This window comes from Balaenoptera acutorostrata, chromosome 1 (assembly GCF_949987535.1).
Source record: "Balaenoptera acutorostrata chromosome 1, mBalAcu1.1, whole genome shotgun sequence".
In the NCBI taxonomy this organism is placed as follows: domain Eukaryota; kingdom Metazoa; phylum Chordata; class Mammalia; order Artiodactyla; family Balaenopteridae; genus Balaenoptera; species Balaenoptera acutorostrata.
The window spans coordinates 152,835,853-153,096,612 of record NC_080064.1 but is presented as its reverse complement, the minus strand read 5'-3'; the positions used below and the strand labels follow the sequence as shown (position 1 = coordinate 153,096,612).

The following is a 260,760-nucleotide window of genomic DNA, read 5'->3' as shown; positions in this document are numbered from 1 at the left end:
ATACATTTACAGATTCAAGAAGCTTAGCAAATCCCAGTCAGGATAAACACAAAGAAAATCATGTCTAGACATATCATAGCCTAACTGCTTGTGGTAGTTTCTGACATGGTTCCCAATGACCCCAACCTCCTTGTAATTATTCCTTTGTGTAATCCCTCCCCATGAGTATGAGCTGAATCTTGTGACTTGCTTTTGATGAATAGAATACAGCAAAGCTATGGGATGTCGCTTCCATGATTAGGTAACAAAAATTATAACTATTGGTAGCACTCTCTCTCTGTGTCTCTCTGTCTCTGTCTTTCACTCTCTCTCTCTCCCTCTTGCTTGCTTGCTTTCATGAGACAAGCTGCCATGTTGTGAGGTGCTCTATGGAGAGGACCATGTGGCAAAGAACTAAGGGAAGCCTCTGGACAATAGTTCATGAGAAACTGAGTCATCTGGCCAACAGCCCATAAGGAACTGAACGTTGGCAAAAATCACATGAGTGAACTATGTGCAGGTTCCTCACAGTCAAACCTGAGAAGACTGAAATGTGTGAGAGACTCAGAAAGTTGTGCCCAAATTCTGGATTCCTGACCCATAGAAACTGTGAGATAATAAGTGTGTACTGTTTTAGCTGGTAAGTTTTGAAATAATTTGCTACACAGCAATAGGTAACCAATGCACTGCTGAAACCAAAGATAAAGAGGAGATTCTGAAAACAGCCAGGAAAAAAAAAAAAACACAAAAAAAAACCAATACATTACACACAAGAGGAAAAGTATTCAATGATTTTGGACTTTTCCAGAAACTATGGGGACCAGAAAACAGTGAGCAATATTTTTCAAGTGCTTAAAGAATGAAACTATCAATTTACCTTGCTGTATCTAACAAAAATCTCCTATGAGAATTAAAGAAAATTAAAAATATTTCCAAGTAAAGTTAAACTAAGAGATTTCACTACCACCAGATGTGAACTAAAGAAGAAATGCTAAAGGGATTTCATCAGACTGAAGAGAAATGACACCAAAGGAAAGCTTAGATTTTCAGGAATGAATTAGGACTATCAGGAATGGTAAATACCTGATAAATATATACGTCTATTTTTCCTATAATTTATTTAAAATAACATGATTGTTTAAAGCAAAAATTATAGCATTATATTTTGGGGTTTATAACATGTATGGATGTAATACACATGACAACCCAAGCATAAAGGAACGGCAGATAGATGGTTAAATGGAACTATACAAATGGAAATTTATATATTTTTTTGTGTTTGTGACATGATACATTAAATCCAAACAGACTGTGAAAAGCTAATGCTATGTATTATAACTTCTGGAGTGAACAGCTAGAAATTAATGCAAAAAAATATAGTTAAAAAGCTAGTAGATAAATAAAGATAGAATTCAAAAAATTATTCAAATAATTCAAAGAGGGTTGAAAGTGAGGAAATAGCAAAACAAACAAACAAAACAGAGGAGACAAATAGAAAATAAATAATAAAACACCATACTTAAACCATATCAATCATTACATTAAATGTTAATGGACTAAACACTTCAAAAAGGGGGAAGGGGAGAGGATTTATCAGAGTAGATAAAAAATCAAGGCCCAACTCAGAAATGTATTTAAAACCATGCTTGTTAGCTGTTATCCAGTATTTCTAGATGTTTTTAGCAGAAAGGTTTTCAGGCCTACTATTTTTCAGGGACCAGAAAACTTATTGTCCTCTTTTATAAAAGATTACTAGGAAAAAGAAGTAGAATGACAACCAATACATACCAACTCACTCCCTAAATTCTATCCATGGTTGGTGATATCCTTAAACAATAGGCGAGGAAGTTTACAGAAAAATGATGTCCTAGGCATATGGACAAGTTAGTGACTCTCAAAAAGGAACATGTTGTACAATATGTCTCCTGTGGGCTTTAGACCTTTATCTTTTTTCCTTCTGCTTCCCATTTGACAAATATTTTTTGACCACCTTTCTGCCAGCCACTGTGCTATGAATTTGAAATATGGAAAGAAACAAAACAGACATAGTCTCTGCCCTTAAGAAGCAGCCCAGTTGGATAAATAAACATTTTAAAATTACTCAAATTATTATTTAATAACACATTATGACAAGTGCTAAGTATAAGCTACTGTGAAAGCCAGAACCACAGCTGACTTCAGCTGAGTTTCCAAGCCTCATCCATTTGGAGCACTCCATTATCTTCAAGAACCAAAAAAGAAAGCTCAGTGGGTTGTAACAAACCTCATTCCCCATGCTGTCATCAGTTTTCTGTGTTGGGCTGAATTTATTATGAGAAATTTCCATGTTTTAGAAATCAGTGATTATATACTACCTTGTTCCTGTCTGATAAGGAAAGCTTTATGTAACTGTATATGCTCCTCACCTGGAATCCAGGAGGTATGGAGCCCCATTGATATGAATATTGGCCATCTTCTATATACCTTTACTGTGCCATAAACCTATGGTACTTCTTATGGAAGAAAAAAGATGGCACATATGCATCAGTCAGGGTCCAGTTCAAAAGAGAGAAACTATACAAGTTATTCAACAGAGAGAATTTAACTTAAATAGTTGTTAGTCATTTGTAGGAAACTGAAAAGGCAAACATGGAAGCTAAGTTTTCACAAAGATAATCATTAAGGGAAGCAAGGACTGCTCGTAGGGCTGTCACTTTTAAGGTGAAGAATCACTGCTTGGTGACAATGATCGTAAACAGGAAGGAGGAAGTTTCTTTTTCCTCCAGACTTATAGCTTTCCTCTAGCATCCCCTATTATCAAAGCCTAAGGTGGAGTGGGTCAGCTGGTAAAGCAAAAACTGTAGTTTGCAGGGTCCAAGAACACAAAGCAGAGAACAGAATGGTGGGTTTGGAGAAGAAACTAGTTGATAACTGTCACAATGTGAAAGAGCAGATCAAAACTACAGAATTAAGGTCAGTGGGAATTTAGGAAGCTGAAAGTGGACTGATCAGCTCATGAAGAGAAAAGTTGAACAGGATGAAGTTTGCTGACTTTATCCAGTGAGTGGCCTTTGTTTCCCACCAGTTCTTTACCACTTGGGAACTAAAAGCAGAAGCTTCCAAGAATGAGTTAAAAAATTACCCTTAGGTCTGTCCTTATTCATTCATATTATAGTATTTTTTTTCAATTAGGACCATCTAAAATATGCCATAGTGCTTGTCTTTCCCCCACAATCTCCCCAGCTACATTGTCTGGGCTTTCTCTTCATACATATCACCCTATTTATCTGGTACTTAGACTTTCAGGAACCCCCACTCTGGAACACCTGTGAGCCTGACAAAAGGCTTAAAGTAAATGCAGAAAGTGCCTGAAGCTAGTTTGAAATAGATGTCATAAAAGTCATGCACTTTATCTCTATCCAGACACAGAATATTTAAATTAATATTACACTTAATACTTACTTATCTGGTTTCCATTGGCAACCATGCAGAAGTGGCTGAACAAAAAAGAAAAGAAAAAAAGTTACATCATTCTGGCAGCTTCAAGAAGTTACCATGGAGAAGAGAGATGCAACAAGAAAGAAAAAAAAACATTATCACCACCAAAAAGAGAATAACAGCATGCAATGTGGAAGCAGCCCTACAAACCTCACAGTTTCAAAAGCATCAGTGATGGAGAATACAGATCAACTATAACTCAAGACAGTGCAACAGCATGGCAGTATTCAAGAAAAAGAGTGGTTAAGTTCTACCTGTCTCAGACCCTTGAGGCATGTCATTTTTATCACAGACTAGAACAGCCATGTGTCTATTCACCATTTGTATGCTCAGTGCCTGAAACAAGACAGGCATTCAGTTGAGGAATCGTGGATAAGCATATGGATGCCAAATCACCAAGAGTTTAAAATTATGATGAATATAGTCTAGTGGCAAATGCAAAGATGTATCAGTTGCCTTTTGGAAAGTCACTACTATGATAAGCTACTACCTGAGGGCTATAGAAAGTAGGACCAGAGAAAGTTATTTCAAGAACAAAAATGCACTACTGGGCTTCCCTGGTGGCACAGTGGTTGAGAATCTGCCTGCTAATGCAGGGGACACGGGTTCGAGCCCTGGTCTGGGAAGATCCCACATGCCAAGGAGCAACTGGGCCCGTGAGCCACAACTACTGAGCCTGCGCATCTGGAGCTTGTGCTCCGCAACAAGAGAGGCCGCGATAGTGAGAGGCCCGCGCACCACGATGAAGAGTGGCCCCCGCTTGCCGCAACTAGAGAAAGCCCTTGCACAGAAACGAAGACCCAACACAGCCAAAAATAAATAAATAAATAAATAAATAAATAATAAAAATAAAGGAATTCCTTTAAAAAAAAAAATGCACTACTATAGGCCACTACCCTGATTCTAAATGGGAAAAAGGCAAGGATTTGATTCATCATGATTTACTTAAGAAAGAACTGTATTTCTCCCTCTCAGCTAACGTATTTGGCCCCTTTTGTTTTGTTGCTATTCAAAGACTCTTCTGTTGGGATAGATGTAATAGAAGAGATAGATAGATACATAATGAACAGTTATATGATTATATCACAAGGAGAGAACAACTTTGAAAGCCATCTGCTATTTGGTGTAACAGAAGATACTATAATTGGAAATGGTATGGTTCTTTTAACATTAAAAGGCTTCATAGGCTTTAGACTTCCAGTTTTTAAGTCTAAAGTTAAGCTTTTTAAGAGAAGCTCTTCTCAAACTAACACTCCCATCAAGAACAACTATAAACGTAGGTAAAACACAAAAATAAGTCAGTTATTTGAAGACATTGAAGAGCAACCAAGGTAGCCAGGCCCAAGAAGTCAAGATCATTGAGGAAAGGGAAACAAACTGGAATAAATGACGTCCTCCACCAGTTTTTCCTCTGAAGGCCTCTTCCATTTTATAGCTAGGAGATAGAGGCACAGCAAAGAGCAGTGGCCAAGAGCTTTTAACAGTCACATGGGGATGGAAAGACCAAAGTTGGAATTCAGACAAGTGGAGTAGCTAAGACTTGAACAGCCAGGATCCCATAGAGAAGGTAATCATAGAGAAATGATTATGACATTCTGCAAGGATTTTGCCTCAAGGAATATTCTGAATCCTAAGTCTCTAGATAATGGGGGAAGGAAGAGGAACAGTTGCAGTAAAAAGAAAAATAAAAAACACCTCACAGTGGTTAAGGTGTTTAAAGGGTAAATGGAGATTTGGGCAGTCTCTTGAAGCTCAACATACAAAAACAGGAGTTCAGAGCCTGAAATGGAGAAGGAATCCTAGACAATCTGCCAGTTTTCAAGCCAAGACCTCTGAATGGCTATTCACTAGGTTAAAGACAACAACAGTAATATATCATTCCTCACAAAGGTTTAAATCCAGACTCCAACTATCTCAAAGCCTAATGGGAATTAATGTAAACTGTGCTAGTTAAATGAGGGCAAAAAGAAAATGTAATCCTCTTTGGAGGAAGATAACATCATCCAGTGCCTCTAAATAGTTTCATACACAATGTATATCATTCAACCAAAAGTGTACTGGGCTGAATGACTGGAAAACAAAACAAAAACAGAAAGTAGAAATAGATACTCAGAAGACCCAAATTTCACAGTTACTAGAAATATAATTTAAAATAACTCAATTAATATGTCCAAGACTATAAAGGGACTGATGCAGAAAATAGATGGAAGTATGGAGAATTTCATTAGAGATCTGAGATATATAAAAGTAAATCAAGTAGCAATCTTAGAAATTAAGAATAAAATTTCAGAAATAAATACTCAATATATAGGATTAACAACAAATTAGACACAACTGTAGAGATCACTAGTGAACTGAAAAATAGGACAGAAGAAACTATACAGATTAAAAAAGAGATAAAAAGATTGGAAAACAAAGAAAATTATAAAACAGACTTGTAAGACATGATAGAAAATCAACATATGTAGTCCCAAAGTGAGAGGAGAAAGAGAAGGAGCAAAAATCATGTTTGAAGAGATACTGTCTGAGAATTTTCCAAAATTGGTGAAAGACAATAAGCCACAGATTTGAAAAGCTCTAAAATCCTCAAGAAAAGCAAATATAAAGAAAATCATAGCTAGACACATCATAGTAAAACTGTTAAAAGTTAAAGAAAAAAGAAAAAGTCTTAAAAGCAGGAGAAGAAGAGAGGGAGATGCATAATTTTAAAGGTGTAAAAACAAAACTGATGGCTGACTCTTCAAAAGAAAATATGGAAGCCAGAAAACAATGGAATAAAATCTGAAGGAGAATAACAGCCAAGCTAGAAAGTTATATCCAGTTAAAATATCCTTTTAAAAGTGAGGGTAAAATAAAGACATTTTCAGACACACAAAAACTTTTGGGAATTTAATGTCAGTTGACCTACACCAGAAGAAATACCAAAAAATTTCCAGGCAAAGGAAAATCATCCCTGGTTGAAGCTCAGTAACACAAGATATAAAAACAGATGAAGGACTTCCCTGGTGGCTCAGTGGTTATGAATCTGCCTGACAATGCAGGGGACATGGGTTCGATCCCTGGTCTGGGAAGATCCCACATGCCGTGGAGCAGCTAAGCCTGTGCACCACAACTACTGAGCCTGAGCGCCACAACTACTGAAGCCCGTGCACCACAACTACTGAAGCCCATGCGCCACAACTACTGAAACCTGCATACCCTAGAGCCTTTGCTCTGCAAAAAAGAGAAGCCACCACAATGAGAAGCCTACGCACCTCAACGAAGTGTAACCCCTGCTCATCACAGCTAGAGAAAGCCTGCACACAGCAATGAAGACCCAACACAGCCAAAAATACATAAATAAAACTTTAAAAAAGTAAAAACAAAAAAAAACAGATGAAAGCGTAGATATATGGTTAAAAGTAAATGAATATTGACTGTTTAGACAATGGTAATATCTTGTTGAGGTTAAAATATATGTAAAATACATGTAGAGTTAAAATACATGGTATTCATGACAAAAATAGATGTGAAGGAGAAACAGAGTTTACCACACTATTTTTCAAGAATAAGTGTAAAGTGAAAGCATTTTCAGTCATAAAAGGATTATGAAAATTCAGTAGTAATAAGTTCTTTGTGAAAAAACAACTAAAGGATCTTTGTAAAATGAAAATGAGCCCAGAAAGAAATAGTGGAAGCAAATATATTAATAAATATTTTTTATACATGAGAACTTCCCACAATCAACTTTAGCTTTGAATAATTTATTAGAGCAACTCACAGAACTCAGAGAAACATTTCACTTACCAGATTACCAGTTTTATTATAAAAGGATATAATTCAGTAACAGCCAGATGAAAGAGATGCATAAGGCAAAGTATGTGGAAAGGGGCACAGAGCTTCCATGCTCTCTTGGCACACCACTCTCCCCCCATCTCCAAGTGTTTACCAGCCCAGAAGCTCATTAACTCTTATTGTTGAAGAGTTTTATAGAGCTTAATCTACAGCTGCCCTTCTCTTCCTCTTCCCAGAGGTCAGTGGGTGGGTCTAAAAGTTCCAACCCTCTAATCACTTGGTGTTTCTGGTGACCAGCCCTATCTCAAGGCTCTCTAGGGACCCCACCCTAAGTCATCTCATTAGCATAAACTCAGGCACACTCAAAAGAGACAGCTAATGAATGACAAAAGACATTTCTATCACTCAGGAAATTTCAAATGTTTTTGCTGGGGACAAAGACCACATATATTTCTTATTATACTACTCTAGTCAATGCAGCTACCTCTTATCTATCAGATGAGGCTGTTGCTTTAACAGTGAAGACCTTGTCTGAATGTCCTTCATGCCTTTCTCATATACATATCTCATTGCTCCAGTTTCATAACTAGAGCTGAAACTCAGCTAGTACCACCAGTGAAGCTATACTGGTTGCTCATAACTGGAATCTATTTTGATTAGCTTAGCATCTCCTCTGATTGAATGGTGACCATACCTAAATAGCTAGAGTCAGACCATAGTCTATCAGTCTATAGCCAGGAAACAGAAACCTCTCTAGGCATTTCAGGCAGGAGGGTATTTAGTGAAAGGAATTAGGTGTTTACAAAACTTTTGAAAGCACCAAAGAGGGCAATAGACAGGGAAAGTCATCAGTTATCTTTGGAAATCAGAAAATGGCAGGAAACTACCACTAATGATCTCAATAGCCTATTGCACCAAAGCAGATGGTTCTCAGTAGAAAGCCCAGAAGTCACTGCAAAATCTCACATTTAATGTCTGCTGAAGACCACATGCCTGCTTGTTGAGGCTGAGTAATAATGATTTCCGTTGTCTTCCACCTTCCAAAATCTAGCATGAATAACTCTTATTGGAAGAATCAAAACCATAACTCTGCTGGCAAGGGATTCTAGGAAACATAGTTTTCAGATTCTGAAATATAAAGGAACCCTTAGAAGGGCAGGGATGATGCTGAGTTAGCATCAGACAATATCTGGCAATGCCAGAAATCCCCTGAGAGATGATTACAATTTTTCTTATTAAAATATAGTTAATTTACAATGTATTAATTTCTGCTGTACAGCAAAGTGATTCATATACATGGATACATATATATGTATTTTATACATGTATATATATATTTAAATATTCTTTTCCATTATGGTTTATCTCAAGATATTGAATATAGTTCCCTGTGCTATACAGTAGGACTTTGTTGTTTGATAATTACAAATTTAAAACAAGAAGAGAAGGATTACAGTTCTCAATAATTGCAAGATTTTGCTAATTTATGCTGGCAAAAGTCGGGAGAGTAAATGTGAAAATGAATTCTGAAGGTGGTAGAACAAGAGAGGAAGAATATAATCTTAGATGCTCACTGAATTTACTTGTCGACCTAAATAAAGAGGTAAACTGAGGTAAGCTCAAAGAGATGACTTTATTTGGGAATAGCAGAGAAACTGCAATTCAGGACACACAAACTAGAGCAAGCTACAGATGAGTCCGCTGAGGGTTTGGGGTAGGCTGTATTTATGGGAAGGGAATGTAAAGAGGGGAGAGTTCTGTTGGAGTCTGTTAAAATCGAAACAAAGAGAGACCAGCTTTGAAAATTCAAGCAGACAAAACCAGTCCAGTCATACAAACAAAGCTCACTTCAGCTCACTTGGCAAGACCAACTCAACCTGGGTCATTTCCCATTCATACCTCTGGAAACCATAAGCAAAAACCTTCCAAAGTTGATATGACATAACCCCTGATTAACTCCCTATCATTTAAGAAAATTCCAACATTTTCAGTTTTCAGTACATCAGGAAATCCATTTTTCATTCCTTAAGTTTTGTTTTGCTGAAGGCACATGAGTGAGACTTTCCATTTTATATCCTCTGGCTCCATTTTAGATTGAAATTCTTTCTATATCGATATTGGTATTGAAATAGACATGATAAAAACAAATTCTGGAGAGGGTGTGGAGAAAAGAGAACCCTCCTACACTCTTGGTGGGAATGTAAATTGGTGTAGCCACTATGGAAAGCAGTATGGAGATTCCTCAAAAAACTAAATAGAGTTGCCATATGATCCAGCAATCCCTCTCCTGGGCATATGTCCAGACAAAACTATAATTCAAAAAGATATATGCACCCCTATGTTCATAGCAGTGCTATTCACAATAGCCAAGACATGGAAGCAACATAAATGTCCATCAACAGATAAATGGATAAAGAAGATGTGGTACATATATACAGTAGAATACTAAGCCATAAAAAAAGAATGAAATAGTGCCATTTGCAGCAACATGGATGGACATATGTAGTAGGGAAGAACCTTTTGTATTTTATTACAAGTTAATCACTAAAGGGATGTTGCCTATAAGCTTAAATTATACATAATGGCCCATCTCTCATCTCTGTCTCCATCTTCACATTGCTTTCTCCGCTGTGTCTCTGTGTGTCCATATCTCCCTCTCCTCTCTTTTACAAAGATACTAATCATTGGATTTATATCTTTGTTTTTTCTTTCCTTTTTTTTTTTTTTTTTTGGCTGTGCCAAGAGGCTTGTGGGATCTTAGTTCCCCAACAAAGGATTGAACCTGGGCCCCCTGCAGTGAAAGCATGGAGTCCTAACCACTGGACTGCCAGGGAATTCCCTAATCACTGGATTTAGAATCCAGTCTAAATCCAGGAAGATTTCATCTCAAGATCATTAACTAATTACCCTATTCAAATAAGGTCACATTCTAAGATTTCAGGTGGACACGAATCTAGGGGAGGGAAGCTATTCAACCCACTACAGTAAAATTCTTCTCAATTATATGAACTACGCTTGGGGAGTTACACCTAAGGGAGTGGTAGAAAGGTGATATACGTTTCCCCTTTCTGGCCCAAAATGAGAATGTGAGGAAAGAAGATACTTTGTGTTTCTATTATCTAGTGCTGCATAACAAACCACTCCTCCAAACTGGAGACTTAAAACAGTAACAAATTATTGTTTCTCACAATCTATGAGCTGACTAGGCAGTTATGTTACTTCTTTGGTGTCTCCTGCAGTGTTGGGTGCTGGAAGGTCCAAAATAATACCACTCACATGACTGGCAAGTTGGTGTTGGCTGTTAGCTGAGCTGGGGCTGTTACCCAGGGCTTTGATTCTCCTCCATATGGCCTCTCCAAGAGGGTAGTTTGGGCTACTTACAGGATGGCATATGGCTTCCCCAAGAGTGCAAAAGCAGAAACTTTCAGGACTTTGTAAGCTTTAGGACTGAAACCAACAGCATCAGTTCCATGCCAGTCACCCGGTCAGTTCAGAGTCAAGGCAAGGAGATACACAAGGGTGTAAAGAGTAGCATGGTTCATTGGGGCCCACCAAAGTTTCAGTCTACTCACTTTCCTTCTCTCCTACAACTGTGATTAATGGGGGACCATTTCAAGTGGCAAGTAATTTGCAAAAATAAAATGTAGAGGTGGGTTAATGGGGCCAAAGCTGTCAAAGATCTTTGAGGCTTTGATGTCGGATAGAGCACCTAGGATGTTGGCAGATGTTGGGGTGAAAACGCTATGAGGCAGAAGCCAAAGTCTTCACTGAATGAGGAGAGTAACCTGAAGATATAAAGAGTTCAGCAATGAGGGAAATCAGATAGTAAGAATTCCAAAGAAAGAAGTATTGTCACATAAGGATAGAAAAGTAATGGTCTACAATATGGCACTAGCATAAGGTTGACTGCCCCAGGGCCCTTCCCTATGGAAATGTGAGAATAGGCAGCCTCCATTAATCTTTCAGAAATATTAGAAACAATAATAACATGTCTTTGCTGCATGAGAAGTAGAATACTTTTACCAGGTTTCAGAGAAAGCATTGATCAGAATCCCTCCAAGCACTTGAGAATGCTTCTTTAGGTAACTGTCACATCAGCATGGAAGTGTGACAACTTGAAGGGGTTCAAGATTGATTTAGGGAGCAAAACTTAGAAAAGATAGTCTAAATCTACCAATAAATGTATTTGGTTTCACTGAATAGCACTTTAGAAAGTGCTTGAATAACTCCAGGTGAATAATAGAGACCCTCTCCCCCCAAAAAATCCATAAGATAGTTGATTAGCATACAAAAAGGCAAAATTTGTAATTGGTTGTTTTCTTCTATATACTCAAGAAGTTTAATATAAAGAAGAAATTTATATTGTCAAAAAATTAAAGGTGATGTGGAGATCAAAACATGAACTTTTACTATTAAACTCATTCTAAACTTTACCTATTAAAGGGACTTCCCTGGTAGTCCACTGGCTAGGACTCCGTGCTCCCAATGCAGGGGGCCCGAGTTCCATCCCTGGTCAGGGAACTAGATCCCACATGCCGCAACTAAGAGTTTGCATGCTGCAACTAAAGATCCCGCATGCCACAGCTAAAGATCCTGCATGCCACAACGAAGATCCTGCATGCAGCAATGAAGATCGCATGCCACAACTAAGACCTGGGGCAGCCAAATAAATAAATTAATTAATAAATTAATTAATTAAAAAAAAACCCTTTACCTATTAAATGTACCCACCAAGAGCTGCATGCCTCTTGGCAGCCAATAAAAAAAGAAGAACACATGCCCTCTGGGGGGCTGGTAGAGCCTCAAAGATGGTGCTGAGCAGGGTCAGGTTATGCATGCTAAGAGAATCAGAAAAGGAAGAAGAGACCTGTGAATACCTACAAGAAGGCAGAGGTCCCATTCATGGGCTGATAAAAGGTCTTCCTCTACAGCTGGCTGTAAGAATAGCCACTACGGGAAATGTCCACGGAGGAAGGTATCTCCAGGGGGAAGCCAGGTTTTAGTTAGGGGAAGACTTGGAGATAAGTTCCTAGCTGTAGCTTAAGTAATGGTAGTTTGTTTGATTTGTGGACTAGGAGTTCCTAAAGATGCAGTGAAATGATTTGGGGAGAAGAAGGAGATAATGTTTAAGACTGTGTCAAGGACAAGAAAGTTAGGCACTGATTAATGAAAACAGGGATAAGCAGCGAGGTGAATTTAATTCTGACAGCCTCTTTTAGGATGACAGGCACCTGGTTTACCTGGCTTGGGAGTCGCATTTCCAGGCCACCATCTAGCACCCTGGGCTTTGAGCACACCTCACGCAGCTTGAGCTCCTATCACTCCAACAACAGTTCTCTTATCTGTTTACTCAGGTTTGTTCATCCCAATGACCACAGTCTCAGACCTTCAGAAAAAGATACTTTGGACGTATAACCTATAGTTCTTGTATTCTAGACTGCTTATCTCTAAAAATTAATCATGCATTCCTCATGGTGCTTAAAACGTCCATATAGAAGAATTTCCCTGCAGATTCAGGATAATCGGCAAAGATGTCACTGAAGGTGATAGACTATATATAACTTGTGTCTGGATGTGGTAGAGGTCCTTTGCAGAATTTCCTTTGCTTTTTGAAATGTGAATTTCTTCTATCGATAAAGGCAAATTCTATTTTCAATGCAAAAACATAATTATTTTCTAGGTGCAAATTTACCACCTCTGTGGTGCCCCCTAGGGTGGTATCCTGTTAACCACAGAAACATATCAAAACCTGGAAGCAGTCAGCAAAGCTTTAGGTTTTGGGAAGAACATTTTCAAAGACCGGCTCACTAATTAACACAAAACAAGGCAAAACAAGACAAAAGCCTTACTTAGCTCTCTGGGTTATAAAAATAAAATTTTTAAAATTTATTTATTTATTTATTTTTTGGCTGCGTTGGGTCTTCGCTGCTGCGCGCGGGCTTTCTCTTCGTTGCGGTGCGCAGCCTTCTCATTGCGGTAGCTTCTCTTGTTGCGGAGCAAGGGCTCTAGGCGCGCGGGCTTTAGTAGTTGTGCTTCGTGGGCTCTAGAGCGCAGGCTCAGTAGGTGTGGCGCACGGGCTTAGTTGCTCTGCAGCATGTGGGATTTTCCCGGACCAGGGCACGAACCCGTGTGCCCTGCATTGGCAGGCAGATTCTTAACCACTGCGCCACCAGGGAAGTCCCATAAAATGTTTTTATGAAAAACTCCGAAAAAGAGTTTTAATCAAAAGTCAGAAGCTTGTTAAATCTTCTTTTCTTTAGTCTTAGCGTGCAGTGCATTAAAATGCATAAGAACAAGCAACAGGTAAAGCTTTGTTCTTGAACAACTCCCTGTATGCCTGCAGATTTGATACTTTATTTTAAGTTCAAGGTTGGGAAGACTTTTCTTCTTGTTTCAAAGACCTTCCATAACAGCCTCTTACCAAACTTCTTGAGATAATATGATGACAAATGCAATAGAAACTGGGAAAGGGGCTGTAATTAGTATTTCAAAAGCAATTTCTCTTTTTGAGGAATCTAAAATTTTTAATAAAATATTATTTTAAGACACATTATCAGGGCCTTATAAGCACTTGATATCTCAAAGACCTTCCATAACAGCCTCTTACCAACACTTCTTGAGATAATATGATGACAAATGCAATAGAAACTAGGAAAGGGGATGTAATTAGTATTTCAAAAGCAATTTCTCTTTTTGAGGAATCTAAAATTTTTAATAAAATATTATTTTAAGACATGTTATCAGGGCCTTATAAGCACTTGATATCGGCTAAGAAAGTTACTCTCCCCACCTCCCCAAATTGGAAAAACTTCTGACCTCATTTAAAATGTATTATTATTTTATATGCCCAAAGTCTACCAAATGAATTTACTCATATAACAGTGACCGTAGGAATGTACTCTACTTCGGGGGACTTTGTATAAATGTGGAATATGGCCCAATGTCTGTTGCCATGTAATATCAAGAAATTGTTTTCAATAATTACAATTTTGTGGTTCAGAACACTCCCTCAGTAGTTTTGCCTAGGTTCGTATAAAAAAATTAATATGTATTGTTGCTGAAAGTTTAGAAATTGCTAAATCCAGTTGTCAGTTCCCCGTTCTCACATTGTTTAACCACCCAGCAGCATTTGATGCAGTCGGTTACCCTCGCCTCATCTTCTTACTTGGCTTCCATGACAGGATACTTCCCTGTTTTCCTCCTACCTCTCAGTTTCCTTGGCTGGCTCCTCCTCTTCCCTTGACTCTCTTCATTCCAGCATGCCCCAGGTGTCAGTGTCTGGTCCTCTTCGCCATCATGTTCATTCCTTTGATGCTCTCATCCAATCTCACGGTTTTAAATATCATGTATATGCCCATGACTCCCAAACAAGGCCAGTTCCATGGATGTGCAGCCTGTGCCTCCCTCAGGAGGACCCCACACTCAGTTAATGCTCTGTTGTCACGATCTTGAAAATTCTTAGTAATTGTTTAACAAGGGGCTCTCCCTTTCATTTTGCTTTGAGCCCTGCAAATTACATGCATGGCCTCCTCTCAGCTTTATATACCCAGACTAGCCATCTCTCCAGACTTGTACGCCTAACAGCCTGCTCCACATCTCAACTTGAATATCTAACATATCTCAAACTCAGTAAGAACAAAACTGAACTCTTGAATTTTCTTCCCCAAACCTGCTCCACCTCTAGCCTCCCCAATCTCAATTGATAATATCTTCATGTTTTCACTTGCTCAGATAAACACTTTGGAGTTATTTTTGATTCTGCTGCCTCTGTCATGTCCCCCAACCAATCCATCAGTCAATCATGTTGGCTCTGTCTTCAAAACATATTCAGCATCCAACGGTTTCTTACCACCTCCACTGCTGCCATCCTGGTCTGAGCCACCGTCAGCTTTTCCCTGGATCACTGCAGGAGCTTCCTGTAGGCCTTACAGTCTATGCTCAACATAGAAGCCACTGTGGCCCCTTTAGAACATAAGCCTGATAACATCACTCCTCTGATCAAAACCCTCCAATGCTTCCCCATTTCACTCAGAGTAAAAAGGACAAACTCCTTATCAAAAACACCCACATTTCTCTAGGATCTTGTTTCACCGCCACCACTGCGCCTCATCCTATTCTTTGAGCTGCTCTCCTATTATCTGCCTCTCACTCTCCACTCAAAAACCATCCTGGCTCCCTTGCTTTGCCTTGAAAATGCCAGGCTTGTGATCATCTTAGGGCTTTTCCACAGGCTGTTTCCTCTACCAGGAATGTTCTTTCCCTGGTTTTTTTTTTTTTTTTTGGCTGCGTTTGGTCTTTGTTGCTGCCCACGGGCTTTCTCTAGTTGCTGTGAGCGGGGGCTTCTCATTGTGGTGGCTTCTCTTGTTGCAGAGCACAGGCTCTAGGCGCACAGGCTTCAGTAGTTGTGGCATGAGGGCTCTGTAGTTGCGGCTCGCAGGCTCTAGAGTGCAGGCTCAGTAGTTGTGACACACGGGCTTAGTTGCTCTGCTGCACGTGGGATCCTCCCGGACCAGGGCTCGAGCCCGTGTCCCCTGCATTGGCAGGCAGACAACCACTGAGCCACCAGGGAAGCCCCTTTCCCTGGTATCTTTATGGCTGACTTCAAATTTTCTCAAATTCAATGAAATCTCTAGACCCACAGTGAACATCCTATTTAAAATTGCAAACTGCTCACTTCCTGAACTCTCAATGCCCCTTATGCCCTACTTAAATTTTTTTTTTCTGCAGCATATATCACCTTCTAATATAACATAACACATCCCCATATACTATACAATATTATACATTCTAATATGTATACATATAATATATATAATATATATACCCTATATATAGTATTTGTATATGTTTTTTAATTTGTTTATTGTTCATTGGCTCCCCTTTCTAAAATGTAAGCTCCACAAGAACAGGGATATATACTATTCAATAAGCACAGTACCTGGCACATAGTAAGCATTCAATAAATATTTGCTATTAAATGAACAGTATATAGTACAATACATATTTATTATAGAAAAACTTTAAGCAAGGGATTTAATCAATACGTATTTGAATTGTTCTGTCATTTATATAGAGCTCAAGTGATCAGCTTAAACTCCCTCTCCAATATTTAGCATGATGCAAAAGTAAAAACTCACCTTCAGCTGTTCTTTATTCAGTTATTATTCACATGAATGCTATTCCCTTCAACTGTTCATTATTCAGATAAATGGTATTATTCTCAAAGATGGTGTAGTGAGAGTGAGTGGATTAAGAATAAATCACTATTAAGTGAGATGCTCCAAGATTGCATGCAATAATGATGCCTATTTAGTAGCATCTGCTATAGCAAAGGAATTTTGAAGTAACTAACTAAGTATAACATAACCTCTTTAAGATCCAACTATAAAGAAGCTACTTAGAAGTCTGTAGATAGTGGACTTCTGAGAACTGGAAATAATTTTTGCTGGTGAGTAGTAAGGCAGTCATTCACAGGAAGGAATGTAGCTTTTCCCAAAGTTAAATCTTGCCATATTTTTCTTGGTGGTGAGATGAAAGGGTTAATAGTCTCTAATATTTAAAATAATTTTGGGGACTTCCCTGGTGGCGCAGTGGTTAAGAATGCATCTGGCCAATGCAGAGGACACAGCTTTGATCCCTGGTCTGGGAAGATCCCACATGCTGCAGAGCAATTAAGCCGATGCACCACAACTACTGAGCCTGCGCTCTAGAGTCCATGAGCCACAACTACTGAGCCCACGTGCCACAACTACTGAAGCCCATGTGCTCTAGGGCCCATGTGCTGCAACCACTGAGCCCGCATGCTGCAACTACTGAAACCTGTGTGCCTAGAGCTGTGCTCCACAACGAGAGAAGCCACTGCAATGGGAAGCCCGTGCACCGTAACAAAGGGTAGCCCCTGCTCACCACAACTAGAGAAAGCCTACTCGCAGCAACAAAGACCCAATGCAGCCAAAAAATAAATACATAAAAATTAATTAATTAATTAATTAAAAAAACACTTTATAAGAAAAAATGTTTAAAAAAATAAAATAATTTTGAAGCTAACTTTGTTGGTGCTTTCAAAGAAAAGTTACAGAGAAAGGTTTCACGTTTGAGCCTAACACTACAATGAAGAAAATGCAAATGAGCAAAGAATGCCCTACGTCTCTAAAAACTAGAATCCTAAGTCAGGCGTAGGGCAGCCTGAGGCAGGCCTAGGAATTGTGTCCAGCCTGGTATGAGGAAAAGTTTGATCTAAAGGATCAGTGTAGGGCTATATTTCTGCTTGTAATTTAATGGGGTTTCAAAAACCAGTATCAAGAGTTTGTGTGGTTGGAAATGAAAATCTATTAAGAAAAATTAACACATTTAGGATGATTCCCTCTGGGGAAGAGAAGAGGATGTTTCCTGTCTTTAACCATGGCTCTTAGAATCTTTTGTGCAGCATTTTACAATTTACATGTTGCTTCCATACACATTATCTTATTTTGATCATGACTAAGCTTTTTACCAAACAGGTTGGATAATAAGAAAATAATCAAAATGAGTTTTTCCTTTTTAAATGAGATTTAAACACATTTTAAAATTATATTTATAAGTATAGACTTCGAATATATTAAGTTTCAAAATTATCATTGTGGCATAAAGACTATAACTTTTTATTACATAGCACAGATGGTCCTCCTCAGTTTTAGACATGGTTGAAGCTAAGGGAAAATAAGGCAGAGCTAGCTGACTGGCTGTACCTTTGGGAAGCCCAGTCTGTCCCAGGGAATGTCCACAACTCAATTTTGTTGTAATTTCCAGAGCTGGTGCAGCTTTCAGGTCCTTCCCCATACTAAACAAACACTCAACAAGCCTGAAAAGAGTATTTCCCCATTGTAATTAAGAAAATTACTTCCTGTTTAATAAATATTCAAGGATTTTGTGACACAATAGAGGGAAACAGATAAATACATCATTTAAATGAAGTATTGTGGTTATTATCAACGGATCTGCACAATCTACTCAGGGGAGTAAAACCCATAGTTTCCCTGGGGTGGAATCAGAGATGATCTTATGAGAGAACTGCATCTTTAAAAAAATCATTGCAATACCAGAGAACATGAATAATAGCAGAACTGGGATACTTGATTCAAATAATAACTAACATACTAGTATTTCTGTTTTGAAGCTTTTTAATTCATAAATTAAAATGTAAGACTAGGTATTTAATGCAGTTTAAATTTTAAAATCATACATTAAGTAAAATGAAAAATTACAAAAATTTAAACATTAAATATAAATCATTACCAATATCAGTGGTTGGCAGGTAAAACAAATGAAGTGTTACAAACTAATATACACACTACATGAAATAAAGAAAATGTAATTAATCATGAAAAATAGAAGATGAAATATGATATCTTTTTTTTTTTTAAGAAAGATGTTTCTTTAAGTGCCAATTGGTTTTTATTAGATAGTGAACTTATTTTTGTGCACATTTTTCCAGTTGCTGAGAAAGCTCTTTCTAATTCTACACTAGTTGGAAGAGGACATATTGGTTATTACCTAACTCCAGATATTTTCTTTTTACTCCATCTCCAAATGATCTTTGTCTCTGTCTCTCTCTGTCTCTCTCTTGTTGACTTTAATGACATATTTTTAATAGCTATCTTTTCCATGGGTTGTGATCTTTTTGTTGACAGCAAGCTGTTTCTCTAATTCTTTCAAAAGAGATATTACAGTTCCCTTTTGGCTTCTTTAGTTTCATAGTGGGATTCCATGCAGAGAGTTTCTTGCATTAATTTCAATACTGGCATTTTCATATTCTATTTGTTCAGAAGTTCCTGGAACACAAATAAGTATTATTCTTCCAATAGGAGATTTTCGTTTCAATTGTCATTAATTCTTCCTCTTAAGAATTATGGAGACAGTGAAGAATTTTATCTAAACAAGTGAAACAGTTTGATTAGAAATTGTAATCCAGTTTAATATGTAATGATTCAAATTTCAGAAATTTTTAGAATAATGGTTTTATTCCAACAAAAAATACTGATCTTCTGGTACCTTAAAATATCATAGTATATGAAACACCAAAAAATTTTTTAAAAACCGATATTGCATTTACTTGCTTAAAAGTGAAATGTAATCCACATAATACAAGGCAGATGTGCGGTTCAGTCCCAGCATTAAAAGAATCACAAATCCAGCAACCTGAAGTAATTAAAATAGAAATTCAAATCTTTACTATACCCTCTGAAGAAAATCCCCAAGGAGAAATACTTACTTAAAACTTCAGCAAAATCCCCTTTCTTTATCACAATTGCCTGGAACACATCTGGAAAGTTATTCAAAAGTCTTTCTTCTTTGTTCATTACCAAAGTTCTCAGAACTTTCATTTGAACACATACAGGGTGAATTCTTGTCTTCCCATTATCCTTCACCTTCCAGAATTACCATTTGTTCTTTTCCTTGTAATCCTCCCCTCTTTCCCATGAAGGTCTCCTGTGTCCTCAGGTTAAAGATGGACTGGGAGGTAAGGGACTTGAGGTAGGTTCTATATTCTTTCAAGGAGCATGCCTACATTGAGAAAGAGGAAGATAGAACATTAGCCTGAGGAGGCCACAATGTTGAGGGAGGGATTATTTTTTGCATTGCTTTTGAACATAAGAAACATTAACGTGTTTATAAGACATGGGAAAGGGGCCAAATGGAAAGAGAGACATTAAAAACACAGAAAAGATGGACTAGAATAACCCAAAGATGGAGGTTCCGGGCCTTTGCACATGCTGTTCCTCTCTTGCCCGAGACTCCCTTCTATTTACTCCATCTGGCTCTCTACTGCTTGTTCTTCAGGACTCAATTCAGAAATCAGGTCTTACAGAAAGTCTTATAGGATCCCCCCTCCATGTTTCCATAGCTACTGAAGCTCATCCTAGTGTGGCCCTCACCCCTGTATTTTACGGTCTTGTGCACTTGCAGACTCCATCTCTAGAGACCAGGTCTACAAAGCAATCTTGAGAAAGAAAAACAGAGTTGGAGGAATTGGGCTCCCTGACTTCAGACTATACTACAAAGCTACAGTAATCAAGACAGTATGGTACTGGCACAAAAACAGAAATATAGATCAATGGTACAGGATAGAAAGCCCAGAGATAAACCCACACACATATGGTCACCTAATTTATAACAAAGGAGGCAAGAACATACAATGGAGAAAAGACAGCCTCTTCAATAAGTGGTGCTGGGAAAACTGGACAGCTACATGTAAAAGAATGAAATTAGAACACTCCCTAACACCATGCACAAAAATAAACTCCAAATGGATTAAAGACCTAAATGTAAGACCGGACAGGAAAAACACTCTTTGACATAAACCACAGCAAGATCTTTTTTGACCCACATCCTAGAGTAATGAAAATAAAAACAGAAATAAACAAATGGGACCTAATGAAACTTCAAAGCTTTTGCACAGCAAAGGAAACCATAAATAAGATGAAAAGACAACCCTCAAAATGGGAGAAAATATTTGCAAATGAAGCAACGTACAAAGGATTAATCTCCAAAGTATACAAACAGCTCATGCAGCTCAATATCAAAAAAACACACAACCCAATTAAAAAATGGGCAGAAGACCTAAATAGACATTTCACCAAAGAAGACATACAGATGGCCAAGAGGCACATGAAAAGATGCTCAACATCACTACTTATTAGAGAAATGCAAATCAAAACTAAAATGAGGTAACACCTCACACCGGTCAGAATGGCCATCATCAAAAATCTACAAACAATAAATGCTGGAGAGGGTGTGGAGAAAAGTGAACCCTTTTGCACTGTTGGTGGGAATGTAAATTGATACAGCCACTATGGAGAACAGTATGGAGGTTCCTTAAAAAACTAAAAATGGAACTACCATATGACCCAGCAATCCCACTCCTGAGCATATACCCTGAGAAAACCATAATTCAAAAGGACACATGTACCCCAATGTTCATTGCAGGACTATTTACAATAGCCAGGACATGGAAACAACCTAAATGTCCAACGATAGATGAATGGATAAAGAAGATGTGGTACATGTATTCAATGGAATATTACTCAGCCATGCAAAGGAACAAAACTGGGTCATTTGTGGAGATGTGGATGGACCTAGAGTCTGTCATACAGAGTGAAGTAAGTCAGAAAGAGAAAAACAAATATCGTATATTAACGTGTATATGTGGAATTTAGAAAAATGGTATAGATGAACCTATTTGTAGGGCAGGAATAGAGATGTAGACATAGGGAATGGACATGTGGACCTGGGGGGAAAGGGGTGGGTGGGACAAATTTGGAGACTAGGTTTGACATAAATACACTACCATGTGTAAAATAGATAGTTAGTGGGAACCTACCATATAGCACAGGGAAAAGCCTGCATGTAGCAACAGTGCTCTGTGCTCGGTGCTCTGTGACAACCTAGATGGGTGGGATGGGGGGGTGGGAGGGAGGTCCTCGGTGCTCTGTGATGACCTAGATGGGTGGGATGGGGGGATGGGAGGGAGGTCCAAGAGGGAGGGGATATAGGTATACATGTAGTTGATTCACTTCATTGTACAGCAGAAGCTAACACAACATTGTAAAGCAATTTTACTCCAATAATAGTAATTTAAAAATAAGACCAGGTCCAGTTGATCCTTGTAACCCCAACCTCAGGCAGAGGAAGTGGTGCACACTGTAGTAGGTTCTCAATTAACATTTGCTGAATAAATGAATGAATGCTTTAAAGAGAGGAAGAGGTGGGTTTCCCTGGTGGCACAGTGGTTAAGAATCCGCCTGCCAATGCAGGGGACACAGGTTCGAGCTCTGGTCCAGGTAGATCCCACATGCCGTGGAGCAGCTAAGCCCATGTGCCACAACTACTGAGGCTGCGTGCCACAACTACTGAAGCCCACACACCTAGAGCCTGTGCTCCGCAACAAGAGAAGCCACTGCAATGAGAAGCACCGCAAGGAAGAGTAGCCCCTACTCACCGCAACTAGAGAAAGCCTGCATGCATCAACGAAGACCCAACGCAGCCAAAATATTAAATAAGTAAATAAATAAAAAAATAAAGAGAGGAAGAGGTGGTCACACAACCATAAAAATAGGATGAGTCTTCTTCTTTTTGAAAGAAACTACTTAAAACCATCATTTTCGTGGTCTCTTTAACTAAGATAGGAATCCTGACAGCTCCCATATCATCTGAAGGCCCAAAGAGAAAGTATAAAAGGAACTAAATATTCTACAATTTAAAATAACTAATTGATTCCAAGACTGGTGGGCTGTGGAAGGCAGCCCACTTCAAATCTCATGTAGCCTATCTCAAGTCCCAAACATGCCCTTCTTCTTTAAGGCTTTAGATTTAACCGTTCCAGAGAATTAATGTTTGTTTTAAGCAATATATTATTTAATATAACATGTATTATCTCACAGTTCACATGGGTCAGGAATCAGAGCATGGGTTAGCTGGGTCCTCTGGGTCAGGGTCTCTCACAGGGCTGCTGTTAAGGTGTTGCCCGAGGCTGTAGTAATCGCAAGGATGAGCTGAGGAAGAATGTGCTTCCAAGCTCACTCACATGATTGTTGGCAGGATTTAGTTTGTCACGAGCTGTTGGGCTGAAGGTCTCAGTTCTTTGCTGACTATTGGCCGTTGGCTTCCCTCAGTTTCTTACCATGTGGTCTTCTCTACAGGGTATCTCACAACATGGCAGCTGGCTTCATCAGAGAGACAAGTGGGAAGACCCAAAGGGAAAGTGTGAACAGGATGGGAGTCAGTCTTTTATAACCTAATCTCAGTAGCGACAACCCATCATGTTTGCTCTATTCTATTTATTAGAGTCAAGTCACTGGGTTCCACTCACACCCAAGGGGAAGGGAATATACAATGGAGTGAGTATCTGGAGCACAGATCACCAGGAACCATTTTAGAAGCTGCCTGCGCAATGGTATTTTCACGTTTGTGTCATCAGGTACAGTAGTAGAACAACAGTTCTGCAATTTACACCGATAGGTACATCAAAGAGAGGACCCAACCCAGAAGTCCTACATCTGTCTTGGACCCACTATGAGAGCAGGTGTGTCAAATCTCCCCACTGCTACATGTCAAAAAAAAAATCTGTGGGACTTAGCATCCCTGACCAGCCTCTAAAACCACAGGGCACAACTTCAGATCGAATGACAGAAATTTATAGAATTGTACAAATGAGGCAAGAAGGATGAATCCAGGGAGTCGTGCCCCTCCTTGGTTTACCAAAAGGTTGGTAGGATTTTCAGGGGAAAGAATTAAAGAAAGAGGCTGAAAAGAAGAAAGGTAGAATCTTAGCGTACTTCCTCAGAAAGCAGAGCCTGAAACAAAGGCTGAAGTCTACATTCTTTTTTTTTTCTATTTCTTTATTTATTTTATTTATTTATTTATTTTCACTGCGTTGGGTCTTCGTTGCTACATGCAGGCTTTCTCTAGTTGCAGTAAGTGGGGGCTACTCTTCGTTGCGGTGCGCGGGCTTCTCACTGCAGTGGCTTCTCTTGCTGTGGAGCACGGGCTCAAGGCGTGCGGGCTTCAGTAGTTGCAGCACGTGGGCTCAGTAGTTGTGGCTTGCGGGCTCTAGAGTGCAGGCTCAGCAGTTGTGGCACACGGGCTTAGTTGCTCCGCGGCATGTGGGATCTTCCTGGAACAGGGCATAAACCCGTGTCTCCTGCATTGGCAGGCGGATTCTTAACCACTGCACCACCAGGGAAGCCCTGAAGTCTAGTTCTTTATTGAGGAATGTGAACTAGGGAGCAGGAGCAAGGGATGGGGGATAGAGGCAGGGAAGATGGAAAACTGATGCAACGATGCGTCATCAAGTTGGCCATCACTATGGGTGACTGGCTGTGGGATCCAGTGGGACTACCAAGGAGTCCCCTGAAATGCATCTCAGGACAATCAATTAGGGATAAAAGGGGGGTAATGTTCTTCAGTCAAATCTCATCCCCCATTGCTCAAAGGTCCCCCCAAGGGTGTGAGCCCCACTACTTCTGGGTTGCATAAACATGAGCACCATGGTGGGTTTCCACAGTGTTCTTCACCATGGAGCCAGCAGACAAACCCCAAGTGGAGGGTGAGGGGCAAGATTACAATTCAAGATTATGAGCCCCTTAAGGTCATGGACTATGCATTTTTCATCTTTGTGTTCCAAATAGCTCAAAATTATGATGGATAAATGTTCGTGGAATAATGAAGGAATGAATTTTAAAGCCTCTAGATTCACTGAATGTAGTTTGTGACTTACATGCTCCTTCAAACTAAGAAATTGTGAAAAAGTAGAAAAATATTTAAGAACCAGGAAAGCCATTTCTGGTTTATTAATAAATAGGAAGAAAAATATGAAGACTGAGTTAGTCTGAAAACCTAGCAATGTAACACCTTAAAACACAGCTTTTGCTTTATAATAGTTAAAAATTTAAAACATTTGGTTGGTTAAAATAATTGCATGTATATTTATATTTTATTCCATTTCACAGAAGTTGGAAATAGTTTTATATGTGTTTGTAGAGAAAAAAATATACAATTACATAAGACTTGTTTAAAATAGTATTATTCACAGTGAGGTGTTAAACCCCTAAGGATATTCAGTGGTGGGTTCACAAAACTTACAAAGTAAATATGCCATATCTTCCAGAAACAAGAGTGTTACAATGATTTTTCCTCTGGGAGGGTGGGGAAGGGGCAACCTGAGAGGTAGGTTGGGGATGAATACTGTTCTCCTAAGTATACATAGCATAAAGAGGCCGTGACGGTTAATTTCATGTGTCAACTTGACCGGTCCACAGGGTGCCCAGATACTTGGTCAAACATTATTTTGGGTGTTTCTGTGAAGGTGTTTTTGGATGAGATTAACACTTAAATCCTTAGCCTGAGTAGAGCAGATTGTTCTCCCCAATGTGGGTGGGTCTCATCCAATCAGTTGAAGACCTGAATAGAACAAAAACGCTGAACCTCTTCCAAGTGAGAGAATTCCTACTGTTTGATGGGCTTTGAACTGGGACATCAGCATTTTTCCTGCCTTCAGACTTGAGCTGAATCATTGGCTCTTTGGACTAGAACTACACCATCTGCCCGCCTGGGTCTCCAGCTTGCCAACTCACCCTGCAGATATTGGGACTTTCCAGCCTCCATAATCACAGAAGCCAATATACATATGATAGCTAGATGGATAAATAGATAGATAGATAGATAGATGATAGATGGATCCATCTTCTCTGAAGAACCCTGATCAAAACAGAAGCCAAGAACATTCATACTTGACCTGTTGAATTAGAAATGATTCCCTTCCCAAAGTCTTCACTAGTATTTACTAACTTCGGTAAACAAAATAATAACCATTCCATTTCCAAATTGGCCTCAAACAGAAATTGACATAACATAAAAATAAATTGTAGAATCCAGGTGGTAGGTAAATTAATTCTCCCTGTATAATTCTTTCTACATGTCTGTATGTTTGCTAATTCTCATAACAAAATATTGAGGAAAAGAAATTTATTGGCCAGCCAAGATGGCTGCCGCCGCGGTGAAGGCTGCACGAGGGTGGTCGGGCTTGCTGCTGGGCGTGCGGAGTGTTGTCCTGAGGCTTCCAGGGCTGACCTAGGTGAGGTGGAGCCGCTATGGTCCTGAATACCAGGACCCCCAGATTGACAAGGAATATTACCGAAAGCCCTCGGCTGAGCTGACTGAGGAGGAAAAGTATGAGCGGGAGCTCAGGAAGACTCGGGGTATCAAAGCTGCTTCAGCGACGAAAACAAGCTCTGTGTTTGAAGACCCAGTGATCAGCAAATTCACCAACATGATGATGAAAGGAGGAAGCAAAATACTGGCCAGATCCCTCATGACGCAGACTCCGGAAGCTGTGAAAAGGAAGCAGTTTGAGAAGTACCACGCTGCTTCTGCAGAAGAACAGGCAACCACTGAACGCAACCCTTACACCATCTTCCACCAAGCACTGAAAAACTGTGAGCCTGTGATTGGGCTGGTACCCATGCTCAAGGGTGGCCGTTTCTATCAGATCCCTGTGCCGCTAGCCGACCAGCGTCGCCGCTTCCTGGCCATGAAGTGGATGATTACTGCGTGTAGGGAGAAGCTCCGGCGGATGCTGATGCCGGAGGAGCTGTCTCGGGAACTGCTGGAGGCTTTTCACAAGCGGGGCCCTGTGATAAAGAGAAAGTACGACACGCACAAGAGGGCCGAGGCTAACCGCGCGCGGACCCACTACCGCTGGTGGTAAGGCGCGGGCGGAGGAGCTGGGAGGAGCCCAGCGCGCTCTGTTGCAAGAAATGGCGTGAGCCACCGCCATGTTGCAGAACACCTGTGGGTTAAGCGTATACTTTCCTTTCAAGGGCAGGCGGGCCTCATAAGAAGGATGGAACAGCATGTTTACTGATTGTTAGTCCTTTCTTTGGGGGCTAGAACTCGCTCTCCCTGCCCCATCTCCTTGCAAAGAGGGGACATATCAACTTGGATTTCCCCCAAGAAACTTAGGGCTCATCCAGCCCTTCTCTTCCTTCAGATTGGGGTGGATCTTTGGGTCATATGAAAGGAAGCAGTTTTAGTATCAGAAAAAGTTTATTAGAAAATTCTCATCCTGAGCTAGTGTAGCATGTGATGTGGTATTGCCATTCATTAAAACCAACTGGAGGAAACATGCTCGGTTCCAAAGTGGTCCTTGTACAAAATGTATAAAAAGCAGTTTCTGATGTGAAAAAAAAAACAAAAAAGAAATTTATTTAAAATGCATAGGTTGTGAGGAAAAAAAAAACCTTTAGGTTAAAAAGGAAAATGAATGCTTATAAATAGAATAAACTGGAACAAAATCCTTACTAGGATTTTAAATCAATTGAGTTTAATTCAAATCCCCCCAATTCCAAAATGGCAGTAACAAGATGCCATCTCAGCAGATGACCTTGACCCTTAATTCATAGACAAGAACGATACCTTCAGGTATGAAGTACCCCAAATGTCCAGCACCCTCTCCTACAGACTTACCTCCAAGTATCTCCTTTTTAGCTTTCTCTAGTCTCAGAGGATGAAGTGTACTGCCTCTTGGTCAAGACCAATCCAGCCACCTTGTCCTTGTCGCTCCTTCATTCTTCAAAGTCTTGCTCCATCAGTTAATCTCTCTCTGCTCTTGTTTCTTCAGCTCCTTTCTCATTACTGGTTTCTTCCCCTACAATATTTATGAAATGCTTAAGAATCGACTTTTCCAAAACATCCCTTCTTTGTCTCAGATACACAAGATAACTATTTCATGGAGATTCCTGTTTAGAAGGTTCTGGGTCTTCCTTGGGTAATGCTGGTCTGTGAACTGTCTGTTACTGATCAGAGATTGAGATAAGGAAGTTTCATCAAAGTGTAAAGCAACTACACCAATAAGCACACAGTTTCATTCAGCTTTTTTTTTTTTTTTTTAAGTAAGACTTTCTCAATGAAATAAACAGTGTGTTCGTTTATATTCTGGCACCTTACCTCACTATGGTTACGGTCTAGTAATGAACAGTTTGTGGACCGGCACCCGTCAGTGGACTAGCTTGTTTGTGGACTACACATCGAGTAATACTGACTGGAGTGACAATAATGCAAATCTCACTATATCCCCACACCAACATCCTACCCCAGTCAAGTGAGGCTGGAGAGAGAATTGTCAGAATTAACTCAGTTTCATGTTCAGATTACACTTCTAAGACATAGATCACGTATGTTTGAATCAACATCCCTCTGGAAAACTGTTTTTCAAACTACAGCTCTTGACCCAAACTACTTCCTAAGAATTGTTTTATGGAACTTTTGATTCAGTTATATTTATATATTTTTGATAGGTTATTGTTTAAAAATATTCATTCCCCTTATCTCCGTGAGTATACTTTTCTGTCCTTGACTTAGGGCTTGCCATTGACTTGCTTTAGCCAGTGGAATGTTAGATGTGACATGATCAAAGGTTTGAAGAATATTTGTGCAACTGGGCTTACTATTTTGCACCTCCGCCATTTCCATAAGAAAAATATGCTCAGGCTAGTCCACGAGTATCAATAATAGGATGAGAGATGCATGGGGCAGAACCACCCAAGCTAGACCCCACCAGCCAGGATCAGTTTATATCAGCTAACCACCCACCAACCCACAGACCCATGAGCAAGCCCTGCCAAGATCAGCCGTGACACCCAGCTGAGTCCAGCATAGATCAGCTGACCCTAACCAACACACAACTGAGTGAAAGAAACGCTTGCTCTTGTATATCCCTAAGATGTTCTGGCTGCTTTATTACAAAGAAATAGCTGATTGATCCACATTTATATGTCTGTATTGGGTTGACAATATAATGTGTATTGCAGTGGGTAACAAAAGGTTTGAAAGCCACTGGTCTAGAAAAATACCATGTTTCTCCTGCATTCCTTGCTATTTAATGAACTTAAAGGAAGTTCCTGTCTGGGAGTGGCTGCTTGCAGTAATAAAGAATGAAGGTAAACAGAAAATAGAGCTGAGAGATGAGAAATGAGGGGGGGGGGCAGAAAGAGACAGAGACTTAATAGCAACAGGCCTTTATTTTATATGCTGAGGTCCCTAAAATTGACTGTTTCCTGTTGCTTTTTCTTTGAGAAGCTTTTCTCAAGTTCTAATACAATAGTATTTATTAATAGTATTAAGTCCTGGTTTTCACACTGGCATATATTCATTGTTTATAATCCATCTCCTTGCAGTATTCTTAGCTTAAATCATATATAAAATTAAATGTTGGAAACAAAGGTAGGATTTTTCTTCACAATTTAATTCATCCTACCCATTATCATTACATCTCAAACTATAAAATGTTGGATGCTTCACAGAGGCTTAAATATCTTATAATTAAAACACTTTAGTTTCAAAATGCAATTCATGGCTCAGAAGTAATGAGAAGTAATAATTTCTAATAACTGTCTCAATTAATAACTCCCATTATTATGAATTTTATATTTACCATGTTTTCAGTACTCCATTTAAGAGGGCTGCCCACCAGGTGAGGTTACAGCAGTAAGACCTGTGGGGTGAGTCACCCACAGTAAGGGCTGAGGGACAGTGGAGGAGGTAAAGGCCTTTTTTGGGGGGGAGGGGGATTTATTTTATTTTTTATTTTTGAATTTTATTTATTTTTTAAACAGCAGGTTCTTATTAGTTATCTATTTTATACATATTAGTGTATATATGTCAATCCCAATCTCCCAGTTCATCCCAACCCCCCCCCCCAGCCCCCTACCCCGGTAAAGGCCTTTTGAAGACCAACAAAAAAAACCCCAGAATTTGGAACTGCCATAACCAGCGAGTGTTAGAGAAGCAGCAGTAATGACAGAGTGAAGGTTACCACACTAAGAATAGTGAAGTAAGAAGACAATCTGCCTCCATTCTTCTTCTTCCCTGGACCCACTTCAAAGGGCTGGGGGATGACGGGGGGAGGGTCCCATACCCACTGCAAACCCCACAAATTTGGCCTATGTTAAATAGAACCGCATTACTCTGATAACGGAAAGTAATGGAATTAGATCAAGATGTAGCTAAGAAACCCTGTATCCAGAGGGAAAGGGGGACTTTTTAACAGTTACTTTTTAAGAATCCTGTTTATATCCTAATAAATTGAGATTCTTTAGGGAACCTCTTTCTTTGTATTGTTATCTCTAGGAATATTTCTATCCAAATAAGGGACCATTGTGTATATTTGGGGTGCCATCTCCTTGGTCAGTTCTGGAGAAGCTTTGATTTTACTTCTAATCTCTATATTTAATAATAATAATAATAATAATAATAATTAACTTATGAATATTTACTATGTGCCAATGACTGTGTTTTTGTCAATGTCTAAGTGCCAAATTTATAGATTATTCTATACATTATATTTAGATTACTATCTCCAATCTCCCAGAATTTATTTTAGGAGCCCCTAATCTCATGAGCAGCATGTTTCTGAAACATTTTCAAGTTACTTTCACAAGTCAATTTAATGTTAGTTTGTATCCGTTTCAGAGATTGACGCATCTAATCTTATCCCCGGATCTTCAGATTACCTCACAATTTGGATTCTATAGTTCCCTATAGACTGATTTCAATGAATATTCGTTTTTTTTTTTTTTTTGGCTGCGTTGGGTCTTCATTGCTGCGCGTGGGCTTTCTCTAGTTGCGGCGAGCAGGGGCTACTCTTCGTTGCAGTAGCTTCTCTTGTTGCAGAGCATGGGCTGTAGGCACGTGGGCTTTCATCGTTGTGGCACGTGGGCTCAGTAGTTGTGGCTCGCGTGGTTAGTTGCTTTGCGGCATGTGGGATCTTCCCAGACCAGGGCTAGAACCCATGTCCCCTGCATTGGCAGGTGGATTCTTAACCACTGCACCACCAGGGAAGTCCCTAATGAATATTCTTGCAAACACCTTTTTTAAGCAAGAAAAATTGATTTGTGAATTTTCTTTTATGATTTGTGAAGCCAAGGGAAAGAAATGAATGAGTTGGTATATTCTGTATCAGGGGCAGAATTAAAATATAAACTTTAAACTTTTCACTGTCTAGTCTTTTTCTTTCTTTTTTAAAAAAAATTTAGCCAAACAAATCATTATAAAATCATATTTGTATGATTTAGAAGTTTAGCAAAATTGTTTAAATCACCTGCCTACTTTTAAAAGACTGTATACACATTTAAATATAATTCTCCCAGATAAAAGTCTATATTATTTTTAAAGACAGGGAGATTTCATAGTCTCCTTTCATAAACAATTCCAGAACTTAAAAAAAAAAATTCTTCCAGAAAATGCTCTTTATGTCTAACTGCATAATTCATTCCTTAAACAAACATCTACTATGCATAGGCATTGTACCCAATGCTGAGAATATAAATTAAGACACTGTTCCTGACTTTAAAGATAAATTTCATTTATCACAGGTAGATATGCCCACAGCCAAGTCATTTAGTATGTTGGGTAAGAAAGTCAGAATTCAAAAAGTTCTCAAAAGTTTCAGGTAAGCTAAAACAAGCCAGGTGAAATTAAATGGCAATACATTTAAACTCATTTACTGAGGGGGGGGAGGGGAAGGAAAATAAAAAATCTACTGGAGTCTAAGTGGGGAGAGACCAGGCAAAACACTAACAAATGTAAAAGCCTGGAGGATGCAGTTGATTCCAGATTTAGTAACCATGTGCAGTTGTTGCCAAGAAAGCTAATTTTAGGATGGCTTAATAAAAATATGGTGCAAAGAAAAGGGGTCAAAATATTTCCAATTGATTTTGTACCAATTAGATCTCACACTGTCGTGGGGGGTGGATTATTCTAAGTATTCAACACAAACTAGAGCACGTTAATAGGACAGTTGAAAAGGTGAAGGGTCTGAAAACAGTATCACTGTAGATTTGTCAAAGAGAATGATGATGTTTACCCTAAAAGAGAAGCTGAAGTGGGACATGATTGCTGTTTTCAAATATTTAAAGGACCCATGTGACAGAGCTTGCTAGCTGCCTTTCATCCTTAGCTACAGAGCCCTGATTCTTAGCAGAGCACTTTGACATTTCCCAGCCTCCTTTGAGGTTAGTGGGCCATGTGACTAAGTTCTGAACATTGATATATCAGCATAAATGGTATATGGTACTTCCAGAAAATCTCCTTAAAGAGAAGGGGTGTGCCCTCCTGCATTTCTTCCTCTATCCTGCTGTGAGGAGTGTGATTGTGATGACTGCCCTCTAGCAGCCACTTTGGATCATAAGGGCAAAAGTGACACTCCAGGAATGGAGGAGGGGTAGGAGAGAAGGAGCCTGGGTGCCTGACACCATCATGGCAGTTGTCATTTCAGCCAAGGACTTTCAACTTCTGGATATCTTTTACATGAAAAGAAATAAATTTCCATTTTGTTTAAGACACTGTTATTTGGGGTTTTTCTTATATGTAGTTGAACTTTGGGTGCCAAAAAAAAAAAAGATATTTTCTAAGACCTAGACATCTTTAAAAAAATGAAATGATCTGCTTTGTGATGCAGTTACCTATCTCTGTATCTGTTTAAATGGAGGCTGTAAGACGAGCTTCAGAAATGGTAAATATTCCAGGGGGTGAAGAGAAAGTGGGTTATAAGACCTCTAAAGTTCCTTGGAGCTCTTAAGGTATGATTTCCCCCCACCCTACCTGGGGATCAGTGGCTCTAAAAAACAAAACAAAAACAAAAACACACAGCTCCTTCTTCCTGTTGAAAACATGTTTGGACTGTCCCCACCAGACTTGGTCCAACATGAGTGGCTTAGTGGTGGGTAGTCTCCTGGCCATGCTGCCTGACTCTGTCTTGGAGTTAAACTTATTCTAAGACAGGCACTTCTAAAGTAAAAATAAAGGAGAACCAAAGAGCAAATCAATAAACTCTTCAGCAAAAGTGGTGTCATAAAGACACTCATTATGAACCTGGAAATGAATAAAACAGGACCTCTGTGGAGGTCCTTCCTGTGTGCCTATTGTAGTTGGCGAATCAAGGTGTAGCCCACAATCATCACCATGCTTAAATTTTTTTCCTTTTGTAAAATGAGGATAAAACCCCTATCGCCTTTCCATCTTTCCTCTTCCATTCTACTTCCCAGCTTCTAATAACTGTAACATTACTTTGTTTACTTTGTTACATTGTCTTAATATTGTTTTTTAACTATATTTACCTGTGTTTTGTCTGTTGATTCTTTAAACATTTATTTCCTCGAAACAGTAATACATACACATGGCAAAAGAGTCCAACTGTGAACAGAACACACAAGAGATAAAGTCTCCCTTTCATCTCAGAGTCTGACACTCATCCTCTAAGCATGTATAGGCTGCTATATATATTCATAAGTGTTTTCTAGAGGCACTATTATTTTATCTTTTACATTTAGGCCCACAATCTATTTAGAACTTTTGCATAAGTAAAATGTTCACATAAGCATCTGTTTGGGAACCCTATTCAGGTCCATTGGTCTACTTTCTAACATCTGGTAGTATAAATCCCCCAACTTTGTTCTTCCAGATTATCTTGGCTGTTCTTGATTTTCTGACTTTCCATATACATTTTAGGGTCAGCTTGTCAATTTACACAGACACACACAGACACACACACAAAATCTGCTGGGATTCTAGTAGGGATTAGACTGAACCTACAGATCATTTGGGAGAACTGACACTTTTACAATATTAAGTCTTCTGATCCATGAGCATAGACTATCTGTCCAGCTACTTGGGTCTTCTCTGATTTCTCTCAATAACACAATTTTCAGTACAGAGTTCTTGTACCTCTTTCATTAAAATTTATTCCTAGGTGCAGTGGGTGGGATGGTGCCCCAAAGACATTAGGTCTTAATCCCCAGAAACTGTAAAATGTTTTCTTATTTGGAAAAAGCATCTTTACAGATATGATTAAGGATCTTGAGACAGGAGATAATCCTGGACTATACAGATGGGCCGTAAATGCCAGTAGTGTCTTTACATAATAAAGAAAAAGGGAAATTCAAGACACACACAGAGGAGAAGGCAATGCGAAGATGGAGGCAGAGGTTGGAGTGATTGTGGCCTCAAGCCAAGGAAGGCCAGCAGACACAAGAAACTGGAAAAGGCAAGGAGCAGATTCTCCCCTAAAGCCTCTGGAGGGAGCGTGGCCCTGCTGACACCTTGATTTCAGACTTTCGGTTTCTAGAACTGTGAGAGGATGAATTCATTTTAAGCTACCAAGTTTGTGGTAATTTGCTACAGCTGCCACAGGAAACGAATACACTAGGTATTCAATAGTTTTGGTGCATTCGTATATGGTATCACTTTTTTAAAAATTCATTTTCTAATTGTTTAGTGCTGGTACATAAAATATAACTGACCTTTACATACTGACTGTATCAACTTGCTAAATTCATTATTAATACTAAATGGTTTATAAATTATTATAATTTTATAGAGACTATCACCCTTTCTCCAAATAACAGGTTTATGTATTTCTTTCTAATCCTTATATATTTTTACGTTGCCTTTTTACAGTCGCTGGGAGGTCTAGCACAATAGTGAATTATAAATTCTTATACATTTTGATTTTGTAACTATGAAAATGTACTGTCTGTTCCAAACTTATAATATAATGAAAATAATGTTAAAAAATTTTAATACAGTAAAAAAGCAGCCAAACAAAATAATCAACATCCTTCTAGTTAACAAATCCAAAGGACTTTTCTTAAACCCCTCTCATGACTCTGCATCCTTAGACATTATTAACCCAGACATTGTTTATTAACCCTTTTTAATGCTTGCTTCTTCCTTGTCCAGATTCTTTTCTTCCTCTAACCCCTTATAGACATCCCCCAAATTTTCTTAGAACTTTTCTCTTTCTATACTGTCCTTGTTCACTGTTGGGATACCATTTTGAGGCCTATTATTATTCTTCAGAACCCTTTTCTTCAGGGGCAAAACAGAAACTTGCTTCCCTTCCTTTTTTTAAAATGCCATACCCCAAGACCCCTTCTTCATCCGAGTAGAATGCAGTCTTCCCTGCTCTGCCTTCTTTGCTGTACTCAAGAAAATCGTGAAATCTTCTCACTTTAAGGGTTTTACTAATAAATAGAAGTTACAGAAGTCCCCAAACCTTCACAATGTTTTGGTCCTGATCTATATACAAAAATTCCTTTCTGTAGAAAAGTGGCTGGAAGGTGTTGCAAAGTTGGGGTGTCAGAAAGCTGGCTGGCCAAGCAGCCTCAGAGTGACATTTATCTTTGTGAATTCACTCAGTTCAGGGTCTGGCCTTTGTGTTACATGACCACAGATGCTGAATCATGATCATTAGAACTTGTGTATGAAAACCAAAATACCAATGTGTTAATTCACAATGAAAAATGTAACTGTCAAGGGAAACGACTATTCATTTCATTCGGCGAAGACATTCTCTCCTTGTAGAAAAATTATATGGGAATTAAAATAATATTCAGAACTGTATTTGGTAAGAAAAGGAATAAAAGGTTTAGTTTTATGATTAAAATATTTAATGGCATCATATCAGGTTTTGATAGAGACGAAATTACCTCCACTACCAAAACCAGATAGGTTTTGTACCTGCTCAGGAGACCTTCCCCTTTAGACTGAGACACTGTCAAATACTTACTTCCCAGGCTTTTCTTGGCTCAATTCCTGATTTAGACATTCTGCTTTAGGGATGTTGTTTCTTTCAGTGAACTATTTTCTGGCCAGAGAGGCTTATTTTTGGTTTGATCCATTCTGCATTGACCTACTATAGAAATCTTCCAGGACAATCTTTATTTTTAAGTGTTTGAAGAATATCTTACTGTGGACCTCAAATACCACTCTGCATACATCTGCATACTAGATGTTCACAACAAGTTCTCACTTCTACTTACTGGTGAGCAAAATTAAAAAAAGGAAAAACCCCCAAAAAATAAAAAAAGGAAGAAAATCCTAAGTAGCCCTCAATGCCAGGCAGCCTGGCGCAGAGCAGACGTCCTCAAATCTGGTGAACGAAAAATGCAGTTCCTACTCCTGCCTAATGAAATTCAGGAAAGCATTACAGAGCGCATCGCCTGCCAGGCTGGAAACTCTGCCAGACTGCAGCTCTGGCCTCACCTCCACTCCGGGCCTCCGCCCTCTCCAGAGTTCTGCTCCAAGGCTCGACCGCAGGTCAGCGCACTGAGAAAGCGCCAACTGGGCAAGGACCCTGTCCTAATTTTATTTCACAACTGACAGCACCCACTCCCCTAATGAAATAGCAAAGACAAAAAAAAAAAAAAAGTAAGAGAAGGAAAACGGAGGAAAAAGGTTACCAAAAAAACCCAACAAAAACAACCACCTTTTAGCAATATACAGCTGTATTGCTCGGCACTGGGAACTCATCTCGGAAGCCTCAGTCTCTCCAGGGAATCAGGCCCCAGTTCTGAGGATCAGAAACAAAACTGCAGCGTCTGGATGGTTGGGACCGAGCCTACTTCTCCGGCCACCTGGGCCTCGGGACCCGAAGACCGCCCTGTTACTCCGCCCGACTCCACCGCGGGCAAGCGCGCGACCCTAGCTCGACGCTGTTGGAGAAGCCCTGAAACTGGGCAGCCGGTCCTCCGCAGCATCTCAAGAGGGCCGCGCTCCCGCCGAGGTCTGCCCTTACATCTCGCCGCGCAACCCTCTAGAAAAAAGGGGGGGCCGCACCCAGAACTCGGGCGCCTAGGGTCGCACCGGGCCCTTTCTCAGGCCGGCCGCGTTCCTTCCGCCCAGAGAGGGCAAAGAGTCCGGATGCCTCGCGTGCGTCTCCGCCCGCGCTCAGGAGCGCCCCCTAGAAAGGAAGCCCGAGAGGCGGCCGCGCCTCTGCGGCGATTTTATTAGCGCTCGGTTGGGGCTGCCCGGTCCGTCGGCGAGCGGGACTTCCCCCTCCCCTCCCCCTCTTCCCCGGCGCCCCTCCTGCCCTCCCCCGCCCGGCGGCCGGAACCTCCCTGCGGGGCGGAGTGATACCGGCGGCGCCGTAGAGCTCGGCGCGGCCGAGAGGGGCGCCGGGGACTGCGCGGGGCGGCCGGCGGGCGGAGGAGGAGGGGAGAGAGGCGGGGCCGGGGCGGGTTGTTGTGAGGCGACTGCGCTACTGCCGGACCGGGGCGGTTATGGCGGCTCCATATTAACACCCTCCTCCTCCTTCGCCGCCACCGCCGTCTCCTCCTCCTCCTCCTCTCCCTCCCGCCCGCGCTCGTAAGCCATCTCCCCCTTCACCCTGACGCCTACCTCTTCTCCTCACCTTTCCCCCTCCCCTCTTCTACCATGCCCGGCATGATGGAGAAAGGGCCCGAGTTACTGGGGAAGAACCGATCGGCCAACGGCAGCGCCAAGAGCCCGGCGGGCGGCGGTGGCAGCGGCGCCTCGTCCACCAACGGCGGGCTGCACTTCTCGGAGCCTGAGAGCGGCTGCAGCAGCGACGACGAGCACGGTGGTAGCCTCGAACTCCTCCCAGCCAGCCCGCCTGCCCCCCTCCCTCCTCCCCTCCCCCAGCCCCCTCCCCTCGCCGCGCTCCCGCCCTCTCTCCCCTCGGAGCCCGGGCGCTGCGGTAGCCTCGAACTCCCGGTGCAGTGCAGCAGCACCCGCCGCGACCCCCGTCCCTCCGCCCTCGCCCAATCCTCCGCCCTCGCCCCCCCCCCAGCTCCCCGCCCCCATCCGCTGCCATCTCCCGGAGTGCCCGGAGTTAATATCTTCCCATCCACCCGCCGCTTCTTTCCTCCCTTCAGCAATTTTCATATTTTATTAAGTGTCTCTTCCTTTTTTCTTTTTTCTTTCTTTTTCTGCCCCCACGCCTTTCTCTTTTTTTCTGTTTTGACCTTGCTTTGCAGATGTTGGGATGAGAGTCGGAGCTGAATACCAAGCTCGGATCCCTGAATTTGATCCAGGTAGATCTGTTTGCTTAAGCAAAATCCTGTCTCCCCTTTTCTGGGATTGGTTTAGGGTGGAAGGGGTAGAGGGCGGGCGGGTGGGGTTGGGGTCCGGGTGTGCGGCTGGGAGGAGATGCGGGGCTGGGATGGGCAGGCATCTTTGGCGGGGAGGCTGTCACGCTTGGCAGGGCTGTGACACAGGGCGTGTGGGCAGATGTGTGCATTGCAAGGTTAACATGGTTCCTTTGGAGGCCACTTGCCCGCTGGTGGCATCACCTTTCTACCGCTTGAGCCCGGGGTGAACGGAGGAAGACGGCCCCTCGGCGGATTCAGGGGTCGGAGGCCGGGGGTGGAGCGGCTGCGGGGCCGAGAGCTGGAGGAGAGAGTGTGCGGGCTGTGTGTGGAAGAACCATACAAATGTCAGTTGCCACACCACCGGCCCCCGGGAGCGGAGGCCCGCGCTCTGCCAGGGCGGCGATCCCCGGGCTGCTGTCACCGGCCGAAGCCGAGGGCGAGCCCTGCCCGACCCGCGCACACACGGGATTTTCTTTTTTCTTTCTTTTTGGCTAGGTGGTGTAGCTTTGGTGGCGACAGCTTTGCGGAGTGTAGGAGCCGCGGAGCGAATGGGATTGGGGGAAGAGGGTGGGGAGAAGCCAGAGGCACACCTCGCTCCAGAGCCAGCCCTGGGAAGTCAGACCACAGGACAGTGACTGCAGCTGCCAAGGAGACATTTTCTCCCCTAGCAGCCAGGTTCCAGCGTCCTCTGCCAACCCAGCTTGCGGGCTCCCTGTCTACTTTTCTCCAAACAGGCTCTCTGGCGGTCACGGGATTTCAGCCTGGACGGGGATTGGGCGAGAGTTCCGCATATGGAGGCGCCCTTGTTGGAGCCTCTCGGAGTGGAGCGTGTTTCCTTCTCCCCCCAGCCCACCACAGACCCTCTTCAGTTCAGGCTTTGGGCAGACTTTGAAGGGGCTTCCCCACCCCACACCCCCGCTTCTTGTACTTAGTTTTTGCCCATTGCCCGCTTATAGTAATGTTGTGTCTCTGTCAGACTCTTGAATTCTATATTAGATATTAATAGGGGTTACTTGTATTTCTTGGGGGGAAATAGCATGTTTATTTGATTATAGGGTCTCGATGGGTATTCTCATTCCTCTCCTGCCCATTACTGCAATGCAAAGTGATATTTACCAACCATTTAAAGATTTGTAGGGTTTAGACAGCTTTTCTTGTCCCAAGGGAGAGGGTAAAATAATGTGTGTTAAAAGGATTGTCAGTGCAGGCTATTTTTCAACAGGTAAAAACAATGATACAAAAGTGCTCACTAGATCAGAGTTGCTTTCTAAATGACATGGCTTTGATACATTTTATTCAAAAGCTATCACTGTGTGTGCTGGAGGGCTTCAAATTTTAAATGTTGTGAAACTAATTTTCTTTATTAATGTAGCTAGTAAGTGAATGGCACTTTCACATTACAGTGCTCTGCCTCAGGTTTTAGCTTGACATTTGGAAAGTGCTTGCTCTGGCTTAAGACAGACTGAATTAATCACTCATCTCTTATTTTTGTGCCCTGAGCAAGTCACTGGCCCTCCCTAAACCTCAGTTTCTCTAGCTGTAAAATGGAAATAAAAATACTTCGGGGAATTCTTGCCAAGGTTGTGTGAGTGGGCAAATGGCAGTTACTCAGTGAAGATTAAATTTCATAATTGTGAAGAATGATTCTGCATACATTTATTCCTTTCTGATTTGGGGCTTTCATTGGTATACTGCTTTTTCTGGAATAAACTTATTTCCAAATTAGAACTCAGCAGCATAATAAGCATACCTATCTTTTTGCCCCATTAGATAGGTTTATATTTCATAGACAACTATACACAAGTTGATTAAGGATGTTGTATTTAAGACCCAGACTTCATGCTAGACCAAATTTATGCATGCCATGGCCTGATCACTGTAGCAACTTTTGGAAAAAATTTCAAGCAAGCAAATACTAGAACAAATTTCAAAGTTTGAAAAGTAATTCATTGAAAGTACAGAATACTTTTTATGTGGTTTCACATGGCCACTATTTGTATTATCCAATTTACATTATCATATTTTGCATATTTTGTCTAAGTAGAATATTTGAGGGAAAAATCACAAATATTACAATTTTTAAAGTTATATTCTCAATAATTTACTCAGACTATAGTTGATACTTTTTATTAGAATAAGGACAAATATGATATTCTTTAAATTCATCTACAGGTATGCCTCAGAGATAATTGCAGGTTTAATTCTAGACCATTGCAATAAAGCAAATGTCACAATAAAGCAAGTTACACGAATTATAGTTTTCCCAGTGCATATAAAAGTGTTCAATAGCATTAGGTCTAAAAATGCAATGTACATACCTTAATTAAAAAGTATTTTATTGCTAAAAAATTCTAACCATTTACTGCAATAGTGACATCCAAGATTGCAGATCACCATAACAATGTAATAATAATGAAAAAGTTTGAAATATTGCAAGAATTACCAAAATGTGACACAGACATGAAATGAGCAAATGCTATTGGAAAAATGGTGCTGATAGACTTGATCGACATATCTGTGAAGCACAATAAAATGAGGTATGCCTGTATTCATTTTCTCCTTAATAATCTGCAGAATATTGAACCCAAGGACACAACTAAAACCAGTTATCATTTAAACTTAGGTGGGCTTTTCTATAGTTGTTATAGGCAAATCTTGTCAAGCAAATGTAGATTATCAATTATTAGACACCTTTTACAAGGAAATTTTGAGCCTGTATGCCATTCAACATAGTACCACTGCTCTATCTTATTCTAAGTGTTGTGGTGGTGTGTGAAGTTTTTACCCCACATCAATCAATATCATTGGGTGAGAACTTAAACATATTTCTTTGGAAGAGATAAAGAGGAAGAGATGTTTATTAATTAATGATAGAAATTGAGAAGTGGTCAGCTCCTCTCCTTTTCCCTCCTTCGTACTCTTATCTTTAGCCTCATAAACCACTCAATCTATCTTCATGAAGATTACCCACCGGTAGCCATCCAAATCATTTGGAAGAAAAATTCCTGAGGTATCAAGATTATGATAATCAGAATGTAGGAAAACTAAAAGAGGATTTTTTTGTGGAGGATATTTTTATTGGAGGAGATGATAGAAATTAAGGACAGAAAGAATGAATTATTAATATGAGTATTTTAGAAAATATGAGAAGAACTGAGATTTAAATTGGAATTACTGAAGTTAGGAGATTAGGAACAGTTTATGTTAATTGATGGACCATTGCTAAGAATGCTCTTATAAAAATTTACTAAGTGGATTTTTGATTCTTTTTTAGGTGACTCTTTTCCTTTTGATTCTTTGCTAGGCCTCCCCAACTTTTATTTAGTGCCTACTGACTATGCTTACATCATGAGGAGCAGTTTTGTGTGGTGATTAAGAGTCTTACCTCTTATCTTATGCCTTTTAGCCACTATGGCGTAGTGACCTTGGATGAACTGGGTACCTGATATATCCAAGCCTTAGTTTTCTCATTTGTAAAAGGGAGATACTATTAACTGTATGACAAGATTAAGTAAAAATTAATGTATATAAAGCAGTGGCATTCAAAATATTTTGCCTGCATACTCGTAGAAGAAATTTGAAAAAACAGATTCCCATATTTTTAAGTTGACATCTGTTATTTGTCACTGAGTTTATTAGTTGAAAAATGTAATCTCCAGTGTACTGAAAATGTTAACACTTTGAAATAAAGTTGTTATATACTTACTTGAAATGCATCCAATTAAATGTAAATACGATAGTAATGTGGTAGTATCTATTTTATAAAATATATGAACAGGCTCCTAACATTGTTCCTTTTGTTTTTGAAATCATTTCTGTGCATTTTCCTCACAGAATTTTGTAATACATTTTTGTGCTTGAAAGTGCATTATTGATCACCTATCCAATTTATCTACCATCATAGTATGTATTCTTGTGAACAAAAGGTTCTAAGTGTTAAATCTCTTCTGGCTTGAGTTATTATAATTAATGTGTAATTAATTAAAACTGTAATAGTCATGGTGCCTTGAGTAAAAGAGAGCTTTGCTGATGTTCATTTGACATCATAGAGGTTTTTAAATTTTAGGCAGTGTACTCTTGTAAGATTCGGGATGGGTGAGAGACCTGCCCTTTTTTTTTTTTTTTTTTTTTAAAGTGAGGGAAAGGTGTTTGTGAAGAAGGAAGTCAGAAGTAGAGTAAGTGTACAGCTTAGACTGCAGGTGAGTTCTCAGGCAGATTGTCTTGGGGAAGAAAACACAGGGAAGTTTGAAGTTCTGAAAACTGATTCCCAGAAAACTTATTCATGCTTGTGTACCTCTTGGAATGTCTTTGTTTACCTCAGTTTGAAATTGGTGAATTAAGTATATTTAAAAAATATTTGGAGTGTCTTACTGATCTCAATATTTAAGTTCTTTATATAGAATATTTGTTCCACAATTTCCATCAAAATCCTTAGTTGGAATGTCTTAAAGGAAATCTTAAAAGAAATAGAAGATTTATATTTTTGTACTTACTTTGAAACTTGCTATTGGTATAGAAATCCTAATCAAAATTATACTTTTGTTGTTGGTTTTCCCCAAATTGGTCTCATAAATGTATTTTACCAACTGCAGTTAAGGAGATCTAAAAGTTTTCAGAAGGCTTGAACTTTTGTTTCATTTAATACTTTAAAAAACTGATTGCTCAATAATTTTATTTTCATAACTGTTGAGCTACTATAGTCTTTTAAAATTGTGGTTGCTTGCTGTCTAAGTTTTGGTTTGTTTATTTTTGATCCATTCAGAAGCTAGGCTACTTCTGAGGCCTTGGTTATTTTGTTGCTGAGTCAAATTGGATTCTCGGTATTATTTCTGAATATCAGACAGTTTTGAGGTATAATCTTAAACACTGTTTTAGATAAAAGCAAAATAAAAATTGGGTTTATGTCCTTTAAATATTTTGGTTTACTTCAACTTTTATGATGGAAAGGGTGAAGCTTTACTGAATGCAAGTCATCCTGAGAGGTAAATTGTTTTTAATAATGCAAGTTACTTTCTCCTATTTTATAGGAGAGGAATCAGATCTGAGTTGTCAGTAAAACAAAAAAGTCATTTCAGCTATTCAGTTTCATTTTCAAAGGGTTGGTAAGAGAGGTCATCAGCCGTTTGAGTTAGAGCCCCATGAGATTTTATACATTTATATTTTTATTTGATTGATAAGGTAAGAAGAAGCCTTTCCAGCGTACAGAAAGAAGGGAACTTAAAAGAACTGTCTTCAGTAAGCATATAGTAGTAATCATAAGTCTTAGATAGTGCTTACCACATGCCAGGTACTTTACATATATGAATTCACTTCATTTTTGAACAACTCTGTGAAGAAGGTGCTCTCATTATCCCTATTTTTTAAGATGGGTTAAACTGACGCACAGATTAAGTAAATTTGCTCAAGGTGACAAAGCTAGGAAGTGGCAGAGCTGGGATGCAAACCTGGAGTCTGGCTCTGTAAGTGGTTACACTCTTAACCATTATGCTAAGATATCTCTCATTTCCTATAAACGTCAGTCATCTTTTGGTCCTAGTGGGACACATATATGAATGAAAATGGTGGAGTCCAATTCAAGAGTCAGGGAAAGAACATTGTGAAATGCCTAATTAGGCATTCTCTATACTCCAGACATACACACCCATACACCCATATTAGAAGAGCTGTTAGTCCCCACAGTTTGGATGCCAGTTTGTGTCAGAAGATCGGGCCCTTAATTACAGTGCTAAGAAATTTTGAGGAAACTTAACTATTGTTCTTCATGGGCAAGAATACAGAAAAAACCAAAATAGTTTATATCTGTTTAAGAAGAGATATTTAATGAAAATATTTTAATTCAGACTTTCTGTAATACAAGAATCAGATGCAAGGAAATATGTCTAAGTATTAAGCATGTATGCTATTAAGACTTGAGACTTAATGGAAGCCTTTTCTTTGTTGCATTCCATGTTCTGTTAAGTAGTATTTAAATTATCTTATTGTCGCAATCCATAGTGAAAAAGAATCAGTCCCATATTAAAGGACTGACGTTTAGGATACTCACTAGAAATAGCAATAGATTTTATTAATTAAATAAAGGCTTCTGATCAACTTAGATGTCTGTTTTATTTCCACTGAGTGGTTTAGCTATTTTGCTTTTGTGTTTTTATTTTATGTGGTTAAAAATTAAATATATATCTTAATATTTTTTAAAGAAGTTTTTTAAAGACAGCTTAAAATTTATTTTTATTGAATATAAATTTTAGATAATGTACTTCTAAGTTGCATTTTCTTAAATTCTCAGCTCCTATTTTTATCCTCTCTTATTAAAGATAGTTATGACAAAATGCAATATGTTTTGCTTTTAGCTTTATTTTGTAATTATGCTTTTTCTAATACTTTTATAGTATTCTCTCAATTCTTTTTTCTCCGTACCTAATTTTTCCTTATAGTAAAACGTACATAACTTAACAATTTTAGCTTCATATTGCACTAACAGTGTGTCATTCTCTAACTAAAATTTGTTGATTGAATATACAGTAGTGATGTGTTATCATTCTCCAAAAATAAAGAACGGCTGAATGACATTAAATTATTGCTTGATAGATAAAGTCTCTAGTTGGGAGTATAATAGTAGTTACTTTTACCCCTGGAAATGAATGTTCTTTATTCTGAATATCTTATAACTTTATAAATGATTACAGTTTAACCTTAGAATTGTATTAATGTTTTCTGTAAGTAATTTTGGAATTCTAGTCATTAGTTGCTGATGACTATCAACAGCTCATCGTTTTAATTGACTTGAATGCACCTAAGAATTAGGAAGAAGCCAGAAAAGGACCATCGAGTATTTAAAGACAGAACCTACTGGCATGGACTTGGCTCTGGGATAGCTGTGTCAGGCCTTTCGTGCATTCTGTCTATTCTTAATTTACATGCAGTTTCAATAGAGCTTGATTTTTCTGACTTTTTAGATTATAACAGATTAGAAATAAATTAGAAACAGCAATAGTATGCTTCTAGATTAGAGGTAGACTCTCAGATTACATTAAGGAGAAATAGCATTATTAACTTTTCCATGGTTTGACTTTGTTATCCTCTTACACAGAGTACGAACTTTTATAAATATAAAAAGTAATAAATGAAATTAACTCTAAAAAGGAATAACTGGCAGACTCCTAGCAAGGAGAACAAGATTAAATAAAAAACATAAAAAGCAGATACAGGTATTTAAAAATTATAATAATCTTGGCCCATTTAGATATGGGCAAAACAATTAACTCATCACCTGAGGTATTCGCTCTAGTTTTAAAGCCAGAGTTTTTAATGACTCCTAAGGAACGTATAGAAGGTTAAATCAGATTTACTACCCGTTAAGAAGTAGGGATATAAAATGTACTTAATAAAGTCTTTCTTTTTAATTTAAAGAGGGTAAGCTTCAGCGTTTGTGAAATTTCGTTCGTATCTATAAATGGTATATTTACTATATTTAGTGTATATCTGTTTTCCTTCCTTTGTTTTCCTGTACTTTGTTTCTTTGTCCTCTTTTGCAGGTACTGTACTAAAATAGAAATAAAACTTACTTTGTTTATACTTATTTTGAATGTAAAGTTCATCATATTCAAAATAATTAATTTTTTCCCCAGGTGCTACAAAGTACACCGATAAAGACAATGGAGGAATGCTTGTATGGTCTCCATATCACAGTATCCCAGATGCTAAATGTAAGTTTTCTGAAATTGAATGTTTATGTCAATAGGGAATCTATCAACCAATTCAAAATGCAACTTATATTTGTTTTTGGGTCTCTTAGATTCTCATAAGAAATCAGTTTGTCTTTGTTTTGTTTTGTGTTTTTGATGGAGCTTGTTATGTTAGAATGTTTTTCCTTTTGAAAGATAGTGGGTTGATCATTCCAATTTGTGTCAGGCCCAGGAAGACTGAAAAAACCTAGGATCTGATGGCATTGCTGCTTAAATCCTCAAGCAGGGGAGGGAGTTACTATGTAGACATCTGCACAGGCTATTCCTCAGTATATGAAGCTGTAAAGAAATGCCTTCAAACTTCCAAGAGCCCACTATCATTACCATTTTAAAGAGGAAAGGGGAAAGAACTGACTTCAGCAGCCATCAATCAGGTCATCTTTGTGCTCTCCATTTCTGGACGGAGACCTTCTGGATCATTGACCATGCACTTCTTGAATCATGGTGTGGCTTTAGACTTCAATGTGATGTAGCGGACCTGATCCTTTGCGGCACATCAGATATAGGAAACGTGCAGGTAACAAAACTAAGATCCCCACCCCTCCATTCAGTTATCATTTGATTTATTAAAACAAACAAACAAAAACCACTGAACAGCTATTCTAGTGGCTGTAAAATAAGCTTGTCTTTTAAAAATATTTACTAAATCTTAAAGATGTCCCATGATGGTTTATTTAGTTTCATGAAAATTAATGATGTCCTATGTATCATGTGCATAGTAAGTCTAGTCATACTTATTGATGCAGTAAGAGAACTAAAAATTGAAAACGGGGTATTATTCTGCATACCTGATAATTCTTCCTATTTAAGAGCTTCAGAACACCAGCAAAAAGTCTAGCTGGTAAAGTAGGAATTATATGCCCTTGAGGTATTCTTAACAGAAAACACAAAATTGTACATTCTGTGTACTGAGAAACCTGAAAGAGACGATCAGGTTTTTTGGTTCAATCTTCATTATAGGCAGAGGTTTTCAGTCACAAACTGAGCATTAGGGTGTCATTGGTTTTTGCTGTTTTAGCACTGTTTTATACAATGGTGCATTTCTTAGCAAAATGGAAAACAAAATTCAGAAAGCCAACATGTCCTGGTAGTGGTGTGTCCATGTGGAATATCCAACTGAAGGTACAGGGCAGTGACTTTCATCCCTGGCTGTGCTTTGGAATCACTTAGGGGAACTTTAAAAAAAATTCTATTGATGTCTGGCCTCTACCTCAAACTGATTAAATCAGAAATCTTGTGGGTGGAGCCAGGACTTACTTTTTTAAAGCTCCCCTACTGATTCTAATGCATAGCCAGGGTTGAGAATCACAGGGTGATTGGTATTATTCAGCCTTCTATTTATAGGACTATAAGACATTTTTGTTAATCAGCATGTGTTTAGACCTGTCATATGTTTAAGTACTATGGGTTCTAAATAGAATATAATATTTAGATTTTCTTCATCAAAAGCTTCCAGTCTTAGGGAGATATAATAACATCCATAAAAATTAGTTGTTAATCTAACAGCATTATTGTTATAATAGCATATTTATATATTAAACTGTGCTGTACTATTAATAACAGCAAACTCTTAGAAAGTACTTAAAATGGGCCAGATGCTGTTTCAAGCACTTTACGTATATTAGCTCATTTAATCCTAGGAGGAATAGTACTAAATATAGTACTATTTTTATCACTATTTATAGTGAGGAAACTAGGGTACAAAAAGGTCAAGTTAATTGCCTAAAGTCCAAAAACAAGTGACAGGGCTGGGAACCAAGTCCAGGTAGACCAGCTGTTCTACGATCAGAATTCTCAACCACTGCTTCTCAAAAATGTGCTTAAAGAATTTATTTATTTATATATATATATATATATATATATATATATATATATATATATATATATTATATAGGATCAAGAAGGACTTAACGTAAAACTGAGTCCTGCTGAATGTGAAGTGGCAGATTTCTTAGCAATGAAACCTTGAAATAGCCAGTATATATATCATCATAGAAACTGTGCTTATTTAAACAACTCTACTGGCTTGATTACAATAATTGAGGATGAAGAAAAATGGAATAGTCAAACATCTTTTGTATAGCTAGCAGGAAGAGCTGAAGAAAATTTTAGGGATTCTGAAGCATATTTAAATTGTTATTATGTATAGCTGGCAAAACTATAGATAAACCATCCTTTATACAGTAATCAGAAACGGGAAGGTAAAAGCTTTGGGAAAACTCTAAACATGAGATGGGGTCTTAAATAATTAAGTCTCTTCAAATAAAGACTGCAATAGAAGTTACCTAATATTTTATACTGTAATTAGGCTTTATTGGCTAACCACAGATTGGTCTTTTTTTTAATACAAAAATAATTTTAGTAATGTCAGTGAATTTAATAAGTAGATGCTGTATGGTCACAGAGATAACTCATACTAAGTAAAATTTTAAACCAAGTGAACTTCTGATCCTGGTCATAGAAGTGAAAGTCTTTTTTATAGTATTTCATGGAAAAAGACTTTGGCTATTTTTTTACCCCTAGAGTGTAATTGTTTTTAAACTTTGCTTTGTTAAAAAAAAAAAAAAAAAGTCAACCTGGGCAAATGAAGTAAATGAGAATAATTAATTATATAACATTGTTTCATTACAGTGGATGAATATATTGCAATTGCAAAGGAGAAACATGGCTACAATGTGGAACAGGTATGTAGAGAAATATTTTAATATTAAGGTTTGCCTCAGTATTTATCAGATCCAAAGAACATATGATAGTTTCTGTCTTAAGAAAGTGCTTAAGTTCAGCCAACTTTATAGATACTACAGAAGTCCTAGCAAAGTCTGACCTTTCATCATCAAGGATTTTGCTTTTATAAACATTATTTATCTCAAGGCCTTGAACATTTTTCTCTTGATACCTCTGTTTCTTATCTGTTTTGAGTTCTCAAAGTATCTGAAAGCCTTCAGGATTACTCTAGAGATGCTCAAGAAAAAGGGAAAATTTTTTTAAGTAGAGGTAATTCTCTTTGACTTTTTAACCTAAAAGACCTAAAAGTTAAACTTTTTATTTAAAGCAATACTTAAGATTTTTAGGTTTTGAAGGAAATAATTCACAAAGGGCTTTTAAAAAAAGATTAGGTAACTTTAAAAGGAGATATATATGGCATATGGTTCATTATCCCTAGTAATAAGGGAATGGAGAACATGGAAAAGTGAAAGTGAAATAGAAATTCTTAAATTTCATTTCGACTAAGTACAAAATCAACCTTTATCAGAATTAATATAAAGTAAGTGAATTTTCTGTAACCTGGATTATTAAGAGCTAACTTTATAGTTAGTAACATGATTAAATAATAGAAAGTCATTTCAGTGAAACTGAGATATTTATCTAAATGTAGTTAACTATTCTGTGGATTTTGCAGACTTTGATTACGTATTTTGTTTTTAAGCCTTGGCTTTCTTTTTAATATTTGTTTGAGAAGGTTAATCCTTCAAAATGTGACTATACATATGTTCATTCTCATGTTCATTTTCAAGGAGTATTACCAAAGTACAGAAATTAAAAACTCACTATTTAAAAAGTTGCTGTATCTCTTCTTAAAAAATAAATCTTTATCCCCTAAATGATACTCTGTACCTTACAGTAAAGATAAAGGCCTACCGCTTACTTACAACAGAAGGGAAAGTTGTTGAATTGTTAGAAATTATCCATTTCAGGCTTTCCTATGATTTAGTAATAAAGTCATTGAAGTTATTAATATGCCTCATAATAATTCTTTGTGTATATTATGATAATAAAGAACATTAAAAAATATATGTGGTAAAATATTGTTAAAGTTGCAGTTGAGGTACTCTTACTTCTTCGAAGTATTTAGCCCATGATAACACTTCTAACAGGTTAAAACATAAATATTTCTCCACTGAGTCTTGACTGAGCACTTCTAGTTTTGTGTTATAATTGATAGTCTCATTTAAGTATTGACTTACAGGTTATTTTTCCTTTTAACATATTTTTCAATACACATTAACAAATGAATAAATGTGAGTGAAAGTCTTGATATGAGCCTACAAACCTGCTTTAGTAATTATAGCCACTCTCCTCAGCTCACTTTTTCTAGATTCTACAGCAAATATGGTATGTAAGAACATTTACTGTTCTGAGGCCCTGATTAAAAGAAATAAATAAATGAGGTCTGCTACCTGGGCACCCCTGATTAAAAGCCCCAAACTGTGAGTGTATCTTCAGTTGAAGTCATAGGCTTAAGATTTTAACCTAATTTGTGTTTAACTCTCTTAAGTGTGATGGAACATAAGTCCATTAAAACCAAAGGGGAATGATTTCTCTTCAAAGGCACTTGGCATGTTGTTCTGGCATAAACATAACATTGAGAAGTCCCTTGCTGATCTCCCTAATTTCACTCCCTTTCCGGATGAGTGGACAGTGGAAGATAAAGTCCTATTTGAACAAGCCTTTAGTTTTCATGGGAAGAGCTTTCACAGGATTCAGCAAATGGTATGGTAATTTTGCTCTTACTGTGATTCATACCTGAGTGATAACCTTATTCTATTGTTAAACACTTCCTAATTATTAAATACAAAAAAGTTTTCCAATCTAATTTCAATTTTTAAAAACATTTTGAAATAAGTATATTTACATACAGTCTTATTTTCTACTATTCTAATGCATGATCATTATGTGCCATTTCATTGTAATAAATTAACATTTATTATGACTTAAGTATACGTTTAATAGAGTTATTAAATACGTTTGTCATTTCAGAAAAAAATCACAATTTCAATTTTAGTTTTAAATGTTTCATTTTTCCAACATTAGGATTTTATTTTCAAATTTATATTCCTTTGGATGTGAAAACCAATTTTTAGAAATTCTGTATTATTTCAACATTGTTCAGGTGCTGTTGCTTTTTTTTTTTTAAAGAAAAGCTATTTCTAGTTGTTAAATTTCTAGTATTGTGTCAAAATAATATAAATCTGAGAAGTTGCTACATTAAACTCTTTTAACTTGAATGAATGGAAATTAGATAATGGTTGCAGATATATCTAAGTGTCTTCCATAATCAAAGAGAGCATTTTTAATTGGGAGTGTGTGTCATTGTTTGCCAGTATGACAAAGCAGTACATGATCATTAGTCATTTTAATACCCAAGACTTTATTTTGTAGCTTAAGTCTGTTTGCATCATTTATCATTTTAATTTTATCTCTCCTTTCCCTGCTCAGAATAAATAGGAATATTTATTTAGAAATGTGAGTGACATAGGTATGGTGGGGTGCTATGACTATAGCTGCATTTTTTAGCTCTATAATTCATAAAGGTACCTGGGAAAATATTTTTTGTCTATGCTTTTGTTTGCTAAGTATCAAAGAATAATAGAAATATTATTCATTCTGTTAATCAGAGTTTATGAATAAACTTGCTTGATATTAACATGATTTTTTTTTTCAAGCTTCCAGATAAGACAATTGCTAGCCTTGTGAAATATTACTATTCCTGGAAAAAAACTCGATCTAGGACAAGCTTGATGGATCGCCAGGCTCGTAAACTAGCCAATAGACATAATCAGGGTGACAGGTGGGTTGAATGCCTTTATGTAGTTACAGGTATTGCTTGTATTTCCTAAGGCAGAACAATTATCACAATACAGTGTAAATGCTTCTTATCCTTACATTCATGTTTCTGCTCTGATGAGAAGAACTGAATGATCAGAAATCTTAATAGTAAGAACTCTCTTCAACTCTTTAACTGTTAATCATAGCCAGCAAACCTTGCAACTGAGTTATATGTGCGTTGTATTTAACTAATCACAAATGCTTCCTTTCAGTACTGATGTATTCAATACATATATTTAGAATATATTAAGAAATATATTCTCTGGAAGATGGTCTTTCCACAGTTATCTGAGTAACTGAGGTCCGCATTATTGTAGCTGTATCTTTCTGGTAGTATAAAAGATCCTTTTTTCAGTTCTCCACTTGGAACACATTTATTAATTTGATATAATACTTATTATTTCAGTTCTCCAGTTGGAAAATAAGTATTATATCAAATTAATAAATGTGTTCTTTTTCCCAAATGATATTTCTTTCTAAATATCTTTCCTATTGGGTCTCTGTTTTTTAGCTAGAAATGTTTGCTTAAATGATTCTATATACCTAAAAGGGTAAATGTTTCTAAACACTACAGAAATCTAAACTATAAAAGCTCGTCTTCCCAAGGACAACTCCTGGGGAATATTTAGTAAAATTATTAGCCAGGTATATTGCAGTTTGATGAGAGCACTGGAATAGAATAAAAGGAAGTGAATTAAGTTTATTAATCTTTGGTTTTTTTCAGTGATGATGATGTGGAAGAAACACACCCAATGGATGGAAACGATAGTGATTATGATCCCAAAAAAGAAGCCAAGAAAGAGGTAATGATAATCATTAGGGTGCTTATAATTGTTCTACAAATCCACTCCAAAAAACGAATAGTACGTCATATTAAGAAAAACATTTTTATATAATGGGTTAAAAGGTAGTAAATTTCAATGTTAATTGGAGGTTTTTGGAAAAACGGTAGCATCTAGAACTCCAATTAGCCAGTGATTTAAGTAATTTTGGGGTTATCTCATCCACTCCGAAGTATAAAAGCCCTGCCACGCTGCCTATTCTTTTTTTTTTTTTTAAATAAATTTATTTAGTTATTTATTTATGGCTGCATTGGGTCTTTGTTGCTGTGCTCAGACTCTCTCTAGTTGCGTGCGGCGAGCAGGGGCTCCTCTTCATTGCTGTGTGCGGGCTTCTCATCACAGTGGCTTCTCTTGTTGCAGAGCACGGGCTTCAGTAGTTGTGGCTCGAGGGCTGTAGAGCACAGGCTCAGTAGTTGTGGTGCATGGGCTTAGTTGCTCCATGGCTTGTGGGATCTTCCCGGACCAGGGCTCGAACCCATGTCCCCTGCATTGGCAGACGGATTCTTAACCACTGTGCCACCGGGGAAGTCCCCATGCCTATTCTTTTTTTTTTTTTTTTTTTTTATTTCTGGCTGCCCCAAGTAGCTTATGGTATCTCACTTTCCCGACAAGGGATTGAACTCAGGCCACAGCAGTGAAAACCCGGAATCCTAACCACCAAGCCACCAGGGAACTCCCCACGATGCCTATTCTTTAATCCATAGAAAAGAAGTAGAACCACCCTCAGGTAATACAATATTAGGTGTAGAATATTCTTGGAAAACATTTAGTTTATTCCATGTTATAACAAATTATTAATTAGTACCAGGTATACTGATAGCAGTGAAAATCGAAAGCTGCATCAAAGGAAGAGATGGAAGAATCCCCAACTAGAAGAGCACTCATATTCCTCAATTTAATGATAATAATGATGACTTAAAATCATTAAAAAGAAAAGTTTTAAATTGATATGCATGCTCATTTATTAAGGCAAGGAATTACATAATTGTAAAAAAAATAGACCAAATGTTGATGGGTAAAGGCTTGTGATGTATTGGCAGCTGTGGAATAGTGAAAATAACATTGAAAATAGGAGAATCTGACTTCATCCAATTTAATGACTCCCATTCCTCCTCTTAAGGAACTCAATGCCATGGCCCATTCTGGCCCTTGTCATCTTTCATCAATGAAATTTAATAAATCCTACTCTTAACTTGATATTTTACTGATTTTCTTACTACTGCTAAATGTTCTCAAATTCCTTGATTCCTTCATTTCTTTTCCAAGTCTCCTTGTTTCCCTAAACCGTAGACCAAATGACCAATTACTTAAGTTGCTCTCTTCCCAGTATCTTTGACTCCCCATTTCTCTCACCCTTCTGCTATTCTTTCTCTAACCCTATAAACCCACAGTGCTGGATCAGTTGCTATTCTTGGTCTGGTGTAGCAGGAGAAAATTGAATGACCATGTACATTGTTGCTACTTACAAAAAATAGTTTCCAATCTCAGTGTAGCCCTTATTACCTCTCAGTTTTTAACCTGTAATTTTCAGTTTTTTCCATTGGTAAAATTAAAAGGTTTGTTCTGACAATCAAAGAGGTAATACGTATAAAAGCACTTATTACAGTACCCAGTACATAATAAATGTTGAATAAAATTTATTATGTAAGCAACTATTTGAACATTCATCCTTTTCTACACATCACCTACCACCTCTCCACTCCCCTCAAAAAACTTAGCAGATAACTTCACTTTCTCCTCCATGGAGAAAATATCAAGCAGGAACGCCCTTAAATTCCAGCCCTTCCCCTAACTCTGTGCTGCCATGCTACCCTTTTTAATCTGAGTATATTTACACTTAGGATGTTATATTAAAATTATTGTATTTTGCCCACTAAGCTGTGAACTCTTTGAAGTCAGGGCCTCAGTAACACTGGAACACCTGGTATCCCCTAGCACTTTACATAGTACTCATTGTGCACTTCCTTGCTGGTACTTGATAGGATCAGATTTTTAAAATGTCACAAATCCAGTAACATGAAATTACTGAATGAACAGTCTGAGCTGAATGGCTCTCTCTCACAGTAAGATAGGTCCCTCCCCTTGTTCTGTATAATTTCACTGCTTGTTTGACCTATCTTATCCCTTCATATTGCCTCTAGGACCTTCTGTTTGCCATACTTTAAACCTTTTCATTGCAGCCCAGAAGTAAGCTCCAGTCTTTCATTTAAAAGCATGACTATCTCTCAACCAGTCTAGAAAGAATTATCCTCCTTAGCATTACTTCACTCTTGAGTTTGCTTCAGTCAGACTTCTGTCCCTTTACTTCACTGAAACTGCTAATAGGTCAGCAGTGACCTCCTAACTGCCACATCCAGGGACTGGTTTCTCAGTGTACTCTCCTTGTGCTTCCTGTATTATTTCAAGTTATTGACCCCTCCCTTCTTCTGAAAATCTCTTTTTGAGTTTTGTAACACCATTCTATGATTCCTGTATACCTTTTTAACCATTGTGTCTCAGTTTTACTGACTTCTTTTTCTCAATTACTCTGTTCATTTTGTCATTACCATTTTTAATTCTCTCTCTCAAATAACTGTAAATTTTGTTCTTCTCTCTTTGGTCTTCTAGGTGACTGCCTTATTTTTAGGTTCTCATCTCTTCCCTGAATTACTGACATTTTCTATCTTATCTTAATTTACCTTATCTCCATGCCTCCAGACTCTGCACCACACCTTCCAAGTCCATTCTTCACCCTGCTGCCAAAGCAATCTTTTTAAAACCAAATTTACTGTTTGCAGCCCTTCCATGGCTTTGTCCATAGGATAAAACAGTCTTTCTAGTTAGGCATTCCCTGCCCCACCCCACTTATTTCGCATTACTAAGAGAGTTTCAGGTGAGTGTTTTAGTTCTCCCAGCTTTTGTTCTTTGTTGGTCCATTTTTTTTCTAGAATTCCCTTTCTTCTCAAATCTGCCAGGCAAATTCCTCATAACTCTGCAACATGTAGCTTGTCTATGAACTCTCCTGTGCCTTATGTTGAATTGACCACCTCCTTAGTTTTCTTTAAATCCATTGCAGTACTCATTGAGCTAAGTGGTACTTGTTTACATCTGGTTTCCCCTCACCTGCCTACCTATCCCTGGGTGGTAAGCTCTTAAAGAGCAAGAATTGTGTCTTAACTACAGGGCCTGGTAGATAGTAGGCTTTCAGTTCAATTAATTTTCACAGATGAGAATATATGTTATGAATTCTTAATTACTGTACAAATATGAGAGATTAGGGATTTGGGTTTAGTTATGTAGGAAATGTATGTATGTGGAATACTGTTTTTTCCAACTATGAGAGATGGTACTTACACATTTGGTCTTTTGTTTGCCTGTGATCTCATCCTGTTAGCAAATATAGTGAGGGGAGTAAAAGTTAAAAAGTGTTAAAAAACATACTGCAAGGTTGTGGTGCGAGACTGGCACTGTTTGTCAGCAGCTTCATTCATTTCTCTGTTCTTTCACAGATGATAGGGACACCACTCAGGGAATGATACTATATCATTGCCTTTAACACACATCTTTATAGCTGCTTCTGCATGTTGTTGACACATTATATGGAAAGGTTTTTATTTTTGACTTTTAAAAATTATGAACTATACATACCATAGACTGTACAATTTAAAGAATAATAATAAAACAAACACCAGTGTGTCCATGACTGAGCTCAAGAAACGGAAGTCTTTTGTGTATGTTTTCTTTATTGCACCCCTCCCTTCTTTCCAGTGGGAACCTCTATCCTGAAATTTATCAATTATTCACTCCCTTTTTTATAGTTTTATCACAAAGTTATGTATCTCTGAGCAACTCACATTTAGTTTTGTACATTTCAGACTTGACTTAAATGGAATCATATAGTATGTGTTCAGCTACCTGCATTTTTTTGTTGCTGTCCAACATGTTTTTGCAGTTCATTTTCATTGCTGTATTATAGTTTTCCGTTGTATGCATATGCCACAACTTATCCACTCTCTAATTAATGGACATCATTTCTAGCTTTTTATTATTATGAACAATACTGATAAGAACATATCCTGGATACATATATATAAGAGTTCCTTTGGGACAGTGGTTCTCAGCTAGGTTTAGTATTACCCACATAAAGGGCATTTAAAAATTATGGACGTGTTTTTGGTTGATGGGCACCACTGGCATATAATGGGAAAGGGATGCCAGCTCTCCTCAAATGCACAGCACAGATTGTTCCACCAAAATGCCAGCAGTGACTTAGTGAGTAATAATACCCTAGGATTGTTCGGAGTGGAATTACGCTATTTTAGGGTGTAACCATGTTTAACTTTCCTAGGTAATGGCAAATCATTTTCTACATTTGATGTACTTCTGTTGAGCTATGAGAGTACTCATTATCCATTTCCTTGCCAATACTTTATGTGGTAAGACTTTCAAGCTGTTAGAAATCTGATAACCTGAAATGGTATCACATTGTGTTCTCAATTCGTTCATGAGATTACTAATAAGGCTGATTATCTTTCCATCTGTTTGTTGTCCATTATTGTGTCTTTTTTTAATGCTTATTTGTGTTTGTTTTTTATCTATTGGTTTGGTTTTGTCTTTTCTTAAAGACAATGTATAAAATTTTTTTTTCTTAATGAATTCCTTATATATTCTGGATACTAATTCTTTGGTTAAATATGTTGCAGAGATCGTTTAGCAGTTCCTAGTTTATCTTTTTTTACTCTCTACATGCTTTGATGAACAGCTATTTCATCAAAAGCATGTAAATATTCAAACTTCAATATTCTTCTATATTTTTTTCTTTAAGTTTTAAAGTTTTGTTTTTTACACTTAAGTCCTTGATCTTTCAGTAATTAGGTTTTGTTTATGTTGTGAGATAGAGACCCGTTTTTATTTATTTGTTTTCTAATATGGAAGTGAGTTCATTTCTTTCAACTGGTCTGCCATGTCAGCTTCATCATAGATGAGGTTTCTCTATATGTATGGCTCTCTCGTCTGCTTCTCTTGTCAGTTACACAATGTCTGAATGACTATAACTTTATAATAAGTCTTGATAGCTGCTAGGATGAGTCCCATTACTTGGTAGTGCTTCTAAAAGTGAAAGTCCTTGGCTATTTTTGGACTTTTGCTCTCAAACTTCAAAGTAAGAAAGTGCTACTTGATGTTCCTTTGAATCTACATATAAACTGGAGAGAAATGAAATCTTTAATTGTTTATAGATTAGTTTGCATTTCCTATATAGAGGTTTATATTATCTGAAAATAATAGCAGTTTTATTTCTTTTCAGTCCTTATAATACCTTTTATTTCTTCCCTTACTGAACTGGTTAGAATCACCAGTATAATGTTGAATGAAGTTATGATAGCAAATATTTTTATCTTATTCCTGACTTTAGAGAGAATGATTTTTATGTTTCAACATCAAGTAGGATGTTATTAAAGGTTTTTGACTTGCTCACATGACTGGTAGTTGATATACTAGCTGTTAGCTAGCATTCCTCTCTAGCCTGGTGGTCCCTTAGTAATTTGGTTTCTGACCATGGCTGGTTTCCTCCAAAGTAATCATCCCCAAATCTACTGCATTCTGTTGGTTATAAGTGAGTTACTAAAGTTGGTCCAGAATCAAGGAGAATGGGAGAGAGTCCCACTTCTCAGTGGTTGGAATGTTGAGGAATTTGAGGATATGTTTTAAAACCTCCAAGTCTAGAATGTCAAATTTTCATAAATGTTTTTCCATGTGTGCTTGAGAGTAATACATACTCTAATTATTGGTTACAGGTTTTTTATGTGTCTTAATTGAAGCTTGTCAGTTATATGCTTGAAATCAATATTCTGTTACTGCTTGCCTACTTGCTATGGTTGTTTTTGTTGGTGTTTATGTGCTTATCTGATGGATTATTGAGAAATAATACTTTTTATATTTTGAAGCTGTTGTTATTAGGTGCATAGAAATTGTTTTATCTTGTTGAATTGAACCTTTCATCAATATGTAATGACCCTTTCATCTCTTTTGATGTCTTCTACTTTTCAAGATTATTTTGTCTGATATAACTCTATCACCTTTCTTTTGTTAAGTGTTTGCCTGGTATATCTTTATTGCTTACTTTCAACATTTCTATGTCCTCACATTTTAAGTATGTGTCTTACAGGAGCATATAGGTTGGATTTTATATTTTATCTACAGAGTTTAGCTCCTATATACCAGTCATGATCATTGATATTTGTATTTTTGTTCTTCCCTATTTTTTTTGTTTTTGTTTTTGTTTTTGTTTTGTTTTTTTTGTTCTTTCCTATTTTTACCTTCTATTTGACTTGCTTTTTCTGGTTTTCTTTCCCCTCCTTCATGGCCTTCTTTTTGGATTAAGAATCCATCTCTTGTTTGATTTTTTTTTTTTAACTGTCTACTAGTTTGGAATGGTTCTATATTTCTATTCTTACTGTGTATTCTGGAAATTTTATCCTGCATATTTAACTTAAAGCCTAATATTGGTGTTTTTAATGGGATTCTGATTAATATAAGACCCTTAGGCTGCTTTGACTTCAACCACTATCCTCTTGATTTATATGCTATTTTTGCCAAGTTTTAGTTACATCTTATTTTTTGAAGTATCTCATATTAAACACATAGTCGGGGTTAGTTTAGATTTACCCACATGCTTAAAATTAATTTTGCTCACCATTCTTTCTTGAATCTTAGAACTTTCTTTGAAAATAATTTTTCTTTTTTCTTAAGTGTGTCTTTTACAGGTTAATTTAGTGAGAGTCTATTGATTATAAACACAGTCAGTTTTGGAATGTCCAAAATGTCCTTCCTTGTTCTTGAACACTTAATTTTGCTGGGGTTAGACTCCTAGGTTGATGGATATTCTTTGAAGATATTATTCTACTGCTTTCTGATTTCTGTCATTGCTTTAGAGAAGTCTGCTGTCAGGCTAGTTACCACTCCTTTGGAGGTAATTTAGCTTTTCTCTTTGTCTGCTTTTGTGATCTCTTCTTTGTCTTTAGTGTTCTGTAGTTTCATTTTAATGTATCTGGGTATGGATTTCTTTTTTTAAACTTGCTTCGGATTCATTTGTACTTTCTGAATCCTGTCTTAAGTTCTGTAAAATTCTCATTTGTTGTCTCTTTGAATATAGATTCTCCCTCATTCTCTCTATTCTTTCTTTTGGGAATTCTTTTAGAAATGTAATGGACTTTTCACATGTCTCTTAACCATTCATATTTTCTATACTTTTGTCTTTCCATACTTCTGTACTATGTTTTGGGCATTTTTCTCATATGTGCATTTGAAGTCACTAATTTTCTTTTGAGCTCTGTCTGATGGGCTAAGTAACCCATCCATTGAGTTTGTAAGCTTATTTGTAATATTTTTTATTTCTAGGTGTTGTATTTGGTTCTTTTGCATATCTGCTTGGTCAGTTTTGATAGACTCATTTCTTATAAGAATATTCCATATTTTCAGTTCTTTTATTTCTTTATACACATATAACACATTTATTGTATTCTCTTTATTGTAATATTTGTCATCTTTGCAGATATAATTCTTTTTTTTTTAATTAATTAATTTATTTATTTATTTATGGCTGTGTTGGGTCTTCGTTTATGTGCGAGGGCTTTCTCTAGTTGCGGCAAGTGGGGGCCACTCTTCATTGCGGTGCGCGGGCCTCTCATTATTGCGGCCTCTCTTGTTGCGGAGCACAGGCTCCAGACGCACAGGCTCAGCAATTGTGGCTCATGGGCCTAGTCGCTCCGTGGCATGTGGGATCTTCCCAGACCAGGGCTCGAACCCGTGTCCCCTGCATTGGCAGGCAGATTCTCAACCACTGCGCCACCAGGGAAGCCCTGCAGATATAATTCTATTGTTTGCTTTCTGCTATGTTTCACTCATGAGGCTTGTTTGGCAGTTTGTGGTTGTGAGCTCATTTTCCTTGGAACATATTTGTTGAAAATTTTTGAGACCTGGTTTTACAGTGCATTCTTCTGAGGATAGTTTGCCTTTACTTCTGCTAACTGTCTGAAGGCCCTACCAACCTGAGACACTTCAAAGTAAATTTTCAATTTGGGGTTTTTCAGGCCAGACAGTTCTTATAAATGTAGTCCCCAAACTTGCCTGAATATAGGCCTGTGGTTAGGGATTCTTAGGGAAGACTTTTTGGTTTCTTTTCCTTTCCTTTCGGCCAGAGATGAAGTAGGCATGACTTTCTTTAATCATCCTCTCCCTCTGCAGGGCAGGGGCACTTTTCCTACTTTGCACAATGATAGAGTCCCCTTCCAGAGTTCTGGCTTTAACTTCTGTGCCCGGCACCTGTTGTCCATTGAAGCCTAGGCAAATGTCAGCTCCTGCATCCTTGCTTATCCCTCTGGATTCCTGCCCTCTCATCATTTCTGGTCTCTGAGGGATTTCCTCACCTCTCTGCCAGCTCAGAAATGAATTTAAAAGATTTAAAAAATATATTTGATCTAGGGACTTCCCTGGTGGCACAGTGGTTAAATATCCATCTGCCAACGCATGCGACACAGGTTCGAGCCCTGGTCCAGGAAGATCCCACATGCCACGGAGCAACTAAGCCCATGCACCACAACTGCTGAGCCTGTGCTCTAGAGCCCGTGAGCCATAAGTACTGAGCCCATGCACCACAACTACTGAAGCCCTCGTGCCTAGAGCCCGTGCTCCGTAACAAGAGAAGCCACCACAATGAGAAGCCCACGCACCGCAACAAAGAGTAGCCCCTGCTCACCGTAACTACAGAAAGCCCACACGCAGCAACGAAAACCCAATGCAGCCAAAAATAAATAGATTTATTAAAAAAAAAATACTTGATCTAGCAATTTTAGAAGTGCTATACTGGGAGGAGTCTCCCTGAACATCAAATCTGCCATGTGTTGCTTTGAGTTGAGTTTTAAGCAACAAAGTGGATTATACTTCACTATACAATTATTTTGTGACTTTTCTTGGAGTTTCTTTTCTAAAGAATTGGATTATTAAGTCTCTTCAGTGAAATAGCCTTCAGCCTAATGGACACAAGTTTCTAATGGATTCCTGTCTCAGAAGCACAGAATAACATTGTATTTTTACATCACAGTTTAAGAATATTGCAAGTAATAATGAAATCCTCCTTAAGAGTTCATGGTGATCATTGTTAGAACTTTTCTAACCTCTTCCAAAATGCAAATTTGAACTTTATTTTATTCGCAGATAAATAGACTTGTAGTTTAGAAATGTTGTTAGGATTAAAATAATCCTGTGCCCTTTTTAATTTTTACAAGGCATAGTTCTCTTTCAACAACTCTAAAGTGAGAATGAAATGTTATCTCTTTTTTACCAGTTGTCTAATTTGCCACTTGTCATGATTCCTAATTTGCCCCTTTTTTTACTTTCTTTAAAACTTTGCACTTAATAAGTTATAGCTTCCCCCTCCCCCCTTTATTGCTGAGGGAAAATATATCCCATCTTGAAATCTTGAAGCAAACAGAAATAGTTTAGAGTCCACCTTATTTTTTCATTTGTTCATAGTCCTCTGGGCATAGAAACCAAACATTTTATTGAGTGGATTAATCAAAGATACGTTATGTTATATGCGCATTTCCCCCAATTGATGAGTTGCTGTGTGTGTGTGCATTTGGACTCGTATGTAATATAATTGGTTAGAAGCATTTTGTAGGTGTACTTAGTGTAACAGATACTTCTACTAGTAATAGACTGTTTTCAGTTTATACATTTGTAAAAACCAAATGACCTATTATTCTGTCTTTATTCTTCCAGGGTAATACTGACCAACCTGTCCAAACAAGCAAGATTGGACTTGGGAGGAGAGAATATCAGAGTTTACAACACCGCCATCATTCTCAGCGTTCTAAGTGCCGTCCACCTAAGGGCATGTATTTAACCCAGGAAGATGTGGTAGCTGTTTCCTGTAGCCCCAATGCAGCCAACACCATCCTGAGGCAACTGGACATGGAGTTGATCTCTTTAAAACGTCAGGTATTTTATAAAAATCATATTTTTTGATGATTCTATCTATTTTGCTTATATACTTTTATCTCAGTAAACTCAAGTATTTTTGCAGATTTTCTCAGCCACCCATTTACATAAGTTTTGTTTTTTTATTTACCTTGTTTTCAAGTTATAAGACGCCTCTGTCTTTCTAGATTTGAATCCCAGCATTGCTACCTGTTAGCTTTATGATGTTGGGAAATAAAGTCTCTATAAGCTTCAATTTTTTATTTGTAAAATTGGGCATAATAATCATACTTCTTTCACAGGTTATTGGGAATTATTTGAGATAATACATGTAGATTGCTCAGCAGTGTTTGGCACGTTTTGAATGCTCAGTGAATAATGGCTGCCCTCTTCATTATCATCATTATCACCAGTAGTCGTAGCAGCAGTATTATTTAGAAGTATCATTATCATAATCAGGTAGTGGTTAAGTTAGGTTTTAGAGTCAGTGCTCCTAAGTTCTAACCCTAGCTACACTGTCTACTTCCTGCGCAACCATAGAGGAGCTTGTTTAACTTCTCTCAACTTCAGTTTACCATCTCAAAATGAGGATAATAATATTTTGCTTGGGAGGAATTAAACAAGATAGTATATGGTAAGTGCTTAAAACATTACTGCCTTGCACATAATATGTACTCAATTAATGGTTGTTATTAGGTCTCCGGTCTTTCTCAGTCATGTTTTCCTTTATTTATTTATTTGTTTGTTTCTCTTGTTGTTTTAGGTACTCTTCTAAGTCTGTACTTTCTTGCTCTAAATTAACCAGCCTTACACTATTTGCCAGTGACTTCTGAGTCTACTTCTCAAGCTGTGGCTTTTCTCCCAAGCTCTATAGCTACATTTCCAGCTACGAGCTAGACATCTCATCTCACCCCCAAAAGATTTCTTTCTGTGTTCCTTGTCTGTTGAAACATCTGAATCATCTTTGACTCATCCCTTGCCTTTATCACTCCCCCAACACACACAGACATAAGTGGTAAGTTATGTGAGTTTCATCTCTGAAATTTCCTTTAAATCAATCCCCTTATTTTTAATCTCATCCCTACTACCCTTGTTCAGGCCCTTATCACCTCTTATCTGACAATCCCTGTCTTGTTGATTCTCCTTGCTGTCCATCTCTCTTCAGCTCTATGTTATGCATTGTTATCAGTGTTATCCTTTTAAAATTCTGGTATAGGCCAGATGACTCATCTTAAAGCTCTTCATTAATTTCCACTTGCCTTTAGCAGGTTACAGCAGAGGTAGACAGGAATTTATAGGAAGGTCATGTTAAGAAATTTAAAATTCATCATGAGTTAGGAAACCACTGAAGGATTTAAAAGAAGTATAACATGGTCATATTTACGTTTTTCAGCTTTATCTCTTCTTTTTTTTTTTTCAGTAGTTGCTCTAGGGATTATAATATGCATCCTTAGCTTACAGTGTCATCCTTGCTTAGATATTACAATATGCATCCTTAGAGTTAATATTATACCACTTCACATATAATGTAAGAACCTTGCAACAGGGTAGTATGGACCAAGATAGTTTTTCTCTATACCAAACATTCAGATTTCTCTATCCCTTGACCCTGGTTACTCACCCAAACTGCTTTTATATTTCTCTTTTCTTCTCCAGCAAACTTCCTGAATAAATATCTACCACATTAGCTTACTCTGCTTTCTTACCACTTATTCTCAGAGGCTTCCCAATCTAATTTCTGCCCTACATCCCATCCCAGTTCTGCCACTGAAAAAGCTATCTTAAGATTGTTTATGAACAAGTTGCCAGGTCTAATGCCCTCTTCTTGGTTCTTACCTCTTTTGGCAACCACTTCTTCCTTCTTAGAATTCCTTTGTTTTGACTTATATGACCCTGGACTCTCAAGTATATATATAGTATATATTTGATTGAATGCTTTGCCTTTAGTCGAAACATACTTGTGTGCAAGAATCCCATCTTCCAACCCACAGCACTCCTTCTCTTTAGAGAACTTCTGAAACACTTTGCCTGTGATATTTTTAAAGTGCGCAGAATTTTCTTAAGTAATGAAGGAATAAAATGTACTCAGTCACCTGTAATCATACTTAATCTTCAACACTACTACTTCACTACTACCTCACTTAAGACTATTTTTATTGATTTTTTTTATTAATTTATTTTTTTAATTTATTTATTATTTTTGGCTGTGTTGGGTCTTCGTTGCTGCACGCAGACTTCCTCTAGTTGCCGCGAGCGGGGGCTACTCTTCGTTGCGGTGCGCGAGCTTCTCACTGCGGTGGCTTCTCTTGTTGCGGAGCACGGGCTCTAGGCGCGCGGGCTTCAGTAGATGCGGCATGTGGGCTCAGTAGTTGTGGCTCGCGGGCTCTAGAGCGCAGGCTCAGTGGTTGTGGCGCACGGGCTTAGTTGCACTGCAGCATGTGGGATCTTCCCAGACCAGGGCTCGAACCCATGTCCCCTGCATGGGCAGGCGGATTCTCAACCACTGCGCCACGAGGGAAGTCCTATTGATTTTTATAAAGGAACTTTTTTAAAGCTTTAAGTTCCTTTCTTGGATATTCGTTTGATGTGTAACATAGTAAAGATTTGTACTCTTGGACTCTTGGATTTGTACTCTTGGTGTACTCTGTGCACCACAGCCACCGCCACCCCTTCATTTCTACTGTTTAAATCGAAGTCCTCAACATTTCTCATTCGGATTGTTACATTAACTTCTATCTTCTTCACACCATTCTATTCTCCAGATTACTACTGGAATTATCGTTATAAAAGTGAAATATGGTTATGTTGCTCCCTTGCTTAAGGTTTCCTTCAATCTTTAGGCAAGATTCAAATTCTTTGGTCTGGCCCCAGCCTAACTGCTTGCTGCTGCTTTAGGGCTGTCGTGTCTTTCTAATGCTATTCTGCCTGGAAGACATTCCTTCCCCACAATCTTGTCTACCTGCTTCATTGTTATTAATCCATTAAAACCAAATACAGTATGCTAACACATATATATGGAATCTAAGGGAAAATAAAGGTCATGAAGAACCTAGTGGCAAGACGGGAAAAAAGACACAGACCTGGGCTTCCCTGGTGGCACAGTGGTTGAGAATCTGCCTGCCAATGCAGGGGACACGGGTTCGAGCCCTGGTCTGGGAAGATCCCACATGCCACGGAGCAACTAGGCCCGTGAGCCACAATTACTGAGCCTGCGCGTCTGGAGCCTGTGCTCCGCAACGAGAGAGGCCGCGATAGTGAGAGGCCCACGCACTGCGATGAAGAGTGGCCCTCGCTTGCCACAACTGGAGAAAGCCCTCGCACAGAAACGAAGACCCAACACAGCCATAAATAAATAAATAAATAAATAATTAAAAAAAAAAAAAAAAAAGACACAGACCTACCAGAGAATGGACTTGAGGATATGGGGAGGGGGAGGGGTAAGATGTGACAGGGTGAGAGAGTGGCATAGACATATATACACTACCAAATGTAAAATAGATAGCTAGTGGGAAGCAGCCGCATAGCAGGGGGAGATCAGCTCGGTGCTTTGTGACCACCTAGAGGGTTGGGATAGGGAGGGTGGGAGGGAGGGAGATGCAAGAGGGAAGAGATACGGGAACGTATGTGTATGTATAACTGATTCACTTTGTTATAAAGCAGAAACTAACACAGCATTGTAAAGCAATTATACTCCAATAAAGATGTTTAAAAAAAAAAAACAACTCAATTTAGGTGTCATCTCCTCTGGAAAACTTTCCCTAATCTTCCCCATGATCCACACCTGCTAACACATGCAAACACACTCTCTTCTTTCTCTCTCCAAGACTAGGTGAGGTGTTTTAGCACTTATCATACTTTTATATTTATTTATCTCCCCACTAATCTATGAAATCCCTAAAAACTGAGACTTCACATTTTATCTCTGTATATCTATCTAACGTGGCTGATCAATTAACCGCATTTGAACCAACCTAGATTTATACATTTTAGCTTTGTTTTTAAGATCTTAGGTGAAAAAAAATTTTGCACATCACTTTATAAATATCAGATTGTCCATACTGAAAAAACAAGAATAGAAAAAAACTAAACAAATGAACAAACAAAAAATCCTAACCCTTAATATTCTAGGTAGAGATTAACAAAATTGCTAGTGGAATAGTAGTTTAAAACTTGGCATGGTTCAAAATCAGGTTCTACCTCCTATTTCTATAGCCTTGGGAGTTTCTTAATTTCTCTGTACCTTACCTTCCTTATCATTAAATTGTTACAATAGAAATAGAGTCAGTTCTGCTATAATGCTTGTTTTGAAAACATGATTTTTTTCCAACACAGTTGATATACTAGGGAACAGTTTGAACATAATGTGACTTTTGCATTTGCTTACATGTGATTTTTGTTAGGGAAGAACTACATCTTGCTGAGTACATGCCCACACACTTCAGATGTATACCAGCTACCTCAATTCACTGTGTGTTATGTGCCATCCACATCCACATCTGGTGTTAAGACTTTTTATCTTTTTTCAAATAACCCTTCTTCTACCACTTCCCAATGACTCACAAATTGCAGTTATTTTGACACCCACTTACGTAAGCAACCGTTTAAGGTAAAGTATCATCTTTATTGTAACACTTGTGAATTTCTTTACTATTTAGAGTGTATAAAAACTATGCTATCATTTTTATTAGGTGTCTATCTTACATGTCACTGATGAAGTTTTTAAGTGTTGTGTCCCAAGCTCCTTTTCCGCATAAGCCCTGTGGTTTTTATTGTGCAGTTTTGCATAGTACAGTGGCTTTTGAGAATGCGTATGTCAGGTTATAACAGAACTGATTGTACTTACTTCACAGAGTAGTTATGAGAATTAAGTGATTTATTACATATGATGCACTGACAATGATGCTTAACATAATAAACACCTAATAAATATTATCCACTGTCATCATTATTATTCTTATTAGAATAATTGTTATTTGGTCAAAGCATTATGGTAGTGAGAAATATTGGTGGAATTTAATCCCTATATATACCAGTTGTCTTGGATTATAAGAGACATTGTTACAGATATTCAAACACTATGATTTATGAGTCTGTTAGATATGTATATAGTTGATGTGTATATTACTTGAATGAGTGTTGTATCACATCCTAAGTGTGATAAGTGTCCTATCCTCACGAACTTCAGTTTAACAGGGTGATGATATATATCCTTTTCACTTATTGAATACTCAAAAATTCACCTAAGTAGATGATCTGATTCATATTTTGGGTTATTTTGTTGAAGGTTCAGAATGCTAAGCAAGTAAACAGTGCACTTAAACAGAAAATGGAAGGTGGAATTGAAGAATTCAAACCTCCTGAGGTATGTTATTGAAGAGTACATGTGCTAAGTACAGTGAAACCTTGTTCTTTGAGTTATCCAGTGTTCAACTACTATTTTGGTTACGTGTTAATACTTTGAAGGTTTTATAATATGGATAATTTATTATGTCTCTATTTTGTCATTTAGATAATTACTCTCTTGAGACTTGGCTAATGATTTACATTAAATCATTTCGTTCCTGTCCTTAGCACTTCCTATCAAGCAAAGTAATTAGGGGAAATAGTGATACTAGTAGGCCCAGTGCATGTGAAACTAGAAGGTCATTAATGAACAAGCCAGGGCATTTTTAGGTCTAGAGCAGCGTTTGTTCAAAGCCCTTTCCTACCTGTGTAAATTGGTAACAGGAAGAAAAGATCACAAGAAAAGGAGCTCGTTTTAACAAAATTTTTCTTTAATTTCGTGTATTTGGATTTTGGCTCAGGTTTCCAATTAGGATTTTAGTAGGTGTACTTACATTCTTGTACTCATATCCCGGAAAATATGAAATCTAAAAACAAGATATAGATTGACCATTTTCTCAAGTCTTACTTGTACTTCAGCTAAAATTTAATATGTTTTTTATATTTGTGATGACTAAGGGTGTACTTAAATGCTCATAAAATCCAATCAAATATTTTTACAGAAGCTTCTATTATAAAGTCTTTTCTCTTTTCTCTGTCTTTTTTAAGACTCCTGTGTTATGCTTCATATCCTGGACTTGCTTTTCTATGTATGTAATAATCAAATAATCCTACTTGGTCTTAATGGGATGTTTTTTTCCCCCAAATCACAGGTTGACTGAAATATCTACAAAGGAAATATGTATGAGGGGATGGGGGGAGGCAGAAGAGTAGTACTTCATATGCCACCTTACTCATTAGAATCTTTCAGAAAGGAAGAATCATTATGAAGGAAGTTGTTTTTGTTTGTTTTGAATAGTCTCTTTCAAGAAGGTCAGGCAATGGAAAAGAATGAAATATACGTAGACTAATATCTCATTCCAAACCCCCAGGTAAACTGACAAATATTCTAGTGATATTTAAATAAAGATAGTGTAATACAAAGAATACTGCTTTATTTTATGTTATATTATTGCGACAAAAAATTAAATTTTGTATTGGAATTAATTTAATATTTAATTATGCATTATAAAATGCATAAAAGCAAAAAACTTAAAATGCCTATGAGTTTATAATTTAAAAATTAAATTAAAAAGTATAGCAGATGTTGAAAACATTATGGGAATATCTTGAAGAACTTTATGCCAATAAGTTTGAAAACTTAAACAAAACTTAGAAATTCCTAGGAAAATATGGCTTACCAAAAGTGTCTTAAAAAGAAAGAAAACTGAATAATTTATAACCATTAAATAATTGAAGGAACAATTAACATTTTTTCTCAGAAGAAAACAGCAGGCCAAGACAACTTTACAGAAAAAGTCTACCAAATTTTCAAGGAAATAAAATTCTAATCTCAAATTTTCCAGAAAATTGCAGAATAGTCTCATTCATTAACATTATATAAAGCAAGATGTGAAAGTACAATAGCATTTATAACTTTCCTATATGCTGCTTCTTTTGATGATCACATAAGTCCAAAGAAGTAGATGAAGTAAATGCTGTTATTTTACATGAGGAAGTTGGGCCTCAGAGAGATTAACTGACGTGATCAAGTTCACACATCTAGTAAATAGTGAAACTCTGGCTATATTTCAGATCCTTAGAGTCCAGTTTAATGCCATGCTGTCCTAGATTAATGCCATGCTGCCTCTTACTTTTGGAAGTTTTCATATAATAGTAAAAGTGTATATTAGATTCTCACATTTAAATGCAGTTATTGGGGGACTTCCCTGGCGGTCCAGTGGTTAAGACTTCACCTTCCAATGCAGGGAGCGCAAGTTCGATCCCTGGTCGGGGAGCTAAGATCCCACATGCCTCGTGGCCAAAAAACATAAAACAGAAGCAATATTGTAACAAATTCAATAAAGACTTTAAAAATGGTCCACATAAAAAAAAAAATCTTAAAAAATATTAAAAAAATAAATAAATGCAGTTACTGGTTTAGAAGTTATCATTTATTACATCTCTTGGTTTATTGTAAAAATAATGATCAAAATGAAACAATCAAAATCTTAACACACTACAATCCATACACTGAAGTTTGTATATTACTTTGAGGTTGATTTTGAACTCACATGACTTGAAAAATGTATATATGTTTTATCATCTAGAAAATGCCTAGGATATATTTATATTTATCATATTGTTCCTATTGCTTTACAGGGGAGAGCAACCTGAATAGATATATTTCAAAACGTAGATTAACAGTCATAGTAAAGACCTTGAAAAATCATGTAATCTATCCCCTTACCTTTAGGTTAGCTGGTACCTAACCTAAAAAATTTCTCCCTAATACCTAATAAAAGAATTTTATTAACCTTTTAAACCATAGGCTACTAAATTACATAACTCAACTGGAAATAAACAGTTACTAAGATGCTTTACTTATTCATTTGGTTGTATTTGTTATTTTCACTCATTTAGGGAAAATATTGGTGAAGAAAGTCCATTCACTTCCCTAAGTATTTATGATCACCTGTTTCATGTAAGGCACTGCATTAGGCACTGTGTGGGGGGGGGAAGAGGCGACACCTAAAAAGGAGGAAGGATAGACTTTTTCCATCTACTTTTTAAAAGAAGAATTTATAGTCTAGATATTATAAGACAAACTGATTAAAGTTATAGATTTATAAGTAAAGATCTTAGGAAAACAAGTGGCTATTATTCATTCCAGCTAGGGTAATCAGAGAGGACTTCCTAGAGGGGGAAGTTTCAGCTGAAGTTTGAAGGATGAGTAGGAGTTTTGCACGTACAAAAAGGGCAGGTGAAGGGAATAACGTGAACAATGGTTTGGTGTTGAGCAGTGCATTCAAAATATAAATACAGTGGGGAAAAATAAAAGCACTGGATATTCCCTGAGCACTTATTATGTGCTCATTATTGTGCTAATTACTATTGAGAATTCAGTGGAAGTATAAAACAATGTTTTCTCAAGAAGCATATTGTCTACTTGGGAAGGCAAACTTGGTTGCAGAGGATGAATGCACAGGGTGTATGAGAGATGTTAATAAGGTTGAGTTTAACAGGGACTTCTTTGTGATAGAGGTCAGTGGGCAAGACCACTGTGAAAACAAAAAGTCTTTGTGAAAGCTAGGAAGAGAAGTTTGCCTTTTAAATTAAGTCATATGGAAAGGCCCTATAGCTTCTTCCATTTAGGAAGGATGTAATGCAAAATTTTTATTTTGGGAAAGGTATCCTGGCAGTGTTTTACAAGATACATTAGAAACTTCAGAACTGCTAAAATACCAAGCATGTGAGTGATAAAGTAAATGGTAAATGGGTACTGGGTAGTGTCAGGTATTAGTTGTAGGAATGGACAGCAAGTGATAAATCTAGAGAACATTGCAAAGTAGAGGATACTGTATCTCCTGGAAAGTATGTGAGAGTGTTGTGGGGAGCGGTGTTATGTTTGGTTATGCTTTGATTTGTTGTGGGAGGAGGTAAGTGGGGAGCAAGGAGATTAATGAATCTAGGAAGGAAGAAACTGAAAAAGGAGTGCCTTTTGAAGCTAGAAATTTCCCAGTCTGTGGGTATTTTCATGGATAGGTGTGTGACATCCTTTCATTATGGATGTTGGATGGAATTTTCAACATTGAGTAGCGGTGACCTTTTCTAACTCTTCCAAGTCAGAGGTAGTATGAATCTACTACTGACAAAAATGGGAAAGATGTGAAGACAGTTTAGCAGGGGAAGGATGTAGTTAAGATGCTGAATTCACTAAGGATGTCATAGATTGTTCTAGAAGGCTCTTTGGGGCCTTCTACATTATTATCGTTACTATTATATACTGGATTGTTTTATATTAATATTTTATTATTTTTAAAACAACAATATTTCAGACTGGGGTTTGCTGCAAAAGAATATTCTCAGTGGTACCTCACAGCTCACCATAACTACCACACAGTTTTAGATTCCTAGATATAGTCTAGTTGTCCTTTCCTTAAGTTAAACAAATCTCTACCAAAGTTTCTTGGGTCTAAAATATAAAAATCAGTAACTTAAAGGAATCTTATGTATTTTTTAAATGTTGATTCTCTTTCTCCTATAGTGTTCCCTTTCTTCCACTGTTTCCATTTTGTAACATATAGACTTTTAAATTCCATACAGTTTCAACTCCCTCTCTGCATTTTTCCACTGACACGTCTTCTTAAAGATTAATATTTGTGCTAATGACCAATTCCACAGCTCTAACTCATTTCCCTTGCCTTTTTCTGAGCCCTTCACATAGTGATGACCTTCTTCCTCTAACTTTTGAGAGGTTATGTTCTCTTTTATAACTATTATTTTCCCTTCTCAGCCGTAATTTTTCTTTCTCTACATAAATAAAGACATTCTCCAAATTTGTATCCTCAGAATGCATTTCTCTTCTGTTTGGAAATATACAGTCTCATCACTTTGCTATCTTAAAGTCATATCATATGTACCTTTAAATGACATAAATTCAACCATAGCTATCAGCCAGATAAAAAAGAGAGAGTATGTTTAGTAATAGCAAATGCACTAGTACTGGCAATTCTGCCTAAACTCCATTTATTGAGTATATGCCCCAGAGTGAGCAGTTATGAGCTAGAAACTGTGAATCCACCATTCCTTCAGTCAGTTTAGCTTCCATATGCCTCCTGAACATTTCCTTGAACTGAACAATATTCTAGTATTTAAATAAGTATTTATATTTTTCATTCAGTACTATCCTAAATTTGAGCCACAGGCTTCATCTGGGATTTAACTGAGAAACTAGTGGCCCATTCCAATGCTGGAGGAATAATTGGCTATGTGGACTTTTTGAGAGGCTGTGCCTATCTCCGTGGCTACCTCTGTAAGAACATTTCAAGAGTAATTTTAGGAGGAAAAAAAAAAAAACTTAAAACGATTCACAGGCTGGTTTTAGTAAGATGACTCCATTGTTTTCCCTCATAAACATTTTCCAGACACTTAAAAAAAAAGTTTGAATAGATGACTCTATTTTAGCCTGCTGCCTAATACCTTTTTTCAGTGTATCCCAAGTTAAATTCCTCATCTTAGCCTTGCCTTCCCACATCTCCCAAATCCTAAATCCTTAACATCATCACGCTTCTCCCAGCTTTCTAGGCTTAAAGTCTTATTCTGCTCAAAATCCTACCCTTCTCCCCTTGCTCCTTAACCCCCCCCCCCCCAGCACAGTTGCTTATTAAATCTAGTATGAGCTCATCAACCTTGGTTTTTATGGCACCTTCCAAAAGTGGTCCTTACCGTATTTTGGTTTAGTTAAGTATCACCAACCTTCCAGGCTTATTTATCACTTCTTCCTGGCAAAAATCCTCTTGTTCCCTGTCATGGTATGCCTTCTCCTCATTTTTGCCTTTCAGAAACTTCTCCTATTCTTAAACCCATCTCAGACTCCAGTCCCTTCAACTTCCCTTTTTCCCTATTCTAATCATTTTGACTTTTCCCTCTCATCTTTGAATCCCCAGTATACTCTGTACTTTTTAATTTTAATAATAGTTATTCATCTTCATCCCATCTCCTGATATGCTTGTAAACTGAAAATAAGTCTTCATAGTGCTTGTTATTTCTCTTTCACCTTTTGTTCCCTTTTCACTAATGACACCTTTTCCTCCAGTTTATGCCTTTCAGGTTTAACAAACATCGATTGATCAATTTCTGCTGCTAAGGCACTGTGCTAGATGTTCTACATATATCCTAACTTTAATCCTAAGAACAACTTGCAATGTAGTATTACAAGAGCTCCTCAGTATCCAAATGTTCATTAATCTAAGGGATACATGGAGAAGCAAAAGTTGCCAAATAAGAAAATATTCACTAATGAATTGAGCACCTATAAAATGAGGCTCTGCTCACCAATTCTCCCTAATTAACTCTAGCTGTTATCCTTCCCATCCATCACAGCAACATCCTTCTCTGCTACTCTCTTGCTAATATAATGCAAATACAAAATGAAATTGTAAGCCTTGCAAAAGTTGTGAAACTTCATGAAGTCTATGAAAGTACACGAGAATGACTTTAATCGCTTGCAAAATTGTTGACAAACGGGTATCTAGCAGAATTAACAGTGGAAAAAAAGAGGATGGTGACTGAGACAAGCACTTTAAAAAAGAATAATTTGAGTAACAAAGAATTAAGAGGGGTTACAAAGAATTAAGAGAAATTTGTTGAAGTCTTCAAAACAAAAATGGCCTATATGCTACGCTCATGTTGTAAATTGCAAAGCTAGAGAATGTTATACCATTGTATAGTCAGAAGACGTATGCCAAAAAATAAAATTAAAGCATGTAAGTGGAATCAGTGACTATTTTTTAATGAACTAATTTTCCTAAGTTTTAGTTTCATATTTCAGATCAAGTTACAATCAACCCTTTATTTTTTAACCATTTACTCTGAAATATTTGGACCTGTTTTAAATAGGTTCCAGTACCAGTTATCCTTGGGTACCAAGGGCCTCTTCTGTCTACCTGTCACAGCCACGGTAGCAACAGATTGCCTGGGTATTAACTCAAATATTAGCTCCTACTTCATTCTTGTTACTCCTCTTGGGGGATTAACTGCTAGTTTTTCCTCTGTCATCTCCTTTTTCTTTTCACTTTTTAAGCCTTGGTTCACCCTTATTACTGCTTCTGTATGTCCTATTTCCCCTCTTTCTCTTTGCCTGTTTACTGTTATTCCTTTACCTTATCACCAGTATCCTAATCTGGAGGCTTATCCAGGCTTTGCCTGGCCTGCCTTGCTATCCCTTTATAATCTCATCATCTGGAATTCAGTGCTTTGTGTTTTAGGTTTTTTCCTCCTTTACTATAGGTGTTTTTTTTTACTTTTTTCTTTCTTCTCTCCTAATTTTTTTTTTGAATCTTTGTTTCATTCTTTCTTCCAAATGCTTGCTTATACCTCTTCACTCATGGTGAGAAAGTTGGTGTTACCCAGAACCGCTGTGTACTGTGGAAACACTTATTGCTAAGACTACAAGTGAGATAAGACCTAAACACCCCTTCTCAGAGGAAGCCTTTCTTACTGTTTTGTCCAGCATGTGCGTGTATTACATTGGCCACTTTATCTGGGCAGTTTCTACTGCAAACCTCTGTAGGCTGGCATACTTATTTCTGTCCCTCCATCTACTGCCAGAGGTTCTTGATTACTCAGCAGTGGGTATACACTAGTGAAATTTGGTTAGGTGTTTAACTGATATTGTAATGCTGCCATAGTAAAAATCTTAAACTTAGAAATTTTTTAAACAAAAATACTGGAAAGAATGTAGGAGGTCTTGGGGGGAAAATCTATTCTTATAGTGGGTCACACTCTGCTTTAGAAATTTAAAGAAGTATTTTAGGGCATAGGCCTGATCTACAGTTTTATGTTAATTTATGCAACACTGTTTTTGATGGAGTAAGGATAGGTATAGTCTAAATATGAAGAGAAGAAATTTTAGAGAGAGTCACAGATCCTTCTCTGAAGAAAACGAAGTCTCTTAAATGTTTAAAACTAGGCTAAAATTAACATCTGCAACGTATGATAGGAACATTGTAGTTGGAAAATGGGCGATTAATAGATTTTCTCAGTTTTGATATCTCTGCCTAGCATATAAGTGCGAATGTCGTTCATTCTCCCAAAATGGTACATTTCCCTTTCATTATCTTTTTGTGTTGGTAAAAGGTAATTCAGAGTATATTTTTTAATTCTTATAAAAATGAAATCCTCATAAATCAGAGTTTTAGTAATCTCTTGTCTGTGATTTGGTGAAAAGTTTAAAAAAAATAAGCACTTTGGAAAAATGTCTGTCTTCATATCCTCATTAGGAAACTTCTCTTTAATTTTGTAGTCAAATCAGAAAATTAATGCCCGTTGGACCACAGAGGAGCAGCTTCTAGCAGTGCAAGGTATATTAAAGATAAGCAGTTACTGTTGTTAATAATTATTTAACTTGTCGTGAAAGGTGACTACCATAGTTCTTCCCTTCCTTTAGAAATGGATCAAGAAAGGGGTCTTGTGTTCACCACAAAGTCCTGGTGACCATGAATTCTGTTTTGTACTTGTGGATGTGACATACTGAGCCTGTGTGCATTTTGGGTCCTGAACAGCATGTAATGCATTCTCAGCACTAAATAAATGATGGTGATGACAAGCTTGAACAAGTCTTGGTCTCTCCGTGCCTCTGCTTCAGTATTTCTGCAGTTGGGTTCATTCTTACTGTATCAGTCAATAACTCATTATTTAAAGCATAGACTAATTTATGTTTCTGGTTTCCCTGATTAAGAGATATGCCACTGAATGCTTCAAAACCTGACTTTAAATATATCTATTTATACAAAAGAGAGGCTTAAGATATATATATATATATATATATATATATATATATATATATATATATATACACACATACAATTTTAAATGCACTATTTATAAGAATGCTTTGTTGAATTGTATGGCAGAAAACTTTTTGTAATATGAATACCCATGGGCAAATTGGAAGCACTATAAACTTGGATTTTCTTGTATTTGAATTACTTAAAGAAGGGCATATTGTATGTTTTAATTCAGTGTTGTAGATTTTTTTCCCTTTCAAGATGAACTATCTGCAGGACTGATTGTGTGATTTAAGTTTGGTTTACAATTTGTTTCTTCCTGGCTGAGCCCTCTGTATTGAGTACTAATAGCTTTTTTGTCTAGGTTAACTACTGTAAGAGAGTTGGGCCCCAGTGAAACATATATCTTTAAAAATAGTTCCAAGTATTCAAACATAGAGAAAATATTTAACTCAAAAATGTTGTGCAAGTATCATTCGGATATCAGAAAAATGTAGTTAAAGATTGATTAATAGATGACTCTGCAGTTAGAATTAGAGTAAGAATTACTCACCCAGTGTGATTTGAAAATGTCACAGGAGGGTGCCAGCAGGATAACGTCAGCCTTCCCTTTGGTGTACAGTCATTTCATAAATAGAGATACTTGATTCGATGGAGGCAGGGTGCTGGATGTGCATTGAGCACATCTGTAATTGTAGAATTAAGTTTCTGAATGAGTCAGAACAAAGTTTAATTAGTTTATAATGTTCAATAATAGCTGTTTTAAAACTAAAAACTGACCATTTAAATTTTTGATTAAAAAATTAGTATTTTCAATGGCTGTCTCATATTTATTTAGAATTATGTCTTATGGCTCTAACATAGTTATTTGAGTAAGCATTGGTTTGACTGATGTAAAGCATGTTTCCCTTCATCAGAGTAGCCTATAGAATTTAACCCCGTCTTCCAGTATTTCATTGCTTAAAGGTTAGTATACTAATCCTGTACTCTTCATATAAGAAATTATCCCAGTGAAAGGGTTTTCTTAAGAGAATCGGCTAGGAAGTCTGGGTTAATCTTTCTCTATATGTACAGAATCAGGATTTGATATTGTTCTACAGTACTCCTTTAAGTGGTAGGGTCCACTGAATCTTATGGCTGGGTTGGATATTATGAAAAGCTGCGTTCAAGAGAAGGACAATGGAAAGATTTACATATGGAGTTGAGCTATATATGTGGACACTATTTCAGCTTATAAATATTACAAGAATGGAGTATTTATAGAAATAATCAAACATTTCCTCTCTCCTGAGGGATATTCAGTGTCATATTTTTATGCACGTTTGAAAAGTAATCCTTAAATAAATTACACTAATGGAGCAATTTGTATGGAAAGATTCATGTTCTTAGGATTTTGAAAGCACTCTCTTAGTATGTTAATGTCTTCGTTTTTATTTAAATATTTATTTTGACTCTGTGTGTGAAATTTTTATTTTCACTTTGAGTTTTTAGGTTTTTTTGGTTTTGTTTTGGGTTTTTTTTGTTTGTTTTTGTTATTTACAATAAAACAAAGCTAAGCTATTTGTGTCCAAAATAGTTATTTTAGGGAGAATTAAAAAGTGCCATCTTTGCTTCATGTGCCCATGTATTTATATAATACTCAAAACTGTGTCTTATAAACAGTATAATCGTATAGTAATGTCACCTGTACCTGAGTCTCAGTGTGGTTAAGGTACATAATTGAACTTTTTATTTTAACATGTGTAATCCAGAAGTACTTATCTTAGCAGGCAATTGTTTTTGGTTTTTTTCTTCTTCTTTTTAATCTTTATTTATGATAAGCCTTTATATGATATTATTTTTCTGGCCACTTCAGTTTCAAATCATTTATGTTTTGATATTAACATGTTTTAATTTATATAGAACTTTCTATTCAAGACATTTTACATATAGATTCTGATTTGGCATTCATTTGTTAAATGCTTTATTTTATCTTGCTTGTAGTTGACCATTACAGTGACCTAGAGAGAGAAATGTTGACTCTAGTGTCACTAGTGAGATTTATAGCTATTTTTTTTTTAACTCTACTATTAAATAAACTTTATGTTGTAATTCTGAAAACCAACTAAGTATATTAAGATCATTTCCTAGGGCTTAAATATATATTTCCCACTTCCATCTGCTCATATTGTTGTTAACTAAGTACTAGCCATTTAAATTGTAAATAAATATTATTTTAACAACAAATATTTAAATAAATAAATAAGCCATTTCCCCTTCTTTCTCCCTTATTTGGAAGGAGGGAAAATCATGCTCAGACCAGATAGGAATGTCTGCTTTTACTTGTGTAATCTATCACTTTATTATGTTGATTTTAGTTCTAACTATGTTATAACTTCAGTAGCATTCTTTGAGAGTCCCCAAGTGGGATATTATAAATGCTGCTTTAATTTAATTTAATCCTCTTAAAATACTTACCAAGAATGGTATTTCTACAATTTCTGTAATCTGTTATAGCTTTGAGTATCTAAAATTTCTATTATAACAAATTAGTTAACAGTAAGGCCAGTTATAGTCTTCACATATTTGTGTTAATGGTGAAATACCCCTGTTTGTAGCTTATGTCATATATATAAATATTTTTTTCTAATCTATGGTGCTTTTAGAAATTATCCTAAAATCAATCTTGATATTCATATGATAAACATACCTTATTAAGCAAGAATTAAGAAAAGAATTAGATTCTAGGTGTATTTTTTTTCATGTAAAATGGAACAATTATTATCTGTTTTCAAAAAGTAACAATACATTTAAATGATAGTGCAAAACGTCTGCTCTTTAAAGTGTATAGGAGCAGAAGCATGGTATACAATGTTTGCCATTTTTATTTTATGTCTCCTCTTAAATGTATTCATTTCATAGTCATTAGTGGTAAAAAACTAAAAAACAAAAACAAACAAAAAAATATGCTTCCCAGCTACAATATTTGTGCTATATTAGGGTAAACAACAAAAAATTTTTCTAATATTATCAAGGCAGCAACTTTAATTTTTAGTTGTTTTCTTTTTTATATTACTTGCCTTCTCGTATAAAACAGGAAATGACAGAACTATGTTCAAGTGAGTTACGCTTACAGTTGAATTTTACCTTCTCTCCCTATAGTTTATACATTCATTCCTTTTTAGGAGCAATGAAGTTGCAAGTCTAGAAATTATCTTCTTTCTAATTTTATCTCCTACTTTAAAAAAAGCTAGAATGGTCCCTAAAGTAGGGGGGAAAAAGAGATTTGGCTGTTGATTAAGGCATAAGGATTGTAACGATCCTTACATGATCCTCAGTACATGAATGATCAAAAGGAGGTGGAGATAGATTCATACTTTTCCATCTAAAAGTTATCTGTTTGCATTAGAGAGTTTCTTCTGTTATAACTGATATCACAAGAATGGAGACCCAAAAGTATAATTGTCAACCCTCTGATGCACTTGCTTCAGATAATTAATGATTCAAAATTCCCAGCATTTTGGGGATGGAATTTAACTTGTAGCAAGAAGATGGGAAGCTTCAGAAGAGAAAGGCTAGACATTGGAAAGACAATATATGATTTTGACTTTTAGCCGTCGCCCAGATGCACCAATCATTGTCCCACTGCTGTTGATATCTTTTTTACCTTCTTTACTAGGAATTCTTGACAAGATTTACAGGAGGTGAAAAGAAATGCATGTTCCTGAATGGTTTGAGTTTAAAATTAACCTCTTATTGATAGGAAAGAACCATATCCCTGGAGTTTCTAGATGTCACTGTGTTCTTACTTCAAAAATAGATTTTTGAAAATTAATATTTCCCAATTATACCAAGTACATGCTCACTTTAAGACATTTGTGCAAGAAGCAGGGAAAAAAATATCCCCCAAATTTTCATTACCTATGTCTAGAAGTAGCTTGTCACTGTAATGTTGGCTTTGTGGGGTTTTTTTATAGTCCAAAATAAGATTTTAAAAATAACTTTTTAAACATACCAGAAGCAGATTTATGATATCCTTTCTGTCAAAGTAAAAAAAAGTCTAAATACCACGTTCAGAGTTGGGAAACACCATATTACAAATGCTCCTGAACTTACTATTTTACTACCCAAAGCTCTAAAAATACGAATTGTTTTTTGGTTGGGTAATATAGAACACTGGTTGGAAAATAAAATAATGATAACACAATATCCTAATGAGTAATATTTTTATGTTAATTCCCAAACAAAACTTTAAAAGTATATATTATAAAGATTATACGGTTTCATCTGCTAGTGTAGAAGCCATGTTGTTTCACTGTAACTTTGAAATGAAATTTAGCAATTTTACTGAAAACAATTTTTTCCTCTCCCTGGGAAATATTTAATTTCCCTCTTCTGGGGTTCTCTCAAGTTTTTTCCCACTCACCTTTGAAAACTGACCTCTTGCCCTAAAGGTCACAAGTTTAATTTAAAACCGTGGTTCAGATGGACCTAAGCCTTTTATATCTTCAGGAGGAGTGAGAGAGATTTAATCTTTTTCTTGTTTTGTTTTAGAGAGATTTAAAAAGTGTTCTACATTTATTTGTTATTTCATAATGAGATAATGAGTGATTAGATGATTTAACTTGTTTACTTTTTGATACCTTTAGTGAATTGTCAATCAAAAGTGATAGAGATAGTATTTCACATAAGGAAATAGAGTTACTAATTAGGAATAGTTGTGCTATCTTCTTGTCTCACAGTATTACTTTATTGATTCAGCCTGTGATATGGGATATAATTCAGACCATAAAAATCTGTTTATTGAAGAAATTCATGAGAAGTTGATCCTTCATTAGAATACAAATTAGGGTTTTCAAGGTCATTAATATTAGCATTCCCATTTTATGTGTTTTTGTGTGCCTAGAACTTTTATCAAGGTGAACATATTTTAAAGCATAGCAAAATTCTCATACCTGCAGTATTTAATGATGAAAATGAAGGAGAAATTTCAAGTTCTGTAGTAAGAACTTCCTAAGTCATTCTAGCACCAACTCTTATGAGGGATATAATATGAGATATGATGGACCTCGTTTTTTATAAACTGTGGGAAAAGAATGGACCCTTTCCCCAGCTACGAGTTGTAACAAAGTAGCTCTGATATCATAGGTTGTTAAAGATGGTTGCTCAGCACCGCTACCTTGCTAGGCTGACCTACAGAAGCCTACCTGGGGATTCATCGGAAGGAGTCAGTCCCATTAAGTCTTCAGTTGGTGTTTCACTAGAGTTTGACTAGTTATCAGCCATAGTACAGAGCTTAAGAATTCCACCTTCTAGCCAAAATATGCAATGTCACTGGGAATGTGAAAGTGATAAAGAAGTCAGCCATATGTGACTTGTAGCTTGGGAAGAATAAGAGAATGAAGCCCTATGGAGAAGAAAAATCAATCGTATTTCCTGAGTACTTCCTCTGTACTCTGCGTTGTAGTAATGCTGGTGGTACTTTGTATTCCATAGTACTTTCCAACCTTTTTCACATCATGGCACACAGAGAAAACTATGAAAATTTTCATAGCACACTGAGGCAGGCAGATGAGGCTGTTGTCTGTCCAGAGGAGACTGCCGAGGAGCTCGAGCTCTTCCAGACCCGGCCCAGCCACCCTGCAGGTTAAAGACATTAATATCTGGACCCACTTATTCTCAGGACGTGATTGAGCTCCTTAGCCAGACTACAGAAGTCTACAGTGTGGTCTGAGCCTTAAGACTTTGCAAAGTAGTTGATACGAGACTAGCATACACAAGTTAATGATAAACTTACCTAGGTGACTCAGAACCTACGTGACCTGAAGAAAATCCAAAGTGTCTGGGTAACTAAAGTTCCTATAGGAAGTAGTTTTGGTTTGGGGGCATGCAATTCTGGAAATGCAACAATATTAGTGACAAGGCGAAGTCCATCGAGGAAGAGAAAGTAAAGTGGAAGACCAAAAAAAATAGAGTCAGAAGAAGAGGGGACAGTTATATAGTGGAGTTAGACTTGGGGACAGCTTAGTGTTAGGTTTTAGAGTATATTTTGCTAAACAAATGGGTGTTCGGAGGGTTGTAATTATTGTCAGACTTGGAGTCAGAGTTACTCTTAATGTGACTTCTTGCTAAGAATATAGCAGATCTAATCCTAGATTTATTTAAGGTTTTCATTTCTAAACTCACGTATTCAGTAGCATTGGTCATTTCTAGAATGTAAATTAAATATCCATTATGAAAATTAGTACACTGGTAGAACACTGTGTGTGATTTCCAATTAGTATTTGTTTTTCAGTGCAGTCATCTCAAGTTGAGTTGCTGTTTTCCAAAGTACAAGTAGTAGAGAAGTACTTGAGTATGCAGCAGTAATTCTTCATATGAAATGACCTTGGGTTCTTATTGCCAGATAAACCCTTGGTAGAACCTAGTCACCATTAGAATTTATACTCAGTTATGAAGTTCAAAGTGGAAATCAGCTCATGGATTTAAGAGAATATAAATTCATTTATATTGTAAATGAATATAAAATAAAATATTGTAAGCAATGTTTAAGTATCATTATTACTTTGTTGTCATGCATATGTCTTTCCCTTTGAGAACAGAGCAAATGAGCATAGTTTATAAACCCCCAAACTCTGTATTAACAATGGGATATGGTTATAGCTTAATAATGTCAGGCCTCCTACCCAAAATGCTCTAAGAGAAAGGAGCTCCCCATAGAGTCAAGCCTAGCAAGTTGAATGTAGCAAGAGATACTTATTCCCAAGTTTTCAATAAAAAATAAGCACAGAATTTAAAAACAGGAGTTATATCATGCTGGTGCTTTAGGTAATAGGTGTATCACCCAATAACTATCAGTAAGAATATGTCTAGCATTTCTGCTGGGGTATTAATATGTCCTTATATTATTCTCTTATGTGTGATTGTATACATGTTAAGTTTATCTAAATCCTTGTATTTCTGGCTGCTTAGGTTAAACTACAGACTTTAACATCATAGACATCAATATTTTTTTTCTCCTTTCTCATCTCTAATTAATGAGTTACTGTTTTCTGGTATTTTAAAAAGCAGTTATCAAATTGTAAACTAAAAATTTTGACAGCTTTTATATTTTGAGCTAAGTGCATCTCTTCCTAGAATGAGTCAGTGAATTTCTTTTAGAATTCCCTTAAGAGCAAATTATTGTCCATCTGATTATATAAACTCACTTTAAACTCTGTGGCATAATTGACTATCTCAAGTTCATAAATCAAATATTATCCTTCATTTAATAAAATTTCCATAATTTTATGGAAGTTAGGTTTTTTAATAACTGAATGTACACTCCTTCTTAAATTTAAGGTAGTGATGATAACCACAAGTATCTACAAGTAGTCACTATTATACCCTGATTCTTTAGGCTACAGAGCATATCTTGGAATCCTTCATATATACAGTCCTTAGAACTGTTAGATGAGTTAAAATCCAACAAACTCTGAAGAATAGCTTCCCCTTTTTTTGTCCATCAGATTGTGATGATTCTCCTGCTTTTTATGTTTAAATTCTTATCTCATTTCTATTCATTGGTACCTGGTAAGATAGGCAATTAATTATGTTGAAGTTGGTGTTAAGACCAAAATTACAATGCTTTTCTTAATGGGGGAACCCTAAGACTACTCACTCAGTCCATTGAGGGGATAAAAGAGATGGTTCATTCCCATCCAGTTTTGTTTACAAACGGTGTTGCTCAAATTTAGGTGACTGGCTACTAGGGAAATAAATGAATGTGGAATTGAGGATGGAACAAAGAATTCAATGCTTTACAATAAATGGACTGTATTTGAGAGTTCAAGAGAGGATTGGAGAAAATAACTGAGTATGTAAAAAATGGTAAGTCTCTGATTGTTCAGTTGAAGGCAAGTGGCTGGCTCGATGAAATGACATAATTGATAGTTTTCATCTGTGACCCTGATATCTTAGCCTCTATCTCAGAATTGAGAAATGAGCAGAGTTTATCAGAAAGGATTTTCATTGCTGGTATCTTGTGTGTGTGCATGATGTATAGTACACACAGCTCTCCTTACTGATCCTTCACAGGTGTATTATTTACTTTGCCTTCCAGGTGTCCGCAAATATGGTAAAGATTTTCAAGCTATTGCAGATGTAATTGGCAACAAGACTGTTGGCCAAGTGAAGAACTTCTTTGTAAACTACAGGCGTCGGTTTAACTTAGAGGAGGTATTGCAGGAGTGGGAAGCAGAACAAGGAACCCAGGCTTCTAATGGTGATGCTTCTACTTTAGGGGAGGAGACAAAAAGTGCTTCTAATGTGCCATCAGGGAAGAGCACTGATGAAGAAGAGGAGGTGTGTTTGTGTATGGAATTTGAGCTAATATGAGCTGAGGAATCACCATTTTGTGTGGTGTTCTGTAAGGTTAATTTGTCAGAGGACTAGCTAAATGAGCATGAAAGGTTGACAATACACTTACTCAGTGGTGCATCTCTCGTGACTTTTAAGTCATAATGACATGCTAAGTTCTGATCCTAGAAGAATGGAGAGTGTATTGTTCTTTCATAGTCTTATTTTTATTTCCAGTGTTAAGCTGTTTACTAATAAAGATGCCTGTTTGGTAGCTTCATTGCTTTTTCGGTTTTTGGTTTTTTGTTTTGTTTTGTTTAAAATAAAAGAAGCTTGTGCTTCCAAAAAACACTGGTGTTATGTTTTTGTTTTGTTTTGTTTTTCCTGTGACAGCCCAAACTATATTGTATTAAGTTCATTAGGAACTGTCATCTCATACGTGTATTTTTGTTTCTTCACCTCTAGGCACAGACCCCACAGGCTCCTCGGACTCTGGGTCCATCACCTCCTGCCCCATCATCCACTCCAACACCAACAGCCCCCATTGCCACTCTGAACCAGCCTCCACCACTTCTTCGTCCAACACTGCCTGCTGCCCCTGCTCTCCACCGGCAGCCTCCTCCACTCCAGCAGCAGGCTCGGTTCATCCAGCCCCGGCCAACTTTAAATCAGCCTCCACCACCTCTCATTCGCCCTGCTAATTCTATGCCACCCCGTCTAAACCCAAGACCAGTGTTGTCCACAGTTGGTGGTCAACAGCCACCATCACTTATCGGAATTCAGACAGATTCACAGTCCTCACTGCACTAAGATTAAATTGGACAGAGCTGCAGTAACTTTTCACCCCATCATTATACCAGTGCTCATCTGACTGATGCAAAAGAAGAAAGAATAATCCTTCCTAGATACTGAGGCTGCGAACTAGTTCTGTGGCAGTGGGCTAGCATAAGTAGATGCCTAAGAAATTTTTTAGTTCACGCAACTGAAATGTTATACAACAGAAAGTCTACAGTTAGCCTCCTTTCTAGAGTATACATTCAGCGACATGATCTCATTAAAGGAAAAGAGATTAAGTATTCTATATACCGAGGGTTTTTGTTTTGTTTTTACTGTATTTATTTTATTGAGAATCTTTATAATCCTGCCTCTTCATAGTCAAGGCTCTTACTACAGGAATATTGATTTAGGAATTGTGAAAACTCCTTAAGTTTCATAAGTTAAGGATGTTCGACTTTTTCTCTTTTTTCTTTAATTTAATTTTTAACATTTTCCTATGTTAGGAGTGCAAGAATAGATAGCCTGCATTTCAGATTTTGACATATGTTCATTTAATGCATATTTAAGAAATTATAGCTGCATATCCCTTTTTTCAAAAACTCTTGCTTTTTTTTCTAAAGGAATTTAAATATATTCCTTTAAAAGAAAGCAATTTAATCAATTGCAAAGCAATTATATGAACCCACAAAGAATGTACTGAACCTGCTAACTCTTTAACACACAGTTTAGGGTCCTAGCGCAAAGTCCTTGCTTAAAGGTCATTGACTCGCCATCTTGCAGTAGTAAGAGGATCGGAGTAATAATTTTACATATAAATGAGGATTTAATCTGTTCAAGTACAGTGTCTTTAAGTTCCTTGAAAATGGAGTTAATTTTGATTTTTTTTTTTTAATCTTTCTAAGTGCTATCTGCTTTTAACTAGTAGTTGCCTACATTGGGGACTTTAGAAGAGAATTATATTTTGTCAGTTATGTGGAGATTGTGGTTATGGAAGCATTTATTTACAGTACCCTTTTTGTGTTTAGGTTCTGAACTTTAAATTGCCGTCAGACTTATTAATATGGTCTGTATTTAATATAAAGGATGTTTTCTTGGTAAATCTCTATTGTGCTATTTGGATACATTTGTGTATTCCTTGCAGCTGACCTGTACTTCTGGGTTTGGTTTAGGGTTAAATCATCAACACTATTTCATAAAATATATTTAAGAATTTGTTCTGTGTTATCCAAAGATGTATCAGTATATTGTCACAATTATGCTGTTAACTTAAAATGCTGAGACCCCTTTTATAAAGAAACAAAAAATTTCAAGTCTTCTTAATTCAACACATAATCATTGAGCACCTACAAAGAATATTTTACAAGTGATAGTATTTCAACAATGTATTACTAATATTTTTGATAACAATGATTTCATATTGGAATCATGACCTGTGCAAAGGGACAGATCGCTTAGATTGCTATACTAGTGGAACTTAAGCTAAATGTTTGCACATTCACATTCTCACATTTAGAACTATTTCACGAAATGGTCAACATCAAAGGCCCTAGTTTATATTTCGAGATGTCATATATTCCCCAAATATTGGGTAGTCCCTATCTTTGGCTCTAAAGTGTTAAAGAGCTATTGACTTAAATCCATTGATTAGTTTTAATTTTGAAGTTTAGACCACTTCTTTCCATAAGGACCTTAAGTTCTGGCATAATCTAAAACTTTTTCCAGGATGTGTTCTTTCTCTCTCATTGGATCATCATGATTTAAAATTCCTAATATTCAAGAATTTATACTTATTTTTACTTTAATAGCCATGGGGACAGTTATATATCTTAAAGGAAAATATCTAAAGCAATTTTTTAAAGTATTTAGATTGTCTTGCATATGTGCATACTATACAGCTTCTATTGTCTTGTCTCTTGTCAGTAGACCTTCAGTATACAGTGTGTGGGATATGTGAGTCAAGTTGGTCAGCACCAGCATCTGTCCAGCTGTTAAGTATATTGTGATTCATTTAAAATCCGTCCTATCCCAACCATGGGCAAAGGTGCTGTATCTGAGGGATGTGCTGTAATTTGATTTACGTACACTAGAGCACACAGTAGAAAAATCTTAGCTTCATTAGTAATATGACATATGTATATAGTGAGATGTCTTTATTGTGTGCTTTGCATATTTTGTAAATATTTTGCACGTCATTATTTTTCTTTTTTGTTGAAGCAGTGTTTGGCCTGGAAGAGTGATATGCTTGCTGCTTAATCAAAGGATTAAAGAGTTAAAGATGTGTATGTCTTCTATTTTTATATAATTTCATGTTGTGTGAGAAATTTAGGACCTCTTCACTGTGAAATTCTAAATACTGATTTTTATAAAAAAAAAAAAAAAAGCAAAACCTGAAAATCTTTTAATGACCATTTCATTAATTTCAAGTTTATCAGTTTTAAAAAAAATCTACACCCAAGTATTTTTTTCATTACGTAACTAAAAATAAATCACGCTGTTGATACATCTGGTGATATTAATAAACATTTTTTTCTATATGATTTAATTCCAGTGTAATACGATGGAGGTAAAAGTAGGTTATGATCAAAACTTTTTCTTAATAATCTTATAATAAAGTGAGTAAAATATAATGTAAAATAAAGGTGAAAGAACGTCAAATTCTGTCTTAATATAGGCCTACATTCTTTTTAGGAATAGATGTAGAGAACAAAAAAACCTGACAGTCAGGTTTTTCAACTATACTAAGAATGTTGCAAATACTTTGGTTAAAGTACTAAGTTTAGTTATTAAATATGTTGTATTTTAATGTTTCTTCTTGCTATCAAAAGAATATTATCCATGGATATTAATAACTGCTGATCACTTAACACTGGGGTGTCAGTGTCTCCTCAAAAATAATAATCTGACTTAGAACTCAAAGAAGGATCTCTCTTTTTGTGGTTTCCTGAAATAAATTTTGAATACATTCTGATAATAGGAAACAAGAAAATGCGTATTAGTTTTTTAATTTGGACATTCATTATAGATACATCATTCATAAGATTACAGAGTGAGTGAATACAGAAAGAATCCAGGAATCAAGTTTGAGAAACCATGCTATATTATAAAATGTCTACAAGAAAGTACCTCACTTTTTGATGCATTTGTGGGGGTACCTTATCTGCCCTCTCTTAGGGAAAAAAAAAATAGGTCACATGTAACTCCTCCCAACTTAGGTCTTGATTAACTGCCTTAGTGAAGGAATGTTCTGCAACAATAAATTTTAATAACAATGGAGTTTGTGAGTGAAACATTAAGATGAATGTTCCTAAATGTGTGACTGTGTCTAAAAGGCCATGTGGCGTTATCTTCCCTTCTTCTGTTATCAGAAGAACACCTAAGGGAGAAACGGTGAAGACCAGAAATTAATGTTGGATTGAGATGTTTGCAAATTGTCTTTACCAGATTTAAAGTAGGCTAATGATAAGGAACGGATCTTTCTTTGCATTGTGGTGACTTAAACTTTACAATCGTAAAGCTGGAATTTGGGTGAGCAGTCTCAGAAAAAGATGCTGGGAAAGTGAAGTGGAGAGATCTAGGAGCAGTCTTCACACTGTAAATGGCATGAAGGGTAATCTTCCAGAATGCTTTATAGAATTATCTTTTTTTCTGGATTATTTTAAGAAAGGTTAAATTTTTATTCTATATAATTTAACTTTATTTAAATATATAAGGTACAATTACCGATAACTGAGAAGATCCTGAATAATACCACAACACAAGGTATCTATCTCTTGAGGTATCTATCTAGCTTACTGCCCAGAGCAGCTTTCATAATTGGCAGGATTTGGCTTCAAAAGGCCTGTATTCCCAAGACCATTTTTGTTCACATGCTGTGCCCTTTCCAAAAGAGAATTTGAAAACAATCAGAATTGTTGAGGGGCTTGTCACTTGACTTATATATAAAAAGTTCTCCATCTACCATGGTGACTCTTCCAACTCCACTGAAAAGTTACTTCACCTCCCTGTGCCTCAGTTTATTTATTTTTCTTCCCACCCCAAAGTTTGGTGAAATGACAAGAAATACAAAAACGAAAATAATGCTTAGCAGTGCTGGAAAGCCAGAGAAGGTGCCTCCAGCAGATAGAGACAGATTTATGACAAAAACCTCATAGAATTAAAGAAGCTCCAACTCCACGAAGGCAAAAGAGCAGGAAAACACTGACATTCTCAAAAGGGTCCCATTATAACCTCAAATTCGAGGCAGATACGGAGCAGCCTCCAAGGATTCCTGCTTCCTGGTGTTCATGCCATTGTGTGTGGGCTGGACTTAGGGACTTGCTTCTGACCAATAGAATACAGCAAAGGTGATGGAATGTCACGTCTGTGGTTAGGCTAAAAGACTGGGACTTCTGTCTTGTTAGTAGATTTCTCTGCTTGCATGCTTTGATGAAGCAAGCTGCCATGTTGGAGAGGCCCATGTGGCAAGGATCTTAGGCAAGCACTCTGCCAACAGCCAGCAGAAAACTTACGCACTCCGAATAACAACCTGCCAGGACCTGAATCCTGCCAACAACCACGTATGCTTGGAAGTGGATCCTTCCCCAGTTGGGCCTTGAGATGACTAGAGCTCAGCCAACACCTTGATTGCAGACTATGAGAGACCTTGAGACAGAGAACTCAGCTAAGCTGTGCCCAGATTTCTTAACACCACAGAAACTGTGAATTAAAGAGTTGTTTTGAGCTGCTAAGTTTTGAGGTAATTTGTTATGCAGCAATAGAAACAAATACAATGAACAAATATATACCCTCTTCACAATTAAAAGAAAGTTGGAGTGACCGTATTAACGTCAGACGAAGATTTCAAAGCAAGGAATATTGTCAAAGATAGAGATGTTCACTGCATAATGATAAAGGTGCCAATTCATCAAGAGGATCCCTGATAGAACTGCAAGAAGAAATAGGCAAATCTGCCATTAAAGTCAGTGACTTAAATACCCATCTCTTAATAGTTGATAGAACATGAAAACCCAAAATGAGTAAGAATATAGAAGATCTGAACAACACTATCAACCACTTTTACCTAATTGAAATTTATAGATCATTCCACCCAACAACAGCAGAGTAAACATTCATTTCATGTGCACATGAAATATTTCCAAGAATAGACCATATTCTGTGCCATAAACAAGTTTTAATAAATGGAAAAGTGTTCAAGTTACCCAGAATACGTTCTCTAAGAACAATGGAACTAGAAATCAGCAACAGAAATATGGAAAATTCTCAAATATTTGGAAATTAAACAACTCATTTCTAAATAAGTTATGGGTCAGAAAATAAGTTACAAGAGAAATTAGAAAATATCTTGAACTGAATATAAGTAAAAACAGTATATAAAAAACCAATGGCTGTAGCAAAGTTGTGCCTAGAAGGAAGTTGATAGTTTTAAACGTTTATATTATATAGGAAGATAAAATCAATCATCTAAACTTTCTTCTTTAAAAACTAGGGGCTTCCCTGGTGGCGCAGTGGTGGAGAGTCTGCCTGTCAATGCAGGGGACGCAGGTTCGAGCCCTGGTCTGGGAAGATCCCACATGCCGCGGAGCAACTGGGCCCGTGAGCCACAATTACTGAGCCTGCGCGTCTGGAGCCTGTGCTCCGCAACAAGAGAGGCTGCGATAGTGAGAGGCCCGCGCACCGCGATGAAGAGTGGCCCCCGCTTGCCACAACTAGAGAAAGCCCTCGCACAGAAACGAAGACCCAACACAGCACTAAATAAATAAATAAATAAATAAATAAATAAATAAATAACCCTTTAAAAAACAAACAAAAAAAAACAAAAAAAAACTAGAAAGAAAAGAGTAAATATAACTTAAAGTAAACACAAGAGAGGAAATAAAATCATAATTAAAATAAATGAAATAGATACCAGGAAAACAACAGAGAAAAATCCCCGAAACCAGTAGTCGCTTCTTGAAAAGATCAACAAAATAGAAAATTCGTTAGTTAGAAAATTTGTTAGATCAAGAAAAAAATTGTGCAAGTTATCAAAATCTAGACTGGAAGATGGATCATCACTACATAACCTACAGAAATTAAAAGTATTTGTAGGGCTTCCCTGGTGGTGCAGTGGTTGGGAGTCTGCCTTCTAATGCAGGGGACACGGGTTCGCGCCCTGGTCTGGGAAGATCCCACATGCCGTGGAGCAACTGGGCCCGTGAGCCGCAACTACTGAGCCTGCGCGTCTGGAGCCTGTGCTCCGCAACAAGAGAGGCCACAATAGTGAGAGGCCCGCGCACCGCGATGAAGAGTAGCCCCTGCTTGCCACAACTGCAGGAAGCCCTAGCACAGAAACGAAGACCCAACATAGCAATCAATCAATCAATAAATAAATCTTTAAAATAAACAAATAAAATAAGTAGTAGGTTTCTCTTTAAAAAAAAAAAAAGTATTTGTAAAGGAACCTTATGAACACTTTACGTCAACAAATTTGTAAATGTTTTTAAAATGGACAAATTCTTACCACAACTGTCTCAAAAAGAATAGAAAATCTGAATCAAGTAAAGAAATTGAATTTGTGATTAAAAGTCTTCACACATAGGGGCTTCCCTCGTGGTGCAGTGGTTAAGAATCCACCTGCCAATGCAGGGTACATGGGTTCGAGCCCTGGTCCAGGAAGATCCCACGTGCCGCGGAGCAACTAATCCCGTGAGCCACAACTACTGAAGCCTGCTTGCCTAAAGGCCGTGCTCCACGACCAGAGAAGCCACCGCAATGAGAAGCCCGCGCACCGCAACAAAGAGTAGCCCCTGCTCACCACAACTAGAGAAAGCCCGCATGCAGCAATGAAGACCCAGCACAGCCAAAAATAAATAAATTAAATAAATAATTTTTTTAAAAAATGTCTTCACACATAAAACAGTCTTGGCCCACATAGCTTTATTGGTGAATTCTAGCAAACACTTTAAGAAATAACGCCAAGCCTACACGAACTCAGAAAATAAATACAGGAGGAAGGAACACTTCCCTATTCATTCTATAAGAGCATTATTACTCTGATTTGAAGCCAGATAAAGACAAAAAAAAAGGGGAAAAAAAGAGAAACTTCAGACTAATGAACAGAGATGCAAAAATCCTTAACAGATATTAGCAAATAAAATTCAGCAGTAAAAGGATTGCAGAACATAACCCAGTGGTGTTTATCCCAGGAATGCAAGTTTGGTTTAACAAAAGAAATCAATTAATGTAATATACCAGAGTTTCACAACCTCAGCACTATTGACATTTTCGGCTAGATAATTCTTTGTTGTGCATTGTAAGATGTATAGCTGAATCCTCAGCCTTTATCCACCAGATGCCAGTAGCATCCTCTCCCCCACCTCCAGTTTATCAAAAATATCTCCAGCCATTACCAAATGTCCCTCAGGGAGCAAACCCCTCAGTTGAGAACCATTGTAATATATCATATTAATAAAATAAAGGGAAAAGGAAAATGATCATAACAATAGACACAGAAAAGACATTTGACAAAATCCAACACTTATTCCTGATAAAAACTCTCAGAAAACTAGAAATATAAGGGAACTTTCTCAACCTGATAAAAGAAGCCTATAAGTAATATTACACTTAACTGAGTGCTTTCCCCTAGGATTGGAACCAAGCTAAGGATACCTGTTCTCATCACTTCTAGTCAACATTTTGCTGGTGGTTCTAGCCAATTCAATAATGCAAGAAAAATAAAGGCTTACACATGGGAAAGGCAGAACAAAAATTGTCTTTATTTGTAGATGACATGATCTTGCATGTAAAAAATACTACTAAGCTTCCAAACACTTATAGAATAATGAGTTCAAGAAGGTCACAGGATACAACATCAATATAAAATCAGTTGTATTTTCATATACTAGCAATGAATGGTCTGAAAATAGAATCAAGAAAACAATTTTACTCACAGTAGTATCAAAAAGAATAAAATATTTAACAATATATTTTAACAAAAATGTGACAGAGCTGTTCACTGAAATACATAAAATACTGCTGAGACAAATTAAAGAAGACCTAAATAAATGAGGGGACATAACATATTCATGAATTGGAAGACAATATTGTTAAGATGGCAATTCCCCTCAAATTGCTTTATATATTAAACCCAATCCCTATCAAAATCTTAGCCTTGTTTTGTACAAATTGACAAGCTAATTCCACAAGTTATATGGTATTGCAAGGACCTAGGCCAGGAGCCAGGAAATTGTTTCTCTAAATGGCCAAGACAGTAAGTATTTTAGGCTTTGCAGTCTCCACAATCCCTGTGCAACTATTCATCGCTACCAATGTAGTTCAAAAACAGTCATAGAAAATACATAATGAACAGGCATGGCTATATGTCAATAAAACTTTATTTACAAAAACAAGTGCCAACGCAGAACTTAGACTAACCAAAACAATTTTGAAAAAGAAGAACAAAATTGAGTGACTTACACTAAGTGATTTCCATACTTGTTATAAAGTTGCAGTAATGAAGACAGTGTGATATCGGTGTAAGGATGGACACATAGATCAGTGGAACAGAATAGAGTCCAGAAATACACTCACAAATATATGGTCAATTGATTTTCCATGACAGTGCCAGGGTAATTCAATGGCAGAAAGGATAGAATATCTGTATGGGGAAAAAAAAAAAAAAAAAAAGGATAATCTTTAATTCACACCCCCCACATGGACATATATACACTACCAAATGTAAAATAGATAGCTAGTGGGAAGCAGCTGCATAGCACAGGGAGATCAGCTCAGTGTTTTGTGACCACCTAGAGGGCTGGGATAGAGAGGGTGGGAGGGAGACGCAAGAGGGAGGAGATATGGGGATATATGTATATGTATAGCTGATTCACTTTGTTATAAAGCAGAAACTAATACAACATTGTAAAGCAATTATACTCCAATAAAGATGTCAAAAAAAAAATTCACACAGCCCACAAAAATTAACTTGTAATGGATTATAGGCCAAGATGTATGACCTAAAACTATAAAGTTTCAGAAGAAAATATAGGAGAAACAATGTAACCAATAGCATGATCTATAATAGAAAAAATAAATTGGATTTCATCAAGATTTTAAAAGATCTTTTCAAAGGATGCAACTAAGAAAATAAAAAGGCAAGTCACTGACCAAGAGAAAATATTTATAAAACATAAAACTGATAAAAGATTTGTATCCAGAATGTATATGAACTCTTAGAACTAAATAATAATAACTCTTACAAGTCAATAAAAAGAGAACAAAAAAAAAAAATAGGCAGAAGATTTGAAGACATTTGTCAAAGAAGATATGCAAATGGCAAATGAGCACATGGAAAGATGTCACATCATTAATCATAAGGGAAATGCAAAGTAAAGCCACAACAAGGTGTGTATAACACCCACTAGAATGGCTAATATTAAAAAGACTGATGATATCAACCGTTGTCAAGGATGTGAAGAAACCAGAATCCTCTCATATAGCCGGTAGAAATGTAATATGCTACGGTGATAAGCCACTTTGAAAAGCTGTTTGGCAATCTCCAACAGATTAAATGTACATGTACAACACAACCCAGTAATTTTATTCCTGGAATAAATTTCATTTATTTTATAAATAAAAGGAATTTATTTTCCTGGAATAAATTTATTTATTTTATAAATAAAAGGAATTTATTTTATTCCTAGGTCTACCTAAAGAGAAAGAAAATGTATGTCCACACAAAAACTTGTATTCAAATAGTCACAGCAGCATTCTTTATTTTTCTTTTATTCATAGCAGCATTATTTATAATAGCCCAAAGCTGGAAATAATCCAAATATCTACCAGCTGGTGAATGGATAAACAAAATGTAGTGTATCTATACAATGGCATACAATGCAGCAATTAAAAGGAAGAAACTACTGATATATGCAACAAAATGGTTGGACCTCAGAAACATTATGCCAGTTGACACAAAGTGGTACATGTTTATTTACATAAATTTTCCAGAAAATGCAAAACCATAGAAACAGGAAGCAGATCTGCTCTTGCCTGAGTCCAGGGCTGGGAGTGGGGATTGACCGCAAAAGGACAAGGGGTGATGGATTTGTTCTAAAATTTCATTATGGCTATGGTTGAAAAAATGTATACATTTACTAAAATTCATTGATTGGGTGAATGGTATTGAAAGTATAACAGTAAAGTTGTTTAAAAAAGGAAAAAGTATGAAACAAAAGTATGTGCAATAGGGACCCCAGTGTTTCCATAATGAGAGGCCCCCATTTTGCCCACAGAAGATCACATGGGATTTCTCAGGACAGAGGGGCAAGGTCATGGAATACTGAGGTGTGGCTGGAATCAAAGACATTTGAACTTTGTCAATTTTTCCCATGTTAACCCTTTCCTGAGCTTCTGCCTTTCCTTCTTAATTCTTCTGTCTTGTTTTCTGTGAAACAGAAGATGTGGTTAACCAAGGTATAAGAGCATTGTTTAAAATCTCTTCATATAGATTAGCCACCATTCTCAAAAAGAATAAATACCAAAAGATAAAAAAGAAAGGTCTTCCTTGTTATCAACTTATTACAAAGTTTAACAAAGCCAAATCATGCCAATCAAACCCTTGATCTTACTTCATGGTTCCTAAGGTTAAATAACAACCTTAAAATCTATAGTTTGTCTTACAGTGACTAGGCAAAATTAATGTTAAAATGTCTTTCCAAGCACTGATGGGAATTTGCATGTGTGAATCTTATTAAAGGAACTGTCAAAATGGACAGAATCCACATTTAGCCAAGCATACAATGAAGACAGCAGGCCTAATTTTAAAATAATAAAAATCTCATTTCTCCTACAGATAATCAGACCATGAACAGAGAACGGGATGGGTGAGTGTGTGTACTGAGTGGGGGACCCCCTGGAACAAATACAGAAAATACAGGTACAGCATAAGTCTGTTTTCTTCAAATAGGCACTGAGCCTAGATGAGAATAGAGTGAATCAAGTAGAACAAAAGAAACGCGGGTCTTTTTTGAGCTACTAAGCTAAAAGTGCTTCTGCTGGATGCATGTACGTATTAGATGTGTGTTCATGCCAAAACCTGCACACAAATTTTTATAACAGTTTTCTTCATAATTGCCAAAACCTGGAAAAAACCAAGATGTCCTTCTGTAAGTGGATGAATAAACAAACTGTGAGACATCCAGACAACGGATGTACCTTTGGAAAAAGACTTTGGAAAAGGAGTTTTTTAAAAAAATAAATCTATTTATTTATTTTTGGCTGCATTGGGTCTTCTTTGCTGCGTGCGGGCTTTCTCTAGATGCGGCTAGCAGGGGTTACTCTTCGTCGTGGTGTGCGGGCTTCTCATTGCGGTGGCTTCTCTTGTTGTAGAGCACAGGCCCTAGGCACACAGGCTTCAGCAGTTGCGGCATGCAGGCTCAGTAGTTGTGGCTCGCGGGCTCTAGAGCACAGGCTCAGTAGTTTTGGCGCACGGGGCATGTGGCGCATGCTCCGGGGCATGTGGGATCTTCCCGGACAAGGGACCAGGGCTCGAACCCGTGTCCCCTGCATTGGCAGGTGGATTCTTAACCACTGCGCCACCAGGGAAGTCCGGAAAAGGAGTTTTTTTTAAAAAAATTACATCAGTCCTCGGAGAAGCCTCCTTTCCCCCAGCACTCCCTGCCTCTCTTCCTGTGGTGGTCAGCACACTGACAAGCAGAGCGGGGTAAAGGTTATTTGATGAAAGCAAAGGAGCCACGTACCACTGGATCAAGAAGTTAAATACAGAAAATCCACAGGCATTCATTCATTTATTGTCTCAAGGCAGGACCTACTTAATGAGCAAGTGCTCATTCTATGTGCTCAGGACCCTGAGGTTTCGCTTTTTGCCTGGGAGGGGTATGCTGCTGTTATCACACTTTCCATGTGTCGTTCCATTACAGGCAAGGACTTTCCATTTTAACTTGCAACTGAATTTAGAGGTGCAATGTAAGCCCCAAGGAGAGGATTTTTCCTCCTTATATGATCTCACTGATCTCTCCGTGATAGAAGATATGACCTTTTATCCTGCTCTAACTAACCCACAATATTGATCAGTCTTTGCACAAAAGGGCAGCCCAACGAAGATAATGCATCCATCTATTATTCCAGTAGGTGGCGTCCTCCCCACTCCGTCAACACCATCATTCCATTGACAGCCAAGGCTGCCATCTTTTATTCTTATCAATTTATCCAGCAAATTAAACAGCTGAAAGCCATGTCTGAAGTCTGGGGGTAATCTTAGGGTGTTTAGAAGAAACAGATTAAAAGTTTAGCCCTTTTCTTCTGTGCAAAAATTTGGTGTATAGTCCAATCCTGCCCTTATTTTTCTAGAGGAATTTAGCTTGAAAACTGGATTGTTTATAACATTGCAAGTATTTCGAGAACACTAAAACTGCTAAAATTCATCTCCTTCTCAAAGTTGTTTTGTTTGAAGTCACTCCAACCATTTCTTTGAGAGGCAAGGTGGCGTAGTGACTAAGAGCCTGCAAGAACCAGACTCCCCAGGTTCAAATCCCACCTCTCCAAAACTAAGAATTTTGCAATTTGGGGCAAAGTGTTCAAGAGATGAATTTTCCAGACTATAAAATAGGGCTGATGATCAAATGGGTAAATATGGGTAAAGCACTGAGCACAGTACCTGGTGTATAATAAAACTTAATGTTAGCTATCATCTGCAAGTATTTTAATGTTTGTTTACATTATTTAATGTATATTTATGTCCTGTCCTTCCCATCCATCTTCAAGGTCCTTGAGGAAAGAGATAATGTCTCCTTCAACAGACTGGGCTAGGTCCCAGGGTTTGTTTTCTCTATTCTCCCAGACACCCTGCAGAGGATTCTGTGACCAATAAGGGGAACTAGCAACATGTCCTTGAGTTCCAACTATCACCCATCTAAAATTCCTCTACCTTCCCACTTAGCCTCCTAGCCCTGGAGTTGTGCAGCCTCCCCTTCCCACTACTGAAAGATTCACTATCTATAGCAGCATCTGATTTCATCATATTTAAAGTTTGGATATCACTCTTGGGACAAACTGGCTGCTTTATTCAGTTGACGGGGAAAAGGGATGGGGAGAGACAATTGAAGCACAGTCAATGACAGTACCAGGGCCCCGAGCATACCCGCATATATGCATACAAGACATTGTGTTTCTAGCCAGTGAGAGGAAATATAACTCTACAAAACATGCTGTTTAGTGTTGGGCTGTATTTGCAGCATGCTGGGCAGTGTGGGGATGGGGGGTAGATAATGAGAAAGGAGGTGAGTGCAGGCAACCATGTGAGAAGGTGCCCACGGGCCCCATCTCCCCATGGGGTGGTTAATCTGCTTACCAACCAAAAGGTTTGAATCTGGATTTCTGGCTCTTGCTGAAAAATAAGAGACCAGATAAAGACAGGCTGGCACGGAGACTGGCTGCTGCTCCAGACCCCCACACGTGGTCTTTAGTGTGCCGGTGTCCCTCCCCGTCCCCAAGACAACTTTCACCTCTCTCCTGTGTGTTTCCTGCCTGGCTCCTGTGCCTATCTGAGTGGTGCCTGTTATTATTCTTCCCTTTTACGGATGAGTAATCGAAGCCCGGGCAGTTAAGTAACTTTCCCACGGTTGCCTAGCTGAAAGTGAAGGAGCTAGAATTGGAATTCTGGTCCCTTTCATTCTAAAGTCCATGATCCTTATGATCCATCAATCTTCACAGAGGAGATTTACGTAGAATACAAATATCATTTAGAACATATACGCATGGAGAGCAGTAGGGTAAGAAAGAGCCCTGTATTGGGGAGTAAGGAGACCGGGACGCAAGGTGAAGCTATGGCACTTGCTGGGTGTCATCACTTCATGTCACTTCTGTGGACCTCAGATGGCTCATCTGTAAAATGGGGATGACCAGGCCTACTTCACAAGGTTTTGAAGCTCGAAGGAGATGTCTGGGGAGTCCTTGGAACGGCAAGCTCTACAACTCTAAGGGATTGCTGGGCCAGCAGCAAGGAGGAGGGCTGGCAAATTTGTGCTGCTGTGAAGGAAGGTCGGGAGGGACCGACCTGAGCCAGGTCTCAGACCTTGGCTAATGGGTCAAAATATGAAAGGATTGGCTGAGCCTGGTTATCCCTGACTGAAGGGTAAGTTGTGTACAGTTCAAAAGTCCCTGAGGGAAACCAGAGATGATTTTTATTTGTAGGTACTCATGATTCTAGTGAGGGTAGGTTAGGTTTCTAACGGGCTGGGTAACTGCCTCTTACCGTCCTGCCCAACACTTTCCTGCGTGTCCTCCCGACCCGGGGGCCTGCGCCCCTCACCGCCCAAGCTCCCGTGGCCCCGCCCCTGCAGCGCCCCAGGCCCGCCCTCCTTCCTCGGGGGTGGGGCTCCGCGCGCCGGGCTCCGGGGCTGAGAGCCGAGCCCCCGCCTCGCCGCCGCAGCCCTGGAGTCCTCGCCCGCCTGCAGCCGGGAGCCGGCCGAACCCCCGCCCGCCGACCCACACGTGAGTCCCGCCCGGTCGCCGCCCGGGGCGGCTGCGCCGCGGGGATTGAGCCCCACGCTGTAGGACTGGAGTGAGGGGACCGAGGAGCGCTTTTCGGCTCGTCCCATTTACTTTGAAAACGAAAGCGCCGCGGCGGCAGGAGCCCCCCAGCCGGCTCCCCGCGCCCGGCTGCCCGTACCGCTCGAGCCCGGCGAGTCCCCGACGGCCGCCGGGAGGGCGCGGGCGGTGGGCGGAAGGAGGCGGCGGGGCCCGGACCCGGGGTCGCGGGAAGCCGGCGGAGCAGGTGGTCCTTGATGCGGGCGAGTGGGTGCGGCGTGGGGGGCACCTGGGTTCCGGGGCCCGGAGCGGGTTTTCTTAGCAGAGGAGGGGTGTGGCGAGGACGGAGACTGGGGGTCCCGAGCCGGGGAGCAGCTCCAGGGCATGAGTGTGAACTGGAGGGGCCAGGTTCAGGTCGGGGTGCGCAGGCGGGGGAGGACCTTAAGGCGTGCCCCGCATACCCGCACTGCAAACCCCTGGCTCCCCTTCCATGTCCTTAGGTCCCCCTCTTTCCACGTTTGCACGACTTTCCAGCCAGATTATTCTAGAGTGAAACTTTAATGTTGGCATGAATGGAAACCTCCAAGAACTGTTCGATTGAGCGTGCTCATTTAGAACCACCCTCACCCCCAGCCAAGGGGAGCTCAGAGGGGTCTTGCAGGAAACCAAGACTCAGAGAGGTTGAAATGAGTTACCCAGGGACACACAAAGAATTGGTGGAAACCAGATTGGCTCCCCCTCGTTACTGCTCTGCAGGGTTTTGGCAGTTCTGAGAATTTTCAGTGAATACTGGGGCCACGCTGTTGCCACTAACCCCACTGGGCGTCTCCTCCGACTCTCTCGGCTGGTTCTGCCCCCTCCTGCAGAGTTTCCATATTTGGCTCTTTCAGATTTACTTTCATCAGAACTCAGTTACCTCGCTGTGGCAGGCAGGGTTGCTCTGGGCTCGCGGTGGGGTTGGTGAAGTGAGGCGCGGCTCCCGCCCGGACTGCCCCCTGCGCACCCCACCTTCCACAGCGCCGGGCTCTGACCCGAGTCCCTTGAGGACAGGCCTCTAGTAACCAGTGGGATTAAGTAAATATTTATTGGACACAGGTGCTGGGTGAGAACTGTGGTCGGGTCAGTGGAATGCATTCCTCCTTTCAGAGATATTTACATTTTAAAAGGAAGACACAAAATACAAAGCAATTGGTTGAAGTGCTTCTGGAAGTAGAGCAGTTCTGGGGGGGTGTGAGATAATTTTAGGCAGGGAAAGGCTGGGCTAGAACCTCTCAAATCCAGAGTGCAGCTGCCTGCTCTGCTTTACACACAGACAGCTGAAGACAGGGGCGTTAGCACAGTTGATGGTTTGGGTGGAAAACCTTATCATCTAAACACTCCCACCTCCAACTCTAATTTGAACTGGAGAGACAGAAATTGCTGTAGAAAAGATGAATGTGAGGTGGAAGTAGAAAATGTCTAGCTTTATCCAGGTGCTTTTGTTTTGTTTTTGTTCTTGCTTTGAGCTCAGTGGAATGGGTTGGTGCTCAGATGCTGGAACCTCTCTCCCTGGGTCCTGGACATAGGCAGGAGAAAGCCTCCCATCTGAGCCAAACTCTGGAAGTCCTGCCAGAGGGGCGGTGATGGAGGTGGTGACTTTCTCAGGTCCTCGGGGCAGAGGTCTGTGGCTGGGGTAAGGAGAAAGACGGGCAGTGTTTCCATCAGTCCGCAAGCATCACCTGAGTACCCGCTGGCTGTGGGCGGCAGAGTAGCGGAAACAATATGGAAAGGAGACGGAGTCCCGTCCGCTGGAAGTCCTAACTGTGGGGACTGAGATATTTCAGTGGAGATGACTGCAGAGTGAGGGAGCTGGGTGCCTCTGAGTCAGTGCCATTAGGCTAGCCACGGGAAAGGCTCGTCAGCATTTAGACAAACAGACCTCCTGTGATTATCTCAGCTTTACTGGAGAGGACCCTGAGGAAAAACTAATAGTGCCTTGTTTATAAAGCTCTTTCCTTTTCAAAGCATTTTGTCATTGCTCTTGTCATTTTGTTCTCATTTTGTTCTCCACAATACCCCTGTGATTCAAGCCAAAGCAGGATTATCCTCCACATGGCCCAGTTGGTGTGGGTGAAGCACTGAGGGTGAAATAACCCTTTGGGCTCCACTGCTGGGCCAGGCCTGCGTCTCCAAGGACTCCGGTTCCTCTGCTCCAGGCCCTTCACCCTGGTTTCTCAGAGAGCTACATCTGCCCAGCTCCCCCTCAAGGAGGGTTAACAAGGGCTCCCATACTCTAATAATGCATGTATGGTCTGTTCCCGGCAACACAGAGCAAGTTCTCCTCCAGACTCTGCCCTGGCCACGGCATGAACAGACACCCACGGTTAGTGAACTCAGGGCGAGACCTGTGTCTGGTCTTGTTTGTATTCTGGCATCTGGCACAGAGGAGGCCTAAACAAATGTTGGCCTTGAATTCATTTGAGCCGTGTCTCCCCTGGGCTCTGAGCTGCCAGGGCCTGATGGCTGGGGAACGTGCGCTGGGTGAGGCTCTGGAGAGACAGGCTGAGCTGCCAGCAGGACTTGCTTAAATCCCCGAAGTCAGAATAGCACCGTCCAGTTGACAGATAGCCTGTCTCAGCTGATGCACTTCTCACTGCCTCCCAGAGAGCAGGGAGAGACGGGTGCTGTTCCTTCCACTTTACCTGGCTGCAAGCTGGACCTCAGAAGTGACTTGAAAGATCTCACAGCACGTAGGGACCGGCCAGGACTCCAGCCCAAGTCTTCAGACTCCAATTCGTGTGCTCTTCTCACAGTTTTTTAGCTAGAGGAAGCCAGGATTCTGGGCAGAAGGGCGAGGGAACCAGAAAGGCATGCATCAAAGGCTGCCTGACGCCTCTGTCACTGATCCGGGATCTTTAATAAGAGCTAACAGACCAGGGGAAGGGGATCAGTGGTCGACTCTGCCTCTGAACAGCTTTTCCTGTCCAGGTGGTGGCTTTTTTTGACGTTCCTCTGGGGCAGGAGCTATCACCCCAGCAGAGTGTAGTAGGTGGGTGGGTCTCTTGTGTGTGTGTGTGTGTGTGTGTGTGTGTGTGTGTGTGTGTGTGTGTGTGTGTGTCAGGGTTAGAGGGGAGCAAGCTGCAGGGCAGAAGTCATCCCCAGGGCTGCTGCGGCCACGGTCGAGCCCCAGTGAGTTTGTTGTTTTGCCCAGAGCAAAGCTTTTTGGAGGGTCACACAGTGGTTTTTTTCCCCTAGAGTCCCCGGCAGGCCCTGTCTTGTGAGGAAGTGGGCTGGAGGGCCAGGGGAAATAAAAGTGAAAATACTCAGTGGTCCTCATAGAAAAATTCACAGTCCATTTGCAGTGACAGTGATGAGCGCTTTCTGCATCTTGTTACCTGGAGGCAAGCGGTGGTACAGGCTTAGACGGCGCTGTAGCAAGAGCAGTGTGCACCCAAGTGTCCGTGCAGGTTCTGTGGTGCTGGGGTTAGTGATGGAGCCCATTGAGCGCCCCCCCCGGGCGTGGGGAGATAGGTGCTTGTGGGAGGGGGTACCCATCTCACTTCCAGCAGATCCTCATGCCTCATTTCTTGACACACACTCTATCAGCTTCCCTCCTTGCCAGTTCAGGACATCCCTGGAATTTCCCCTATAGCTTTTTATTCTCTCAAGGAAAAGGTGCTCTCCTGACCAACGGGAGGACACCTTCTCCACCTACACCCCTGATGCAGCTCTCTCCTCCCTCGGAGATGGAGATGGAGACGATTCCCTTCATAACTCCCTGGCCACTGACTCCTTCCCCTCCACCACATGCTCAGTCTCTTCAACAAGAAGACCCCACGTTTCCTCTCCCTTTCACTGACCAGCTCCTAGAAAGAGCAGCCAGCACTGGCTCTTGCACTCGGTGCTCTCTTCCTCGCTCGGCACCGTGCACCTGCCCTGCTGCTTACATTGCCCTTTGCAGGCTTCCAGGGCCTGGTAATCCTCGGTCGCCAGCCTGCTCTGCAGCTGTTGCTCAGCTCCTTGGAGGGGGCCACACCGTCCCCACTGACGTTTCCTTCCTTGACCTCGAGCTTCTCGTCCTCCTCCTGCCCTGTAAGTGCCAGAATGGGGCCAACACTGTGTCCTTGGGCTGGCTTGCCATTCCTACGCTCCTCTCCCTGGAACCCTCCTGCGCACCTGAGGTTAACCAGCGCTCTTAAGGAAAGGCTGATCAAGTCTCCACCTCTCACCCAGCTCTCTTCTTGGCCAGTTTGATTTGTGATACACAAAATCCTCACCGTGATGTTTCAGGGGCCCCTTAGATACTCGTCCCAAGCCGCCTCTTCCTCCACGTTCTCCCTAACCCTAACCCAGCAGAGATCATTGCTGTCCCTTAGCCACCTCTGTCCTGTCTCTCCCCAGCCGGTCCCGATCTACTGTCTATTCCCAGGGCTGCTACCTGAGTTCCCGTCCGCCCCCCACTTTTTCCTGTACTACCTGAACTGTCCATTCGCTCGCTTTCCTTCCCTTCTGTTTTCTCTTCCACACTGTTGCAGAGGGGACTCCTTAATGCATAGTCTAATCAAGACCTACTACTTCCACTAATGGTGTAGTGGGAATAGTATGGATTTCAGAATCTGGCAAGCTTGGGTTCAAATCTGGATTTATGGCTTGCTGGTTGTAGTTGTATGATTTGGGCAAGTCGCCCAACTTCCATGAGCTTCTGTATTCCCACCAGTAAACAGAGATAGTAATGTCACCCACTTGGGGTTGCTGGAAGGATTAAATAAGGCAAAATATACACAGAGCCTAGTGTCTGGCGGGTTCAATGAAGCTGGTTTTCTTCTTCCGGATGTTTGACAGCATAGGGAGTTGTGGGGTCTCTGGGGAGGTGGAAAATATGTGTCTAGCCTAAAGGCATTCAAATTTAAATTAAAAACAGACAAGCTCAAGAACTGCCGCATACCAGGGTAGACCATCATTTAAACTAGCCTATTGCTGTCGCTTTGCAATCTCTAGACCAGGCCAACCTCAGGGGCCAGAGTCGGTGCACTGGGATGGGGCAGGGCATGGTGGGGATAAGTTGGGCCAAGCCCTTGGCAGGCAGAGGGCAGAGAAGGGGGCTGGCAGCATCAGATAAAGGAGGCCCAGCCCCAGGGGGTGGGTTTCAGGGGCAGGTTTCCAGTCGTTTAGAAGGACTTGCGGGCAGAGCAGTGCAGCCTTGGAGGAATCATGGTGCTGGGCAGGCAGGTAACACAGGGACCCACAGAAGAAATAAAATGGATTTAGGAAGCAGAATACAGGCACTGGCTTGGTCACCAGGAGCAGAGCCATTACTTCAGTGGGATCCAGCTGTGAAGTCAGAGCAGAATGAGGAGTGAGGTTGACTTGGGGCAAAGCTGCCAGCCAGAGCCCTCTCTGTGCTCCCTTCCTAAGGGGGATGGCTTGGAACAGCCAGGCTATGTTCTGAGCCTCCGTTAGAGGAGTCCTTGATGCCGGAGGATGGAGGCAGGGGGTGGGGTTAAGCTGAGCAGGTCACAGAAGTCCCTCATCTGCCTTCAGGATGTTGGAATTCTGAGGAAGAGGCTGGGCAGATATCTGTGGTACAACCTAGGAAAATTTCCCATGCTTCCCTGGGTTCAAGGCAAACTAATGTACTATAAAGTGAAGGCTTGAGTGTTAAGTAGATGCAGAATAAATAAAAGAAGTAATTAAGCAACTGGGTGGGATCATTCCAGGAAGCCCTCCTGAGGAGTGAGGAAGGTGGGCAGCCGGGAGGGAGAGGAGGGAATGCTGAACCATGCGCAAAGACATTTCTAAGGGATAAAGGAAGGAATGAACAGTTGTTCTTCATGTATGGGAAGTAGATTATTCTAGAGCAGATTGATGTTGAGGTGGTTTATATGAAAAGAAACTAATAATTTGGGATGTTGCTTGAACCTCTCCATAGCACTTCCATAGACTTCCTCAAAAATGCCCGATGCCATGTATTTGCTTTGGACGGACAGACACTAAATTCTTTCAATCTTCCCGTGATGCTAACAATTCCATATATATGACTTCAGTGGTTCACTGACACTAGGTCTTTCTAACAAGTGTGACGTCTGTAACCCCTGTCTCTTCCACCTCATAACTGTAATGCTGAATTTTCTCAGTGTCTGCTCTTTTTAGGCCATGTTGAACAGCGGCAGGGCCTTCTACACCTGACTTATCTATTCCTAACTTTCTTCACATCGTTTCTCCTTCCTGGAATGCCTCCCGTTTTAATCTACTAATCCATGCCCCTCTCACTCTTTTCAAAGAAAACTCAAAATTTGTGTCTCGTTAGGAAGGCTGGTCTCCAAGACCATGCCCAGGTTCAGTGGTTTGCTAGGAGGACTCACGGGATTCAGCATATAGTCATAGGGCTAAGATTTATCACGGTGAAAGGATACAAAGCAAAATCAGCAAAGGGATAAGGCACGTGGGACAAAGTCCAGAGGAAACCAGGCACCAGCTTCCAAGTGTCCTCCCCCAGTGAATTCACATAGGACGTGCTTAATTCGTCCAGCACTGAACTGTGACGACACGTGTGAAATGTTGTCTATCGGGGAAGCTCATTAGAGACTCAGTGCCGAGTATTTTTATTGAGGACTGGTCATGTAGACACCCTCTGCCTAGCATACAACCAAAATCTCAGACTTCCAGAAGAAAACAAAACAAAACAAAACAGATGTTCAGCCTAAATCACATTGTTTGCACAGTTCAGGCACAATGAGCAACTCAGGGTGGTGAGAGCCCACCCCAAATCCACCTTCCCAGACATCAGCCAAGGCCCATCCTTGTAAGCAGACCTTTCTAGGGGTAGCAGATGCAGGCCTGCTATATTAACCCTTTTCTGCACAGCTTCCCTGCATAATCCCACCTCAGTGCCTAACTATAGTTATGCTATAGAGAGAACCACCCTAGATAAGGGGCCAGAAGACCTGGGTTCCAGCCCAACATGGCCACCTACTGCCGGGTGACACTTTGGATCCCTCAAGCTCTATTTTCCTCATTTGGAAAAGGAGAGTTGTAATTCTTGTTTGTAGAGTTCAAGGGTGACTGTGAGGATCGAGTGAGATGGCGTAGTGGGCATCCGTCCCCCTTGGTGGATCACCTACTGTGTCTAGGGCCATGAGTGAGCATGGGGAGTACGGAGGGAAGCGTGGTGAAGTGGCTTTGATAGGAGACAAGCCCGAGGTTGAATCCCAACCAAGCGATTGCCAGCTACGTCACCTTGAACACGTTCTTCCATCTCCCTCAGCTTCAGGACCCGATCTGTAAAATATGAACATGAGTAATGAAACTAGTACCCATCCCTCACTGGGTTGCTGTGCAGAGTAAGTGGAACAACCCATAGAAAGCATCTAGCCACAGTATCTAGCACACGGTAGGCACCCAAAGTGGCAGCTATTCATTTACTCAGATATTTGAGTGGCGGCTCTGTGCCAGCACCTTGAAAAAGACACAGTCCCAGCCCAGCTTTCTATTTGCTCATGCAGACTAATACTGGACAGATAATTACATTAAAAATGAATGTAATCATACGTGCTATGAAGGAGAAGTACAGAGTGATAATAGGGTGTGTACTGAGGAAGAAGGGGCTGAGCTGGCTGAGGAGGCCTGTGAAAGCTTAGCTGAATAGTGATGCTTAAGGTGGGCTTGGACGAGTTTAGTTTCGTGAGAAGTGGGGGGAGGGAGGAGAGGATGTTTCCAGCAGAGACAGCAGCTTGAGCAAAGGGAGACCAGCCTTAGGGCGAAGGCTGGAAGGAAGGAAGGTTCTCCTCTCCTGTGAGGAATGGCAAAAAGGCCAGAGAGGCTGGAGAATAAGGGGTGGGGAGGGAGATAACCTGGAGAAGTGGGTGGGGCCGTGGTAGCTCAGTTAAGGGTTTGGAACTGTGAGAGTAACGGGAGGCTGTGGAAAATCTGTGTGAGTGAGAACACCTTGGCTTTTTCAGAGGCTAATCAGGCTGCTGTGTAAGGGGTGCTTTGGGGGAGTGAGTGGGTGAGGGGAGACCAGCCACAGGAGGGGACGTGAGGGGAGACCAGCCACAGGAGGGGAGGTGAGGGGAGACCAGCCACAGGAGGGGAGGGGAGGGGAGACCAGCCACAGGAGGGGAGGGGAGGGGAGACCGGCCACAGGAGGGGACGTGAGGGGAGACCAGCCACAGGAGGGGACATGAGGGGAGACCCGCCACAGGAGGGGAGGGGAGGGGAGGCCAGCCACAGGAGGGGACGTGAGGGGAGACCAGCCACAGGAGGGGAGGTGAGGGGAGACCAGCCACAGGAGGGGACGTGAGGGGAGACCAGCCACAGGAGGGGAGGGGAGGGGAGGCCAGCTATAGGAGGGGAGACCAGCCACAGGAGGGGAGGTGAGGGGAGACCAGCCACAGAAGGGGAGGGGAGGGGAGGCCAGCCACAGGAGGGGAGGTGAGGGGAGGCCAGCTATAGGAGGGGAGACCAGCCACAGGAGGGGAGGGGAGGGGCGACCAGCCACAGGAGGGGAGGGGAGAGGAGACCAGCCACAGGAGGGGAGGGGCGGGGAGGCCAGCCACAGGAGGGGAGGGGAGGGGAGGCCAGCCACAGGAGGGGAGGTCAGCCACAGGAGGGGAGGCCAGCTATAGGAGGGGAGACCAGCCACAGGAGGGGAGGTGAGGGGAGACCAGCCACAGGAGGGGAGGTGAGGGGAGACCAGCCACAGGAGGGGAGGGGAGGGGAGACCAGCCACAGGAGGGGAGGTAAGGGGAGACCAGCCACAGGAGGGGACGTGAGGGGAGACCAGCCACAGGAGGGGACGTGAGGGGAGACCAGCCACAGGAGGGGAGGTGAGGGGAGACCAGCCACAGGAGGGGAGGTGAGGGGAGACCAGCCACAGGAGGGGAGGGGAGGGGAGGCCAGCCACAGGAGGGGAGGCCAGCTATAGGAGGGGAGACCAGCCACAGGAGGGGAGGGGAGGGGAGACCAGCCACAGGAGGGGAGGGGAGGGGAGACCAGCCACAGGAGGGGAGGGGAGGGGAGGCCAGCTATAGGAGGGGAGACGAGTAATAGGAGGCTCGTGCAGAGGCCCAGGAGAGAGGGGATGTGGCCTGAATCGGGGATTGGTTGTGAGGGAGGAGAGAGGACACTACCAACGATACCAGTTGTCTGGTGACAACAGCAAGATAAAAAGTGGCCCTTCACCGACAGGGAGCACTGGAGAGAGGGAAAGTTGGTTCCGTTTTGGGTGTGGTGGCTTTGGAGTGCCTGTGAGACATTGAAGAGGAAACACCAGGAAGGCAGTAACATGTGTGGGTCTAGACGCAGTGGAGAGAGACCTTGGGGGGTCGTTAGTTCGTACATGGTCTTTGATGCCAGGACAGTGTGGTTTCAGGGAAGCTAAAGGGGAAAAAATATTTTAAAGTGTGTGTTTGGGTTCGGGATGGGGGTCGGGGTCTCTAACATCAGATGTTGCTGGGAAGGCACTTAAGGTGAAGATGGAGAATTGACCATTGGCTTAAGTGACCCAGGAGCCCCTGGGTCCTGGGTGAGAGCAGTTTGGGGGGCTTGGTGGGGTGTGAGCCAGGCCGGAGTGGGCTGAGCGTTGGATTGAAGAGAGGCCGGTGGAGATAGTCACTCCGCTGTGTGAGGGGGAGGATGAGTCAGGAGGTTTGGCTGTGAGAGGAAGCAGAGCTCGAACTTCAGAGAAATACGAGAGCGAGAATTTGGGGGATTGCTTGCATCTCAGGAGAGATTCGTGATTGTGTGAGTGCTGATGGAAGGAGCCAGCTGAAAGGGGGAGGCTGACGGATAAGCAGCCTCTTCCCGTCAGAAAACCCCTGAGGAGGCAGGAGGCTGGGACAGGTGGAGAGCTTGGCCTGGTGCAGAGTCCACCTCTGCGGGGGCCCCGAGGCGGGGCGGAAGAAGGGCAGAGCAGGGGCCCCCTGCACAGGGGGCCGGATATGCAGTCCTGGTGGCAGGAAGTGGAGGTATCTCTGGTCTGAAAACTTCTATTTTCTGTGCAATAGGAAGTGAGGTTTCCCGGGGAGACGGGGAGTGTGGTCAAGGTCTGTGCAGAAGAGAAAGGTGTGAAACAGATGTTGAAAACAAGAGAGTTAGCTGAAAGGGAAACTGGCCCAGAACTCTGTTACCTGATGAAGTCTCTGGAAAAGGAATCCAGCAAATGTGATTTTAGATCTCTAGCACCTTGTGAGGCACCTCGCTGAGGGCCCCGTACCTGTTTTTTGAATAAAAAGTCCTTCTCAAGAATAAGGGGCTCAAGATCTTTATTTTCTTTCTAATCAGACAAATACTTTGTGCTGCTCTGTCCCTTTGGTCTTTCCCCACGCCTCGCCATGTTGATATTGTCTAGGATTTTAGTTCTATGATAATTGTAGATTTAGTTCTATGATATTCTTTTTTATTGTCCTTAGTCCTTTAGACAATTGTTTAATGATTTTCATTTTCCATCTCTCTTATCACATCTTCTTAGATTGAATTATTTGAACACTTCTTCCATGATTGTTTTCTAAGTAGAAGTTTTTGTGGCAAAAGAAGAAAAAAGTCCTTCTCAGCATTTTCCCTCTTTCGCAGGCACCTGGCTGCCCACTGGGACACCCCACCCAGGGGCTAGTTCACATGGGTGGCAGTAAGGAGCACTGTTCAGGCTCCACTCTTCCAGCCCCGGATAGCTAGACCCTCCCCCTCCTTACACTGACTACCCCCCTCCCCCCCAAGTCAGCCATCATTAGCCAGCTTTGCCTTCTCTAGCTGTGACCGGTAGAATTTCAGGACTCCGAATCGGTTGAGATGAAGTGTTAGGCCCTGGGAAGCACACTCCGTGGGAGAGAGCCTGTCCTGCTTTCTGCAGAAACTGTAAGGCTGCTGTTCAGTCTTCCCACGAGTACTTACTGCGTGCCTATCATATGCCCTGTTCTAAGTACTGCTCCCTCAGGAAACAGAAGAAACGTTCTTGCCCTCATGGAGCTTATATTCTGGCAGGAAGATAGTAAAGAAGCAAGCATATACCAAGCTACATGGTGATAAGCGCTTTGGAGAAAAATGCAGCAGGTGATGACGGGGCTGCCGGGGATGTTGCTATTCCACGTGGGTCGGTGAAGCCCTCACTTGTGAGGTGACACCTGAGCAGGTACCGGAAGTCAGGAAGAAGCTATTCAGGTGTCAGGCAGAAGAGCATTCCAGGCAGGGGGGCAGCACGCAGAAAGCTCTTCTACTAGTCAAGAAGAAGCGAGGCTGGTGTCACTGGAGGGTGTGAACAGAGGAAAGCGCTGGGAAATGGGGACAGAGGATGGAGGCCAGATCACAGGACTCTGAGGACACTGGCTTTTACCCTGAGTGAGATGGGGCCCTTGGAGCAGAGGAGTGACATACCTGACTTCTGTTTTTAAAAGGATCACTCTGACTGCTGGGTTGTGACTAGACTGTAAAGGGACAGGGGCAGAGGAGGAGACCAGCTAGGAGACGAGGGCTTTATCCAGTGGGGAGATGACGGTGGCTTAGACTGGGATGGTTATGCTGACACTAGAGAGAAGTAGGTAGATATGCGTGGAGGAAGAGCCAATAGGATTTGGTGTTGTGGGATGGAGAGTGAGAGGGGCCAAGGATGACTCCAGAATTCTTGGTCCAAGCACCAGGGTGATTGGCGGTACCGGTTTACTGAGGTGGGGGAAGGTGGTAGGAGGAGCAGGCTGGGTGGGGCTGGATGTCGTACGTTTGAGATGCTCAGTGAACAAACATGGAGCCATGGACTAGGCAGTCGGGATGACTCGAGTTCAGGATGGGGGTCCAGGCTGCAGATAGGAACCAGGGCATTGTCAGCCTTAGATGGCATCCAAGGCAGGAGCCGAGATGGGCTCACCAAGAGCACAAGTGTAGATGGAAGAGAGAAGAGGTCCAGCACCAGCCTAGGTGCCCGAGAGGTGGGGCAGTGAGGAGCGGCCAGCAAGGGGAAAGTGACCCGAAAGCTGGCATGGTGGTCTAGCTCGGCACGTCTCACACTGTAACGGGCTGCAGAATCGAACCTGAGAACTTATTAAAAAAGCAGACTTCTAGCTACCACTGAGAGATCCTGATTCTGAAACGTTAATTAGGCTGCGCTAAACTATTGTAACAAATAGTACCCCAAAGCAGAGGTCTGTTTCTCTGGGGTAAGGTGTCCAAGCCAGCATTTTTATCATGTTCCAGGGCACATTCTTAGCAGAGCGTCCAGGGACCCAAGCACTCCGGAAACTGTTGCTGTGCTTCGTGCCTAGACATGCTCCCCACTGTACTGAAAACATCTTGGGAACAGGAACTTGGGGTCCTGTCCCACTGCACCCCTTTGCACAATAGAATGAGGTTCAGACCTCTACATGCAGCAGGCACTGGATAAATGCTGGCCAGGAGTGAAGAATGGACAAGCATGAGTATTAAGCACTTATTTTTGTGCCACTGTGTGCTGGTAATTTATGTAGATTAATACGTTTAATATTAACTGAGCCTTAGAGGCAGGTGCTATTATTGTCCTATTTTCCAGATGAAGAAAGGTGACACAGGTAAGTGAATGACAGAAAAGACTGAACCCCAGTGGTGTGCTTCCAGAGCTGGTCTCTAACCAGCAGGCTGTACTGCCTCTCATCAAGACCTCCCTTTTGGTACCAGCTGGGTTGCGGTGCCTTTTCTTCTGGCCATGACTCAGAGTAAAGAGTACTGGATTTGTAGTCAGAAAGCCTAGATTCAAGTTCCTGCTCCATCGCATGTTAGCTGTATAATTTGGGACATAGGTACTTCACAACTTGGGGCCTCAAGTACTTCATCAGAAATATGACCATGATATTCCTATGGGGTTAGTGTGAGGACTGGGCGTGATGCTGTATGTGAAAGTACAAATCGCAAAGCACTGGTACGTATATTATTAACTTGAAAAAACCAAACTGTAGAACCCCTACAATTACCCAAAAGAGCTGCCAGAGGTGTGTAGATTGTAGGCAACCCAACAGGCCTTGCTTAACCAGACAGGTTCTCTGTACAATCCTTTATTTATTGATTTGGTTTTTCGTGAGATTTGGTTTGATAAGTTTCACTGTTCTTAAAAAAACTGTGAAACTTCTGGCTAGCTGATCCCTTAAGTCCTTCCACAGCTGACTGGCTCAGTTGTTGGGGGAAGCCACTCCTCAGCTTCTGTCTGCTTCTCTTGGGTCCCCTTCCTGGGCTCCCCACCTGCTTTCCCTCTTCTGTCGTCCTCATCAAGCCCATCAGTCCCAGTAGCCCAACGTCAGCCATTGAACTGAGGGGACTCTAGGCTGCCCGCCCATGTGTGGGCTGGCCCTCTGGGGTGTGCCTGGGGTAACGGACCTCGGGAAGCTTCTCCCCCCAGGGCTGGGGTGAGAGGGTCCCCTTCGGTCCCGTGTGCTTCCTCCCCAGGCCTGGGCCAGAGCTGACCTCACCACTGGTCAGGAGGGGATTGCCCATCTGCCTTTCCCAGGACATCGACTCATGCCCCAGCCACAGAGTCTCCCAGAGCTCCGGGGGCTGTTGGCAGTTGACAGTACGTCACACATCTGTGGTCAGCTTTGGAGATACGAACCTAACGCCATGGGAGGTGTGTGTGAGACGTGTGGGAAGATGAGGCGCAGCTCAAATGATGTTGGCCTTTGGTAGCTAAAAGTCACCAAAAGGTCAAGCCAAGGTTTCGGGATCCTCCTTAGCACGTCTGTTCTGTAGCCTGCCTAGGGTGGTCTCCGGCCTCTTCCCTTTCCTTAGAGCACCCTTAGACCATGGAGGGTGGGGCCTGACTTAGTCCTTGCTTAAAAATGCTTCTGAGTGCCAAGCTAAATCTGAACTGTTGTCCGTTGGCTGTGTATCCCAGCTCCCATGTCACTCTGCTTGCAGGGTCGCTGCAATGTCCATCACTTTCTGAGAGCCTGTCTGTGGGAGGAAAAGGCCCATCAGGAAGGGAGACGGGAGGGAGAACGGAGTCTGAGATGGTAGCCCCGTGCCTCGATGAAGCGGTGAGGGAGGCTTTCAAATGAGGGGGGTGGGAGCTGTGGCAAGAGAGCTGACCCAGCCTCAGGGGAGCCCTGTGGGGGGAGCCGCCTGGAGGTGTGGTCTGGGCCTCGGGAGAACCAAAAGGTACTTGTCCTCCCTGGGAGTTTTGAGAAGGAAGTGTCAAATGCCACGTAAAGGGCCAGAGGGCAACAGTTTAGGAGAGACTGATTGTCAAATCTGATTATGTGGTTACAGTTTAGATCATCAAATGAATATAACTGTGCTTTTCCAAACTACCTTCATGGGGCCTCACCTCCTACCCCAACACCCGGATGATCTGGGCCTCCAGCTTGTTCAAGGGCAGAGTACAGGTGAACTTGGGAGATGTTTCATTCAGAAACTGGGGATGATGATAATAATAATGTGTACATCGTAGGGTTGCTGTCAGGATGAAAATGAGACAGTGCATATAAACTCGCTGGCTCTGAGCCTGGACATCGCCTCAGTAAGTGTAATCGCGACCCATATCCAGTTCCAGCCCTTAGGTTCCATTCACATCTTTTCATATCGCCCCCTTGCCGTCCGTCTGCCTCATTCTGATTTGTCCTAGGTTGTCTTCATGGCCCTCCTTCCAACGGCTCTTTTCCACTGAGGCCTTACATTCATCCCAAATTTCCCTTCTTCTGTACCAAATGTTGATGGAGTGCTCTGTGCCCGGCCTCGGCTGGCTCTGAAGGTCTGAAGACTAACGAGGACAGCCCCACGCTCGGGCAGCTTGCTGAGCCGAACCCGGACAGCAGTGGGGACTGTCATGGGCGTGGAGCTGAGGCGGAGGGTCACAGCTTTGACTTGAGTCACAGCTTCTTATAGAGGAAGCTCTTGCATGGGAAGATCAGCAGTCTTTCTTATTTCCCTCCTGCTCTAACTTCTGAGAGCAAATCTCGGAGGTCTTCTGCGGCATCACCTGGAGCCAGGCGGACTCTGGATGGTTCTAAGCAGGAGAGAGCGTTCCCTTCAAGGCTTCCCTGAGCGAGACTGACGTTACAGCAGCAGCGGCCACAGAGTCAGGAGGGCCTCAGGAATGCCCTTCAGCCCCTGACCCTCCCTTCTCTCCACCAGCAGTGCTTTGCTGCACTCCCGGGAAAATGAGGAACCAGAGGTCTCCTGACAACTTGGCGAGAAATCACACTTCTCTTCAAAGGAATTAAAACCATACCCACATCATTGTCCATCCCGCAGTGTCCAAGAAAACCCTCTTCTGCAAAAGCGTAAGGAAAAGAAAAGACACCCTCCTTCTGCCTCTGAGACACCAAAGCCAGCCATCGTGTGGATGGGACAGTTGGGTTTGGGGGGCTGTTGTCACATCTGGCTGTGGTGGGATCACCTGCTTCCTGCATGGTCTCCCCGTCACGTTAGACCTGATGGAAAGTGGCCTCGTTACACCTGCATTTCTCCAAGGCCCTTCCTCTTTGTCTAACCTGCATGGTTAAAGGTTGATGAAAATAAAAGCAGCCTGTCCTGGAGGTCACACAGTGGTTGTGTTGTTGTGTTAGGCTGTGGGAACAGCAGAGAGGAAGAGAAGGTTGAGCGGGAGCAGAGGCCAGCAGTCGTCTTGAGGGGTTTCACCTTCAGGAGCTTTCTGGGCCATTGCAGACAGAGGCTTTGGCAACAACTTCGGGTGCATCTCCGTTCTCTGTGCCAGTGGAGGCAACGTGCTAGATAAAGGGCTTTTCTTTTTCTTCTTCCTCTTTTACTGCCTCCTCCTCCTCCTCCTCCTCTTCTTCTTCTTCTTTTTTTTTGTTGTTGTTGTTTTGTTTTTCATTTTTCTGGTAGCAACCATTCTTCCTGGAAGAGCAGCATCTCAGAATTCAAGGAACAGATGTGACTTTGAGAAAGGGAACTGCCTGTCCTTCAACAGGTGGGCATCTGGCCATACAAGCCAAGGCTGTTCTCTATTAGATCACTGCCCAGGGCACAGGTTCGGGCATCCCCCTGAGTCACCGCATCTTGGGATTTCACGTTTTAACTTTTCCTCATCACTAACCACCATCTCCCCTCCTTTAACTTAAGCCCAGGACCTGTCACTGGGTCTCGGGTGGGTTTGGGGAATAACATATTTGCACCTGTCCCCTGTTGCCAAATGTGAGCCTCGGGGAGTCGGCTTCTTAAGGTCCTGGCGAGGCCTGAACAGAACTGAGAAATGGGCTGTTTGCCTTCTGGCAGCCCACCCTATAACTGGCAGCTTCATGGGCTGGTGTGTTGTTACCCATCTGTTGCCCTTGGCTCAAGGACCACCCTGGGGCACCTGGCCAGCCTTTGTGCCCCCATCTTATCACCCAGGCCCTGGAAGTCTCACCTCCCAAAGGAAGCAATCTCTCTTGACTGTCAGTACCCTTTCTTACAAAGGGGCCTCGGGAAGGGCTGCAGGCCCCTCCCACAGTCCTCAGACTCCCCCATCCAGGCACCAAGGTACATTTAACAACACCCCCTGGACCCTAAGAACTGCTGTCAAATCCAGTCATTAGCAGTAGGGATCTCAGACCTAGTAGTGGGTGGAAGGTCACACAGGCTGAATGGGAGTTACTTTGGGGTAAGCAGCACTGATTAAATCCCAAATAGGGAGAAACACGAGACTGTGCTGTAGCAGTGCGTGTGATGGGGAAGGACCAGACAGCAGACCCCAGTACTAGCTTCCAGGAGTTCATGTGCTGCTGTCTCTCTGGGATGCCTTATCTCTCTAGACCTTACGTTCCTGACATAGATCTAAACCTGTTATGTCAAATGTCATCACTAAAATGACAACCAAATTACTTGCAAAGTAAAAAAAAAAAAAAAAAAAAAAATTAGCGCCTTGGGCAGTGTTAAAACAATTATTGATACCACAAAGAAAACGTGGCCATTCCTCAGAATCCTATAATTTATTCTGGAAGAGATGTTAGATGTCAGCTGGTCCGAGTCACCCCCATTCCTCTAAGACTGTCCCTGAGGCACCCCAGCCTGGATATGTCTCCTCCCGGCATCCTGCACTTTCTTCCCTCCTTCGTCCTGTCCCATTGGTGCCAGCATTTACTCAGCCCTCCAACCTGGAACCTGGGAGTCATTCTCCATGTCCTCTCACTCGGCCTTTCCATCAAACCCATTTCTCAATCTATGCGTTTTCTCTCAAGAATGCCTCACGAACATAGCTTCTCTTTGCCCCTGCCTTAGATCGGGCCGTCGTCATTCCTCCTTTGGTCTGTTTTAGTTGCTTCTTCCCCTCAACTCCCCGCCTGGGCCTGTCCTTTACGTCTGTCATCCCTAAAGAGATGAAAACCATGGAGTGAAAACTGGACTTCCTGACCAGCATACACTCAGGGCTCTTCACAATGTGCTCTTCCCCTCTTTCCACACACACATCTCACAGAGACCTTTCTAGGTGTTCCCAGCTGGGAATTTAGTTGCACAGGGGATGGCAAAACAGGGAAGCCAAACAGAACACTCGGAGTGAGGCAACTCCAAGATGACTCATAGCAGGAAGCTGCCCACCCTCTCTGGAGCGGAAGGGACGAAGAGAGGAGATGGTGTTTCCAGAGCTTGGGAGCCAGGGACCTGCCTGGTGGAGCTAGTCCACAGACAGAAGGGCTGTTGGTGGGGATTAAAGCCGTGGAGGAGCCCGGTCACTGTTGAGATGCTGCCTAACACTGAGGGATGAAGGAGAAATGGTCTACTGCTCCCTTCCTCCTACCCTGCAGCCTCCTGCCAGTGTCTCTCATTGGCTGAATGGAGCCAGAAGCCAGGGGACCCTGGAAACACAGTTTTGGGGGGGCCAACCCCCTTGACAATGCAGACCAGGGCAGAGGCAGGGCAGAGGATGGATCTGAGAGCAAACAGGCGGATGACTGGCGTGTTCCCCTAATTCCACTTTAGCTACAGTTGATCATTAACTGTTCCTGAACTTTCTGATACCCTCTGGGAAATTGTTTTATCTCCTTCATTTAGAAAATGCTTCCTCCTTCTTCAAGACCAGTGGAGGTGTTTTCTTCTCTCTGGAATCAGCACAGACACCTCAGAAAGCATTAGCTACCCCTCATCTGGGCTCCAGCAGCTTGTTTAAATCTCTCTTGGGGGGACTAGCCAGGAGGGTATTGCCATATATCATTCCTGGGTCTGATTTCCTCTGCTCCGCTTGGAGACCCTCAAGGGCAGATGTGTTGTCACAGGTCTCCGCATTCTCAGGACCCAACCCAGGACAAGTACATGCTGAGTGTGTGCAGGGATGTACAAACAAGGGATCTGTGGGAGTGTCTTCCCACGGGGTCACAGCTGGTGGGCAGAGCAGGAGTTGAGCCCAGGTCTCTGGCCCTGTACCCTTTTCACTCTGGGATTTGATCTTGAACTTTCAAGAATCAGAACTTGAAAACCCTGAAGACAGTTCCTGGGCTTATGTACTATGAGGTAAAATATAATACATAAAAGCATTCCTGAGTTTTCCAAACCTTCATTAATCTATACAAGATGCTGGGAGACTGTGGAAGTAGTGTGGACAGACAGACAAGGACCTTCCTTCTTTTTGTGTTTAACCCGAGACTGAATTCTGCTAGATGTGTGTCCTTTTTATTGTAATGAAAAGCCAAACTCATGCTGCTTCAGAATGTTAGATTATGTGTTATGTGTTCCCCAAAAATGAGTCAGAAGAAATATCTAAGTAAAGAGGAACAGTGGGGTCGGGTTGAGGGCCTAGATATACCAGATATTAAAGTACATGACAAAGCTTCTCAAAAAAAGGAAGAAAGGAGGAAAGGAAGGAAGGAGAGAAGGGAGGAAGGGAGGGAGGGAGGGAGGGAATATTTTAAATCGTGACATCCTAGCCTTTCTTTGGAATTTCTAGAAAATTCTCAGGGAAAAGATGCATCAACTTATGAAGCTTAAAAATGGCATTTAAAAGAAACTCAATAAGAGTTCTTAGGTAGCAGATGGGATATGATTTTCTCTTTTTTGTTTGGGGAAATGGTTTTTTTTAAAATTTTTAAATTCTTTTTTAATATCTTTATTGAAGTATAATTGCTTTACAATGGTGTGTTAGTTTCTGCTTTATAACAAAGTGAATCAGCTATACGTATACATATATCCCCATATCTCCTCCTTCTTGTGTCTCCCTCCCACCCTCCCTATCCCACCCCTCTAGATGGTCACAAAGCACCGAGCTGATCTTCCTGTGCTTTGTGGCTGCTTCCCACTAGCTATCTGTTTACATTTGGTAGTGTATACATGTCCATGCCACTCTCTCACTTTCTCCCAGCTTACCCTTCCCCCTCCCTGTGTCGTCAAGCCCATTGTCTACGTCTGCATCTTTTTTCCTGTCCTGCCCCTAGGTTCTCCAGAACAGTTTTTTTTGTTTGTTTGTTTATTTTTACATTCCATATATATGTGTTAGCATACGGTATTTGTTTTTCTTTTTCTGACTTACTTCACTCTGTATGACAGATTCTAGGTCCATCCACCTCACTACAGATAACTCAATTTCGTTTCTTTTTATGGCTGAGTAAGATTCCGTTGTGTATATGTGCCACATCTTCTTTATCCATTCATCTGTCGATGGACACTTAGGTTGCTTCCATGACCTGGCTATTGTAAATAGTGCTGCAATGAACATTGGGGTGCATGTGTCTTTTTGAATTATGGTTTTCTCAGGGTATATGCCCAGTAGTGGGATTTCTGGGGCATATGGTTGTTCTGTTTTTAGATTTTTAAGGAACCTCCATACTATTCTCCATAGTGGCTGTATCAATTTACGTTCCCACCAACAGTGCAAGAGGGTTCCCTTTTCTCCACACCCTCTCCAGCATTTATTGTTTGTAGATTTTTTGATGATGGCCATTCTGACTGGTGTGAGGTGATACCTCATTGTAGTTTCAATTTGCATTTCTCTAATGATTAGTGATGTTGAGCATCCTTTCGTGTGTGTTGGCAATTTGTATATCTTCTTTGGAGAGATGTCTATTTAGATCTTCTGCCCATTTCTGGATTGGGTTGTTTGTTGTTTTGATATTGAGCTGAATGAGCTGCTTGTAAATTTTGGAGATTAATCCTATGTCAGTTGCTTCCTTTGCCAATATTTTCTCCCATTCTGAGGGTTGTCTTTTGGTCTTGTTTATGGTTTCCTTTGCTGTGCAAAAGCTTTTAAGTTTCATTAGCTCCCATTTGTTTATTTTTGTTTTTATTTCCATTTCTCTAGGAGGTGGGTCAAAAGGGATCTTGCTGTGATTTATGTCATAGATGTTCTGCCTATGTTTTCTTCTAAGAGTTTTATGGTGTCTGACCTTACATTTAGGTCTTTAATCCATTTTGAGTTTATTTTTGTGTATGGTGTTAGGGAGTGTTCTAACTTCATTCTTTTACATGTAGCTGTCCAGGTTCCCCAGCACCACTTATTGAAGAGGCTGTCTTTTCTCCATTGTATATTCTTGCCTCCTTTATCAAAAGTAAGGTTACCATATGTGTATGGGTTTATCTCTGGGCTTTCTATCCTGTTCCATTGATCTATATTTCTGTTTTTGTGCCAGTACCATACTGTCTTGATTACTGTACCTTTGTAGTATAGTCTGAAGACAGGGAGCCTGATTCCTCCAGCTCCATTTTCCTTTCTCAAGATTGCTTTGGCTATTCGGGGTCTTTTGTGTTTCCATACAAATTGTGAAATTTTTTGTTCTAGTTCTGTGGAAAATGCCATTGGTAGTTTGAGAGGGATTGCACTGAATCTGTAGATTGCTTTGGGTAGTATAGTCATTTTCACAATGTTGATTCTTCCAATCCAAGAACATGGTATATCTCTCCCTCTGTTTGTATCATCTTTAATTTCTTTCATCAGTGTCTTATAGTTTTCTGCATGCAGGCGTTTTGTCTCCCTAGGTAGGTTTATTCCTAGGTATTTTATTCTTTTTGTTGCAGTGGTAAATGGGAGTGTTTCTTTAATTTCTCTTTCAGATTTTTCATCATGAGTGTATAGGAATGCAACAGATTTCTGTGCATTAATTTCGTATCCTGCTACTTTACCAAATTCATTGATTAGCTCTAGTAGTTTTCTGGTAGCATCTTTAGGATTCTCTATGTAGTGTATCATGTCATCTGCAAACAGTGACAGCTTTATTTCTTCTTTTCCAGTTTGGATTCCTTTTATTTCTTTTTCTTCTCTGATTGCTGTGGCTAAAACTTCCAATACTATGTTGAATAATAGTGGTGAGAGTGGGCAACCTTGTCTTGTTCCTGATCTTAGAGCAAATGGTTTCAGTTTTCCACCATTGAGAATGATGTTGGCTGTGGGTTTGTCATATATGGCCTTCATTATGTTGACGTAAGTTCCCTCTATGCCTACTTTCTGCAGACTTTTTATCATAAGTGGGTGTTGAATTTTGTCGAAAGCTTTTTCAGCATCTATTGAGATTATCATATGGTTTTTATCCTTCAGTTTGTTAATATGGTGTATCACATTGATTGATTTGCGTATATTGAAGAATCCTTGGATTCCTGGGATAAACCCCACTTGATCATGGTGTATAATCCTTTTGATGTGCTGTTGGATTCTGTTTGCTAGTATTTTGTTGAGGATTTTTGCATCTATGTTCATCAGTGATACTGGCCTGTAGTTTTCTTTTTTTGTGACATCTTTGTCTGGTTTTGGTATCTGGGTGATGGTGGCCTCGTAGAATGAGTTGGGGAGTGTTCCTCCCTCTGCTATATTTTGGAAGAGTTTGAGAAGGATAGGTGTTAGCTCTTCTCTAAATGTTTGATAGAATCGCCTGTGAAGCCATCTGGTCCTGGACTTTTGTTTGTTGGAAGATTTTTAATCACAGTTTCAATTTCAGTGCTTGTGATTGGTCTGTTTATATTTTCTATTTCTTCCTGGGTCAGCCTCGGAAGGTTGTGCATTTCTAAGAATTTGTCCCTTTCTTCCAGGTTACCCATTTTATTGGCATACAGTTGCTTGTAGTAATCTCTCATGATCCTTTGTATTTCTGCAGTGTCAGTTGTTACTTCTCCTTTTTCATTTCTACTTCTGTTGGTTTGAGTCTTCTCCCTTGTTTTCTTGATGAATCTGGCTAATGGTTTATCAATTTTGTTTATCTTCTCAAAGAACCAGCTTTTAGTTTTATTGATCCTTGCTATTGTTTCCTCCATTTCTTTTTTCATTTATTTCTGATCTGATCTTTATGATTTCTTTCCTTCTGCTAACTTTGGGGGTTTTTTGTTCTTCTTTCTTTAATTGCTTTAGGTGTAAGGATTAGGTTGTTTACTTGAGATTTTTCTTGTTTCTTGAGGTAGGCTTGTATTGCTATAAACTTCCCTCTTAGAACTGCTTTTGCTGCCTTCCATAGGTTTTGCGCCGTTGTGTTTTCATTGTCATTTGTTTCTAGGTATTTTTTGATTTCCTCTTTGATTTCTTCAGCTATCTCTCGGTTATTTAGTAGCGTATTGTTTAGCCTCCATGTATTTGTATTTTTTACAGTTTTTTTTTTCCTGTAATTGATACCTAGTCTCATAGCATTGTGGTCGGAAATGATACTTGATACGATTTCAATTTTTAAAAATTTACCAAGGTTTGATTTGTGACCCAAGATATGGTCTACTCTGGAGAATGTTCCATGAGCACTTGAGAAGAAAGTGTATTCTGTTGTTTTTGAATGGAATGGCCTATAAATATCAATTAAGTCCACCTTGTTTAATGTGTCATTTAAAGCTTGTGTTTCCTTACTTATTTTCATATTGGATGATCTGTCCATTGGTGAAAGTGGGGTGTTAAAGTCCCCTACTATGATTGTGTTACTGTCGATTTCCCTTTTATGGCTGTTAGCATTTGCCTTATGTATGGAGGTGCTCCTATGTTGGGTGCATAAATATTTACAATTGTTATATCTTCTACTTGGATTGATCCCTTGATCATTAGGTATTGTCCTTCTTTGTCTCTAGTAATACTCTTTATTTTAAAATGTATTTTTTCTGATATGAGAAATGCTACTCCAGCTTTCTTTTGATTTTCTTTTTGCGTGGAATATCCTTCTCTATCCCCTCACTTTCAGTGTGTATGTGTCCCTAGGTCTGAAGTGGGTCTCTTGTAGACAGCATATATATGGGTCTTGTTTTTGTATCCATTCAGCCAGTCTGTGTCTTTTGGTTGGAGTGTTTAATCCATTTACATTTAAGGTGATTATAGATATGTATGTTCCTACTACCATTTTCTTAATTGTTTTGGCTTTTTTTTGTAGGTCTTTTGCTTCTCTTGTGTTTCCTGCCTAGAGAAGTTCCTTCAGCATTTGTTGTACAGCTGGTTTGGTGGTGCTGAATTCTCTTAACTTTTGCTTGTCTGTAAAGATTTTAATTTCTCCATCAAATCTGAATGAGGTCCTTGCTAGGTAGCGTAATCTTGGTTGTAAGTTTTTCCCTTTCATCACTTGAAATATTTCCTGCCACTCCCTTCTGGCTTGCACAGTTTCTGCTGAACAATCAGCTGTTAACCTTATGGGAATTCCCTTGTATGTTATTTGTTGCTTTTCCCTTGCTACCTTTAATATTTTTTCTTTGTATTTAATTTTTGATAGTTTGGTTAATATGTCTCGGCATGTTTCTCTTTGGGTTTATCCTTTATGGTACTCTCTGTGCTTCCTGGACTTGATTGACTATTTCCTTTCCCATCTTAGGGAAGTTTTCGACTATAATCTCTTCAAATATTTCCTCAGACCCTTTCTTTTTCTCTTCTTCTTCTGGGACCCCTATAATTCAAATGTTGGTGCATTTAATGTTGTTCCAGATGTCTCTGAGACTGTCCTCAATTCTTTTCATTTCTTTTTTCTTTATTCTGCTCCCTGGCAGTTATTTCCACCACTTTATCCTCCAGCTCACTTATCCGTTTTTCTGTTTCAGTTATTCTGCTATTGATTCCTTCTAGAGTATTTTTAATTTTGGATCATCTTTACTATCATTACCCTGAATTTTTTTTCAGGTAGGTTGCCTATTTTGTCTTCATTTATTTGGTCTTGTAGGTTTCTACCTTGCTCCTTCGTCTGTAACATATTTTTTGTCATTTCTCTTTTTTTGATGGGTGGTGCTGTATTCCTGTCTTACTGGGTTTTTGGCCTGAGACCTCCAGCACTGGAGTTTGCAGGCAGTTGGATAGAGTCAGGTCTTGGTACTGAGATGAGGACCTCTAGGAGGCCTCACTCTGATTAATATTCCCTGGGGTCTGAGGTTCTCTGTTAGTCCAGTGGTTTGGATTTGGAGCTCCCACCACAGGAGCTCAGGCCCGACCTCCGGCCTGGGAACCAAGACCCCACAAGCTTCATGGTGTGGTTAAAAAAAAAAAAAGAAAGAAAGAAAGAAAGAAAAAAAAAAGGAGTAGTACAATATCAAAGAATAAAGAACAAAGTAAAATAAGAAAGATAAAAAATATATTAGGAAAAATAAACCTATAATTGAAACAGCTGGTTGCTGGGGGTTCCTCCTGTGCCCTTAGGTGTCTGTGGTCCCTCACCAGTGCCTAGTAGGTGCCCTAGTTGTCCTCACATTTTTTAAGAGATTTTATTCTGTAGAGTGGTTTTTGGTTCATAGCAAAATTGAGTGGAAGGTAGAGAAAGACAGACAGAGACACAGATGAGCACATTAAATTCTTGTGCTAGGAAAGAGGATAGAATGTAGTGGAGGGGAACCCAAACTGAGTTCTGTACATCCTACTGCCTTGTTCTGGGGGCTCAACAGGCCTGCTGCTTTAGGGTATATCTCTGAGGGTCCAAATTCAGATGCTCTGTGACATAGACACGAGTGTGATCTTGAGAGAGAATCCTACAGGGGCACAGGACGTGAATTGTCCTCCTCCCTTGGGACTAGAGGACACAGGACAGATTAGGGCATTTTGGAATAGGTTCTCCCCCTTCTCTGAGAGAAAGGTGAGTCTTGGTTATTAGGTTGTGTGTGTACATCAAGTGCTGTGCCTCTTCATCATCATAATTAAAACTTTTTTGTTAAATCTCAAGAGTAAACAACGTTAAAGGGGGGATAATCACATCTTGTTCTGCTCACCTACCACCCTTGAAATTCTGCAGGAAACATGCAGGGAGGAAAACGTGGGGCTTTGGTCTCAAACCCCGGGATAAAGAAAAAAATCCCCTGGTCTGCTGGGCTTCTCCAGAGAGAAAGCTTTATTTGCTGAAAGAGGCCAGTTGCTTCCTCTGCTCCATTCATCCAGGCCACAGCCCAGACTCAGCAGCCGACCTGGGCAGAGTTTAGGGTTGAATGGGGCAGCCCATCTCTTGCCTACGTGGTCAGGACACACAGCTGCTCCCAGGCCCAGCTGAACTTGTCAGCTCCAGGAGAATCATGAGGGATCCCAAGAACAAGCCAAAGCAAGCAAGCCTGAAGGCCAAGCCTTCCTGTACCACAGCCACTGGAGGGACCACCCATCCTTTCACTGTTTGCAGACACTGAAACCACCACTCCTGGCACTGTGCCAAAAGTAGCAGCATGCCTGCAGGGGAGACAGACTGTTGTTAACCTGGGGACCACTGGTGGGGGTCCCAAGGGTCCTTAAGGGTACACATGTAAGGTGTGTGTGTTCTATTTTATAGGGACAAGGTCTAGAGTTTTCATCAAATTTTCAAAGCCAGGGGAAGTCCTTGCTCAGAAAAGGTTAAGAATCACTATGTTATGACTCATTTATTTTGTAACTGGAAGTTTGCACCTCTGAATTTCCCTCACCTATTAGAAAAAAAAAAAAAGAATTACTATGTTAGAGGCCAGTACTACTTAGAGCTGCCCTGCTGAGGGTCTCACAAAAAGTCCATTGAATAACATTAACTCAACAAATAGCTGAATTGTTCTCCACACCTGGCTTAGTGCCAAGGGCTGGAAACGCAACAGTGAGAAGACCAGATGCTATCTGTGCGTCACTGAGGAGCATAGATATAAATAAAATAATCACACAAATGCGTGTCCAATCTCAAATCAAGCGTTGCTCTGAAGGAATGGATCCTAGTTCTATGACAGATAAAGCAGTGGATGAATGGTTTTTTGGTTTTGTATATTTTTAAAATTTTTGGATGGGTAATATATCTATATTCAAAAATTCAAAAGGATTATAAGCAAAAAATCCACCCCCCCACACACTTACCTTTATCCCCTAGCCACTCCCTGGAAGCCTTGCATGTTTTACAGACTGATGAGTAGACCTCCTGCTGTTAGACCAGGGGGAGAAGAAAAAGCTTACCTGAGAATATGAAGCTTGCATTGAAATTTGAAGCATGAATATGAGTTAACTAAATGAAGAGGCCTGGAAGGGGATAGGGGAAGCACAGAGGCAACAGCTCGTGCAAAGGCCCTGTGGCAGAAGACAGCATGATGTATTAGAAGAACTAAAAGAAGGCCTGTGTGGTTGGAGTACAGGAAGCAAGGGGAGGAGAGGTCCAGGATGCTACTGGGTGGGGAGGATGCATTCTTGTAGCCTGCTTAGCACCATGAGCTTTAACCTAAGAGCACTGGGAAGCCACTGAATGATGAGGAGAGATAATCTTCCATCATACTTGTATTTTGAAAATATCACCCTGGCTATAGTATGGAGAATGGATTGGAGGGAAAGCAGTTAATGGGCTTTTACTTAGCTCAGGTGAGAAATGGTGTGGCTTGGTGGTGGTGATGTATTTATATATTTTGCAAGGAATGTATTGGTATACAAAGTTCTTGCTTCTAAAAAATGTTAACAAAACTTTTGTTTCAATTTTCTCAACTGAGTGGAAGGAAAATCCATAACCAGAGTTTACTCAGAATGTAGTTAACACCTGGCTATATTTTGCCCAAGCATGTAGCCACACTGAAGGATAATTTAGCATCCTGTTGATGGACAATGGGCTGAAATCTCACTGAATCCTGCTAGAAGTTATCTGGTCCAGCCTCCCGCTGAGCGCCCCAAAGCCACCTCCCCTCTGCAGGAGCCCTCTAGTGGCAGGAGGTTGTTACTATGGTTACAAAGTCATAACAGAAGGACCCTGTGGGTGATGTTCACTAATCAGGGAACAGATGATTCAAACACCTGATGGCTGTAGTTGCTGTGGTGTTTGCACACTGAATTTTCCTTCTCTTCTCCTGATCCCCCAGAATGGCTTGTTCTGAGGAGCAAGGAGGTGTCCCCTGTGGCTTCTTCCGCCAGAATTCTGGCAACTCCATGTCTTTGGACTTTGAGCCGGACGCAGAGTACCAGTTTGTGGAGCAGCTGGAAGAGCGCTACAGATGTGCCTTCTGCCGCTCAGTGCTTCACAACCCCCACCAGACGGGCTGTGGGCACCGCTTCTGCCAGCACTGCATCCTGTCCCTGAGGTGAGCGCTCAGGGCCTGCGCTCCCGCCAGAAGCAGACAGGGCTGTTCCTGGGATCTACGTGTCATCTGTGGCCGCTCAACTGTAATCGTGGTCTCGGGAATTGCTGTGTTTGGCCACAGAACCACGAATATGAGGACGGGCTCTCCCAGCGCCCTTCTCTGAGAGCCTGAGGAGTAATCTTCATTTTTTTCCTTCTTATTGATAGTCACCTTTCCTGAAAATTCAGACCACACCTGTTTTGCACACGAAGGCAAACCTCGGTGCACAGTCCATGTGAGGAAGGACCTGTATCTCATGGGGGTCTTTCCTGTAGGCGCCCTGACCTTTCCTTACCTTGAGGCAGAGGTGGTGTCGCATCTGGAAGGTTCCTTGCCGCCATGGATACTCTGCCAACTCCCCGGCAGCTGGGTTGTGCCATTTTGAGGTGGAGACCAGGAGAGACATGGAAGCAGGCTTTGGGGGTTTATACAGGGACGCCACAGAAGTTGTACCCTCCCAAGCTTGGAAAGGGGGTTATTACAGCACCTTCTCATTCATTCCTGGGTTCGTTCATTCAGCACCTGTGTGTTCCAGACACCTCGCTAAACCAAGCTCTAGTGCACAGAAGTGAAGAGCTGGAGGTCCAGTGTGACACAGGACCCTCTAGAATCTTCTGTTCTAGTGAAGGTGCAAGTTGGGGTACAGTGTGATAGCATAGGACTGCCAAGGGAACGTTGGCAGAGGACATTTGACTCTGTCTGCGGGACTCCTTCTTTGACTCACGTCCTGGAGGATGAATGGGAGTTTCTCAGGCAGACTGAGGAGGTGCTGAAGTTGGGGTACTGGGGGGCCCCTTCTGGGAGGAGGGAACAGCATGAATAAAGACAGGGCCTGGCCTGCTCAGGGGGAACTTCAAGGGGTCAGGCGTGGCTGAAGCGCTGGGGCTGCTCTTGGATGGTCTGTTGAGGTCAACCCTTAATTCTGGCTTCATTTTGATTTTTCTTTCCAGAGAATTAAACGCAGTCCCACTCTGCCCTGTAGATAAGGAGGTGATCAAATCTCAGGAGGTAAGATAATCATGCTTTGGGTTAGCAGTTCTCTGGGTGATGGAACAGCCAGTGTCCTGGGTTGAACTGGACAGAGAAGTTGGAGCAGGAGAGCGGGAGGGGGAGCTTCCTTGGAGTCCATATTCCTCTACTGTGGGGTAAGGTGGGACCCCCCTCCCACCCCTCTTTGAGAGAGGCTAGTTTGAGTCCTTACTGACCCCCCCAGGATTCTTCTCCCACTTCTTCTTTACCCTCTTCCTGTACTAGCTCCAGTTACCGTGAGTCACTTGCAGAAATGAAACACCCTGCTTCCTGGAATCACTTTCTCAACTGTTTAGTCTCTAAAACTTTCTTTTATTTTTATTATGTCTAACAATAGCTTTATTGAGATACAATGCATTTGCCATAAAATTTGCCTTTAAAGTGTACATGTTTCTGGGGTGTGTGCCTAGGAGTGGAATGACTGGGTCTCATGGTAGCTCTATGTTTAACATTCTGAGGCACTGCCAGGCTAGTTTCCAAAGCAGCTGCACCATTTTACATTCTTACCAGCAAGGTATGAGAGTTCTAACTTCTTCACATCCTTACCAAAATACGTTGTGGTCCATCTTTTTGATTATAGTCTTCCTAGTTGGTATGAAGAGGTATGTCGTGGTTTTGATTCTCTAATGATTAATGACGCTGAGCATTTTTTCATGTGCTTGGCCATTTGGATATCTTCTTTGTAGAGATTCCTATTCAAATCCTTTGCCGATTTTTTAAGTGAATTGTTTGTCTTTTTAGTCAAATGTTCATGCTCCTTCTCTCTGCTCTTATGATACGTTTTCCAAATGCTTAGCTGTACTTGTGTCTGCCTCACCCACTAGGCCAGGGGTTGGCATACTACAACATGGGATTTGTTGGGATAAATCCAGCCTACCACCTGTTTCTGTATGGCCTGTGAGCTAAGAATGGTTTTTATATTTTTAAATCACTGAAAAAACTCAAAAGAAGTGTACACAGGAACTCTGTACTATTTTTACAACTTCTTGTGAGTCTTTATTTCAAAACAAAAATTTATTTTATGAATCAAAAGAAGGATAATGTTTTGTGACATGTGGAAATTATATGAAATTCACATTTCAGTGTCCATAAATAACGTTTTATTGGAACACAGGCATGCCTGTTCATTTAAGTATCATGTACAGTAGGGTTGAATAGTTGCAACAGAGAACATTGCAACGTGGTTGGCAAAGCTGAAAATATTTACTCTCTGACCCTTTATGGAGAAAGTTTGCCAACCCCTGGCTTGTGCTGAAAAATAAGTCAGCACAGCTTCAGTGACACCACCTGATGACTAATGCAAACGTTCACCCTGGGACAGGAAGCTGAAAGCATCACCCTCATCCACAGCCCCACCTCTTGACCTTTGAGCATGGGGGGTCAAGTTCACCACGAGATTCTCCTAGCTTCAGCCTATTCTCCTAGCTTCAGCCTACTGCACTAAGCATTAAATTACCTGGCTTGTGTGTTTGGTGGCCTGTCAGATGTATCTGAGACAGCCTTTTCTTTTATGGTGGTGAATCTGGTATTTCCATTCCAACCACTGACTGGAAGTTTCCACCCAACGTTTGAGATGTACTTGAAGACCAAATTAATAATAGCTTCCTTCACGTTGCTCTAAAGCTTTGGAGTGTGTGAGACCTACTATGTTTATCTTTTAGGTGTTTAAAGACAATTGCTGCAAAAGAGAAGTCCTCAATTTATATGTATTTTGCAAAAATGCTCCTGGATGTAATGCCAAGATTATTCTGGGAAGATACCAGGTTGGTATTACTGGTGAACAATATTTGCCTTTGCTATTTTTCCAGTGACATGTACTGAACATTTTTATGTGACAGTTACTGGGCTAAGCATGGTATGGAGATTCATTGGGTTGCCCTCAGAGAATTCTTGTCTAGCAGTACACTTGGCTACAGTGCAGCACACCGAGGGCTAAGGTGTGAAATTAATCTCACGTGAAGAGATTCATTTTGTATGGAACACATGGAGGACATACCATGTGTGCTAGACCTTAACTTGTGGGTTAGGGCTATTGATCCAAAAGAGAAGATGTGAGACATGCTGGGCAAAAGAAATGGTCAAGCAAGGACATGTCATTTTTGGAAAACTGTGAAGGATTTGGGATTCCTAGGATGGGAGCCAGGGCATGACTGCAGAAAGACACAGTTGTAAGGGTCCCTGCCTGGAAGCATTTGCAGGTGCTGGGGTGGGTGTTTCCTAGCTGCTGTGGGCCCTGCTGTCTTAGAGGTTGTGATCTAAGGCAGATGACACAGACCAGAACAGAGCTAGAATGTAGTGTAAAGGTGAAGCATTGGTATGAGATGCAAACAAACGAGGTGTAGGGGAGGTGAAGGGTCGTCGAGTTCCTTTCAGATGAAGCTGTCCTACCTTGCTCTTGCATCCAGCGGTGGAAGGTTGTTAAATAGGAAGCAGGAAACGTGGCTCTGCCACAGCAAGCCCATGTCAGGTTCAATCACACTATGAATGAATACGAGGCAGGCATCTCTAGCTTCCAGGGAATTACTAGGAGGATGCTACAAGTTTCCCTTCCCAGCCACACGTTTTGGAATGTATTTCAGGTGATTCAATCTTTTCCCCATCATGCCTCTAAACCCCTAGGCACTGAGCTCATAAATGTGTAAATGATTTCCTTGTTAACCCAAGAATTTCTTTGGAAGTTCACAGAAGGTTTTTGTGTTTTCCTAAGACAGTCCCTCGCCACTTGTTTTGGTAGTCAGGTCCTAGAGCAAGCAGGGCCTCTTTACCAACTTTGTTGTCACTAAGCCTGTACAGGAAATGAGGCTCATTGATCAGCTCTAGTGACCAGATCCTCAGCTTCTGCAGAAGAGTAGCTGGTTTATTTTCACCTGTTTCTTTTGTATTTCCTCTCATTCCCTGTTCTCCTTCACCTTGCGAGTAAGGTGTAGGATCTCACAGGTAGCAGAGTCTTGATGAATGTTGACGGTTTTGGTGAGAGCTCAGGGGTAGCATCCATGGATTTTGGAGAAGAGGTAGATGTCAGTTGTCACTGTCTCTCATTACTAGAGGCAAAGGAGAATAGCTATATTATTTATTTACCTCCTATAGAAAAACTGTGTGCTCTCTTAAGGGCTCAGCAAACTGTTTCTGTCAGGAGCCAGATAGTAAATACTTTAAGCTTTGCCGGCCGTACAGTGTCTGTCGCAGCTACCTGACTCTCCCATCTCAGAGGGAAAGCAGTCATAGCCAATATGTGAGACATAGGTTTGGCTGTTCTCCGTAAAACTTTATTTACAGAAACAGGTAGCAGGCCAGATTTGGCCCAAGGGCCGTAGCTTGCCAACCCTGGTTTAAAGGATCTTGTGGTGGGGAACAAACTCCTTAGGATTTTGATACCTTGTCAGCACCACAGTAACTTGCAGTGTTATCCACAGGTTTTAAGACATGCCTGCTTTTAAAAATCTGTAACATGAAGGACACTGTTGAGTCATCATTCTCTAATATTCTGGTCAAGAACATTTCCTGACTTGAACAAGGCTGACCCATCCCAGCTTCTCCTGGGCCTGTGACCCTGTATTCCTCTATCCTTTTCTTTATGGCTTCTGGAACAGTTTCCTCTCCCTCCCTTTCTTTCCTTTAGTCCTTCCCCTTCCTTCACTTACTTAGGAGGTAGCCTTCTCTTCTTCCTTCTTTGCCCTCTGTTCCGGCTTTTACCATCTGCTGTGCAGAGATTAGTACTTGGTGCTGGAGGTGGGGATGGAGGGTGCACAAAAGAAATGTCCTTGAGGAGCTGGTAAATTAATTGGCAAGCCTAAGGAAAATATTCAAGAGCGAACCTGAGAATATGAGCAGGTTAATAGGTAATCAAAGATAAACCCGGCATGCTTTCTTCGTCACGCATCTTCCCCTGTCCTCCAAACAAGGCTGGCTGTCACAGCCTCCGTGCAAGCAGCCTTCTCCATGCCCTGTCCCCAGCAGAGGCAGCGGGTGGCCTCCGCAGAGAGCCTGTGACAGAGGCTGTGCCCCCTGCCCCCCACCCTCGCAGTCCTTTCTCCTGCTGCCCGAGGGTCCTCCCTCCCTCCCTCACTAGGCCTTGCAGCAGGCTCTCCCTGCCACTGCCCTGCTCAGTGGGTCCCCGCTGGCTTGTTGTTATCTGTTGCAGGACCACCTTCAGCACTGCTTATTCCAAGCTGTGCAGTGCTCTAATGAGAATTGTCGGGAGCCAGTCCTTCGCAAAGATCTGAAAGAGCATTTGAGCGCAGACTGTCCATTTCGAGAGGAAAAATGCCTTTATTGCAAAAAGGATGTGGTAGTCATCAATCTACAGGTAAAAAAAAAAAAAAGAATCATCTTTATGGGACTAAATTCTGCCTGAGTGGTCACAGTGAATCAGATGGGATACCAGAAGCACTTTTCTGGATTTATTTTTATGCAGAAAGAGGTCTAAAGAATAACTTTATCTGAGGGTTCTATAAAAAGCTAAAAACCTTCTTGGTAAGACTCTATTCATGTATCATTGGCAAAAATGTTGTTTGAGCACCTGCTGAGTGTGAGTGGTCCAGGAGTGACGCTAGGCACTGGGTCCCAAGGAGGTGACCACACTGTCTGTCCTCAGGATGCTCTGACCTAATTGGAGAGGCAGGATGCCGGCATAAGACGAGAGCATGGGGTACCCTTTACATGTGCCAAAGGAGCCAAGCCGGTGACTCCCATAGTCTGTCCTCTGTCAGTCCCATGTCCTCTGACCTTCTTTAAAAGAATTGGAAAATTGAACTGAATTGAATTCATTTATACCAAGAAAGCAGCCATCTAGAACCCTTTTTGGAACTAAGCCATACCTTCCTACAGAGGGTAAGCCACATAGCATAGATACCCAAAGGGACATATGTATACACACTCTGAGACCATACAGGGAGCCTTTGGAAGCAAGGCTGGCTTTATTTCAGCACACTTTTTCTGTTTCAGAATCATGAGGAGAACTTGTGTCCTGAGTACCCAGTATCTTGTCCCAACAAGTGTTTGCAGATTATTCCAAGAACTGAGGTAACTGTAAATAATTCTCTTAGTAGATTTTATGTAAGATAAAGTTTCAGTAATCATTGTGGTGTGTGTTTGATAAAATCCCATAAGCAGGGGCCCAAGGCTTAAATTACCCTCATGATAACCGTGGTTCTGTCTTCCCTCCCCTTCTCCCTGAGAATTCTTCTCTGTTTTCATCTTAGCTCTCCTTCCCCCAGGCTTCAGCATGGTGTTTCCTCCCTTCTTCCCAAGCCACCCTTGGCTCCCTGCTTGCTGCAGTTACACCAGGTAGCCGGAGAGTTGGGGATGCATTTCTCTAGCATGAGGCTGTCTGTTTTGTAGGTGGATGAACACCTTGCTGTGTGTCCTGAAGCTGAACAAGACTGTCCTTTCAAGCACTATGGCTGTACTGTAAAGGTATGGAATAATTGTTTCTGTCTACCTTCTACTGTATAATTCATTTGTTGAGTTCATTTTATTCGATTCCATTCAAGATGCAGAAGGGCATTCACTTCTGAGAAACTTTAAGACTGGCAGTTGTAACTAGTGGTTACCAGTAGGGTGAGGCAAGATGGTGGTAGGGAATTAACAGGTACAAACTACTATGTATAAAATAAATAAGCTACAAGTATATATAATACAACACAGGGAATATAGCCAATATTTTATAATAACTATAAATGGAATAGAAAAAATAAAGACTTGTATACAATACATAATACATAATACTAATACTTGTATTGTATTAGTCAGGGTTCTCCAGAGAAACAGAACAAATAATTTATATATACATAAAATTTATAATACCTAATACCAACTTTTTTGAGGTTTGGTTTTATCTATGAAAATAAAATGTGACCCTCACATTGACCTTGCAATCCTACTGCTAGAAATTTATTTCACAGATATCCTTTCATAAGTATGCAATGATTACACACATATACAAACACACATGCACACAAAGATATTTACAATACTCCCCCCTTGTCCATGGGGGTAGATTCCAAGATCCTCCATGGATGCCTGAAACCATGGTTAGTACCAAACCCTGTATATACTATGTTTTTCTTTCCTATACATACATACCTATGATAAAGTTCAATGTACAAATTAGGCACAGTAAGAGCATATCTGAATTGCCAGCATCATTTGGGGCCGTTATTGAGTAAGTAAGGGTTACTTGATGACAGCACTGCGATACTGCAACAGTTTATCTGATAACCAAGACGGCTAAGTGACTAATGGGTGGGTAGTATGTACGGCCTGGATACCTGGACTATGGGATGACTCACCTCTGGGGCAGGACGGAGCAGGAAGGCACAAGATTTCACTACGCTACTCAGAACAGTTCACAATTTAAAGTATTAATTGTTTATTTCCGAAATTTTCTATTTAATATTTTTGGACCATGGTTGACTATGGGTAACTGAAACCAGAGAAATTGAAATGGTGGCTAAATGGGGACTACTGTATTTAGCCAAAAAAAAAAAAATCCAAAAACCCACAAAAAATGAAAAACAACCTATAAGTCCATCTCTGAAGTACTGAGTATATAATTATATATATATATATTTTTTTTTCATATTTTGGAATACTATGCATCTGATAAAAAGAATGAGGTACATATTTTAAAAATTACATACAGTATGATCTCACTGTGTATATATCTTCACTGACTCTGGTAGTGAGACTAGGGAATTGGGTGTGGAGACAGAGAGAAGGGGGCTTTTATTTTTATTCTACATCTTGCTATATTGTTTGAGATAAGCATATATTTCTCTTATTTTAAAAAACTCTTATGAGAAAGCTTTTTTAAAAAATCAGCTAAGAGTCCATAAATGTGTCACATAGCAAACCAGTGATTATCTTGGCTGCAGAAAGGATAGGGTTTACTTTCCTTGTGCACAAAATACAGAATTGCTTTCCAGCTCTAAAAGGAATCTCCTTTTTAAAAAAATTTTATTTAAAATATTTATTTATTTATTTATTTATTGACTGCTTTGGGTCTTCGTTTCTGCACGCGGGCTTTCTCTAGTTGCGGCGAGCGGGGGCTACTCTTCGTTGCGGTGCGCGGGCTTCTCATTGCGGTGGCTTCTCTTGTTGCGGAGCACGGGCTCTAGGCATGCGGGCTTCAGTAGTTGTGGCTCACGGGCCTAGTTGCTCCACGGCATGTGGGATCTTCCTGGACCGGAGATCGAACCTGTGTCCCCTGCATTGGCAGGTGGATTCTTAACCACTGTGCCACCAGGGAAGTCCCTAAAAGGAATCTTCTTTACAGTTAGGCCCAAACTTCCATTTGGATTGTATTACCTTAGTACTGGAGCTGGGGATGGCTGGGGGAGTTGTTCTCTGGAGGAGGGGCCAACCCTAAACTGAAGGGAAATTGATGATGAATGTTTGCTTAGAGTCTATGGGCCACCCATACCATTTGCTTTTACTAGTAATGCAGGCAGTCTGCAATGGAATTTTTTTTTTAAATTTTATTTATTTGTTTATGGCTGTGTTGGGTGCAATGGAATTTTAATGATAAGGGAAGAAGTTTGCATTTCTTCTTGCAAACATATAATTTGACTTTGAAGGCAACAAATTTGCATGGGCTGAAATTACAATTAGGTTGCGTACCTTCTGCCCGATAGCAGGACAGTGATAGAAGGTGGTAGAGAAGTGTGCTTGGTAGGAGGGAGAACTAACGGAGGCTTAAAACTGATCTGGGAGATAACCCACCAAGGAGGTAAGCTTTATATGGGAATAGTTGAGAGGTGGTAATAACTACACTTAACCCTCAGTCATATACTCCCAGGGCAAGGAAGGAAATCAGTGCTGAGAATTTTGATAGTGGCCTGACTCTCTGTAAGTGTCTCATGGGTACTGTAGAATCCTAAAGCTGGAAAAGGGACCTGGGACGGGTCATTCTCCCTGCAACCCACTTTGAGACAAGTAAGCAAAGTTGTTAAAGTTCTGCTTTAGCAGAATATCCCACCACCACCCTCATTTTGGGAGCCTTTCAACAACCTGACTCATTTTTCTCTTCATATTAAAGGATAAACGAGGAAACCTGCAGGAGCATGAACATTCAGCCTTACGGGACCACATGCTTCTGGTTTTAGAAAAGAACTTCCAATTAGAAGAACAGGTAAATATTCAAGGGTTCAAGTATAAAGGGAGGCAACAGAATCGCTGGGATTTGTACTTATTGGTATTTTTATATTCCCCTCTGTTTCAGTATAAGTCAACTGGAGGTAGATGTTTTTCTACTAAGTGGCCAGACAGACTCACAGGCTTGTAGCACATTAAACTGGAAAGTGCCTTTGAGATCTTTGGGTTCAGCCCCCTCAACCAACAGATGAAGTAACTAAGCTCAAAGAAATTTTGATGTGTTTGTGATATTAAGGGGCAGAATTCAATCTCAAACCCATGTCCCTGATTCTCAGTCCAGTGCTCCCCGTGTTACACCACACTGCCTCTCTGCAGCCTATCCACACACCTTGTGGTTATTACCTGGCACCTAGTAGGAACCTAGTAGATATTTGGCATTTTTAAATGAAATCAGTATTACCTTGAAACAACATTTGACTATCTATTCTAGGCACCGTGGGTTTTATATATTTTGTAATAAGTCTTAACTTATTAACTTTGCAACCTACTCATACGTGTATATTTATTTCACTGCAATCAATGCATACGTACATATTTATTTCACTGGGTTGTGATTATCAAGTGAAATTATGTGTGCAAATGCCAGCCGTAGTCCCTGGAATATTCATAGTGGACCTCAATAAATGCTGATTCTATTGAGTAATTATTCTAAAAGTTCATTATTTTGTTAGGGCATCTCAGAGGATCAGACTTTTCAAGCCCAGGTAGGGAAGAAAACCATCCAGCTGCAGAGAGGGAGCTGAATTTTACGGCTGCAGATTATTTTATGGTGTCTGATTCCATATTAAAGCAGGTGTGTGAGTTTCAGGGTCAGATCGTGGAGAAAATTAGAAAGACTGATTAAACTGTAACTTTGGTGGAAGGCATGCTGCCTAGGAGCCATTCCCAAGTTCTTTCTGTCAGAGTTGCCTCATTCGTCTATCCACTGATCCAACAAACACGTGCCATATGTCAGGTACAATGCTAGTTGCTAGGGACACTGAGTCAAGGAAGACACAGCACGTACCCTTGAAGAGCTCACAAAAATGTAAACAGATAAGATGCTGTGCCTTGTGGGACGTGCAATGGGGGTGCCCTGTGTTGGGGTACAGAGGCTGCACCAGTTTGCTCTGTGGGAGTTGCAGAAGGCTTTTCAAGGTAACACATCCGAGCTGCATCATCTTGAAGAGAAGGTCCGTCAGTTAAAATGTTGTGGAAAGAGGATATTCCAGAAGGGGAAAATTTATGCCAAGGCAGAGAGGCATGAGAGAGGCTGATGGTCCAAGGAAATGGGGTTTGGGGGTAGAGAGACATCCAGGTGTGAGACAGGGAAAGGCTGAAGACTGGTGTGTTGGGTCCAGACTGCACTGGCCTTCCATGTAAGCTAAGAAGTTTCAAATACATTCAGTGATTTTTTTAATTTATTCGTATTCTGCTCTATTTCAGAAAGGATTTAAGGGCCAAAGTTTGAACTAATGTTTGCCGGTAATAAGGATCTAGAAGATGTTTTTAAATAGGAAGATACTTGGCCAGCTAATTGTTTGGCTTTAAAAATAAGACAGCTGGTGGTAGCATGGAAGATGGATAGAAGGAGAGAAGAGAATGAGGACAGAGGGACCAGGCAGAAAGATGCTGCAGTAAACTAGACAGTGTGGCAATAGAGCCTGGCAATTGATGAGTGAGGGTCCTGGGGCCAGAAAGGCCTGGGTTCGAGACCTGGCTCTGCACATGGGAGTTCGGGCAAGCTACTTAACCTCTGTCTTCCACAATTTTCTCATTTGTAAAATGGGGTCGTCGTGAGGGTCAAATTATATAATGTGTACTCTTACCACAGTGCCTGGCTCACAATAAGCAGTTCAGTATTAGGGGGAGCAATACTGGAGGTGGTAGTGGGTGGTGGTGATGCCGAAGGTGAAGGCTTGACCCAGGCTGTGTCAGTGGGGATGGAGGGAGGGCATTGAGAGACTTCGGCAGGTTGGAGTCACATGCTGTAGTTAAGGCAGGGAACTTGGTAATGTTATTAACTGACATGGGCACTACACACAGGAGCAGGTTAGACATGAGGGGGGCGGGGCAAGAGGAGACACTGAGTTTGCTTTTGGTCAAGGATGTCTGGTGCACACGTGGGAGTCAGCTCTTGGGGTATAAGTAGAAGATTTGGGGGCCAGAGATCAGATGGTTATTGCAGCCACTTGTGCATTCATTTATAAAGCATGTGTCAAATGCCCTCTGTGTGCCAGGCGCTGTGCTGGGCTTTGGGGATCGGGAAATAAGTGATATGTAGCCTCAGCAATTTAGTGGAGAAAAACATGACCAAATTAACCAAAAAAAAAAGCAATGAGTCATGAAGGTTAAGTTATACTTCTAGAGTATGGTCAGAACGTCATGGAACTTAAGAGGTGGCCTAGGTAGGTGGTACTAGTGTGGAAGTATTTCTGGGAGGATATGCCCTTGAGTGAGGCTTAAAAAGTGATCGCTTCTAGGTGAAGGAGGAAGTGACTGAGAGCAGGGCCTGAAATAGAAGGTGTATAGTGTGCGAATGGGCATGAGGCTGAAAAGGTGGCCAGGGGCAGATTGTGTAGGGCCCTGTATAGCCTGTAAAAGAAGGCCACTAGAGATGGTTAAATAGGAGGGGTGACCAGCCCATATTTGTCACATTATTCTTCTGGTCACAATATGGAGTATGATTTGGAGGAAAACAAGGCTAAAGACAGGGGGAGCATTCATTCGTTCATTCATCTATTTAACAAATATTTATCAAGCACCTACTGGTGCCAGGCACCAGCCCAGTTGTTGAGGTTCCAGTGGACTGTGGGACTCATGCCAGTCCAGCTCCCATAGAGCTTCTTTTCAGGTATGTGTTTGTTAGGGACAGTGTATGATCTGTTAGGAAGCTATCGTAGCAGCCCAGGTGAGAAATAACGCAGGCTGAAACAAGACGAGATGCAATGAGAAATGGATGTAAGAGTTGTTTTGTGTGTCAGGAGTTAAAGTTGGCAGGTATTGCTGATTAAGTGGGTGTAGGGATAAGAGAAGAGTTGTCGAGGATCACGCGAAGGTTTTTGGTTATTTCCCTCAAATTGATTATAAATTCTGAGAGGTGGTGTGTTTTGCCTACCACTTGCTAGCGGTATGCTGGGCAGGTTACTTAAACGCTCTGCCTCTATTTCCTTATCTGTAAAGTGAGACTGATAGTCATACCCAACTCATAGGGTTCTTTGAGAATTAAAACAGCTAATGAATATAAGGGTTTGACAGACTCAGCAAACTGCAGCTATTACTATTGATACTGTGCATACAGCATCTAATGTGGTATGGCGGTCAGGACTCTGCGGTTGTTTAATAAGTGCATACTGAATGAAAGAGGAGAACCAGTTCAGCAAATTTAGTCAAGTGGTGTCACTAGCATTAGATGAGCCATCAAAGTGGGTTACATATAGAAAAGGCTGATGAGAAATCTATGGATCTTTCTTTTCTTTTTTTTTTTTTGGAAGCACCTGCGAACATTTCTTAGAATTATATAGTAATCTACCTGTAAATATTTTCTATAAATATATGTGTGTATATTTTTCCTAGAAATACTTAACCTGCAATATTTTCCTAGAACTATATTTAAATTTTAACTTGTGTGCATGTAGTTCAATGACCTCATTCATATTCCTGTTATTAGATTTCTGACTTATATAAGAGCCTAGAACAAAAAGAAAGTAAAATCCAGCAGCTAGCAGAAACCGTAAAGAAATTCGAAAAGGAGTTCAAGCAGTTTGCACAGTTGTTTGGCAAAAATGGAACTTTCCTCTCAAATATACAGGTGAGAGATGGCCTTTCTATTCATAATCAAGATTTAGTCTTCAACTAGCTGTGAGAGTTTTTCTTTTAATTTTTAAATGGAAATAATTTCAAATGTGCAAGAGTAAGATAGTGCAAAGAACACCTGTATAGTCTGCACCCAGATTCACTTATTGTCAGTATTTTGTCCCATTTGCTTCATTCATCCCCCCTCCTCCCCCCTCCTCCTTCTTGTCCCAAACTCCCCCACCCTGTCCCTGTCACCCCCTGCCCCCCGTGGGTATTCTTTTTGAACGCTTTGAGAGTAAGTTGTCTATCTTATGGCCCTTTACCCCTACATACTTCAGTATGTGTTTCCTAAGAATAAAGGTCCTCTTTTACATAACCCAGTACATTTAGCAATGTTAGTACATGTTTACACTGGTACAGTGCTTTTATATAATTTATGGCAATTAGTGTTGTAATCAGTGTTGGGCTGATATTAGTCACTTGATTTCAGATTCCTTGAGAGCATCTGTAGTCCTGCATTTTGTAGTCAACAAAGTGAAACTATTAATTCCCTTGGGAAGAAAATGCTTTAAACATCACTAAAATACAGCAAAAATTACTTTGTAAATCATGAATGTTAAATAACCATAAACAAATTCCTAAAGAATAATGACATTATTGTGATTATAAAATTTACAGTGGAAAATATTTCAAGATGTGATTTGGGCAATCTTGTTGAAATCTGGATTATCCCAGAAAATGTAGGCCATATAATTTCCATATTTGTCAGCATACCATATGGATGTGTGTGTGTAGAAAAAAGGAAATCCATCATATGTTATTATTTCAATTCTGACCTTTTTCTAACACAAAAACCAGTCAAGAGTGAAGGCACTGAGGGTAAGAGTGGAGGAGAAATATAGTTATAGTTTTATTTAGTCCCTTCCATCTAAAGAGAGCAACCAAATGTTCAGGCTTTAGCTCAGGCACTTCTGTACCACCTGTAGTGCTCAGGCCAGAACAGGTGGGCCTTCTTCCAGCGCATTCTCTGCCTTCTAGCAGCATAGGAGTGAATCAGAAGAATAGCATCTAAGAGAAGGAAGTGATAAGGCAAGGAGAGAACAGAAATATAAAGATAGGGTAGAGAACCAAGAGGAGAGACACCAAGGGAGGAGTAAAACTCAGATGAAGAATAGTTCAAAGATTTGAAACAGGAGCAGAGACGCTGTGGAGGGGGAGGAAGGTATTAGGTGACTCACCTCTCTGAGATCCTCATTGAATTTTCTCTTCTGGACTGTGCATTTTTCATTTCATTAATTGATTAATTAAAGGCGAAATGTTTGAGTTGAAAAATATAACCTTAACGAATTATTCAAATTTTTTTGACATGATGATCCACTTTGTACTGAAAGGTTCTTGCCAGTCACATTGACAAGTCCGCTTGGCTAGAAGTTCAGGTGCGTCAGTTATTACAAATGGCTAACCAGCAACAAAGTAAATTTGATCTGAGGCCTTTGGTGGAAGCGATTGATACAGTGAAACAGAAAATCACCCTGCTAGAAACCCATGATCAAAGATTAGGTATGTCTAATGTTTTATACTTATCTGTTGGTGATTCATTATTTCTACATGCGTTCATGAAACAAGCAGACCTGGCCGATGGAGAGTCACAGCTGTCCAGGGTCAACAATGGCTGAATCTGGTATTTGTGAAACAGAACAGCATGAGATTCTGGCCACTCAGGCAAAAATGATGAAGGGCCATGAGCGGGAGCTGGAACAAGCAAGGGGTGGAAATGGGCCAGGAAATTCCAAGAACAGGGAGTGATGGTTTTTTAAGGAGAGTAGACAAAAATGATAAGGGGAAAGATGTGGTGGGAACATCGTTTTAAGTATAGAAAAGGAGACAGGTTTGGCTGTTTAAAAGCATTCCAGTTAGAAAGCAGCGGGGCTTACCATGCAGACGCCCGCTAGCTCAGAACAGAGTGCATCTTCTCAACACTTTGGTGAGCCTCAGATCAAGGGGATGCATTTGGGTTTTCTTGGTGCCAATCTCGCCAAGACACGAGAATCAAGGAGTTGATATTATTAATAGGAATTGTCCATTGGTGGACATTGAATTCAGTTCATCTTTGGGATGTCAGAATTTTCTTGGTTCTCTTCGGATAACAAAATTCCTCTTTGGGCAAGTTTTAAAGACAACTTTAAGGCCTTCAGAGTCTTTCTTTCTTTGCAGTTGTTTTGGAAGGGGAGACTAACAAACATGATGCCCACATTAATATTCATAAAGCACAGCTGAATAAAAACGAAGAGCGATTTAAGTTGCTAGAAAGTGCCTGCTATAACGGAAAGCTCATCTGGAAGGTGACAGACTACAAGCTGAAGAAGAAGGAGGCGCTGGACGGACACACAGTATCCATCTTCAGCCAGCCCTTCTACACCAGCCGCTGTGGCTACAGGCTCTGCGCTAGAGCGTACCTGAATGGGGACGGGTCCGGGAAGGGGACGCACCTGTCGTTGTACTTTGTGGTGATGCGAGGGGAGTTTGACTCACTGCTGCAGTGGCCATTTAGGCAGAGGGTGACCCTGATGCTTTTGGACCAAAGTGGCAAAAAGAACCACATTATGGAGACCTTCAAGGCTGACCCCAATAGCAGCAGCTTTAAAAGACCCGATGGGGAGATGAACATTGCCTCTGGCTGTCCACGCTTCGTGGCTCATTCCACTTTGGAGAATGCCAAGAACACCTACATTAAAGATGACACCCTGTTCTTGAAAGTGGCTGTGGATTTAACTGACCTGGAGGATCTCTAATCACTGCTTTTGGGGTGATAAAAGGACTCCTTGAATCCAGAACCTTTGGTTAATGTAGTGACTGAATGTAGGCTCGACACACACTTGTGTTTGGCTCTTTGCCCTTAATGTTTGAAGTCATTTTGAGATTTCTCAAGTGCTGTCTTCTTTTTACATTTTATTCTGTCCCAGTTTGAAACTGACAATACTTAGAATATCTTCTCATTATTTATATTTTTATATCTCTTGAAAGATGTTAATTTTCTTAAAGGTAAGGTCTGGGGCATACCTCTTTTACTGGTGCTTAGTGTGGGGTCTCAGGGTGGGCCCTCTATAATATTAAATGTCATTGAGGACACAGAGGTAGAATTTCCAGTTGAAAATGCTTTGGTATTTTATATTTGACCTTCTGATTCTAGACCTGACCGTAAGCCTGCAAAAACTATCTTTCAGGGTAGGCTATTCCAGTTAGGTAGATGGGTAATGTACTTCAATCTGCCCAGTTTGGACCAGACTTTTTCTGGTTATATACTGTATTTGTGGAAATTACTACACCTTTAATATTTTCATGAAGTTTACTAGTAGTCAGCAAGCACAGTTTTGCAAGGATGCATAAGAAGTGGTGAATAGAGTAAGCATTTTCATTCTCCCTGTTGAAGTAAAGCAGAAAGCACGGCATAGTTTATATATAAGGAGATACAGCCATCCAGCTAAAGTTCAGATTTTATTAGGTTCAAGCACGTGAAAAAACCGTTTTCAAACAAAATGATCAAATATTATCAGTTTTGTAAGATTCAACTTAATAAATAATATATATGTACATGTATACAAATAGTTTAAAGGTATTTTGGTAAGAATAGTAAATTAATATGAGGATGGGCAGAATTTAGTATATGATGGAGAAAATGTCAAAAATGGATAAGAGGAATTTAAAACCTAGGGAGAACACCATTACAATTTCTTATGGGTGTTAGTACTCCCATATGAAATTGATGGCTAAAAGCAGTATCTCCTTTTTGAGAGGAATTTTGAATTCATAAATTGATATGAAAATGGGTACTTATGTAAACTTGTGATGTTTCCTGTCGAAGTCCTGAGTACTTTGTGAAGAACAGAAATGATCGTGTTCTTCTACATCTATCTGTATGGGTCTGAGAGTGTAAATACGAGTCTACCTGAGTCCTTCTGACTCTTGATAAGCCTGAGCTTAACAAGAAACTACCCAGTTTTCCTGAGCCCTAACTCTTGTTATGCCACTGAGCATGGCCGACACTCAGCTGGCTCCCTTGAGCGTGCAAGGGCAAGCTGCTCACTCAGGTGATGACCACACACCTTAAAACTCTTGATCAGTTGACCTCACAGAAGCACATGATTTATACCAGTGGCTTTTGGAATAACTGGAACTTTCTTCATCTCTCCTGTGAAATTTCCAAGATACCAAAGACTCATACTGCACAAATCTTCCCAAAGGGTTAAATTCAAAGACCTAAGTTCACAATAGAAATCTGCTAAAGAACTACCCTGAATCTGCTGGTGAACTGGGGTACAGCTGATGGTCAGCACATTCCCTCAGACAAACTCAGAAAGTGTTTCTCTAGACCTCACAGCTAGACGCAGGTGGCGCTGTGTGCTTGTTTTCAATGTTTCTCATCAAGTCCAAAGTCATCGTTGTGTTCCTGAGGAACAGATCACACTGTTGTAACTAGTTTTAAGTCTTTGATGTGAAACACATTTTAAGAAGTGAATTTATCAAAATACAGATTTTGTGTTTTAACCAACTTCTCTACATAAAAAATGTAAGTCATGGCATGGTTTGCTTATGAGTTCAGAGTCCCTTCATCATTGAAACAGTGAACACAGAACAAGGTATTCTAAAATAAAAAGCACTTCTTTCTCACAAAATAAGAGTTGTGAATTTTGTTTTAAGGAAGTCGAGCCATGGAAACTTACTGTTCCTTTTTTATGACCTGAACAGTTATTTTTATTCTGTATCTGTAAGATTTAAATTTTTATTTCCATTTTGGTCTGATTTCAGTTCCTGATGAAAAGAAAACAATACACTAGGCATAAAAGGGGAGTCAACAACCTTGAGAAAGGTATGTGCAGGATTCAGATAGGGTGGGGAGGTGGGGTACATACTAATGCACCTTAACAGATCTGAATTCTAACCTCTGGTCTCCAGATGTGATGACTTCAGAGAAACAAGAAATAGTCACAGGGTCAATTCCCAGTGCCAGTCTCGAGTGCACACAAATGGGACACAGAGCCACGAACCCTTTGTGAGAGCCCTTGGACAATCAGTCCACACTGCAACTACCTCTTTTCTCTTGAAAGTGGTTGCAGACATCGGTCTTAATCTTACATAAGAATTCTGGGCTGGAGATAAAGCTTTGATGGATGCACAGTAGAGGACCCAGGTGGTGAAATCCCCTGGGAACACCACACTTTAGGGAGGAGGAAGAGGAATCTGCAAAGCATTTGGAGAAGAGGTCAGAGGTTAGAGAAGTACCAAGGGAGGTGGGAAGGGAACTGAATGTCAGCAGGGCCAAATGCCACCCTGAGAATAGCAGTCGCTCCCAGGGCACCACCCCCAGCACTCTTGAACTCATTATCTCCCCCACGCTGCTCCCTCCTCGGTCTGTATCTTTGACCCTGGCCTTTGCCTTAAGCTGCAGACTCCTATGTCCAAGTACCTGCTGAACATCTAAGCATGGAAGTCCCACAGGCACTTTCAAGTACACTTCACCAAAACTGAACTGGAGATCTTCCCAGTCTCCCCACCACTGCCAACCTGTGACTCCTCCCATTTATACTACCTCAGTTAGTGACATCAGCATCCAAGCCAGAGTCTGGACACTATGAATCCCCCCTCACTTTCCCCATCCAGTCACCCACCCGGTATGCCAACTGGACCTCCAAATAATTTCTTACAACTATTACTACTCTTATCCCTGCTGCCTACTACTGCCCTATTTGCTGGCCTACAGTTTTTGCTTCACAACTATTCTCCCTATTTTCTTCTTTTGCCTCTTTCAGATCCAACCTCACACTGATACCCAGTAACGTCTAAAATGAAAATCTGAGGCTGACTCTCCACCTCACCCCACCCACCGTGGCTCCATCGCCCCCAGGACAAAGCCCAGCCTCCTTGGCGTGGTGGGCGAGGCCCTGCATGCCTGCTTCTGCCTCTCCAGCCTCACCTCCTGACAATCCTACTTGGCTTTTAGCAATAGCATTCTAAGCCATTCTGGCATTAGTGCTTGTGGTACATTTTTACCTAGAATGCTCTTCTCTACCCTCACCTCCTCCTTTGCCTGGTGAATTGTTGCCCTTTAAGATTCTGCTTTGGCCTCACCTCCTCCAGGATGCCTTCTCAAACTAGCCCCTGCACTCAACCCCTACCCTCCACTAGGCCAAGAGCCCCTGCTCGGGGCTGTATACTTGCTTGTCTATAACTCAGTTCCTGCACTGTCCTTTTTTCCAGAAAACAAATGTTAGTTGACTATATTTTTGTCAGATTTTACGTTAGGTACAAATAGAACAGATATTGTCCTTGTCCTCATAAAACAGAATCTGGCGGTCACTACAGCAGTGAACCAAAATGCTCACGTGCACATGTTCCCAGCTGCCTCTGATAGACTTTGCCTCCTAACTTCTTTCTCCTGAGAAACATGTATGTCTCAGACCATTCTGAATGTTTGTGATGCAAAGTAGAAGAATAGGCAAAAAACATTTGAAGGGAGAGCCCTAAGGGCAAAATTTATGAAGACAAGCTAAACCAATCCACATAAGGATTGGGGAGAATTAAAGAAGAGAGAAAAGAACAGTTCCTATGGGAACTGTTGGCAATTGTGACCTGGAGCCTGTTTGATGCTTTTATTCTTCCAAGAGACCCATGTTAAAGACTAAAATACATGTTTATATTATTTTTGGCTGTTTGAGTTACACTTGCTTGAATACAACTCCACATGGACATTAGACTCTGGCTCCAGGATTACAAATAAGTATATAACGATATAAGTTGTGATAAATGCCTTGAAGAAAATGACAGACTACACTGAAAGAGTAACGGTGCCGGGTGGGGAGAACATGTACATACTTTGGGTTGGTGGGAAGTCTTTATGCTGAGGTCACATGATATTCGGTGCTCATGTGACATGTTTCCTGGATGCCTGGCACTTTTGAACACCCTTATAAAATGTGAGCCATTTCCTGTGAGGAAACTTGCCTCCTTGACCTCCTTTGCAGCACAGGAATGTGGCCCAGGCCCCACCAATCAGGCACAGTCATGCAAAACTTCAACTTGAAAGATGAAGTTGGAAAGATTCAACTTTTTGTTGGAAGAAGATTTGCAAGATGAAGAAGGAAATGTGCCAGACTCTGACTTCCCAGTGGTGAGTAGACCAGAGGCAGAGCTCCTGGAACCCAGTCCTTATTTCTGTAGGTTGTGTTTATAGAAGCTGTGGCTTTGGTGTCAAGTGGCCGCAGCGGTGGATTTTCACTAGTGCCTCTAGTGTGTTTGGGTATCGTACCTGGCTGTGCTGTACCTGCATCTGGCCTCTGGTCTTCCTGGAGCTTCTGTGGGCGACACTATATTAATAAAGCCCCTGTAGCAGCTCGAGTGCATTGTGTTGTTTGTAACTAAGCGTGACTAAATCAAGCTGAGACCTGAAAGATGAGTGAGCCGTGGGAGGAGCAGGTGGGATGAGAATTCGGGGCAGAGGGCACTGAGGAATAAAAGAATTGGCTGAAGGAACTGAGGATAGGCCAGTGTGGTGGGAGTCCATTAGAAGAGGGGACGGTGGCACTTGATAAGGTTAGAAGAGGAGGCAGGACCCAGAATCTAGTGCTGAAGTCATGCTGAGGAGTTTGTGATTTATGTGAAGTGCAATGAAAGTTGACCTGATGTGGGCAGGGGATTGCATGACCTGACTGACGTGTTCTAAAAAACTGCTCTATGTAGCACATAGATAAGAAGGGGACAAGAGAGGATATGGGGAGAGTATTAAGTTTACACCATCCTGCAGTTGTTCACAGGTCTGTGTCCTTACTAGATCACAAACTCCTCGAAGCCAAAAACCATGTCTAATTCAAAAGATGCTCAGTGTATTAAACTGAATTGTATATGAACACTAATGCACTGAATCTTTGTAACAAATCTGCTAGGCAGGTGTGATGATCATTTCACAGATGGAAAAAAACTGGTGATTGGAGAGAGCTATGTGTTATGAGGTAGGCACTGTCCTAAGAATTCTACACACCCAATATATATTAACACGCGAGGGCTTCCCTGGTGGCGCAGTGGTTAAGAATCCGCCTGCCAATGCAGGGGACACAGGTTCGAGCCCTGGTCCAGGAAGATCCCACATGCCGCAGAGCAACTAAGCACACGTGCCACAACTACTGAGCCCACGTGCCACAACTACTGAAGCCTGCGCGCCTAGAGCCCATGCTCCGCAACAAGAGAAGCCACCATAATAAGACCATGCATCGCAACGAAGAGTAGCCCACACTCGCCACAACTAGAGAAAGCCCACATGCAGCAACGAAGACCCAATGCAGCCAAAAATAAAAATTAATTAATTTACAAACAAACAAACATGCGAATCCTTGCAGCAATCTTATGGGGTATATGCTATTTTATCCATGTTTACAGAGAGGCAACGGACACAGAGAGGTTATGTAATAAGCTCTAGGTTACGCAGCTAATAAGTGGTAAAGCCAGGATCTGAATCCAGGCAGGCTGGCTTCAGAGGCTCCACTCTTACTATGCAAGACTGCCTCATATGGGTACTGATTAACTCTACATGCTTCTATAAAAATATAATTTAAATGAGTTACTATGTAATAAGAGTAACCACTGGAATAAAGACCGAATGTATAACTTCCAAACCACTAGAGAAAAAAAATTGGAAAAAGAAACTTTATCAAACCAAAGACAGAAAAGAGAAGACAACAACAGGAAGCATGATACATAGAAAAAACAAGTTAGAATTAAACCCAAACCCAAATTTAAACATAAATAAGAATGAGTGAAATTTTACTATTAAAAGAGGAAATATCTCAAATATGGGGGACACATGTATATGCTTTTAAATATTCATCTAAAACAAAGCAGAGCTAACAACTCCTTTACTAGATATATATTCAGAGACACTCTTGCACAAGTGTACCAGAAAACACATACAAGAGAGTTTACCGCCAGCACTGTCTACAATAGCGAAAAACTTGGCGGGGGGAACCCCAAACAAACAAGGCACAGCATGGATGTGGAGCAACGGAAACTCTCCCACATTGCTGGTGGAAGGGTAAATTGGTACCAGCTCCACAGAACAATTTGGCAATATCAAATAAAGCTGAATTGTGCAAACCCTTCCACCTTGCAATTCCATTTCCAGACAAATAACCGAAAATTCTTGCCATGTGCCCAATAAGATGTGTACAAGAATTAACTCGTACCATAATGGCAAAAATCAGGAATCATTAAATTACTAGCAAAAGGAGAATGAATAAATTGCTTTATAGTCATACAATGGAATACTATTCAACACTTAAGATGAAAAAACTAGAACTACATGAATCAATATGGATAACTTTCACAAATATAATTTTGGTGACAAAATAAAGTTACACAATGGTATCATTTACGTTAGGTTTAAAAAACACATGAGACAATACTATATGTTACTTACATAGCTATATATAGCTTTCATGGGAATGACAGATACCACATCCAGGGAAGGAGTTACCTTTGGAGAAGAAGAAAGGTAGAATGAGATTGCAGAAGGGTTCACAGGGGGCTCTAACTGAGTAGGTAATACTAAAATCTGAAGCAAATATGGGAAAAATGCTAAAACGCAGTAGTTAGGTGGCTGGTATATAAGTGTTCATTATATTACTCCCTGTAACTGTATACATTTGTAATATTTCATATTAAACATTTTAAAGAAAATAAGCTTTCAACTCAAGATTCTACAGAAAGAACAGAATAAACCAAAGAAATAAGAAGAACTTAATAAAGGCATACATTAATGAAAGAGAAAAAACTTCTATGATAGAGGTTATCAATAAAATCAAAAATTGGTTCAATAAATCTGATGAAGAAAAAAAAGACTCCAATAAAATATGTAGGAATGAATTAAGAACAATATGAGATCAAAAAAATGTTAATAATACCATGGACAATTTTATACTAAATTTGAAAATGTAGATGTAACGGATACTTTTCCAGGAAAAAAAAATTTATCCCTTAAAAGGCACCACTTCCAGATGGCTTTAAAGATGAGTTCTTCAAAACGTAAGTAACAAATCATTCACATGCTATGTCTATTCCAGGTCATATAAAAAGTTAACCTGACTGATTCATTTTGAGACCTAGCAGAAACTGATACCAAAACTAGACAACTAAGGAAAACCATAAGCTAATCTCACGAATATAGAAACAAAAATCCTAAATTAAATACACAGCAAATTGCATCCAGCAATGTAATGGAAGAACACATACTAGGATTGTAAGGATGGCTCAACATTAGAAAATCTATTACTGTAGTTCTATTATTGTAGAGTAATGGAGAAGAGCTATATGATCATCTCTAAAACTAATACTGAAAGTATTTGGTAATTCTCAATACCCATTTCTGATTTTAAGAAACAAACAACTTGACAATCTAGGAAAAGAATCAAGTGCCTTAATTTTTTTTTAATTTATTTATTTTATTTATTTTTGGCTGTGTTGGGTCTTCGTTTCTGTGCGAGGGCTTTCTCTAGTTGCGGCAAGTGGGGGCCACTCTTCATCGCGGTGCGCGGGCCTCTCATTATCGCGGCCTCTCGTTGCGGAGCACAGGCTCCAGACGCGCAGGCTCAGTAGTTGTGGCTCACGGGCCCAGCCGCTCCGCGGCATGTGGGATCTTCCCAGACCAGGGCTCAAACCCGTGTGCCCTGCATTGGCAGGCAGATTCTCAACCACTGCGCCACCAGGGAAGCCCAGGGAAGCCCCCAAGTGCCTTAATTTTTTAAAGAGGTATCTACCACAAACCTTTAGAAAACATTATGAGCAAAACGTAGCATGCAATCCAAATAATTTCTGGAAAAAATTAAGTACCCTTGAGGCTACTATACAGCGCTGTACTGGATTCCAGGAAAAAGCCCAAATTGTTATTTACACATAAATGCTCACCTACAAAATCCAAGAGAATTATTAAGAATACAGAGGTTCAGCGAGGTGACCACATAGATCAATATACCAAAAAACCAAATTATCCTGGGGTATAATAATAGTCCACTAGGAAGAGCAAACAAACTAGAACAGCAGCCAAACCGCTAGGGAAAAACCTAAAAGGAAATGTTGCAAAACACCAAGAAAACTGCAAGCCTTCACCTGAATAACAAGGGAACATTTGAATTCACGGAGAAATAACCACCTTGCTCAATAGTAAGTCTCCATATTGCACAAGTATCAAATCTGGGCAAATTAGTCTACCGAAAACTTTGCCATTTGGCGACATCTATTACAGAATTTGAAATGGAATCTCAAACAAATTGCGGGAAAACGGTGCCATTTGGTGACAATCTGTTACAGAATCTGGCCCTGGTTTGAGGTTCGTGATGTGTGTAGAAGCGCTCTGCGAAGAGTCAAACCGTGACTGGAAACCACCCGGCTACCCGCAAACCCCGCGGAAAGCCGCGCGGCCGGAAGAACCACGTCGGCTCCGCCCACCTCCTGTGTCGCGGCCAGAGCGTTTCCGGTCGGCTGACGCGTCCGCGCCCCGAGGCCCCGCAGGTCCCACCTGGAGCAACAGGGCGGGGATGGGCGTCAGGCTCCGCGGCACTGGCCGACCTGGTTCCTCAGCACCTGCGGGCCGGGGCTGCTGAGCCCGCCCAAAAAGGTCGTTTCCCTCGCAGTTTCCAGTAAGTGACGGTCCCAGTCGGAGCTGCGGCTAGAAAAAGGCCGCGCCGGCATTTTCTTCCCCTCCTCCCCTAACCCCCCTATGAAGTCCCTCCCTGGCGTCCGGGTGACTCCAGTTCTGTGCGCTACCACTCCCAGCGCCCGAGGTTTCCCCAGAAGATGTGTCCTTTCTCATGAACGCTTCGTTGATCTTAAACGGGCGCCGACCTCTCACCTGTACAGTGGAGGGTGTGTCCTTGGTCTGACATTCGTCTCAGCCCTTCCTCGTCCTGCCATAGTGACGGCCCCGCAGTTACACACCATGGTAATGCTCCCACCATCACTTCTTCCCCACCTGCCTCGGGGATATACACTTACTTTCTGCTTCAGAATCTTTCATCTTCTAACGAAAATCGGTTACCAAGAACCAGCCCTCTCAGCGCCGCCCCCCTCTTCCCCTCTAAAAACCCTTTTCTCATTAGATAATTGCAGCAGTTAAGGAAAGAAAGCGTTAAGAGTAGGACCCTGACGTAAATGACACGCATTCTTTTATTTAATCATGGCGACAATCCTTAAGTAGATACAAATGAGGGAACTGAGGCACAGAAAAGTTAATTTGCTGGAGGTGACGTAGTTTGCGTGGGATGGAGTTGAAATTTGAATCCATTTTGTAGCTCGCTCCAAAGCTGGTGCAGTCACCCCTTCATCCTTCCCCAATCCTTTGCATCCCCCTTTTCGTTGCTTCTCCTGAGGAATTTTTTTTTCTGAATGCTGTCTAAAACAGTGGTCCCCAACCTTTTTGGCACCAGGGACCGGTTTCGTGGAAGACAATGTTTCCAAGGACGGGGGTGGGGTGGGGTGGGGGATGGTATCCGGATGATTCAAGCGCATTACATTTACTGTGCACTTTATTTCTATTATTATTACATTGTAATATATAATGAAATAATTATACAACTCACCATAATGCAGAATCAGTGGGAGCCCTGAGCTTGTTTCCCTGCAACTAGAGGTCCCATCTGGGGGTGATGGGACGGCCTCAGCTCCACCTCAGCTCGTCAGGCATTAGATTCTCATAAAGAGCGTGCAACCTAGATTCCTCGCGTGTGCAGTTCACAGTAGGGTTCGCGCTCCTATGAGAATCTAATGCCCTGCTGATCTGACAGGAGGCGGAGCTCAGGCGGTACTGCGAGCAATGGGGAGCGGCTGTAAATACAGATTAAGCTTCTTTGCCCTCCGTTGCTCACTTCCTGCTGTGCGGCCTGGTTCCTAACAGGCCATGGACCAGTACTGGTTTGGGGACCCCTGGTCTAGAAGATCCCTATTTATGGAAATTTGACCTCTGAGAACTTTTTCAGAGCTTCTTCCCACTCAGGCCCTTGAGTGTTCCATTTTATCAGGCATCTAAGCTCTGAGCTTAGTAATATTTTGCATCCCCAGTGTGTGCTTATGCCTCCTTACTTAAAAATGTACTCTTAACCCAGTATGTACTCATTAATCAGCCTTTCTCCCCTGCCTCAGTATGACTGTCATTATCATGACCACTGTCCTCAGCAAACATTTGAGCAGCTAGTTTTTGTAAGATAATAAAGATAATTGCAGTTTCAAAGAACTCTGAGGTTTAGTTCCTGACCTCAAGAAGACATATGACATTTATTCATAAAAAGTGCAAGAAAATAGCAGATAAACACTAACTCACTTGCACGGAAAACAAATTCTACAGAAGTAACTTTAGACAAAAGAGTTTAAGTGCTAGACTCGTTTCCTCATCTGTAAAATGTTATGGTTAGGGGAGATTATTAAAAGTGTGTGAATCTAAATTCAGAGAAATGATTGTTCACTTTGTACTGAAGTGGGAACTGTTGGAGAGGCTATATAGTGTGTTCTTGATACATTATAGTAGAGACGGGGATTAGTTTGAAGATTTCTCTTAGCACTCTGAACATCTGATAATGGCTGTTGACCTTGCTCTGGAAACAAATTTCAAATTTATACATCGTTTTATACGCAATTTTTAGGAGATTCATGACCCACCTCTTCCCTCCAAAGCCTGCGTGTTAATAAACCCTGATTTAGGGAGATAAAATGAACTGCAGTTCAAAAGGCAAGGCTAAGCCAGCTGTGGAGGGCGTTTATCTTATAGGCAGTGTGGAACCATTGGAGGTTTAAGAAGATAAGTCTGGCAGCAGTATGAAGGATGAATTAAAGTGGAGAAAGGCAGTAAGACTAGTTAGGTGGCAGGTAGGATAATGTAGGTAATTCAGAGGTATTTAAGGACAGTGCCAAGCAGTAAGGGAATGGGGGAAATTGCAAGAAATATAGGCAAAGACAAACCAAGAGGAGTTGGTATCTGACTGGATATGGAATTGGGTAAAGACAGGAAAGAGTAAATGATAACAAGGTTTGAAGTCTGTACAGCTGCAGATACATCCTTTCTCTACTTCGTCTTCAGTTCTTTATTATACTAGGTCATTCCTATAACATACATGCTCTAAGAGGAGATATCACTACTGATGATGGACACCAAAAGCATAATAAGGGAATTCTATGCACAACACTGTACTCATAAATTCAACAACTCAGAAGAAATGGACCACTATCAAAACTACCAAAACTCACTCAAGAAGAAATAGGCTGAATAGCTTTATAACTATTAAAGAAACTGAATTGGTATTTAAAAACCTTAAAAAAAAAAAAAAAAGGAAGCTCCAGATCCATATAGTTTCACTGGCGAGTTTTACCAAACATTTAAGAACAAAATAATAGCCATTTTACACAAGCATTTCCAGAAGATAGAAGAGGAAGGAAAACTTCCCCACTCATTTTATGAAGCCAGCATTACCTGATAACAAAACCAGATAAAAACAGCACAAAAAGAAAACCAAATCAATATCCCTCATGAGCAAAGATGCAAAAATCTTCAAAAAAAAGAAAATAACAAATTGAATTCAGCTGCATGTAAAAAGAAAAATACTTTTGACTGAGCATCATTTATCCCAGGAGTTCAAGGCTTGCTCAACATTTAAAATCAATTAGTGTAATCCACCATATTAACAGACTAAACAAGAAAAACTACTTGATCCTATTAATAGATGCAAGACAAAACAAAACAAAAAACCAACTGACAAAATTCAGCACCATGAACCTGACAGTTTCACCTGTATTCCTTAAGAAAAAAAAAACACACATTTTTTTCAGTTCAACCAAGATGAGAAAAAATCATACTTTGAGCCCCAGGGTCTCATCCAGATAGAGGTCATTGGTTCTTTAATAGCTGTAGAAATGTCCTCCATCTGTGACCAGAGGACCAGCTGGCGTGACTTGCTTCATAAGAGGACTCAGTGAGTGGAGCTTCTGACTAGCCGAGCTTTGCCTGGCCTGATTTGGACTTCGTGAGCAAGCAGTCTTGCTTGCTCCCCATCAGAGAAACTACATTGCTGAAATGGCAGAGAGATAGTGATGAGTGAGGATGGACAGTATCATTTGATGTGGTCTTGGTAGTCTCTCCAAGAGATGGCACTCACTATCTATGCTTTTCTATCTTAAAAAATTTTGCACTTTTACAGACAGCAAACAAATGGAATGTGTACATTAAATTTCAGAAAGGATGTAGCTGTCTTCATATCAATGTTTAATACAAAACAAAACAAAACAACTCAGTGAACTAGGAGTAACAGGGAATCTGATAAAAGGCATCTACAAAACCTAGAGCTAACATCATACTAAATGGTAAAAGACTGAATGTCTCCTACCCCCAAGATTAGGCACCACACAAGGATTATGTTTTCACTACTCCTATTTCATATTTCACTAGAAGTCCTAGCAATTGCAGTAAGGAAGAAAAAGAAATAAAAGTCATTTTGATTGGAAAGGAAGGAATAAAATTGTCCCTATTTTCAGGTGACATAATTGTCTAGTAAATCTCAAGAAATCTATAAAACTTTTAGTGCTAATAAGTGAATTTAGGAGGTTGCAGGATAAAAGGTTAACATACAAAAATAAATCATATTTCTACACTAGCAGCGAACAACTGTAAACTGACCTGCTCCCCTCCCCCACAAGTGTAATACTTAGGTACTGTCTAAATCTAACAAAACATGTGCAGGATTTATGTGCTGAAAACTATAAAATACTGTTGAAAGAAATCAAAGAACATTCATACTGTGTTCATGGATTAAAAGAATCAGTATAATTAAGATGTCAATTCTCCTTAAATTGATATATGCAATTAATGCAATTGCAATTAAAAAAACCAGCAGAATTTTCGTAGATATAGTTGATTCTAAAGTTATAAGGAGGGGACTTCCCCGGTGGTGCAGTGGTTAAGAATCCGCCTGCCAATGCAGGGAACACCGGCTCAATCCCTGGTCCGGGAAAATCCCACATGCTGCAGAGCAGCTAAGCCTGTGTGCCACAGCTACTGAGCCATGTGCCACAATTACTGAAGCCCGAGCACCTGAAGCCCATGCTCCGCAACAAGAGAAGCCACTGCAATGAGAAGCCCGTGCACCACAACGCAGAGTAGACCCTGTTCTCTGCAACTAGAGAAAAGCCCACGCACAGCAACGAAGACCCAACGCAGCCAAAAAAATAAATAAAATTTTTAAAAAATTAAAAAAAGTAATGAAGTTATAAGGAAAGGTAAAAGAACCAGAATAGCAAAAACAATTTTACAAATGAATAGCAAAGTTGAAGAATTCAAACAATCTGATTTTAAGACTACTATAAAGCTACAGTAATGAAGACAGTATGATATTGGTGAAAGTATAGACGCATAGACCAATGGAACAGAATAGAATCCAGAAATAGACCCACACAAATATGACCAACTGATATTTTTCTCAAATAATAAACATTTATTTCTGACGGTCTAGGGGCTAGAAGTCTGAGAGCAGGGTGCCATCATGGATGGATTACGGTAAGACCCTCTTCCTGTTTGCACATGACTGACAACTGACTTCTCACTGTGTTCCTTACTGGTGGAGGGGGCTAGGGAGATCTATGGGGTCTCTCTCTTTTTTTCTTCCAGTTGTACTGAGATATAATTGATACACAGCACTGTGTAAATTTAAGGTATACAGAATAATGATTCGGCTTACATACATCATGAAATGACTATCACAATAAGTTTAGTGAACATCCATCATTTCACACTGACACAGAATTTTAAAATATAGAAAAAAGTTTTTTTTCTGTGATGAGAGTTTAGGATTTACTCTGGTAACAACTTTCATGTATAACATACAGTGGTGTTAATTATATTTATCATGCTGTATATTACACCCTAGTACTTACTTATCTTATAATTGGAAGTTTGTACCTTCTGACCACCTTTATCAAATTCCCCCTCCCCCCACTCCCACCTCTGGTAACCAGAAATCAGATCTCTTTTTCTAAGAGTTTATTTGGTTTTGAAGAATAATTGACCTATAACACTACATTAGTTCCTATTACACAACATAGTGATTTGGTATTTCTGTACATTTTAAAATGATCACCACAATAAGTCTAGTTATAATATGTCACCATACAGAAATATTACATAGTTATTGATTATATTCCCCACAATTTACATAGCAATCTATCTCTGTCTACCCTATCTACCTATCTATCTATCTATCATCTATGATTGTTTTAGATGGCTGACCTCCTAAGTTCAAATGAATTTTAACAACCCTGCATTTTTACTCCCCCCACCCATGTGTACTGTTTTTGACATCATATTTTACATCTTTTTGTTTTGTGTATCCCTTAACTACTTACTGCAAATGATTTTACTACTTTGTCTTTTAACCTTCCTATTAGCTTTATACATGGCTGATTTACTACCTTTACTAATGAGATTTTTCCTTTTGTAATTGTCATGTTTCTAGGCCTTTTCTTTTTCACTTAAGAGAAGTCCCTTTAACATTTCTTGTAAACCTGGTTTGGTGGTGCTGAACTCTTTTAGTTTTTGCATGTCTGTAAAGCTTTTGATCTCTCCATCAAATGTGAATGAAAGCCTACTGGTCAGAGTATTCTTGGTTGTAGGCTTTTCCTTTCCATCACTTTAAGTGTACTGTGCCACTCCCTTCTGGCCTGCAGAGTTTCTGCTGAAAAGTCAACTGGTATCCTTATGGGAATTTCCTTGTGTATAACTTGTTACTTTTCCCATGCTGCTTTTATTCTCTCTTTGTATTTAGTTTTTGTCATTTTAATTACAACGTGTCTTAGTGTGGTCCTCTTTGGGTTGATCCTCTTTGAGACTCTCTGTGCTTCCTGGACCTGGATGTCTGTTTCTTTTCTCAGATTAGGGGAGTTTTCAGCTATTATGTCTTCAGATATGTTCTCTGCCCCTTTCTCTCATCTTCTGGGATACTTATTATGCAAATGTTAGTACTCTTGATGTTGTCCCAGAGGTTCCTTAAACTGTCCTCACTTCTTTTTTTTTTCTGTTTTCTATTCAGCTGCAGTGATTTCCACTGCTCTGTCTTCTGCTGGCTGATCCGTTCCTCTGTATCATCTAATCTACTGTTGATTCCCTCTTAGTGTATTTTTCATTTCAATTATTGTATTCTTTATCTCTGTTTGGTTATTCTTTATATTTTCTAACTCTTTGTTAAAAGCATCTAGCTTCTCATTCTGCTCATCCAATCTTCTCCCGAGTTCTTTGAACATCTTTATAATCATTACCTTGAACTCTCTATTGGGTAGATTGCCTATCTTCACTTAGTTCTTCCGGGGTTTTATCTTGTTCCTTCATTTTTAACATATTCCTGTGTCACCTCATTTTGCCTGATTTACTGTTTTTATTTCTGTGTATCTGGTGGGTTGATTAAGTTTCCTGACTTTGGAGAATTAGCCTTTTGTAGGAGACTTCCCATGCATCCCAGCAGCACACTTCCCTCTGGTTACCAGAGCTATATGCTCTAGGGGTACCCCCTATTTGGGCTGCATGGGTCCTTCAGCTATGGTGGGCTGACTACTGTGGGTGGTATGGTAGATGTGGCTGGCCCCTGGTTCTGTTGGTTGCCAGGCCCTGCCTTGTGTGGAGGCTGCTGGCCATTGGCTGGTGGGGCCGGTTTCTGGTTTGGGTGTTTGCAGGGCTGGAAGTGCTGGATCTGGTGTTGGCCTGCTGGTGGGAGGGACCAGTTCCTGACAGGTCTGGCTGTAGGGTCTGGGGTGTCCCAAAGCTGGTATTAGTCTGTTGGTGGGCAGGGCTGGGGCCCAGGGGACCCCAGGGCTAATGCCAGCTCACTGGTTGGTAGAGCCAGGTTCCCAGGTCTCTGGCTACAGGGCCCTGTGGGTCCCAGAGCAGGTGTCAGCCTGCTGATAGAAGGGGTTGGATCCCAGAGCAGCTGGCTAAGGGGCCCAAGTTGTCCCAGAGCTGGTATTGGTCTGCTGATGGCTAGATCCAGGGCCTAGAGGGTCCTGGAACTGGTGCTGGCTTGCTAGTGGGTGGGCTGCATCCTGGTACCACAGGCTGCAGGGCTGTGATGGTTCAGGGCTGTTGTCTGCCCACTGGTGGGTAGGGCTGGGACCCAGAGGATCTTGGGGCTGGTGCCCACACACTCATGGATGAGGCTGGGTCTCATCCCAGCCCACACATGGATGGAGCTGTGTTCTGGGGTCTCTGGCTGCAGGGCCCTGGGGATTCCAGAGTTGGTATTTCAGCCTACTGATGGGCAGGGCCAGGACCAGGGTCCTGTGGCTAGTTCCTAGTCACTGTGTTTGTGTCTTCACCCAGCTAGTTGCTTGGCCTGAGGCATCCCCATACTGGTGCAGAAAGGTTGGTGGGCAGGACTAGGTCCTGGCACCAGTAGGCTAGAGGGAGGATTCCAAAATGATGCTTGCCAGCACCAGTGTCCACATGGTAGGATGAACTCTCAAAAAGGGCTGCTGCCAGTGTCCGTGTCCCCAGGATGAGCTCCAGTTGTCTCCTGCCTCTCTGGGAGGCTCTCCAAGATCAGAAGGTGGGTCTGACCCAGGCTCCTTTCAAATTACTGCTTCTGCCCCGGGTATCAGAGTGAGTGAGATTTTGTGTGCGCCCGTTAAGAGTGGAATCTCTATTTCCCACAGTCCTCCAGCTCTCTTGAAAGGAAGCCCTGCTGGCCTTCAAAGCCAAACTTTCTGGGAGCTCATCTTCCTGGTGCAGGATGCCTGGTCTGGGGAGCCTGATGTGGGGCTTAGACCACTTACTCCTTGGGGAGAACCTCTGTATTGTAATTATCCTCCCATTTGTGAGTCACCCACCTGCAGGTATGAGTCTTGACTATACTGTGTCTCTGACCCTCCTGCCCATCTCATTGTGGTTCCTTCTTTTTATCTTTAGTTGTAGAAGACCTTTTCTGCTAGTCTTCTGGTTTTTCTCATTAGTAAATCTGTAAATAGTTGTAATTTTGGTGTGCCCATGACCAATTGATTTTTGACAGAGGTGCAAATGCAATTCAGCGGAGAAAGGACAGCCCTTTCAATACATGGTGCTGGAAAAATTGGATATCCATACGTGAAAAGTGAACCTTGATCTACATCTCACACCATATATAAAATTAACCCCAAATGGATCATAGACCTAAAAATAAGAGTAAAACTCTTGAGAAAACACTAGGAGAAAATCTTTGTGACCCTGGATTAGGCAAAGAGTTCTTAGATACAACACCAAAAGCACTGTCTATAAAGGAAAAATATTGATAAATTGGACTTTATAAAAATTAAAATCTGGAACATATTTGCAAAGCAGAAATAGAGACACAGACGTAGAGAACAAACATATGGATACCAAGGGGGGAAGGGGGAGTGGGATGAATTGGGAGATTGGGATTGACATATATACACTACTATGTATAAAATAGATAACTAATGAGAACCTACTGTATAGCACAGGGAAATCTACTCAGTGTTCTGTGGTGACCTAAATGGGAAGGAAATAGAAAAAAGAGGGGATATATGTATACATATAGCTGATTCACTTTGCTGTACAGCAGAAGCTAACACAACATTGTAAAGCAACTGTACTCCAATAAAGATTAATAAAAAAATTAAAATCTATGGCTATATGAAGGGCACTACAAAGAGAATGAAAGACAAGGCATACTGGGAAAAAATATTTGCACACCACATACTTAACAAAGGATTTGTATCCAGAATATATAAAGAATTTTCAAAACCTGACAAGAAAGCAAGACAACTCAATAAAAAATGTGGAAAAGTTGAACAGACACTTCACTAAAGAAGATATACAGATGACAAAAAAGCACATGAAAAAATGTTCAATATTATTAATCATTAGGGGAATGCAAATTAAAATGACAAGAAACATTACAGACCTATTAGAATTGATTTAAAAAAAAAACCCAAGTTCTAGCAAAGATGTGGAGAAATGGGAACCTTCATACATTACTGTACAGCCACTCTGGAGAACAGTTGTGTAGTTTCTTATAAAGTTAAGCATACATTTACCATATAACCCAGCAATTCCACTTCTAAATGTTTATCCTAGAGAAATGGACACTTGTGTGAACACAAAAATCTGTACCCAAATATTTATAGTATCATTATTTGTAATTCTCCAAAATGTTACAAATCAAAGCTGGCTCAACATTTGAAAATCAGTGTAATCCACCATATTAACAAATTTAACAAGAGAAACTACATGAACTAAATGCCCTTCAGTGGGTAAATGGAACCTCACTGTGGTCCAGTCATACGGTGGAATAGTATTCAGAAATAAATAGGAACAAATGATTTGTATATGCAATAACTTGGATGAATCACAGAAGTGTTATCTTAAGCAAAGGAAGCCAATCTCAATTGGTTACATACTATACGATTATATTAATATGAAAGGCAAAACTAAAGGGACAGAGAACACATCGTGATTGCCAGGGGTTAAGGGTAAGGAGAGGGTCTGACTGCAAAGGTATTTTGGGATATTGTAATTGTTCTGTATAATGGTTGTTAAATAATCTATGCATCTACTAAAACTCATAGTACTATGTACACACACACATACACAAATTTTTTCTGTATGTAAATTTAAAAGAAAATTTTAAGTTAAAAAAAAAACATAGTTTAGAATCACCTTTTAAAATCCTACCCTTGACCTCAATAATTCCTCAAAACACTATACCATTTTTCTGCTTTCAGAAAATATAGTTGTTTATTGTCTCTATTTCCTTGCTTACCATTCACTCTTTAATATATATATATATATATATATATATATATATATATTTAATTCTGAAACATTCAGCAGCATAATGCACATGATTAAAAGATCAAGGAGTGGAAGGATTTATAATTAAAAACTAAAAAACAAAAAACAGTCTCCATTCCACTTGCTTTCTTCGCATTCTAGATCCAGCTCCCCAGAAACAAATGCTTTAAATCTTTTCTATGTTTAATTTCTTTGGTGATTACAATTATACCTCTAAATAATATGCTTGTATTTTCCTTTCTCAATTAATCAAATTTAGATGTTATCCTCTGACTTTCTACTATGATAGATGAGGACCTGTATCACCCTTCACTTCTGCTGGCCACCTTCTCCCTGGATTTGATAGTTTTAAGGTGGTTTTTATTTACTGTGTTTTTTACCCTTATAATCTTAAGCAGTATATTTAATCACATATTTCTTGTTCCAACAAGTTTTATCAGTATCTCTTGACTTTGTAGGATATTAGCACTTCTACCTTTCCCTCTACCTTTTCTCTCCCTTCCCTTTTCATGTCTGTCAGCTGTAACTTTACATTTCTAGCATTGCAATTAGATAAATTACTTTATATTCTGTACCTATGATTAAAACGTCCATATTGTCTTATAGAAGTTGAATTTATAAGTTGAAACCAATTTAAAAAACATTTATATTACTGTAACTTTATAAATATTGTTCACTAAAAGTCCTAGTAATGTGCTTGGATTATATTCCTCTTAAGGTCCAGGATCATGTTTCTAGAAAATGTTGCTAGCATTAACTAATTCTTGACAACATTTTTATTAGAACCCATTAACGTTTTGTTCCAAATTGGACCAATTGCTTTTTAGTCCTTTGAATTCAGTTTTTTCATTTTACTTTTTCCTTCGAACTTCTGGGGTTTTCCATACCTTTGTATTCCTCACCTTCTGCTTTCTTTGTTTTCACTCTTATTTTGCTGGAGCACATACTCAGGTAACTTCTCAGAAAGTATACATGTGAGATAAACTTTCCAAATATTTGCATGATTTGATTTTACCTGCCTATTTCTTGATAACTGAATATAGAATTCTAGGTTTAAAATAATTTTTCCCCAGAACTGCAAAGATCTTTTTCCATTATGTCCTAGCATTCAATGTTGGTGAAAAGATTATTGCTATACTGAATCTTTCCTTGTGACCATTTTCCCTTTGGAAGCATTTGGGAATGTCTCTTGAAAATTTTACATGATGTATCTAAGTATAGAGTTTTTTTGTTTGGTGGTTTTTTAAAAAAATATTTATTTATTTATTTATTTTGGCTGCACCGTGTCTTAGTTGCAGCCACATGGGATCTTCATTGCAGCATGAGGGATCTTTAGTTGCAGCATGCAGACTTCTCAGTTGCAGCATGCATGCAGGATCTAGTTCCCTGACTAGGGATGGAACCCGGGCCCCCTGCATTAGGAATGTGGAGTCTACCCACTGAACCACCAGGGAAGTCCCTGAGTTTTTTCCTTTGATCTTCTTTAGCAGTTAGGGGGTCTTTCAATTTGAAGAGTTCTTTTCCTGTTTAGCTCTGAGAAATTTTTAAATTTTTTATTTCCTCTCCTCCATTTTCTCTTCTTTCTTTCTGAAATTCTTATTGTTTATATATTTGGCCTCTTGGATTTTATTCTCTGTGATTCTTACTTTTTTTCTAAACTGATTTTATCTTTAATACCCTCTTTTAAGTTTTTTTATTTCTGAATAATATTTTTAACTAAGAAGAATGTTCTTATTTTCTGAAAGTGCTTCTTTCTCAGCATCCTGTTTTTGTCTTATGAGTATCTCCTAAACTTCTCTGAAAGAACAGATCATAATTTTTAAAGTTCTCTTTTTTATCTTGATTGTTTCTATGTTTATCTTAGGTTTTATTATGCTGTAGATTTTCTTCAAATATCTGGTGCTCTTTGGTTGTGCATTCACACTGAAGAATGAGGGAATAAGAAGAATGACAAAACTTTTTATACATGGGTGAAGATTGTTAACTTCAGGCTTTACTTTTTTAAAATAAATAGATAAATTTATTTATCTATTTACTTATTTGCTTTAGTCTGCGTTCGGTCTTCGTTGCTGTGTGCGGGCTTTCTCTGGTTGCAGCGAGCAGGGGCTATCCTTCGTTGCAGTGAGCAGACTTCTCATTGCGGTGGCTTCTCTTTGTGGTGGCTTCTCTAGGTGCGGGCTTCAGTAGTTGTGGCACACAGGTTCAGTAGTTGTGGCTCATGGGCTCTAGAGCACAGGCTCAGTAGTTGTGTGCATGGGCTTAGTTGTTCGGCAGCATGTGGGATCTTCCCGGACCAGGGATTGAACCTGTGTCCCCTGCATTGGCAGGCAGATTCTTAACCAGTGCGCCACCAGGGAAGCCCCAGGCTTTACTTTTAAGACTTTGCCACTTACTAGCTATGTAATCTTGGGCAAGTATTTAAACACTCTGTCTAATGTGAAAAAAAATGGCATGATATGTTCTTTATTGTTTTGTTATAAGTATTAAAATGTAATGCATGTAAAGTGCTTAGAACAATGCCTAGGGTATATCAAACACTTATGTAATGTTTAATATTATTAAGGAAGGTGGGCTGGCAGGAAGCTAGCTCTTTTGCTTGGAACACAAACAAAAACGAGACTCAGGAAAGCATTACTCTGAAGCATCAAAACTTGTACTTGCTGCCCTGGAGCTCCCCATGTTTCATTCATTTTCTTTAAACAGTCCTTTGAACTTCTGCTTGAGAATAATCACTGGGTTGTATCATGGTACAAACAGATCTTCAATAATCCTCCTGTTTTCAACACTGCTTCTTATTCCCATCCTCCATAGTCTCCCTCACAGTGCCTGTTCCAGGTTCTGCTAGGCAGACCACTCCTACTGTAATGTCTTTCTCAAGTATCCCAGACTACACTACTCTTAGTTTCTCATGTTGACATGCTTGCATCTGCTTTCTTGTTTTCAGATGTTTATTGAATCACGTTTCCTTCTTGGATACTCTTTTATTTTTCCTATTATGAATTTATTAATTTTTATTGTTTAAATATCCCTTTAATATGACTTCAGGACACTGTCTCTAAATATAGTCACATTGGGGGTTAGAGCCTCAATAAATGAATTTTGGAGGGTACAGTTCAGTTTATAGCCTTTATCAATGACAAAAACCAGTTTGACACAATGTGATCCAATAGTACTACCACATTAATACTAAATTCTTGTTCTTTCAGACTATAAAGCAAAGTTCAACTAAAACAGGGTGTTTATTCTGGTAGAATCTGCATGAGATTTTTACCAAGGTTATGGAAATACATATTTGATTTTTGTTGTGATGACAGATACTCAAATTAGTTGAGTATTAGTTACAAAAATAGTAGACTCAATAAAAGTTTACTATTTAATACAAATATAAAACCATTTTGTGGATAACTAATACCTTACCTTCTCTCCAGTCAGAATATGAAACATAATTTCTATTTCTTTTGTCCAAAAAATATCACTTTGCTTTTTAAATTCTCCAGTAATTTGTCAACATTTTTGTTTTACAGACATGGCAGGCAGGTTTTATACATGGATAAGAAGTCCACAGAACGCAGAAGTTCTGAAGATGCCAGGACCGGCAGAAGTGGAGGTAGGAATTTTACTTGCTTTAAGACCTTTTGTGTAATTTTAAGTGCATTTTAGGGGGCTTCCCTGGTGGCACAGTGGTTAAGAATCTGCCTGCCAATGCAGGGGGACACGGGTTCGAGCCCTGGTCTGGGAAGATCCCACATGCCGCGGAGCAACCAAGCCCGTGAGCCACAACTACTGAGTCTGTGCGTCTGGAGCCTGTGCTCCGCAACGGGAGAGGCCGCGACGGTGAGAGGCTCGCACACCGCGATGAAGAGTGGACCCCGCTCGCCGCAACTGGAGAAAGCCCTCGCACAGAAATGAAGACCCAACACAGCCAAAAATAAATTAATTAATTTTTTAAAAAAGTGCATTTTATAAATTATTTTGTTTCTCACTCATTTGTTGCTAATATTTGAGAGAATGATTGTGTTACATTTTATATCATTCGAAGGTAAACACAAACAAAAGGAAAGAAAGCAAAAGCAAAACCACCACCGATCCCGACATAGATCATCAACATCTCATTCTTCAGATGACTATGTGTTTCCTTCTCTTACATCATCTTCAGGAAGCCAGACGGATTCATGTGTCAAAGGTATGTTTATCACCCTGTTAACAGGGTTTTCATTTATAAGTTAGATGATCTAGAAAAAAATTCATTAAAACTCCTTCATAACTTCTGTTTATTCAACAGAATAATACCCACTGTGTGCCAGGCATAATGGTAAGCATGGCATGGTCCCTTCAGCCAAGGAACTTTTAAGGTACTGGACAATAAAGACAAACTAATAGTCCATTACAGTGCAGATGAGTGCTATGACTTGGTATGCACATGTTAAGGGGACAAGGAAAGGCTTTGGAGAGGAAATGATATCTGAATTGAGAATTGGAAGATGAATAGGCATTTTCTAGACAAGGGAAGTGGAATTCAGGAAGATTTATTACACGTTAAAGGAATTGCATGTGCTAACCATTGTTGACATATGTGTTTCTGATTCTTTCTCAAGTAATATTATCACACATCTATTTCTTGATTTATCAGTGGACTAATCAGAGTTCTTCGTTGTAAGCAAAGAAAACTGGCTCTGGCTGATTTAAATGGAAAAGGAATTTATTGAAAGGATATTGAATAACTCACTCATAATTGCCAAGAAGCCTAGAGAACTAATCTCTGAATGTGAATAGGAACAAAGTGAAACTTGGCAGCTAGAACTGTAGGCAAAGTCAAACCACTGGTAAGGGCACACTGCCACTCCTGAACCTGGATGCGTCAACTTGCATCGTCCTGGTCACTACATGCTGCCGCTGAAGAATGGATTCTTCACCATCTCTGCTTCTTGGTGTCACTAGCTCCTAGGCAGTATTGACTTTGCCTAGATCACATGTCCATGTGCTAGCTGCCTTGGAAACTGGGAAAGCAAGTATTGACCTTTTCAGCATTGATGGCAGGAGGCATGTAGAGAAGTATTCACCAGACATAGGAGGGAGAATCAGATGCTGGGCAGTCAAAATACAGCAAATGTTCTCCACATTCAACTCTAGACAATATCTATCATCTAGCTCACAAATTACTCCTTTGTCTCACCTACCTTTATCTTTTCAGTGTTTGTTATTTGTATTATAATTAATTTTTCTATTAGTTAATTTGGTATCAATAAATTTTATACCTGTAATTCTACTTTTTGTTTCATCAACTTCAGTCCATTATTTTACTCTCTTTTATATAGGTAACGCTACCCTTTCCTCCATCTTTTCTCCCCATTGTCTTTTTTTTTTTTTAACATTTCCAGTAGTTAACATCTATAAACAAAACAAACTTTCATTTTCTCTGCATAGATTTACTTTAAAGTTTCCAAACCAGTAATCAGCATTTAAATTATTATCACCAAATAAATATTGTTACTGCAGTGCCAAGTCATGTGCTAGGATTACATTTCCCTTTCATGAGTCTAATATCATGATTACTGGAATTCTCAAAGGAGAATGTTTCTAGATGTAGGTACATCATCAAGTACATTTATATTCCACCAGTTGCCTCAAACCGTGCCATGTCTTAGTATCGCTTCATATTGGAACCATGACTTTCTTGTACAGTCTTTATTTTTCTTAGACTTTCTAGTCCTACCATTTTTTTTTTAATTGACAGAAGGATAATGTCACTTCACCATAATAAAAAGATTTTGCATCCTTTCAAACATACTGTTCCATGGAGTTCATTTTTTTCGCCTGGAGATGTTCTTGCCTGCCTGTTGCAAATTGGACTACTTTGTACCCCAAAGGCCTGAAAGATAGCTGTCATCCTAGGATTTCCTCTCACTGGTCTTCTGGGTTGGATTTATTGTTTATTAGATCCATGTCTTCCTATCTCTTGGTTTTCTGCCTTAACTGTTAGAGTACACTGTCAAATAACTTTTCCAAAATATATGTCTAAAAGGTAAACTGAGTCTTTGCACATCTCAGAATGTCATTATTCTCCCCCACACTAGTTTGAAAACAATTACCCCTAATTCTGGTTTCCAGAGGCAGTAACTTCATTCTCTCTTAACAGTATGTTTTGATATCTATCTCCAAATCTTAAAATAACCTTTAAAGAACCGGTTTTAGGTTCTATGGAAGATAAGAATTTAGCTGCTTCTTTTTACTTCCCCCACCAAATTCACTTCCTTTCTCCCATCCTTCTAAATAGGATTTCATTATCATAACTGATAATTTCACTATTCAAGAATTTCATTATTATGACTTTTTAAATGCTGTTCACAACTGAGCCATACAATGGTTTCCTTTCTAGCACAACATTTTGTTTTCTTTTCACTTAATAATTATCTTTTAAAAACTTTGTTTCATTTTCTGTGTTTGTGACATATAATAGTAGTCTAAATTGCCTTTCAAAATGCTCAAACACATTAGGTACACTGTTAATTTCAGTTTGGGGATTCTGTCCTGGATCCTTTTAACATGCTCCATCTGAAATTACTGCTCTCTAGGCCTGTTAAACACCTGGGAAGTTAAAGTCTTTCATCTTCATTCTGAGATTTCCTTTACCTCTCTCTTCAGTTTGATCACCTGTTTTCTGGATTCTGTGGGGTTTTTTCTTCCTTTGTTTTCTCCTTTATTTTATTGGAACATCTCTCCTAGTAACTTCTAGGAAAAAGAAGGACATTTAAGTCCTATTCTGTTTGTAGTTGTGGGTTTATGCCTGTAAATGAATTTCCTTTATTGACTTCTGCTTCCACTGAGATGAGAGGTTAGTAGCAAACCAGTGCTTCCACCATAAACAACTAGATAAAATGAAGAAAAGTATCTGTTTAAAGGAATGAAGAGCTGCTAAGGCAATGAGAACTAGAGGGATTAAGAATCTAGAGAGGAAAGAACTACGGAGAGGTAAAATGATACAAAGATTAGAGTTTGGGACTCACCAGGGGCTGGAGAATACAATAGGCCCTCTGTTGAAAACACAGGAGGGCAGGGATGAATCAGAGGTAAATTGAGCCTTACTAGGACTGTAATATCATCTCAGTACAGCCCCTGACTGGGTTTAGATGATCATCCATCATTCTGTTTGCCTAGTGGAAGAAGGGTGAATCATCCTGGGAGGAAGATAACATCATCTAGAGCCTCTAGAATTTTGTAACACAAAATACCTTTCAGTAAAAAATGACTAGATATTCTAACATGACTAAAGAACAAGATTAGGCTACAGGTAACCCAGATATTTGACTTATCTGACAATGAATTTTACATAATTATGATTAATATGTTCAAGAAAGTAGAGATTTATAAACTATAAAAATAATCAAATGAAAATTTTGGAATAACAAGTGCATTATTTAAAATTAACAATTTAGATAGATTTTCCAGCAGATTAAACAAAAGATGGAATTAGCAAACTGGAAGTCAAATCAAGAGAAAGAAAAAAGTATAGAAGATACAGAAGAGAGCATCAAAAACATGTGAGACATGGTGAAAAGGTCTAACGTAGAATTGGAATCTAAGAAAGAGAGAAGAATGAGGAAAAAGAAATATTTGAAGAGAATAATGGCCAAATGTTTTCCAAAACATGAAAAACCTCAACTACAGATTCAAGAAACTTTGAATCCCCAAAGCTGGATAATACAAAAAGAAAATCACATAGAGAACTTTCATTTCCAATCAGGAATATGGTTGTCTCTTACAGCATGGAGTGGTTGATATGGCAGCAGGCTAATAATCTCCTTTCCCGTTTTCTCATTGAAATAATTCATTTTTTATCTTTCCCAATAAAGTATTGATATTTAGTAGATGCATTCACGTAGTTCTTGTTGATAAGCATAACACCTTATGCTTTCTAGATTAAATAGAAGTTGGATTCTAGTGGACTCACAGGAATATTTTCCCTCATATGGGCTCCTAAGTGCCACATATTTATAATACTGGGATACAATTAAAATTAAATAATTAATTTAATTTTTTAATAATTAATTTTAAATTAAATAATTAATAATTCATTTGTATTTTGTAAGATTTTTCCAACCAGCATAATAAAGTTAATTAAACTATCAGTCTTGAGTTTGGATCAAGATAGTAGGAGGATGTGGAGCTCAACTCCCCCCACGAACACATCAAAAATACATCTAAATGTGAAACAACTTTCACTGCAAACTAACTGGAAACTGGCGGACGGACTCCTGTAAACCAAGGTTGTAAGAGATACACATGTAACCTGGTAGAAAGGGAAGAAATATGATTGGGTCAAAACTTATGCCCCTGCAAGGGAACTCAGAGGCAAAAGGAGATTACACAGGAAGACCCCTGCCCTGGGGAGTGAGTAGTTCAAGTCACAGATTTGGTGCCCCAGTCCTGGGATCCTGTGTTGGGGAGACAAGCCCTCTTGGCTGGTTGGAGGACTGCTGGGACTAACAGAAGCATGGTGGGAAGCTTGGATTCTGCTCATGAAGGGTGCATGTGCGCTGGCTTGCCTGCAGGGTAGGGTGCAGAGAGGTCTGCTCTAGAGTCTATAGAGTTTCCCACAACCACCTTGCCACGTGCTTGCCAACTCAAGCAAGCACTTTGGCTCTGCTGAGTCCATGTCACAGTGCAACACTGGATCTGGGGCAGCCATGACCAGGGAAAAGACTCGACCATGGGTCACAGAGGTGACCCAGTCCCAGAGCTGAGCCTGGGTGAGGTAGCGGAGGCCATTATTGGCACTGACTCAAGCAACATCTCAGAAGCAGTCCAGATCTCTGACGCTGGTGGCTCTACCACAGCCCTATACGTGCTGAAAGTCTACATGGATCCCACCTGCCCCGCAGAGTAGTTCCACAACAGGGCGGTGGTGGTGGAGGCTGGTGGCAGTGATTGGCTGTAAGGGACAAGGAGATTTGCACCTGAGGCTACGTCTGAGCAGAGCCACAGGTGCATGCACATGCAGCGCATTGGACCTCTGTCTGTGGCCAACCCAAGCCAAGAGCCCACACAAATCCCACTTGCTTCAGCACTAACCCCCCTGGGGCAAGCGTCTTGGTCCAAGGAGAGGGAAAAAACACACACTTAAAGGGAACAAAGCCAGCTTGGGCCCGGCCCTCAGGGCTTCTGTACCAGCAACTTGGAATCCGACTCCACCCACAATAGGGCAGTGACAGCCGCTAAGCAGAGGTGAAGTCCCACCTCATACCTGGTACCAGCTTTAGCCCCTCAATCTCTAGCCTCACCCCCTACCAAGGTGATAGCTTGGTACATCCAGCACACCCAGGAAAGACATAACTTGCATCCACATCAAATCCAGGTTTCCCACCAAAGGCATTGGGCACAGGCAGTCTGTATAGGAATGCTCTCACATAAGAACACTCTCTCAAGACCACAATAGGTAACTGTTTTGCCTGAATTCATAGAGGTAGAGAAAGTTAATCAAAATGAAAAGGCAGAGGGATTACTCTCAATTTAATGAGTAAGAGAAAACCCCTGGAAAAAAATAAATAATGAAATAGAAATAAACAATTTACCAGGTAAAGGATTCAAAGCATTGGTGATAAATGTTAACTGACCTAGGGAAAAGAATTGATGTATACAGGGAACACTTTAACAAGGAACTAGAAAATATAAAAAAGACCCAATCAGAAATGAAGAATTCAATAGCTGAAGTAAAAAATACACTAGAAGGAATGAATTGCATGCTAAGTGGTACAGAGGAACACATAAGTGATCTGGAATATAGAATAATGGAAATCATCCAATCAAAATAGCAAAAAGAATAATTTTAAAAAAATGAAAACGAGATCTCTGATATAACATTAAGCATATCAGCATTCGCATTTTAGGGGTCCCAGAAGGAAAAGAAAGAGAGAAGGGGATCAAAAATGTATTTGAGGAAATTATGGCTGGAAACTTCTCAAACCTGAGGAAGGAAACAGATATCCAGGTACAGGAATCTCAAAGGGTCCCAAGCAGACCAACACCAAGACATGGCATAATTAAAATGGCAAAAGTTAAAGATAGAGAATTCTTAAGGCACCAAGAAAATAACCCAAAGAGTCATATTCAAGGAAACCTCCATAAGGCTGTCAGCTGATTTCTCTGCAGAAACTTTGCCAGCCAGAAGGGAGTGGCATGATATATTCAAAGTGCTGAAAGTGAAAAATCTGCAATCTGGGATACTTTACCCAGCAAGATTATCATTTAGAATAGAAGGAGAGATAAAGAACTTCTCAGACAAGCAAAAACTAAGAGTTCATCAATACTAAACCTATCCTAAAAGAAATGTAAAAGAGTCTTCTCTAAGTGGAAAAGAAGAATCTATAGGAAAGGTAAAATCCCACTAGGAAAGGTAAATATACAGTAATGACTGAGGATAAACCACTTAAATACACCAGTATGAAGATTGAAAGACAAAGAATTGTAAAAGCAACTGTAACTACAATAAACAATTAAATGTTGGGGAGGAGTGTAAAAATGTAGGTCTTTTAGAATGTGTTTGAACTTAAATGACTACCAGTTTAAAACAAGACATATATAGTTATAGGTCAAAACAGAGGGAAGTTTATCGAGATACAGGCCTTCCTCAAGAAACAAAAAAAACTCAAATAAACAACCTAACCTACCACCTAAAGGAATTAAAAAATAAAAGAAAAGGCCAAAGTCAGCAGAAGGAAGGAAATAATAAAGATCAGAGAGGAAAAAATAAAATAGAGATTAAAAAATAGAAAAGAGCAGTGAAACCAAGAGCTGTTGTTTTGAAAAAATAAACAAAATTGATAAACTTTTAGCTAGCCTCAGGAAGAAGAAGTGAGAGGACCCAAATAAACAAAATAAGAAATGAAAGAGGAGAAATAAAAACCAATACCACAGAGATACAAAAATCATGAGCGAATACTTTGAACAGTTATATGCCAACAAATTAGACAACCTAGAAAAAATGGACAAATTTCCAGAAACGTACAACCTGCCAAGACTGAATCAAGAAGAAACAGACAATTTGAACACACTGATCACTAGTAGTGAGATTGAATTTGTAATAAGAAAAACTCCCGAGCAAACAAAAGTCCAGGACTGGACAGCTTCACAGGGGAATTCTACCAAACATATAATGAAGAGCTAATACCTATCCTCCTCAAAGTATTACAAAAAAATCGAAGAAGATGGAACACTCCCAAATGCATTCTATGAGGTCACCATCACCCCCCAAAACCAGACAAAGACACTACAAAAAAAAAGAAAAGAAAAGAAAAGAAAATTAAAGGCCAATATTTCTGATGAACATCGATGCAAAAATCCTCAACGAAATATTAGCAAATCAACCCTCTAAGATCAGGAACAAGACAAGGATGCCCACCGTTGCCACTTATATTCAACATAGTTTTGGAAGTCCTAGCCATAGCAATCAGAGAAGAAAAAGAAAAGGAATCCAAATTGGAAAGGAAGAAGTAAAAGTATCACTGTTTGCAGATCTCATGATACTATGCATAGATAATCCTAAAGATACCACCAGAAAACTGCTAGAGCTCATCAATAAATTCGATAAAGTTGCAGGATACAAAATTAATATACAGAAATCTGTTGCATTTCTATACATTAACAATGAACTATCAGAAATAGAAATTAAGGAAACAATCCCATTTACCATAGCATCAAAAAAGAACGAAATACCTAGGAATAAACCTACCTAAGGAAGCAAAAAATATATACTCCAAAAACTATAAGATGCTGATGAAAGAAATTGAAGGCAACACAAACAGATGGAAAGATATACCATGTTCTTGGACTGGAAGAATCAATATTGTTAAAATGACCATACTACCCAAGGCAATCTACAGATTCAATGTAATCCCTATCAAAATACCAGTGGCATTTTTCACAGAGCTACAACAAATAATTTTAAAATTTATATGGAAACACAAAAGACCCCAAATAGCCAAAACAATCTTGAGAAAGAGGAACAGCGCTGGAGGAATCGGGCTCCGTGGCTTCAGACTATACTACAAAGCTACAGTAACCAAAACAGTATGGTATGGTCACTAAAACAGACACATAGATCAATGGAACAGGATATAAAGCCCAGAAATCAACCCACACACTTATGGTCAGTTAATCTATGACAAAGGAGGCAAGAATATACAATGGAGAAAAGACAGTCTCTTCAATAAGTGGTGCTGGGAAAACAGGACAGCTACATGTAAAAGAATGAAATTAGGACATTCTCTAACACTGTATACAAAAATAAACTCAGGAATTCCCTGGCAGTCCAGTGGTTAGGACTGTGTGCCTTCACTGACAAGGACACTGGTTTGATCCCTTGTCAGGGGACTAAGATCCTGCAAGCTGCACAGTGGGGCCAAAAATGAAACAATAACAAAAATAAACTCAAAATGGATTAAAGACCTCAATGTAAGATCGGATACTATAAATCTCCTAGAGGAAAACATAGGCAGAATACTCTGACATAAATTACAGCAATATTTTTTTGGATCTGTCTCCTAGACTGATGGAAAAAAAGCAAAAACAAACAAGTGGGACCTAGTTAAACTTAAAAGGTTTTGCACAGCAAAGGAAACCATTGACAAAATGAAAAGACAATCTATGGAATGGAAGAAAATATTTGCAAGTGATGCAACCAACAAGGGCTTAATTTTCAAAATATACAAACAGCTTATACAGCTCAACATCAAAAAAACAAACAACCCAATCGAAAAATGGTCAGAAGACCTAAACAGACATTTCCCCAAAGAAGATATATAGATGGCCAACAGCCGCATGAAAAGATGCTCAACATCACTAATTATTAGAGAAGTGCAAATCAAAACTACAATGAGGTGTCACCTCATACTGGTCAGAATGGCCATCATAAAAAGTCTACAAATAATAAATGCTGGAGAGAGTGTGGAGAGAAGAGAACCCTCCTACACCGTTGGTGGGAATGTAAATTGGTACAGCCACTATAGAAAACACTATGGAGTTTCCTTAAAAAATTAAAAAGAGTTACCATATGATCCAGCAGTCCCGCTGCTGGGCATATATCTGGAAAAGATGAAAACATGAATTCAAAAAGATACATGAACCCCAGTGTTCATAACAGCACTATTTACAATAGCCAAGACATGGAAGCAACCTAAATGTCCATGGACAGATGAATGGATAAAGAAGATGTGGTATGTATATACAATGGAATATTGCTCAGCCATAGAAAAGAATGAAATAATGCAATTTGCAGCTACATGGATGGACCTAGAGATTATCGTACTAAGTGAAGTAAGTCAGACAGAGAAAGACAAATATCATATGATATCACTTATATGTGGAATCAAAAAAATGATACAAATGAACTTATTTACAAAATAGACATATAGTCATGGACATAGAAAACAAACTTATGGTTACCAAAGGAGAAAGTGGGGGGTGCGGGGGGAGGATAACTTAGGAATTTGGGATTAACAGGTAAACACTACTGTATATAAAATAGATAACAACAAGGACCTACTGTATAGCACAGGGAACTATATTCAATATCTTGTAATAACCCATAATGGAAAAGATCTGAAAAAATATATGTGCATATAACTGAATCACTTTGCTATACACTTGAAACATTTTCAACAAATATACTTCAATAAAAAAATTAGCAAATTGAATCCCACAGTATATAAAAAGGATTGTACACTATGATTAAGTTGGATTTATTTCAGGGATGTAAGGATGGTTCAACATCAACAAAAGGAAGGATAAAAATCACATGGTTATCTTAATAGATGCAGAAAGAGCATTTGACAAAATTTCACATCCATTCATGATAAAAAAGTCTTACCAAAGTGAGTACAGAGGAACATATCTCAACATAATAATGGACATTTATGACAGTTCCAGAGCTAACATCATACTCAACAGTGAAAAGTTGAAAGCCTTCCCACTAAATTCAGGAGTAAGACAGGGATGCCCACTCTCACACTTCTATTCAACATAGTATTGAAAGTTCTAGCCACAGCAGTCAGACAAGAAAAAGAAGCAAAAGTCATCAAAATTGAAAGAGAAGTAGAACTGTCATTATTTGCAGACAGCATGATAGTTTATATAGAAAAACCTAAAATCTCCACCCCCAAATTATGAAAACTAATAAATGAATTCAGCAAAGTTGCAGGACAGAAGATTAATATACAGAAATCTGTTGCTTTTCTATATAATAACAATGAACTATCAGAAAGAGAAAGTTTTTAAAAATCCCATTTAAAATCGCATCAAAAAGAATAAAATACCTAGGAATAAACTTAATGAAGGAAGTGAAAGACTCTGAAAACTATAAAATATTGATGAAGGAAATTGAAGGTTATACAAAGAAGTGGAAAGTTATCCCATGCTCTTGGATTAGAAGAATTAATATTGTGAAAATGGCCATACTACCCACAGCAATCTACAGATTTAATGCAATCTCTTTCAAAACACCCATTACATTTTTCACAGAACTAGAACAAATAATCCTAAAATTTGTATGGAACCACAAAAAACCCCAAATTGCCAAAGCAACCTTGAGAAAAAAGAACACAGTTGGAGGTACCACCTACCCAGACCTCAGACTATAGTATAAAGCTACAGTAATCAAAATAACATGGTTCTGACACAAAAACAGATATATAGATCAATGGAACACAATAGAGACCCTAGAAATAAACCCACACACCTATGGTCAATTAATCTCTGACAAAGGAGGCAAGAATATACAATGGAGAAAAGACAGTCTCTTCAGTCGGTGCTGGGAAACTGGATAGCTATATTTAAAACAATGAGATTAGAATATTTCCTCATACCATAAACAAAAATAAACTCAAAATGTATTGAAGCCCTAAATTTGAGATCTGAAACCATAAAATTCCTAGAAGAGAACATAGGCAGAACACTGACATAAATCGTAGCAATATTTTTTTGGATCTTTCTTCTAAAGCAAAGGGAATAAAAGCAAAAATTAACATATGGGACCTAATTAAACTTAAAGGCATTTGCACAGCAAAGGAAACCATTGACAAAACGTAAAAACAAAACAACATACAAAATGGGATAAAATGTTTGCAAGGGATATGACTGACAAGGGGTTAATATCCATAATATACAAACAGCTCATACAACTCAATATCCAAAAACAAACAAACAAACGAACAAACCCAATCAAAAATGAGCAGAAGACCTGAATAGACATTTCTCCTAAGAGGACATACAGATGGCTAACAGGCACATGAAAAGATGCTCAACATTGCTAATTATTAGAGAAATGCAAATTGAACAACAATGAGATATCAGCTCACACCTGTCAGAAAAGCTATCATCAAAAAGTCTATAAATAACAAATGCCAACATTCCATTGGTGCAGCCACTATGGAAAACACTATGGAGGTTCTTCAGAAAACTAAAAATACAACTACCATATTATCTAGCAATTCCACTCCTGGGTTTATATCTGGAAAAAACAAAAACACTAATTCAAAAAGATACAGGCACCCCAATGTTCATAGCAGCACTATTTACAATAGCCGAGATATGTAAGCAACCCAAGTGGCCATCAACAGACGAATGGACAAAGAATATGTGATATATACACACACACACACACACACACACACACACACACACACAATGGAATATTACTCAGCAATAAAAATGAAATTTTGCCATTTGCAGCGATGTGGATGGACCTAGAAAATATTATGCTTAGTGAAATAGGCAGAGAAAAAAATACTGTATATCATCACTTCTAAGTGGAATCAAAAAAATAATACAAACGAATGTATATAGCAAAATAGAAACAGACTCACGGATATAGAAAACAGACTAGTGGTTACCAATGGGGAAGGGGAGGTAGGAGGGGACACATTAGGGGTATGGGGTTAAGAGATACAGACTACTATGTATTAATTAGATAAGAAACAAGGCTGTATTGTATAGCACAGGGAATTATAGCCATTATTTTGTAATAAGTTTAATGGATTATAATCCGTAAAAATACTGAATCACTATGCTGTACACCTGAAACTAATATAATGTTGTAAATCAACTATACTTCAATAAAATTATATCAGTCTTAATTCTAATTCCTCAAATTCTTTAATCAATAAAAATGACTTGTAATGATATATCTAAAATTTCCAATTCTTTTAAAAACTTGTAGCTGCTACCAAGGGAAGAATTAAGACAAAGAGAAGAGAGAAAAGGAGTAAATGGCGAAAAGAAAGAAAAGTAGGTAATTGTGAATAATTTAATATAAGAGTAAAATTTGGCTATTAGAATAATCTGTTCTTTCTTCCTAATTAAGGAAAACAAAATCTATACAGGGAACTTTGAAGAGATGTAAGGGAAGGAGTGGTTAACATGGTAGTTAACATGGAGCTAACCTAATAGTGTTCTTTTTCTTTTCAAATACTGTAATCACTCCTTATCTGAAGTTTCACTTTCTGAGGTTTCAGTTACCTGCAGTACACTGTGGTCCAAAAATACTAAATGGAAAATTCCATAAATAAACAACATACATTTTAAATTGTGTGTCCATTCTGAGTAGCATAATGAAATCTCACACTGTCCTGCTCTGTCCACCCCTCGATGTGAATCATCTCTTTGTCCAGCTAATCCACGCTGTATTTGCTACCCATACATTAGTCACTTAGTAGCCATCTCAGTTATCAGATCATCGACTGTTGCAGTATTACAGTGCTTGTGTTCAAGTAACCTTATTTTACTTAATAATGGCCCCAAAGCCAAAGAGTAGTGATGCTGGCAATTCAGATATTCTCTTACTGTGCCTGATTTATAAATTATATTTTATCATAGGTATATATATATATAGGAAAAGACACAGTATATATAGGGTATGGTACTATCCCCGCTTTCGGGCATCCACTGGGGGACTTTGAACTATCCCCTGCAGATAAGGGGGGAATACTCTACTTAGAAAACTATACAGATAGTTAAAATACATTTGCAATTCTTTTGATTTTTTGATGTTAACATAGTTACTAAAATAGCATATGTGCTTTGAAAAATGCAAATAATACAGAGATAGATAAAAGGTGAATGGCCACACTCTTTTTATTCCACTTTCCTGGGGTTATCCTTCTTAAACATTTGTTACATATCCTTAGGTTCTTTCTCTAGCAATTGCAGAGAATGAAATAAATGAAATCGATATGTATATATGAATGTATAAGACTACAGTCTTATGTTACAGAAATAGATCACCAACTTGCTCTTCTAAATTTAATGTATTTAGTATAATAACATGCATACAAAAGAATATGTATAATATGCATAAAAGTTAGACATATAATAATAAAAATAACACTATGAACCTATTATTTAACTTAAGAACTAGAACATTACTAATGTTATATCTACCAGTATTATTCAATCTTCTTCCATTTACCTGACTACCTATCAGAAGTAATACTATCTAAACTTTGTCACCTCTTCCCGTACATTTTGATAGTAGTTTTTTAAAAAATATATTTATTTATTTATTTGTTTACTTGGTTGCACCAGGTCTTAGTTGTAGCAGGCAGGCTCCTTAGTTGTAGCATGTGAACCCCTAGCCGCGGCATACATGTGGGATCTAGTTCCCTGACGAGGGATCTAACCTGGGCCCCCTGCATTGGAAGTCCCAACCACTGCGCCACCAGGGAAGTCCCTTGATATAGTTTTACTACAAACGTATGTATCTATAAACATTATTATGTTTAGTTTGCCTAGTTTTGAGCTTTATAAAAATAGTATCATATCATATATAGTTTTCTGTGTCTAGATTTTTCACAAAATATTTTGTTTCTATGATTCTTCTTTTCATATAGCTGTATTTCATAAATTTATGAAATTATGAAACTGCTGTATAATATTTCATTGTTTGAATAAAGCACAATTTATTTGTCCATTGTCCCATGAATGGACATTTCAGGTGTCTCTGATTTTTTTTTTTATTACAAACAATTCTACTATGAATATGTTATACATTTTTCCTGGTGCTCATGTGTAAATTTCTTTAGATTACATATCTAAGAATGAAATTGCTAAATTGTAAGGTACGCACAATGTGATACGCACAGTGTTGTTTGTGTTAAACACAATGTGTGTTCAGACTGCTGAGATTCTAGGGTTGTTGTAATTATACTTTAATATAACTTATCCTTGTCTAACACATTTAATTTGGTTGTTCAAATCATTTATTGTCTTACTGATATTTTATCTGCTTTTTCTACCAATTACAAAAGTGTTTTAAAATCTTTCATTATGATTGTGGATTTGTCTATTTCTTGTACTTCTTTGCAATGTTTGCTTCTTATATTTTGAAGCTGTGTTATTAGGTATATTTAAATTTTGAATTATTAACTCTTCTGGTGAATTTTACCTTTTATTATTATGGATTTACTTTCTTTATCTCAAGTAATATTTGTTACCTTAAAGTCAATTTTATCTGATAATAATATAGCTACACCAGCTTTTGGGGGGGATTAGGGGTTCATGTTTGTTTGGTATGTTTTTTTCCATTCTTTTATTTTCAGCTTTTCTGTATTTTTAATTTTAGATGTCTCTTGTAAACAGCATATAGTTGGGTTTTATTTTCTCATCCAGTCTGACACTCTTCATTTTTTAAAAATCTGGCCGTTAAGAATTAATATAATTACTGATATATTTCTGTTACACCTACCATTATACTATATACTTTCTATTTCTCCCACTTACTCTGTATTTTTTTTCCTTTTTGCCTTCTTTTTAATATATTTTCTATTTCATTTTTTCCTTTAATTTGGGTTTCTTTTAATATTGGTTATCCTATAAATGATAACATACATCCTTGATTTATCAAAGACTCATGTTAGTTGGCACTTTTAACTTCCACTTAGATGAGGGAAGGATCTTAGAACACTTTCACTCCTTTACCCTCCTCCTGACTTTTACACCGTTGTATCATATATTTTAATTCTACATAACTTTCAAATTCCAGAAAATAGTATCCCCCTAAGTCAGAAGCTAATTCATTAGAGTAAATACTTTTATTTTAAAAATGAAAGAAATGAACTTTCAAGTCAAGAAATTAGAAAAAGAACAACTAAAACACAACTGAAAGGAATATAGGAGAAAAAAATAGTAAAGATAAAACCTTTAGCAACTTTTAAGAGACAGGAAAAATAGACTGTAAGTTAATCCAAGAGCTGAATTTTTGAAAAATGCCAATAAAATGGTCAAACCTTGACAAACCTATTAAAAATAAAGAAAATACAAACAAAAGTAAAACGGGGATAGATAGATCAATAGATACATAGCTCTAAACACTTAAAGAGAATAATATGAACAACACTATGCTAAGGTATGAGTATTGATCTGTCCACAACACAGTTACACAGGAAATGTAAGTTTATTTTTCTATAATTCATCTCATTTTCTTCTTGAAGCCCTAGCTTATTGCAGAGGATGGAAACCTGATCTCAGCCAGTTTGGAATTTCTTCCTTTGAGTTAAGGAAGGGGACAGGTAGAGGGGTGAGGAGGTGAGAGGTGGTCTTTGTGTTTCCAAGACATGGGTGAGGGGAAGATACTCACCTGGTCCTCAATGTTATCTGTTCACACAGGTATCTTCTGAGATGTCCGTCATTCAGTCTGGTCCTCAGTCATTGATCCACGCCATTTGCGACTGAGATGCCTTCATTCCTGTCTGCCTAGTCCTTTCAGGTATGGTGGCTCTCTCCCTGTTACATCCACGTCACGTGTAGGAGCATGGGCATAATTCTGCTCCTCACTGCCACGCAGGGGTACTAAATGCAAGCCTATATAAAGCCTGGTCAGCATAATCTCCCCTCCCAGTCATTTCTTCTCTGATATCATGTGACTACCGCAAGGCTCAGAGTACAGCTTCTCTTTTCCCCTGCCTTAGGTTACTCATATTTGTGTGGATTTTTACTACTTCCCTGGTACTCTGTGAATCAGGATACAGGGCCTATCTTTTGGGGATTTATCAATGTCTATATTCTTATTACTTCCCCACAATATCCTCTTCTTCCTTAGTCTGGGGAAATTTCTTTCTAGTCTCGTTGTAGCTCAGGGTGAGGTTCTAGGGAGGTGAGATTGAGTCTAGTTCTTTCCAGTTATATTTCTCCCAAATATTTTATCTATATATGGAACCTTCTCTATTTCCGTAATGGCTTACATTTTTAGAAATCAAGTTCAAGAAGACTTCTTTTTTTCTGTTTACTAGCCTGGTTTATCCCTTCCCTAAAACAACAAGCTCGCAACTGCCTAGCTGCTTAAAAGGAGTATGGGAGGAGGGATAAGGAAAAAAATGAACTAATAGGTGAAAAAAACTTAATATTTCAAAAATATCCTGTCACATAAAAACTTGTTGAGATGACAAATTTGTGGAATAATCTTTGCTAATATCAAACACTTACGATGTACCATTGTTTTAAGAACTTTACGTCTGTCAATCTAATCATCACAATAATAATTAAATAGGTATCATTACTATTCTGATTTTACAGATAAAGAAACTGAGATACAGAGATGTCAAGTAACTAAGTTTTGTTCAGTAGTGTCAGAACTTGTACTCAAACCCAAGAAGTCTGTCTCTGTAGTCCACTTTCTAAACTACTATGTCTTTGGTTCTCAAGTGACTCCCCAAGGAACATATGGAAATGCATAGGGAGTATGATTTCGTTTTTATAAAGACTGAGGAAAGTTACTGGCATTTAGTGAATAAAGACCCAAAATGTTAAATGTCCTGTAGTGTGAGGATGGTCCTGAACAATAAAGAATTGACCCATCCAAAATGTAGATAGAACTTCTATTGAGAAACACTACACTGTACTGTACTACCTCCAAATTGCCAAGATTGACTCAAGAAATTAAAAAAAAATTCATATAGATGACTATTCATGATAGAAGTTATAAATGTTATTAAAAAGTTGATAGGCAGATTTTCTACTTAGTTTTTCTTTAAGATTTTCAGGGAATAAGTGAGTTTCATAATATATATAATAATCTCTTCTAGAATATGAAAGGATATAGAATGCCTCTTTTTTTAAAATTTGTTATTTCTTTTAACATCTTTGTTGGAGCATAATTGCTTTACAATGTTATGTTAGTTTCTGCTGTATAACAAAGTGAATCAGCTATACGTATACATATATCCCCATATCCCCTCCCTCTTGCGTCTCCCTCCCACCCTCCTTATCCCACCCCTCTAGGTGGTCACAAAGCAGCAAGCTGATCTCCCTGTGCTATGCGGCTGCTTCCCACTATCTCTTTACATTTGGTAGTGTATATATGTCAATGTCACTTTCTCACTTCATCCCAGGTTACCCTTCCCCCTCCCCGTGTCCTCAAGTCTATTCTCTACGTTTGCGTCTTTATTCCTGTCCTGCCCCTAAGTTCTTCAGAACCATTTTCTTTTTAGATTCCATATATATGTGTTAGCATACAGTATTTGTTTTTCTCTTTCTGATTTACTTCACTCTGTATGACAGACTCTAGGTCCATCCACCTCACTACAAATAACTCAGTTTCATTTCTTTTTATGGCTGAGTAATATTCCATTGTATATATGTGCCACATCTTCTTTATCCATTCACCTGTCGATGGACATTTAGGTTGCTTCCATGTCCTGGCTATTGTAAATAGTGCTACAGTAGAATGCCTTTTAATTGATTTTATGAAGCTTATAAAACACAAATTAGATTTTTAGAAATATTGCTAGAGACAAAGGGGGACATTTCATTATGATAAAAGCATCAATATATATCTGGAAGATACAACAATTATAAATGTATTCACACTGAAGTGGGTTGAATAGTATCCTCCCCAAAATTCAGGTCCACCCAGAACCTCAGAATATGACCTTACTTGGAAACAGAGTCTTTGCAGATGTAATTATTTAAGATCATACTGGAACGGGGGAGGGGGAGGGACCTAAATCCAATGACTGGTGATGTTATAAGAAGAGGAGAAAGAATACATAAATGAATAAGGAAGAAGACCATGTGACTGCCAAGGCAGTGATAGGAGTTATGCTGTGCCCAAGCTAAGGAACATGTGGGGGCACGAGAGGCTTGAAGAGGCAAGGTAGGGTTCATCCCTAGAGCCTGCAGAGGGAATATTGGCTCTGCCAAGTCTGATTTTGGACTTCTAGCTTCCAGAACTGTGAGAGAATAAATTTCTGTTGTTTTAAGCCACTTAGTTTTTGATAATTTGTTATGACAGCCCAGGAAACTAATACACCTAATAACAGAGCCCCAAGATACATGAAACAACAACTTACAGAATTGAAAGGAGAAATAGACCGTTCAAATTGTTGTGAAATATCAGTATCCTACTTTTAATAATTGATGGAAAAAATAGACAGAAAATCAGTAAGGATATGGAAGACTTGAACAACACTATCAACCAGCTTGACATAAAAATATATCTATATAACACTTCACTCACAGCAGCAGAATACAAGCTCATAAATTATTCTCCATAAATGTAAAAGGATTGAAACCACTCAAAGTATGTTTCTCTGATCACAGTAGAATTAAAGTAGAAAAATCAACAATAGAAAGAAATTTAGGGGATCTCCAAATATTTGGAAATTTTAAAACACACTATAAAATAACCCATGGGTCAAAAATGAAATCACAAGGGAAATTAGAAATTATTTTAAGCTTAAAAGAATATAAAAATTTATGGACTGCAGCTAAAGCAATGCCAAGAGGGAAAGTTATAGCTTTAAATGCCTGTATTAGAAAAGCAACAGGTGTCAAGTCAACAATCTAAGCTTTTACCTAAGGAAACTAAAACACAAAGAGCAAATAACCCAAAGCAAGCAGAAAGAAGAAAATGATAAAGATCAAAGCCAAACATTAATGAAATAAAAACCAAAAGAAAGTATAGAAAATCAGTGAAACCAAAGGTCATTTCTTTGAAACAACAAACTGATTTTTGAGCAACAAAATTCATAAACCTTTAGCTATTCTGATCAAGAAAGAAAGGAAAGAGAAAACACAAAATAAGGAATGAAAGATAGGGCATGATTACTGACCATATAGAAACTAAAAGTATTATGAGAATATTATGAATGACTTTGTGCCAACAAATTAGATAGTTTAAATGGAGAAATTTTTATCAAGATGCAAATAACAAAACTAAGTCAAGAGAAAATAGAAAATCTGACTAGAACAAAATAGCAAGTAAAGAAAATGAATTGGTAATTAAAAATCTTCTCACAAGGAAAAGTGCAGGCCCAGATGGCTTCCCTGGTGAATTCTACCTAACATTTAATGAAGAAAGGTTACCAGTCCTACAAAAATGTTTTCAGAAAATAAAAGAGAAACAGTTCCCAATGCACTTATGAGACCACTATTACCCAGATATCAAAATCAGTCAAACACATCACAAGAAAATTGCAGAGCAATTATTCCTCATGAATGTATATACAAAATTTGTTAATGAAATACTAGGAAACTGAATCTAGCAGTGTTTAAAAAGGATTATACACTGTGTTCCAGGAATGCAGGTTTAGTACCCTCAAATCAATCAATGCAATATACCATATTAATCAAATAAACAACAAAAACCAGATTATCATGCCAGTAGACACAGAAAAATAATTTGATGAAATCCAACACCCATTAATGATAAATACTTTCAACACACTAGGGATAGAAGGGAACTTCCTCAAACTGATAAAAGGTATCTACATGCTTAATCATACTTTTTGATGAAAGACAATGTTTCCCCCGCAAAGATGCTTTCTCCCCTAAGGTTGGGAAAAAAGCAAAGATGTCTCACATTTCAATATGTGCTTGTGGTTCTAGCTAGTGCAGTGAAGCAAGAAAATTAAGTCATGCATATTGGAAAGAAAGACCTAAAACTTTATTTGTGTACATGTTCCTGAATATAGACAATCCTAAGTAATCTAAAGAAATAAATAAACTACTAGAATAAACAAGTTTAGCAAGATCAATATAAAAAAATCAATTGTATTTCTATATGTTAGCAATGAATTGTACAACAATAAAGTTTAAAAAACAATTCCATTCCCATTAGCATCAGAAAGAATAAAATATATAGGAATAAACTTAACAAAAGAAGTGCAAGACATGCATTTCTGAAAGAAATGAAAGAAGATCTAAATAAATTGAAATATTCTATGTTCATAGATTAGAAGACTCAATATTGTTAAAATGGCCATTCTTCCCAATTTGATCTATAGATTCAATGCAATCCCTACTAAGGTTCCAGCAAGATTTTTTGTATAAATTGACAAGCTGATCCTAAAATTTGTATGGAATTTCAAAGGACCTAGAATAGTTAAGATGACCTTGAAAAGAACAAAGATTGAGGACTATTCGATTTTAAAACTTATGAAGCAACAGTAATCAAGATAGTGTGGTACTGGCATAAGGATAGACATATAGATCAATGAAACAGAATTGAGTCCAAGAATAAACCCTTACATTTATGGTCAGTTGATTTTTGACAAGCATGCCAAGGTAATTCAATGGGAGAAATGACAGTGTTTTCAACAGATGGTTCTGGGACAATATCCATGTGCCAACAAAACAAAACAAAACTTAAATCCTTACCTCATGCCATATGCAAAATTTAACTGAAAATGGATCATAAGTTTAAATATAAGACCTAAAACTGTAAAACTTCTAGAAGATGACAAGGAAAATACTTTTGTGACTTTGAATTGGATAAATATTTGTTGGATATGACAAGAAAAACATGATACATAAAAGAAAAATTAATAAATTTGACTTCATAAAAATTAAAAACAACTGCTCTTTAAAAGACACCATTAAGGAAATGAAAAGACAAGCCACAGACTGGGAGAAAATATTTGTAAATCATATATCTGATAGAGGACTTATATCTGAATATATAAAGAACTCTTACAATTTTTTTTTTACAAATTTTATAATAAGAAAACAATCCAGTTTTTTAAATGAATGAAATATTTGAATAGACCTTTAACCGAAGAAAACATACAGTGGCTAATATGTACATAAAAGATGCTCCACAACATTAGCTTTTAGGGAAATGCAAATGAAAACAACAATGAGATGTCACTACACAGCCACTAGAATGACTATCATGTAAAAGATTGATGATACCAAGGGTTGGCTGGTAAGGAAAGGGAAAAACTAGAACCCTCATATTTTGCTGGTGGGAATGTGAAATTGTTCAGCCACTTTAGAATACAGTTTGGCATTTTCTTAAAAAATTAAACATAAACTTACCATTGGGCCCAGCAATTCTATTCCTATATATCCATCCAAGAAAAACATAAATATATGTATACACAAAGACTTATATGTGACTGTTCACAGCAGTGTTACTTATAATAGGCAGAGATTGGAAACAATCCAATTTCCCATCGGGGACAATGAGGGAAAAATACTGTCCTTCCACATGCAAAAGACATTTTACCCCTCTCAGCTTTCATTGTTTTCTTTTTTTTTAACCCCTCTACGTTTTAGTTTCTTCATCTGAAAAGTAATATTAGAAACTTCTGCCTGAGATCTAAAATATCTGAGTAGAATTTCTAATATTCCTGGGTCCAAATACCTGGTTTTAGTGAAAGTAGAAACAAAACTCAAGTTCATAATATTTCCTTGTTAGCATAGGTACAAGTATGATGGTGACATTGATTAAAATACAAAATTAAACTACTGTATTTTCCAACTAGTGGGGCACAATATTCTTGTAAAAACGAAGCAAGCTTTGGGCAGTTCTGTTGTCCTGGGCTTTCTTACTTTTCTTTTTTAGCAATTGCTGACTAGGAAAGTAGAAACCAACATAGAGAGGGGAGAAAGAATATCTAGAGTGTGAGTGTAAAGTGTGATTGGGATTGTAGAGATACAGAGATAGAGAACAACGTATATGTCCAGCCCCTCTGTATTCCAGGGTGTTCACATACATGCCGTGAACTGAGAAACTGGCATATTCCATAAATTGAGGGGTTTATATTTTTATTCTCATTTTCTAAATTGAGCATGCTATATATATGCTATAGAGGTGGTCATTTAAAAAAGCCATCCCATGGGTTAGATTTTTAAATGCCTTGTATGGAATTAGCAGAGCACTATTTATGTCATTGATAACATTTGTTGATACCATCATCTCCATTTTTCAGCTGAAGAAACAAATTCAAAATGGTTGTGAGTTCAGGACTGAGTGATGCACCCAGAGCTGGCAGCGCTCGAAATAAAAACCCAGAGCACCTTTACTACTATCTGATTCCCTGCTGACACTCTTTTAAATGAAATTCACAATTTCTAATAGGGAAAGCAGAGGCTGTAGGAGGAAGAAGGTGGACCAGGTGGAGTCTTTACATTCTCTCTCTCTCTCTCTCTCTCTCTCTCTGGTTCTGGTGATCTGGGCATTCTGTTCTGTTCCAGGATCATAATGACTCCTACAACAGTCCAGCCCCTTTGGGATTTGAGGGGACTACAGCTTTTAGGCCCCGATTTCTTGGTCAGTGCTTGACTGAACATCAGAATCACCTGGGGAATATTTTAAAAATCATCCCCAACAGGCCACACCTGAAACCAGTGAATTAAGCTAGGCTGTCCTGCAGCGTGACCCAGGCATCAATATATTTTAGAGCTCTCAGGTGATTTCAATGTGCAGCCAAAGTTGAGAACCACTTCCTCTAGGTCAGTACTTCTCAAACTTAAAATATTACTCATCTAGGGATCTTAAATGCAGGTCTCGAGATGGGGCTTAAGATTCTGCGTATCTAGCAAGCTCTCAGATGATGTCTCTGATGGTGGTCTGACTACTACACTTTAGGTAGCAAGAATCGAGACTACAATAGTGATTCACAAGCCATCAAACCACTAGGGAAACTTGGAATAAACAGAGACATCAGTGCCTCACTCCAACCCATTAAAAACAACTTCCTCTGTTGGGTATAATTTTTGTTGTTTATGGACCTCTTGAGATGAAAAAATCACCACCAACAAATTCCAAGTAATCCAGGCAGCCTGAGGATGGATGATACATGTGGCCCTACTGCCTCCTAAGATGTTTCAAGCCTGTTTACCCTGTGTGGTCATGACATCTAAGAAAGAGCACTTACTTCCTTAGCTGAGGGTGATCCATAACCTGACCCACATAGGATGTAGACATCTCCTTCTGGACTTGGGAGACCTGAACTATGTAATTTTGGCCAGTACTCTTGAACTCTCCATGCTTTAGTTACCTTCTCTTTCTACCTCCCCCCTCCCCACAGCCCCTGTGTCTCATGGAGGTACTATGAGAGTAAGTGACACAGGACAAGGAGTTGGGGTGGGGGTGGAGGGCAGAAAGAGGAGAATCACATGACAAACGATGTGATGAGAGTTCGTTGCCCGGACTGTCCGGCTCTGGTTTGGCAGTTCCTTGCCAGCACAACTTCTGCACTGGATCCACTTTCCCGCCATCTGACCGTGCTTCTGGGAGAGGCCCCACCTCACTGTGACTCGGAGTTTTGTGGGGGCCAGGCGTCCAAGAGGATTGAGGTTTGCTTGATACATGGCATGTGCGAGACTCCTGAGGATGACTCCAGAACCATGGGCCTCTGGCATCCAGGTCATTGAGGGACTGGAAGACTGCAGACTACATTCCCAAATCCATTGCCAGCTGGTCTAAGTATGGGATTTATTAAGATATATACCCAAGAGTGGAATTGCTGGATCAAACATCCTCTCCACCAGGAAGCCTACACAAGCCCCAGAACCAACCTTACCCACTGGGGGCAGACACCAAAAACAATGGGAACTATGAACCTGTACCCTGTGAAAAGGACACCCCAAACACAGTAAGTTAAGCAAAATGAGAAGACAGAGAAATAAGCAGATGAAGGAGCAAGGTAAAAACCCACCAGACCAAAAAACTGAAGAGGAAATAGGCAGCCTACCTGAAAAAGAATTCAGAGTAATGATAGTAAAGATGATCCAAAATCTTAGAAATAGAAAGGAGAAAGTACAAGAAATGTTTAACAAGGACCTAGAAGAACTAAAGAGCAAACAAACAATGATGAACAACACAGTAAATGAAATTATAAATTCTCTAGAAGGAATCAATAGCAGAATAAATGAGGCAGAAGAACAGATAAGTGACCTGGAAGATAAAATAGTGGAAATAACTACCATACAGCAGAATAAAGAAAAAAGAATGAAAAGAATTGAGGACAGTCTCAGAGACCTCTGGGACAACATTGAACATATCAACATTCGAATTATAGGGGTCCCAGAAGAAGAAGAGAAAAAGAAAGGGTCTGAGAAAATATTTGAAGAGATTATAGTTGGAAACTTCCCTAACATGGGAAAGGAATAGTCAATCAAGTTCAGGAAGCGCAGAGAGTTACATACAGGATAAATCTAAGGAGAAACATGCCAAGACACACATTAATCAAACTATCAAAAATTAAATACAAAGAAAAAATATTAAAAGCACCATGGGGAAAGCCACAAATAACATACAAGGGAATCCCCATAAGGTTAACAGCTGATCTTCCAGCAGAAACTCTACAAGCCAGAAGGGAGTGGCAGGACATATTTAAAGTGATGAAAGGGAAACACCTACAACCAAGATTATGCTACCTAGCAAGGACCTCATTCAGATTTGATGGAGAAATTAAAATCTTTACAGACAAGCAAAAGTTAAGAGAATTCAGCACCACCAAACCAGCTTTACAACAAATGCTAAAGGAACTTCTCTAGGCAGGAAACACAAGAGAAGGAAAAGACCTACAAAAACAAAGCCAAAACAATTAAGAAAATGGTAGTAGGAACATACATATCTATAATCACCTTAAATGTAAATGGATTAAACACTCCAACCAAAAGACACAGACTGGCTGAATGGATACAAAACCAAGACCCATATATATGCTGTCTACAAGAGACCCACTTCAGACCTAGGGACACATACAGACTGAAAGTGAGGGGATGGAAAAAGATATTCCATGCAAATGGAAATCAAAAGAAAGCTGGAGTAGCAATTCTCATATCAGACAAAATGGACTTTAAAATAAAGACTATTACAAGAGACAGAGAAGGACAGTACATAATGATCAAGGGATCAATCCAAGAAGAAGATATAACAATTATAAATATTTATGCATCCAACATAGGAGCACCTCAATACATAAGGCAAATGTTAATGGCCATAAAAGGGAAATCAACAGTAACACAATCACAGTAGGGGACTTTAACACCCCACTTTCACCAATGGACAGATCACCCAAAATGAAAATAAGTAAGGAAACATAAGCTTTAAATGACACATTAAGCAAGATGGACTTAATTGATATTTATAGGACATTCCATCCAAAAACAACAGAATACACTTTCTTCTCAAGTGCTCATGGAACATTCTCCAGGATAGATCATATCTTGGGACACAAATCAAGCCTTGGTAAATTTAAGAAAATTGAAATCATATCAAGTATCTTTTCCGACCACAGCACCATGAGGCTACATATCAATTACAGGAAAAAAACTGTAAAAAATACAAACACATGGAGGCTAAACAATAGGTTACTAAATAACCAAGACATCGCTGAAGAAATCAAAGAGGAAATCAAAAAATACCTAGAATCAAATGACAGTGATTTGACCCAAAACCTGTGGGGTGCAGCAAAAGCAGTTCTAGGAGGGAAGTTTATAGCAATACAATCCTACCTCAAGAAACAAGAAAAATCTCAAGTAAACAACCTAACCTTACACAGAAAGCAATTAGAAAAAGAAGAACAAAATAAAATACAAACCAAAGTTAGCAGAAGGAAAGAAATCATAAAGATCAGATCAGAAATAAATGAAAAAAACAAAGAAAAAAAAAGAAAGAAATGAAAAAGAAATGAAGGAAACAATAGCAAAGATCAATAAAACTAAAAGCTGGTTCTTTGAGAAGATAAACAAAATTGGTAGACCATTAGCCAGACTCATCAAGAAAAAAAGGGAGAAGACTCAAATCAACAGAAGTAGAAATGAAAAAGGAGAAGTAACAACTGACACTGCAGAAATACAAAGGATCGTGAGAGAGTACTACAAGCAACTATATGCCAATAAAATGGACAACCTGGAAGAAATGGACAAATTCTTAGAAAAGCACAACCTTCTGAGACTGAACTGGGAAGAAATAGAAAATATAAACAGACCAATCACAAGCACTGAAATTGAAACTGTGATTAAAAATCTTCCAACAAACAAAAACCCAGAACCAGATGGCTTCACGGGTGAATTCTATCAAACATTTAGAGAAGAGTGAACACTTGTCCTTCTCAAACTCTTCCAAAATATAGCAGAGGGAGGAACAGTCCCAAAATCATTCTACGAGGCCACCATCATGCTGATACCAAAACCAAACAAAGATGTCACAAAAAAAGAAAACTACAGGCAAATATCACTGATGAACAGAGATGCAAAAATCCTCAACAACATACTAGCAAACAGAACACAACAGCACATTAAAAGGATCATACACCATGATCACGTGGGGTTTATCCCAGGAATGCAAGGATTCTTCAATATATGCAAATCAGTCAATCAATGTGATACACCATATTAACAAATTGAAGGAGAAAAACCATATGATAATCTCAATAGATGCAGGAAAAGCTTTCGACAAAATTCAACACCCATTTATGATAAAAATTCTCCAGAAAGTAGGCATAGAGGGAACTTACCTCAACATAATAAAGGCCATATATGATAAACCCACAGCCAACATCATTCTCAATGGTGAAAAATTGAAACCATTTCCACTAAGATCAGGAACAAGACAAGGTTGCCCACTCTCACCACTATTATTCAGCATAGTTTTGGAAGTTCTAGCCACAGCAATCAGAGAAGAAAAAGAAATAAAAGGAATACAAATTGGAAAAGAAGAAGTAAAACTGTCACTGTTTGCAAATGACATGATACTATACTTGAGAATCTATACTTGAGAATCTGCAAGATGCTACCAGAAAACTACTATAGCTAATCAATGAATTTGGTAGAGTAGCAGGATACAATATTAATGCACAGAAATCTCTTGCATTCCTATACACTAATGATGAAAAATCTGAAAGGGAAATTAAGGAAACACTCTCATTTACCATTGCAACAAAAAGAATAAAATACCTAGTAATAAACGTACCTAAGGAGACAAAAGACCTATATGCAGAAAACTATAAGACACTGATGAAAGAAATTAAAGATGATACAAGCAGATAGAGAGATATACCATGTTCTTGGATTGGAAGAATCAACATTGTGAAAATGATTATACTACCCAAAGCAATCTACAGATTCAATGCAATACCTATCAAACTACCAACGGCATTTTTCCCAGAACTAGAACAAAAAATTGCACAATTTGTATGGGAACACAAAAGACCCCAAATAGCCAAAGCAATCTTGAGAAAGAAAAACTGAGCTGGAGGAATCAGGCTCCTGGACTTCAGACTATACTACAAAGCTACAGTAATCAAGACAATATGATACTAGCACAAAAACAGAAATATAAATCAATGGAACAAGGTAGAAAGCCCAGAGAAAAACCCACGCACATAGGGTCACCTTATCTTTGATAAAGGAGGCAAGAATATACAATGGAGAAAAGACAGCCTCTTCAATAAGTGGTGGTGGGAAAACTGGAGAGCTACATGTAAAAGAATGAAATTAGAACACTGCCTAACACCATACACAAAAATAAGCTCAAAATGGATTAAACACCTAAATATAAGGCCAGACACAATAAAACTCTTAGAGGAAAACATAGGAAGAACACTCTTTGACATAAATCACAGCAAGATCCTTTTTGACCCACCTCCTAGCGAAATGGAAATAAAAACAAAAATAGACAAATGGGACCTAATGAAACTTAAAAGCTTTAGCACTGCAAAGGAAACCATAAACAAAACAAAAAGACAACCCTCAGAATGGGAGAAAATATTTGCAAATGAAGCAACAGACAAAGGATTAATCTCCAAAATATACAAGCAACTTATGCAGCTTAATATCAAAAAGCAAACAACCCATTCCAAAAATGAGCAGACCTAAATAGACATTTCTCCGAAGAAGATATACAGATTGCCAACAAACACATGAAAGGATGCTCAACATCCCTAATCATTAGAGAAATGCAAATCAAAACTACAATGAGGTATCACCTCACACCAGTCAGAATGGCCATCATCAAAAAATCTACAAACAATAAATGGTGGAGAGGGTGTGGAGAAAAGGGAACCCTTTTGCACTGTTGGTGGGAATGTAAATTGATACAGCCACTATGGAGAACAGTATGGAGGTTCCTTAAAAAACTAAAAATAGAACTACCATATGACTCAGCAATCCCACTACTGGGCATATACCCTGAGAAAACCATAATTCAAAAAGAGTCATGTACCACAGTGTTCATTGCAGCACTATTTACAATAGCGAGGACATGGAAGCAACCTAAATGTCCATCGACAGGTGAATAGATAAAGAAGATGTGGCACATATATACAATGGACTATTACTCAGCCATAAAAAGAAACGAAATTGAGTTATTTGTAGTGAGGTGGATGGACCTAGAGTCTGTCATACAGAGTGAAGTTAAGTAAGAAAGAGAAAAACAAACACCTTATGCTAACACATATATATGGAATCTAAAAAGAAATGATTCTGAGGAACCTAGGGGCAGAACAGGAATAAAGACGCAGACGTAGGGAATGGACTTGAGGACACGGGGAGGGTGAAGGGTAAGCTGGGACGAAGCGAGAGAGTGGCATGGACATATATACACTACCAAATGTAAAATAGATAGCTAGTGGGACGCAGCCGCATAGCACAGGGAGATCAGCTTGGTGCTTTGTTACCACCTAGAGGGGTGGGATAGGGAGGGTGGGAGGGAGACACAAGAGGGAGGAGATAGGGGATATATGTATATGTATAGATGATTCACTTTGTTATACAGCAGAAACTAACACACCATTGTAAAGCAATCATACTCCAACAAAGATGTAAAAAAAAAAAAAAACTCTGTGATGAGCTCTGTGCTAGTACAAAGAATGGGAGCTCCAAAGTGCCATGAAGTCCAGACACTGCTAGGGGGGGCAACGGATGAACAGTTGCCCAGGACAAAGCAGAGGAGTCTCTTTGTCTTTGAGCTCTGATGCCTCCCCTTATACTCAGTGCCCCTCATGCTCAGGCGCTTCTCCCCATGATTCCCCAAGGACCAAAGTGACCTCTCTCATCGTACTTCCAGAATCCCTCCACTTGATTTACTTTATGGAGGTGGCTGCCTCCCAGCCTGTCCCAGCCATTTGCATTTGACAGACGTATATTAGTGGTACAAGACTGAGCTATGAAATGGAGCAGGTGTTTTATGTGGCTGCAGTCAGATTTCAGTTGGGGCTGTAGTCGTCTGAAAGCATGATTGGGCTGGACCACCAAGATGGCTCCCTCACATGGCTGGCTGTTGAGGCTGGCTGTCATCTGGGAGCTCATCTGGGGCTGTCAACCAACATGTGGCCTGTCCATGAGACTTGAGCTTTTCACAGCATGGTGGCTTATTTCTGAGGGAGAGAGAGTGTTCCAAGGGCAAGCATTCCAGGCAGAAGCTACAAGGCTTGTGATGACTACCTTCGGAAGTTCCAGGATGTCACTTTTGCTTTATTCTATTGATCAAGTCACTATAGTCAGCCTACTTCAAGGGGAGGGGAATTAGACTCTATTTCTTGATGGTGTGTGACAAGACCACTTTGTAAAACAGCATGCTGGATGGGTGATATGGTTGTGACCATCTTTGGAAAATGGATAAAACTCTATAGAACCCTACCTAAAAATGTCAGCTCCCTGCCTTGATGCTTCCCATGTCCCTTTCCTGCTTTATTTTAAAAATCTCTAAGAATACATAGCAAATAGTAGGCACTCAATATGACAACTAATTCCAAAATACGTTGAGTGACTCATCAATCAAATAATAATATCTCAGGTGCTGTAATCGGCACAGGGGCTATGCACCTAGTACAGTGCTTTGCCCTTTTAGAGCCTCAATACATGTGTGATGGATTACCAAACTTAAAAATGCATAGAAAATAAAAACATCTCAGTGCCTAATAAAAACCAGTCACTGTCAAGAGCTTAGACTATAGCAGCATTCAATTTTCCTACAGTCCAACATTTCATACATTACACAGCCCTAAACCACTGTTTGTTTGAAGACTTTGGTCTTTCATACTTTAGCTGAGAGCCAGTGACTTCGATCTGTCATACAGCAGCAGAGCCACTGGGAAAAATGGCCTGCGCCCAGCCAAAGCCACAAAGCAGAGTGTTTGCGGACCAAGGTCTATGGCATCAAAGAAAGCTAGGTGGTCAGGTTGGGGTGCCCCCCCTCAGCTCAATCCTCTTAGCCCTGAGGGACTTGGGACGGGTATTGGGAGGTAAAGCACCTCTTTGTGCCTCCCATTTCCTCACCTTTTTCTCAATGGACTTTGGCTATGGCCTTTGGAAGCTAGGTCTTCCCATTGGATTCTGCTTTTGTATGTTTAAGTAGAAAAACTTTTCCCATGCTGTGTTCAAAAACATATTATCTTTATTCTTAACTTAGTTTATGGTTTAATTTTTAGTATTGAGAGCAGTAATCAGTTTGGACTTATTTTGATATATACTGGAAGAGAATTTTAAAAATCTTTCCCAAATGTTTACCCAAACGTCCTGACACCATTTAATAATCTATCCTTTCCCATTGATTCATGATGCCATTTTTATCTTATACTTTTTAGTGGTTTTGAAGCAAGAGAACAACAAATCTATGTTTTAGAAAGAGTACTGATTGCAAGAGATAGGGGCAGCATACTTGCTGCTAGAGCCACATCAGATGTTAATTTGAGAAACACAAGGTGTTGGTCGGTTTGGAGCCTTTCCTCTGGGCACTGGTGCTGGGGTGGAGGGGCAGGGGAGGTTCAAGCAGAAAAGCTGAGCTCACAGTGTGGTCTGTGGACTTCCAGGGTCCAAGGCGCTTTCAGCGGCTCTGAGAGGTCAAACACATTTTCACAAAAATACTAAGAGGTTATTTTACTTTTTCACTGTGTTAACATTTGCACTGACAGTACAAAAGCAGCAGTGGGTTTTTACTTACCAGCAGTTTTCTGCTGATAACTTAGCATGAATCAAGGCAGTGGCACCAAACTGTGCTAATAACAGTCATTGTGTTCTTCACTGTCATGCACTCACAGTAAAAGAAAGAAAAAGAAAGAAAGAAAGGAAGAAAGAAAGCCAGTTTCAAGAAGAATGCTCTTGATGAGGCAGTAAAAAGCATTAATTTTATTAAATCTCCATCCTTGAGTATTCATCTTTTTAATATTCTGTGTGACAAAATGGGAACTGCACATAAAGCACTTCTGTGTGCTGAAGGACAGTGTTTTCTCAGGGAAAAGCACCGTGTGTTTGTTTGAGTTTCAAGCTGAAATAGCTGCTTTTTCACAGAACACCACATTTACTTCAGGGAAGGACTGACAAACATGGTTACCCAGCCTTGAGTATTTGGCAGATATTTTCTCTTAAATGAATGAAGCGAGCTTGTCACTTCAAGGAAATAATCTGACTGTATTTGTTGCCACTGACAAAATGTGAGTGCTCAAGAAAAAATCAGAATTTTAGAAAACCTGTATCTACTACTCATTTTCCTCCTTTTTCTTACATCATGAGTTTGACAGTTTCCCCAAACTTAATGACTTTTCAGATGAGATTAATAGTGATATTAATGAATATGGATTTTTAAACGTATAATTAAGTGAGTTAACTTTTTGAAGATCTGCGTAATTCAGTAGACCAGTATTTTTCAGATAATTGGTGCATAATGTTACAAAGTCATGCATGGGTAAAAGAGCCATTTAAAGTGCAAGATAGGCTATTGGATTTTAGCATAACAGCGTATGAAAATTGATATGATTTCAGGTTCCATATTGCAGCTAACATTTTTGTTATCTGAATTGTGGGCAATTTATTTGTTTTTAACTGTAAAACATGCATAACATAAAATATGCATAACAGAAAATTTATTAACCATTATTAAATGTATAGTTGAGTGGCATTAAGTACATTTACATTGTTATGCAATTATCACCACCCTCCATCTCCAGAACCTTTTCATCATCTCATACTGAAACTCCATTCCCATGAAACAATAACTCCCCATTCCCCTCTCCCACCAGGATCTGAAAAAGCTATTAAAATATGTCCCCCTTTTCTGGGACTTCCCTGGTGGTGCAGTGGTTAAGAATCCACCTGCCGATGCAGGGGACATGGGTTCGATCCCTGGTCCGGGAAGATCCCACATGCCGTGGAGCAACTAAGCCCGTGCGCCACAACTACGGAGCCTACGCTCTAGAGCCCGCGAGCCACAACTACTGAGCCCGTGCGCCACAACTACTGAAGCCCGCGTGCCTAGAGCCCATGCTCCGCAATGAGAAGCCATCACAATGAGAAGCCCACGCACTGCAACGAAGAGTACCCCCCCACTTGCTGCAACTAGAGAAAGCCCGCGTGCAGCAACGAGGACCTGACACAGCCAAAAAAAAGAAAAAAAATGTTTCCCTTTTCTAACTATATATCTGTGTGAGGCTGGATTTTCTTCATATACTTCAATTTAGACAACTTATCACAACAGATTGAATGCAGAAGCTGATATAAGGAGTGATCTGCATTAGTTTCCCATTACTGTGTAACAGATATCCACAACCACAGCAACTTAAAACAACACGCACTTATCAGTTTCCAGGAGTCAGGAGTCTGGGTTCAGGTGAGCGTCTCAGGGTCTTTGCTCAGGGTCTCACAAGGCTAAAATCAAGACATTACCCAGAGGTGCAATCTTACCTGAGGCTCAGGGATCCTCAACCAAGTGCGTTGGTTATTGGCCGAATGCAGTTGGCAAAATTTGTAGCACCAAAGTCCCTGGCTCACTGTTGGCAACCAGAGGCTACCCACAAGTCCTTGGCACGTGACAACATTGGTCCTTGCCTCTCACAACACTGCAGCTCACTTCTCCAAAGCCAGCAGGAAAATCGTACTCCAGGGATTTCCCTGGAGGTCCAGTGGTTAAGACTCCGTACTCCCAACGCAGGGGGCCCGGGTTCTAACCCTGGTCAGGGAACTAGATCCCGCATTCTGCAACTGCAGATCCCACATGCCACAACTAGGACCTGGCACAGCCAAATAAATAAATAAATATTTTTAAAAAACCCTTCAGTCTGCTATGATGGAGTCTTGTATAATATAGTGTAATCACGGGAGTGACTATATCCTCACCTTTGCCAGATTCTTTTGGCAAGAAGCAAATAACAATAAATGGAGTATGACCTTTAAACATTGTGAATCACTAGGTTGTACCCCGGAAACTTATGTCATATTGTACATCGACTATACCTCAATAAAAAAAAGAAGCAAGTAACAGTTTCTCCCTCATTCACTTGACTCACTGGGGTCACCTTAGGGTGTGTCCATCATTCCAGACATTAAAGATACGTGCAAAAATATAAAACAATGCCACTCTTCTTCCTATTTAAAAAATGTGTAATTAAAAGTATGTTATTCATGCTAATATGTAATGAGTTTCTAGTTGTTATTTTAAATCAATTAGTAAAGCATTATACTTTTCAATTTAGTGCCTAATAAAGGAAATATTGATAGATATAATCCACATAAACAACAGCTCTTTGGGATCTTTAATAGATTTTAAGAGTATAAAGTGTCCTGGGAGAGCTGTTAATATAATTAATCCTAATGGCAAACAGATTATGAACACCAAATAGCTGGAGTTTTCCAAATGCTTTTGCTGACCCACAGAAATACATGTTACGTTGTGACCCAGTATACGTATACATATGCATATACACATATACACAGATGCATAACCAAGGCAAAAGTTTCATGAAGTAATACTTATTCTTATGTGTAGTGCACATTTCTGCTCGGTTGTTTGTCTTCTGAAAGTTCCTGGTCACAGTCCAACACATTGCTTTCATACACCACTCAATGGGTCAGGACCTGAAGTCTGAAAATTCTGACTGATCATTAGAACCACCTGAAAAGCATTTAAAAATACAGATTTCCAGGGCTAATAACTATTTATATGAACAGGCAAGGTCAAGGAAAGAGTGAATTTATGTTTCTCCTCCCTTGAAACACTGCTGTGAGAACAAGCCTGGGTTGTTATTTTTCTGATGATTAACTGATTTTGACCACCGAAGGACTGAGTCATGAGAGGTACACATTCTGTGTTATTCAGCATCAGACAATGAATTCTAAGCAGAAGTGTCTCCAGGCAAAGAGAAGAGGTTATTGAAGTGTCCAGGGCTGTGCTTCTGGCAGCTCTGAGTTTGCTACATTGTTCCTGGTGGGTAGGATCCTGCTGGGAAAGAATCAGTTTTCCAGGAATCCAGAGAAGTAGGTTAAAGTCACTGCCACAAAGGCGGGAGGACTCTGCAGCCGATGAGAAAGGGGTTCACGTTCTGGTATGACCTTGGAAAAGTCATGAACGATCTAAACCTCTGCCTCCTAATCCATAAAGTGGGAAGAAAAGTGCCTGTCTGGCTGTGTCATTTGTGAGGGTCAGTGAGGTGCTGGTGCCTGGCACACGCTGTGAGTGTCCCAAGACGGCAGGTGGTTTCCTTGCTGCCCTTGGCGGTGGTTTGCCATTTGAAGTTGGCCGAGTCACTGAGGTCCCGGGCACACTGGAAACAGTGCTGCTGGCTCGTCTACCTCCCAGGGTTGGTGTGAAGGTCAGATGAGAGAATGGACAGAAGGAGGAAAATGTGATGTGCTGTTAAGAGGAGGCGCCCGGAACAGAGCTGGGGAAGAGAACCTATGCCGTGGCGACAGGCCCTGGGCACCCAGAGGTTAGGTGAGCAGGTGCAGAGCAAGAGCACACACGCGCCACATGTCCCAGCAAGGAGCCTCTGAACACGTGGGGTGGGACGCAGGGAGTATCCCCCTTCTGGTTGCAGGCGCTTCGTGTGCCTTAATCTCAACTCATCCCACCACAACAACGTCATGGAAATATTACTACTCAAATGCGAAAACTGAGACTCAACCAGGGTGAATAACCGGCCACAGTCACGCAGCTTGTAGATGACACGGTAGATGCCCCACTTGTGCAGCTGGGAGAGGATGGGATGCTGCAGCAGCCGCTGCCCAAACTTGCCGATGGGGGTGCCCTGGCCGCTTGGGGCTGGGAGGACCGGTGCTCTGCTCACCCGTGGGGACCCAGCAGCCAGCTGGATGGGCCCTCTAGCTGAGCCTCCCATGACCACCAGGGGGCATTCATGGGACCTTCTGCAGATGAGGAGCTTGGTTCCCAGGACTGGCTTGTGTCTGAAGACTGCCCGGTGGATCAGAGTGTGACACCAGTGACAGCAGCTCCACCCTCCCATTCACCTTTGCCAGCTGCCTCACGGTCATGACACTAGTCACAAGAAGGGAAGAAAGGGTCAGTAGCTCCCCTCCCCAGCCACTCCCTCCCACCTACCAGATTCCAACTCTCTCTCTCTCTCTCTCTCTCTCTCTCTCTGTCATACAGCCTCATGAATAGTTTCTACAACAGACACCAGATAACTGTCATCCTATACAATTGTATTCTTTCAGGTTTATAAGAAACAGTGCTGATTCCATCATCTTCTCCATCTTTCCAGCTGCTATAAAATGGTATTTGCAGCACTCTTTACAAGATACATCTCATCTCATCTCCAAGCATCTCCTGATGCTGCTAAGCAAAGATGATAAACATCTATGGATAAGCAACCTTGCAACCATCTGTCTCTAACATAAGATAACATAGGTCATGGTAATTTCTCCAAAGTGCATCCGTCCTCTATTGAGATGAAACCATTCAGGCATGTGGTAAATTCAGATAGATTCAAGATGTGACAACAGAGAATTTCCTGAGTCCCCCAGAAAGAGTAACCTAAAACAGTGGTTCTCAGCGTTGGCTGCACAATGGAATCACCTGGAGAGCTTTAGAAAAACTGATGCCTGGGTCCCATCCCGAGTTTCTGATTTACTTGCTCTCGAGCGCAGCTGGGTGCCAGAGTATTTAAAAGCTTCCTGGATGATCTGATGTGCAGCCAAGCTTGAGAACCACAGATCTAAAAGATTAGGGAAATGGGGCTCAAGAACAATGATTAAAGGACCGGATCTGGTTATTCCAGAGGAAGGAAGGTGACAACTGCTCTTCGGTGTCTCCCATCGACTTTCTGGTATCTGTGCTAATTGAAGGGAAGACTGTCATGAACACCTGTCAGATCTTACATTTGAAAGTTCTTTTATAGTTTGCAAAGGATTTGATCTTATTTTAACCTCTCCACAACCCTGGGAGGTAGGCAGGGTAACCATGCCTAGGTGAGAAACAGGAGCCTCAGAGAGCTGAGTGATTTGCAAAGACATAAGTGGGAGAACCATTTTGGGAGAACCATTACCCAGAATTTCTGGCAGCCCAAAAGTCCAAACAATTTTATTTGCACTCTTAAACTCCTTTGTCCTCCCTGAGGCAGAACAAAATCTGTTCATGGGTAAAAGATAGGAAACCTTTTAAGAGAAGATGAAGTGACAGAGAAAAAAACCAACCAAAATGAAAAGTTCCTCAGGAAGCATATAACAGGGAACTGTCTTCATATGAGGGACAAAGAGCAGTGGTTATTGCTTTATTTTTTCCTGTGTATATAGGGCAGAAGATTAATATGGCAACAGAAGGTTAGATAAGCGAAGGAACTTTCTAGCTTTCTCATCCATGAGCCCTTCAGCTGGAACCTTATATGTGGCCCTTGAAACAAGAAGAAAGTGGGAGGGGGGACTCTGAATTACCTCAATATGGGATTGAAGGTAATATTAAGTTCTTTGAAAGAACTAAAATGATATTACAAGAGTCAGTAACAAGGAAAACCGTTTTAGTAGTAAGCTATTCAAATTTGCAAAGAATAGGTCTCTGAGAGCTTTGAGATTTTAGGTTGCTCTCATTCACAGCTGGAGTAAACTTTGGAAGCTGTTTTTTTGCAAGAACATCTTATGTGTTTTCCCATCCACTTTCTTTTAGCAACAGCATCCCCCCTTTTCACTTCATGTGATTCTAGTAGAGCTGCATTCTGGTGCTCCAGGCCCTCAGGTGGGCTCATGAATCACCAGCAATGGTAACTGGTCCAAGGGTGGCATGCATCCCAAGCAGGTGCTATCACGGCGTGTGTTGCGCACAGATCAGTAACCCGAGCATCTGCAAAGAAAACCCCCAAATCTCAGTGGTTTAACAAATCAATGTGTGTTTGTAATTCACATAAGTCCAACGTGGCCTTCCATGTGGTCATTCGGGGACCCAGGCTCCTTTCATCCTGTGGCTCTCCTCTCTTTGGGAGCCTCAGAGCCCTCTCTACTCAGCTAGAAAATGGGAAAAGAGGACAGAGAATCACGTTGGGGAGGTTTTTATGGACGAAACGAGAAGTGGAGCCTTCCACATCTGCTCACACTCCATTGGCCAGACTCACTCACACGGCAGGGGAGGCTGGAACGCCACCTAGTTGTGACCCCAAGAGAAGGAAGAAGCAGGCTTGGCGACCAGCTAGCCAGGCTCCGCCACAGGGCCTTTCTCTGGGATTGGTATATGGAGGTTGAGGTGCTAAACTGGGGTCATGTCAGCCTGGAGCACCAGCAGCCATCTTTCCTGGATGCAGAGGGGAAGTGTGACCTCCTAGAAGAAAAGTAAACCACCACACAGAGGGAGGCAGAGCCAGGAGAGGGAGAGCAAGAGAAGAGGAAGAAAGAGGAGGAGAAAGGGGTCAGGGAGGAGGAGGAGGAGGAGGAGGTGCTGGAGGAGGAGGGGAGGGGAGGGGAGGAGAGAGAATACCTTCTGCTGCATGAACTCCCCTGGTCACTAACAACCCTGGAGTACTCAATTATGGATGCCATCAGGACCAGCTACACAATTTGCAGCTACATAAGTGCAAAATTAACCTAGGAGCCCCTATTAAAAAATTATGAATTTCAAGACAGTGACAGCAATGCATTAAACCAAATAAGGGGCCTTTCTGGGTGCAGGGACCCATATGACTGCACAGGTCACACACCCACAGAGCTGGCCCTGGGGGTTACAGATGCCCTTTGGTGCTTCTGCCAGTTTGATCTGGGTTTCTCTCACCATCAACTAAAACAACTGATTGCCCTAGCCTCTGTTCCCAAGAGGCTGTAAGCTCTCCAGTTTTGGAAATGATAAGAACTCTGCAGTGTGTTCATGAGTCCTAGGGTGGAGCTCTGTATACAGTGGATGTCACTAGATCCTCATTGCCTGGAGGCAGTCAGTAGGCAGGGCCAGGCTGAGCTCTGGAGCTTTCTTTGGGTTCTAGGATTCTGTGAATCTACCTAGAGATGTATATGTCTTTTGGCAAGAGATATGTTTCCCAAGTTTGTGTATACTTCAGTTCTTTGTAAATTAGATCCTATTTTTAGTACTTACTCTTTAAGGAACTCCATGGGGAATCGTTTTGTCAGGCCAAGAACCATTCCTTTCAGAAGCACAGATTCTCCTAAATCAAGTTTGCCTAAAGTGGGGCACACGCATGCTGTCACCTAACCCCCTGCTCTCAGTTCCACAATCGATGCCTGCTCCAAAGAACCATCTCCGAAGGCTCCAGCCCTGCCCCAATATCTCTGCATACCACCCAGCCCTCACCTCCAGACAAAATCAAGGTTTCACCAAAGAGGTTGAATCACACATGTACCCCTCTCTCCAGCCCCTAATGGAGGTGACTGGATTACATGGCACTCTGTGGCTTCCCTTAGGGAAATGTTCCTGGTCATTTCTGTGTTATCTTCTGACTCCCAGAAAGAATTAATGTAAGCATTTATCTGGTCAGCCTGACTAGAGCTGATCTAGGCCCGAGCACAGGGAAAGTACAGTATTTCTAGAGTCCTTCCCTGAACCTCGCTCTCCACAGAGAATCTGTTTCTAGGAAGGTCAAAATATTTAGTAGAAGTGTCTCTCTCAAGACCCACATTGAGCAAGGAAGGGCACTGGCAAAATAAGGGATTACAGTCATCCCTCAGTTTCCCCAGGGGTTGGTTCCAGGACCCCCAGGGACACCCAAATCTGTGGATGCTGAAGTCTCTTATACAAAATGGCACAGTATTTGCATAAAACGTAACACACTCTAAATCATCTCTGGATTACTTATAATACCTAATACATTGTAAATGCTATCTAACTGCTATGTAAATAGTTGTAAACGAAAGGTAAATGCTGCAAAAATAGTTACCAGTGCGTGGCAAATTCAAGTTTCGCTTTTTGAAAATTTCTGGATTTTTTTCCCCCAGATCCATGGTTGGTTGAACCTGGGGATGTGAAACCCATGGATCCAGAGGGCCGTCTTTATAGCACTCTGGATTCATTTCAAGACCACACACACCTAGATCATTTTGATCAAAAGTGCCCTTGGGAAATCTCACCTCCTCCAGGAAGCCTTCCAGAGTAATTCAGAGAAGAGTCAAAAGCTGTTTCGTCTTGTCTGTCTGGAACACCTACAGGTAACCACACCCCTGCCCCATCTCCTTTATGGTGACTACACATAGAGGCGCTCAGTAAATATTTGATGAATGAATGAATGAATGAATTCTTAAGAAGTGTATTGACCACTTACTATGTGCCTGGCATATCTCGGGAGATACAAACTCAAGTCAGACATGGACCCCGGCCTCCCAGAAAGAACAATCTAATGAATGATGCTGATACATCATAAACCCCTCAATTCTCACTCACAGCTTCACTCAGCCCCTGTCCTGTGTGACCTCCAAGTTGGTGTTCACATGCACCCACGCATTAAGGCACATTTTAAAGTACGTACTCTGTGCCCAGAAGGTGGTGGAGACCAGAGATGAAAGACCTGGTTCCTGCACTTAAGGATTTCACAAACTACTGGAGGCAGTGGCCTGGCAGGGAGGGGGGGGAATCAACAGAAAACCGCATACATTTCCACCACTGTGTCGTAAGTACAGTGATGAGGATTTGGGGGCTGTTCTGAGTGCACAGAGGATCTGTAACGCTGAGAGGCAGTGAGGCATGTGGAAGGGAGCCTGGCTTCCACTCCACGTGGGCCACTTGCTTGTAACCTGAGAGAAAACATAACGCACCTCACCACAGGGTCACGAACAAATGAGATAAGGTGGGTAAACTGTGAAGGACCATTCAAATGTTAATTATTAAAGGAATTTTCTTGCTGACAAAGCCATTTCTGTCCATAGCAATATTGTTAGACTGGCTCATTTGAATAAAAGATGTATTTCTCCCATCCCTGAAGCTGCACTTTGGAGCAGCTTAATTTCCTACTGGCTTGATTTCTTTTCTACTAAGGAGAGGCTAACCTCAATCCACTCTGCCCTGTGTTCCGGAGCCTGGATACTTAGTGAGAGCCTCGCAGAGGCCCAGAGCCCCAAGCAAGGGCCAGAAGTAGTTCTAAGCAGTTAGCTTCAGGACTTGGCTACACGGAAAGGAATGACTTGTTCTGGAATGGAATTCTCCCCACACACCAAATGCTAGCTGGGAGGGGAGACCGGGCTAGAGAACTTCCAAGCTTGACTGCAGGGCTTTGGGAATGTTTCATTTGTTCCAACAAGGGATTTGTAACTGGAACGCAACACAATCAAATGTGCTAGAAAACACTCCAACTTCTCTTAGCTTTTGAATGCCTTTCTCTGTAATACAAAAACTCTTGGACATTTTTAGAAACTTAAAAAAATCATTTTGCTATTTTTGCCTTGATTATGATAAAGTCATGGTTTTTAGTCAATGTTTTTATTTTTAGATTAGCATCTTATGAAATATAATAATGCTAATTTAATACAATAGGTAATAATATTCATAAGGAAACAGATGCCAATTTCTCTAACAAATGAAGCAAGGTGTTAAACTGATTTAAAATAACTGTCTAAAAATGATTTGTTGTTGAATAAATTTTCAAATTACCTATTGTGTTTTGTTGGGGAACCACATGAATATTAAGACAGACTGAAATTTCACTACGTGTTGGATGATGGCATCAAAAACAGATAAAATTTTTTCACTACCTACTATAGAATTCTTGAGATTTCCCTCGAGTTATTTTGATAAATTTTAGTGTTTTGTTTCTAAATGGCAAGAAAAGAGGAGAAGGTTTTCAGTTGCTGTTTGCATGCGTGTCTCAAAAAATAAGACACATAGGGCTTCCCTGGTGGCGCAGTGGTTAAGAATCCGCCTGCCAATGCAGGGGACACGGGTTCGAGCCCTGGTCTGCGAAGATCCCACATGCCGCGGAGCAAATAAACCTGTGCACCACAACTACTGAGCCTGCGCTCTAGAGCCCGCGAGCCACAACTACTGAGCCTCTGTGCCACAACTACTGAAGCCCGCACACCTAGAGCCCGTGCTCCACAACAAGAGAAGCCACCGCAATGAGAAGCCCGCACACCACAACGAAGAGTAGCCCCCGCTCGCCGCAACTAGAGAAAGCCTGCACACAGCAACGAAGACCCAACACAGCCAAAAATAAGTAAAATAAATAAATTAAAAAAAAAAAAGACGCATAGATGTGAAGAGTATTTTCACCAAATGAAAAGTCAAATTAGATATACTGTCTATATTGATTTTTGATGTTACTTTTCAGGGTATTAGAGAATTTTGCTTGCTCTGGAAGAACTTTAATCAAATGAAAAAAACAAGGATCTGAGTAAAGAGCATCCTTAGGCTAATTTGCAGAATTGTTATCATTTATGTGCAGCCATTAACTTATTGCATACTAACACTCATGTTTCATAAGCACTCTTTTAAAACAACATTTTATTGTGGAATTAAATAAACACTATACAACCAAGAATAAAACAGACTACAACTTTCTTGTCAATATGTGGGGCTTGATTAGATCCTCATTCAAAGAAATAGACTGCAAAGGTCATTGGTTGGGAATAGGGAAATTTGAATATGGTTTGGGTATTAGATGATACTACAGAATTACTGTTAATTTTGGGAGGAGTGATAGTATTGTATTGTAGTTACACAGGAAAATTTTCTTATTCCTTTGCAGTGTATCCTGAAGTATTCAGGGGTAAAGTATTATGATGTCTAGGATTTATTTTAAAATACTTCACCAAAAAATAGAAAAGCAAATACGGCAACATGTTAATAACTTTTAAACCTTGGTGATGGGCATATGGAAACTCCTTACACTTTCCCCTTTACTTTTCTGTGTCTGAAAATGTTCATAAGGCGAAACAAGTGAATAAAAAATAAACCACAAAGCAAAAGAAAATGTAATCATTGAGTGGTCCCACACCCACTGGCTCCCTCTAGTGGCCAGTGGTGTTGAGCTGAGTGCAGACAGACTACCCAGTCTGGAGCGCTCAACACATCCCCTCCGACTGCCACCAGCCACTCTCACACTCACAAGGAGGCTCTCAAACTGTTTTGTTCTTTCATTTGTTGTTATTGGGCTTGTAAGACTAGAAATTGAGGCCTCATTACTCCCTTTAATGACCTGAATCCAGAGGAGTAACCTCATGGGTTTGAGTGCCACCAGCTGGGATTCCCTGCAGTAGGATGACTGGGGTCTGAAGCTGGTGGGGGTCTGTCTGAGTTGACTGAGGTGGGCAGGAAAGGCTTTCATGGGAGGCCACAATTTGTTTATACCAGTTGTTCTTGTTGTTACAATTAAAGTACACACCTCCTGTCAGACAACCCACACATGTCACCAAAAACGTGAACACAGCTTGCACCTACATTAAAAGTTTGGCAATTGAATGAACTTATTTGTGTCTTAGAATATAGAAGATGTTTAAGGTGTGTATGTTTATTTAAGTGATTCTCAACTTTCACCGATCGTGTTAATGAGCCAATCAACTCCTTCATCATGATGGCGTTGGATGAGAGGTTTTCTACCATCCTATATTCTCTGTCCAGATTTGAGTGAAAATATCCAACACAAGATCATTAAAAAAGTTTTTTTTTCCCACTAAGCTTTGTCAGGGAATATATAGGTTTTCCCCCTGTTGATTTGTCTCCTCCTGGCATTTTATTTAGACTAATATTAAGACTCACTTGCATTTTCTGAGCATGCACTGAGAGTTGGGGGCAGACATGTCTGCACCCATCCCCCCACACCCAGCTTCAGCCCAGAGTGTGTGGGGAGGCCGCCTGGTCTTCCAGATTTGCCATTGTTGATCCACACATTGGATAATCCACATGCCCATCATCAAGATCTAACCGGTTAGGGGTTCCCTGGTGGCTCAGTGGTTAAGAATCCATCTGCCAATGCAGGGGACATGGGTTCGAGCCCTGGTCCGGGAAGATCCCACATGCCATCGAGCAACTAAGCCTGTGCACCACAACTACTGAGCCTGCACTCTAGAGCCCACGAGCCACAACTACTGAGCCCACGTGCCACAACTACTGAAACCCACATGCCTAGAGCCCGTGATCTGCAACAGGAGAAGCCACCACAAAGAGAAGCCACCGCAGTGAGAAGCCTGCTCACCGCAACGAAGGGTAGCCCCCACGCACCGCAACTAGAGAAAGCCTGCGCACAGCAACAAAGGCCCAACACAGCCAAAAAAAAGAAAAAAAAAAAAATCTAACCAGTTAGAAATGGAAGGACAGTGAAACCTATAAGGAGGTTCCAGACATTTCACTTCTGCGCCTTGAGGTCATTAGAGCTTTGAGCATCACTTTCTCTGAAGAAAGTCAAAGAGCAGGCACAACCAGATAGAGAAGGGAGTCAAAGACCTGGCTCTCTGGAACAGTGAGTCAGAAGGCCTTGAAGCTTAGCTTCTGGAGGCAGCTGCTGGGGACTGGCCGCCTCCCATGGGATGACACTGTGGAGTGGCGTAATGGCAACCCACCTCTGTCCCCAGCTACTGCAGACCTCCACACCAGTGCCAAGGAGAGAGATGGGTCAGACCACAGGCAGGTGGAGATTAGCCACTGGACCTGTCCCATCAGAGCCCAGGACTCAAGGATTCAGGAGCAGAGACTTACATGGATGGGAACAGTCTCGCCACCCATGGGGATCTGGCTGCAGTGAATGGTGGCAGAAGCCTGACCCTCTCTGAGCCTCAGTTTCCTCATTCACTAGTTGAGGAGTGGACCTGTGATCCCTTTCACCTCTGCCCATCCACCAGGCTGTGACCCACCTGCGACGGTGAGACAGACCAGTCACCAGCAGAGAATGGACACCAGCCAACAGATCCCTCATCATTACCCAGGGAGAGGGGGTGAATGGGACATCCCTAAGTTGGGGTAAGAACTCATGACTTGGCAAAAGGCAGGACAACTCTTCTCATTCCAGACAGAAGCCGAAGATGGGGAGCGGGTGGTGGTCTGTCTGCCCAGACCCTGCATCTCTGCGGGGCGGGGAAGGGTCCGCTCCAGCCGACTGGTGCAGGGGAGCAGGAGATTGTTGCTGCGGCTCCAAGCCCTGACTCTAGGCCTCGTGGTCCGTGGGCGAGGGCGGGCGGGGAGGGGTTGCTCCATCTTGAGGGAGTGTCCCGGGATGGGGCGGTCTCTTTGGCCCCGCGTCAGGGGCAGGGCAATGGGGAGGTTGCAGGACCCGGGATGACCCCGGCTTATCATGCCCCCCACCCCCCCAGCCCACAGGTGGCTCTGCTCCCGGGCAGGAGAGGCGGGGTCAGTCCTCTTTTTGGGCCCGGAACTCGGGCATGCTCCAGGTCCGGGGCGGCGGCGGCGCGTCCCGCTCCACGTCCTGGGAGATGGTGCGGATGTCGCTGGCGAAGGGGGTGATGCGCGCGCGGCTCCTGAAGGTGGCCAGGCTGCCGCGGGGCCGCAGGCTCCACTGCCGGGTCAGCTTGTGCGCCTCCTCCTCCTGCTTCATCCTCTCCAGGACTTCCTGCAGCACCGAGCGGAAGAGCCGGGACACCTCCTGCACCTCGGGCTCCTGCTCTGCCATCAGCTGCCGGAACCTGGGTGCGGAGGCGGGGAGAAGAAGAGGGGGCGCGGTGGAGCTATCGCCCGGGCGTGGCACGTGGCCGGTGTCTAACCCCACGGGCGTCCCTGGACACCCCCGTGGACAATTCCTGTTTCCTCCACTTCCCCACTTCTTGTGAAGTGAATCAGAAACCACCCCACCTCCCTCGTGCTCCAGCCCATCCTGAATTCCAGCTCTTCCACTTCTGGCCTCCATGAGACTCCTTGAGACTCGGCTTCCTCGTCTGTAAACTGGGGTCATCACAGCTACCTTTTTGTGAGGTTTAATGCGCTAACATCTGTGAAGATCCTGGCACTCACCTCGGGTTATCGATGCAGTAGTAGCGACGGACGCCCACTGCTCTCTGGGACTTTTCTGGCTAACACTCTCCCACCCGTCTGCCCTCACTGGCCAGCATGATCTCTCTGAAATGTATGTCCGATTATGTCACTGCCCTGTGATATTCCTTCTATAGCTTCCCGCCACCTCCTGGGTGAGCGTGAGCTGTTTGGCCATGCACACCAGGCTCCCTGCTGCTTCCCTTGTCTGTGTTGCAGCCAGGAGTGTGGCCCCAGGTTCTCCTGGATGCCAAGCTGTTTCCTTTGCCAAAAATGTCTCTGGCTTGGAGCTCCAGAATGAAGGATAGCTAGCAAGTCCGTGTGATACCTAATTTCCTCCACCATATTAAGAGTCAGGACTTCTCAAACCCTTCAGCAGTGATACAGGAAATGTGATGGGACAGTCATCATATGAGCATCCCCCGCACCCCTCATGTATGAAGTTTAGTTGGTTTGCCAGCTTAGATTCTCTCATCAGCACCACTCCCATGTCCATCCCCACCCCTGTCTCCAGGGTGCTTCTGGAACTAGATATATTTGGGGGGCTTCCATGATGCAGAATAAGAAAAATGGGGTAGGGTAAGATTCCCAGCCTGGAGGAAGAAGCAGGGGGTGGTATAAGACTGCAAAACCCAAAGGAGTATGAATAGGACTGAAGAAGGAGGAGTTTTTAAGGGGAATTTTGAAGAAAAAGGTGTACAATAGATACATCTGTTGGTTAAAGAGATGGGTGAGGGAAGATCTGGGGATACTATGGGGGACTTTAAGATGTTTTACTGTGGATCTGTATTCCTTTACTAGTGTTCGAGAAATGCAGGTAAAGAACTTTAGTTTTGAAATTACTTTTGGCTCTTGGACTCTGCTTCCTTGATTTCAACACGCATCCAACTGAGACTGGACCGTGTAGGTCACAGCTTTACTAAGGTTACACTGATATTCAGGAACATGATTGTACTCAAGCTCTAAATGTCCAGTGCCCTAGGGCTCTGAAACCTTCACACGCAAGCACACACACACACACACACATCCCTTAGACAAGCTAGTGTGAAATAGGATAATTGAGAAACCAGTTTTGGAGCGCTTATACGGGGCAACCTCTCTCAGAAGGTAATATGGAAGATGAACTGGTGAAAGAGAGGGAGGCAGCCACGTTACAACCCAGGATGATAACAGTCCAGGGAGGGAGAACAGAAAGCTAGAAGGCCTGGGGTTCTCTCCTATCAAAACTCACATGTTGTTTTTGTTTGGGAAACCTATATTGGTTTGGTTATTTTTTGAACTGCTGGAAGCAGGAGGGGCGGCGGGCTGGGCGCAGGCTGGGATGTGGGTGGTTTGGCAGGAGATGGGACGCCCTCTGGCGGGGCTTCGGACCTGGGGCCTGAGATTAGCTGTGAACACTTAGGGGCCCGACGCATGCAGGTCAGGGATCTGGGGGTTCTGCAGCTAGTGGTGACCCCAAACAGAACACAGACTGTACATTTACCAGTAGGTTTGTTTTTTAGACCACGGTTTCTACTGCAAATAAACCTGAGTTCTTTTCTGCAAAAAAAACCAATAACAAAAACCTCACATGCCCGCGGGAGCTGCCTCCCACCTCCCTCTGAGCCCTGAGCCCTGGCCTGGCCTTCCATGGCCTCTTTCAGATTCTTCCCCTTGCCTTACTCCTTTCAACAGATACCTGGCCCATCCAGACCCCAGGCTCCAGTCCTGGTAGCCTCAGGCCGCTGTCACCGCTGCCACCCTCCCTGGAGCCTGCAGCCCAACCGCTGGTCCCTGTCCCAGTGCCAGGCGTTACCTGAGGATGGCGGGCCCACAGTAGGATGGGTGGATCTTGGCGCAGACGTCCTCTAGTTGCAGCCTCTCCCCGGGGCTGAGGTCGTAGGTGGGCCGGGGCGCGCTGGCCAGCCAGCTGTAGTCTACTCCGGTGCAGATCTTCCGGACGGCGTTGCTACGCTCCCACTGCTGCCTCTCAGCCTCTCGCATCTGCCCCTCCAGCTCCACCATGAGCGTCTCCAGCACCATCTCAGCCGGACTCCGAGACGACAGCCGTGGCGGGGCCTCGTTCCACCGGAACCATGGGATGAGGGACATGGCCCCCCCAGGCCCTGCCAAGACAGGGCAGGAGTGTGTCTTCCTTGGGCCCGTCTGTCACTTAGGGTGGGGAGAACAAGGGGGAGGGAGGAGAGCTGAGACCCGAGTGAGAAGACCGCTCCCGCCTCACAGCTGGGTGGCCTCAAGTAAGTCATTTAACCTCTCTGAGCAGTCATTTCTAATTCTGTAAGACAAGGTACTCTTGCTGTGAGAAGCAGTTGTGAATAAACTTGGGAAGTTCCAAGCACCACATAAAAGTAAGATAATTTCATGGTTATAAAAATCCATAAAGCATCCAGATGATTGAGACTCCTGAATCCTTGCTAACTCCAAACAAAGACGGAAACAAACTGTTAAAAACAAGACAACAGGGCTTCCCTGGTGGCGCAGTGGTTGGGAGTCTGCCTGCTAATGCAGGAGACACGGGTTCGAGCCCTGGTCTGGGAAGGTCCCACGTGCCGCGGAGCAGCTGGGCCCGTGAGCCACAGCTGCTGAGCCTGCGCGACTGGAGCCTGTGCCCCGCAACGGGAGGGGCCGCGATAGTGAAAGGCCCGCGCACCGCGATGAAGAGCGGTCCCCGCACCGCGATGAGGAGTGGCCCCCACTTGCCGCAGCTGGAGAAAGCCCTCGCACGAACCGAAGACCCAGCACAGCCAAAAATAAATAAATAAATAAATAAATAAATAAAATTTAAAAAAAACCAAGACAACAGGCCCAAAATGGAGTCACTTATCCTAAGCCCCACATCACTAAACCAAGACTCAATTACAGTTGCGGCTCTTCCAGAAATGGAATCTTAAACCAGTCAATCAGGAATCACCTGATCAGCACTAGTTAAGTAATCTGCCTGATAGACCTCTGCCATCCCCTAAAGGCAAGCAACAGCCAACCTGCTTTTTTTGCCTAGCATAATGTCCTTGTTCTCACTCCCTTCTGCCTATAAAACTGTCTCATTTTGTACAGCTCCTCAGAGCTCCTTGATATAGGCTAGATGGAATGCTGCCCAATTCAAATAGATTTTTTGCTCAAATAAACTCTTTTTTTTTTTTTTTTTTTGGATTTTCTTTTTTTTTTTTTTATTTATTTATTTTTTGGCTGTGTTGGGTCTTCGGTTCGTGCGAGGGCTTTCTCCAGTTGCGGCAAGCGGGGGCCACTCTTCATCGCGGTGCGGGGACCGCTCTTCATCGCGGTGCGCGGGCCTTTCTCCATCGCGGCCCCTCCCATTGCGGGGCACAGGCTCCAGACGCGCAGGCTCAGCAATTGTGGCTCACGGGCCCAGCTGCTCCGTGGCATGTGGGATCTTCCCAGACCAGGGCTCGAACCCGTGTCCCCTGCATTAGCAGGCAGATTCTCAACCACTGCGCCACCAGGGAAGCCCTCAAATAAACTCTTAAAAAATGTTTAATATGCCTCAGTTTACCTTTTAACAATAGTGTATGGCTGGGCATAATCTTATCTCTATGATTTAAGGGGAAATACATACGCGCGCGCGCACACACACACACACACTCAGAACATATGCCTACATCCTGTATCAACGTAACAGGAAAACACCCTAAGTTTCTAAATGCCCCCAACCTGTTGCTGAAGGAAGCTTAGGATATTATCCTGTAAATGATACAACTTAGCCACCATTCATTCATTCATTTATTCATCATACATCAATCAGAAGCATGAATTAAGCACAGTGTACATATCTGTAGAGGAACACAAACTTGAAATGATGTCTGGGCCCTGCTCTACAGCAGACACTAGACTTGATGTGTAGAAACCATAACATCAGTGGAAAGAAATAAATGTGACTGGCGAAGCATAGAGTCAGTATTGCTGGGGTGGGGGAGGGGAAGGAGTGACTCTGGATGATGAAAGGGGTTCTAGAAGGCTTTGTGGATGAGAGAAGGCTGATGGGTAAGTACAGGCTTCAGACACACGCACTGATGGAGATGTCCCAGGTGGAGGATCCAGCCACGGTACAAGGTGAGACGTGTGCAAGAAGCACCAGGTGTGAATGCAGGGATCCTAACTCATCATAGTATTCCCACAGGGTCTTGCTCAGTACAGGTTTGGTGAATGACTGATTGACTAGATGAATGAATGAGTGAATGAATGAATGGATGGATGGATGAACAGGTGAGCGATTGAATGGACTGCCATCTCAGGCATGCCCTGCTGCCTGCCGGAAGTGGGTTTGTGCCTCTGACAACAGTGAAGGCAAGCTCCATTCCTGGGCTAAAACCTGAAGTGGGTCTTTGAGGTGGTCCACCTCCCCCTCCTATACCCTTCCCCCCTTCAAGGAGCTCCCCCTTCCATGAACCGATGGTCCTCTTCCTGCCTAGACCCTCCCGTTGCAGAGAAAAGAGATTCAATGAACTCAGTCTCAACAACATGGCCATGAGGCATGTGTCACCTCCTGGGGACATATGTATTTTTAGGCAGCTCTCCCACCACCCTGTACCCATGATGCTTAGCCCAGAGAAATGAATTGTTAATGCTGGAGAATCAGACACAAATGGGAAAATTATTATGAGGTAGCAGTTGCCTTCTGGAGTGGCACAAATCAAGCTTCCGACTTACACGTGGAGACTTGAAAACAACCAGTTTCCTTAGCAACCATGGTACTTAGAAAATCTAATAAGGTTCATCCTCCACTTAGTCTGAGCATATCACCAATGGAGGCCTCAGATTATACCCCGACTCCTTTCTGCGAGGTTGGGAGGGAAGGACAGACCATCAGACCCTGCTATCGGGTTCAGAGGCAATTAGGACCTTTTCTTCTCAGCCTTCACTGCTTCATGTGTCCAGAATAATGTATTTGGGCAATAGTGTGGGGAAGGGGTTGGGAGATGGAGGTGGGCTCTGTCTCGTCCTGAGAGCCGTGAGCCCCAGGAACCTCTGCCTAAGGCCAAGGGATCCGATCAATCAGGCAGAGAGATGTTGTAACTGAATATGTTGTTTCTCCCGGACCGTTTGTGTTTTTAAAAAACACAGGTCAGGTGGATGCTTGACACCAAAAGAGTGAATGGTGTCATTTCAGGTGTTCATTCAGCTCCACTGATGGCATCTCAAAATATGGCTCGTGGTCTCAGCAGGGGCTCCTGACTATGCTGGGCCATTTCATAGCTCCATGCCTTGCTCAGTGCCCCTCCTTAGCCTAGACATTTAGTTTTAGGGTCACTCCCCTCTGAAGCCTTTTCTGATACTCCCACCTCACAGGTAGATGTGACTACTCCCTACCTTGCACCCTGACTGAGCTCAGCACAGACATTTTTCATAGCACCAGGAATACTTTATGGAGTGTGGCTATCTCCCTCCCCCGACACTGTGTGTCCTATGTAGGCAGGGACTGTGCTTCATTCACCCTTCCATCCCTGGTGCTGGGTACATAGGGCAGTAGGTTCTTAATAGATGCCAAATGAATGAGCGAATGAATGCATGATCAAGAGCAAGCCCCATGGCTCTGACCTACCCCAAATAAGAGAGCATTTGTCAGGGGTCAAGGGAAAGACAATCTCTCCTCTGGCCCTCATGGCTCCACATTCTCCCCGACACCTGGATATTCCACCAAGATCTTGTGAATACCTGATGGGGGCCTTGGGCAGCCCTGTGACTTAGCTATGGGGTCAACAGGGGAAGGGCTGTGTGTGCACCTGTAATGGAGTTGAGTTTCTATTCTATCCTTAGGGTGGCCTTTAGAGGGGTAATAATTTTAAACTGTTCTGAAAATCTTACCTGAAAATGAGAGTCGTGGGGCCATTGGGCACTTGGGATCCCTCTGCCAGAATGGTTCCCACCTCTCCACACCCTGTGATGCCTCCAAGAGGGGCCTGACCCTCATTCCCAGGAAGACTTCTCTGGTTGACTTTCCTCCCGCCCTGCATCCCAATATGCCCCCGCTACCACCTGCACCTGAACACTGGGCACCCAACCCTTGAACTTCACCAGCCTGGAAGATGGTTGAGCGAGGAAGAGACTGACAAGGCATGAGGCAGAAGGATGCGACGCTCTTGAATGAGCTCTTAATATGTCCTGCCAGATACACCCTCTGAGCACCCTCAGCTACCTGCCACACCCCACCAACTGGTTAGCGCATGTGCCAGCCCATCTGCGGCTTTAACTCCTCTGACCGCTCCTTCCAGTGGAGATGCTGTCTCCCTGGTTTCCATTAGATCACACTCCTTGGTCTACCGGCCGCCTTGATTCACTTCCTGGAGCCACCGTCTCGGAACTCATGTGGGTGCCCTACCCCGGCCTTCCTTGAGTTGTGGCTGTTTGCTGGGGCTCTGTCAGAGGTGGTCTCCTCCTTTTAATGACCCTCATCCTTTCACATGTTTCCGATTACTACCTGAATGTTGAGAGTTCCCAAATCAAAATCCATAACCCAGTTGTCCTCCGAGCTCCAGGTCAGGGTCTCCACATGCCTTCTGGTCACCTCCCCTTGTAGGTTCCACTTGCATTTCAACTCAAGCTCCCCATCTCCCTCCCCATTGGCTGCTGCTTCTCCCAGGTTGCCAGCTTGGTGGGGGGCATAGCTTAGCTGCCCAAACTGATGCACCATCCCTGTCATGTCCCTTTGCCTCATCTGTCAAATCCTGTATCCAATTCCTATTGATTCTCCCAAATCTGTTCACTCTTTCTCCCTTCATTAGTTCAAGCCTTGACCATCTGCCAGGTATATTACAGCTGCCTCCTAACTGGAAACCCAGGGCTGATCCTCCCAATCCAATCTCCACTCTATTTTCTTTTCACTATGGTAAAATTTACCATCAGAAGCATTTTTAAGTGCGCAGTACAGTAGTGTTAACAATGTATTTGTTGTTGTGCAGTAGAACTCTGGAACTTTGTCACCTTGCAAAACTGAAATCCTATACCCATTAAACAGCAATTTCCACTCTATTTTCTGCAGTGTGATCTTTCTAAATCATAACACTGATCATGTCACTATTTTGTTTTCATTTGATACCATAACACAGTGCATGGGATCTGTGAGCTGTATAAGGGCCTGTCTGCCCCCTACCCCCCAAAAGTGTCATTGGCTTCAAAATATAAATAGAAATCTACAAACTTGAAATTAATAAATTAATAGTAATTCCAAATCCGAGTTATAAAACTTCTTTCAACTTTTTTATTAAAAAATAACTGTAGGACTTCCCTAGTGGCGCAGTGGTTGAGAATCTGCCTGCTAATGCAGGGGACACGGGTTCGAGCCCTGGTCTGGGAAGATCCCACATGCCGCGGAACAGCTGGGCCCGTGAGCCACAACTACTGAGCCTGCGCGTCTGGAGCCTGTGCTCCACAACAAGAGAGGCTGCGACAGTGAGAGGCCCGCGCACCGCGATGAAGAGTGGCCCCCGCTTGCCACAACTAGAGAAAGCCCTCGCACAGAAACGAAGACCCAACACAGCCAAAAATAAATAAATAAATAAAAAATTTTTAAAAAAACTGTAATGTGGGTTCATTTGATGATGTCTGATGCGATGTGGAGCGAGGCCTTCAATAGTAAAGGCGTCTAGGGCCTGTGAACATCTTCACGTCATCCTATATTTAAGCCCTGGGATGCTTAAAGGCTTTCAATGATTCCCGATTATCCTAAGGATTAGACTCAGACCCCTTAAGTGGCTTCAAGCCCCTTTATCATGTGGCTGCTGTTTACGTCTTAAGCTTCACCTCTCACCAAACTTCCTCTCCCCCGGTCCTCCCCCAACACGCTCTCCCACCCCACTCTCCACTCCCCTAATGCACCCGGCTCTCTCTTGCTTTGAGGCCTTTGCACATCCCTAGAACACTTTCGGTCTCCTCAATTACTGAATAAATCCTAGCTCAGCTCTTAGCTCCTACTCTGCTTCCTTTAGGAGACTTCCCAATCCTCCCTGACCAGGCTCCCAGGTTGCTCTGTGCTCACCCCGTCATGGCACAGTCACGGTGAACCATGATTGCCTGTGTGTCCATCTCCCTCTCCAGCCGGTGCAAGGAACCAGGTCTTGAGCAGCATCCTACCCAGGCCCCAGCGCCAGGCACAGGGTCTGGCCTATAGCAAGTGCTCAATGGACAGCCATAAATAAATGGAGTGATACTTATTTTCAAACTTGTTTGGATGAATACCAGAGTGATGGATAATGTTGCCATGTGGTGCTTTAGTCCTTGCTCTGTGTGTGTGCGTGTGTGTGTGTGTGTGCGTGTGTGTGCAGCTGGGCCAGAAATCTACCTAGGCAATCCCTTCCCATTCCAAAATTTCTCACCCTTTCTAAGCCCATTTTGAGGGATTCATCTTTGGGTCAAGTGCTGCCCTCCTTAAGGACCTTTATTTCTTCTTAGTCTGGAATTGCATTTAAGCTGAAAGGAGGCAGCAAGAGAATGGTTTGGTGTTGGAGGGTCTTCCTGCAACTGGGAGAAATATAGAAGGAAGAGGAAGTGGGAGGCCTGAAGACAACTTTTGTCTCTAGGAAACCTGGCGTCCTAACATCCACTCCAGGCATGGCGGGGGGCACTGGGCTTGAGTAGCAGGCCCATGGCTCACATGTTCAAGGGACCTGGAGCAGTGCTGTAGATGGAGGCTCACGTACCATATATTTAAATATTCGTAAGTTACAAATTAAGCTAACAAACTATTCAGTAAAATACCTTCTGCTTCCTTCCTTGTTAAATACACCTTTGTAACAACTGGGAGGGTCTGATTCAAGCTGAGAATTCTTGGGTGCCAAAGGGTTCTTCGCTGGTACATGGAGGTGTGGGTTGAGCCAGCTGCTGGCCCTCAGCCTGTCCCCTCTCTCTAGTCACACCATGAGGGGCCTTGCAAATATGCAGAGGGTGCCCCAGCTTCACGTCCAGGGCCCACCCACACCCCTACCAACGGTGTCTCTTTGGCCCCCTCAGACCTAGCGTCGCTCCCACGGTGATGTCATCCACCCTCAGGAGACTGGGCCCAAGGAAGTGGCCTGCTCTGGCTCTGGAAGTGGGCGGGCGACTGTCTGGGCAAGGAGTCCTGGATCTCAGTACCTAAGACCTGACCTGGAGGGGAAGTGACCTCAGGGTGGGCACATCTCTGTAATGCCCCAGACTCCTCATCCCTGCAGGTGGGGGAAGCCAGAGCAGAGCCCGGGGTGGGGGGCGGCCTCTTCCCAGGTGGAAGGCTGTGCTCCTCACCCGAGCCGGCCTCTGAGATGGGTGCCCAGCCCACGACAGATGGCAGAGCCTGGGGTGGTGATCCCACCTGAATCCTGGGCTCTGTAGGCTCTGAGCTTCTCTGGCCCAGGAAGGTGGGCTCTCACAGGGGCCGGACGGGGGTGTGGTATTTGAAATGTCTCCTTCCCCTAATCCCTGCCTCCCAGCCCGGGCTGGAGGCTTTGACAGAGGCAAGGTTTCTGCCCGAGCTATTTCTGTCTCTGGTGCCAGCTGTTCTCACGGAGGCTCTTCAGCAGGTCTGATTAAGTTCTTAAGGGCCAAGGAGGGAGGGAGAGATGAAGGGAGGGAGAGAAGGAGGGAGGGAGAGACGGAGGGAGGGAGAGAAGGAGGGAGGGACACAGGGACAGAGAGGCAGGTGGGCCAGATGATGCCAGAGGTGGTTGGCTTATCCCAGGGCCTCCTCAGGACCTAAGTGAGGCCGTGTGAGTCTGTGTTGGGAAGCACCTGATGGCGGGGTGTGGTCTGATTAAGACTCAAGACGCCCAGAAGGCTCATCAAAACTGCTGTTGGGTGGTCTCCTCTGGGTGCTTTGCCCTGTCGGATTCTGCCTTTCCCTTGCGTTGGATTAACCCTTGTGGCAGAGCCAAACTCCTCAGTTTAGCTAAGGCCCCTCGCTCCTGCTCACCTCCTGGCCATGGTGACTCCAGGACCTTCCCATTCAGGCAACAGCACCTACAATCTGCCTCCAATATATGAACATTGATTGAATCCTTATTTTTTAAAAATTAGGACACTTAGGGAAATATGAATATGAGCTGTATGTTAGGGAATGAGTGTTGATTTTCTTGGGTATAAAAATGGTATTATGGTGATAGGGGAATCTTGACAAATAGCCCAATCTTGGGAGGCGATGCTGACGTCTTCCTGGCTCAAGTGTCACGATGTCTTCAAAGTCTTACATCTGAATCATTCAGAAAATGTTGCGTGTATATGCATACACATGCATCCAGATGGGGCAAAAATGGCAAAATATTAACAATCATTTTGTCCGGGGGTATTTATGGCTGTTTATTGCACTATTCTTCCAACTTTATTTCATGTTTGAGCAATTCGTAATTTAAAAGTCGGACTCAGAACTCATTTTCTGCAGGAAGCCTTCGCAATTCATTCTATCTGGTAGGCTTGACTTGCCCCTCAGCCCCTCTGCGCATGGTTTATGTTGTACCCGTGGGTAGTGCTGTGGCATTTCTCCACAGGTGGGTTTGGTGTTAAGGTAGCAAACAGTGGCGTGGGCTGGGTGGGTCTGGGGTGGGGAGGCTGAAGCCCAGGCCTGAGTTCTGACCCATTCACGACTCAGCAGACGCAGTGAGGAGTGTGTGCAGTGTACCTGTCACTCTGCAGGTCTGGGGCTCGCTCTAGGAGCACGCACCCAAGACAGGGATGGACACAATGAGACAAGCGATCTCAGGGCTGCAGTGGTGCAGGCCCACTGTCTGGAAGGGCGCTGACACCCAGTACAGCAAACAGCAGGCCACTGCTCTTTGGTTCCTCGTCAGTTCAGAGGAGGAAGGCCCGTGTCGGTTGCGGGGGGAGACAGTGGAGAGCCAAGGTTTTAGCAGAGAAAACCTATGTTCAACTCCTATGCCCTTCCCTTCCTGCCCAATGCTGCCTGTCCAAGTCACCTTCATTACTCCAAGCCTCAGTTTCCCTGTCTGTAAGATGGGGTAATAAGGTACCTACTTCAGGTTACTGGGAAGATTAAATAAGGTAAAGTCCCTGTACGTGCTTTATAAACTAACAAGAAGTGGGTTCATCTAGGTCTGTGACTGTCTGTCCCTTGGGGCAGGGATTTGTACCCTGGGACCCATAGGGAGAATTCAGAGGTTTATAAACTCGGATAGGAAAAAAAATCTTTATTTCCACTACCTTTAACTGAAATGCAGTATTTCTGTCAGTTATGAATGCAGGCCCCCGACCACGGCAGTATCAGTGCACCTGTGGCTTTATCTCCCGCAGAGGTCACGGATCTTTTCATAACACTCTGAAGTTGTTATTCTTGAAATATCGTTTGTGCTCGTCACTACTACGAAATCATGGTATGTATTAGCCCTGCCACAGATTTTATTATTTTACATGTGAATACAGAGGCACGTATATTACTATACCTGAAATTGCTTTTTAAAAATATTTTGATAGGGATCTGGTTTCAGGAAAAACAAATTGATAGCTGCATTTCAGTATAGTGATTTCTTCTGTAATCACATGAACTTAAGTGTATGCATTTAGAAACATTTTGCCGAGAATGTGTCCACAGGCTTTACATACTTCTAAAGGGTCAAGGACCCCTTGGCTTGGTGTAAGCCTGACCCCAGCCCTGCTCCTGGCCTTGCTGGGCCCTGCTGTTGGGCGAGCTGGTGAAGGGAAAACTCAGCCGGGGAGCCTCGGGTCCAGGCGACCTTAGGAAAGCCCTCACATGTTCTATTGCTGCCCTGTGGCGGCACTCATCAAGTCCTTTCTCCTCCATTCTTTGCTTTTCTTTCTCCTTCCTTTCCCCTTCATTACCCTCCCACCCGCACATGCTCTGAGCCTTCCCTGCAGCCTATTTTTGAACATCTCTGAGGATGATGTCTTTTCCTGGCTCCCTGGGCGACACTGTCACCAGCTGTGGCTTGTTAGATGCGCTAAAGAGAAACCAGCCCCGTCCCTCAAGGGCAGGAGGAGTCTGGTTCAGGCAGTTAGCATTGGAGGGGACCAGGGGCATCTCAGCAGTGAGAACAATGCGGGGGGGGGGGGGGGAGGTGTGCCTGCGGAGTAGGTAGCAAGGCTCTGACCCCCGCCGGAGGCATGAGAGGTTCATCTGCCTCTGGTGGGTACCGAGGCCACCAGTCTCCCGCCATCGAGGGAAGGACGGTGCAGTCCCTGCGAGGTGGCTGTTTTCTCTATACAAAGCAGCCCCACCCAGGATCCACCTCTGAAGCTGGGCCCTAACAGCTGAGCTGGGCGTCTGCAGGCCAGGGCAGGGGCTGCCCTGTGTGCCCGCCGGAACCCAGGAGCCCAGAGCAGCGCCTCCGTGGGGCTATCCCAGAGGGCAGGCAGTATGGCTCTGCGGAAGCCGGGCCCTGGGTGGGGAGGGGCCGGGGGCGGGGCCGGGGCGGGGCCGGGGGCGGGACAGAGGCCTCGAAGCAGGTGCGGAGAGTCGGTGCTCGCCACCCCACCACCACCCCCCGCCGCCTACCGACCTTCCTCCCAGCCCTGTTTTTGCCAAGACCAACTTTACAGATTACAAACTGACCTATTCCTCTTTGGCCTCATAGAAAAATAACCTGTCATCCACGAAGCCAGGCGGGACTCAGCCTGACTTGTGGGCCTCCGCCCACCTGAAAACATCTGCTCATCTTTTAAGGCCCCCCTCAAGGGTCAGCTCCCCCTGCAGCCTGCCCCTCACTGCTCCGCTGAGGTAGAACGGCTCTCATCACAGTGTCTGTAACACACACGTTCCTCCCTTTTGGGCTTATGTTTCTCTTTCCCCGACTCGGCTATGAGCTCTGTGAGGACAAGCGCTGTATTGGTTGAATCTGCTGGCATGCAGCAGACACTTGCTGAGTGGTTCCTGAATGAATGAATGAATGAATGAATGAGGCAGGCAATCCTCCTCATTCTGAGGCAGGAGTGCGACCAGCAGGGGGACAAGCGCTCAGGTCCAACTGACTTGTTGGTACTTGTCTGAGGGGAAACACCCTGGTCTGTTTCTGAGAGGAACTGCCCTGCTCCCTTTCTGAGGGGAGACGCGCTGGTAATTTTCTTAGAGAAGTTGCTCTGGCCCCTGACAGAAGGGAGATGCCCTGGTCCCTGTCTTAGGAGAGAAGCCCTTTGCTTTCTCTGCAAGGAGTCGCCCTGGTCACTGTCACAGGGAGAGACACCCTGGACACTGTCTGAGGGGAGATGCCCTGGTCTTTTTCCCAGAGAAATTGCCCTGCTCTCCGTCTGAGAGGGCACGCCATGGTCCTTATCTGAAGGGAGAGCCCTGGTTTCTGTCTGAGGGGGAGATGCCATGTTCTCTGTCTGAGGAGAGATGCCCTGGTCCCTTTCTGAGGGGAAATGCCCTGGTCTCTATCTTAGGGGAGACACACAGGACTCTGTCTGAAAGGAGGCTCCCAGGACTCTACCAGAGGGGGGAGCCCTGGTCTTTATATGATAGAAATTGCCCTGGTGTCTGTCTGAGGAGAGACACGCTGGTCCTTTTCTTAGAGAAGTCGCTCTGGCCCCTGACTGAAGGGAGATGCCCTGGTCCCTGTCTTTGGAGAGAAGCCCTTTGCTTTCTCTGCCAAGAGTCGCCCTGGTCACTGTCACAGGGGGAGACACCCTGGACACTGAGGAGAGGTGCCCAGGTCTCTGTCTGAGAGAAGCTGCCCTGGTCTTTATGTGACAGCAGCCGCCCTGGTGTCTGTCTGAGGAGAGACACCCTAGTCCCCTTCTGAGGGGAGATGCCCTGGTCTCTGTCTCAGGGGAGATGCCATGGTCCTTGTCTGAAGGGAGACAACTTGGTCTTCTGAGAGAAGTCACAGTGGTCCTTTTCTGAAAGGAGACACCCTTGTCTCTGTCTCAGGGGAGAGGCCCTGGTCTCTGTCAGAGGGGGGAGCCCTGGCCTTCAGATGGTAGAAATCCCCCTCCAGCTGACCAGCAGGAGGGGGCTGATCCCACGGTAGCCGCTCAGACGCTCCTTCCCAAGCCTGATCCTCTCCCTGAAGCCCCTCCCTGCTCCATCTAGACCTGCTTTCCCGAGCGTGTTATGGGGACGCACAGACGGCTCTGTGGCCAGAGGGACTGAGGCCCACACGTCACCCACGTGTCGTGGTCACTGTCGTGGCCCGAGAGCCTGCTCTGAGCCTCGCACTTCATGGTGCTCGAGTCGCAGTGCTCAGATCAATGAGAGAGTCTCCGATTTGCGCTGGCCCTTGCTTTCCCCTGCTTGGGCCCTCCCCGGAAAAGCCGAAGGGAAAAGGCGCAGGCTGGGTCCTCCCAGACGGGCTTGCTGCCTCCAGAGCCGACAGAAGCTGGGGCTCTCCGTGAGTTTATAAAGCAGGGACCAGGCCACGGCCCCGAGGACGCTGTAGACTCCGCCGCCTCTTGGGGGACAAATGGGGACAGGTGGGGCCTCCCTGTGGCCATCTGGGCCCTGTACTGGGCCGGCGCAGTGAGCCGTCCCCATCTGCCCCAGCCCCGAGGCCGCCGGGCCCAGCGCAGCCTCACCCGGCCTCTGCTCTAACCTCTAAAGGCGCGACTGCTCTTGGGATGCCGGTGGGGTAGCCGCTGTCCCCTGGGGAGGCGACCCTCTTACCTGGTTTTCTGAGGTCAGGCTCTGTGCAGGTGAAAGGTCCCGCAGGGGTCCTGCTTTCTGCTTCCCGGTCTGGGAGGAAAGAGTGTCTGGATCTCTTCAGGGAAACGCAGAAATTTCGGCAGCCACAGGAGGACAGGGTAGAGGGAAGACTGAATCTAAACGCCTCCTTCCTTTTTCTCTTGTGTTGCTGGTTGCTGCCTCATGCGTTTTCCTCTTTCTATCTCTCAGAAGTTGTGCTGAGAGAAAAAAACACTGGCCAGAGAAGGGATGCACCCTGGACTGGTGTTTGTGGTGTGTCGTGTGTGTGTGTGTGTGTGTGTGTGTGTGTGTGTGTGTGTGTGTGTGTGTGTGTGTGTCCCCAGAGGCTGGAAACACACAGTTCCTCTGATGAACCCTGGAGGCGGCCCAGGTCCTGATTGGCGGTTGCCATGGAGACCCACCTAAGCCTCTTTCACCTGAGCTGTATTATCTGAAGAGGGAGCCTCTCTGACCTGACAGTCACCTGAGAAGACCCAGGGGGGGAGAGCGGGCCTGTGTCCAGATGGCATTCTCCGCCCCGTCCTCCCCCAGCGGGCAGCTACGGTGGCACAAACTGGGGGAGCCAGACCTCGCTCACTGCACCCTCTGTAGAGCCCTAGGTGGACCTGCTCAGGGCAGATGTTTCTAGCTACTTGGTGAATGGGTCCTGGCCGGAACCCACTCTTTCCACCCACTCCCTCCACCGGGAGAGGGGTGATTCAGGAGCCCAGGGCAGGGGCCTTCACCTTTAATCACCGCATCCTCACCTGTCCTCCTCTTTGCTAATCGAAATTCTCTCCTTCCCTCAAGTCAAGCTCAAGTGCAGAAAGTTCTTCTGATGTTCTGGAGGAGGGGCGAGGCTGAGGAAATAATCCAGGGAGAGGAGGAAAGACGGACTGTGAGTGCTGAGTCTGAGGTATTCGCGCTAACACGAGGGGCTGGCAGGAGCCCTCCTGTGGCTGTTCTCCCGAATCCCACGTTCACCTCTGGGCCTCCTGCCTGTCTGTGCCCTGGACACTCTCACTTGCAGGCTATTCTGGCTACAGGCCCACGTGGGCCAGACTACCCCCAACAGACATTAGAAACCGACGCATGCTGCCCTGTGGGGGGCCTCAGGGGTGCTCGAGTGGGCACTAAGCTGCATGGCAATAGACTCAAATGATGCTGTACCAGGTACCAGGTGGTAGAGTGACTTCTGGATACATCTTGTCCTGATTGTATTGAAAATAAAGCAGAAGGCATCGCCAAGAAGAAGTTAAACCATGCCTGAGCTGCCTCGTGCTGCTCACCCGCCTGCCTGCAGCTCTGACTGTGTTCCTGGGTGAAACGCCACTTTGCGCTTCCTCTGTGGCTGGTTCCACTAGGCTTATCTGCTGTCCCTCCTCATCCAGCTGCTCAAGCAGGGGTCTTGAGTCAGGAGCTGGGCCATATACCTCTCTTGACCAGTTCACAGCCCAACCGTCCCAAAGATTGGGAAGGTCTCTTGGGGACGGGAGACTCCCATGTTCTGAGGAGCTGAAGTCGACCTCCTCGCACTCACAATTCCCTGGTTGCCTCCACCCCAGGACCAGCTAAGGCCAGAGCAGCCTGGGGCAGGTAGCCAGGAGTCCCCACCTCTGAGCATCCCACCGCTATCCTGACACCCTGACGCAAGGGCAGAAATTCCAAGGCATTTCCATGCTGGGGAGAAGGGAAGAGTGGGATGAGAAGGCTCTGCTCTCCCTTTGGGAAAGTTGCTAAAAAGTGACGAGAAGAGGTCAATAACTAAGTCACAAGTTCGTTCATGCAGCACGTATGTCTAGAGCACCTGTTGTGTGCAGGCATACCAGTTGCTGGCTGAGGGTGCGTGATCCCATTCCCCTCCCCCTCGCTCCATGCTTCCCAGCCAAGCCCCCGTGAGGCTGGGTCAGATGAGTAGAAGGTGGAATTCTTGCAGGAGAGTGGGGAGCAGAGACAGTATTAGGGTTCAGAGCTAAATGCCTTTATCTTCCTGCTGTATAATCTTGGGTCCACCACAGACCATTCTATTTGAATGAAAAAATTCATCCCTTGGATTAGTCTTAAAACCTCACCCTCGGATGGGAGGGAGACGCAAGAGAGAGAGGGGATATTGGGATATATGTATATGTATAGCTGATTCACTTTGTTATAAAGCAGAAACTAACACACCATTGTAAAGCAATTATACTCCAATAAAGATGTTAATAAAAAACACCTCACCCTCAAACACACACACACACACACACACACACACACACACACACACACACACACAATTAATGTAAAAGAGGTCATGCCGGTTCTGAGCCATCAAAGGAAGATCCCTCTGCAGCAGTGTGCTATGGACTCCTGACCTGGGACTCTGGGGAACATGCACGTAGGTGACCAGGTCCTTAGCATCCTCCCTCTCGACACAGCTGGCCCCTTCCCGGTACTTTTCAGTGACGCCTTCAACCAGGAGAGAGGGGTCATCGCCTCCCTCCTCCCTCCCCCACCTGCTGCCTTGACACCACAAAGAGGGCTCAGTGTTTGTGTTGACTGCTCATTTCTTTTCATCTGTTAGCCTGTGGAGGCTTTGTGATTATCCACGCTGAGTGTGAGTTTGTACTGGGGAGAGAAGGTGGTTGTAGTTTTTTTCTCTCATTCGGCATCAATGGAGGTTGTCAAAGCATAGGTAAATATTCAGCAACCATTCCATTCAAACGGAGAAACACCAGTGAGACCCGTGACATTGCCTCACAGATGGTGTTTGATGAATAAATTGGAGATGTGGAACTACTAAGCCATTTGGGTGCAGGGCTGGATTAAAAACTGTGAGGAAATTGGAGGAGAGCCCTGATCCCAGATGTCAGGCTGCTCTTGTCGGGTGCTCTTCCTGTTCCCTCCTCCTTGGCTTCCTTCCAGGCTGTGGGAACCAGTCCAAACCATTCCTAAGCACTCGGTCATGCATTGGGTTTTCAGAGCCCTGCAGAAGATTTGTGTAGCCTGACTGAGAGTGAATGAAACTGACACAGTAGTCATAGGTACAGAGCAGACTTGCATTTACCCATGCTCTTCTCTCCGGGCAGCCCTCCTTCCACTCCTGTGGCCACATTTCCTTCTCCAGCCAGAGGAAGCATTGCAGCTGACTACAGGAAAATGAGAACCTCACCGTCTCCGAGCTGGCTTGCTTAAGCCCCTGCTCCTTCTCTCTCTCCTTCTTTTCCCTTTCCCTTCTCTTCCACTTAGCCTCATTCTGTTATATATATATAATTCATTTATTCACTAGGTGTTTATTGACCATCTATTCTGTGCTAGACGGCACCTTCATGCCCCATTTCTGTAGAATTCACTCACCACTGACTTCTTTTAGGTTCTGCCCTATGGTTTGACTGATCTGAGAGCCTGGGCAAAACCGGCCAGCTGTCCATCAAAGAGTCCTGACATGTCTTCCGGACATGTCCCTTCTGGTTTTTCCATCTTCATCCCAAGGAAATAATTACTCCACCCCATCTTGTCTGATGCCTTTGTGCACGATGCACGCTTTGCCCCAAATGCCCTCTACCTGGGTGGGGGGGCGGGGGGATGGGTCTTACTTATCCCTGGAAATCTACTCTAGTGGTAAACCTCAGTGAACTTTGTCTGCCCAGCTGTTCCCTCCTCTCCACTCTCTGAAGCTTCATTCTTCTCTCTGTATATACAATCAATCCTCATTACTCACAGTTGCAAAGCTGTCTACTCACTGAAATGTATCTGTAATCCCCAGATCAATGCTCGTGGCGGTTTTGCGGTCATTCTGGACACGTACAAAGCATTAAAAAATTCGACGTTCCCAGCCGAAGTGGAACGAGGCAGTCCTCTGTCTTCCTGTTTCGGCTCTCAGGCTGTAAACAAATGTCCTTCTCCCGGTCTATTTAGTGTCCCACTTCTCCCACTTTGTGCTTTTTGCTGGTGATTTCACTGTCTAAAATGGTCCCCAAGTGCAGTGCTGAAGTTCTGTCTGCGGTTCCCAGGCACAAGGAGGCTGTGATGTACCTTCTGGAGAAAACATGTGGGTGGTTTAGATGAACTTCATTCAGGCGTGAGTTTTACTGCTGCTGGCTGTGAGTTCAATGTTAATGAAACTACAATACATATGAATAGGGTGTCTTTGAACAGAAACACACATAAAACAAGGGTGTGTATTGACTGGTTGACAAAAATGTCCTGACCAGGGGCTAACCTGGAACCTAGCTGTGTATTTCCCCCAGGAGCAGTGGTTCAGTTCTGGCAGCGACATTCAGAACATGACAACTGCAAATAGTGAGAATCAGTGGAGCGTCACGCTGCTGGCTGAGCCTCCCTGCAGAATAAGGACTCTTCAAGGGCTAGGAGCCCAAGCCCCAGCACGTGGTGAAAGGTCAGTGCACTTAGAGAAGACGACAGCCAGAGCACCCTGAGCCTGCTGTCGGTGCTCAGCGGATGTCCTGGACCTGCTCCTGCCCTCCTGAGCCTGCAGGAGCCTGAGGTGAGCTGTCACAGGCTCGAGGACCCACAGACCACAGACATAAGCCAGACAGGAGTGGACTGTGGGGGGCTGAGGCCACCCATGGGCGAGAGTGTGCACAGGCCAGCCGAGGAGGGTGACGTGAGGGCTGTGGGAAGGTGGTCCAGGAGCCTGGACACTCTACAGTGTAGGATGCCACTCCGGGTCCAGGGGGTAAGAAAGCAGGGGAGCCCCTTGTGCTCAACCTGGAAATGCTTCTGGGAGGAGGCCAGGTACCGGCAAGTCAACGGGAAGAGGGGGCCATGATGTGGCCCGACATTAGAAGAACAAAACCTGAAGTGACACAAGCTGCTGCGGGCCCTCTGGGTGGGTACTGACATGGGGCCACAGAGGGGATGCCCTGGGCCTGGGAAAGAAAAGAGGTGGTATTAGTGAGAGACGCAGCAGCAGGTGTGGTGTGCCGGATGAAACAAATTGTCACACGTGGACCTGAATGTCCCACGTGAATCTTAATAGATTCTGAAATCAGTTTCCAAAGAAGAATGCTGGTGAGTCCAGGGCAATGGAGAAGCTTGGTAGTTAGTACGCTGCCTGGCCCCTGGGGGAGTGCTCGGACTGGGCACGGAGAGTGAGGGGGAGGGTGGAATTGTCTGGGAATTCTGACTTGGTGGTGGTGAGACACGACACCCGGGGGCAGGAGCAGACTGGAGGGGAAGCTGGGCTTGGCTTTGGCAGTGTGGACGGGGAGGGGCAGACGTCTTTGTGACTCCCAGGAGGACAGGCCCAGTGACCAGCCCCACACTCAGAGGATGGGTTTGGCTAAAAACAAAGATCTGAGGGTCATCAGGGTCAAGGTAGATGTTCAACCTTGGACACAGGTGAGCAACTGAGATCACACAGGGCCAGAAGAGAAGAGAGCCTGGGACTGACCCACAGGGCCAGCAGAGAAGCAGGCGGAGAAAGAGCGAGGGAAGCTCGTACCGTGTGCTTGTTTCAGCTGCATTCCCGCCAAAGTCCGTACTAAGGAACAAAGGAGAGCTAAATAAGCATTGTTTGGTAATGTGTCTCCCTAGTATCCAGACACGATCCTGGGGCCCAGGCAACATTCTAGACTGGATTAAACAGGCAGTATGTGAACATTTAGAAAAGGAAGTGCAGATCATGCAGAGTTAGCAGATGCCTACGGACAGCAGGTCAGGGGAGAGACCCCAGAGAGACTGAAGAAGGGACGTCGGGGTCAGCGGTGGTGCCTCTGCTGTCCCCATCCCCATCGCATCCCCGTGGTCCTCATCTGCATCGAGGGCAGCTCTGGCAGGCAGTTCTATTTGAACTCAGAGGCTTCTTTAATTGACAACGTCCCAGCCCAGGCTCACAATCCCCTGAGGCCCAGAAAGCACACTGGGCCCACCTGCAAGTGTTGTCCCCAAGTGTGAGGCAGTATCACTGGGGACAATCTTCAACCAGTGGGGGCTGAGAGCTGGCAGATAAATGCTCCAGACTCCCACCCATCAGGAGAACGATTCTTGAAGGCATGCCATCCCAATTCCCAGGGGGTTCCCCGGGGGCTCTTACCCTGTTGCCCTCAGCAGTGGCCCTGACAACACAGCCTTAGGCTGGTTTTCCCTCCTTCCTGTCTCACTCTCCTTGTGCCCTCACTCCTGTTTCGCAGATCACCTCCCAAGTCCTGGGAGCTGCACCCAAGTCCTCATCTCAGGCTCTGCTTCTGGGATGGCCAGAGAGGAAAAGCCAAGAATGTAGGGGTGGTCTGTGATGTTAAATACTACCAAGATTTCTAGTAGAATGATGTCCAGGAAGAACCGTTAGCAGCAGGGAGGTGGCGCAGGTCACTGGGGGACACTGCCATTGGAGCACGGGGGTGGGACAAGTACCCCAGGGCCTGCCACCCAGCGTGCAGAGTCTGCTCTTGCTCTGCATGAGCTTTAACACAGGGCTCAGTGCCTCCCTCCATCTCCAGGAAGAAGCATCCCCTAAACCAGTGTTTACTGAAGACTCTATAGACAAGATGAATAAAGGGGTTTTCACTGCGCCCTGCACTGCAAAGTCTGTCAGTTTCCTTTGGACAGCTGACTCTGCTCAGCCCCTCTCACCAGTCACCACCAGGTCCCCCCTTTCTGTTGGCTCCTGTCTCCCGGTCCTGGACACCCCTCCTCCACACAGCCCGGCTGCCGCTCTCTGGGCTCATACATTCAGTGATGCTGGGAGGTGAGCCCAGCGTGAGGCCTGAGGTGCTGAGCGCCCCTGTCCCCCCGGGGTTCCCACAGCAGTAATGTGTCTCCTCCCACAGCGGCCTTTTATAGAGAAGACATGCCAGGCTGATCTAACACAATTTTGCCCACCTTTCAGAGTGGATGCCTTGCTGTTGCTCTCGAAGGGCTGAGAACAATTCTTTCTGGAAGCCTTTCCCCCAGGATGTTCTCTGATAGACTCATAAGTGGCTAGAATTCCCTCTAGGAACTCCAAGTGCTCTGTTTTTCCTTCACCACATCCTCTCTTCCCTGCACATCCCAGCCCTCATCCATTTCCCCAACAAAGGATTACTAAGCACGCGTGTTGTGTCAGCCCCAGGGCTGGGTGCCAAGGCGGGAGGTGCAGACGGCAGGTTCGTCTGTGGTCTGTGTCCTCGGGGGCTCCCGGCCAGAGGAGGGGAACCAGGACGCAGAGACGCACGCCCCACCCAGAGCAGCCCCTGGCTTCCCGCCTCCCACTCCTCTCCCATATCATCCACACCTCTTTCTTGACCCTGGGCTGCTCTACTGAGAATCCCAGAGCAGCAGGGGGCTTGACTGCCCTTTACTCCTGCACCTGCTGAGATAATGGGTTCAGAAAGGGCAAGCAACTGGCTCATACAACACAGCAAGTGAATAACAAAGCAAATCCAGGAAAAACCATACTCTTTTCTTCCAAACCACTGCCCTGCCCACTGCTGCATCCACAAACCAGACAGAAGCCCCTGGACACGTATCTTCTAAGCCTTAGCTATGACCACCGAATACATCTCATTTTTTGTGTGTAACAAGCGTGTTTATCTGGAGGGGCTAAGGAGGTGGTGTGTGTGTGTGTGTGTGTGTGTTGAGCAGAATTCCATGTTACTTACTCTTCTCATAATCCTGGAAGGCTGCTTGGAAGAGGAGGTATTTCAGCCATCTTCAGAGACAGAAGGGTGGGGGATCGGACCTGAAATCTGGGGCTGATGAAGGAGTCAGGATATGTGGTATCACTGCAAGCCGAGGCTGAGCACCTGTCCTGTGTTGGGCCCTGTGCTGGCTGCTCGGACTTGCCAGAAGGCAGCAGCAGGCTCTTCAGGGTTTCTTCACCAGTGCCCTTGGTTCTTTTCCCAGAAGATAAACCAAAGGCACTTTAACCTCCTGCTGCTAAACAACCAATCAGGAAAGAAGAAAGACCAGAGCCATCCAAGCAACCCCAGGAGAAGCAAAGCTGGCTGCAACCCAGTGTCAAAGCACCAGCATGTGCCTCGCCGGGCCAAGAGGCCCCTTCCATTTCTCGGTGGAAGCCAAGTGCCTTGTTAGAGCTGCCAGAAGCCTAGAATCTCTGGAAACTTCACGGAGAGGAAACTGGAAACAAGAATTGAAAAAGTTAAGGTTTAGAAACGTGCACTGACCCATACCGGAAGCAATCTAGCTGTCCAGTAATTGTGGGGGGTGAGGGTGGGAGGGTACTTACAAATTATGGTACCTCAGTGTCCCAGACCTTAACCAGCCATGAGACAATAATGATGACAAAACTTGCTTCTAGCTTCCCACCCTGTGAGAAACGGTAGGCTCCACCATGGTGGTTGGGCCTGGGGATGAAGCAGGGAGGTAAAGAGCATGGAAGAAAACACCTGGGTTGAGGTAGAATTACCTTATTAGCCTGGTGAAGACTATGATTGTACATCTGCTGGGATTCTTTCCAAAATGTTCAAATTGCAGTCTCATTAGCCTTTTTTTTTAAAAATAAATTTATTTATTTATTTATTTTTTGTTGTTGGGTCTTCGTTGCTGTGTGCAGGCTTTCTCTAGTTGTGGCGAGCGGGGGTTACTCTTAGTTGTGGTGTGCGGGCTTCTCACTGCGGTGGCTTCTCTTGTTGTGGAGCACGGGCTCTAGGCACGCGGGCTTCAGTAGTTGTGGCACACAGGCTCAGTAGTTGTGGCTCGTGGGCTCTAGAGCGCAGGCTCAGTAGTTGTGGCACACGGGCTTAGTTGCTCCGCGGCATGTGGGATCTTCCCAGACCAGGGCTGGAACCCGTGTCCCCTGAATTGGCAGGCGGATTCTTAACCACTGTGCCACCAGGGAAGTCCCCCATTGCCTTTTAAAAACCAGAGTATAATATAGAAAAAGGACTCTTGAAGGAAAAGAGAAGCTTATCCACTTATTTCCTATCTGGCAGCTTCTCCGTTTCCATTAAGTTCACATATTTTCTTGACATACATGAAGCTCAGAGAAAACTGTAGAGCTTCTTTTGAGCCTGCACATTTCTTCAAAAGGTGGTTGAGGACTTCTCTGGTGGCGCAGTGGTTAAGAATCCGCCTGCCAATGCAGGGGACACGGGTTCGAGCTCTGGTCTGGGAAGATCCCACATGCTGTGGAGCAGCTAAGCCCGTGCGCCACAACTACTGAGCCTGCGCTCTAGAGCCCGTGAGCCACAACTAATGAGCCTGTGAGTCACAACTACTGAAGCCCACAAGCCTAGAGCCCATGCTCCCCAACAAGAGAAGCCACCGCAATGAGAAGTCCACGCACTGCAACGAAGAGTAGCCCCCGCTCGCTGCAACTAGAGAAAGCCCGCGCGCAGCAACGAAGACCCAACGCAGCCAAAAATAAATAAATTAAAAAAAAAAAAAGGTGGTTGAATTCAGACTCCCTGCCTTTCTTTGTTTTCTCAGCAGGCTAAAAAAGGATAAGCACATAATAGTTCAATCCGTACGAAAAAAAGCCTCTTCTTGGATCTAAAGTTGGGAAACATCTCTTGGGGAACATGTACTGCTAACTATTTGGCCTACGCTATGCAAGGGTGAAAACAAGTTGTACAAGACCATGATTCTGGGAATTGACTAATCTGTTTTGTGACTTCACCAAAGAAGGACTAAGCATAGAAATCCAACCTCATAATTCAGTGGTAGAGTCATTATGCCCATGAGGGAAAATAAGTTGCAGTCAACTTGCATTTGCATTGCCCCTGGAAATTTACAAAACATTTTCGCATCCTCTGTCTCATTAACAAGTACCACTCCTCCCTCACAGGAGCCTGATGAAGAGGGCAGGTAGAGTCCTGTGTGCTGGGGCTGTCAGGAACTCTCAGGGCTCACCCTCTGATTTCTGGAAGTCTCAGTAGCCATTTGCCCCCTGGTGTCTGTGATGAGTTACCCAGATCCATCCTGATCCTCCTGGGAGTGCAGCATAGAGGCAGAGGGCCTCACGGGTGAGAAGTGGGGAGCCCTTCTCTCTAGTTTCAAATCTAGGCTGAGCACTTGTTTGCTGTGTGACCCTAGCTTTGTGTCCCAAGTTCTCTGAGCCCAGCTATAACTTGGAGCTAATAATAACCTTCCTTGTAGGGTTGCTGTGAGGATTAAAGGAGATATATATGGAAAGCATCTTGTGCAGTGCCCTGCTCAGAATAGCCCTTCAATAAACACCAGCTAGTCCCAGATTGGCCACCCCCGGGCTCAGTTTCTCTGTATCACTGCACTGGCATATTCAGGGGCAGAGTCCTTGGCCCCAGTCTCCTTAATTCCCTCTAACGAAAGACATCCCAACAGTGCAGACCTTAGCTCTGGGGGAGACAGCAGGGAGGTGAACCAGCTTCCTGTTCCCATGCGCCTCCCCAGACTCTGCTGGAGCCCTCAATGAGGTGCTGGAGGGGGACTCAGCTCTGTCCCCAGGGGCAGCTTCTGGCTATGGTGAAAGACTCAGTCAGCATCCCACTGCTTCCCACTGACCTGCTAGGCCAACCCCTGAGACCCCAGACGGTGTATCCGGAGAGAGGCTTTGCTCCCTGGGCTGCTTTCAGGGCCAGACCTAGGGGCTCTGTGAGACTCGGGGAAAGGAGGCTCGGACGCCCCTCAGAGTCCTCCCTGAATCTCGGGGAGACCATCACTCTGGCCCTTGTTTGTCTGTGCAAACCCAGCTATGACAGGGTGAGGCTGGCAGCCATGTGAATGCCCTTAGGCCCGCTCCCTCCGCTTTGTCCCCTCCTATATTCTTATGGCTGCTGCTTCACACACATCGGGTGTTTGCCTGGCTCCCGGAGGTGTCTGACTTTACAATTCCTGCGCAGAGCCCCACGGCCGCTTACCTAGGTGCTCAGTCTCTCTAATATAGTAACAGGAGGAAGAGCCTGGCCCTTTTTGAGACCCATCCCACTCTCACAGTAGCCCCCTAACGAACACTAAGCAACGGTGTTCTTAGTAACCCCATTTTGCCAATGAAAAAACTGAGGCTCAGGGAGTAATTGTTGAAAGTTTCAGAGCTGAAATTGGCAAACTCTAAAGGCCAGGCCCTTTGTGTTACACCAGGGATCTGAGCTGTCACCCGTGGTTCTGCTGATGGCTGCAGTGAGTCAGAGGCCCCCTCGGGCTGATGGAACAGGGAAGGAGCCTGGTTCTTAAGGAGCCTGGACCTGCGGCCAGGGCCTTATTCCCATGGCTTTCGCGAAGTGGAGCCAACCCTAGGCACGCACTGCCACCCCATGCACCCTGACCCAGAGCCCTGTTGTCCACAGAACTGCCCAGCGAGCTGCCCCCCGGCACCCTATTAGGGCTTCACCTCCTACCTCTATGCCTCTTCTTCAATCCTTATTCACTGGGGCAAACTCAGCCGTCCCCAGCTCCCTTGTCTGAGGGACGGGAGCAGAGCAGGGTCAACTGCAGTGCTCAGAATTCTCTGTCGGCCCCTGAGGCTCCTACCTGTTTACGCAGAAGTCGGGCGCCACACCTGAGAGGCTGCTCAGAGAGCTCAGCCGGGCTCCTCCTGCCCGCTCAGTCCCCGGGGCACCTGAGCCGGTGAACATGGCAACGGGGGTCACCTGCCCTCATTACCTGGCACCATCCTGCACTCAAACGTCCCTGCCTCACAGCCAAGTAGACACGGAGACACTCAAGCCTGGGCTCCAGCCTGGAGACCAGGCTATTCTACTACCATGCAGAGTCATTCTGTCCCCAAGAGTTCACTGAAGCCTCACTTCCCAAATGTTCGAGCATGGCTTCCTCCACTTTGGGGTCCTGAAATTTGGTGCTATCAAATGATGCTTCTTTTTTTTTTTTTTTAATTAATTTATTTATTTATTTATTTATGTTTGGCTGTGTTGGGTCTTCATTTCTGTGCAAGGGCCCTCTCTAGTTGTGGCAAGTGGGGACCACTCTTCATCGCGGTGCGCGGGCCTCTCACTGTCGCGGCCTCTCTTGTTGCGGAGCACAGGCTCCAGATGCGCAGGCTCAGTAGTTGTGGCTCACGGGCCTCCTTGCTCCGCAGCATGTGGGATCCTCCCAGACCAGGGCTCGAACCCGTGTCCCCTGCATTGGCAGGCAGATTGTCAACCACTGCGCCACCAGGGAAGCCCTTCTTTTTTTTTTTCATTGGAGTATAGTTGCTTTAAAATGTTGTGTTAATTTCTGCTGTACAGCACAGTGAATCAGCCATGCATAGACATATATCCACTCTCTTCTAGACTCCATTCCCATATAGGTCATTACAGAGCACCGAATAGAGTTCCCTGTGCTATACAGTAGGTTCTTGTTCGTTATCTTTTCTATATAGTAGTGTGTATATGTCAATCACAATCTCCCAGTTTAGCCCCCCCATTCCCCTTTGGTAACCATAAGTTTGTTTTCTACATCCGTGAATCAATTTCTGTTTTGTAAATAGGTTCATTTGTACCATTTTTTAGATTCCACATATAAAATGATGCTTGTTTATAATCCACCTTCTTCCAGAGACTGACTTATACATAGTAGGCACTATAATACATTGGTTAATGGAGAAAAATATATATATATATATTTAATTATATGCAATACAAGATCAAATTAAATTTTTAAAAATAGATACTAAGACCCAGGCTGTGGTCTTGAAATTCCATTTATCCCTGAAACTAATGATAGTTTCTTAGAGAAGAGGCTGATTCCAGGTCCAGGCAGGAAACGTACAGATGAACCTGGAACTTTGTATACTATTGGCTTGGCCAAAAAGTTCGTTCGGGTTTTTCTGAAACATTCTATAGAATGAGCTTTTTGGCCAACCCCATACATAGCAAGGAAACAATCAAAGATGGCTAGGGCCTACAGACTGGATGGTAGTTGGACCAAAGCTGGTTTTATGAAGTACCCAGCCATGTTGGGGAGATACACATAGCAAGGACCTGTGGATAGCCTCTCAAAAATGTGGGCCACCCCTCGGAGTTGATGGGGGCCTCCAGCCAGCAAGAAGCCAGGGCCCTCAGTTCTAGAACCTCAGAGAAATCTGTCAGCACCTTGACTGAGCCTGGAAGCAGAGTCTTCCCCAGTCAAGTTTCCAGATGAGAACACATCCTAGCTGACACCTGAATGGCAGCCTGGAGATTCTAAGCAGAGGACCCAGCTAAGCTGTGTCCAGACTCCTGGCCTACAGAAACTATGAGATAATGTTATAAATATGTATTGGGTTTTTTTAAAATTTATTTATGTATGGCTGCATTGGGTCTTCGTTGCTGCGTGTGGGCTTTCTCTAGTTGCAGCCAGCGGGGGCTACTCTTTGTTGCGGTGCGCAGGCGTCTCATCGCGGTGGCTTCTCTTGTTGTGGAGCACGGGCTCTAGGCACGTGGGCTCAGTAGTTGTGGCTCGTGGGCTCTAGAGCGCTGGCTAAGTAGTTGTGGCGCACGGGCTTAGCTGCTCCGCGGCATGTGGGATCTTCCCGGACCAGGGCTCAAACCCACGTCCCCTGCATTGGCAGGCAGATTCTTAACCACTGCGCCACCAGGGAAGTCCTAACTGTGTATTGTTTTAAGTTGTTAAGTTTGTGGTACTATTTTTACATAGCAAAGGAATACTAGTTGGAGACTTTCATTTCCATCACAGGCCATGGGTAAGGAAGGCAGCACACCCTTTCCCCCATCAACCCTTGTCCCAGTATATGTATTCCCAGCTGAGCAGACACTGAGGACCATGGCGGTTTGGACCCAGCAACTGTGGGAGGAGATGAGAGGAGGCTCCTGTGTCCTCAAGCCCCCTGCCCCCGGGAGGCTGCACCACCTGCCATAGCCTCTCTAGACAAAAAGACAGCAGAGTTATTCCTCACTGCACAGGAAGAAGCCAGGGGCTGCCTGGAGATTAGCAGTAGGGCCAGACCAGGGCAGACAGTACATCTGTGACATAGGTCAGCTCGTCCCCTCCTCCAGTGCAAAACTGACCAGGCCACTCATCTGTAACTTTTCTGGACAAACTGGGGCTATGGAGTTGGAATCACGAAATGTAGAGAATCCCGAAATCAGCAGGAGGAGGTGGGGAATGAGGAGGCTGAGGGAGGAGTTTATTTTATTTCTGTAGACAGGAAGAGACCACTTAGATGCCCTTGGATGCTTTCTTGCTCCTGGCTCCCCCCAGCCTCCTCCTGCCCCCCCCCAAGCCTCCTCCTGCCCCTGGGATTTGCTAACTGTGATCCCACTCAGGGCCTCCACCCTTGCTGTTCCTGTAGCCTGGATCACAGGCTGGTCCTGCCTCTCTGCTCAAAAAAAAAAAAAGTCACTTCCTCCCTGACACTCTCTAACGCAGGTACCCACCCGCTGCACCCCTCCAAGATATCTCTATTACCATGTTTTTATTTTCTTCACAATACTACCATCTGAAGTTGCTATTTATCCTTTTCTTCATTATTTGTCCCACTAGAATGCAAACTCAAGCCTTGTCTGTCTCAGTCATGGTTGTTTCCCTGAGCACCCAGCACAGTGCAAGCCTCCAAGAACTTTTTGTGGAATGAATGAGTTCTTAGTCAATGCAGTCACCATTCTAGGTGGTTCTGTGTCACAGTGATGCTTGTAGGGCCACTTCTCAGCCCTGCCTGCGGCTTTGGGGTCATTTCACAGGCTCTGAGCCTAACTGTTGGGCTTTGAAGCCCTGGTCTGCCTCTTTCTGTGTGGCCTTGGAAAAGTAACTTAACCTCTCTAAACCTTCATTTCTTCATCTGTAAAATACAATCATAATAAAACTACCTACCTTGTAGGTTACTATGAGAATTAAAGGAGATTAGCACAAAGAGCCTGGCACAGAACAAACAATAAATCTGAGCTTTTCCAACCTCAAATCAACAGCACACCAACTTGTAACAACAGATGACACTTTCTTGTCCTGCTGGCTACCCTCTCTCTTGGCTTTATCTTTTGCTTTATGTTCACCCTACTTTTATTTCTCCTTTGTCCTGCTGTTCTGCCCTATCTATTTAGAAACATTTTTATTGTGATTTAGAATATATAAGACAAGGGCATAAAGCCGAACTATGCCATTTAACAAATAATTAACAATCTCTTATGATCTTTTTGTGTTCAGCTTTATCTGTAGGGATGAGCTTTTTCATTCTTGATATTGGCTGTCAGCTTGATGTTGGATTTTTTTTTTTCTTGATCAGTATCAACAGAGGTTTGTCATTTTTACTGGTCTTTTCAAGGACCAATTTCTAGATTTGTTTATCCTCTCATGTATATATTTTCCCTACATCCTTTTTAATCAAAGCATGATTTACACATAATAAAGTGCACATACTTTAAGGATACCGTTCTCTGATTTTTAATCATTGTATTTACACTGTATAACCACATCTGAGTCAATATATAGAAACATTTATTATCCCAGAAAGTTCCCTCTTGCCTCTAGTTAATTCTCCACCCTCCCCAGAGGCAACAACTGTTTTGATTTCTATCTCCATAGGTTCGTTTTGCCTGTTCTAAAAATTCATATAAATGAAATTTCTTTTGCTCAATAAATTGGTTTTTAAAAATAATTTCAAATTTAAAGAAAAGTTGCAAGAATGGTAAAAGAACTCCATATCCTTCCTTCTCACCCTGATTCCCCAACTGCTAACATTTCATCTGCTCACTCCCTTAATCTTTCTAGTTTTATATATAGTCCATTATCATATGTCTCTTTCCTGTGTCATTTGAGAACAAACTTCAGACAAGAATGCCCCATTAAAGTGAGAGAGTGGCATGGACATATATACACTACCAAATGTAAAATAGATAGCTAGTGGGAAGCAGTCACATAGCACAGGGAGATCAGCTCTGTGCTCTGTGACCACCTAGAGGGGTGGGATAGGGAGGATGGGAGGGAGACGCAAGACGGAGGAGATATGGGGATATATGTATATGTATAGCTGATTCACTTTGTTGTGAAGCAGAAACTAATACTCCATTGTAAAGTAATTATACTCCAGTGAAGATGTTTAAAAAAAAATGCCCCGTTACCCTTAAGTACTCCAGTGTGGGCATCCCCCAAAACAAGAGCCCTCCCCTCCAGGCTCCAGGTATGAATACTAGGAGGTGGGGACAAAGTTGGGGGAGGGGGCCACCTGGCATCTGTCTGTCACACCAACCAGAGCTTGGAGTTCATGAATAAATATAATTGCCCTCCCCGTCCATGATGTGCTTTTTTTTTATTACTTGGGATTTATTTTTGGTTGGAGAATGACCTCTTTCCCCTGTGTATACAGTCTTGATTATTGACAATAGTCAGTGAGGTGTCCTGCTCTTCTCCAGCCAAGGCTGTCCGATACCACAGCTGGACAACTGAACACACCCTCTCCAGGGACTTTGGACAGAGTGATGCAAGGGATGGAAAACTGCATCGTTGGTACAGGGGTGAGCATACTGACTTTGTCTCTTTGGGGGAGTCAGGGCATGTCAGTAACTCACACACCTCTATAGGGGGTTGCAAGGAAATGCATAGGGGGCTCTCTATGTAAACAGGCTTCAGGTCAGAGCTGAATTAGAACCAAAGAAAGAGCCCAAACTGGGCGGGGTTGGGGGGGGCGGGGAGGGGGGAATGGCAGGCAGAGAGGCAAGACCTTAGGGGCAGCAGGGCCAGCAGGATGACCTATATCAACAGTTCTCAAACTTGAGCATGCCTCAGAATCCCCCAGAGGGCTTGTTAAAAACACAGAGGACTGGGTCCACCCCCAGGGTATCTGTCATTGGGACCGGGCGGTGGTCCAGCCCAGTGCCCTCTAATTGTGAGCAGCAGCGACATCTTGTGGTGAGGAGGGGAACGAACCTTGCGTTCCCTGAGAACCTCAGCCCCGGCGGTGCCCTTGGGTCCAGGACGGTGAGGGCCAAGGGCAGCGCGGCCCAGGTAGAAGCCAGTAGGCCCAGTCCTTGCCCCAGAGTGTGCAGGCATCTGAATGCCTCATTTTACTCTAGAGACGGGGAAACCTACTCTTGTTTCCTGGAACTTTCAGCTTCATTTCAGAATACTTCCATCTTGATTTTTGTAAATAACTTTTTTCCCTTGTCTTTTCACCCCCAAAAGGCCAAGGCCTGTGAACCAACACCTTGAAGTCCCAGCCACACATGGGGTGGTTCCCAAGTCAGGAGACTGACTTTTGGAACGAAGTCCCTCACTAAACAATTGCTTTCAGCCCAAAAGAGCACTGGATGACATGAGCTATTATTATCCCTGGTAGCTTGACATCAATCTTTGGCAGGATTTTCTAACTGATTAAGGTTGTAGTAATGATGTGTGAGTGGGTGGAGAAGGGAGCCTGTAGGCCTGGGCAGTGCCAACCTCTGTTTCCTCTGCTCATGTAGTTGGTAACCTGGTAGACTGGGGCGTCAGAATTTCTGGAGTTGGGCAGACGCTGGGGAAGTGAAGCAATGCTGGCTGGGCTTGTGTCTGAAAGAGCTGGGTTTGATTCCCGGCTCTGCCTCTGAGTTGTGAGTCCTGGAGCACCTCACCTCTGACCAACTGAGTTTGTTCATCTGGAAAATGCGGGGCATGACATCAGTCGCTTATGGGAAAGTGCCCTGTGTGGCACCGGATGGACTCTGGGTAAGAGAAGGTCAGCGTGTGTCATCTGGAGGTGGCGTGAGAGGTCCAGGAGGGGAAAGAAGTGAATGGTTCCATCCTCCACGCCCACCCCCATGCCCCCACCAGGCCCAGGCAGGCACCTCTGACCTCCAGCCTGGCCTGGGCCTTGGCTTCCCGAGCAGAAGGAGCAATTGAATGAGCCTCGGAGCTGCCTCACCGTCTGCGTCCTGTGGAACTTTCGCTTCGTGACAGGAGGAGAAATTAATCATTAACCGCCAGGTTAACGGGGCGGCCAGGGCGTGGAGGCTGTGAGGTGTCGCCCCCAGTCCGGGCGACCCCAGAGGGGAGAGGGTCACAGGCCGCCCTCGCAGCTCCCCACTCTGCGCTGTGCTGGCCGGGTGCTGGGTGCTGAGTCGCTGTGGCTTCACCAGCTCCCCCCAGGCTGACCTCCCCCCGACTGGCTCACTCAGCTCAGGCCGCCAGCATCCTTTGCACCCCTCACGCCCACCTGCCTCCCATGGGCCTGCCCTGCGGCTCCTCCGCGCCCTGGCTGCAGAGCCTGGGGGGTGTGAGGTGTGAGAGTGAGGGAGGAGGTGGTGCCTTCCCCCACCCCATAGCCCTCCCCGCGGAGAGGACTGGGCCACCTCAGCCTCACCCCCCAACACCCCACCCCCTGCCCTGGATTTGCTATTTTAGAAAGTGAGGGAGCGGAGGTCAGGAGGTGGGGAAAGTCAGCCTCTTGCCCAGCCCTGTCCTGTGGAACTTTCTGAGATGCTGGAAATGTCCCATATCTGCAGGTCCAGTACAGTAGCTAGGGACCACCCCAAAGGCTTAACCTGTGCAACTGAGGAGTTTTTTATTTCATATCATTTTTATGAACTTAAATTTATTTATTTGGCTGAGCCACCTGCTTGCGGGATCTTAGTTCCCTGACGCCCGGCAGTGGAAGCGTTGAGTCCTGACCACTGGGCCGCCAGGGAATTCCCTGAACTTACATTTAAATAGCTGCATGTGGCCAGTAGCTCCAGGCATGCCCTATCACTCCTCCATCAGCCCCTCCCCCCCCAAAAATTGTTCTGGAAAAGGTCAGTTAAATTAATGACAACAAGAAGCATGTAACTGGGACTTCCCTGGTGGCATAGTGGTTAAGAATCCACCTGCCAATGCAGGGGACACGGGTTCGAGCCCTGGTCCAGGAAGATCCCACACGCTGCGGAGCAACTAAGCCCATGCGCCGCAACTACTGAACCTGCGTGCTGCAACTACTGAAGTCCACGCGCTTAGAGCCCCTGCTCTGCAACAAGAGAAGACAGCGCACAGCCACAACTAGAGAAGAGTAGCCCCTGCTTGCCACAACTAGAGGAAAGCCCGTGCACAGCAATGAAGACCCAACCCAACCAAAAAAAAAAAAAAAAAGCATGTAACTAACACAGCGTAAAACATCATTACCCTTCCTCCACGGGTCAGGAGCTCGTGCCGAAGAACAGCTGCACAGAGACTGGTAGTAGGGTTCGGAGGGGCAAGACGCTCTCCCAGCACCTCCAGGCTGTCTTCTGTGAAGCCCACTCCTGAGGTTAAAGCCTTCTTGGGTGCCAGGAGAGCTGTAAGACCACCAGTGGAGATGCTCCAGAATTCCAGGCCCTCCCACCTCCAAATCCCAGGGAACTCTCCTTTCTCGAATTCCCCAGTCATGAGGTTGAGGAGGTCACTTAACATTTAATCTGGCACCTACCTGCCAGCACGTAAAAGGTCACTGCTCCAGCCAAGTTTCACTTTAACTGCAGTGGAGGCTCTGAAGTGACTACACCGGGCAGGCTGACCCCAGGTGCCGTCTGCACCGAGTGGAGTGGAGTGAAGCGGGAGAGGCCCCGCAGGAGGCTGTGGTCCTGGGGATGAGGCCACAACAGAAACCAGAGAGAGCGGCCCAGACTGACTGTCCCCACAGCCCAGAGCCTGTCGGGTGCAAATCTGCCCACATGATCCCCATGCCTTCCTCCAGTCTGACCCTCTGAACCCCAAGGGATAGCTGAGAGCGTGCAGGTGGGTGAAAGGGACAGGCAGTGGGCATTAGTGCAGAACTGGGGTCGTGGGTGCTGAGGGGACAGGGTTCTGACCCTTGCTGGTCACTGCAAACCTATGTGATGACACATAATTTCTCTGTCTCAGTTTCCCCAGCTGTAAATGTCACTAATCATAACCATCTGGGTTGCTTCCAAGGCTTGCTATAGGGTTTAAATCAGATAACAGATGTCATTCATTAATCTATTCATTCACTAAGTGTCTATTAAGGACTTGCCTGGAATATGGCAATCTATCTTCTCAGTGGCAGCAGAAAGATCCAGAGTTCCTGCCTACAGCATGGTAAACACCAAAGCCGGGCAATTGTGCACACAGGCCCAGCACGAGCCTTCCTCAAACTGTGAGACAAGGCCTGCTTAGGGAAGAGGAGGGGGGAGCAGGGAGGAGTGGCTGCAAGGGTGGAGGAAGGCAGAGGAAAGGGGATGGGGAGGGGGCTGTGAGCTCACCAATCCCAGTAGAGCAGCCCAGTTGCTCCCAGCAGGTCCTGGGGAATAGTTGAGCTGGGTGTGCCTTGAGAGCCCACGTCTGCCCAGCCCGTTCACGGGCCTCTCAGCCCTGTCTTCTCTGGTCCTTGCCTCCGTCTCCTCTCTCTTCCTCAGCCCAAGCCTCACTGTCACTTCCTCCCCTACCTGCCCCTCCCAGCCTCAACGAGGTGGGTTTGGAAATGGAGAAGCCTGCGGGAAACCCACCTAAAGGGCCCCAGCAGGAACCAGCCTTACTCCACATTTCCAGCCCAGGCTTCCTGGGGCCTCTCCCTCTGGCAGAGACTCCACCAAGAGTGCCTGGACCAGCCTTGCCTGATGGTCGGTCCTTGCATGAGGGGCTGGGCCGGTGGGGTCCTCTCATAAGAGGCAGGTGCTAGGCTGGGACTCCTGGGCGCAGTGGGTGGTGGACCAGGCTATGTGGTCAAAATGGGCTGGGACCAGGAAGGCAGAGGTAACGGGATGCTCAGGGGAGGCCAGCCTCATCTCCGGTACTAGGTGGTTAGCAGGTCTCCTCTGACAGAGGCTGGCACATTAGCCTGATGCCCCAGAGCCCAGACCCAACCTGGCTCCCATCAGGCTGGGAACTTCCCAAACACACAGCCATGTTCCTTCTTCATCTCACACCTCCCACGTGAAAAGTTGATCCCTTAGAGTTCGCTCAGCACTCACTGAGCACCTGCCAGCCCGCAGGCCAGGCCTGCTGGGAGGGGAGCAAGGCATCAGGTGTTCCCTGGCCTCCTGAGCAGCTGGCCAAGCCACCCGGGGCCCCAGCTGTACCAGCTGTCAAGCTCGGCCTCCTGGGCACACGGTGCTGGGAGAAGCTCATGGGCAAATCTTCCCTGCAGTTCGCCAGACATCACTGTCGACCTCCTCATCACCTTCTGGGACACGCGTGGACCCAGAGTCCCTCTCTCTGGATGTTCACATGAGCCTGTTGGCATAGATGGAAGTTGATGGTGGTCCTGCAGCTGATGTGGGACCCAGAAAGGTCCTGCTGCCCAGCTCTTCCCTCTGCCTGCTCCCCAGATGCTTCCAGCCAGAGGTCAGCCAGTCAGCTCTGGGGGCTGAGCACCTACTGTGTGCAGAGCTACTGTGTGCTCAGTGTGTGGTGGTCACCTTTCGTGTTGCTGCCCATCATCCCTTCCTCCTTATTCTGGCAAAAGCCTTCCAATTCTGAACCACCCCCCTGTAGTCTGTAGGATTCCTGTAAGTCCCGTTGCCAGGAGGGAGCATGTGGTCCAGGCCTGGCTAGTGAGAGATTCACCCCACCCTCACCTGGCCACAGCAACTGGTGCAGAGATCAGCATCAAAACGTTTGCTGGAGCCAGTGGGGGAAAAACGCTCTCTGCTGGTAGAACATGTGAACCGGGGACAGCTGGTGAGGATCTGGCCACCGTGGGAGGAAAGCCAAGGAACCAAGAAAGACTAATTCCCAAGGACATCCCCTGAGGTCCTAAAGCGACCGTGCCTGGAACTGTCAAGCATCTACATTTCCTTTTTAACTTAAATTAATTCAAGTTGGATTTTCTGTCACTTGGAACTAAAAGAGAGGAGGGTGCAGGGAGAAGTAAATAGAGGAAGTGAAGTGGTTTCTACCTTCAGAAAGGCCCCAGGCTGAGAGGAAATATGGTTTCCTTTTTAGGGTCTCTGAACACATGATCTTTCATTTTTAAACCTGTGTGTGTGTGTGTGTGTGTGTGTGTGTGTGTGTGTGTGTGTGTGAAATATACATTCAGATAAGTTCTTATACTTTTAATTTCTCTACTAAGTATTACATATTCATAATATATACCAAAAAAGAAAAAAAAAAAGGAAGGAAGGTCAGTTGTAGACCACTGTTATTCTTTTTCTAAGTGTTCAAAAATGACAGTAGTGTTGGGTACTGTGGGCCAGCGGTTAAGACTCCCTGCTTCCACTGCAGGGAACCTGGGATCGATCCCCTGTTGGGGAACTAAGATTCCGCCTGCTGCAGTGCGGCCAAAAAAAAATGATGGTAGGGTCATACGGTACATATCACTTTAGTCTATTTTTCTCCCCACCTACCAGAACATGGTGATCTTTAGGAACACAAAAAGGAAACCATTAGAAGATAAGTTTCACGGCGCAACTGAATTCACATGCATCTCACCACCTAGCCTCCCACCTTGTTGCAGGAAGAGGCCCAGGAGACACTCTGTGAACAAAAAGTGGTGATTTCTCTCCACTGTGTCACCTTCAGAGGAAGTCTACAAAACAGAATGTTCATTAATTCACTCATTCAAAGAGTAAATATTTCAGTGCCTCCCATGTGCCAGGCACTGAAATATTTACGTGTTCAGGGTATGATGAGCAAAACCAGATATGGTCTCTCCTCTCATGGAGCTTACAAGATGGTGAGGAAAAGTCTTTCATCAAATACTCACCAAACAAACGTAACACATGAGCTGGGACAGCTGCTCTAAGAGCATCACAGAGGAGGATTGACCCCCTCAGGAAGGCTTTCCTGAGGAAGCGGGGTTTGGGCTGGGATCAAAGGGATGAAAGGTGTCAGCCAGGCCATGGGAGGGAGGTGCGCATCTCATTCAGGGGAGCAGCACGAGGAGGGCGCTGTAGCTGGAGAGAGTGTGGCGAGTGTGTGTGAAGGTCAATGTGGCTGGAGTGGAGGAAGGGAGAGCGTGTGTCATGTGACACCAGAGCAGGTAGCAGAGAGAAGTAGGAGCCAGAGGATGTGGGACCTTGGAAATCACATTAATAAGTTTTGGCTTTATCCTAAGAACCAAGGGAAGCTACTGAAGTCTCCCCTAGCAGGTGTGTGTGACCGGAGTAGGTCTGTGTTCCGTTAATGTCACATGACTGCATTGTGAGGAATGGATTGGGTAGGTCCAAAATGGGCTCAGGGGTAGCAGGTAGATGGCTATTGCAGTAGTTGAGATGTGAAAGGTCAGGGTACCTTGCACTAGGGTAATGACACAGGAAGTGGGAAAAGAGAGGAGATTGGAGAAATATTTAGGAAATAAAATCAGCAGAACTTGGTAACTGGATATGGAGGGTGAGAGAGAGTGTGCGTGTCAAGGGAGAGTCCTGGGTTTCTTCCTGGCTGGCTCAGCTGGGCGGGTGAAGCTACCAGTCAGCAAGCCAGGAAACGCTGTAAGAGAACCAGGCTGAGAAGAAGATTAAGTGTTCCGTCTTAGACACCTTGAGTTGGAGGAACATTTGACATGTCCCAAAAGAGATGTCAAGTAGGCAGTTGGATATATCTCAGTCGGGATCTCGGAGATAATATGTGTGAGTCATTTGCAAACTGTGTGCACTGACCCATCAAAACAACCGGCTGGGGTGGGTTCTGATCCCACTGTGCTTCAGGGATCAAACCACTGACCCCTCTGGGACCCAGTGTCCTCAAGGATTCGGTAACCTGAACCTGTGAGCATATGGGGATGACGCATTGCCCAGACGTCCCGGAATCCCCCCACCAAAACCAGAGAAAGAAGTTTCCCAGTTTGGAGAGTGTTCCTGGCTCTGTTAGATTGGTCATTGGGATCTTCTTGCTGTGACCCTGGCTGTCCCTTCCCTGGTCAGATCATAGACCATCCTAAGCCCCTCAGATTCCTATTCTTGAAATAGGAAACCCCTGGCCCCTCATCCTTGTTAGAATGGAAGAGTGAATTGGATGAGCTGCCTTGGCCCATGGTGAGGCAGATTCTCTGAGGAACGTTAAGGTCAAAGGGTGTAAACTGTGAACAAGGATGATTCTTACCACAGATTCTTACCATTCGGGGCACTTTCCCCAAGATTTTGTTTTCCTTCCTTGTCCCCGGCCTGCTCTCGCCTGAACTTTCTTCTCTCTGTACTCTTCCCAAAAATGTGTTGCTGGGTCTCCATGCTGTTTGCTTATTTCACAAACAACCCAGTTCTTGATGATGTCCCAGGTTCTGTGGACCTTGCTTGGCCAGAGTAGCCCATGGAATAATGCCTTCCTGGAGGGTGTCACTCTTTGACACCCAACCCCCTCTCCTGGGTCGTGGCCAAGGGCTAAGAACCAGTCAGGGCTCATTATTAATGTCTATTATGTGCTTAGACACTGGAGAGATAAAATGAAAAAAACCCAATTCTGGCCCCGGAGAAACCTCCCTCCCAATGGTTTTGAAGTGTGATCTGGACTATTTTTCCCTAAATTCATTACCAGCCTTTTCACCATATTAAAGTCTCCTTTCCATTCGCTCACTTAGCTTTTGAGTTTGTCCCCCCAAATCATTGATACAGTGGTTATCATTTACAAAGGCTTATTATGTACCAATCTTAGTGCCAAGCTCTTCACATCCCTTTATTTCATTTAATCTTCAAAACAACCTGTGAAGTAGGTTCAGTGTCTCCTACTTTTCCCTCGATGGCCTGAAAGAGGTGAAGTTGCTTTTCTGAGTTCAAACAGCTGGGGTTCAAAGCCAGGTCAAACCCAGGTGTGGTCTGACTTGACAGTGCCCTGCTCTCACTACTCGGCCACCTTTGTCGAGATGGCTGAGTGTTTCCCGCCTGAAAGCTTGGTGTTAGCCATGAAGTGCCAGTTTAATTAGAATGGAGGCCCCAGGAGTGCAGGAACCTTGTCTAATTCAGCTCTCGTCCCCAAGCACCTAGAACAGTGCCCGGAAAAGATTTGTTGAATCAATTTGAATGAAGGAAACAGTTTGAAACCCCCTCTCCTCACCCACTATCACCAAACACAGCTTTGACAACTATCAACTGCAGTGTAAGTACATTAATGACATAATGAAAGTGAATCTCTAGTGGGGGGGCTCGGGTACCCTCCAGGTTAAAAGCCTAAAGCAGAAGCTGATGAAGCCATCAGTAACTGGATAGGTACTTGCACTTCTCAGGTATGTTTGAATGTCCACCTTTAGACCAAGGAGCCTAGCTCTGTGCCAACACTTGCATTTGCCAGTGACCTTTAATAAAGGTAAAAGTTTTCTTAGCAAACAATGAAGCAACACTTTTGAGAAGAAAAGAGTAAACTGAAGCAAAGGTCATTATTTTCTAAATTTGCTTTTCTGCTGAGAACTTTGGGTGTTGGCATGGCTCTATTCAAAGGCTCCCAGCCCTTCAGGTCAAAGCCCACTCTCCTTACTACACGTGCATCTCATCCCTGTCTCCCCTCTGGCCCACATCATCCCTAGCGACCGTGTCAGACTTTCCCTCACTTCCGGGTCTTTGTCCTTGCTCTTCTCTCAGCTTGAATCTCCTTTCCCTTCCTCTTTGCCTGGTTGAATTTTATTCATCCTTCAAATTCTAGAAAGTCTTCCCGAGTCCCCCCCCATACCCCCCAACCCCACCTCCCTGCACACACCATCTGGGGTCAGTGACTCTCTCTATGTCCCTATGACACCAGACACATAACACAGCAAGATATTCTGGTCCTTATCCCGCATTCCACCTCCCCAGACCCACCCCCTCCCTGTCTGTCCTAGTCTCCCCAGCAACAAGCATAGAGCCTGGCCCATGGTAGGTATTAGGAAATCACACTGTGGTCAATTGCTCAATCACCTTATCAAATAGTTGTATGTCAACCAAAAATTAATCAGTCAACCTAAAGAAATGGAAAAGAAATGGAAAGAGAAATGGAAAATTTTATTTGAGCCAAATTTGAGGAATATAACCTGGGAAGAGCATCTCAGAAAGCTCTGAGAACTCTTCTACCTGTTAGAAGTCAAGGCATCGTGATGTAAGTTTTTTGAAACTGACGGCTGTACATCAAACGTATTATTGACAGTTTACATAATCCAGATCTAAGCATCATCGTGGTGGGTCATGTGACCCCTTACAAGATCAAGAAGGAATGCTCTGTTTTAAGGATTGTCTTGTTGATGCTGGGAGAATATTGCTGTTTATGGTTGAGCAGGTATTTCTGCTGATGGGGGAGGTTTGGTCCATGCATAATGCAGATACACAATGCTCAGTGGAGCGGGGAGAGGAGGCCAAAGGGCAGAGAAGTGTTTTTGTTTAAATTTTTCTTGTCTTGCCATAAAATATGAATTTTATTTCACATGTAGAACCACTTATTTAGTACCTACTGTGTGCCAAGCCTCTAACGTGTGTCATTCATTCCTAAGCCTTACAACAACCTTGCAGAGTAGTTTTGATCACTCCTCCTTTAAGAAGATGGAAGCTGGAGCTCAGAGAGGTTCCGTAACTTGTCAAAGCACACCTACTTAGAAAGAGGCAGCATCTGGATGTGAGTTCAGGCCTTTAGGACAATCTCCCATTCCTGCTAGCTCCCAGGCTTCAAGTTACACAAATCTCTGTCATCTCCAAATTTCAAACTCTATAACACAAAAGATAATTTTCTTATCAGCTATGTGAGCTTAGATAAGTCACTTGACCCCCCTTGGTTTCAGTTTTGTCAAGTATAAGACGGTGGCGGGGGGGGGAGGGGTGGGTGAGGGGGGCACATGAACTCCAAGGTGCACTATAGCACAGAGGTGGTGTAATTGTACAAATCAGGAGCAGGTGGAGCTTCACCTAAAGGCAAACCTCACTGGGGCATAAACCTAGCTAGAATCTGCCTCTGTTTTCTAATCTGTGGACGCGCACAGGGCCTCAGGAAGTGTGTACAGACCCCATACAGACCTTCCAGCTCCCGGCAGCATGCACACAATCTGTGAGCATTCCAGACTGCGTGTGCAAAGACCTCCTGAGTGTGCCAGGCCCGTGGGTGTTTGCTTTCTGCCTCTGGGCATTGCCTCCTACTTCTTCTAGGCTGGCCTCCCCTCAGGAGAGATGAACTCCAGCCGTTCCTGAGGAGATGAATCAACAGCCTGTCGTGCGTGGGCTGCTCTCACCAAGCCTCACCCATGTGCCAAGCCTTCCCCAGCCCAACACGCTTCCTCTTGTTCCCCTCCATCCAGCTGTCCCACTGCCCCATCTGCTTCTCAGGTGGTGGACCCGTCTGCAGGAGCGTAAGGCGGACCCACGCCCCACCCAGAACAGAGGGAGTCTGTCAGCAGCACAGTGGAAGAGGCTGGGATAGCCGTGGGAAAGTGCCCTGGAAAGGCTAACAGGGCTAAGGGGTCATAAGTATATGTTCATGATAAAAAAAAATCACATAGATGGCAAGAGAGTGAGCAAAGAAAACTGAAAGACAGAAAGAAGTGCAAAGGGGTAGGACCTCCACAGGCCACAGCGGGGCTGAATTCTCTCCAGGTTAACCGGAGTCCTGTCCTTGACCAATCAGAAGCCAGCTGGGGTTCAGGTACCCCAGGGCCACTCAGGAGCCCTATTCTTGTTTGATCATGAACCCAGCGGCCACTGTGAATGCACGTGGGAGGGATACAGGGCCCTGTCCCTGATGGCCCCCTCCCTCCTGCCCTGAGGCCCCAAGATGAACAGAGATGAGTTGTGGCTGAAACAGGGCAAGGGGGGTGGTAGAGCGCAGGGTCTCTGGAAAAGAAAGGCGTTTGATGTCAAAGCCTGCTTTGCAGCAGGAAACAAAACTTCACAAGGATTCAGGGGGTGGTACCTCATCTGGCTTCCTTCCTTCCGGCCCTGGTCTAGAAAAAAGCCTGAAGCCAGAAAGCTCCTCATCCCCACACACCCCGCATCCCTCTACCCCCATCCTCCCAGCAGGGGGGCTCCCTTCCCCCACTCACCCTCCCCGACCTGATCCGTGGCTTCCCTACCACAGGGAGAGGGGCGGGTGGGTTCCATCCTCTGTTCAGGTTCAGGACACAGGGTCCTCACCCCTGCAGTCCCTGCCCAGCCAGGGCTGCGGTGGAGGGGAGCCCAGCCCCCTTCTCGCCCACCAGGGCTCCTGGGCCCCAGCACCTTAGAGAAGGAGGGAGGGGAGATTGGGCCCGGGGGAATCTCCCTGGGCTGTACTCTAGACAGTACATGAAAAGCATGCAAATGCGGTGCAAAAATAGCATGCAAATCAACAGATCTTCCCACCAATTCATCCTTTATGTTCCCCTCCTCCCCCAAGGGTCCCATCATCCTTTAGGCCGTGGAGGAAGAGGTTTCTTTATACTCCCCACCTAACAGCCTCAGGGACTTTTATTCTGCTTTCCCTTCCCGACCCCTAACCTCAGTCCTTCCTTATCTTCACCCCACCCCGCCGATTGCCTGACCTTCGGTAGTTTGAGAAACAGGGTGCTTGCCACCTGGGCTGCAGAACCTTCAGGAGGGGCCTCGTTGTGGGTTCAGACCCTAAAACAGAGATGGGGTGGACTAGAGAAGGAGGAGCCTCGCTGGGGGATCCACTCCTAGCTTCTGACCCGTAGGCACTTTGCCAAAGTCCAAAGACTCCAGACAGGGTGTGGCAAGGGCGTGCTTTGCCTCTGGCCCTTTACCCAGGCCAGACCCCCTGTTATTATGATTACTGCTATTATTGCTATTTTATCATGAGGAAAGAGTCCCTGGACCCCAGAGAGTGGGATTCAAGAAGCAGAGTGGAATTTGATTATGGTAATCGTTACACAATGTGTATTTAGATTGTACACCTTAACATAGATTTTTCACCTTAAATATTTACAATGTTTAGTTGTCGAAAAAGAAAAAAGAAGGAGGAGGGGGAGGGGATGGGAGAGGAGGAGGAGGAGGAGAAGGGATGGATATCATCCCTGAACTGAGATAATCAGCCAAGTTTAGAACTTAAGCATTTGGAGAGTTAAATGTAAAACAGTTGCCTCAAGCTACCTGGAGCAGTTTCACAGACACAGGTTCTTTTAGAGAGCCGCCTGGGGCCCAGGCTGCCTTTAAGGGGCAGAAATGGAGCTCTGTCCCCTGTTCTCAAACTGCCGGGCTGGGTGCCTCTGCCCCCATACCTGGTCCATCACTGACTCCAGCAGGGCAAGCTCAGCCTGGCCCTGCCTCTTGCTGGCCCTTCCACAGTTCGTCTGGAAGGAAGGCCCTCACCTTCCCAAGCTTGGCCCAGACTCAGACTGGGCCTGGCAACAGCTCTGGGGTAGGGAGGAAGCCCAAGGACCTGTTAACTTGACCCGGCCCAGGACAGGAAAGGCTTCAGCCAGTTTCAAAGGCTCTTTAGCGAAGGGAAGGAAGCCACTTTGGGGTGGGTTCCAAGAGCAGACCAAGGTCCTTCCAGAGGGGGGGAATAAACGAGGATGCCAGGCCTGGAGCCTTGGGAAAAGTGTCCCAGATCCTGCCTGTGGCTGAGCTATAGAGTCCAGAGGGAGCAGAGAAGAGGACCCAGATCTGCCCCTAAACTCAGCACTCATGAACAATTGAACTCGCAGCTCCTACACTAGCTACTCCTTCGTGGCCTGGCCTCCAGAGGTGGGAGACAAGTGGCTATAAGTGAGCCCACCTCGGGATATCATTCCCGTGACACCAAGTAGTACTCTATCCCCAAACCCCAAGGGGTGAAATTCTCTCCTCCATTGAAAGGCTCTTATTTATTTATTTATTTAAATTGAAGTACAGTCGATTTACAATATTATATTAGTTTCAGGTGTACAGCACAGCGATACAACATTTTTATAGATTGTACTCCATTTAAAGTTATTAGCAAATATTGGCTATATTCCCTGTGCTGTACAATATATCCTGTAGCTTATTTTATACACAGTAGTTTGTACCCCTTAATCCCCTACCCCCTCTTGCCCTTCCCCCCATCCCTCTCCCCACTGGTAATCACTAGTTTGTTTTCTCTATCTGTGAGTCTGTTTCTGTTTTGTTATATTCATTCACTTGTTTCATTTTTGAGATTCCACATATGAGTGATAACATATAATATTTGTCCCTCTCTGCCCAACTTATTTCACTAAGCATAATACCCTCTAGGTCCAGTCATGTTGTTGCAAATGGCAAAATTTCATTCTTTTTTATGGCTGAGTAGTATTCCATTGTATACATATACCACATCTTCTTTATTCATTCATCTGTTGATGGACACTTAGGTTGCTTCCATATCTTGGCTATTGTAAATTATGCTGCTATGAACATTGGGGTGCATGTATCTTTTCAAATTAGTGTTTTCATTTTCTTCTGATATATACCCAGGAGTGGAATTGCTGGATCATATGGTAGTTCTATTTTTAATTTTTTGAGGAGTCTCTATACTGTTTTCCCCAGTAAATGCACCAATTTACATTCCCACCAATGGTGTACAAGGGTCCGCTTTTTTCCACATCCATGCCAACACTTGTTATTTGTGGTCATTTTGATGACAGCCATTCTGACAAGTGTAAGGTGATATCTCATTGTGGTTTTGATTTGCATTTCTCTGATGATTTTCTCTGATGTTAAGCATCTTTTCACATGTCAAAGACTTTTAGAACAGTGACTCTGCAGCTTACCTTAGTGCCCACTCTTCAGTTCATGTCTCACTGTAGTGCTTTCAGCTGCAGCCTAAGTCCCTTTTTCCTCATTGTTATCAGGAAAGAGAGTACTGAGTCTGAAAGGGATCTTGATAAAGTCAGGCAGGTCGTCTCCCCACCCCACACTGACCACCTCCTGGGTCAACCCAGACAGGGCATCCCAGGGAAGTCTGCTTGCTCACACCTGAATTCTCACTTCCAGTGCATAAGCAACTCACGCACGCAGGGTCTGAGCTTTGCTAATCTCATTATGTACTTCACCTGTTTAATCAGCAGAACATCCCTGGGAGGTATGTGCTCTGACAAGCCACATTTTACAGACAAGGGCATTAAGGCTTGGAAAGCTCTGCTATCTTGCTCAAGGCCTCGTTGTTAGTAAAGGACAGAGCTGGGACTGGAATCCGGGTTTGACTGGCTCCTTAATGACCACTCCGGGCTCCCTTTCCCTCATGCTCCCCAAGTGCTCCTAGATCATGGTGGCAGAGGTGAGCTCACCAAGTAAGGACTTACACTGACCTTTTCTTTTTTTGACTGTGGGCACCATCACAGCCTCACAACATCACATCATGTGAATGGCAACAACAGGGCAAGTGTCCCTGGAAGACATGTCTTAAAGTTAATTGGGGCAAGCCCCTCTTCCATTCAGCCCTCCCCATCTTCCTTCTTTGTCTGGATACTGCTTCCTCTCCCAGGAGTCCAAGATTTTTAGTTCTTCAGCTTCTTCAATGGGGGCAACAGACATCATGGAATATCTCACCCATCTCTCCCCTCTCCCTTGGACCAGAGTGCTTGACTCATCTTCTTGAAGCAGCTATTAATTCTGATAGAAAGGGAAGAAGTAAGGAGCTGAGTGGAGAATTGGGGAAGAGGGAACAAGACTAGATTCTACCATGGTAGGTGGGTTTCCAGGCTTAAATTCATTCCAGAATAAATAGCACTACCCACCTTTCATTTGTGGGCAGATTGGAGATGTCACCCTGACACTAGCACAATCCACTGGGGTCTCAGAAGCACCTGGACTGTCCCACAGGCCAACCCCACAGACCCCTACCCAGCCCACTGGCTACCCACAGCTCCCCAGCCCCAGGCCTCCTGGGTCCACGAGGAGTCCTTGATTCCCTGCTGAGAGCTTCTCCAAGACAGGGAAATTTTGGCTCCAAAACCCAATATTTCCAGTCCTATCTTCTGGGAAATGGCCAGGAAAGTTGGAGGGGGATAAGGCATCATATTCCTGATGTTAAAAACTCTCCAATCTCATACACTGCTGGTGGAAGTATAAATTGGTACAACCTGGAAAACTTTTTGACAAATATACTAAAGCTAAACATAAGCCTACCTTAGCAAGGTTATTTCTTGTATATAATCAATAGAAATTAGTGTTTATGTTCACCAAAAGACATGTGCAAGAGTGTTCATTGTAGTTTTATTCATAATACCTCCAAACTGAAAGTAACCCAAATGTCCCTCAATAGGAGAATGGATAAATGAATTGAATATACGCTGTATAGCAATGAAAACGAATGAACTGCTACATACAGCAACAAGCATGAACCTCAGAAGCCAGACATAAAAGAGTGCTTATGATATGATTCCATTTCTGTGAAGGTCAAGAACAGGCAAAATAAAATATAGCAGCTATCTCTGCCTAGGGCAAGAGTATTTTCTGGGAGAGGGCATGAGAAAGTTTCTGGGGTGCTGGAAATGCTCTCCACATTTACCTGGGTTGGAGTTTCACAAGTATACACATGTGTTACATATGTAAAGATCCATCTGGCTGCACACTCAAGATCTGTAACCCTTGTTATGTAAGTTATGTCCACCCACCTACCCACCCCCACTGGCACCCCCAAAAAAAGAAGGCAATAAAAATATTAGATGATTTTGTTTTGATTTAGTTTGGGTTTTTTTGTTTTCTTTTGGATCTAATTAATTTCACTGCTGGGAAAAATTAGCTGGTTGGCTCAAGTCTAACCTAAGTCCATCTTATTATAGATAAACACTATCTCATCATTTATGGCCCAGGTAGAGAATAACTGTTCCCCAATGTCTTGGCTAAGTCAGAGACTGGCTTCCTGTGAGTGAGTGAATGTGTGTGTGTGTGTGTGTGTGTGCGTGTGTGTGTGTGGTGTCTTACGTTATGTTCAATTGCACGATGAACCACCGTAGGGCAGGGATGGTACGTGTGAAATTCCCTTTAACACTGCACCACCCACAGGGAAATTTATTTCAACAAAATTTATGGGTGCCTACTATGCACTATTCTGGAGACTGGGGATATAGCAATAGAACTGACAAAAATCCCAGTTCTAGTGGTACCAATTAAGGCTTGTGGCCAGTGATTATGGGGGGAGGAAAGATCTTGGGGGCCCTCACATCCTCCTCCTTTTCCAGTGAAGAACCGGGAGCTGCCCCTCTGTGGTCTGGAAGGGAAGGTGGGATGTGCACCAAGAGAGCTGTCGACCGCAGTTGTTGCCAGTGTTTGCAAATGGCTAGAGGCGGTTTTAGCTGCGATGTAAGGTGGGTCATCTCCCCAGAGCAGGCAGGGACAGTCCCTACCATGTCAGGTCATTAGGGTGGCAAGTGTAATGGAAGGTTGATGAGCTGCAGAGCGGACACATTTTGATTGATTCCTGGTCCTATCACCTCTTCTCCATGTCACTGTGGGCAGGTCACTTAATCCTCTCTACCTCCTTTTTCTCATCTGTAAAATGGGATGGTCATACCTACCTCAAAGTGCTATTTGTATAGATTAAACAAGATAGATCAGTGCTTGCTTGGTACACAGTGGTTGTGAAATAAATAGTAGCTATTCAAATTACAGTTGATCCTTGAACAACATGGTCTGAACTGCATGGATCCACTTACGCGCAGATTTTTTTCAATAGTAAATAATACAGTACTGCACAATCCACGGTTGGTTGAATCTGTGGATGCGGAACTTTGAATACAGAGGAACCGGGGCTACGAAGAGCCAACTGTAAAGTTATACTCAACTTTAAGTCAAATGTACGGAGGGTCGCACCCCTAACTCCCACATTGTTTAAGGGTCAACTGTAATTGGAGAGACAGAAGGTACACATGCATATGAAGTCCTTCACCCATCTCCCACTCTGACCTAAAGGAGGCTTATTCCCACTTCCTCAGCCTTGCACCCAGCAATTCAAACTCCTACACTCTCTGCCAAATCAGGATGCTTCCACCTTCAAATCCCAAGACACACCTTCTTTAGCAAGTTTTCCCGAACTAACTTGTCCCTTCATGGCAAGTATCCCCACTGCAGACCTCCATATCTCTGCCGCCCAGTAAGATGCTGCCCTCATGGTTGAACTCCTATTGTTTTGCCCATGAGACAAAGAGATGTTTGTAGGCAGGGGCTGTGTCTCCAGATGAGATTAGAATCCAGACACCAGCCACTTTGGAGTCCTCCATGCAAAGATCTTCAGAAGCCACACTGCTTTCCACCTCAAGGTCTTAGCATGTGCCACTCTCTGGCCCTGGAATGCTTGTCATTCAGCTTCTCTCACCCCCTACTCCCAGCAAGTTGCCCAAGGAACTCTTAGATACTCTCCAGGACTCAGCTTAAACACCACTTCCTCCAGGAAGCCTTCCCAGACTACAATTCCTTATTTTACCCTCTTGTGGCAACCAGTAATTCTTCAGAGCACTGACAGCTAAACCTAGTTAAATACAAACAAGGCTCCCCTGCGAAACTGGAAGTCCAATGAGGACAGGTACCTTGCTTTCCCTGGTATAATCTCAGCTCTTAGCTCTGTTCATGGTACGTAGTAAAAGGGCAATGAATACTTGTTGAATGAGTGAATGAATGAATGAATGAATGAATATAGCCTCTCGCCACCACTCCCAGGTCCCAGCATGAATCTGTCCACAGAACATCCTCAGGGGCCAAAAAGAAGGACAGGCTTAAAGACCTTCTGTTTTCAGCCGAGGTCTATATCTTTGTGGCAACTTGCTGCCTTTTCTTGGTTGAGCCTTGAGTTTCCAGGTTTTCTGTACGTTGCAATCCCCCCATCCCCTCAAGGAACACATTCTCCAGTCAGAGGAAAACGCTCCAAAGGGTTTCCCCCACTGGGAGGGACTGGCCCGCGGCTGATACCACAGCAGCAAAACCACAGGCTAAGTATACCCTGCTTTGCATCCTGTTTGCTTTGAAGCACACCTGGCAGACACGCATCACAGGCTGGGAATTGCGCCTCACCCACTCACCACTCCAGCTCCAGGAAGCAGCCCACAGGCCTCCACTGAAAGAGCCCACTGGATCCTCGGGTCCACACCTCCCCCACCCCGTGCCTGTGTTTTCCTTTGCTCAGTTCTAAGAGGTGGAGGGTTCCCACCAAAGCCTTGGGAAGCAGCCAGAACCCATGGGGTTACACGGCGTGGATTCCCACCCCAGCAGACCGTGGCCCAGAAAGTGCTGACTCAGGAGGGTCTGGTTACTGTCTGCTCCTCCAGCTGCAACAAATCACTTCACTTCGCTGAGCCTGGTCCCTCATTGGTAAACGGGGGTGGTGGAGTGATCATACCTGCACTTCCCGCCTCCCAGGGTGGTCATACAAGCCAACCAGGGACATGGAGAAGAGGCCCTGCAGTGGACTAGCCACCATACAGGGCGCTGAGGAAATAGAGATGAAAGAGGCCGGTCCCTGCCCTCAGAGAGATTAAGTCAGCAAAAATGAGCAAAGAGACACTCATAATACAGTGTGATTGAAGAGTGGGAGGGGTGCCACCACCAATGGGCCATGATGCACACAAGAAGAGCAGATGCCAGGGTCACAGACACCTGTGGAGTGTGTAAGATTGTCAACTGGGAACTCAGGCCAACCAGATCGCAACTCTTGCCCACTAGCTGTGTGACCTTGGGCAAGTTACTTACCCTCTCTGTGCCTGTTCTGGGCCTCATAGATGTATGGTGAAGATGAGGGTATGTAAATGAACCTGTGTAAAGTGCTTTGATCAGTTCTGGGGTAAAGTAGGTGCTAAATAAGTGTTAGCTGTCATTATTGTTATCAGTATTAATTCATTCAACAAAGACGCACAAGGCTCTATTTTAGGCACAGGGACATGTCAGTAAACAAAACAGACTGGAAAGACCTGCCCTCGTGGAGCTTGCATTCTGGAAGGGGAGCAGGACAACAAACCAAAGAAGCATGCTATTTAATACACTTGATGATGAAAGAGCTTTGGAAAAGAAGGCAG

At 42.2% G+C, this 260,760-nt stretch overlaps 3 protein-coding genes, 2 long non-coding RNA genes and 1 pseudogene across 24 annotated transcripts; 4 read left to right on the top strand and 2 right to left on the bottom strand.

Annotated features, from left to right (window-relative positions):
* Nucleotides 1–18,426: 18,426 nt before the first annotated feature.
* On the bottom strand, nucleotides 18,427–37,090 carry LOC103010004 (uncharacterized). Of its 5 annotated transcripts, XR_009007335.1 has the most exons (6): nucleotides 36,953–37,074; nucleotides 36,029–36,112; nucleotides 32,880–32,955; nucleotides 27,232–27,412; nucleotides 19,481–19,773; nucleotides 18,427–19,040 (listed from the first exon to the last, which is right to left on the bottom strand). It is a non-coding gene; the product is annotated as an uncharacterized LOC103010004 (long non-coding RNA). The 5 variants fall into 5 exon arrangements; XR_009007336.1 differs by lacking the exon at nucleotides 36,029–36,112 and having other exon boundaries at nucleotides 36,953–37,090; XR_009007334.1 differs by lacking the exon at nucleotides 36,029–36,112 and having other exon boundaries at nucleotides 36,940–37,077.
* LOC103009718 (28S ribosomal protein S7, mitochondrial-like) lies at nucleotides 25,748–26,473 on the top strand (annotated as a pseudogene).
* On the top strand, nucleotides 36,976–86,943 carry RCOR3 (REST corepressor 3). 6 transcript variants are annotated; one of them, XR_009007331.1, is made up of 12 exons: nucleotides 36,976–37,144; nucleotides 37,539–37,595; nucleotides 45,278–45,355; nucleotides 48,026–48,078; nucleotides 49,724–49,885; nucleotides 50,839–50,963; nucleotides 51,726–51,804; nucleotides 61,603–61,821; nucleotides 67,085–67,162; nucleotides 75,089–75,146; nucleotides 83,288–83,420; nucleotides 83,653–83,790. XR_009007331.1 is itself a non-coding variant. In XM_057541874.1 (12 exons), exons 1-12 carry the CDS (start codon nucleotides 36,976–36,978, stop codon nucleotides 84,696–84,698), a joined length of 1,662 nt encoding a protein of 553 aa, XP_057397857.1. In that variant the 3' UTR covers nucleotides 84,699–86,943. The 6 variants fall into 6 exon arrangements, 5 of the variants coding, with proteins under 5 accessions (XP_057397857.1, XP_057397856.1, XP_057397859.1 ...); XM_057541874.1 differs by lacking the exon at nucleotides 83,288–83,420 and adding an exon at nucleotides 84,354–86,943 and having other exon boundaries at nucleotides 36,976–37,141; nucleotides 83,653–83,894; XM_057541873.1 differs by lacking the exon at nucleotides 83,288–83,420 and adding an exon at nucleotides 84,354–86,943 and having other exon boundaries at nucleotides 83,653–83,894.
* A 12,091-nt stretch (nucleotides 86,944–99,034) lies between these two features.
* TRAF5 (TNF receptor associated factor 5) lies at nucleotides 99,035–144,110 on the top strand. Of its 4 annotated transcripts, none has more exons than XM_057534147.1 (12): nucleotides 99,060–99,152; nucleotides 114,252–114,397; nucleotides 126,243–126,461; nucleotides 127,451–127,508; nucleotides 129,191–129,292; nucleotides 131,671–131,835; nucleotides 132,474–132,551; nucleotides 132,870–132,944; nucleotides 135,568–135,660; nucleotides 139,333–139,473; nucleotides 140,852–141,020; nucleotides 141,675–144,110. In XM_057534147.1, exons 3-12 carry the CDS (start codon nucleotides 126,244–126,246, stop codon nucleotides 142,250–142,252), a joined length of 1,677 nt encoding a protein of 558 aa, XP_057390130.1. In that variant the 5' UTR covers nucleotides 99,060–99,152; nucleotides 114,252–114,397; nucleotide 126,243; the 3' UTR covers nucleotides 142,253–144,110. The 4 variants fall into 4 exon arrangements, with proteins under 4 accessions (XP_057390111.1, XP_057390130.1, XP_057390107.1 ...); XM_057534124.1 differs by lacking the exon at nucleotides 114,252–114,397 and adding an exon at nucleotides 113,034–113,152; XM_057534128.1 differs by lacking the exon at nucleotides 114,252–114,397 and having other exon boundaries at nucleotides 99,035–99,152.
* Nucleotides 144,111–150,974: 6,864 nt separating this feature from the next.
* On the top strand, nucleotides 150,975–207,518 carry LOC103010794 (uncharacterized). Of its 8 annotated transcripts, XR_009006254.1 has the most exons (8): nucleotides 150,975–151,138; nucleotides 164,835–164,917; nucleotides 165,019–165,144; nucleotides 165,350–165,493; nucleotides 165,593–165,622; nucleotides 177,518–177,585; nucleotides 180,961–181,060; nucleotides 204,679–207,518. It is a non-coding gene; the product is annotated as an uncharacterized LOC103010794 (long non-coding RNA). The 8 variants fall into 8 exon arrangements; XR_009006257.1 differs by lacking the exons at nucleotides 165,593–165,622; nucleotides 177,518–177,585 and having other exon boundaries at nucleotides 204,679–204,888; nucleotides 206,604–207,518; XR_009006256.1 differs by lacking the exons at nucleotides 165,593–165,622; nucleotides 177,518–177,585 and having other exon boundaries at nucleotides 204,679–204,888; nucleotides 205,712–207,518.
* Nucleotides 207,519–210,011: 2,493 nt separating this feature from the next.
* On the bottom strand, nucleotides 210,012–212,737 carry RD3 (RD3 regulator of GUCY2D). The gene is made up of 2 exons (XM_007164256.1): nucleotides 212,442–212,737; nucleotides 210,012–210,303 (listed from the first exon to the last, which is right to left on the bottom strand). Exons 1-2 carry the CDS (start codon nucleotides 212,735–212,737, stop codon nucleotides 210,012–210,014), a joined length of 588 nt encoding a protein of 195 aa, XP_007164318.1.
* Nucleotides 212,738–260,760: the final 48,023 nt, after the last annotated feature.

Bases quoted from the DNA above. Each gene is read 5' to 3' on its own strand.
- TRAF5 (XM_057534124.1), top strand. The intron at 131,836-132,473 runs GTAAAAAAAAAA...TTTCTGTTTCAG, and splicing joins TGGTAGTCATCAATCTACAG to AATCATGAGGAGAACTTGTG. The intron at 135,661-139,332 runs GTAAATATTCAA...TCCTGTTATTAG, and splicing joins ACTTCCAATTAGAAGAACAG to ATTTCTGACTTATATAAGAG.
- RCOR3 (XM_057541873.1), top strand. From the start codon at position 36,976: ATGCCCGGCATGATGGAGAAAGGGCCCGAGTTACTGGGGAAGAACCGA. The intron at 37,596-45,277 runs GTAGATCTGTTT...TTTTTTCCCCAG, and splicing joins GATCCCTGAATTTGATCCAG to GTGCTACAAAGTACACCGAT. The intron at 61,822-67,084 runs GTATTTTATAAA...ATTTTGTTGAAG, and splicing joins TGATCTCTTTAAAACGTCAG to GTTCAGAATGCTAAGCAAGT.
- RD3 (XM_007164256.1), bottom strand. From the start codon at position 212,737: ATGTCCCTCATCCCATGGTTCCGGTGGAACGAGGCCCCGCCACGGCTG. The intron at 210,304-212,441 runs GTAACGCCTGGC...CTCCGCACCCAG, and splicing joins TGTGGGCCCGCCATCCTCAG to GTTCCGGCAGCTGATGGCAG.